Raw genomic sequence first — 288,358 nt, forward strand, 5'->3', positions numbered from 1 at the left:
AAACAAGGGTTTCAAATTAGCTCAGATACCGTTCCATAAACCCAATAGGTAACAGACAAGACCTACTCCTTGCTCAGTGAATTGGACTCAACACCCCCTATTCACCGCCCAAGAATATATCTGACTAGTAAGTATCTTAAAACCTATGCATTGATATCTCTCTGTAAGTGAGTCCAGTGGGTGTAAAGCGGCAAAAACACAGCAGTGAAAAGCAGGTAAACCCCATTATAAAAATCAATTACTTTTAAAAACCCGTGAAACAAAGACAGTGAAAGAGAGAGAAATTCTTACAAAATTCGTTCAGGGGCTGTGATGCCACCTGGATTGACCATATCTAGACCCACAGTTGATTGAGACATAAGGGTGGACACTCTTGGGGCTGAGAGGTTTGGTGAGGTTGGGTGAGCAAACGCAGACCCTTTAAAGTAATACGGCATGGTACCCATCCCATGGGTCCCAAATCTTCAGGTTCAAGGGCATCTTCCTACATCGAAAGCATGCATGAGAAACCCAGAAGATGGTACACCGTGTGATCCGGAAAGGTTTTCAAAACGCACCTCATTTCTCATCTCCTTGTGCTCGGGTTTGCCATTCCAGCCGCTTTACTAGCAATCTCCCTCCTTGGAGAATCAGCACCTTTAACCTCCTGTTCCGTACAGGTTGCAATTTGTCCTGAGGATGAACGGGAAGAGGGGGAACCAATGAGAGACTAGCTCTAGGTGTTGGGACAGGCACAGGTCACTCTATTTTCCCATCAGGAAGAAGAATTAACCACAGGCTCAGCCTGCCGCCCGGGACCAGAATAGGGCCTGAAGCAATCCTGCGCTTTTGCGGCCAGCTCCCAAGAAAGCGAGTTGAAAAATGGAGCTCAGGGGCACTGCAATTCACAAACCTGCAGACTTATAAATGATGACTCTCGTCCACAAATATACTGAGGGAAGGCAACGAAGAGGATTGGAAAGCAAGGCAGAATTGCAGGAAACAGATTTCAGGAGGGAGATTCGAATCGCCTTTAAAGCACAGGAAAAGCGGCAAAACCTCGACAATGATGCCCTTGGCCAAAAAGGGCGTATGCGTTTTTTCCTGAATATATTCAGGAAAAAACGCATACGCCCTTTTTGGCCAACCAAGCAACCTGGAAAGGCAAATCAGCGCTACAAAGAAGTCTCGCTTCCCATCGGTCAAAAGGGCCATGCTGAATAAAGTGTCAAAACCAGAAATGCAAAACAGGCCATGGAGAAACGGGAGCCTGGCTACGCTGATGGGCGGGATGTAAATTGCCAACAGCCACTCTGGAGAAGTGCACGGTGTGTCCTGAAACATCGAAAAAAATCAGCTTAGGGAGCATAGGGCACTTCCACTCATGGGCGTATAAATTGGGAAAACTAAAAATCAGCAAGACACAGGCACCCCAAAGTTTAGGGCTGCTCTGTTGACAAGAACCTCCACTTCGTTACACCTTAAATATCCCAGGAAAGAGAAAAATGGATAAAGAAGTTGTGGTCCTTATGTACAATGGAATATCACTCAGCCATGAAATCAACGTCATAAGGCTAGTAGCAGCAAGATGAGTGGATTTAGGTAGGACGATTCGAAGTGAAATAAGTCACACAGAAAAAGATACTTATCATAAGATATCACTTATAGAGGGAATATAAAAACCGCTACCCTTGAACTGAATTACAAATCAGAGCAGGGTAACACGTTTAGAAAACACACTATGGCTGCTTAACGGGAAAGGTGAGGTGGGGTGATGCATTAAACAAGGGTTTCAAATTAGCTCAGATACCGTTCCATAAACCCAATAGGTAATAGACAAGACCTACTCCTTGCTCAGTGAATTGGACTCAACACCCCCTATTCACCGCCCAAGAATATATCTGACTAGTAAGAATCTTAAAACCTATGCATTGATATCTCTCTGTAAGTGAGTCCAGTGGGTGTAAAGCGGCAAAAACACAGCAGTGAAAAGCAGGTAAACCCCATTATAAAAATCAATTACTTTTAAAAACCCGTGAAACAAAGACAGTGAAAGAGAGAGAAATTCTTACAAAATTCGTTCAGGGGCTGTGATGCCACCTGGATTGACCATATCTAGACCCACAGTTGATTGAGACATAAGGGTGGACACTCTTGGGGCTGAGAGGTTTGGTGAGGTTGGGTGAGCAAACGCAGACCCTTTAAAGTAATACTGCGTGGTACCCATCCCATGGGTCCCAAATCTCCAGGTTCAAGGGCATCTTCCTACATCGAAAGCATGCATGAGAAACCCAGAAGATGGTACACCGTGCGATCCGGAAAGGTTTTCAAAACGCACCTCATTTCTCATCTCCTTGTGCTCGGGTTTGCCATTCCAGCCGCTTTACTAGCAATCTCCCTCCTTGGAGAATCAGCACCTTTAACCTCCTGTTCCGTACAGGTTGCAATTTGTCCTGAGGATGAACGGGAAGAGGGGGAACCAATGAGAGACTAGCTCTAGGTGTTGGGACAGGCACAGGTCACTCTATTTTCCCATCAGGAAGAAGAATTAACCACAGGCTCAGCCTGCCGCCCGGGACCAGAATAGGGCCTGAAGCAATCCTGCGCTTTTGCGGCCAGCTCCCAAGAAAGCGAGTTGAAAAATGGAGCTCAGGGGCACTGCAATTCACAAACCTGCAGACTTATAAATGATGACTCTCGTCCACAAATATATTGAGGGAAGGCAACGAAGAGGATTGGAAAGCAAGGCAGAATTGCAGGAAACAGATTTCAGGAGGGAGATTCGAATCGCCTTTAAAGCACAGGAAAAGCGGCAAAACCTCGACAATGATGCCCTTGGCCAAAAAGGGCGTATGCGTTTTTTCCTGAATATATTCAGGAAAAAACGCATACGCCCTTTTTGGCCAACCAAGCAACCTGGAAAGGCAAATCAGCGCTACAAAGAAGTCTCGCTTCCCATCGGTCAAAAGGGCCATGCTGAATAAAGTGTCAAAACCAGAAATGCAAAACAGGCCATGGAGAAACGGGAGCCTGGCTACGCTGATGGGCGGGATGTAAATTGCCAACAGCCACTCTGGAGAAGTGCACGGTGTGTCCTGAAACATCGAAAAAAATCAGCTTAGGGAGCATAGGGCACTTCCACTCATGGGCGTATAAATTGGGAAAACTAAAAGTCAGCAAGACACAGGCACCCCAAAGTTTAGGGCTGTTCTGTTGACAAGAACCTCCACTTCGTTACACCTTAAATATCCCAGGAAAGAGAAAAATGGATAAAGAAGTTGTGGTCCTTATGTACAATGGAATATCACTCAGCCATGAAATCAACGTCATAAGGCTAGTAGCAGCAAGATGAGTGGATTTAGGTAGGACGATTCTAAGTGAAATAAGTCACACAGAAAAAGATACTTATCATAAGATATCACTTATAGAGGGAATATAAAAACCGCTACCCTTGAACTGAATTACAAATCAGAGCAGGGTAACACGTTTAGAAAACACACTATGGCTGCTTAACGGGAAAGGTGAGGTGGGGTGATGCATAAAACAAGGGTTTCAAATTAGCTCAGATACCGTTCCATAAACCCAATAGGTAATAGACAGACCTACTCCTTGCTCAGTGAATTGGATTCAACACCCCCTATTCACCGCCCAAGAATATATCTGACTAGTAAGAATCTTAAAACCTATGCATTGATATCTCTCTGTAAGTGAGTCCAGTGGGTGTAAAGCGGCAAAAACACAGCAGTGAAAAGCAGGTAAACCCCATTATAAAAATCAATTACTTTTAAAAACCCGTGAAACAAAGACAGTGAAAGAGAGAGAAATTCTTACAAAATTCGTTCAGGGGCTGTGATGCCACCTGGATTGACCATATCTAGACCCACAGTTGATTGAGACATAAGGGTGGACACTCTTGGGGCTGAGAGGTTTGGTGAGGTTGGGTGAGCAAACGCAGACCCTTTAAAGTAATACTGCGTGGTACCCATCCCATGGGTCCCAAATCTCCAGGTTCAAGGGCATCTTCCTACATCGAAAGCATGCATGAGAAACCCAGAAGATGGTACACCGTGCGATCCGGAAAGGTTTTCAAAACGCACCTCATTTCTCATCTCCTTGTGCTCGGGTTTGCCATTCCTGCCGCTTTACTAGCAATCTCCCTCCTTGGAGAATCAGCACCTTTAACCTCCTGTTCCGTACAGGTTGCAATTTGTCCTGAGGATGAACGGGAAGAGGGGGAACCAATGAGAGACTAGCTCTAGGTGTTGGGACAGGCACAGGTCACTCTATTTTCCCATCAGGAAGAAGAATTAACCACAGGCTCAGCCTGCCGCCCGGGACCAGAATAGGGCCTGAAGCAATCCTGCGCTTTTGCGGCCAGCTCCCAAGAAAGCGAGTTGAAAAATGGAGCTCAGGGGCACTGCAATTCACAAACCTGCAGACTTATAAATGATGACTCTCGTCCACAAATATATTGAGGGAAGGCAACGAAGAGGATTGGAAAGCAAGGCAGAATTGCAGGAAACAGATTTCAGGAGGGAGATTCGAATCGCCTTTAAAGCACAGGAAAAGCGGCAAAACCTCGACAATGATGCCCTTGGCCAAAAAGGGCGTATGCGTTTTTTCCTGAATATATTCAGGAAAAAACGCATACGCCCTTTTTGGCCAACCAAGCAACCTGGAAAGGCAAATCAGCGCTACAAAGAAGTCTCGCTTCCCATCGGTCAAAAGGGCCATGCTGAATAAAGTGTCAAAACCAGAAATGCAAAACAGGCCATGGAGAAACGGGAGCCTGGCTACGCTGATGGGCGGGATGTAAATTGCCAACAGCCACTCTGGAGAAGTGCACGGTGTGTCCTGAAACATCGAAAAAAATCAGCTTAGGGAGCATAGGGCACTTCCACTCATGGGCGTATAAATTGGGAAAACTAAAAATCAGCAAGACACAGGCACCCCAAAGTTTAGGGCTGCTCTGTTGACAAGAACCTCCACTTCGTTACACCTTAAATATCCCAGGAAAGAGAAAAATGGATAAAGAAGTTGTGGTCCTTATGTACAATGGAATATCACTCAGCCATGAAATCAACGTCATAAGGCTAGTAGCAGCAAGATGAGTGGATTTAGGTAGGACGATTCTAAGTGAAATAAGTCACACAGAAAAAGATACTTATCATAAGATATCACTTATAGAGGGAATATAAAAACCGCTACCCTTGAACTGAATTACAAATCAGAGCAGGGTCACACGTTTAGAAAACACACTATGGCTGCTTAACGGAAAAGGTGAGGTGGGGTGATGCATAAAACAAGGGTTTCAAATTAGCTCAGATACCGTTCCATAAACCCAACAGGTAATAGACAAGACCTACTCCTAGCTCAGTGAATTGGACTCAACACCCCCTATTCACCGCCCAAGAATATATCTGACTAGTAAGAATCTTAAAACCTATGCATTGATATCTCTCTGTAAGTGAGTCAAGTGGGTGTAAAGCGGCAAAAACACAGCAGTGAAAAGCAGGTAAACCGCATTATAAAAATCAATTACTTTTAAAAACCCGTGAAACAAAGACAGTGAAAGAGAGAGAAATTCTTACAAAATTCGTTCAGGGGCTGTGATGCCACCTCGATTGACCATATCTAGACCCAAAGCTGATTGAGACATAAGGGTGGACACTCTTGGGGCTGAGAGTTTTGGTGAGGTTGGGTGAGCAAACGCAGACCCTTTAAAGTAATACTGCGTGGTACCCATCCCATGGGTCCCAAATCTCCAGGTTCAAGGGCATCTTCCTACATCGAAAACATGCATGAGAAACCCAGAAGATGGTACACCGTGTGATCCGGAAAGGTTTTCAAAACGCACCTCATTTCTCATCTCCTTGTGCTCGGGTTTGCCATTCCGGCCGCTTTACTAGCAATCTCCCTCCTTGGAGAATCAGCACCTTTAACCTCCTGTTCCGTACAGGTTGCAATTTGTCCTGAGGATGAACGGGAAGAGGGGGAACCAATGAGAGACTAGCTCTAGGTGTTGGGACAGGCACAGGTCACTCTATTTTCCCATCAGGAAGAAGAATTAACCACAGGCTCAGCCTGCCGCCTGGGACCAGAATAGGGCCTGAAGCAATCCTGCGCTTTTGCGGCCAGCTCGCAAGAAAGCGAGTTGAAAAATGGAGCTCAGGGGCACTGCAATTCACAAACCTGCAGACTTATAAATGATGACTCTCGTCCACAAATATATTGAGGGAAGGCAACGAAGAGGATTGGAAAGCAAGGCAGAATTGCAGGAAACAGATTTCAGGAGGGAGATTCGAATCGCCTTTAAAGCACAGGAAAAGCAGCAAAACCTCGACAATGATGCCCTTGGACAAAAAGGGCGTATGCGTTTTTTCCTGAATATATTCAGGAAAAAACGCATACGCCCTTTTTGGCCAACCAAGCAACCTGGAAAGGCAAATCAGCGCTACAAAGAAGTCTCGCTTCCCATCGGTCAAAAGGGCCATGCTGAATAAAGTGTCAAAACCAGAAATGCAAAACAGGCCATGGAGAAACGGGAGCCTGGCTACGCTGATGGGCGGGATGTAAATTGCCAACAGCCACTCTGGAGAAGTGCACGGTGTGTCCTGAAACATCGAAAAAAATCAGCTTTGGGAGCATAGGGCACTTCCACTCATGGGCGTATAAATTGGGAAAACTAAAAATCAGCAAGACACAGGCACCCCAAAGTTTAGGGCTGCTCTGTTGACAAGAACCTCCACTTCGTTACACCTTAAATATCCCAGGAAAGAGAAAAATGGATAAAGAAGTTGTGGTCCTTATGTACAATGGAATATCACTCAGCCATGAAATCAACGTCATAAGGCTAGTAGCAGCAAGATGAGTGGATTTAGGTAGGACGATTCTAAATGAAATAAGTCACACAGAAAAAGATACTTATCATAAGATATCACTTATAGAGGGAATATAAAAACCGCTACCCTTGGACTGAATTACAAATCAGAGCAGGGTCAAACGTTTAGAAAACACACTATGGCTGCTTAACGGGAAAGGTGAGGTGGGGTGATGCATAAAACAAGGGTTTCAAATTAGCTCAGATACCGTTCCATAAACCCAATAGGTAATAGACAAGACCTACTCCTTGCTCAGTGAATTGGACTCAACACCCCCTATTCACCACCCAAGAATATATCTGACTAGTAAGAATCTTAAAACCTATGCATTGATATCTCTCTGTAAGTGAGTCAAGTGGGTGTAAAGCGGCAAAAACACAGCAGTGAAAAGCAGGTAAACCCCATTATAAAAATCAATTACTTTTAAAAACCCGTGAAACAAAGACAGTGAAAGAGAGAGAAATTCTTACAAAATTCGTTCAGGGGCTGTGATGCCACCTGGATTGACCATATCTAGACCCACAGTTGATTGAGACATAAGGGTGGACACTCTTGGGGCTGAGAGGTTTGGTGAGGTTGGGTGAGCAAACGCAGACCCTTTAAAGTAATACTGCGTGGTACCCATCCCATGGGTCCCAAATCTCCAGGTTCAAGGGCATCTTCCTACATCGAAAGCATGCATGAGAAACCCAGAAGATGGTACACCGTGCGATCCGGAAAGGTTTTCAAAACGCACCTCATTTCTCATCTCCTTGTGCTCGGGTTTGCCATTCCTGCCGCTTTACTAGCAATCTCCCTCCTTGGAGAATCAGCACCTTTAACCTCCTGTTCCGTACAGGTTGCAATTTGTCCTGAGGATGAACGGGAAGAGGGGGAACCAATGAGAGACTAGCTCTAGGTGTTGGGACAGGCACAGGTCACTCTATTTTCCCATCAGGAAGAAGAATTAACCACAGGCTCAGCCTGCCGCCCGGGACCAGAATAGGGCCTGAAGCAATCCTGCGCTTTTGCGGCCAGCTCCCAAGAAAGCGAGTTGAAAAATGGAGCTCAGGGGCACTGCAATTCACAAACCTGCAGACTTAGAAATGATGACTCTCGTCCACAAATATATTGAGGGAAGGCAACGAAGAGGATTGGAAAGCAAGGCAGAATTGCAGGAAACAGATTTCAGGAGGGAGATTCGAATCGCCTTTAAAGCACAGGAAAAGCGGCAAAACCTCGACAATGATGCCCTTGGCCAAAAAGGGCGTATGCGTTTTTTCCTGAATATATTCAGGAAAAAACGCATACGCCCTTTTTGGCCAACCAAGCAACCTGGAAAGGCAAATCAGCGCTACAAAGAAGTCTCGCTTCCCATCGGTCAAAAGGGCCATGCTGAATAAAGTGTCAAAACCAGAAATGCAAAACAGGCCATGGAGAAACGGGAGCCTGGCTACGCTGATGGGCGGGATGTAAATTGCCAACAGCCACTCTGGAGAAGTGCACGGTGTGTCCTGAAACATCGAAAAAAATCAGCTTAGGGAGCATAGGGCACTTCCACTCATGGGCGTATAAATTGGGAAAACTAAAAATCAGCAAGACACAGGCACCCCAAAGTTTAGGGCTGCTCTGTTGACAAGAACCTCCACTTCGTTACACCTTAAATATCCCAGGAAAGAGAAAAATGGATAAAGAAGTTGTGGTCCTTATGTACAATGGAATATCACTCAGCCATGAAATCAACGTCATAAGGCTAGTAGCAGCAAGATGAGTGGATTTAGGTAGGACGATTCGAAGTGAAATAAGTCACACAGAAAAAGATACTTATCATAAGATATCACTTATAGAGGGAATATAAAAACCGCTACCCTTGAACTGAATTACAAATCAGAGCAGGGTAACACGTTTAGAAAACACACTATGGCTGCTTAACGGGAAAGGTGAGGTGGGGTGATGCATAAAACAAGGGTTTCAAATTAGCTCAGATACCGTTCCATAAACCCAATAGGTAATAGACAAGACCTACTCCTTGCTCAGTGAATTGGACTCAACACCCCCTATTCACCGCCCAAGAATATATCTGACTAGTAAGAATCTTAAAACCTATGCATTGATATCTCTCTGTAAGTGAGTCCAGTGGGTGTAAAGCGGCAAAAACACAGCAGTGAAAGGCAGGTAAACCCCATTATAAAAATCAATTACTTTTAAAAACCCGTGAAACAAAGACAGTGAAAGAGAGAGAAATTCTTACAAAATTCGTTCAGGGGCTGTGATGCCACCTGGATTGACCATATCTAGACCCACAGTTGATTGAGACATAAGGGTGGACACTCTTGGGGCTGAGAGGTTTGGTGAGGTTGGGTGAGCAAACGCAGACCCTTTAAAGTAATACTGCGTGGTACCCATCCCATGGGTCCCAAATCTCCAGGTTCAAGGGCATCTTCCTACATCGAAAGCATGCATGAGAAACCCAGAAGATGGTACACCGTGTGATACGGAAAGGTTTTCAAAACGCACCTCATTTCTCATCTCCTTGTGCTCGGGTTTGCCAGTCCAGCCGCTTTACTAGCAATCTCCCTCCTTGGAGAATCAGCACCTTTAACCTCCTGTTCCGTACAGGTTGCAATTTGTCCTGAGGATGAACGGGAAGAGGGGGAACCAATGAGATACTAGCTCTAGGTGTTGGGACAGGCACAGGTCACTCTATTTTCCCATCAGGAAGAAGAATTAACCACAGGCTCAGCCTGCCGCCCGGGACCAGAATAGGGCCTGAAGCAATCCTGCGCTTTTGCGGCCAGCTCCCAAGAAAGCGAGTTGAAAAATGGAGCTCAGGGGCACTGCAATTCACAAACCTGCAGACTTAGAAATGATGACTCTCGTCCACAAATATATTGAGGGAAGGCAACGAAGAGGATTGGAAAGCAAGGCAGAATTGCAGGAAACAGATTTCAGGAGGGAGATTCGAATCGCCTTTAAAGCACAGGAAAAGCGGCAAAACCTCGACAATGATGCCCTTGGCCAAAAAGGGCGTATGCGTTTTTTCCTGAATATATTCAGGAAAAAACGCATACGCCCTTTTTGGCCAACCAAGCAACCTGGAAAGGCAAATCAGCGCTACAAAGAAGTCTCGCTTCCCATCGGTCAAAAGGGCCATGCTGAATAAAGTGTCAAAACCAGAAATGCAAAACAGGCCATGGAGAAACGGGAGCCTGGCTACGCTGATGGGCGGGATGTAAATTGCCAACAGCCACTCTGGAGAAGTGCACGGTGTGTCCTGAAACATCGAAAAAAATCAGCTTAGGGAGCATAGGGCACTTCCACTCATGGGCGTATAAATTGGGAAAACTAAAAATCAGCAAGACACAGGCACCCCAAAGTTTAGGGCTGCTCTGTTGACAAGAACCTCCACTTCGTTACACCTTAAATATCCCAGGAAAGAGAAAAATGGATAAAGAAGTTGTGGTCCTTATGTACAATGGAATATCACTCAGCCATGAAATCAACGTCATAAGGCTAGTAGCAGCAAGATGAGTGGATTTAGGTAGGACGATTCGAAGTGAAATAAGTCACACAGAAAAAGATACTTATCATAAGATATCACTTATAGAGGGAATATAAAAACCGCTACCCTTGAACTGAATTACAAATCAGAGCAGGGTAACACGTTTAGAAAACACACTATGGCTGCTTAACGGGAAAGGTGAGGTGGGGTGATGCATTAAACAAGGGTTTCAAATTAGCTCAGATACCGTTCCATAAACCCAATAGGTAATAGACAAGACCTACTCCTTGCTCAGTGAATTGGACTCAACACCCCCTATTCACCGCCCAAGAATATATCTGACTAGTAAGAATCTTAAAACCTATGCATTGATATCTCTCTGTAAGTGAGTCCAGTGGGTGTAAAGCGGCAAAAACACAGCAGTGAAAAGCAGGTAAACCCCATTATAAAAATCAATTACTTTTAAAAACCCGTGAAACAAAGACAGTGAAAGAGAGAGAAATTCTTACAAAATTCGTTCAGGGGCTGTGATGCCACCTGGATTGACCATATCTAGACCCACAGTTGATTGAGACATAAGGGTGGACACTCTTGGGGCTGAGAGGTTTGGTGAGGTTGGGTGAGCAAACGCAGACCCTTTAAAGTAATACTGCGTGGTACCCATCCCATGGGTCCCAAATCTCCAGGTTCAAGGGCATCTTCCTACATCGAAAGCATGCATGAGAAACCCAGAAGATGGTACACCGTGCGATCCGGAAAGGTTTTCAAAACGCACCTCATTTCTCATCTCCTTGTGCTCGGGTTTGCCATTCCAGCCGCTTTACTAGCAATCTCCCTCCTTGGAGAATCAGCACCTTTAACCTCCTGTTCCGTACAGGTTGCAATTTGTCCTGAGGATGAACGGGAAGAGGGGGAACCAATGAGAGACTAGCTCTAGGTGTTGGGACAGGCACAGGTCACTCTATTTTCCCATCAGGAAGAAGAATTAACCACAGGCTCAGCCTGCCGCCCGGGACCAGAATAGGGCCTGAAGCAATCCTGCGCTTTTGCGGCCAGCTCCCAAGAAAGCGAGTTGAAAAATGGAGCTCAGGGGCACTGCAATTCACAAACCTGCAGACTTATAAATGATGACTCTCGTCCACAAATATATTGAGGGAAGGCAACGAAGAGGATTGGAAAGCAAGGCAGAATTGCAGGAAACAGATTTCAGGAGGGAGATTCGAATCGCCTTTAAAGCACAGGAAAAGCGGCAAAACCTCGACAATGATGCCCTTGGCCAAAAAGGGCGTATGCGTTTTTTCCTGAATATATTCAGGAAAAAACGCATACGCCCTTTTTGGCCAACCAAGCAACCTGGAAAGGCAAATCAGCGCTACAAAGAAGTCTCGCTTCCCATCGGTCAAAAGGGCCATGCTGAATAAAGTGTCAAAACCAGAAATGCAAAACAGGCCATGGAGAAACGGGAGCCTGGCTACGCTGATGGGCGGGATGTAAATTGCCAACAGCCACTCTGGAGAAGTGCACGGTGTGTCCTGAAACATCGAAAAAAATCAGCTTAGGGAGCATAGGGCACTTCCACTCATGGGCGTATAAATTGGGAAAACTAAAAGTCAGCAAGACACAGGCACCCCAAAGTTTAGGGCTGTTCTGTTGACAAGAACCTCCACTTCGTTACACCTTAAATATCCCAGGAAAGAGAAAAATGGATAAAGAAGTTGTGGTCCTTATGTACAATGGAATATCACTCAGCCATGAAATCAACGTCATAAGGCTAGTAGCAGCAAGATGAGTGGATTTAGGTAGGACGATTCTAAGTGAAATAAGTCACACAGAAAAAGATACTTATCATAAGATATCACTTATAGAGGGAATATAAAAACCGCTACCCTTGAACTGAATTACAAATCAGAGCAGGGTAACACGTTTAGAAAACACACTATGGCTGCTTAACGGGAAAGGTGAGGTGGGGTGATGCATAAAACAAGGGTTTCAAATTAGCTCAGATACCGTTCCATAAACCCAATAGGTAATAGACAGACCTACTCCTTGCTCAGTGAATTGGATTCAACACCCCCTATTCACCGCCCAAGAATATATCTGACTAGTAAGAATCTTAAAACCTATGCATTGATATCTCTCTGTAAGTGAGTCCAGTGGGTGTAAAGCGGCAAAAACACAGCAGTGAAAAGCAGGTAAACCCCATTATAAAAATCAATTACTTTTAAAAACCCGTGAAACAAAGACAGTGAAAGAGAGAGAAATTCTTACAAAATTCGTTCAGGGGCTGTGATGCCACCTGGATTGACCATATCTAGACCCACAGTTGATTGAGACATAAGGGTGGACACTCTTGGGGCTGAGAGGTTTGGTGAGGTTGGGTGAGCAAACGCAGACCCTTTAAAGTAATACTGCGTGGTACCCATCCCATGGGTCCCAAATCTCCAGGTTCAAGGGCATCTTCCTACATCGAAAGCATGCATGAGAAACCCAGAAGATGGTACACCGTGCGATCCGGAAAGGTTTTCAAAACGCACCTCATTTCTCATCTCCTTGTGCTCGGGTTTGCCATTCCTGCCGCTTTACTAGCAATCTCCCTCCTTGGAGAATCAGCACCTTTAACCTCCTGTTCCGTACAGGTTGCAATTTGTCCTGAGGATGAACGGGAAGAGGGGGAACCAATGAGAGACTAGCTCTAGGTGTTGGGACAGGCACAGGTCACTCTATTTTCCCATCAGGAAGAAGAATTAACCACAGGCTCAGCCTGCCGCCCGGGACCAGAATAGGGCCTGAAGCAATCCTGCGCTTTTGCGGCCAGCTCCCAAGAAAGCGAGTTGAAAAATGGAGCTCAGGGGCACTGCAATTCACAAACCTGCAGACTTATAAATGATGACTCTCGTCCACAAATATATTGAGGGAAGGCAACGAAGAGGATTGGAAAGCAAGGCAGAATTGCAGGAAACAGATTTCAGGAGGGAGATTCGAATCGCCTTTAAAGCACAGGAAAAGCGGCAAAACCTCGACAATGATGCCCTTGGCCAAAAAGGGCGTATGCGTTTTTTCCTGAATATATTCAGGAAAAAACGCATACGCCCTTTTTGGCCAACCAAGCAACCTGGAAAGGCAAATCAGCGCTACAAAGAAGTCTCGCTTCCCATCGGTCAAAAGGGCCATGCTGAATAAAGTGTCAAAACCAGAAATGCAAAACAGGCCATGGAGAAACGGGAGCCTGGCTACGCTGATGGGCGGGATGTAAATTGCCAACAGCCACTCTGGAGAAGTGCACGGTGTGTCCTGAAACATCGAAAAAAATCAGCTTAGGGAGCATAGGGCACTTCCACTCATGGGCGTATAAATTGGGAAAACTAAAAATCAGCAAGACACAGGCACCCCAAAGTTTAGGGCTGCTCTGTTGACAAGAACCTCCACTTCGTTACACCTTAAATATCCCAGGAAAGAGAAAAATGGATAAAGAAGTTGTGGTCCTTATGTACAATGGAATATCACTCAGCCATGAAATCAACGTCATAAGGCTAGTAGCAGCAAGATGAGTGGATTTAGGTAGGACGATTCTAAGTGAAATAAGTCACACAGAAAAAGATACTTATCATAAGATATCACTTATAGAGGGAATATAAAAACCGCTACCCTTGAACTGAATTACAAATCAGAGCAGGGTCACACGTTTAGAAAACACACTATGGCTGCTTAACGGGAAAGGTGAGGTGGGGTGATGCATAAAACAAGGGTTTCAAATTAGCTCAGATACCGTTCCATAAACCCAATAGGTAATAGACAAGACCTACTCCTTGCTCAGTGAATTGGACTCAACACCCCCTATTCACCGCCCAAGAATATATCTGACTAGTAAGAATCTTAAAACCTATGCATTGATATCTCTCTGTAAGTGAGTCCAGTGGGTGTAAAGCGGCAAAAACACAGCAGTGAAAAGCAGGTAAACCCCATTATAAAAATCAATTACTTTTAAAAACCCGTGAAACAAAGACAGTGAAAGAGAGAGAAATTCTTACAAAATTCGTTCAGGGGCTGTGATGCCACCTGGATTGACCATATCTAGACCCACAGTTGATTGAGACATAAGGGTGGACACTCTTGGGGCTGAGAGGTTTGGTGAGGTTGGGTGAGCAAACGCAGACCCTTTAAAGTAATACTGCGTGGTACCCATCCCATGGGTCCCAAATCTCCAGGTTCAAGGGCATCTTCCTACATCGAAAGCATGCATGAGAAACCCAGAAGATGGTACACCGTGCGATCCGGAAAGGTTTTCAAAACGCACCTCATTTCTCATCTCCTTGTGCTCGGGTTTGCCATTCCAGCCGCTTTACTAGCAATCTCCCTCCTTGGAGAATCAGCACCTTTAACCTCCTGTTCCGTACAGGTTGCAATTTGTCCTGAGGATGAACGGGAAGAGGGGGAACCAATGAGAGACTAGCTCTAGGTGTTGGGACAGGCACAGGTCACTCTATTTTCCCATCAGGAAGAAGAATTAACCACAGGCTCAGCCTGCCGCCCGGGACCAGAATAGGGCCTGAAGCAATCCTGCGCTTTTGCGGCCAGCTCCCAAGAAAGCGAGTTGACAAATGGAGCTCAGGGGCACTGCAATTCACAAACCTGCAGACTTAGAAATGATGACTCTCGTCCACAAATATATTGAGGGAAGGCAACGAAGAGGATTGGAAAGCAAGGCAGAATTGCAGGAAACAGATTTCAGGAGGGAGATTCGAATCGCCTTTAAAGCACAGGAAAAGCGGCAAAACCTCGACAATGATGCCCTTGGCCAAAAAGGGCGTATGCGTTTTTTCCTGAATATATTCAGGAAAAAACGCATACGCCCTTTTTGGCCAACCAAGCAACCTGGAAAGGCAAATCAGCGCTACAAAGAAGTCTCGCTTCCCATCGGTCAAAAGGGCCATGCTGAATAAAGTGTCAAAACCAGAAATGCAAAACAGGCCATGGAGAAACGGGAGCCTGGCTACGCTGATGGGCGGGATGTAAATTGCCAACAGCCACTCTGGAGAAGTGCACGGTGTGTCCTGAAACATCGAAAAAATATCAGCTTAGGGAGCATAGGGCACTTCCACTCATGGGCGTATAAATTGGGAAAACTAAAAATCAGCAAGACACAGGCACCCCAAAGGTTAGGGCTGCTCTGTTGACAAGAACCTCCACTTCGTTACACCTTAAATATCCCAGGAAAGAGAAAAATGGATAAAGAAGTTGTGGTCCTTATGTACAATGGAATATCACTCAGCCATGAAATCAACGTCATAAGGCTAGTAGCAGCAAGATGAGTGGATTTAGGTAGGACGATTCTAAGTGAAATAAGTCACACAGAAAAAGATACTTATCATAAGATATCACTTATAGAGGGAATATAAAAACCGCTACCCTTGAACTGAATTACAAATCAGAGCAGGGTCACACGTTTAGAAAACACACTATGGCTGCTTAACGGAAAAGGTGAGGTGGGGTGATGCATAAAACAAGGGTTTCAAATTAGCTCAGATACCGTTCCATAAACCCAATAGGTAATAGACAAGACCTACTCCTAGCTCAGTGAATTGGACTCAACACCCCCTATTCACCGCCCAAGAATATATCTGACTAGTAAGAATCTTAAAACCTATGCATTGATATCTCTCTGTAAGTGAGTCAAGTGGGTGTAAAGCGGCAAAAACACAGCAGTGAAAAGCAGGTAAACCGCATTATAAAAATCAATTACTTTTAAAAACCCGTGAAACAAAGACAGTGAAAGAGAGAGAAATTCTTACAAAATTCGTTCAGGGGCTGTGATGCCACCTCGATTGACCATATCTAGACCCAAAGCTGATTGAGACATAAGGGTGGACACTCTTGGGGCTGAGAGTTTTGGTGAGGTTGGGTGAGCAAACGCAGACCCTTTAAAGTAATACTGCGTGGTACCCATCCCATGGGTCCCAAATCTCCAGGTTCAAGGGCATCTTCCTACATCGAAAACATGCATGAGAAACCCAGAAGATGGTACACCGTGTGATCCGGAAAGGTTTTCAAAACGCACCTCATTTCTCATCTCCTTGTGCTCGGGTTTGCCATTCCGGCCGCTTTACTAGCAATCTCCCTCCTTGGAGAATCAGCACCTTTAACCTCCTGTTCCGTACAGGTTGCAATTTGTCCTGAGGATGAACGGGAAGAGGGGGAACCAATGAGAGACTAGCTCTAGGTGTTGGGACAGGCACAGGTCACTCTATTTTCCCATCAGGAAGAAGAATTAACCACAGGCTCAGCCTGCCGCCTGGGACCAGAATAGGGCCTGAAGCAATCCTGCGCTTTTGCGGCCAGCTCGCAAGAAAGCGAGTTGAAAAATGGAGCTCAGGGGCACTGCAATTCACAAACCTGCAGACTTATAAATGATGACTCTCGTCCACAAATATATTGAGGGAAGGCAACGAAGAGGATTGGAAAGCAAGGCAGAATTGCAGGAAACAGATTTCAGGAGGGAGATTCGAATCGCCTTTAAAGCACAGGAAAAGCAGCAAAACCTCGACAATGATGCCCTTGGACAAAAAGGGCGTATGCGTTTTTTCCTGAATATATTCAGGAAAAAACGCATACGCCCTTTTTGGCCAACCAAGCAACCTGGAAAGGCAAATCAGCGCTACAAAGAAGTCTCGCTTCCCATCGGTCAAAAGGGCCATGCTGAATAAAGTGTCAAAACCAGAAATGCAAAACAGGCCATGGAGAAACGGGAGCCTGGCTACGCTGATGGGCGGGATGTAAATTGCCAACAGCCACTCTGGAGAAGTGCACGGTGTGTCCTGAAACATCGAAAAAAATCAGCTTTGGGAGCATAGGGCACTTCCACTCATGGGCGTATAAATTGGGAAAACTAAAAATCAGCAAGACACAGGCACCCCAAAGTTTAGGGCTGCTCTGTTGACAAGAACCTCCACTTCGTTACACCTTAAATATCCCAGGAAAGAGAAAAATGGATAAAGAAGTTGTGGTCCTTATGTACAATGGAATATCACTCAGCCATGAAATCAACGTCATAAGGCTAGTAGCAGCAAGATGAGTGGATTTAGGTAGGACGATTCTAAATGAAATAAGTCACACAGAAAAAGATACTTATCATAAGATATCACTTATAGAGGGAATATAAAAACCGCTACCCTTGGACTGAATTACAAATCAGAGCAGGGTCAAACGTTTAGAAAACACACTATGGCTGCTTAACGGGAAAGGTGAGGTGGGGTGATGCATAAAACAAGGGTTTCAAATTAGCTCAGATACCGTTCCATAAACCCAATAGGTAATAGACAAGACCTACTCCTTGCTCAGTGAATTGGACTCAACACCCCCTATTCACCACCCAAGAATATATCTGACTAGTAAGAATCTTAAAACCTATGCATTGATATCTCTCTGTAAGTGAGTCAAGTGGGTGTAAAGCGGCAAAAACACAGCAGTGAAAAGCAGGTAAACCCCATTATAAAAATCAATTACTTTTAAAAACCCGTGAAACAAAGACAGTGAAAGAGAGAGAAATTCTTACAAAATTCGTTCAGGGGCTGTGATGCCACCTGGATTGACCATATCTAGACCCACAGTTGATTGAGACATAAGGGTGGACACTCTTGGGGCTGAGAGGTTTGGTGAGGTTGGGTGAGCAAACGCAGACCCTTTAAAGTAATACTGCGTGGTACCCATCCCATGGGTCCCAAATCTCCAGGTTCAAGGGCATCTTCCTACATCGAAAGCATGCATGAGAAACCCAGAAGATGGTACACCGTGCGATCCGGAAAGGTTTTCAAAACGCACCTCATTTCTCATCTCCTTGTGCTCGGGTTTGCCATTCCTGCCGCTTTACTAGCAATCTCCCTCCTTGGAGAATCAGCACCTTTAACCTCCTGTTCCGTACAGGTTGCAATTTGTCCTGAGGATGAACGGGAAGAGGGGGAACCAATGAGAGACTAGCTCTAGGTGTTGGGACAGGCACAGGTCACTCTATTTTCCCATCAGGAAGAAGAATTAACCACAGGCTCAGCCTGCCGCCCGGGACCAGAATAGGGCCTGAAGCAATCCTGCGCTTTTGCGGCCAGCTCCCAAGAAAGCGAGTTGAAAAATGGAGCTCAGGGGCACTGCAATTCACAAACCTGCAGACTTATAAATGATGACTCTCGTCCACAAATATATTGAGGGAAGGCAACGAAGAGGATTGGAAAGCAAGGCAGAATTGCAGGAAACAGATTTCAGGAGGGAGATTCGAATCGCCTTTAAAGCACAGGAAAAGCGGCAAAACCTCGACAATGATGCCCTTGGCCAAAAAGGGCGTATGCGTTTTTTCCTGAATATATTCAGGAAAAAACGCATACGCCCTTTTTGGCCAACCAAGCAACCTGGAAAGGCAAATCAGCGCTACAAAGAAGTCTCGCTTCCCATCGGTCAAAAGGGCCATGCTGAATAAAGTGTCAAAACCAGAAATGCAAAACAGGCCATGGAGAAACGGGAGCCTGGCTACGCTGATGGGCGGGATGTAAATTGCCAACAGCCACTCTGGAGAAGTGCACGGTGTGTCCTGAAACATCGAAAAAAATCAGCTTAGGGAGCATAGGGCACTTCCACTCATGGGCGTATAAATTGGGAAAACTAAAAATCAGCAAGACACAGGCACCCCAAAGTTTAGGGCTGCTCTGTTGACAAGAACCTCCACTTCGTTACACCTTAAATATCCCAGGAAAGAGAAAAATGGATAAAGAAGTTGTGGTCCTTATGTACAATGGAATATCACTCAGCCATGAAATCAACGTCATAAGGCTAGTAGCAGCAAGATGAGTGGATTTAGGTAGGACGATTCGAAGTGAAATAAGTCACACAGAAAAAGATACTTATCATAAGATATCACTTATAGAGGGAATATAAAAACCGCTACCCTTGAACTGAATTACAAATCAGAGCAGGGTAACACGTTTAGAAAACACACTATGGCTGCTTAACGGGAAAGGTGAGGTGGGGTGATGCATAAAACAAGGGTTTCAAATTAGCTCAGATACCGTTCCATAAACCCAATAGGTAATAGACAAGACCTACTCCTTGCTCAGTGAATTGGACTCAACACCCCCTATTCACCGCCCAAGAATATATCTGACTAGTAAGAATCTTAAAACCTATGCATTGATATCTCTCTGTAAGTGAGTCCAGTGGGTGTAAAGCGGCAAAAACACAGCAGTGAAAGGCAGGTAAACCCCATTATAAAAATCAATTACTTTTAAAAACCCGTGAAACAAAGACAGTGAAAGAGAGAGAAATTCTTACAAAATTCGTTCAGGGGCTGTGATGCCACCTGGATTGACCATATCTAGACCCACAGTTGATTGAGACATAAGGGTGGACACTCTTGGGGCTGAGAGGTTTGGTGAGGTTGGGTGAGCAAACGCAGACCCTTTAAAGTAATACTGCGTGGTACCCATCCCATGGGTCCCAAATCTCCAGGTTCAAGGGCATCTTCCTACATCGAAAGCATGCATGAGAAACCCAGAAGATGGTACACCGTGTGATACGGAAAGGTTTTCAAAACGCACCTCATTTCTCATCTCCTTGTGCTCGGGTTTGCCAGTCCAGCCGCTTTACTAGCAATCTCCCTCCTTGGAGAATCAGCACCTTTAACCTCCTGTTCCGTACAGGTTGCAATTTGTCCTGAGGATGAACGGGAAGAGGGGGAACCAATGAGATACTAGCTCTAGGTGTTGGGACAGGCACAGGTCACTCTATTTTCCCATCAGGAAGAAGAATTAACCACAGGCTCAGCCTGCCGCCCGGGACCAGAATAGGGCCTGAAGCAATCCTGCGCTTTTGCGGCCAGCTCCCAAGAAAGCGAGTTGAAAAATGGAGCTCAGGGGCACTGCAATTCACAAACCTGCAGACTTAGAAATGATGACTCTCGTCCACAAATATATTGAGGGAAGGCAACGAAGAGGATTGGAAAGCAAGGCAGAATTGCAGGAAACAGATTTCAGGAGGGAGATTCGAATCGCCTTTAAAGCACAGGAAAAGCGGCAAAACCTCGACAATGATGCCCTTGGCCAAAAAGGGCGTATGCGTTTTTTCCTGAATATATTCAGGAAAAAACGCATACGCCCTTTTTGGCCAACCAAGCAACCTGGAAAGGCAAATCAGCGCTACAAAGAAGTCTCGCTTCCCATCGGTCAAAAGGGCCATGCTGAATAAAGTGTCAAAACCAGAAATGCAAAACAGGCCATGGAGAAACGGGAGCCTGGCTACGCTGATGGGCGGGATGTAAATTGCCAACAGCCACTCTGGAGAAGTGCACGGTGTGTCCTGAAACATCGAAAAAAATCAGCTTAGGGAGCATAGGGCACTTCCACTCATGGGCGTATAAATTGGGAAAACTAAAAATCAGCAAGACACAGGCACCCCAAAGTTTAGGGCTGCTCTGTTGACAAGAACCTCCACTTCGTTACACCTTAAATATCCCAGGAAAGAGAAAAATGGATAAAGAAGTTGTGGTCCTTATGTACAATGGAATATCACTCAGCCATGAAATCAACGTCATAAGGCTAGTAGCAGCAAGATGAGTGGATTTAGGTAGGACGATTCGAAGTGAAATAAGTCACACAGAAAAAGATACTTATCATAAGATATCACTTATAGAGGGAATATAAAAACCGCTACCCTTGAACTGAATTACAAATCAGAGCAGGGTAACACGTTTAGAAAACACACTATGGCTGCTTAACGGGAAAGGTGAGGTGGGGTGATGCATAAAACAAGGGTTTCAAATTAGCTCAGATACCGTTCCATAAACCCAATAGGTAATAGACAAGACCTACTCCTTGCTCAGTGAATTGGACTCAACACCCCCTATTCACCGCCCAAGAATATATCTGACTAGTAAGAATCTTAAAACCTATGCACTGATATCTCTCTGTAAGTGAGTCCAGTGGGTGTAAAGCGGCAAAAACACAGCAGTGAAAAGCAGGTAAACCCCATTATAAAAATCAATTACTTTTAAAAACCCGTGAAACAAAGACAGTGAAAGAGAGAGAAATTCTTACAAAATTCGTTCAGGGGCTGTGATGCCACCTGGATTGACCATATCTAGACCCACAGTTGATTGAGACATAAGGGTGGACACTCTTGGGGCTGAGAGGTTTGGTGAGGTTGGGTGAGCAAACGCAGACCCTTTAAAGTAATACTGCGTGGTACCCATCCCATGGGTCCCAAATCTCCAGGTTCAAGGGCATCTTCCTACATCGAAAGCATGCATGAGAAACCCAGAAGATGGTACACCGTGCGATCCGGAAAGGTTTTCAAAACGCACCTCATTTCTCATCTCCTTGTGCTCGGGTTTGCCATTCCAGCCGCTTTACTAGCAATCTCCCTCCTTGGAGAATCAGCACCTTTAACCTCCTGTTCCGTACAGGTTGCAATTTGTCCTGAGGATGAACGGGAAGAGGGGGAACCAATGAGAGACTAGCTCTAGGTGTTGGGACAGGCACAGGTCACTCTATTTTCCCATCAGGAAGAAGAATTAACCACAGGCTCAGCCTGCCGCCCGGGACCAGAATAGGGCCTGAAGCAATCCTGCGCTTTTGCGGCCAGCTCCCAAGAAAGCGAGTTGAAAAATGGAGCTCAGGGGCACTGCAATTCACAAACCTGCAGACTTATAAATGATGACTCTCGTCCACAAATATATTGAGGGAAGGCAACGAAGAGGATTGGAAAGCAAGGCAGAATTGCAGGAAACAGATTTCAGGAGGGAGATTCGAATCGCCTTTAAAGCACAGGAAAAGCGGCAAAACCTCGACAATGATGCCCTTGGCCAAAAAGGGCGTATGCGTTTTTTCCTGAATATATTCAGGAAAAAACGCATACGCCCTTTTTGGCCAACCAAGCAACCTGGAAAGGCAAATCAGCGCTACAAAGAAGTCTCGCTTCCCATCGGTCAAAAGGGCCATGCTGAATAAAGTGTCAAAACCAGAAATGCAAAACAGGCCATGGAGAAACGGGAGCCTGGCTACGCTGATGGGCGGGATGTAAATTGCCAACAGCCACTCTGGAGAAGTGCACGGTGTGTCCTGAAACATCGAAAAAAATCAGCTTAGGGAGCATAGGGCACTTCCACTCATGGGCGTATAAATTGGGAAAACTAAAAATCAGCAAGACACAGGCACCCCAAAGTTTAGGGCTGCTCTGTTGACAAGAACCTCCACTTCGTTACACCTTAAATATCCCAGGAAAGAGAAAAATGGATAAAGAAGTTGTGGTCCTTATGTACAATGGAATATCACTCAGCCATGAAATCAACGTCATAAGGCTAGTAGCAGCAAGATGAGTGGATTTAGGTAGGACGATTCTAAGTGAAATAAGTCACACAGAAAAAGATACTTATCATAAGATATCACTTATAGAGGGAATATAAAAACCGCTACCCTTGGACTGAATTACAAATCAGAGCAGGGTCAAACGTTTAGAAAACACACTATGGCTGCTTAACGGGAAAGGTGAGGTGGGGTGATGCATAAAACAAGGGTTTCAAATTAGCTCAGATACCGTTCCATAAACCCAATAGGTAATAGACAAGACCTACTCCTTGCTCAGTGAATTGGACTCAACACCCCCTATTCACCACCCAAGAATATATCTGACTAGTAAGAATCTTAAAACCTATGCATTGATATCTCTCTGTAAGTGAGTCAAGTGGGTGTAAAGCGGCAAAAACACAGCAGTGAAAAGCAGGTAAACCCCATTATAAAAATCAATTACTTTTAAAAACCCGTGAAACAAAGACAGTGAAAGAGAGAGAAATTCTTACAAAATTCGTTCAGGGGCTGTGATGCCACCTGGATTGACCATATCTAGACCCACAGTTGATTGAGACATAAGGGTGGACACTCTTGGGGCTGAGAGGTTTGGTGAGGTTGGGTGAGCAAACGCAGACCCTTTAAAGTAATACTGCGTGGTACCCATCCCATGGGTCCCAAATCTCCAGGTTCAAGGGCATCTTCCTACATCGAAAGCATGCATGAGAAACCCAGAAGATGGTACACCGTGCGATCCGGAAAGGTTTTCAAAACGCACCTCATTTCTCATCTCCTTGTGCTCGGGTTTGCCATTCCTGCCGCTTTACTAGCAATCTCCCTCCTTGGAGAATCAGCACCTTTAACCTCCTGTTCCGTACAGGTTGCAATTTGTCCTGAGGATGAACGGGAAGAGGGGGAACCAATGAGAGACTAGCTCTAGGTGTTGGGACAGGCACAGGTCACTCTATTTTCCCATCAGGAAGAAGAATTAACCACAGGCTCAGCCTGCCGCCCGGGACCAGAATAGGGCCTGAAGCAATCCTGCGCTTTTGCGGCCAGCTCCCAAGAAAGCGAGTTGAAAAATGGAGCTCAGGGGCACTGCAATTCACAAACCTGCAGACTTATAAATGATGACTCTCGTCCACAAATATATTGAGGGAAGGCAACGAAGAGGATTGGAAAGCAAGGCAGAATTGCAGGAAACAGATTTCAGGAGGGAGATTCGAATCGCCTTTAAAGCACAGGAAAAGCGGCAAAACCTCGACAATGATGCCCTTGGCCAAAAAGGGCGTATGCGTTTTTTCCTGAATATATTCAGGAAAAAACGCATACGCCCTTTTTGGCCAACCAAGCAACCTGGAAAGGCAAATCAGCGCTACAAAGAAGTCTCGCTTCCCATCGGTCAAAAGGGCCATGCTGAATAAAGTGTCAAAACCAGAAATGCAAAACAGGCCATGGAGAAACGGGAGCCTGGCTACGCTGATGGGCGGGATGTAAATTGCCAACAGCCACTCTGGAGAAGTGCACGGTGTGTCCTGAAACATCGAAAAAAATCAGCTTAGGGAGCATAGGGCACTTCCACTCATGGGCGTATAAATTGGGAAAACTAAAAATCAGCAAGACACAGGCACCCCAAAGTTTAGGGCTGCTCTGTTGACAAGAACCTCCACTTCGTTACACCTTAAATATCCCAGGAAAGAGAAAAATGGATAAAGAAGTTGTGGTCCTTATGTACAATGGAATATCACTCAGCCATGAAATCAACGTCATAAGGCTAGTAGCAGCAAGATGAGTGGATTTAGGTAGGACGATTCTAAGTGAAATAAGTCACACAGAAAAAGATACTTATCATAAGATATCACTTATAGAGGGAATATAAAAACCGCTACCCTTGAACTGAATTACAAATCAGAGCAGGGTAACACGTTTAGAAAACACACTATGGCTGCTTAACGGGAAAGGTGAGGTGGGGTGATGCATAAAACAAGGGTTTCAAATTAGCTCAGATACCGTTCCATAAACCCAATAGGTAATAGACAAGACCTACTCCTTGCTCAGTGAATTGGACTCAACACCCCCTATTCACCGCCCAAGAATATATCTGACTAGTAAGAATCTTAAAACCTATGCATTGATATCTCTCTGTAAGTGAGTCCAGTGGGTGTAAAGTGGCAAAAACACAGCAGTGAAAGGCAGGTAAACCCCATTATAAAAATCAATTACTTTTAAAAACCCGTGAAACAAAGACAGTGAAAGAGAGAGAAATTCTTACAAAATTCGTTCAGGGGCTGTGATGCCACCTGGATTGACCATATCTAGACCCACAGTTGATTGAGACATAAGGGTGGACACTCTTGGGGCTGAGAGGTTTGGTGAGGTTGGGTGAGCAAACGCAGACCCTTTAAAGTAATACTGCGTGGTACCCATCCCATGGGTCCCAAATCTCCAGGTTCAAGGGCATCTTCCTACATCGAAAGCATGCATGAGAAACCCAGAAGATGGTACACCGTGCGATCCGGAAAGGTTTTCAAAACGCACCTCATTTCTCATCTCCTTGTGCTCGGGTTTGCCATTCCAGCCGCTTTACTAGCAATCTCCCTCCTTGGAGAATCAGCACCTTTAACCTCCTGTTCCGTACAGGTTGCAATTTGTCCTGAGGATGAACGGGAAGAGGGGGAACCAATGAGAGACTAGCTCTAGGTGTTGGGACAGGCACAGGTCACTCTATTTTCCCATCAGGAAGAAGAATTAACCACAGGCTCAGCCTGCCGCCCGGGACCAGAATAGGGCCTGAAGCAATCCTGCGCTTTTGCGGCCAGCTCCCAAGAAAGCGAGTTGACAAATGGAGCTCAGGGGCACTGCAATTCACAAACCTGCAGACTTAGAAATGATGACTCTCGTCCACAAATATATTGAGGGAAGGCAACGAAGAGGATTGGAAAGCAAGGCAGAATTGCAGGAAACAGATTTCAGGAGGGAGATTCGAATCGCCTTTAAAGCACAGGAAAAGCGGCAAAACCTCGACAATGATGCCCTTGGCCAAAAAGGGCGTATGCGTTTTTTCCTGAATATATTCAGGAAAAAACGCATACGCCCTTTTTGGCCAACCAAGCAACCTGGAAAGGCAAATCAGCGCTACAAAGAAGTCTCGCTTCCCATCGGTCAAAAGGGCCATGCTGAATAAAGTGTCAAAACCAGAAATGCAAAACAGGCCATGGAGAAACGGGAGCCTGGCTACGCTGATGGGCGGGATGTAAATTGCCAACAGCCACTCTGGAGAAGTGCACGGTGTGTCCTGAAACATCGAAAAAAATCAGCTTAGGGAGCATAGGGCACTTCCACTCATGGGCGTATAAATTGGGAAAACTAAAAATCAGCAAGACACAGGCACCCCAAAGTTTAGGGCTGCTCTGTTGACAAGAACCTCCACTTCGTTACACCTTAAATATCCCAGGAAAGAGAAAAATGGATAAAGAAGTTGTGGTCCTTATGTACAATGGAATATCACTCAGCCATGAAATCAACGTCATAAGGCTAGTAGCAGCAAGATGAGTGGATTTAGGTAGGACGATTCTAAGTGAAATAAGTCACACAGAAAAAGATACTTATCATAAGATATCACTTATAGAGGGAATATAAAAACCGCTACCCTTGAACTGAATTACAAATCAGAGCAGGGTCACACGTTTAGAAAACACACTATGGCTGCTTAACGGGAAAGGTGAGGTGGGGTGATGCATAAAACAAGGGTTTCAAATTAGCTCAGATACCGTTCCATAAACCCAATAGGTAACAGACAAGACCTACTCCTTGCTCAGTGAATTGGACTCAACACCCCCTATTCACCGCCCAAGAATATATCTGACTAGTAAGTATCTTAAAACCTATGCATTGATATCTCTCTGTAAGTGAGTCCAGTGGGTGTAAAGCGGCAAAAACACAGCAGTGAAAAGCAGGTAAACCCCATTATAAAAATCAATTACTTTTAAAAACCCGTGAAACAAAGACAGTGAAAGAGAGAGGAATTCTTACAAAATTCGTTCAGGGGCTGTGATGCCACCTGGATTGACCATATCTAGACCCACAGTTGATTGAGACATAAGGGTGGACACTCTTGGGGCTGAGAGGTTTGGTGAGGTTGGGTGAGCAAACGCAGACCCTTTAAAGTAATACGGCATGGTACCCATCCCATGGGTCCCAAATCTTCAGGTTCAAGGGCATCTTCCTACATCGAAAGCATGCATGAGAAACCCAGAAGATGGTACACCGTGTGATCCGGAAAGGTTTTCAAAACGCACCTCATTTCTCATCTCCTTGTGCTCGGGTTTGCCATTCCAGCCGCTTTACTAGCAATCTCCCTCCTTGGAGAATCAGCACCTTTAACCTCCTGTTCCGTACAGGTTGCAATTTGTCCTGAGGATGAACGGGAAGAGGGGGAACCAATGAGAGACTAGCTCTAGGTGTTGGGACAGGCACAGGTCACTCTATTTTCCCATCAGGAAGAAGAATTAACCACAGGCTCAGCCTGCCGCCCGGGACCAGAATAGGGCCTGAAGCAATCCTGCGCCTTTGCGGCCAGCTCCCAAGAAAGCGAGTTGAAAAATGGAGCTCAGGGGCACTGCAATTCACAAACCTGCAGACTTATAAATGATGACTCTCGTCCACAAATATATTGAGGGAAGGCAACGAAGAGGATTGGAAAGCAAGGCAGAATTGCAGGAAACAGATTTCAGGAGGGAGATTCGAATCGCCTTTAAAGCACAGGGAAAGCAGCAAAACCTCGACAATGATGCCCTTGGCCAAAAAGGGCTTATGCGTTTTTTCCTGAATATATTCAGGAAAAAACGCATAAGCCCTTTTTGGCCAACCAAGCAACCTGGAAAGGCAAATCAGCGCTACAAAGAAGTCTCGCTTCCCATCGGTCAAAAGGGCCATGCTGAATAAAGTGTCAAAACCAGAAATGCAAAACAGGCCATGGAGAAACGGGAGCCTGGCTACGCTGATGGGCGGGATGTAAATTGCCAACAGCCACTCTGGAGAAGTGCACGGTGTGTCCTGAAACATCGAAAAAAATCAGCTTAGGGAGCATAGGGCACTTCCACTCATGGACGTATAAATTGGGAAAACTAAAAGTCAGCAAGACACAGGCACCCCAAAGTTTAGGGCTGCTCTGTTGACAAGAACCTCCACTTCGTTACACCTTAAATATCCCAGGAAAGAGAAAAATGGATAAAGAAGTTGTGGTCCTTATGTACAATGGAATATCACTCAGCCATGAAATCAACGTCATAAGGCTAGTAGCAGCAAGATGAGTGGATTTAGGTAGGACGATTCTAAGTGAAATAAGTCACACAGAAAAAGATACTTATCATAAGATATCACTTATAGAGGGAATATAAAAACCGCTACCCTTGAACTGAATTACAAATCAGAGCAGGGTAACACGTTTAGAAAACACACTATGGCTGCTTAACGGGAACGGTGAGGTGGGGTGATGCATAAATCAAGGGTTTCAAATTAGCTCAGATACCGTTCCATAAACCCAATAGGTAATAGACAAGACCTACTCCTTGCTCAGTGAATTGGACTCAACACCCCCTATTCACCGCCCAAGAATATATCTGACTAGTAAGAATCTTAAAACCTATGCATTGATATCTCTCTGTAAGTGAGTCAAGTGGGTGTAAAGCGGCAAAAACACAGCAGTGAAAAGCAGGTAAACCCCATTATAAAAATCAATTACTTTTAAAAACCCGTGAAACAAAGACAGTTAAAGAGAGAGAAATTCTTACAAAATTCGTTCAGGGGCTGTGATGCCACCTGGATTGACCATATCTAGACCCACAGCTGATTGAGACATAAGGGTGGAAACTCTTGGGGCTGAGAGGTTTGGTGAGGTTGGGTGAGCAAACGCAGACCCTTTAAATTAATACTGCATGGTACCCATCCCATGGGTCCCAAATCTCCAGGTTCAAGGGCATCTTCCTACATCGAAAGCATGCATGAGAAACCCAGAAGATGGTACACCGTGTGATCCAGAAAGGTTTTCAAAACGCACCTCATTTCTCATCTCCTTGTGCTCGGGTTTGCCATTCCAGCCACTTTACTAGCAATCTCCCTCCTTGGAGAATCAGCACCTTTAACCTCCTGTTCCGTACAGGTTGCAATTTGTCCTGAGGATGAACGGGAAGAGGGGGAACCAATGAGAGACTAGCTCTAGGTGTTGGGACAGGCACAGGTCACTCTATTTTCCCATCAGGAAGAAGAATTAACCACAGGCTCAGCCTGCCGCCCGGGACCAGAATAGGGCCTGAAGCAATCCTGCGCTTTTGCGGCCAGCTCCCAAGAAAGAGAGTTGAAAAATGGAGCTCAGGGGCACTGCAATTCACAAACCTGCAGACTTATAAATGATGACTCTCGTCCACAAATATATTGAGGGAAGGCAACGAAGAGGATTGGAAAGCAAGGCAGAATTGCAGGAAACAGATTTCAGGAGGGAGATTCGAATCGCCATTAAAGCACAGGGAAAGCAGCAAAAGCTCGACAATGATGCCCTTGGCCAAAAAGGGCGTATGCGTTTTTTCCTGAATATATTCAGGAAAAAACGCATACGCCCTTTTTGGCCAACCAAGCAACCTGGAAAGGCAAATCAGCGCTACAAAGAAGTCTCGCTTCCCATCGGTCAAAAGGGCCATGCTGAAGAAAGTGTCAAAACCAGAAATGCAAAACAGGCCATGGAGAAACGGGAGCCTGGCTACGCTGATGGGCGGGATGTAAATTGCCAACAGCCACTCTGGAGAAGTGCACGGTGTGTCCTGAAACATCGAAAAAAATCAGCTTAGGGAGCATAGGGCACTTCCACTCATGGGCGTATAAATTGGGAAAACTAAAAATCAGCAAGACACAGGCACCCCAAAGTTTAGGGCTGCTCTGTTGACAAGAACCTCCACTTCGTTACACCTTAAATATCCCAGGAAAGAGAAAAATGGATAAAGAAGTTGTGGTCCTTATGTACAATGGAATATCACTCAGCCATGAAATCAACGTCATAAGGCTAGTAGCAGCAAGATGAGTGGATTTAGGTAGGACGATTCTAAGTGAAATAAGTCACGCAGAAAAAGATACTTATCATAAGATATCACTTATAGAGGGAATATAAAAACCGCTACCCTTGAACTGAATTACAAATCAGAGCAGGGTAACACGTTTAGAAAACACACTATGGCTGCTTAACGGGAAAGGTGAGGTGGGGTGATGCATAAAACAAGGGTTTCAAATTAGCTCAGATACCGTTCCATAAACCCAATAGGTAATAGACAAGACCTACTCCTTGCTCAGTGAATTGGACTCAACACCCCCTATTCACCGCCCAAGAATATATCTGACTAGTAAGAATCTTAAAACCTATGCATTGATATCTCTCTGTAAGTGAGTCCAGTGGGTGAAAAGCGGCAAAAACACAGCAGTGAAAAGCAGGTAAACCCCATTATAAAAATCAATTACTTTTAAAAACCCGTGAAACAAAGACAGTGAAAGAGAGAGAAATTCTTACAAAATTCGTTCAGGGGCTGTGATGCCACCTGGATTGACCATATCTAGACCCACAGTTGATTGAGACATAAGGGTGGACACTCTTGGGGCTGAGAGGTTTGGTGAGGTTGGGTGAGCAAACGCAGACCCTTTAAAGTAATACTGCGTGGTACCCATCCCATGGGTCCCAAATCTCCAGGTTCAAGGGCATCTTCCTACATCGAAAGCATGCATGAGAAACCCAGAAGATGGTACACCGTGTGATCCGGAAAGGTTTTCAAAACGCACCTCATTTCTCATCTCCTTGTGCTCGGGTTTGCCATTCCAGCCGCTTTACTAGCAATCTCCCTCCTTGGAGAATCAGCACCTTTAACCTCCTGTTCCGTACAGGTTGCAATTTGTCCTGAGGATGAACGGGAAGAGGGGGAACCAATGAGAGACTAGCTCTAGGTGTTGGGACAGGCACAGGTCACTCTATTTTCCCATCAGGAAGAAGAATTAACCACAGGCTCAGCCTGCCGCCCGGGACCAGAATAGGGCCTGAAGCAATCCTGCGCTTTTGCGGCCAGCTCCCAAGAAAGCGAGTTGAAAAATGGAGCTCAGGGGCACTGCAATTCACAAACCTGCAGACTTATAAATGATGACTCTCGTCCACAAATATATTGAGGGAAGGCAACGAAGAGGATTGGAAAGCAAGGCAGAATTGCAGGAAACAGATTTCAGGAGGGAGATTCGAATCGCCTTTAAAGCACAGGGAAAGCAGCAAAACCTCGACAATGATGCCCTTGGCCAAAAAGGGCGTATGCGTTTTTTCCTGAATATATTCAGGAAAAAACGCATAAGCCCTTTTTGGCCAACCAAGCAACCTGGAAAGGCAAATCAGCGCTACAAAGAAGTCTCGCTTCCCATCGGTCAAAAGGGCCATGCTGAATAAAGTGTCAAAACCAGAAATGCAAAACAGGCCATGGAGAAACGGGAGCCTGGCTACGCTGAAGGGCGGGATGTAAATTGCCAACAGCCACTCTGGAGAAGTGCACGGTGTGTCCTGAAACATCGAAAAAAATCAGCTTAGGGAGCATAGGGCACTTCCACTCATGGGCGTATAAATTGGGAAAACTAAAAATCAGCAAGACACAGGCACCCCAAAGATTAGGGCTGCTCTGTTGACAAGAACCTCCACTTCGTTACACCTTAAATATCCCAGGAAAGAGAAAAATGGATAAAGAAGTTGTGGTCCTTATGTACAATGGAATATCACTCAGCCATGAAATCAACGTCATAAGGCTAGTAGCAGCAAGATGAGTGGATTTAGGTAGGACGATTCTAAGTGAAATAAGTCACGCAGAAAAAGATACTTATCATAAGATATCACTTATAGAGGGAATATAAAAACCGCTACCCTTGAACTGAATTACAAATCAGAGCAGGGTAACACGTTTAGAAAACACACTATGGCTGCTTAACGGGAAAGGTGAGGTGGGGTGATGCATAAAACAAGGGTTTCAAATTAGCTCAGATACCGTTCCATAAACCCAATAGGTAATAGACAAGACCTACTCCTTGCTCAGTGAATTGGACTCAACACCCCCTATTCACCGCCCAAGAATATATCTGACTAGTAAGAATCTTAAAACCTATGCATTGATATCTCTCTGTAAGTGAGTCAAGTGGGTGTAAAGCGGCAAAAACACAGCAGTGAAAAGCAGGTAAACCCCATTATAAAAATCAATTACTTTTAAAGACCCGTGAAACAAAGACAGTTAAAGAGAGAGAAATTCTTACAAAATTCGTTCAGGAGCTGTGATGCCACCTGGATTGACCATATCTAGACCCACAGTTGATTGAGACATAAGGGTGGAAACTCTTGGGGCTGAGAGGTTTGGTGAGGTTGGGTGAGCAAACGCAGACCCTTTAAAGTAATACTGCATGGTACCCATCCCATGGGTCCCAAATCTCCAGGTTCAAGGGCATCTTCCTACATCGAAAGCATGCATGAGAAACCCAGAAGATGGTACACCGTGTGATCCAGAAAGGTTTTCAAAACGCACCTCATTTCTCATCTCCTTGTGCTCGGGTTTGCCATTCCAGCCACTTTACTAGCAATCTCCCTCCTTGGAGAATCAGCACCTTTAACCTCCTGTTCCGTACAGGTTGCAATTTGTCCTGAGGATGAACGGGAAGAGGGGGAACCAATGAGAGACTAGCTCTAGGTGTTGGGACAGGCACAGGTCACTCTATTTACCCATCAGGAAGAAGAATTAACCACAGGCTCAGCCTGCCGCCCGGGACCAGAATAGGGCCTGAAGCAATCCTGCGCTTTTGCGGCCAGCTCCCAAGAAAGCGAGTTGAAAAATGGAGCTCAGGGGCACTGCAATTCACAAACCTGCAGACTTATAAATGATGACTCTCGTCCACAAATATATTGAGGGAAGGCAACGAAGAGGATTGGAAAGCAAGGCGGAATTGCAGGAAACAGATTTCAGGAGGGAGATTCGAATCGCCTTTAAAGCACAGGAAAAGCGGCAAAACCTCGACAATGATGCCCTTGGCCAAAAAGGGCGTATGCGTTTTTTCCTGAATATATTCAGGAAAAAACGCATACGCCCTTTTTGGCCAACCAAGCAACCTGGAAAGGCAAATCAGCGCTACAAAGAAGTCTCGCTTCCCATCGGTCAAAAGGGCCATGCTGAATAAAGTGTCAAAACCAGAAATGCAAAACAGGCCATGGAGAAACGGGAGCCTGGCTACGCTGATGGGCGGGATGTAAATTGCCAACAGCCACTCTGGAGAAGTGCACGGTGTGTCCTGAAACATCGAAAAAAATCAGCTTAGGGAGCATAGGGCACTTCCACTCATGGGCGTATAAATTGGGAAAACTAAAAATCAGCAAGACACAGGCACCCCAAAGTTTAGGGCTGCTCTGTTGACAAGAACCTCCACTTCGTTACACCTTAAATATCCCAGGAAAGAGAAAAATGGATAAAGAAGTTGTGGTCCTTATGTACAATGGAATATCACTCAGCCATGAAATCAACGTCATAAGGCTAGTAGCAGCAAGATGAGTGGATTTAGGTAGGACGATTCTAAGTGAAATAAGTCACACAGAAAAAGATACTTATCATAAGATATCACTTATAGAGGGAATATAAAAACCGCTACCCTTGAACTGAATTACAAATCAGAGCAGGGTAACACGTTTAGAAAACACACTATGGCTGCTTAACGGGAAAGGTGAGGTGGGGTGATGCATAAAACAAGGGTTTCAAATTAGCTCAGATACCGTTCCATAAACCCAATAGGTAATAGACAAGACCTACTTCTTGCTCAGTGAATTGGACTCAACACCCCCTATTCACCGCCCAAGAATATATCTGACTAGTAAGAATCTTAAAACCTATGCATTGTTATCTCTCTGTAAGTGAGTCCAGTGGGTGTAAAGCGGCAAAAACACAGCAGTGAAAAGCAGGTAAACCCCATTATAAAAATCAATTACTTTTAAAAACCCGTGAAACAAAGACAGTGAAAGAGAGAGAAATTCTTACAAAATTCGTTCAGGGGCTGTGATGCCACCTGGATTGACCATATCTAGACCCACAGTTGATTGAGACATAAGGGTGGACACTCTTGGGGCTGAGAGGTTTGGTGAGGTTGGGTGAGCAAACGCAGACCCTTTAAAGTAATACTGCGTGGTACCCATCCCATGGGTCCCAAATCTCCAGGTTCAAGGGCATCTTCCTACATCGAAAGCATGCATGAGAAACCCAGAAGATGGTACACCGTGTGATCCGGAAAGGTTTTCAAAACGCACCTCATTTCTCATCTCCTTGTGCTCGGGTTTGCCATTCCAGCCACTTTACTAGCAATCTCCCTCCTTGGAGAATCAGCACCTTTAACCTCCTGTTCCGTACAGGTTGCAATTTGTCCTGAGGATGAACGGGAAGAGGGGGAACCAATGAGAGACTAGCTCTAGGTGTTGGGACAGGCACAGGTCACTCTATTTTCCCATCAGGAAGAAGAATTAACCACAGGCTCAGCCTGCCGCCCGGGACCAGAATAGGGCCTGAAGCAATCCTGCGCTTTTGCGGCCAGCTCCCAAGAAAGCGAATTGAAAAATGGAGCTCAGGGGCACTGCAATTCACAAACCTGCAGACTTAGAAATGATGACTCTCGTCCACAAATATATTCAGGGAAGGCAACGAAGAGGATTGGAAAGCAAGGCAGAATTGCAGGAAACAGATTTCAGGAGGGAGATTCGAATCGCCTTTAAAGCACAGGAAAAGCGGCAAAACCTCGACAATGATGCCCTTGGCCAAAAAGGGCGTATGCGTTTTTTCCTGAATATATTCAGGAAAAAACACATACGCCCTTTTTGGCCAACCAAGCAACCTGGAAAGGCAAATCAGCGCTACAAAGAAGTCTCGCTTCCCATCGGTCAAAAGGGCCATGCTGAAGAAAGTGTCAAAACCAGAAATGCAAAACAGGCCATGGAGAAACGGGAGCCTGGCTACGCTGATGGGCGGGATGTAAATTGCCAACAGCCACTCTGGAGAAGTGCACGGTGTGTCCTGAAACATCGAAAAAAATCAGCTTAGGGAGCATAGGGCACTTCCACTCATGGGCGTATAAATTGGGAAAACTAAAAATCAGCAAGACACAGGCACCCCAAAGTTTAGGGCTGCTCTGTTGACAAGAACCTCCACTTCGTTACACCTTAAATATCCCAGGAAAGAGAAAAATGGATAAAGAAGTTGTGGTCCTTATGTACAATGGAATATCACTCAGCCATGAAATCAACGTCATAAGGCTAGTAGCAGCAAGATGAGTGGATTTAGGTAGGACGATTCTAAGTGAAATAAGTCACGCAGAAAAAGATACTTATCATAAGATATCACTTATAGAGGGAATATAAAAACCGCTACCCTTGAACTGAATTACAAATCAGAGCAGGGTAACACGTTTAGAAAACACACTATGGCTGCTTAACGGGAAAGGTGAGGTGGGGTGATGCATAAAACAAGGGTTTTAAATTAGCTCAGATACCGTTCCATAAACCCAATATGTAATAGACAAGACCTACTCCTTGCTCAATGAATTGGACTCAACACCCCCTATTCACCGCCCAAGAATATATCTGTCTAGTAAGAATCTTAAAACCTATGCATTGATATCTCTCTATAAGTGAGTCAAGTGGGTGTAAAGCGGCAAAATCACAGCAGTGAAAAGCAGGTAAACCCCATTATAAAAATCAATTACTTTTAAAAACCCGTGAAAAAAGACAGTGAAAGAGAGCGAAATTCTTACAAAATTCGTTCAGGGGCTGTGATGCCACCTGGATTGACCATATCTAGACCCACAGCTGATTGAGACATAAGGGTGGACACTCTTGGGGCTGAGAGGTTTGGTGAGGTTGGGTGAGCAAACGCAGACCCTTTAAAGTAATACTGCGTGGTACCCATCCCATGGGTCCCAAATCTCCAGGTTCAAGGGCATCTTCCTACATCGAAAACATGCATGAGAAACCCAGAAGATGGTACACCGTGTGATCGGGAAAGGTTTCCAAAACGCACCTCATTTCTCATCTCCTTGTTCTTGGGTTCGCCATTCCATCCGCTTTACTAGCAATCTCCGTCCTTGGAGAATCAGCACCTTAACCTCCTGTTCCGTACAGGTTGCAATTTTTCCTGAGATGAACCGGAAGTGGGGGAACCAATGAGAGACTAGCTCTAGGTGTTGGGACAGGCACAGGTCTATTTTCCCATTAGGAAGAAGAATTAACCACAGGCTCAGCCTGCCGCCCGGGACCAGAATAGGGCCTGAAGCAATCCTGCGCTTTTGCGGCAGCTCCCAAGAAAGCGAGTTGAAAAATGGAGCTCAGGGGCACTGCAATTCACAAACCTACAGAATTATAAATGATGACTCTCGTCCACAAATATATTGAGGGAAGGCAACGAAGAGGATTTGAAAGCAAGGCAGAATTGCAGGAAACAGATTTCAGGAGGGAGATTCGAATCATCTTTAAAGCACAGGAAAAGCGGCAAAACCTCGACAATGATGCCCTTGGCGAAAAAGGGCGTATGCGTTTTTTCCTGAATATATTCAGGAAAAAACGCATACGCCCTTTTTGGCCAACCAAGCAACCTGGAAAGGCAAATCAGCGCTACAAAGAAGTCTCGCTTCCCATCGGTCAAAAGGGCCATGCTGAATAAAGTGTCAAAACCAGAAATGCAGGACAGGCCATGGAGAAACGGGAGCCTGGCTACGCTGATGGGCGGGATGTAAATTGCCAACAGCCACTCTGGAGAACTGCACGGTGTGTCCTGAAAAATTTAAGAAACTCAGCTTAGGGAGCATAGGGCACTTCCACTCATGGGCGTATAAATTGGGAAAACTAAAAATCAGCAAGACACAGGCACCCCAAAGTTTAGGGCTGCTCTGTTGACAAGAACCTCCACTTTGTTACACCTTAAATATCCCAGGAAAGAGAAAAATGGATAAAGAAGTTGTGGTCCTTATGTACAATGGAATATCACTCAGCCATGAAATCAACGTCATAAGGCTAGTAGCAGCATGATGAGTGGATTTAGGTACGACGATTCTAAGTGAAATAAGTCACACAGAAAAAGACACTTATCATAAGATATCACTTATAGAGGGAATGTAAAAACCGCTACCCTTGAACTGAATTACAAAACAGAATAGAGTCACACGTTTAGAAAACACACTATGTCTGCTTAACGGGAAAGGTGAGGTGGGGTGATGCATAAAACAAGGGTTTCAAATTATCTCAGATACCGTTCCATAAACCCAATATGTAATAGACAAGACCTACTCCTTGCTCAAGGAATTGGACTCAGCACCTCCTATTCACTGCCCAAGAATATATCTGACTAGTAAGAATCTTAAAACCTATGCATTGATATCTCTCTGTAAGTGAGTCAAGAGGGTGTAAAGCAGCAAAAACACAGCAGTGAAAAGCAGGTAAACCCCATTATAAAAATCAATTACTTTTAAAAACCCGTGAAAAAAGACAGTGAAAGAGAGCGAAATTCTTACAAAATTCGTTCAGGGGCTGTGATGCCACCTGGATTGACCATATCTAGACCCACAGCTGATTGAGACATAAGGGTGGACACTCTTGGGGCTGAGAGGTTTGGTGAGGTTGGGTGAGCAAACGCAGACCCTTTAAAGTAATACTGCGTGGTACCCATCCCATGGGTCCCAAATCTCCAGGTTCAAGGGCATCTTCCTACATCGAAAACATGCATGAGAAACCCAGAAGATGGTACACCGTGTGATCGGGAAAGGTTTCCAAAACGCACCTCATTTCTCATCTCCTTGTTCTTGGGTTCGCCATTCCATCCGCTTTACTAGCAATCTCCGTCCTTGGAGAATCAGCACCTTAACCTCCTGTTCCGTACAGGTTGCAATTTTTCCTGAGATGAACCGGAAGTGGGGGAACCAATGAGAGACTAGCTCTAGGTGTTGGGACAGGCACAGGTCTATTTTCCCATTAGGAAGAAGAATTAACCACAGGCTCAGCCTGCCGCCCGGGACCAGAATAGGGCCTGAAGCAATCCTGCGCTTTTGCGGCAGCTCCCAAGAAAGCGAGTTGAAAAATGGAGCTCAGGGGCACTGCAATTCACAAACCTACAGAATTATAAATGATGACTCTCGTCCACAAATATATTGAGGGAAGGCAACGAAGAGGATTTGAAAGCAAGGCAGAATTGCAGGAAACAGATTTCAGGAGGGAGATTCGAATCATCTTTAAAGCACAGGAAAAGCGGCAAAACCTCGACAATGATGCCCTTGGCCAAAAAGGGCGTATGCGTTTTTTCCTGAATATATTCAGGAAAAAACGCATACGCCCTTTTTGGCCAACCAAGCAACCTGGAAAGGCAAATCAGCGCTACAAAGAAGTCTCGCTTCCCATCGGTCAAAAGGGCCATGCTGAATAAAGTGTCAAAACCAGAAATGCAGGATAGGCCATGGAGAAACGGGAGCCTGGCTACGCTGATGGGCGGGATGTAAATTGCCAACAGCCACTCTGGAGAACTGCACGGTGTGTCCTGAAAAATTTAAGAAACTCAGCTTAGGGAGCATAGGGCACTTCCACTCATGGGCGTATAAATTGGGAAAACTAAAAATCAGCAAGACACAGGCACCCCAAAGTTTAGGGCTGCTCTGTTGACAAGAACCTCCACTTTGTTACACCTTAAATATCCCAGGAAAGAGAAAAATGGATAAAGAAGTTGTGGTCCTTATGTACAATGGAATATCACTCAGCCATGAAATCAACGTCATAAGGCTAGTAGCAGCATGATGAGTGGATTTAGGTACGACGATTCTAAGTGAAATAAGTCACACAGAAAAAGACACTTATCATAAGATATCACTTATAGAGGGAATGTAAAAACCGCTACCCTTGAACTGAATTACAAAACAGAATAGAGTCACACGTTTAGAAAACACACTATGTCTGCTTAACGGGAAAGGTGAGGTGGGGTGATGCATAAAACAAGGGTTTCAAATTATCTCAGATACCGTTCCATAAACCCAATATGTAATAGACAAGACCTACTCCTTGCTCAAGGAATTGGACTCAGCACCTCCTATTCACTGCCCAAGAATATATCTGACTAGTAAGAATCTTAAAACCTATGCATTGATATCTCTCTGTAAGTGAGTCAAGAGGGTGTAAAGCGGCAAAAACACAGCAGTGAAAAGCAGGTAAACCCCATTATAAAAATAAATTACTTTTAAAAACCCGTGAAACAAAGACAGTGAAAGAGAGAGAAATTCTTACAAAATTCGCTCAGGGGCTGTGATGCCACCTGGATTGACCATATTTAGACCCACAGCTGATTGAGACATAAGGGTAGACACTCTTGGGGTTGAGAGGCTTGGTGAGGTTGGGTGAGCAAACGCAGACCCTTTAAAGTAATACTGCGTGGTACCCATCCCATGGGTCCCAAATCTCCAGGTTCTAGGGCATCTTCCTACATCGAAAACATGCATGAGAAACCCAGAAGATGGTACACCGTGTGATCGGGAAAGGTTTCCAAAACGCACCTCATTTCTCATCTCCTTGTTCTTGGGTTCGCCATTCCATCCGCTTTACTAGCAATCTCCGTCCTTGGAGAATCAGCACCTTTAACCTCCTGTTCCGTACAGGTTGGAATTTGTCCTGAGGATGAACGGGAAGAAGGGGAACCAATGAGAGACTAGCTCTAGGTGTTGGGACAGGCACAGGTCACTCTATTTTCCCATCAGGAAGAAGAATTAACCACAGGCTCAGCCTGCCGCCCGGGACCAAAATAGGGCCTGAAGCAATCCTGCGCTTTTGCGGCCAGCTCCCAAGAAAGCGAGTTGAAAAATGGAGCTCAGGGGCCCTGCAATTCACAAACCTGCAGACTTATAAATGATGACTATCGTCCACGAATATATTGAGGGAAGGCAACGAAGAGGATTTGAAAGGAAGGCAGAATTGCAGGAAACAGATTTCAGGAGGGAGATTCGAATCGCCTTTAAAGCACAGGAAAAGCGGCAAAACCTCGACAATGATGCCCTTGGCCAAAAAGGGCGTATGCGTTTTTTCCTGAATATATTCAGGAAAAAACGCATACGCCCTTTTTGGCCAACCAAGCAACCTAGAAAGGCAAATCAGCACTACAAAGAAGTCTCGCTTCCCATCGGTCAAAAGGGCCATGCTGAATAAAGTGTCAAAACCAGAAATGCAGGACAGGCCATGGAGAAACGGGAGCCTGGCTACGCTGATGGGCGGGATGTAAATTGTCAACAGCCACTCTGGAGAACTGCACGGTGTGTCCTGAAACATCTAAGAAACTCAGCTTAGGGAGCATAGGGCACTTCCACTCATGGGCGTATAAATTGGGAAAACTAAAAATCAGCAAGACACAGGCACCCCAAAGTTTAGGGCTGCTCTGTTGACAAGAACCTCCACTTCGTTACACCTTAAATATCCCAGGAAAGAGAAAAATGGATAAAGAAGTTGTGGTCCTTATGTACAATGGAATATCACTCAACCATGAAATCAACGTCATAAGGCTCGTAGCAGCATGATGAGTGGATTTAGGTACGACGATTCTAAGTGAAATAAGTCACACAGAATAAGACACTTGTCATAAGATATCACTTATAGAGGGAATGTAAAAACCGCTACCCTTGAACTGAATTACAAAACACAACAGAGTCACACGTTTAGAAAACACACTATGGCTGCTTAACGGGAAAGGTGAGGTGGGGTGATGCTAAAACAAGGGATTCAAATGAGCTCAGATACCGTTCCATAAACCCAATATGTAATAGACAAGACCTACTCCTTGCTCAATGAATTGGACTCAACACCCCCTATTCACCGCCCCAGAATATATCTGACTAGTAAGAATCTTAAAACCTATGTATTGATGACTCTGTAAGTGAGTCAAGTGGGTGAAAAGCGGCAGAAACACAGCAGTTAAAAGCAGGTAAACGCCATTATAAAAATCAATTACTTTTAAAAACCCGTGAAACAAAGACAGTGAAAGAGAGAGAAATTCTTACAAAATTCGTTCAGGGGCTGTGATGCCACCTCGATTGACCATATCTAGACCCAAAGCTGATTGAGACATAAGGGTGGACACTCTTGGGGCTGAGAGTTTTGGTGAGGTTGGGTGAGCAAACGCAGACCCTTTAAAGTAATACTGCGTGGTACCCATCCCATGGGTCCCAAATCTCCAGGTTCAAGGGCATCTTCCTACATCGAAAACATGCATGAGAAACCCAGAAGATGGTACACCGTGTGATCCGGAAAGGTTTTCAAAACGCACCTCATTTCTCATCTCCTTGTGCTCGGGTTTGCCATTCCGGCCGCTTTACTAGCAATCTCCCTCCTTGGAGAATCAGCACCTTTAACCTCCTGTTCCGTACAGGTTGCAATTTGTCCTGAGGATGAACGGGAAGAGGGGGAACCAATGAGACACTAGCTCTAGGTGTTGGGACAGGCACAGGTCACTCTATTTTCCCATCAGGAAGAAGAATTAACCACAGGCTCAGCCTGCCGCCTGGGACCAGAATAGGGCCTGAAGCAATCCTGCGCTTTTGCGGCCAGCTCGCAAGAAAGCGAGTTGAAAAATGGAGCTCAGGGGCACTGCAATTCACAAACCTGCAGACTTATAAATGATGACTCTCGTCCACAAATATATTGAGGGAAGGCAACGAAGAGGATTGGAAAGCAAGGCAGAATTGCAGGAAACAGATTTCAGGAGGGAGATTCGAATCGCCTTTAAAGCACAGGAAAAGCAGCAAAACCTCGACAATGATGCCCTTGGACAAAAAGGGCGTATGCGTTTTTTCCTGAATATATTCAGGAAAAAACGCATACGCCCTTTTTGGCCAACCAAGCAACCTGGAAAGGCAAATCAGCGCTACAAAGAAGTCTCGCTTCCCATCGGTCAAAAGGGCCATGCTGAATAAAGTGTCAAAACCAGAAATGCAAAACAGGCCATGGAGAAACGGGAGCCTGGCTACGCTGATGGGCGGGATGTAAATTGCCAACAGCCACTCTGGAGAAGTGCACGGTGTGTCCTGAAACATCGAAAAAAATCAGCTTTGGGAGCATAGGGCACTTCCACTCATGGGCGTATAAATTGGGAAAACTAAAAATCAGCAAGACACAGGCACCCCAAAGTTTAGGGCTGCTCTGTTGACAAGAACCTCCACTTCGTTACACCTTAAATATCCCAGGAAAGAGAAAAATGGATAAAGAAGTTGTGGTCCTTATGTACAATGGAATATCACTCAGCCATGAAATCAACGTCATAAGGCTAGTAGCAGCAAGATGAGTGGATTTAGGTAGGACGATTCTAAATGAAATAAGTCACACAGAAAAAGATACTTATCATAAGATATCACTTATAGAGGGAATATAAAAACCGCTACCCTTGGACTGAATTACAAATCAGAGCAGGGTCAAACGTTTAGAAAACACACTATGGCTGCTTAACGGGAAAGGTGAGGTGGGGTGATGCATAAAACAAGGGTTTCAAATTAGCTCAGATACCGTTCCATAAACCCAATAGGTAATAGACAAGACCTACTCCTTGCTCAGTGAATTGGACTCAACACCCCCTATTCACCACCCAAGAATATATCTGACTAGTAAGAATCTTAAAACCTATGCATTGATATCTCTCTGTAAGTGAGTCAAGTGGGTGTAAAGCGGCAAAAACACAGCAGTGAAAAGCAGGTAAACCCCATTATAAAAATCAATTACTTTTAAAAACCCGTGAAACAAAGACAGTGAAAGAGAGAGAAATTCTTACAAAATTCGTTCAGGGGCTGTGATGCCACCTGGATTGACCATATCTAGACCCACAGTTGATTGAGACATAAGGGTGGACACTCTTGGGGCTGAGAGGTTTGGTGAGGTTGGGTGAGCAAACGCAGACCCTTTAAAGTAATACTGCGTGGTACCCATCCCATGGGTCCCAAATCTCCAGGTTCAAGGGCATCTTCCTACATCGAAAGCATGCATGAGAAACCCAGAAGATGGTACACCGTGCGATCCGGAAAGGTTTTCAAAACGCACCTCATTTCTCATCTCCTTGTGCTCGGGTTTGCCATTCCTGCCGCTTTACTAGCAATCTCCCTCCTTGGAGAATCAGCACCTTTAACCTCCTGTTCCGTACAGGTTGCAATTTGTCCTGAGGATGAACGGGAAGAGGGGGAACCAATGAGAGACTAGCTCTAGGTGTTGGGACAGGCACAGGTCACTCTATTTTCCCATCAGGAAGAAGAATTAACCACAGGCTCAGCCTGCCGCCCGGGACCAGAATAGGGCCTGAAGCAATCCTGCGCTTTTGCGGCCAGCTCCCAAGAAAGCGAGTTGAAAAATGGAGCTCAGGGGCACTGCAATTCACAAACCTGCAGACTTAGAAATGATGACTCTCGTCCACAAATATATTGAGGGAAGGCAACGAAGAGGATTGGAAAGCAAGGCAGAATTGCAGGAAACAGATTTCAGGAGGGAGATTCGAATCGCCTTTAAAGCACAGGAAAAGCGGCAAAACCTCGACAATGATGCCCTTGGCCAAAAAGGGCGTATGCGTTTTTTCCTGAATATATTCAGGAAAAAACGCATACGCCCTTTTTGGCCAACCAAGCAACCTGGAAAGGCAAATCAGCGCTACAAAGAAGTCTCGCTTCCCATCGGTCAAAAGGGCCATGCTGAATAAAGTGTCAAAACCAGAAATGCAAAACAGGCCATGGAGAAACGGGAGCCTGGCTACGCTGATGGGCGGGATGTAAATTGCCAACAGCCACTCTGGAGAAGTGCACGGTGTGTCCTGAAACATCGAAAAAAATCAGCTTAGGGAGCATAGGGCACTTCCACTCATGGGCGTATAAATTGGGAAAACTAAAAATCAGCAAGACACAGGCACCCCAAAGTTTAGGGCTGCTCTGTTGACAAGAACCTCCACTTCGTTACACCTTAAATATCCCAGGAAAGAGAAAAATGGATAAAGAAGTTGTGGTCCTTATGTACAATGGAATATCACTCAGCCATGAAATCAACGTCATAAGGCTAGTAGCAGCAAGATGAGTGGATTTAGGTAGGACGATTCGAAGTGAAATAAGTCACACAGAAAAAGATACTTATCATAAGATATCACTTATAGAGGGAATATAAAAACCGCTACCCTTGAACTGAATTACAAATCAGAGCAGGGTAACACGTTTAGAAAACACACTATGGCTGCTTAACGGGAAAGGTGAGGTGGGGTGATGCATAAAACAAGGGTTTCAAATTAGCTCAGATACCGTTCCATAAACCCAATAGGTAATAGACAAGACCTACTCCTTGCTCAGTGAATTGGACTCAACACCCCCTATTCACCGCCCAAGAATATATCTGACTAGTAAGAATCTTAAAACCTATGCATTGATATCTCTCTGTAAGTGAGTCCAGTGGGTGTAAAGCGGCAAAAACACAGCAGTGAAAGGCAGGTAAACCCCATTATAAAAATCAATTACTTTTAAAAACCCGTGAAACAAAGACAGTGAAAGAGAGAGAAATTCTTACAAAATTCGTTCAGGGGCTGTGATGCCACCTGGATTGACCATATCTAGACCCACAGTTGATTGAGACATAAGGGTGGACACTCTTGGGGCTGAGAGGTTTGGTGAGGTTGGGTGAGCAAACGCAGACCCTTTAAAGTAATACTGCGTGGTACCCATTCCATGGGTCCCAAATCTCCAGGTTCAAGGGCATCTTCCTACATCGAAAGCATGCATGAGAAACCCAGAAGATGGTACACCGTGTGATACGGAAAGGTTTTCAAAACGCACCTCATTTCTCATCTCCTTGTGCTCGGGTTTGCCAGTCCAGCCGCTTTACTAGCAATCTCCCTCCTTGGAGAATCAGCACCTTTAACCTCCTGTTCCGTACAGGTTGCAATTTGTCCTGAGGATGAACGGGAAGAGGGGGAACCAATGAGATACTAGCTCTAGGTGTTGGGACAGGCACAGGTCACTCTATTTTCCCATCAGGAAGAAGAATTAACCACAGGCTCAGCCTGCCGCCCGGGACCAGAATAGGGCCTGAAGCAATCCTGCGCTTTTGCGGCCAGCTCCCAAGAAAGCGAGTTGAAAAATGGAGCTCAGGGGCACTGCAATTCACAAACCTGCAGACTTAGAAATGATGACTCTCGTCCACAAATATATTGAGGGAAGGCAACGAAGAGGATTGGAAAGCAAGGCAGAATTGCAGGAAACAGATTTCAGGAGGGAGATTCGAATCGCCTTTAAAGCACAGGAAAAGCGGCAAAACCTCGACAATGATGCCCTTGGCCAAAAAGGGCGTATGCGTTTTTTCCTGAATATATTCAGGAAAAAACGCATACGCCCTTTTTGGCCAACCAAGCAACCTGGAAAGGCAAATCAGCGCTACAAAGAAGTCTCGCTTCCCATCGGTCAAAAGGGCCATGCTGAATAAAGTGTCAAAACCAGAAATGCAAAACAGGCCATGGAGAAACGGGAGCCTGGCTACGCTGATGGGCGGGATGTAAATTGCCAACAGCCACTCTGGAGAAGTGCACGGTGTGTCCTGAAACATCGAAAAAAATCAGCTTAGGGAGCATAGGGCACTTCCACTCATGGGCGTATAAATTGGGAAAACTAAAAATCAGCAAGACACAGGCACCCCAAAGTTTAGGGCTGCTCTGTTGACAAGAACCTCCACTTCGTTACACCTTAAATATCCCAGGAAAGAGAAAAATGGATAAAGAAGTTGTGGTCCTTATGTACAATGGAATATCACTCAGCCATGAAATCAACGTCATAAGGCTAGTAGCAGCAAGATGAGTGGATTTAGGTAGGACGATTCGAAGTGAAATAAGTCACACAGAAAAAGATACTTATCATAAGATATCACTTATAGAGGGAATATAAAAACCGCTACCCTTGAACTGAATTACAAATCAGAGCAGGGTAACACGTTTAGAAAACACACTATGGCTGCTTAACGGGAAAGGTGAGGTGGGGTGATGCATAAAACAAGGGTTTCAAATTAGCTCAGATACCGTTCCATAAACCCAATAGGTAATAGACAAGACCTACTCCTTGCTCAGTGAATTGGACTCAACACCCCCTATTCACCGCCCAAGAATATATCTGACTAGTAAGAATCTTAAAACCTATGCACTGATATCTCTCTGTAAGTGAGTCCAGTGGGTGTAAAGCGGCAAAAACACAGCAGTGAAAAGCAGGTAAACCCCATTATAAAAATCAATTACTTTTAAAAACCCGTGAAACAAAGACAGTGAAAGAGAGAGAAATTCTTACAAAATTCGTTCAGGGGCTGTGATGCCACCTGGATTGACCATATCTAGACCCACAGTTGATTGAGACATAAGGGTGGACACTCTTGGGGCTGAGAGGTTTGGTGAGGTTGGGTGAGCAAACGCAGACCCTTTAAAGTAATACTGCGTGGTACCCATCCCATGGGTCCCAAATCTCCAGGTTCAAGGGCATCTTCCTACATCGAAAGCATGCATGAGAAACCCAGAAGATGGTACACCGTGCGATCCGGAAAGGTTTTCAAAACGCACCTCATTTCTCATCTCCTTGTGCTCGGGTTTGCCATTCCAGCCGCTTTACTAGCAATCTCCCTCCTTGGAGAATCAGCACCTTTAACCTCCTGTTCCGTACAGGTTGCAATTTGTCCTGAGGATGAACGGGAAGAGGGGGAACCAATGAGAGACTAGCTCTAGGTGTTGGGACAGGCACAGGTCACTCTATTTTCCCATCAGGAAGAAGAATTAACCACAGGCTCAGCCTGCCGCCCGGGACCAGAATAGGGCCTGAAGCAATCCTGCGCTTTTGCGGCCAGCTCCCAAGAAAGCGAGTTGAAAAATGGAGCTCAGGGGCACTGCAATTCACAAACCTGCAGACTTATAAATGATGACTCTCGTCCACAAATATATTGAGGGAAGGCAACGAAGAGGATTGGAAAGCAAGGCAGAATTGCAGGAAACAGATTTCAGGAGGGAGATTCGAATCGCCTTTAAAGCACAGGAAAAGCGGCAAAACCTCGACAATGATGCCCTTGGCCAAAAAGGGCGTATGCGTTTTTTCCTGAATATATTCAGGAAAAAACGCATACGCCCTTTTTGGCCAACCAAGCAACCTGGAAAGGCAAATCAGCGCTACAAAGAAGTCTCGCTTCCCATCGGTCAAAAGGGCCATGCTGAATAAAGTGTCAAAACCAGAAATGCAAAACAGGCCATGGAGAAACGGGAGCCTGGCTACGCTGATGGGCGGGATGTAAATTGCCAACAGCCACTCTGGAGAAGTGCACGGTGTGTCCTGAAACATCGAAAAAAATCAGCTTAGGGAGCATAGGGCACTTCCACTCATGGGCGTATAAATTGGGAAAACTAAAAATCAGCAAGACACAGGCACCCCAAAGTTTAGGGCTGCTCTGTTGACAAGAACCTCCACTTCGTTACACCTTAAATATCCCAGGAAAGAGAAAAATGGATAAAGAAGTTGTGGTCCTTATGTACAATGGAATATCACTCAGCCATGAAATCAACGTCATAAGGCTAGTAGCAGCAAGATGAGTGGATTTAGGTAGGACGATTCTAAGTGAAATAAGTCACACAGAAAAAGATACTTATCATAAGATATCACTTATAGAGGGAATATAAAAACCGCTACCCTTGGACTGAATTACAAATCAGAGCAGGGTCAAACGTTTAGAAAACACACTATGGCTGCTTAACGGGAAAGGTGAGGTGGGGTGATGCATAAAACAAGGGTTTCAAATTAGCTCAGATACCGTTCCATAAACCCAATAGGTAATAGACAAGACCTACTCCTTGCTCAGTGAATTGGACTCAACACCCCCTATTCACCACCCAAGAATATATCTGACTAGTAAGAATCTTAAAACCTATGCATTGATATCTCTCTGTAAGTGAGTCAAGTGGGTGTAAAGCGGCAAAAACACAGCAGTGAAAAGCAGGTAAACCCCATTATAAAAATCAATTACTTTTAAAAACCCGTGAAACAAAGACAGTGAAAGAGAGAGAAATTCTTACAAAATTCGTTCAGGGGCTGTGATGCCACCTGGATTGACCATATCTAGACCCACAGTTGATTGAGACATAAGGGTGGACACTCTTGGGGCTGAGAGGTTTGGTGAGGTTGGGTGAGCAAACGCAGACCCTTTAAAGTAATACTGCGTGGTACCCATCCCATGGGTCCCAAATCTCCAGGTTCAAGGGCATCTTCCTACATCGAAAGCATGCATGAGAAACCCAGAAGATGGTACACCGTGCGATCCGGAAAGGTTTTCAAAACGCACCTCATTTCTCATCTCCTTGTGCTCGGGTTTGCCATTCCTGCCGCTTTACTAGCAATCTCCCTCCTTGGAGAATCAGCACCTTTAACCTCCTGTTCCGTACAGGTTGCAATTTGTCCTGAGGATGAACGGGAAGAGGGGGAACCAATGAGAGACTAGCTCTAGGTGTTGGGACAGGCACAGGTCACTCTATTTTCCCATCAGGAAGAAGAATTAACCACAGGCTCAGCCTGCCGCCCGGGACCAGAATAGGGCCTGAAGCAATCCTGCGCTTTTGCGGCCAGCTCCCAAGAAAGCGAGTTGAAAAATGGAGCTCAGGGGCACTGCAATTCACAAACCTGCAGACTTATAAATGATGACTCTCGTCCACAAATATATTGAGGGAAGGCAACGAAGAGGATTGGAAAGCAAGGCAGAATTGCAGGAAACAGATTTCAGGAGGGAGATTCGAATCGCCTTTAAAGCACAGGAAAAGCGGCAAAACCTCGACAATGATGCCCTTGGCCAAAAAGGGCGTATGCGTTTTTTCCTGAATATATTCAGGAAAAAACGCATACGCCCTTTTTGGCCAACCAAGCAACCTGGAAAGGCAAATCAGCGCTACAAAGAAGTCTCGCTTCCCATCGGTCAAAAGGGCCATGCTGAATAAAGTGTCAAAACCAGAAATGCAAAACAGGCCATGGAGAAACGGGAGCCTGGCTACGCTGATGGGCGGGATGTAAATTGCCAACAGCCACTCTGGAGAAGTGCACGGTGTGTCCTGAAACATCGAAAAAAATCAGCTTAGGGAGCATAGGGCACTTCCACTCATGGGCGTATAAATTGGGAAAACTAAAAATCAGCAAGACACAGGCACCCCAAAGTTTAGGGCTGCTCTGTTGACAAGAACCTCCACTTCGTTACACCTTAAATATCCCAGGAAAGAGAAAAATGGATAAAGAAGTTGTGGTCCTTATGTACAATGGAATATCACTCAGCCATGAAATCAACGTCATAAGGCTAGTAGCAGCAAGATGAGTGGATTTAGGTAGGACGATTCTAAGTGAAATAAGTCACACAGAAAAAGATACTTATCATAAGATATCACTTATAGAGGGAATATAAAAACCGCTACCCTTGAACTGAATTACAAATCAGCGCAGGGTAACACGTTTAGAAAACACACTATGGCTGCTTAACGGGAAAGGTGAGGTGGGGTGATGCATAAAACAAGGGTTTCAAATTAGCTCAGATACCGTTCCATAAACCCAATAGGTAATAGACAAGACCTACTCCTTGCTCAGTGAATTGGACTCAACACCCCCTATTCACCGCCCAAGAATATATCTGACTAGTAAGAATCTTAAAACCTATGCATTGATATCTCTCTGTAAGTGAGTCCAGTGGGTGTAAAGTGGCAAAAACACAGCAGTGAAAGGCAGGTAAACCCCATTATAAAAATCAATTACTTTTAAAAACCCGTGAAACAAAGACAGTGAAAGAGAGAGAAATTCTTACAAAATTCGTTCAGGGGCTGTGATGCCACCTGGATTGACCATATCTAGACCCACAGTTGATTGAGACATAAGGGTGGACACTCTTGGGGCTGAGAGGTTTGGTGAGGTTGGGTGAGCAAACGCAGACCCTTTAAAGTAATACTGCGTGGTACCCATCCCATGGGTCCCAAATCTCCAGGTTCAAGGGCATCTTCCTACATCGAAAGCATGCATGAGAAACCCAGAAGATGGTACACCGTGCGATCCGGAAAGGTTTTCAAAACGCACCTCATTTCTCATCTCCTTGTGCTCGGGTTTGCCATTCCAGCCGCTTTACTAGCAATCTCCCTCCTTGGAGAATCAGCACCTTTAACCTCCTGTTCCGTACAGGTTGCAATTTGTCCTGAGGATGAACGGGAAGAGGGGGAACCAATGAGAGACTAGCTCTAGGTGTTGGGACAGGCACAGGTCACTCTATTTTCCCATCAGGAAGAAGAATTAACCACAGGCTCAGCCTGCCGCCCGGGACCAGAATAGGGCCTGAAGCAATCCTGCGCTTTTGCGGCCAGCTCCCAAGAAAGCGAGTTGAAAAATGGAGCTCAGGGGCACTGCAATTCACAAACCTGCAGACTTATAAATGATGACTCTCGTCCACAAATATATTGAGGGAAGGCAACGAAGAGGATTGGAAAGCAAGGCAGAATTGCAGGAAACAGATTTCAGGAGGGAGATTCGAATCGCCTTTAAAGCACAGGAAAAGCGGCAAAACCTCGACAATGATGCCCTTGGCCAAAAAGGGCGTATGCGTTTTTTCCTGAATATATTCAGGAAAAAACGCATACGCCCTTTTTGGCCAACCAAGCAACCTGGAAAGGCAAATCAGCGCTACAAAGAAGTCTCGCTTCCCATCGGTCAAAAGGGCCATGCTGAATAAAGTGTCAAAACCAGAAATGCAAAACAGGCCATGGAGAAACGGGAGCCTGGCTACGCTGATGGGCGGGATGTAAATTGCCAACAGCCACTCTGGAGAAGTGCACGGTGTGTCCTGAAACATCGAAAAAAATCAGCTTAGGGAGCATAGGGCACTTCCACTCATGGGCGTATAAATTGGGAAAACTAAAAATCAGCAAGACACAGGCACCCCAAAGTTTAGGGCTGCTCTGTTGACAAGAACCTCCACTTCGTTACACCTTAAATATCCCAGGAAAGAGAAAAATGGATAAAGAAGTTGTGGTCCTTATGTACAATGGAATATCACTCAGCCATGAAATCAACGTCATAAGGCTAGTAGCAGCAAGATGAGTGGATTTAGGTAGGACGATTCTAAGTGAAATAAGTCACACAGAAAAAGATACTTATCATAAGATATCACTTATAGAGGGAATATAAAAACCGCTACCCTTGGACTGAATTACAAATCAGAGCAGGGTCAAACGTTTAGAAAACACACTATGGCTGCTTAACGGGAAAGGTGAGGTGGGGTGATGCATAAAACAAGGGTTTCAAATTAGCTCAGATACCGTTCCATAAACCCAATAGGTAATAGACAAGACCTACTCCTTGCTCAGTGAATTGGACTCAACACCCCCTATTCACCACCCAAGAATATATCTGACTAGTAAGAATCTTAAAACCTATGCATTGATATCTCTCTGTAAGTGAGTCAAGTGGGTGTAAAGCGGCAAAAACACAGCAGTGAAAAGCAGGTAAACCCCATTATAAAAATCAATTACTTTTAAAAACCCGTGAAACAAAGACAGTGAAAGAGAGAGAAATTCTTACAAAATTCGTTCAGGGGCTGTGATGCCACCTGGATTGACCATATCTAGACCCACAGTTGATTGAGACATAAGGGTGGACACTCTTGGGGCTGAGAGGTTTGGTGAGGTTGGGTGAGCAAACGCAGACCCTTTAAAGTAATACTGCGTGGTACCCATCCCATGGGTCCCAAATCTCCAGGTTCAAGGGCATCTTCCTACATCGAAAGCATGCATGAGAAACCCAGAAGATGGTACACCGTGCGATCCGGAAAGGTTTTCAAAACGCACCTCATTTCTCATCTCCTTGTGCTCGGGTTTGCCATTCCTGCCGCTTTACTAGCAATCTCCCTCCTTGGAGAATCAGCACCTTTAACCTCCTGTTCCGTACAGGTTGCAATTTGTCCTGAGGATGAACGGGAAGAGGGGGAACCAATGAGAGACTAGCTCTAGGTGTTGGGACAGGCACAGGTCACTCTATTTTCCCATCAGGAAGAAGAATTAACCACAGGCTCAGCCTGCCGCCCGGGACCAGAATAGGGCCTGAAGCAATCCTGCGCTTTTGCGGCCAGCTCCCAAGAAAGCGAGTTGAAAAATGGAGCTCAGGGGCACTGCAATTCACAAACCTGCAGACTTATAAATGATGACTCTCGTCCACAAATATATTGAGGGAAGGCAACGAAGAGGATTGGAAAGCAAGGCAGAATTGCAGGAAACAGATTTCAGGAGGGAGATTCGAATCGCCTTTAAAGCACAGGAAAAGCGGCAAAACCTCGACAATGATGCCCTTGGCCAAAAAGGGCGTATGCGTTTTTTCCTGAATATATTCAGGAAAAAACGCATACGCCCTTTTTGGCCAACCAAGCAACCTGGAAAGGCAAATCAGCGCTACAAAGAAGTCTCGCTTCCCATCGGTCAAAAGGGCCATGCTGAATAAAGTGTCAAAACCAGAAATGCAAAACAGGCCATGGAGAAACGGGAGCCTGGCTACGCTGATGGGCGGGATGTAAATTGCCAACAGCCACTCTGGAGAAGTGCACGGTGTGTCCTGAAACATCGAAAAAAATCAGCTTAGGGAGCATAGGGCACTTCCACTCATGGGCGTATAAATTGGGAAAACTAAAAATCAGCAAGACACAGGCACCCCAAAGTTTAGGGCTGCTCTGTTGACAAGAACCTCCACTTCGTTACACCTTAAATATCCCAGGAAAGAGAAAAATGGATAAAGAAGTTGTGGTCCTTATGTACAATGGAATATCACTCAGCCATGAAATCAACGTCATAAGGCTAGTAGCAGCAAGATGAGTGGATTTAGGTAGGACGATTCTAAGTGAAATAAGTCACACAGAAAAAGATACTTATCATAAGATATCACTTATAGAGGGAATATAAAAACCGCTACCCTTGAACTGAATTACAAATCAGCGCAGGGTAACACGTTTAGAAAACACACTATGGCTGCTTAACGGGAAAGGTGAGGTGGGGTGATGCATAAAACAAGGGTTTCAAATTAGCTCAGATACCGTTCCATAAACCCAATAGGTAATAGACAAGACCTACTCCTTGCTCAGTGAATTGGACTCAACACCCCCTATTCACCGCCCAAGAATATATCTGACTAGTAAGAATCTTAAAACCTATGCATTGATATCTCTCTGTAAGTGAGTCCAGTGGGTGTAAAGTGGCAAAAACACAGCAGTGAAAGGCAGGTAAACCCCATTATAAAAATCAATTACTTTTAAAAACCCGTGAAACAAAGACAGTGAAAGAGAGAGAAATTCTTACAAAATTCGTTCAGGGGCTGTGATGCCACCTGGATTGACCATATCTAGACCCACAGTTGATTGAGACATAAGGGTGGACACTCTTGGGGCTGAGAGGTTTGGTGAGGTTGGGTGAGCAAACGCAGACCCTTTAAAGTAATACTGCGTGGTACCCATCCCATGGGTCCCAAATCTCCAGGTTCAAGGGCATCTTCCTACATCGAAAGCATGCATGAGAAACCCAGAAGATGGTACACCGTGCGATCCGGAAAGGTTTTCAAAACGCACCTCATTTCTCATCTCCTTGTGCTCGGGTTTGCCATTCCAGCCGCTTTACTAGCAATCTCCCTCCTTGGAGAATCAGCACCTTTAACCTCCTGTTCCGTACAGGTTGCAATTTGTCCTGAGGATGAACGGGAAGAGGGGGAACCAATGAGAGACTAGCTCTAGGTGTTGGGACAGGCACAGGTCACTCTATTTTCCCATCAGGAAGAAGAATTAACCACAGGCTCAGCCTGCCGCCCGGGACCAGAATAGGGCCTGAAGCAATCCTGCGCTTTTGCGGCCAGCTCCCAAGAAAGCGAGTTGACAAATGGAGCTCAGGGGCACTGCAATTCACAAACCTGCAGACTTAGAAATGATGACTCTCGTCCACAAATATATTGAGGGAAGGCAACGAAGAGGATTGGAAAGCAAGGCAGAATTGCAGGAAACAGATTTCAGGAGGGAGATTCGAATCGCCTTTAAAGCACAGGAAAAGCGGCAAAACCTCGACAATGATGCCCTTGGCCAAAAAGGGCGTATGCGTTTTTTCCTGAATATATTCAGGAAAAAACGCATACGCCCTTTTTGGCCAACCAAGCAACCTGGAAAGGCAAATCAGCGCTACAAAGAAGTCTCGCTTCCCATCGGTCAAAAGGGCCATGCTGAATAAAGTGTCAAAACCAGAAATGCAAAACAGGCCATGGAGAAACGGGAGCCTGGCTACGCTGATGGGCGGGATGTAAATTGCCAACAGCCACTCTGGAGAAGTGCACGGTGTGTCCTGAAACATCGAAAAAAATCAGCTTAGGGAGCATAGGGCACTTCCACTCATGGGCGTATAAATTGGGAAAACTAAAAATCAGCAAGACACAGGCACCCCAAAGTTTAGGGCTGCTCTGTTGACAAGAACCTCCACTTCGTTACACCTTAAATATCCCAGGAAAGAGAAAAATGGATAAAGAAGTTGTGGTCCTTATGTACAATGGAATATCACTCAGCCATGAAATCAACGTCATAAGGCTAGTAGCAGCAAGATGAGTGGATTTAGGTAGGACGATTCTAAGTGAAATAAGTCACACAGAAAAAGATACTTATCATAAGATATCACTTATAGAGGGAATATAAAAACCGCTACCCTTGAACTGAATTACAAATCAGAGCAGGGTCACACGTTTAGAAAACACACTATGGCTGCTTAACGGGAAAGGTGAGGTGGGGTGATGCATAAAACAAGGGTTTCAAATTAGCTCAGATACCGTTCCATAAACCCAATAGGTAACAGACAAGACCTACTCCTTGCTCAGTGAATTGGACTCAACACCCCCTATTCACCGCCCAAGAATATATCTGACTAGTAAGTATCTTAAAACCTATGCATTGATATCTCTCTGTAAGTGAGTCCAGTGGGTGTAAAGCGGCAAAAACACAGCAGTGAAAAGCAGGTAAACCCCATTATAAAAATCAATTACTTTTAAAAACCCGTGAAACAAAGACAGTGAAAGAGAGAGGAATTCTTACAAAATTCGTTCAGGGGCTGTGATGCCACCTGGATTGACCATATCTAGACCCACAGTTGATTGAGACATAAGGGTGGACACTCTTGGGGCTGAGAGGTTTGGTGAGGTTGGGTGAGCAAACGCAGACCCTTTAAAGTAATACGGCATGGTACCCATCCCATGGGTCCCAAATCTTCAGGTTCAAGGGCATCTTCCTACATCGAAAGCATGCATGAGAAACCCAGAAGATGGTACACCGTGTGATCCGGAAAGGTTTTCAAAACGCACCTCATTTCTCATCTCCTTGTGCTCGGGTTTGCCATTCCAGCCGCTTTACTAGCAATCTCCCTCCTTGGAGAATCAGCACCTTTAACCTCCTGTTCCGTACAGGTTGCAATTTGTCCTGAGGATGAACGGGAAGAGGGGGAACCAATGAGAGACTAGCTCTAGGTGTTGGGACAGGCACAGGTCACTCTATTTTCCCATCAGGAAGAAGAATTAACCACAGGCTCAGCCTGCCGCCCGGGACCAGAATAGGGCCTGAAGCAATCCTGCGCCTTTGCGGCCAGCTCCCAAGAAAGCGAGTTGAAAAATGGAGCTCAGGGGCACTGCAATTCACAAACCTGCAGACTTATAAATGATGACTCTCGTCCACAAATATATTGAGGGAAGGCAACGAAGAGGATTGGAAAGCAAGGCAGAATTGCAGGAAACAGATTTCAGGAGGGAGATTCGAATCGCCTTTAAAGCACAGGGAAAGCAGCAAAACCTCGACAATGATGCCCTTGGCCAAAAAGGGCGTATGCGTTTTTTCCTGAATATATTCAGGAAAAAACGCATAAGCCCTTTTTGGCCAACCAAGCAACCTGGAAAGGCAAATCAGCGCTACAAAGAAGTCTCGCTTCCCATCGGTCAAAAGGGCCATGCTGAATAAAGTGTCAAAACCAGAAATGCAAAACAGGCCATGGAGAAACGGGAGCCTGGCTACGCTGATGGGCGGGATGTAAATTGCCAACAGCCACTCTGGAGAAGTGCACGGTGTGTCCTGAAACATCGAAAAAAATCAGCTTAGGGAGCATAGGGCACTTCCACTCATGGACGTATAAATTGGGAAAACTAAAAGTCAGCAAGACACAGGCACCCCAAAGTTTAGGGCTGCTCTGTTGACAAGAACCTCCACTTCGTTACACCTTAAATATCCCAGGAAAGAGAAAAATGGATAAAGAAGTTGTGGTCCTTATGTACAATGGAATATCACTCAGCCATGAAATCAACGTCATAAGGCTAGTAGCAGCAAGATGAGTGGATTTAGGTAGGACGATTCTAAGTGAAATAAGTCACACAGAAAAAGATACTTATCATAAGATATCACTTATAGAGGGAATATAAAAACCGCTACCCTTGAACTGAATTACAAATCAGAGCAGGGTAACACGTTTAGAAAACACACTATGGCTGCTTAACGGGAACGGTGAGGTGGGGTGATGCATAAATCAAGGGTTTCAAATTAGCTCAGATACCGTTCCATAAACCCAATAGGTAATAGACAAGACCTACTCCTTGCTCAGTGAATTGGACTCAACACCCCCTATTCACCGCCCAAGAATATATCTGACTAGTAAGAATCTTAAAACCTATGCATTGATATCTCTCTGTAAGTGAGTCAAGTGGGTGTAAAGCGGCAAAAACACAGCAGTGAAAAGCAGGTAAACCCCATTATAAAAATCAATTACTTTTAAAAACCCGTGAAACAAAGACAGTTAAAGAGAGAGAAATTCTTACAAAATTCGTTCAGGGGCTGTGATGCCACCTGGATTGACCATATCTAGACCCACAGCTGATTGAGACATAAGGGTGGAAACTCTTGGGGCTGAGAGGTTTGGTGAGGTTGGGTGAGCAAACGCAGACCCTTTAAATTAATACTGCATGGTACCCATCCCATGGGTCCCAAATCTCCAGGTTCAAGGGCATCTTCCTACATCGAAAGCATGCATGAGAAACCCAGAAGATGGTACACCGTGTGATCCAGAAAGGTTTTCAAAACGCACCTCATTTCTCATCTCCTTGTGCTCGGGTTTGCCATTCCAGCCACTTTACTAGCAATCTCCCTCCTTGGAGAATCAGCACCTTTAACCTCCTGTTCCGTACAGGTTGCAATTTGTCCTGAGGATGAACGGGAAGAGGGGGAACCAATGAGAGACTAGCTCTAGGTGTTGGGACAGGCACAGGTCACTCTATTTTCCCATCAGGAAGAAGAATTAACCACAGGCTCAGCCTGCCGCCCGGGACCAGAATAGGGCCTGAAGCAATCCTGCGCTTTTGCGGCCAGCTCCCAAGAAAGAGAGTTGAAAAATGGAGCTCAGGGGCACTGCAATTCACAAACCTGCAGACTTATAAATGATGACTCTCGTCCACAAATATATTGAGGGAAGGCAACGAAGAGGATTGGAAAGCAAGGCAGAATTGCAGGAAACAGATTTCAGGAGGGAGATTCGAATCGCCATTAAAGCACAGGGAAAGCAGCAAAAGCTCGACAATGATGCCCTTGGCCAAAAAGGGCGTATGCGTTTTTTCCTGAATATATTCAGGAAAAAACGCATACGCCCTTTTTGGCCAACCAAGCAACCTGGAAAGGCAAATCAGCGCTACAAAGAAGTCTCGCTTCCCATCGGTCAAAAGGGCCATGCTGAAGAAAGTGTCAAAACCAGAAATGCAAAACAGGCCATGGAGAAACGGGAGCCTGGCTACGCTGATGGGCGGGATGTAAATTGCCAACAGCCACTCTGGAGAAGTGCACGGTGTGTCCTGAAACATCGAAAAAAATCAGCTTAGGGAGCATAGGGCACTTCCACTCATGGGCGTATAAATTGGGAAAACTAAAAATCAGCAAGACACAGGCACCCCAAAGTTTAGGGCTGCTCTGTTGACAAGAACCTCCACTTCGTTACACCTTAAATATCCCAGGAAAGAGAAAAATGGATAAAGAAGTTGTGGTCCTTATGTACAATGGAATATCACTCAGCCATGAAATCAACGTCATAAGGCTAGTAGCAGCAAGATGAGTGGATTTAGGTAGGACGATTCTAAGTGAAATAAGTCACGCAGAAAAAGATACTTATCATAAGATATCACTTATAGAGGGAATATAAAAACCGCTACCCTTGAACTGAATTACAAATCAGAGCAGGGTAACACGTTTAGAAAACACACTATGGCTGCTTAACGGGAAAGGTGAGGTGGGGTGATGCATAAAACAAGGGTTTCAAATTAGCTCAGATACCGTTCCATAAACCCAATAGGTAATAGACAAGACCTACTCCTTGCTCAGTGAATTGGACTCAACACCCCCTATTCACCGCCCAAGAATATATCTGACTAGTAAGAATCTTAAAACCTATGCATTGATATCTCTCTGTAAGTGAGTCCAGTGGGTGAAAAGCGGCAAAAACACAGCAGTGAAAAGCAGGTAAACCCCATTATAAAAATCAATTACTTTTAAAAACCCGTGAAACAAAGACAGTGAAAGAGAGAGAAATTCTTACAAAATTCGTTCAGGGGCTGTGATGCCACCTGGATTGACCATATCTAGACCCACAGTTGATTGAGACATAAGGGTGGACACTCTTGGGGCTGAGAGGTTTGGTGAGGTTGGGTGAGCAAACGCAGACCCTTTAAAGTAATACTGCGTGGTACCCATCCCATGGGTCCCAAATCTCCAGGTTCAAGGGCATCTTCCTACATCGAAAGCATGCATGAGAAACCCAGAAGATGGTACACCGTGTGATCCGGAAAGGTTTTCAAAACGCACCTCATTTCTCATCTCCTTGTGCTCGGGTTTGCCATTCCAGCCGCTTTACTAGCAATCTCCCTCCTTGGAGAATCAGCACCTTTAACCTCCTGTTCCGTACAGGTTGCAATTTGTCCTGAGGATGAACGGGAAGAGGGGGAACCAATGAGAGACTAGCTCTAGGTGTTGGGACAGGCACAGGTCACTCTATTTTCCCATCAGGAAGAAGAATTAACCACAGGCTCAGCCTGCCGCCCGGGACCAGAATAGGGCCTGAAGCAATCCTGCGCTTTTGCGGCCAGCTCCCAAGAAAGCGAGTTGAAAAATGGAGCTCAGGGGCACTGCAATTCACAAACCTGCAGACTTATAAATGATGACTCTCGTCCACAAATATATTGAGGGAAGGCAACGAAGAGGATTGGAAAGCAAGGCAGAATTGCAGGAAACAGATTTCAGGAGGGAGATTCGAATCGCCTTTAAAGCACAGGGAAAGCAGCAAAACCTCGACAATGATGCCCTTGGCCAAAAAGGGCGTATGCGTTTTTTCCTGAATATATTCAGGAAAAAACGCATAAGCCCTTTTTGGCCAACCAAGCAACCTGGAAAGGCAAATCAGCGCTACAAAGAAGTCTCGCTTCCCATCGGTCAAAAGGGCCATGCTGAATAAAGTGTCAAAACCAGAAATGCAAAACAGGCCATGGAGAAACGGGAGCCTGGCTACGCTGAAGGGCGGGATGTAAATTGCCAACAGCCACTCTGGAGAAGTGCACGGTGTGTCCTGAAACATCGAAAAAAATCAGCTTAGGGAGCATAGGGCACTTCCACTCATGGGCGTATAAATTGGGAAAACTAAAAATCAGCAAGACACAGGCACCCCAAAGATTAGGGCTGCTCTGTTGACAAGAACCTCCACTTCGTTACACCTTAAATATCCCAGGAAAGAGAAAAATGGATAAAGAAGTTGTGGTCCTTATGTACAATGGAATATCACTCAGCCATGAAATCAACGTCATAAGGCTAGTAGCAGCAAGATGAGTGGATTTAGGTAGGACGATTCTAAGTGAAATAAGTCACGCAGAAAAAGATACTTATCATAAGATATCACTTATAGAGGGAATATAAAAACCGCTACCCTTGAACTGAATTACAAATCAGAGCAGGGTAACACGTTTAGAAAACACACTATGGCTGCTTAACGGGAAAGGTGAGGTGGGGTGATGCATAAAACAAGGGTTTCAAATTAGCTCAGATACCGTTCCATAAACCCAATAGGTAATAGACAAGACCTACTCCTTGCTCAGTGAATTGGACTCAACACCCCCTATTCACCGCCCAAGAATATATCTGACTAGTAAGAATCTTAAAACCTATGCATTGATATCTCTCTGTAAGTGAGTCAAGTGGGTGTAAAGCGGCAAAAACACAGCAGTGAAAAGCAGGTAAACCCCATTATAAAAATCAATTACTTTTAAAGACCCGTGAAACAAAGACAGTTAAAGAGAGAGAAATTCTTACAAAATTCGTTCAGGAGCTGTGATGCCACCTGGATTGACCATATCTAGACCCACAGCTGATTGAGACATAAGGGTGGAAACTCTTGGGGCTGAGAGGTTTGGTGAGGTTGGGTGAGCAAACGCAGACCCTTTAAAGTAATACTGCATGGTACCCATCCCATGGGTCCCAAATCTCCAGGTTCAAGGGCATCTTCCTACATCGAAAGCATGCATGAGAAACCCAGAAGATGGTACACCGTGTGATCCAGAAAGGTTTTCAAAACGCACCTCATTTCTCATCTCCTTGTGCTCGGGTTTGCCATTCCAGCCACTTTACTAGCAATCTCCCTCCTTGGAGAATCAGCACCTTTAACCTCCTGTTCCGTACAGGTTGCAATTTGTCCTGAGGATGAACGGGAAGAGGGGGAACCAATGAGAGACTAGCTCTAGGTGTTGGGACAGGCACAGGTCACTCTATTTACCCATCAGGAAGAAGAATTAACCACAGGCTCAGCCTGCCGCCCGGGACCAGAATAGGGCCTGAAGCAATCCTGCGCTTTTGCGGCCAGCTCCCAAGAAAGCGAGTTGAAAAATGGAGCTCAGGGGCACTGCAATTCACAAACCTGCAGACTTATAAATGATGACTCTCGTCCACAAATATATTGAGGGAAGGCAACGAAGAGGATTGGAAAGCAAGGCGGAATTGCAGGAAACAGATTTCAGGAGGGAGATTCGAATCGCCTTTAAAGCACAGGAAAAGCGGCAAAACCTCGACAATGATGCCCTTGGCCAAAAAGGGCGTATGCGTTTTTTCCTGAATATATTCAGGAAAAAACGCATACGCCCTTTTTGGCCAACCAAGCAACCTGGAAAGGCAAATCAGCGCTACAAAGAAGTCTCGCTTCCCATCGGTCAAAAGGGCCATGCTGAATAAAGTGTCAAAACCAGAAATGCAAAACAGGCCATGGAGAAACGGGAGCCTGGCTACGCTGATGGGCGGGATGTAAATTGCCAACAGCCACTCTGGAGAAGTGCACGGTGTGTCCTGAAACATCGAAAAAAATCAGCTTAGGGAGCATAGGGCACTTCCACTCATGGGCGTATAAATTGGGAAAACTAAAAATCAGCAAGACACAGGCACCCCAAAGTTTAGGGCTGCTCTGTTGACAAGAACCTCCACTTCGTTACACCTTAAATATCCCAGGAAAGAGAAAAATGGATAAAGAAGTTGTGGTCCTTATGTACAATGGAATATCACTCAGCCATGAAATCAACGTCATAAGGCTAGTAGCAGCAAGATGAGTGGATTTAGGTAGGACGATTCTAAGTGAAATAAGTCACACAGAAAAAGATACTTATCATAAGATATCACTTATAGAGGGAATATAAAAACCGCTACCCTTGAACTGAATTACAAATCAGAGCAGGGTAACACGTTTAGAAAACACACTATGGCTGCTTAACGGGAAAGGTGAGGTGGGGTGATGCATAAAACAAGGGTTTCAAATTAGCTCAGATACCGTTCCATAAACCCAATAGGTAATAGACAAGACCTACTTCTTGCTCAGTGAATTGGACTCAACACCCCCTATTCACCGCCCAAGAATATATCTGACTAGTAAGAATCTTAAAACCTATGCATTGTTATCTCTCTGTAAGTGAGTCCAGTGGGTGTAAAGCGGCAAAAACACAGCAGTGAAAAGCAGGTAAACCCCATTATAAAAATCAATTACTTTTAAAAACCCGTGAAACAAAGACAGTGAAAGAGAGAGAAATTCTTACAAAATTCGTTCAGGGGCTGTGATGCCACCTGGATTGACCATATCTAGACCCACAGTTGATTGAGACATAAGGGTGGACACTCTTGGGGCTGAGAGGTTTGGTGAGGTTGGGTGAGCAAACGCAGACCCTTTAAAGTAATACTGCGTGGTACCCATCCCATGGGTCCCAAATCTCCAGGTTCAAGGGCATCTTCCTACATCGAAAGCATGCATGAGAAACCCAGAAGATGGTACACCGTGTGATCCGGAAAGGTTTTCAAAACGCACCTCATTTCTCATCTCCTTGTGCTCGGGTTTGCCATTCCAGCCACTTTACTAGCAATCTCCCTCCTTGGAGAATCAGCACCTTTAACCTCCTGTTCCGTACAGGTTGCAATTTGTCCTGAGGATGAACGGGAAGAGGGGGAACCAATGAGAGACTAGCTCTAGGTGTTGGGACAGGCACAGGTCACTCTATTTTCCCATCAGGAAGAAGAATTAACCACAGGCTCAGCCTGCCGCCCGGGACCAGAATAGGGCCTGAAGCAATCCTGCGCTTTTGCGGCCAGCTCCCAAGAAAGCGAATTGAAAAATGGAGCTCAGGGGCACTGCAATTCACAAACCTGCAGACTTATAAATGATGACTCTCGTCCACAAATATATTCAGGGAAGGCAACGAAGAGGATTGGAAAGCAAGGCAGAATTGCAGGAAACAGATTTCAGGAGGGAGATTCGAATCGCCTTTAAAGCACAGGAAAAGCGGCAAAACCTCGACAATGATGCCCTTGGCCAAAAAGGGCGTATGCGTTTTTTCCTGAATATATTCAGGAAAAAACACATACGCCCTTTTTGGCCAACCAAGCAACCTGGAAAGGCAAATCAGCGCTACAAAGAAGTCTCGCTTCCCATCGGTCAAAAGGGCCATGCTGAAGAAAGTGTCAAAACCAGAAATGCAAAACAGGCCATGGAGAAACGGGAGCCTGGCTACGCTGATGGGCGGGATGTAAATTGCCAACAGCCACTCTGGAGAAGTGCACGGTGTGTCCTGAAACATCGAAAAAAATCAGCTTAGGGAGCATAGGGCACTTCCACTCATGGGCGTATAAATTGGGAAAACTAAAAATCAGCAAGACACAGGCACCCCAAAGTTTAGGGCTGCTCTGTTGACAAGAACCTCCACTTCGTTACACCTTAAATATCCCAGGAAAGAGAAAAATGGATAAAGAAGTTGTGGTCCTTATGTACAATGGAATATCACTCAGCCATGAAATCAACGTCATAAGGCTAGTAGCAGCAAGATGAGTGGATTTAGGTAGGACGATTCTAAGTGAAATAAGTCACGCAGAAAAAGATACTTATCATAAGATATCACTTATAGAGGGAATATAAAAACCGCTACCCTTGAACTGAATTACAAATCAGAGCAGGGTAACACGTTTAGAAAACACACTATGGCTGCTTAACGGGAAAGGTGAGGTGGGGTGATGCATAAAACAAGGGTTTTAAATTAGCTCAGATACCGTTCCATAAACCCAATATGTAATAGACAAGACCTACTCCTTGCTCAATGAATTGGACTCAACACCCCCTATTCACCGCCCAAGAATATATCTGTCTAGTAAGAATCTTAAAACCTATGCATTGATATCTCTCTATAAGTGAGTCAAGTGGGTGTAAAGCGGCAAAATCACAGCAGTGAAAAGCAGGTAAACCCCATTATAAAAATCAATTACTTTTAAAAACCCGTGAAAAAAGACAGTGAAAGAGAGCGAAATTCTTACAAAATTCGTTCAGGGGCTGTGATGCCACCTGGATTGACCATATCTAGACCCACAGCTGATTGAGACATAAGGGTGGACACTCTTGGGGCTGAGAGGTTTGGTGAGGTTGGGTGAGCAAACGCAGACCCTTTAAAGTAATACTGCGTGGTACCCATCCCATGGGTCCCAAATCTCCAGGTTCAAGGGCATCTTCCTACATCGAAAACATGCATGAGAAACCCAGAAGATGGTACACCGTGTGATCGGGAAAGGTTTCCAAAACGCACCTCATTTCTCATCTCCTTGTTCTTGGGTTCGCCATTCCATCCGCTTTACTAGCAATCTCCGTCCTTGGAGAATCAGCACCTTAACCTCCTGTTCCGTACAGGTTGCAATTTTTCCTGAGATGAACCGGAAGTGGGGGAACCAATGAGAGACTAGCTCTAGGTGTTGGGACAGGCACAGGTCTATTTTCCCATTAGGAAGAAGAATTAACCACAGGCTCAGCCTGCCGCCCGGGACCAGAATAGGGCCTGAAGCAATCCTGCGCTTTTGCGGCAGCTCCCAAGAAAGCGAGTTGAAAAATGGAGCTCAGGGGCACTGCAATTCACAAACCTACAGAATTATAAATGATGACTCTCGTCCACAAATATATTGAGGGAAGGCAACGAAGAGGATTTGAAAGCAAGGCAGAATTGCAGGAAACAGATTTCAGGAGGGAGATTCGAATCATCTTTAAAGCACAGGAAAAGCGGCAAAACCTCGACAATGATGCCCTTGGCGAAAAAGGGCGTATGCGTTTTTTCCTGAATATATTCAGGAAAAAACGCATACGCCCTTTTTGGCCAACCAAGCAACCTGGAAAGGCAAATCAGCGCTACAAAGAAGTCTCGCTTCCCATCGGTCAAAAGGGCCATGCTGAATAAAGTGTCAAAACCAGAAATGCAGGACAGGCCATGGAGAAACGGGAGCCTGGCTACGCTGATGGGCGGGATGTAAATTGCCAACAGCCACTCTGGAGAACTGCACGGTGTGTCCTGAAAAATTTAAGAAACTCAGCTTAGGGAGCATAGGGCACTTCCACTCATGGGCGTATAAATTGGGAAAACTAAAAATCAGCAAGACACAGGCACCCCAAAGTTTAGGGCTGCTCTGTTGACAAGAACCTCCACTTTGTTACACCTTAAATATCCCAGGAAAGAGAAAAATGGATAAAGAAGTTGTGGTCCTTATGTACAATGGAATATCACTCAGCCATGAAATCAACGTCATAAGGCTAGTAGCAGCATGATGAGTGGATTTAGGTACGACGATTCTAAGTGAAATAAGTCACACAGAAAAAGACACTTATCATAAGATATCACTTATAGAGGGAATGTAAAAACCGCTACCCTTGAACTGAATTACAAAACAGAATAGAGTCACACGTTTAGAAAACACACTATGTCTGCTTAACGGGAAAGGTGAGGTGGGGTGATGCATAAAACAAGGGTTTCAAATTATCTCAGATACCGTTCCATAAACCCAATATGTAATAGACAAGACCTACTCCTTGCTCAAGGAATTGGACTCAGCACCTCCTATTCACTGCCCAAGAATATATCTGACTAGTAAGAATCTTAAAACCTATGCATTGATATCTCTCTGTAAGTGAGTCAAGAGGGTGTAAAGCAGCAAAAACACAGCAGTGAAAAGCAGGTAAACCCCATTATAAAAATCAATTACTTTTAAAAACCCGTGAAAAAAGACAGTGAAAGAGAGAGAAATTCTTACAAAATTCGCTCAGGGGCTGTGATGCCACCTGGATTGACCATATTTAGACCCACAGCTGATTGAGACATAAGGGTAGACACTCTTGGGGTTGAGAGGCTTGGTGAGGTTGGGTGAGCAAACGCAGACCCTTTAAAGTAATACTGCGTGGTACCCATCCCATGGGTCCCAAATCTCCAGGTTCTAGGGCATCTTCCTACATCGAAAACATGCATGAGAAACCCAGAAGATGGTACACCGTGTGATCGGGAAAGGTTTCCAAAACGCACCTCATTTCTCATCTCCTTGTTCTTGGGTTCGCCATTCCATCCGCTTTACTAGCAATCTCCGTCCTTGGAGAATCAGCACCTTTAACCTCCTGTTCCGTACAGGTTGGAATTTGTCCTGAGGATGAACGGGAAGAAGGGGAACCAATGAGAGACTAGCTCTAGGTGTTGGGACAGGCACAGGTCACTCTATTTTCCCATCAGGAAGAAGAATTAACCACAGGCTCAGCCTGCCGCCCGGGACCAGAATAGGGCCTGAAGCAATCCTGCGCTTTTGCGGCCAGCTCCCAAGAAAGCGAGTTGAAAAATGGAGCTCAGGGGCCCTGCAATTCACAAACCTGCAGACTTATAAATGATGACTATCGTCCACGAATATATTGAGGGAAGGCAACGAAGAGGATTTGAAAGGAAGGCAGAATTGCAGGAAACAGATTTCAGGAGGGAGATTCGAATCGCCTTTAAAGCACAGGAAAAGCGGCAAAACCTCGACAATGATGCCCTTGGCCAAAAAGGGCGTATGCGTTTTTTCCTGAATATATTCAGGAAAAAACGCATACGCCCTTTTTGGCCAACCAAGCAACCTAGAAAGGCAAATCAGCACTACAAAGAAGTCTCGCTTCCCATCGGTCAAAAGGGCCATGCTGAATAAAGTGTCAAAACCAGAAATGCAGGACAGGCCATGGAGAAACGGGAGCCTGGCTACGCTGATGGGCGGGATGTAAATTGTCAACAGCCACTCTGGAGAACTGCACGGTGTGTCCTGAAACATCTAAGAAACTCAGCTTAGGGAGCATAGGGCACTTCCACTCATGGGCGTATAAATTGGGAAAACTAAAAATCAGCAAGACACAGGCACCCCAAAGTTTAGGGCTGCTCTGTTGACAAGAACCTCCACTTCGTTACACCTTAAATATCCCAGGAAAGAGAAAAATGGATAAAGAAGTTGTGGTCCTTATGTACAATGGAATATCACTCAACCATGAAATCAACGTCATAAGGCTCGTAGCAGCATGATGAGTGGATTTAGGTACGACGATTCTAAGTGAAATAAGTCACACAGAATAAGACACTTGTCATAAGATATCACTTATAGAGGGAATGTAAAAACCGCTACCCTTGAACTGAATTACAAAACACAACAGAGTCACACGTTTAGAAAACACACTATGGCTGCTTAACGGGAAAGGTGAGGTGGGGTGATGCTAAAACAAGGGATTCAAATGAGCTCAGATACCGTTCCATAAACCCAATATGTAATAGACAAGACCTACTCCTTGCTCAATGAATTGGACTCAACACCCCCTATTCACCGCCCCAGAATATATCTGACTAGTAAGAATCTTAAAACCTATGTATTGATGACTCTGTAAGTGAGTCAAGTGGGTGAAAAGCGGCAGAAACACAGCAGTTAAAAGCAGGTAAACGCCATTATAAAAATCAATTACTTTTAAAAACCCGTGAAACAAAGACAGTGAAAGAGAGAGAAATTCTTACAAAATTCGTTCAGGGGCTGTGATGCCACCTGGATGGACAATATCTAGACCCACAGCTGATTGAGACATAAGGGTGGACACTCTTGGCGCTGAGAGGTTTGGTGAGGTTGGGTGAGCAAACGCAGACCCTTTAAAGTAATACTGCGTGGTACCCATCCCATGGGTCCGAAATCTCCAGGTTCAAGGGCATCTTCCTACATCGAAAACATGCATGAGAAACCCAGAAGATGGTACACCGTGTGATCGGGAAAGGTTTCTAAAACGCACCTCATTTCTCATCTCCTTGTGCTCGGGTTCGCCATTCCAGCCGCTTTACTAGCAATCTCCCTCCTTGGAGAATCAGCACCTTTAACCTCCTGTTCCGTACAGGTTGCAATTTGTCCTGAGGATGAACGGGAAGAGGGGGAACCAATGAGAGACTAGCTCTAGGTGTTGGGACAGGCACAGGTCACTCTATTTTCCCATCAGGAAGAAGAATTAACCACAGGCTCAGCCTGCCGCCTGGGACGAGAATAGTGCCTGAAGCAATCCTGCGCTTTTGCGGCCAGCTCCCAAGAAAGCGAGTTGAAAAATGGAGCTCGGGGCACTGCAATTCACAAACCTGCAGACTTATAAATGATGACTCTCGTCCACAAATATATTGAGGGAAGGCAACGAAGAGGATTGGAAAGCAAGGCAGAATTGCAGGAAACAGATTTCAGGAGGGAGATTCGAATCGCCTTTAAAGCACAGAAAAAGCGGCAAAACCTCGACAATGATGCCCTTGGCCAAAAAGGGCGTATGCGTTTTTTCCTGAATATATTCAGGGAAAAACGCATACGCCCTTTTTGGCCAACCAAGCAACCTGGAAAGGCAAATCAGCGCTACAAAGAAGTCTCGCTTCCCATCGGTCAAAAGGGCCATGCTGAATAAAGTGTCAAAACCAGAAATGCAGGACAGGCCATGGAGAAACGGGAGCCTGGCTACGCTGATGGGCGGGATGTAAATTGCCAACAGCCACTCTGGAGAAGTGCACGGTGTGTCCTGAAACATGTAAAAAACTCAGCTTAGAGAGCATAGGGCACATCCACTCATGGGCGTATAAATTGGGAAAACTAAAAATCAGCAAGACACAGGCACCCCAAAGTTTAGGGCTGCTGTGTTGACAAGAACCTCCACTTCGTTACACCTTAAATATCCCAGGAAAGAGAAAAATGGATAAAGAAGTTGTGGTCCTTATGTACAATGGAATATCACTCAGCCATGAAATCAACGTCATAAGGCTAGTAGCAGCATGATGAGTGGATTTAGGTACAAGGATTCTAAGTGAAATTAGTCACACAGAATAAGACACATGTCATAAGATATCACTTATAGAAGGGACGTAGCCCCCTCACGCATAGTAGACGTGCCCATGGAGTCAAGGCCAAGCGCAGTCCCTCTCCTTGCCAGGAGGGAACCTGAGCTGATAACCCACGGAGGGGACACTGGACAGGCCTTGGGCTCAGCGCTCAGTAATTTAGAAGTACTGCCTCACTTAATCCTCACAAATCCCCATGAGGTGGTGCTTTTGTGATGTCCATCTTACAGAGGAGAGTGGAGAGAAGGATCCACCACAGGCCAAAGCCCGCACGCTCAGTGTGTGTGGCCCTGACCTGATCCACCTGGGCCCTCCTCCTCCTAATAAGCACACACTGTCCGGCAAGGTTTAGGATTTGGCTAAAAGGGCACTGCATGTAAATAAGTGGAAAGGCTTGTTTTTAACCTCCAGAGGTCTCTGATAACACCCTGGAGATATCTCAGGATTAGGAGGCCCCTGAGTGAGCTATCCACTAGGTCATCTCCCAGCCCACCCTGCCTGCAGGTCTCGGGAGGTTCCAGGGTGCACTCAGTAGCTAAGGTGGGCCTCCATCTCCAGATGGAAACTTCTCTGCCTCGAATCCTGGGCTGGAAAGCTGACAGCTCTTGGCTACACAACGAGCAGGTACCTCCCTATTCCATTCTGTCTTCCCTAGCCCTGGCTTTCTACCCCAGCTCTAAACCAAAACTACTCAGAACTGCTCACTTGCGTAGGTCTTGATTTTTACTACCAAAGGCATAGCAAAAGGGTGGTTTTGCCCTGATAAAGGAAGCGATGGATTAGCTCATACCATGGGGCAATTTTGGTCAATCTGTTTACTTTTGCTGCAGTCACTCAGATTAAGAAATGCCACTGAGGGGTATACATATGTCAACATTTATCAAATAATATATTTAAAGTATCCACAAGTTTATTGTATGCCAATTATATCTCAATAAAGTTGTTAAATCGAAAAAAAAATATATCACTTATAGAGGGAATGTAAAAACCGCTACCCTTGAACTGAATTACAAAACACAACAGAATCACACGTTTAGAAAACACACTATGGCTGCTTAACGGGAAAGGTGAGGTGGGGTGATGCATAAAACAAGGGTTTCAAATTAGCTCAGATACCGTTCCATAAACCCAATAGGTAATAGACAAGACCTACTCCTTGCTCAGTGAATTGGACTCAACACCCCCTATTCACCGCCCAAGAATATATCTGACTAGTAAGAATCTTAAAACCTATGCATTGATATCTCTCTGTAAGTGAGTCAAGTGGGTGTAAAGCGGCAAAAACACAGCAGTGAAAAGCAGGTAAACCCCATTATAAAAATCAATTACTTTTAAAAACCCGTGAAACAAAGACAGTGAAAGAGAGAGAAATTCTTACAAAATTCGTTCAGGGGCTGTGATGCCACCTGGATTGACCATATCTAGACCCACAGCTGATTGAGGCATAAGGGTGGACACTCTTGGGGCTGAGAGGTTTGGTGAGGTTGGGTGAGCAAACGCGGACCCTTTAAAGTAATACTGCGTGGTACCCATCCCATGGGTCCCAAATCTCCAGGTTCAAGGGCATCTTCCTACATCGAAAACATGCATGAGAAACCCAGAAGATGGTACACCGTGTGATCAGGAAAGGTTTCCAAAACGCACCTCATTTCTAATCTCCTTGTGCTCGGGTTCGCCATTCCAGCCGCTTTACTAGCAATCTCCCTCCATGGAGAATCAGCACCTTTAACCTCCTGTTCCGTAAAGGTTGCAATTTGTCCTGAGGATGAACGGGAAGAGGGGGAACCCATGAGAGACTAGCTCTAGGTGTTGGGACAGGCAAAGGACACTCTATTTTCCCATCAGGAAGAAGAATTAACCACAGGCTCAGCCTGCCGCCCGGAACCAGAATAGGGCCTGAAGCAATACTGCGCTTTTGCGGCCAGCTCCCAAGAAAGCGAGTTGAAAAATGGAGCTCAGCGGCACTGCAATTCACAAACCTTCAAACTTATAAATGATGACTCTCGTCCACAAATATATTGAGGGAAGGCAACGAAGAGGATTTGAAAGCAAGGCAGAATTGCAGGAAATTTATATAGTTTATATGTTAAGTGTTTATATACATTTAACATACATTAGCCTATTTAGGTTAGCCCCATAATCCTAATTTTTCCATCCTTCCACCTTTCATTTTGGTTAACCATTAGTTTGTTTTATAAGTCTGTGAGTGTCTTTTTCTGTGGAGGTATGTTCATTGGTCGCAATCTTAGGATAACTTGTATAAATGATATCATAGTATATTTGTCATTCCCTTTTGACTTACTTTACCTAATATGATTATTTCTAAGCTCATTTGTAGTCCTGAAAATGGCACTCTTCATTTTTTTCCCGAGGCTACTATTCCATTCTGTACATATACCACTTCTTCTTTGTCAATTCATCTGTTTATGGGCCTTTTTTTTTGCTTCCATGTCTTGGCTATTTCAATATTGCTGCAGTGCACATTTGCCTGCCTCTGTCTTTCCGATTCTGGTGGTCTTAGATTATAGGCCCAAAAGGTGCCCTGCTACATCATCTGGTAGCTCAATTTTTACCTTTTAAAGCAGCTCCATTCAGTTTTCGTTAATGCTGTTACCACTTTACATCCCACCAGCTGCTAGAAGGTACAAAGTTCTCTAAAACCCCTTCAGCATTTATAGGTTGTAGACGTTTTGCTGATGGTCATTTGACTGGTGTGAGCTGAAACCTTTTTGGAGGTTGGATTTGCATGTGGCTAATAATTCCTTTTACTGAGCTTTAGGCATGTCCTTTTTTTCTTTTCCTCTTTTTTTTTTAAAGAGTGAGTACAACTCCTCTCTTCATATTGACTTCTTGAAAAATTTGTCATGTGTTGAATTTTCTTGCCTATTCCCTACCCCAGGGCATTTTTTGAGGGAAGGTGTCATTTACAGCCCTGCAGTCCTTGTGACTATTAAGCAACCATTAGCACTGGGTTTAAAGCTGCTGTTGTGAGAAACAGCTACAAGGCGGCAGCATTATTACGTTCTCAACCCTTGTTACTAGGGCAACAGAGTCTTCCTGGAGGTAGTGTTCCGAGGTTGTATATTAGAGAAGAATGTGCGGGGACAAGCCCCCAGACTTCAGGAGGTAGATACGAATCGCCTTTAGAGCACATGAAAAGCGGCAAAACGTCGACAATGATGCTCTTGGCCAAAAAGGGCCGATGCGTTTTTTCCTGAATATATTCAGGAAAAAATGCCTAGGCCCTTTTTGGCCAACCAAGCAAGCCGGAAAGGCAAATCAGCACTACAAATAAGTCTCGCTTCCCATCCGTCCAAAAGCCATTCAAAAAAGTGTAAAAACCAGAAGTGCAGGACAGGCCAGGTAGAAAAGGGAGCCTTGTTAGGCTGATGGGCGGGATGTAAATTGCCAACGGCCACTCTGGAGAAGTGCATGGTGTTTCCTAAAACATCTAAAAAACACAGCTAGAGAGCATAGGGCCCTTCCACTCGTGGGCGTATAAAATGGGAAAACGAAAAATCAACAAGACACAGGCACCCCAAAGTTTAGGCCTGCTCTGTTTACAAGAACCTCCACTTCAGTACACCTTAAATATGCCAGGATAGAGAAAAATGGATAAAGAAGTGTGGTACTTATGTACAATGGCATATCACTCAGCCATGAAATCAGTGTCATACGGCTACTAGCAGCATGATGAGTGGATTTAGGTACGATGTTTCTAAGTGAAATAAGTCACACAGAAAAAGACACTTATCATAGGTTATCACTTATAGAGGGAAAGTAAAAATCGCTACCCATGACCTGATTACAAAACAGAACAGAGTCACACATTTAGAAAACACTGGATGGCTGCTTAACTGGAAAGGTGAGGTGCGGTGAGACATAAAACAAGGGTTGGAAATTAGCACACATACCGATCCATAAACCAAATATGTAACAGACAACACCTACCCCTTGCTCAGTGAACTGGACTCAACGCCCCGTATTCACCGCACAAGAGTATATCTGACTAGTAAGAATCTTAAAACCTATGTATTGATATCTCTCTGTAAATGAATCAAGTGGGTGTAAAGCGGCATAAACACAGCAGTGAAAATCAGCTAAACCTCATTGTAAAAATAGATTACAGAAAAACCCCCAACAAAGACAGTGAAACAGAGAGAAATTCGTAAAAAGTTCGTTCAGGGACAGTGAAGCAACCTGGATCGACGATATCTAGACCCACAGCTGGATTAGATATAAGGCTGGACACTCTTGGGGCTGAGAGGATTGGTGAGGTTGGGTGAGCAAACGCCTACCCTTTAAAGTAATAGTGCATGGTACCCATTCTATGGGTCCCAAATCTCCAGGTTCAAGGGAATCTTCTTAGAGCAAAAAAATGCATGGGAAACCCAGTGGAAGCTATACAGTGTGATCGGGAAAGGTTTCTGAAACGCACCTCATTCCTCATCTCCTGGTGCTCGGGTTCGCCATTCCAGCCGCATTACTAACAATCTCCCCACTTGGAGAATCAGCACCTTTAACCTCCTGTTTCGTACAGGTTGCAATTTGTCCTGAGGATGAATGAGAAGAGGGGGAACCCATGAGAGGGTAGCTCTAGGTGTTCGGACAGGCACAGGTCACTCTAATTTCAATCAGGAAGAAGAAATAAGCACAGGCTCAGCCTGCCCCATGGAACCAGATTGGGCCTGAAGCCATCCTGCGGTTTTTCGGCCAACTCCCAAAAGAGCGAGTTGAAAAATGGAGCTCAGGGGCACTGCAATTCACAAACCTGCAGAGTTATAAATGATAACTCTCGTCCACAAATATATTGAGGGAAGGCAACGAAGAGGATTTGAAAGCAAGGCAGAATTGCAGGAAACAGATTTCAGGAGGTAGATTCGAATCGCCTTTAAAGCACATGGAAAGCGGCAAAACCTCGACAATGATGCCCTTGGCCAAAAAGGGCGTATGCGTTTTTTCCTGAATATATTCAGGAAAAAACACATACGCCCTTTTTGGTCAACCAAGAAACCTGGAAAGGCAAATCAGCGCTACAAGAAGTCTCGCTTCCCATCGCTCAAAAGGGCCATGCTGAATAAAGGGTCAATACCAGAAATGCAGGAAAGGCCATGGAGAAATGGGAGCCTTTCTACGCTGATGGGCAGGATGTAAATTGCGAAGAGCCACTCTGGCGAAGTGCACGGTGTGTCCTGAAACATCCACAAAACACAGCTTAGAGAGCATAGGGCACTTGCACTCATGGGCGTATATACTGGGAAAACTAAAAATCAGCAAGACACATGCACCCCAAAGTTTAGGGCTGCTCTGTTGACAATAACCTCCACTTCGTTACACGTTAAATATCCCAGGAAAGAGAAAAATGGATAAAGAAGCTGTGGTCCTTATGTACAATGGAATATCACTCAGCCATGAAATCAACGTCATAAGGCTAGTAGCAGCATGATGAGTGGATTTAGGTACGACGATTCTAAGTGAAATAAGTCACACAGAAAAAGACACTTGTCATAAGATATCACTTATAGAGGGAATGTAAAAACCGCTACCCTTGAACTGAATTACAAAACAGAACAGAGTCACACGTTGAGAAAACACACTATGGCTGCTTAACTGGAAAGTTGAGGTGGGGTGATGCATAAAACAATGGTTTCAAATTACCTCAGATACCGTTCCATATACCCAAAATGTAATAGACAAGAAGTACGCCTTGCTCAGTGAACTGGACTCAACACACCCTATTCACCGCCCAAGAATATATCTGACTAGTAAGAATCTTAAAACCTATGCATTGATATCTCTCTGTAAGTGAGTCAATTGGGTGTAAAGCGGCATAAACACAGCAGTGAAAAGCAGCTAAACCCCATTATAAAATTCAATTACTTTTAAAAACCCGTGAAACAAAGACAGGGAAAGAGAGAGAAATTCTTACAAAATTTGTTCAAAGGCTGTGATGCAACCTGGACTGACCATATCTAGACACAGAGCTGGATGGGACCTAAGGCTCTACACTCGTTGGTCTGAGAGGCTTCGTGAGGATGGGACAGCAAATGCAGCACTTTTAGAGTAATACTGCCTGGCCCCCATTCCATGGGTTCCATATCTCCAGGTGCAGGGGACCCTTCCTACAGCTAAAACATGCATGGCACATCCAGAGGATGGTACTCCGTCTGATCGGGAAGAGTTTGGAAAAGTCACCTCATCTCCACGTCTCCTGGTATTCGGGTTCCCCAGCTCCTTTCCTTAGAGTCTCCCCACTTTGGGAAGGCAGCACACTCAACAGCCGGTTTTGCATGGCTTGGAATTTTCCGGTGAAGAAGGGGAATGGCGGGATGGAATGAGACACAAGCCTTAGATGTTTGGACAGGCATATGCCACTCTAGTTTCCTACCTGGAAGAAGAATTTCCCTATCCTTCAGGTGCCCCAGTAACTGGAATGGGTCTGTAGAAATCCTGCCCCTTTGTGTCTGCTTCCCTAAACAAGTTGAAAACCGGTGCTCAGGGGCACTGCAATTCACAAACATGCAGGGTTGTAATTGACACCTCTAATGGAGTCATTTCTTGAGCCAAGTATTCGTAAAGGCCTTGTAAGCAAGGCAGAATTGCAGGAAAGGGATTTCAAGGGGTAGTTTGCACTCGTCATCAAAACACATGCAAAGCTGCTGAACATCGCCAATGATGCAGTTTGCCAAAAAGGCCGTATGCGTTATTCCTTAATATATTCAGGAAAAACCCTTACTCCATTTTTGGCCAACAAAACAGGCGGGCAATGTAAATTAATACTACAAAGAGATATCACTACACACCAGTCAGAATGGCCAACCTCACAAACTGTAAAACCTGAAATGCAGGACAGGGCGTGGAGAAAAGGGAACCCTGACAAGCTGATGGTGGGAATGTAAATTGCTAACAGCCACTCTGGAGAAGTGGGTGGTGATTCCTTAAAAATCTAAAAACCAGAGCTTCAGAGCATATGGCGCTTCCACTCGTGGGCCTGTATCTTGGAAAAAACGTAAATTGACAGGACCCAGGCACTCTAAAATTTATGCAGCCCTGTTTACAAGAGCCTCTACTCGGAAGCTACCTAAAAGTCCTTGGAGGGAAGAATGGATAAAGAAATTATGGTAGATATGTACAATGGAATATTACTCAGCCATGAAGTGAATGAAATAAGGCCATTTAGGGCCACTCAGAAGGACCTACATACATTCATATTAAGTGTCATAAATCAGGCAATGAAAAATATCATATGATATTACTTATCGGTGGAATCTAAAAATTGATAGAAAGGTACTATCTTACAACACAGAAACAGAGTCCCAGACTTAGAACACAAACTTATGGTTACCAAACTGGAAAGGTGTGTTGGAGGCATAAATCATGAGGTTGGAGTTAGTATATACATATTTACAGAGAGAAAACTTGTAATCAACATGGACCTGCTGTAGAGCACTTGGAACTCTTCTCAACACCCTTTGGTAACCTCAAAGGGAAAATAATTCTAAAAAGAATATATAGTTATCTCTGTATAAATGAATCATGTTGGTGTATGTCAACAATGAACACAACATGATAAATCAACTATATACTCCATTATAAATTTAAAATTAAGTTAAAGAAAAGAAAAATGATCACTAAATTTGTTTAGTCACAGTGAACGTACTACTGTCACATCCCTGGACACAGACACAATTTGGTCCCAAGGCTGGACTGTTGTACGCCTGAGGACCTCGGGAGGATATGCCAGCTAATTCGCCCCCCTTGAACATGTGCAACCTGGTCCCCTCTGCATGGGATCACTATCTCCAGATCTAAGTGTGCCCTCACACTACTAAACCAACCCTCTGACACCCAAAGGATGGTGGACTCTCTGGGCTGGATGACATTTGGAAAATCACCTGCTCTCAACATATCCTGGTGTTTGGGTTCCGACCTCCCGACTCCTTCGTAAGGGTCATCCCACTCTACAAGACAGCACCCTCAACAGGTGATTTTGCATGGGTTTATACTTGTTCGGGGGATGAAGGGTAAGGGGGAAGAAGGAATGGGACAGAAGCCCTTACATGTTTGGACAGGCACATTCCACTCTAATTTAATACCCAAGAACAGGACTTGCCCTACACCTAAGGTTGTGTCAGTAACCAGAGAGGGACAGTAGAAACCCTGCCGCCTTCTGTTTCCCACAACAACAATTCTAAAACTGGACCTTATACGCACTTCATATTCACAATGCCTGGGGAGCTGTAAATGACAACAGCCCTCAAAAAATGTCTTGGGGTAGGTAATCGAAGTAGACTTCAAAACAAGGCAACCTTTCAATAACCCTTTTTCAAGGAGTAAATCTTACTGACACTGTTCAAAAAAAAAGCACATATGAAGATACTCACCATTGCTTTATGTTAGACAAATGCAAATCAGATGTACAAAGAAGTATCACATGGAACCACTCAGAATAGCCACCATCACAATGTCTACAAACAAGAAATGCTTCAGAGGGTGTGGAAAAAAGAGAAACCTACTACTTATTTTTTTTTTAATCTGCGTTGGGTCTTCGTTGCTGCGCACGGCTTTTCTATAGTTGCAGCAAGCAGGGGCTACTCACCATTGTGGTACGAAGCCTTCTCTTTGTGGTGGCTTCTCTTGTTGTGGAGCACAAGCTGTAGGCACACAGGCTTCAGTAGTTGTGGCTCGTGGGCTCTAGAGCGCAGACTGAGTAGTTGTGGTGCACGGGCTTACTTGTTCTGTGGCATGTGAGATCTTCCCGGGCCAGGGCTCCAACCTGTGTCCCCTGAACTGGCAGGCAGATTCTTAACCACTGCACCACCAATTCTATGCTATCGGTGGCAATGCCAATTGGTAACAGCCACTATGGAGCACAGAATGGAGGTTACCAGAGTAAGGGGAGGTGGGAGGGATAAATTGGAAGTTGGGATTGACATATACACACCACTATATATAAAAGAGATAACAAATAAGGGCTTACTGTATAGCACAGGGAACTCTACTCAATACTCTGTAATGACCTGTATGGGAAAGGAATCCAAAAAGGATTGGATATATGTATAACTGCTTCACTGTGCTGTGCAGCAGAAAGTAACACAACATTGTAAATCAACTCTATTCCAAAAAAATTGAAATTGAAATGAAATGAAGGAAAATAAAATAAAATAGAGCTACCAGATGATCCAGCAAGTTCACTCCTGTGTGCATATCTGGAGGAAAGCATAAATCGAAAAGACACATCTTCCCCAATGTTCACTGCAACACTCTTTACAATAGCGAAGACATGGAAGCAACCAAAATGTCCATCAACATATGAATATAGGTAAAGAATATGTGATACATATATATAATGGAATATGACTCAGCCATAAAATAGAAGAAAATAATGCCAGTTGCAGTAACATGGATGGACCTAGAGATGATTGTACTAAGTGAAGTAAGTCAGACAGAGTAAGACAAATATTGGATGCTATCACTTCTAGGTGGAAGCTAAAAATTGATACAAATGAACTAACTTACAAAACAGAGGCAGACTCACAGACTTGGAAAACAAACTTATGGTTACCAAAGGGGAGAGGTGGGGGGTAGGGATAAATCAGGAGCTTGGGGTAAACATACGAATACTACTATATATAACAGATAAGCAACAAGGACCTACTGTATAGCACAGGGAGCTCTACTCAGTATTCTGGGAATACCGTTATCAGAAAAGAATCTGATAAAGAATAAATATATGCATATGTGTAACTGAATCTCTTGCTGTGCAGCTGAAATGAGCACAACATTGTAAATCAACTATACTCCAATAACATTTAAATTTCAAAATAAAGAAAATCACCTATATTTCAAAAGAAAAAAAAAAGAATTCCCATCTCTTTATATGGCTTGATAGCTTACTTTTTTAGTGCTCAATATTATCCCATTCCCAGAATATATTAATACTATATCATTTCATTCACCTATTGGAGGACACCTTAGTTTCATTCACATTTTGGCAATATTGAATTAGGTGCCATAAATATCCATATGCAGGTTTTCCTCTGGAAGTATGTTTTAAACTACTTTCAGTAAATATCCATGAGAACACTTGACGGATTGTACAGTAAGGGAATGCTCAATATTCTAGCAAGTGTCAATCAGACTACCAAAGTAGCTGTATTATTTTTCATTTCCACCAATGACAAATGACATTTCCTATTGTTCCACATCTCCTACAGAATTTGTTCTTGCCATTGTTCACATTTTAGCCATTCTAAGTGTTACATAGTGGTATGGAATTGTATTTTTAATTTGCTTTTTCATGGCAGCATGTAATCTGGATTATTCTTCTGTATACTTATATGCATAGTGTCTATTTTCTTTGGTGAGGTGTCCATAAAGTATATTGGTCCACATTTTATTTAGGTTGCTTTCATTTTTTTCTACCCAATCTGTATTTGTTTTATTTATTTTCGTGCCTTATTGCATTAGCAACGACTTGGAGTAAAATATGGAAAAGGAGTCATGAAAGGGGACATCCTTGCTTTTACCTGGACTTAGTGGAAAAGCTTCATGGTTTTGACCATTAATCATGATGTAAGATAAAAGTTTCCTGTAAATCTTTGTTATCAACTTGAGAAAGCTCCAGTCTATTTCTTTAACTGAGAGTTTTTATGAAGAATGGGTGTTAGATTTTTTCAAAGGTCTTCTGAATCTATTGATATGCTAATGATTGTCTTTAAGGTGTTGATATGATGGATATAATTATTTGATTCTAGAATGTGGAACCAGCCTTTCATACCTGGGATTATTTCCTCTCATTCATGATATAAAATTCTCTCAAAATATTGTTGGATTCGATTTGGTAATATTTTGTTGAGGATTTTTGCATTGATGTTCCTGAGAGATATTGGTCAGTTTTCTTTACTATTCATATGTTCTTCTAAGTTTGGATGTTGTGGATTTAGTGTCAGACATTCATTTGGGGAGATTCTCAGTCATTTTTAAAAAATATTTTCTGTTCTTTATTATCTTTATTCTCCTCCTGCTATACCCATTATGTATAGGTCACAGCATTTTTCATTGTTCCACAATTATTGATTACTCTGTTCTGTTGATTCCTTTCCTGCCCATTTTCTCTTTTCTTTTGAGATTTAAAGGTTTCTCCTGATATGTCTTCAAGCTCACAGATATTTCTCCTCAGCCAGCTCTTTGACTGCTAAAACAAAATACGAGAGACTTGGTATTTTATAAACAACAGAATATTTTTGTTTTCTCATAATTGCTGAGGCTGAAAAGTTCAAGAACAAGTAACCAGGGGCTTCCCTGGAGGTGCAGTGGTTAAGAATCTGCCTACCAATAAAGGGGACAAGGGTTCGAGCCCTGGTCCAGGAAGATCCCACTTACCATGGAACAACTAAGCCCGTGCACCACAAATACTGAGCCTGTGCTCTAGAGTCCACAGGCCACAACTACTGAGCCTGTGAGCCACAACCACTGAAACCCACACGCCTAGAGCCGGTGCTCCGCAACAAGAGAAGCCACTCAATGAGAAGCCCGCACACCGCACCAAAGACCCAACACAGCCAAAAAATTAATTAATTAATTATCTAATTATTTTTTATAAAAAAAGAACAAGTTGCCAGCTGACTTAGTGTCTGGTGAGGGACCAATTTCTGGTTCATAATGTGGGTCTTCTCGCTCGGCAATGAAATCATGGAATGGGCATAAGATCTTCTGTGTGCTACATTTATTAGGTCACTAATCCCATGTTTGAGGTCTCTGGCCTCATAACTTAATCACCTCCCAAAAGCCCCACCTCCTAATACCATCAAGATGGGAGCTGGGTTTCAAAATTTTAAAATTAGAGGTACAAAATATTTACACCATAACAGGGACCACAGAGTTAACTGATTTTTCCTTTCATGTTAAAGGTTTGCACATTTATATTTATTATATAATCCCAAAACCCTTGTTTTTTTTTATAAGATTCTTTTTCCGTATACGCCAGTACAGACCACTGAGTAGAGTTCCCTGTGCTATAAAGCAGGTCTTTATCTATTTTATATATAGGAGTGCGTATAAGTCAGTCCCAATCTCCCAATTTATCCCTTCCCCACTTATTCCCTGGTAACCATAAGTTTGTTTTCTATATCCATGATTCTATTTCTGTTGTGTAAATAAATTCATTTGTACCTTTTTTTTTCTTTTATAGATTCCTCATATAAGCAATATCATATGATATCTGTCTTTCTGTGTCTGACTTGCTTCACTCAGTATAACAATCTCTAGGTCCATCCATGTTGCTACAAAACCCTTAATTGTTAAGGATAACTCTCAATTTTTCCCAGTATCATCAGCAATTCTTTCTGGCAGACACGTGATAACACTTTTTAAACAGGGATATTGAGACCAAGGCTCCTGACCTGCAAACAAACAAAACATCATTCATATAGTGAAAACTTTGCAAATCAAAGGATGAAAGCACTTGGTCTAAATCCCTTTGCACCCACTGCTGACAGAGGGCAGAGGAGTTTGACTCACTAATCTTCCTTACGTGCACTTCTTCCTAATGGGGTATTCCATCTAAAACTTATAAGAAGCGGGGATGTATCATGGAACACACCAATCGCTACTACAGATTCTGAAGCAGCAAAAAAAAAAAAAAAACCATGATAAATCCATCCAAAGGGTTCTGTCCACATTGTTACAATAGTTTCCTTCACACTGTGAACCCTTTTCAAACCCTTTCACTTGAACCTATTTTTATTTTTTTCAACAAAAATAATGTTAATCTGCAGTCAGACACTCCAGTAATATTACACTATCCCTTGTGCAAGTATGTAGGGATTTGAGGAGCTATGGGAGGCCACCATGAGAGGTTGCCTAGAGTAATTAGGACATTTCATTTAATGTTGGTTCTTCTCCCTAAGATGTCTGCTATCCTCTTCTTTTTGTAGCTACTAGCATTGAGAAAGTGACCAAGATAAGGCCCTTCTCTTTTACTGCCCATGAATGGAACTGTGATTAACCCCACAGAACTTGGTGCTTCCAGAATCCCCTGAACCTACTGACCCTCCATGCATGGCACGACATAGATAAGGATGGTGACGTGTATCCTTGTATACAGCATGTTATAAAATGTTTGACTCTTCCCTTCCTCGTAATTCCAAAGAATAGGTTTCTTTGGATTTCTGCTTAATGCTGCTGGAGTTGGTACATAAGTTGAGGGAGGTATCAGGGCACACCAAAAGAGAGGGTAACTGCACAGAAAATACAAGCAGGTACATTTCTGTGTAGTTTCAAGCAGCTTATTTGCTATATCAACCATGGTGACATGTTGACCCTTCCTCTTTCTACTAGTAGTACAACAAACATAAAGGATATTTAAGCTGCTTGTTTTATCCCCACCTCTCACAATTGATCTGCATTAACATATAGGACAATGAAGGGCCCTTTCTACCATCTTAACCAATATTTGAGAACTAGAAAATGTCCAGATTTTTCTGGGGTTTATTTTCATATTCCCCAGTCAGGCCTATGAAGGAATCTTACCTATTGTGTTTATTAATGAAGTCATATCTCTGACGGCATCCCATCATCAACAAAACTGGAAAGAAATTTGAAGGGTCTTCGATGTTACCATATTTGAAATAACAATATTTTAACCTGACACGTTTTTGGATTTTAGAAAAAAATATTTTAAATGAGACAAAAAATCATTTTTATGACACAAAAAGACAGCAATAGTTTTATATTTTTATCTGTTCCACTTGCACACAAGTGTCTCATGGGGTTATGTAAAGCTCTCCTGTTGGGTGCTGTGCATGGTGCAAGTATGGATTAAAGCTTAGGAATCTTAAGCTTCAGTCACCTGAAACATTTAAATTAGGATGCAAGCAATCCTGTCCAACATTTGAAAAGAGCAAGACACTCTCTTTATTTTATTTGTTAGGTAATTAATCTGTCTTTTCCCCAAGGAGAGAAACAAGTGGCATCTTCCATCAATGTGTTGCACAAATATCTTTGAACAGAGAGTGCAAGCAGAGGCTGATACAGGATGTGAAAAAAAAATGAGAGACCCTTGTGGCATTTTCTCCTAACTTATTGCAATCTCCCATTTAAAATGTGGCAATAATCAATCTTCTGAGGAAAAAGGCCCAAGGAAGGTTTTTGCTTCTGTGGAATAAGGGGATTGCTAAAGATTTCAGGAGGCAAGACGAATTAGTGAGAATGACCATGAGAAATCAGAGAAAAGTCAGATCCATGGATGAAGTGATGTTTACCACTGTGAATCAATGAGAAGTAGGAGCAAATGAAAAGAAAGCTGATACAACATTTTCTGAATAAATGTAACCTTTCAGCTGTCATAGAAAAATTAATACTCACTATGATACAACATATTTAGTTTAGAAAGTTAACTTAAATTTAAAGGTTAATAATTACATTTATTGAAGAAATGAAAACATATTTGTGGTTTAGAATAAATAATGTGTTCTGCTACAGGTAAGAAGACTACATAAATAAATAGAAGTAAGACTAAATAAATAAAGAGGAAAATAACAAATTAGATGTTATTAACATTAAAAACTGACACTCATCTAAAGAAAGAGAAGGAGAGACAGAAAGAGAGAAGAACTCATCTCAAGCATGTATTAAAAACTCCTAAATAAGAAGTCTTCAGATGTTAAGAAAAAAAAGGAAGTCTTCAATAAGAAGATAATGGAATAGCAAAATGGGGGAAATATACCAAAAGATATTTCAAAAAAGAGAGTACAGAATGTTAAGTAAACATATCAAAAGATGCTTGGCTTCTTAGTAGTCAATTAAATGCAAAAGCGTGATACCTGGAATTATCACTCACCAACCAGAAAGTTCAAATGAAAATGACAGGTATTATCAAGTTTGACAAGAATGTGTATAATCCTTGAATCTCATTCACTGCTGCTGAAGATGAAAAATCATACAAATGTTTTGAAAATATTTAGAAATATCTAAAAAGATAAACACAAGAAAGCTATGACTCGAAAATTTTACTACTACGTGTATACTGAACAATAATTTATACACACACCACCAAAGCTCAAGTTCTAGAATTTATATACCAGTGTTGTTCTCAATAGACACAAACTGAAAATCACTCATATTGTAATACACATTGGAATAAATTAATTAATAGTTAAATATTTACATTATGGAATCCTATGCAACAGTGGCAATGCATGATCACAACAACAGGCAACCATATAGGCATATTCACAAACAACATAAAATAAAAAAGCCCAATCCAAAAGTGATTTTACTGTGCCATAACATTTATATAAAATACAAAATACAGGTAAAGTTATCTTTTTGTTAGATACCAGAACAATATTAAACCTTAAGGGGAGTCACTGGAATGGCAACAGGGGGCCTCTGAGTATCCGGCAATTTTCTGTGTCTTTATCTAGAAGCTATGTTTAGAGTGTATTCAGATGCTGAATTTTCTGAAATTTGTCATTTCCTTACAAACCATGCATGTTTTTCGTTGTTTTTTATACATAACAAAAACTAAAAAAGATAGACCAGGGAAGGTAATTGTATTAGCACTTTAATATCCATGCTTTTCAAGGTGGAAGTGAAAAGTATTAAATACTTGACATTGTGATTACTTCTTAAAAGTAAGGTGAAAATTTGAGGTTAATAAATAAGACATACTTCTTCATATATAATCCTCAAAGAGGAGGGGTAGAAAGGAGTATTATTTTTTTTTCTTTAATACAGAATCGTTAAGATACAAAATAATGAAAACAGACTAGGTTTAAAAAAGAGCACACTGGACTTCCATGGTGGCACAGTGGGTAAGAATGTGCCTGCCAATGCAGGGAACAGGGGTTCCATCCCTGGTCTGGGAAGATCCCACATGCCGCAGAGCAACTAAGCCCGTGTGCCACAAGTACTGAGCCTGTGCTCTAGAGCCTGCAAGCAACAACTATTGAGCCTGCATGACACAACTACTGAAGCCCATGCACCTAGAGCCCATACTCCACGACAAGAGAAACCACCGCAAGGAGAAGCCCGTGCACCACAACGATGAGTGACCCCTGCTTCTCTAGTAACAACTGGAGAAACCCTGTGCAGCAACGAAGACCCAACACAACCAAAAATTTAAACAATTAAATCTTTTGACTTCTGAGATGACTCACTCACGTGGCTGTAGGTAAGAGGCCTCAGTTCCTTGCCACATGGATCTCTCCTTAGGGCTGCTTGAGTGTCCTCATGACATGGCAGCTGGCTTACCCCAGGATGAGTGATCTAGCAGAAACCAAAGCAGAAGCTGCAATGTCTTTTATAACTTTGGAAGCTGCACTTTGTCATTTCTGCAATTTCTTATTAGTTAAACAGTCAACCCTTTTCAAGTGCGAGGAGCCACACTGGTACATGGAGACTGGGAGATAATTAGGGGATAATTAGGTCCATCTTGGAGGCTGGCTACCAAAGTGGCTGACTAGCCAAAGTCTGAATTTTGTTTTCTTCACTTCTGGAGAGAAAATGGTCAGTGAACCCCATTGGTGGTCTTTGAGATGTACCAAAGCTACCTCTTGCTCTCACCCCCAGCTGTGTGGCTGACAGGGTCTTGGTGCTCCAGCCGGGTGTCAAGCCTGTGCCTCTGAGGTGGGAGAGCCGAGTTCAGGACATTGGTCTACCAGAGACCTCTGGCACCTTGTAATATCAAATGGCGAAAGCTCTCCCAGAGATATCCGTCTCAACGCTAAGACCCAGCTCCACTCAGAGACCAGCAAGATCCAGTGCTGGACATCCCATGCCAAACAACTCGCAAGACAGGAATGCAGGCCCACCCATTAGCAGAGAGGCTGCCGAAAATCACAATAAGGTCACAGACACCCCAAAACACACCACCAGATGCGGATCTGTCCACCAGAAAGACAAGATCCAGACACACCCACCAGAACACAGGCACCAGTCCCCTCCATCAGAAAGCCTACACAACCCACTGAACCAACCTTAGCCACTGGGGGCAGACACCAAATACAACGGGAACTACGAATCTGCAGCCTCTTAAAAGGAGACCCCAAACACAGTCCCCAAAGCCAAATGAGAAGACAAAGAAACACACAGCAGATGAAGGAGCAAGGTAAAAACCCACCAGACCAAACAAATGTGGAGGAAATAGGCAGTCTACCTGAAAATGAATTCAGAGTAATGATAGTAAAGATGACCCCAAATCTTGGTACAGGAATGGAGAATAGACAAGAAACGTTTAACAAGGACCTAGAAGAACTAAAGAGCAAACAAACAATGATGAACAACACAATAAATGGAATTAAAAATTCTCTAGAAGGAAACAATAGCAGAATAACTGAGGCAGAAGAATGGATAAATGACCTGGAAGATAAAATAGTGGAAATAACTACTGCAAAGCAAAATAAAGAAAAAAAGAATGAAAAGAATTGAGGACAATCTGAGACATCTCTGGGAAAACATTAAACGCACCAACATTCGAATATAGGGTTCCCAGAAGTAGAAGAGAAAAAGAAAGACGCTGAGAAAATATTTAAAGAGATTATAGTTGAAAACTTCCCTAATATGGGAAAGGAAATCGTTAATCAAGTCCAGGAAGCGCAGGGAGTCCCATACAAGATAAACCCAAGGAGAAACATGCCAAAACATATATTAATCAAACTATCAAAAATTAAATACAAAGAAAATATATTAAAAGCAGCAAGGGAAAAACAACAAATAACATACAAGGGAATCCTCGTAAGGTTAACAGCTGAACTTTCAGCAGAAACTCTGCAAGCCAGAAGGGACTGGCAGGACATATTTAAAGTAATGAAAGGGGAAAAGCTACAACCAAGATTACTCGACCCACCAAGGATCTCGTTCAGATTCGACAGAGAAATTAAAACCTTTACAGACAAGCAAAACTAAGAGAATTCAGCACCACCAAACCCGCTTTACAACAAATGCTAAAGGAACTTCTCTAGGCAGGAAACACAAGAGAAGGAAAAGACCTACAATAAGAAACCCAAAACAATTAAGAAAATGGTAATAAGAACATACATATCAATAATTACCTTAAATGTAAATGGATTAAATGCTCCAACCAAAAGACATAGACTGGCTGAATGGATCCGAAAACACGACCGGTATGTATGTGGTCTACAAGAGACCCACTTCAGACATAGGGACACATACAGATGGAAAGTGAGGGGATGGAATAAGATATTCCATGCAAATGGAAATCAAAAGAAAGCTAGAGTAGCAATTCTCATATCAGACAAAAAAGACTTTAAAATAAAGACTATTACAGGAGACAAAGAAGGACACTACATAATGATCAAGGGATCAATCCAAGAAGAAGATATAACAATTGTATAATTTTATGCACCCAACATAGGAGCACCTCAAAACATAAGACAAATGCTAACAGCCATAAAAGGGGAAATCGACAGAAACACAATCATAGTAGGGGACTTTAGCACCCCTCTTTCACCAATGAACAGATCATCCACAATGAAAATAAATAAGGAAACACAAGCTTTAAATGATACATTAAACAAGATGGACTTAATTGATATTTATAGGACATTCCATCCAAAAACAACAGAATACACTTTTTCTCAAGTGCTCCTGGAACATTCTCCAGGATATAGATCATATCTTGGGTCACAAATCAAGCCTTGGTAAATATAAGAAAACTGAAATCGTATCAAGTATCTTTTCCGACCACAATGCTATCAGACTAGATATCAATTACAGGAAAAAAATCTGTAAAACATAAAAACACATGGACGCTCAACAATACACTACTTAATAACCAAGACACCACTGAAGAAATCAAAGAGGAAATTAAAAAATACCTAGAAACAAATGACAATGAAAACATGAAGACCCAAAACCTATTGGATGCAGCAAGAGCAGTTCTAAGAGAGAAGTTTATAGCAATACAATCCTACCTCAAGAAACAAGAAATATCTCAAATAAACAAGTTAACCTTACACCTAAAGCAATTACAGAAAGAAAGAAAAAAAAAAAAACAAAGTCAGCAGAGGAAAGACATCATAAAGATCAGACCAGACATAAATGAAAAAGAAATGAAGGAAACAACAGCAAAGATCAAAAAAAGTAAAAGCTGGTTCCTTGAGAGGATAAACAAAATTGATAAACCATTAGCCAGACTCATCAAGAAAAAAAGGGAGACGACTCAAATCAATAGAATTACAAATGAAAAAGGAGAAGTAACAACTGACACTGCAGACATACAAAGGATCATGAGAGATTACTGCAAGCAACTATATGCCAATAAAATGGACAACCTGGAAGAAATGGACAAATTCTTAGAAAAGCACAACCTTCCAAGACTGAACCAGGAAGAAATAGAAACTACAAACAAACCAATCCCAAGCACTGAACTTGAGACTGTGATTAAAAATCTTCCAACAAACAAAAGCCCAGGACCAGATGGCTTCACAGGCAAATTCTATCAAACATTTAGAGAAGAGTTAACACCTATCCTTCTCAAACTCTTCCAAAATATAGCAGAGGGAGGAACTCTCCCAAACTTATTCTATGAGACCACCATCTCCATGACACCAAAACCAGACAAAGATGTCACAAAGAAAGAAAACTACAGGTCAATTTCACTGATGAACATAGCTGCAAAAATCCACTGCACAATACTAGCAAACAGAATCCAACAGCGCCTTAAAAGGATCATACACCATGATCAAGTGGGGTTTATCCCAGGGATGCAAGGATTCTTCAATACATGCAAATCAATGTGATACACCATATTAAAAAACTGAAGGATAAAAACAATATGGTCATCTCAATAGATGCAGAAAATGCTTTCGACAATATTAAACACCCATTTATCATAAAAACCCTCCAGAAAGTAGGCATAGAGGGAACTTTCCTCAACATAATAAAGGCCATATATGACAAACCCAGAGCCAGCATCATTCTCAATGGTGAAAAAGTGAAACCATTTCCACCAAGATCAGGAACAAGACAAGGTTGCCCACTCTCACCACTATTATTCCACACACTTTTGGAATTTTTAGCTGCAGCAATCAGAGAAGAAAAAGAAATAAAAGGAATCCAAATCGGAAAAGAGGAAGTTAAGCTCTCACTGTTTGCAGATGACATGATACTATACACAGAGAATCCTAAAGATGCTACCAGAAACCTACTAGAGTTAATCAATGAACTGGTAAGGTTGCAGGATACAAAATTAATGTACAGATATCTCTTTCATTCCTATACACTAAAGATGAAAATTCTGAAAGAGAAATTAGGGAAACACTCCCATTTACCACTGCAACACAAAGAATAAAATACCTAGGAATAAACCTACCTAAGGAGGCAAAAGACGTTTACTCAACAAACTATAAGACACTGATGAAAGAAATCAAAGACGACACAAACAGATACAGAGATATACCATGTTCTTGGATTGGAAGAATCAACATTGTGAAAATGACTCTACTACCCAAAGCAATCTACAGTTTCAACGCAATCCCTATCAAACTACCAATGCAATTTTTCAGAGAACTAGAACAAAAAAATTTCACAATTTGTATGGAAACACAAAAGACCCCGAACAGCCAAAGCAATCTTGAGAAGAAAAACAGAGCTGGAGGAATCAGGCTCCCTGACTTCAGACAATACTACAAAGCTACAGTAGTCAAGACAGTATGGTACTGGCACAAAAACAGAAATATAGAGCAATGGAACAGAAGAGAAAGCCCAGACATAAACCCATACACATATGGTCACCTTAATTTTGATAAAGGAGGCAAGAATATACAATGGAGAAATCACAGCCTCTTCAATAAGTGGTGCTGGGAAAACTGGACAGCTACTAGTAAAAGAATGATATTAGAAGACTCCCTAACACCATACACAAAAATAAACTCAAAATGGATTAAAGACCTAAATGTAAGGCCAGACACTATCAAACTCTTAGAGGAAAACATAGGCAGAACACTCTATGACATCAATCACAGCAAGATCCTTTTTGACCCACCTCCTAGAAAACGGAAATTAAAAAGAAACATAAACAAATGAGACCTAAGGAGACTTAAAAGCTTTTGCACAGCAAAGGAAAACGTAAACAAGACGAAAAGGCCACCCTCAGAATGGGAGAAAATATTTGCCAACGAAGCAGCTGACAAAGGATTAATCTCCAAACTTTACAAGCAGCCCATGCAGCTCAATATCAAAAAAAAAAAAACACAAACAACCCAATCCATAAATGGGCAGAAGACCTAAATAGACATTTCTCCAAAGAAGATATACAGATTGCCAACAAACACATGAAAGAATGCTCAACATCACTGATCATTAGAGAAATGCAAGTCGAAATTACAATGAGGTATCACCACACACAGGTAAGAATGGCCATCATCAAAAAAATCTACAAACAATAAATGCTGCAGAGGTGTGGAAAAAAGGGAACCCTCTTGCACCGTTGGTGGGAGTGTAAATTGATACAGCCACTATCGAGAACGGTATCAAGGTTCCTTAAAAAACTAAAAATAGAACTACCATATGACACAGCAATCCCACTACTGGGCATATACCTGGAGAAAACCATAATTCAAAAAGAGTCATGTTCCACAATGTTCATTGCAGCTCTATTTGCAATAGCCAGGACATGGAAGCAACCTAAGTGTCCATCAACTGATGAATGGGTGAAAAAGATGTTGCACATCTTCAATATAAAATGGAATATTACTCAGCCATAAAAAGAAATGAAATTGAGTTATTTGTAGTGAGATGGATGGACCTAGAGTGTGTCATACAGAGTGAAGTAAGTCAGAAAGAGAAAAACAAATACTGTATGCTAACACATATATGTGGACTCTAAAAAGAAAAGGAAAAGAAACGGTTGGGAAGAACCTAGGGACAGGACAGGAATAAAGACGCAGACATAGAGAATGGACTTGAGGACATGGGGAGGGGGAAGGGTAAGCTGGGACGAAGTGAGAGAGTGGCATGGACTTATATATACTACCAAATGTAATATAGCTAGCTAGTAGGAAAGAGCTGCATAGAAGAGGGAGATCAGCTCAGTGCTTTATGACCACTTAGAGGGGTGGGATAGGGAGGGCGGGAGGGAGACGCAACAGGGAGGAGATATGGGGATATATGGATATGTATAGCTGATTCACTTTGTTCTAAAGCAGAGACTAACACACCATTGTAAAGCAATTATAGTCCAATAAAGATGTTAAAATTAAATAAATAAATAAATGAATAATTTATGGCCCCCCCTCCAAATTAAATCTTTTTTAAAAATGAATAAATAAAAAAGAGCACTCCATGACATGGAACGCTAAACCTAAGTATTTTCAGTACTATAGTAAATGTAAATGGATTAATATCTCCTATTAAAGTGTAATTTTTTATATTATGTGGAACTAAATTTTTTTCACAATATACAGGTAAAATAAAAGAATTACATTAGAAAGGAGAAAACATTCCATGTATTTAAAAACAATAAAACAATAAGCATATAATATGCATCTTAGATATAAGTAGTCTTTAAGTTCAGAACAATTTGTCATTATTGTAATTAGTATTATTATACCAATTTCTTTAAAACATTTCAATACTTGTTGTATTTGAAAAAATATTTTAATATTTTTTCTTCTCTCTTTTGTGGTCTAATACATGGTAAGTATTTAGCTGCTAACATAACTTAAAAATATATTTTGTTTTTTTACAGCCGAACAAAACTGAATCAAGAAGAAATAGATAACTTGAACATACTGATCACTAAAAGCAAAATAGAGGGCTTCCCTGGTGGCGCGGTGGTTGAGAATCTGCCTGCCAATGCAGGGGACACGGGTTCGAGCCCTGGTCTAGGAAGATCACACATGCCGCGGAGCTACTGGGCCCGTGAGCCACAACTACGGAGTCTGAGCGTCTGGAGCCCGTGCTCCACAACAAGAGAGGTCACGATAGTGAGAGGCCCACGCACCGTGATGAAGAGTGGCCCCTGCTCGCTGCAACTAGAGAAAGCCCTCGCACAGAAACGAAGACCCAACACAGCCAAAATAAATAAATAAATAAATAGAATTTTTAAAAAAAATAGAATCTGTAATTTAAAAAAACTCCCTAGCAACAGAAGTCCAGGGTCAGATGGTTTCACAGGCAAATTCTACCAAATATAAAAAGCAGAACTTACACTGATTCTTCTCAAACTCTTCGAAAAGATTGAAGAGTAAGGAATACTTCCAAAGACATTCTATGGATCCACTATCATGCTGATATCAAAAACAGATGGGAAGGGGGGACTTCCCTGGTGGCACAGTGGTTAAGAATCTGTCTGCCACTGCAGGGGACATAGGTTCGAGACCTGGTCTGGAAAGATCCCACATGCCATGGAGCAACTAAGCCTGTGTGCCACAACTACTGAGCCTGCGCTCTACAGCCCACGAGCCAAAACTACTGAGCCTGATAGCCACAACTGCTGAAGCCCACGCACCTAGAGCCCATGATCTGCAACAAAAGAAGCCACCACAATGAACAGCCTGCACACCACAACGAAGAGTAGCCCCCGCTCACCGCAACTAGAGAGAGCCCGAGCACAGCAACGAATGTCCAATGCATCCAAAAATAAATAAAGAAAGAAATTTACTAAAAAAAAAAACCAAATAAAACAGATGGGGACTTTTCTCGTGGTCCAGCAGTTAAGATTTCGCCTTCCAGTGCAGGGGGTGCGGGTTCGATCCCTGGTTTTGGAGCTAAGATCCCACATGCCTCACAAACAAGAAACCGAAACATAAAACAGAAGCAGTACTGGAACAAATTCAATAAAGACTTTAAAAAAAAAACACAGAGAAAGACACTACCGAAAAAGAAAACTGCAGGCCAATATCGTTGATAAATATAGATGCAAAAATTCTCAACTGAATATTAGAAAACCGAATCCGACAACACATAAGAGGATCATACACCATGACCAAATTTGATTCACCCAGTTTCACAAAGCTGTTTCAACATATGCAAATCAATCAACATGATACACCCCATCGACAAAGGAAAAACAAGAAACAAACGATCATCAAAATAGATGGCGAAAAAGCATTTGAAAAGCTTCAACATCCATTCATGGTAAAAACACTTACCAACGTGGGTACAGAGGAAACATATCTCAACATAATAAAACCTATTTATGACAAACCCACAGCCAATATAATACTAAACGTTCATAAGCTGAAAGCCTTCCCGCTAAAATCTGGAACAAGACAAGGATGCCCACTCTCACGTCTTCTCTTCAACATAGTATTGGAAGTCCTAGCCACAACAATCAGACAAGAAAAAGAAATAAAATCTAACCAAATTGGAAGGGAAGAGGTAAAGTTGCCATTATATGCAGATGACATGATAATATATATAAAGGAAACCCTAAAAATTCCACACAAACACTACTAGAACTGATAAACAAATTCAGCAAAGTAGCAGGATACAAGATTAACATATATAAATTGGTTTCATTTCCTGGTTTTTCTTTCTTTTTTTTTTAAATTTATTTTGGCTGCATTGGGTCTTCATTGCTGTGCACGGGCTTTCTCTAGTTGTGGCCAGTGGGGACTAGACTTTCTTGTGGTGCGCAGGCTTCTCATTGCAGTGGCTTCTCTTGTTGTGGAGCATGGGCTCTAGGCATGCAGTCTTAAGTAGTTGTGGCACATGGGCTCAGTATTTGTGGCTCACTGGCTCTAGAGTGCAGGCTAAGTAGTTGTGGCACACAGGTTTAGTTGCTCCACGGCATGTGAGATCTTCCTGCATCAGGGCTCAAACCCGTGTCCCCTGTATTGGCAGGCGGATTCTCAACCACCGAGCCAAAAGGGAAGTCCCTGGTTGCATTTCTTTACACTAACAATGAAATATCAGAAAGGAAATGTAAACAAGCAATCCTTTTTTAAATGGCATCAAAAAAATAAAATGCTTAGGATTAAACCTCACCAAGGAGGTGAAATACTTATATACTGAGAACTACAAAACATTAGTAAAGGAAGCTGAAGATGATTCAAAGAAATGGAAAGACATCCCACGCTCTTGGATGGGAGGAATTAATACTGTTAAAATGGCTATACTACCCAAAGCAATCTACAGATTTAATGTGATCCCTATCAAATTACCCATGACATTTTCCCCAGAACTAGAACAAATAATCCTAAAATGTATCTGGAACCATAAAAAAGTCAGAAATGTGAACACAATCCCCAGGAAAAAGAACAAAGCAGGAGGCATAACCCTCCTAAACTTCAGAAAATACTACAAAGTTACAGTAATCAAAGCCGCATTGTATTGGCACAGAAAGAGATACATGGATCAATGGATTAGAATAGAGAGCTAAGAAATAAACCCACACACCTATGGTCAATTAACCTTTGACAAAGGAGGCAAGAATATACAATGGGGAAAAGACAGTGTCTTCAGCAAGTGGTGTTTTGAAAGTTGGAGAGCCGTATGCAAATCAGTGAAGTCAGAACATACCCTCACACCATTCACAAAAATAAACTCAAAACGGCTTATATGCTTAAATATAAGATAGGACACCTTATAACTCCTAGAAGAGAACATAAGCAAAACATTCTCTGACATAAGTCATACCAAAATTTTCCTAGGTAGTTCTCCCTAGGCAGTACAAATACAGTAAGTCACCTACATACGAACCTTCAAGTTGCAAACTTTCAAAGATGCAAACGTCCATTCGCGTGTCCAATCATGTAAGTTAGTTCACGTGTCTGACATACATTGTCACGTGCGTGCTTCCTCTATATGTGGTTGTGCTTTTGTGTACTTTACAGTACTGTATAGAGTACAGTAGTACAGTACCTTTATTTCAAACCCAAGATGTCTGGAAGCAAGCGTAAAAGCAGACGTGATGTAGCTGGTACTGTTAAGAAGCGCCAAGCGATAATGACGGAAACAAAAGTGAAAGTAATTGAGAGAGTGGAGCGAGGCAAAAAGATGTTAGACATCGCTCATTCTTATAATATGAATCATTCAATCATTGGCACGAATCTAAAGAACAAGGACAAGATCATGGAACATGTGAAGTCTGCTGTGCCGACGATGTTGACACAATATCCAAGAAGCATGGAAAAGTGATGGAGGAGATGGAGAAACTTCTCAGTGTGCGGATGCAGGATCAACATCAGCGCTGAGTCCTGCTCAACTTAACGCTGATTCAAGAGAAAGCTAAAAGCCTTTATGAAGACTTGAAGAAGAAACACGGCAAAGAATCAGAGGGCACATCTTTTAATGCCAGCCATGGCTGCTTTCATCGGTCCAAGGCTAGAGCCAGCCTTCACAATGTAAAAGTAAGTGGAGAGACAGCAAGTGCAGATAGGGTAGCTGTCCAGGAACTTCCAGAAACACTTTGAGAAATTATTGATGATGGTGTGTATTTACCCAACCAGGTTTTTAATGTGGATGAGACACAACTGAACTGGAAGAGGATGCCAGACCGAAGTTACGTCAGTAAGGAGGAAAAGTTGATGCCGGGCTGTAAAGCAGCAAAGGATAGGCTAACTGTTGTTTGGTGGCAATGCTTCCGGTGAATTGAAGCTGAAACCTCTCTTAGTTTATCATTCACACAACCCAAGAACCCTTAAAAACATAGCCAAGGGCTCTCTTCCTGTTGTGTGGAAGCGTAACCCCAAATCCCGGATTACACAGGCCACGTTCCAGGACTGGTTTTGCCACCACTTTATCCCAGATGTAGAGAAATATTGCTTGGAGAAGGACGTTCCAGCAAAACATTCTTTTGCTGCTCGACTGTGCTCTGGGCCACCCCCCATTCATGGATGACTTTCATCCCAACGTCAAAGTACTGCATCTGTCACCAAATACTACGTTGCTCATCCAACCTATGGACCAGGGCGTTATAGCGACTTTCAAGAAATATTATTTATGTCACACTTTTTGTCAGGCAGTAAAGGTAAGTGACAAATCAGGAACAACCTAGGGACAACTTTGGGAGGACCATAACATCTACAAGACCATAAAAAACATTGACTTTGCATGGTGTGAGGGGATGGCGGTCACGATGAATGGGGTTTGGAAGAACCTTTGCCCACAGTTTGTTCATGATTTTTGTGGATTTGAGAAGGTAGATCAGAAGTCCGAAGAGGTCTTCAGCAACGTAGTGACCCTCAGCGAGAAGCTGGAGCTAGGTCTGCAAGAGGACGATTTCGCTGACCTCCTTGCTGTGCAACATGAGGAGCTTACTGATGGAATTGGAGGCCCAGAGAACGGATGAAGAGGGACAGGAGGAAGAAAAAGTAACTGAAGAACTGAAGAGATTCACGACACAGAAAATGGCAAGGGAACCTTCGTTATTTGAGGAAGCACTGTTAGTTTTTGAGGCACAGGACCCGAACCTAGAATGGGACCCAAAGGTGGCAGCAGCCATTCAGTTTGCAATCCAGTGTTACCTTGTCATCTATGATGAGAAAAAAAGAGCTACTACCCAGACATCAATGGATCATTCTTTCAAGAGGGTAGATAGAATTAAATCCAGCAAGGAACCAGAACCTTTGCCATCAACGTCAGGTATGAGTGAAATTGCAGCTTGCTCTCTGTCTCCTACTGCGGATAATCCTTCACCCCTACCATCTCCCACCTCCCCTCCCTCCTCCAATCAGTAACTCTGCTCGCCTGTTCCCTCGATGCCAGCCCGAGTATCCCAGCTGTTGTACTGTATTACTGTACTTTTCAAGTTACTGTACTGTAAGATTAAAAATGCTTTCTTTGTTTTTGTGCTTGTTTTTTATGTATTGTTTGCGTGAAAAGTATTATAAACCTATTACGGTACAATAGCATATAGCCGACTGTGTAAGTTGGGTACCTAGGCGAACTTTGTTGGACTTACAAACAAATTGAACTTACAAACGCACTCTTGGAACAGAACTTGTTCATATGTAGGGGACTTACTGTAAAAGCAAAAAAGAAACAGGAACTAATCAAACTTATAAGCTTTTGCACAGCAAAGGAAACCATAATCAAAATGAAAATACAACCTATGGACTGGGAGAAAATATTAGCAAATGATGAGACTGACAAGGGCTTAATTTCCAAACTATACAAACAGCTCATACAACTCAATAACAACATAACAAATAACTCAATGGAAAAATGGGTAGAAGACCTAAATAAACATTTCTCCAAAGAAGACATACAGAGAGCCAATAGGCACATGAAAAGATGCTCATCATCACTAATTATTAGATAAATGCAAATCCAAATTACAATGAGGTATCACTTCACACTGATCAGAATGGCCATCATTAAAAAAAATCTACAATTAACAAATGCTGGAGTGGGTATGGAGAAAAGGGAACCCTTCTACACTGTCGGTGGCCATGTAAGTTGGTGCAGCCACTATGGAAAACAGTATGGAGGTTCCTCAAAAAAACTATAGGGTTGCCATATGATCTAGCAATCCCACTTGTGGACATATATCTAGACAAAACTATAATTCAAAAAGATACATGAAACCCTATGTTCATAGCAGCACTATTTATAACAGCCAAGACATGGAAACAACCTAAATGTTCATTGAAAAATGAGTGTATAAAGAAGGTGTGGTATACGTATACAAAAGATATTACTCAGACATAAAAAAGAATGAAATAATGCCATTTGCAGCAACATGGATGGACCTAGAGATAATGATACTAAGTGAAGTAAGTCAGAGAGAGAAAGACAAATACCATATAATATCACTTATATGTGGAATCGAAAACAGGACACAAATGAGCATGTCAGCAAAACAGAAACAAACACACAGATATAGAAAAGAGAGTTGTGGTTGCCAAGGAGAGAGTGAAGGAAAGATTGGGAGTTTTGGAATAGCAGAAGCAAACTTTTCTACATAGGATAGACAACCCACCAAGACCTACTGTATAGCACAGGAAACTATATTCAATATCCTGTGATAAACCATAATGGAAAAGAATATATATAGATATATAGATATAGATATATAGATATAGATAGATATATAGATAGATATATATAAAACTGAATCACTTTGCTGAACAGCAGAAATTAATACAACAATGTATAAAGGCTGCAGAGGGTGTGGAGAAAAGGGAACCCTCCTGAACTGTTGGTGGGAATGTAAACTGATACAGCCACTATGGAGAACAGTATGGAGATCCCTTAAAAGCTGAAAAATAGAACTACCATATGACCCAGCAATCCCACTACTGGGCATATACCCGGAGAAAACCATAATTCAAAAAGATACATGTACCCCAATGTTCACTGTAGCACTATTTACAATAGCCAGGACATAGAAGCAACCTAAATGTCCATCGACAGATGAATATATAAAGAAGATGTGGCACATCTATACAATGGAGTATTACTCAGCCATAAAAAGGAACAAAATTGAGTTATTTGCAGTGAGGTGGTTGGACCTAGAGTCTGTCATACAGAGTGAAGTAAGTCAGAAAGAGAAAAACAAATACCGTACGCTAACACATATATATGGAATCTAGAAAAATGGTACTGACGAACCTAGTGACAGGGCAGGAATAAAGACACAGATGTAGAGAACGGACTTAAGGACACAGGGGGCAAGGGGAGACAGGGACATAGTGAGAGAGTAGCACTGACATATATACACTACCAAATGTAAAATAGCTAGGGGTAAGCTGCCGCATAGCACAGGGAGATCAGCTCGGTGCTTTATGTCCCCCAGAGGGGTGGGATAGGGAGTGTGGGAGGGAGGCTCAAGGGGGGGGGGGATATGGGGAATATATGTATACATATAGCTGATTCACTTTGTTGTAAAGCAGAAACTAATACAGTGTTATAAAGTAAGTATACTCCAATAAACATGTATTTAAAAAACCCACAACATTGTAAATCAACTACACTTGAAAATATTTCTTAAGTGCAAACAATTTTCTGAATGTAAGTTTTACTGTGTGTGTGTGTACCACAGGTTCAATATATATGAATTATGTCAAATTGATTACATTGCTTTTCAAAATAAAGAATTTTTGATATTTTACATCAGCCTCATGTTATAAATGCAGAAAAAGTATATTACTTTTTTCTAAAGTTCAGAAATAGCCATTTTGCTCATTCGGTATGCTATAAACCATTAACTCTTAAAAAGGGATTCGTGACCTCTTCCTTCCAAAGAAATATTTCTCCACTCACACAATTTTAATAGAATGTTCCACCATGAACTGACTTCCCACCTTAGAGACACAAGATTTGCATCCTGAAATCTCTTTCTTGCAAAAATGTCCAATTATCATCCTAGCATTACAAAAAAGAAATGCTTTTTTCCAGATCTCAAATTCCATACAACTTTAGTCAAGACATCATGTATGTTTTTTTTCACACACACACACAGACTGTATTTTATTTTTACAAGAGATAAATCAACTGACACCAAGCACTGTCAATGGATGACCACAAAAAAGGCAACAATGATTGCAATTACCAAACACGAAACACGCTCATACTATGTCATAATATTGACATTCAGTCCAGTAATCCTCCACTGTAACAGCTCCTTTACTTTGCAGTGAAAGACATCATGCATTTTTAAATAATCAGCACTCACCTGAGGTCTTTAAAAATCAACATAAACATAATTTTGTGTTCTCTTTCATTTACTCTGGTTCTAAGTGGTCATTTCTACACGAAAGTATTTAAGTATGTTAACGTCATCTTATTTTTTTTTATTAACGTCATCTTATAACATCATATTGCAAATGACTACCGTGTCTCCAAAGATGAAATATGAGGAACTCACAATTAGGCTCTCTAAAGTTTTCATCTCTGAATGTGTATGACCCTTCTGCTGAACTCCACACTGTTCATTATTCTCTGAGAATATTCTTTTTCTTGTATGGCCATCTCACATGCTCTTTCATTTCATGAAGTTTTCTCCTACAATGTTATGCCTAGTTTATTTCTGAGAATATGCATTATTTCAGAATGATATTTATAGACACAAAGACTTCTCTATAATTCCCTGAGAGTTTCAAGAACTCCTTCTTCTTTTTATTTTTAATACCTAGATTCTGAAGCTCTCCACAAAGCATTACTAAACCTGCATTTACATAAGTATCTACATATTAATCACACATTAAGGCACTCACAATTGTATTATGATTTATTGCTAATTTTGGAGCTGTCTTATTTACCACCCTCTTGGAAATCACATTAATATTTGCACTTAGGACTTGAAAGAGAATGGATAAATAAAAACCGGAAGAATATGCAAATACAATTTATATATTTCTCATAAAATTAGGTGATGATCTAACCTTTATCCAGAAGAAAAGAAGAGCCCAGATACTCTGCAGGCATGATCCTCGAGAATGTGTGGTCTTCCAGCAGGAAAACATGCAGTAATCCATGTGGCAGAGTTTACCTGTGACCAGCTGGGGTTAGTGACCTATGCATTCCTTACATGCAACATATCAGGAGTGGAAAAAGGGAATTTGTCCGTTGTGGCAATAAATATAATGAAGATTTGTAGCAGGTCATGCTCATATGTTCAACACAGGTACAATCAAAAGTTTGCTCAATTCTGGTAGATCTAAGTCTGTATCTGTTACCTTGTCTTTAACGAGGAAATGTCAGAACTGACTTACCAAAAAAAAAGTGTTTTGTTTGTTTGTTTGTTTTAATTAGAGTCACGGTGAGTAAGGCAGAGTTCAGAACAGCTAATGTGACTTAGTGATTCTCTCATCAGGAAATACAGTTTCTACTTCCCTGTTTATTCTCCACATCCTGTAGTAAGTAAAGTTTCCATGAAAGATAAATCTACAGCGTGAAAAGAAAAGAAAACTTACATGTGTTGATAAGGTCATTTTGACAGGTTTTACCACGTATGTCAGTGTTTCTGGGGATGGACACAAGCCAGAGCTCCCTACTCTGACATTTTCACTGATGTCATTCCCCTTGATCCTCAATTTGAAAGTGGATAAAAATGTTTTCTATGCTTTCTTCTTTAAGAAATTAAATAAAGAATGCTTTCTAGACATGATCCTCTAATGATTTGCAGTCAGTGGTCATCAACAGAGGAAAAGCACAGAATCTCATCCCCACAGAAGGGTGACATTCAGTCAGGTAAGAAAATTCTCCCCGAAATCAGAGCTTCATCTTTAACATGCAATCAAAGGCTTTCACAGGTTCTTCATCACTCTGCACTCAGCCCTACCATATGGGATTGGCTCTGAGAATCTCACATCAGATGACTGACAAACATGTCATAGTACACTGATCTGGTACCAGATCCTGCCTCTCTTAATGATCTCCCACAGGGACATTGGAATATTCTAGGATATTTCCTGGAGCCCTCTATTCTACACAGGTACACTTCCAAGTAGCAGCAGAAGCTTGGATTCTCACTGGGACCCCTGCTCTGTCCAACCAACCTCTCTAGAAATATGATGTTCTAATCTCTCCTGATTAGAACATTTCAAGGTCTCTCCCTGTGCTAATTTAGTAAAGGTAAAAGAGAAACAAGAAAGAGCAAACTATGCAGGGAGCAATATATAAGATTCCTTTACTTAACGTATTTATCTGATATACCCAAATACTGAGAAATATAGATTCATTTCATAATGGTCAAGAAAAGAGGAGGAGGAACCTCCATGCCAACAGTATATATAAAATGGAATCAATATTGCATAAGCTCCAGCTTAAGCTTAGCTACGAGGTACTAACCCTTCTCATAAAGAAGCAATAGTTCTCCATCATTTGAAGCACACTGAGGACTCAGACAGCTGGACACTGAAGGTGTAGCCTCCTCACTCGAATTCTGTACCTGCATCACAGAGCAGTGAAATATTCCCAAAGAATTATTAAGGATGAGGGGGGGAGGCGAAATAAAAAAGATGAATCCATAGTCTGTCCTACCGTCTGTTCTGTTGGATATTACCACCATCTTGGCCCAATATGACCTTCCCACTTTTCTCTGGGTCTCCCTACTTTCCACCTCCATCCTCTCATTATATCTTACCTACACTTGGGAACGACTCTAGTTTTTCCACTTATCTTTATCAACAAGTAATCCAAATAGCAACTGTGTATATAACTCCTTAGAAACCTCAGGTCTGACTCAGTAATAATACATGACCTTCAAAGTCCAAAGTTTTCCTAATTCCCTTTATTATTATTTTTTTTTTTCTAATTTCCATGTACTTACACTCTTAAGACCTCCACTGTTCTCAGGTTCGTCTTCCCTGCAAAATCTGTCAACCTAGACATAGACTTAAGTACCACCCACTAATTATCTCCTAGGGAATCCAATTTTTAAAAAAGCCTCAGCAAGCCTTATGGACTTTATTAAAGACTCTTTAAGATAACCCATGGGAGATAGCAGCACACCCACAGATATCTATCTAATACACCCTCAGAGTAATTTTTTTTTCTCTTTTATAAAGTCTCTTCTGGCCAATGAAGACTCTCAGCTCTTCTTCTTCAACATATGCAGTGTCTCACCCTTCTGATTGCTCTCTGCTCTATCCCAGGTCCACTCCCTTTCCTGATATTACATTCTTTCCCAATTTTGTATGTTGGTAAAATCAAATAACATAAAATACAACATGTAAGTTATTATAAAGTGCACCGTTCAGTGATATTAAATGCATTCATATTATTGGGCGATCAACATCACCATTTATCTTTCTAATTCTTTTCTACGTTTTAAAACTGTAACTCTATATCCTTTAAATATAACTTTCCTTTTTGTTCCATAACCACCTGAAAAGCGTCATTACCCTCCCAATTTCTATGGTTTTGACTACCCTAAGTACCCCCATAAAATTGAAATAAGTAGTTGTATTGTTATGACTCACTAAAAGTCACAAAAATGGCATTTTTGGTAGCTAAATTTCCTCAAGATGCATCCATGTTGTAGCATATTCCTAGATCTTTGCCTTCTTAACACTGAATAATATTGTATTATATGGGTATACCACACTTTGCTTATCCAGGAACTAGTGGATGAACACTTAGGTTGCTTTCATATTTTAGCTACTGTGATTATTACTGCTCTAAACACTGGAGTACAAATATTTCTTTAAGACCCTGATTTCAATACCTTTGGGTATACCTCATAGTAAAATTCCTGGATCATGTAGTAATTCTATTTTTCAATATCTGAAAAATTGCCATACTCTTTTGCAAAGCAGCTGTATCATTCTGCATTCCCTCTGACATAGCACAATGGTTCCAACTCCCTCACATCCTCACCAATAGTTGTTTTCTGCTTGTGTATGTGTGTGTGTGCTTGTGTGTGTATGCAGGCACACAAATATATAAACATGCATTTAGTGATATGGAGCAACTATTCAAGTGCTTAGTCATTTGTACATCTTTTGGAAGAACCATCTATTGAAGTCTTTTATCCATTTTTGAATCAGGGTGTTTGCTTTTTGTTCAGTTGTAGGAGTTCTCTGTATATTCTGAATAGAAATCTCTTGTCAGATAGATGGCTCTGAAATATTTTCTCCCATCTTGTGGGTTGCCATTTTATTCTGTTTACATTTCTTTGATACACATTTTTTTTTAACTTATGTACTGCAAATTGTTTATTTTTTTGTTAGCTGTACCTTTGTTGTTCCTTCGTTTCATATGGAGGAAAACACTGCCAAATCCAATATCATGAAGCTCTTGTCCTGTATCTTCTTCTAAGACTTTTTATATTATTAGGTCTTATATTTAGTTTCTTGATACGTTTTCATTAATTTTTGCATATGATGTTAGGTAAGGGTCCATCTTCCTTCTTTTGCATGTTGACCACAAGACTTCTCAGCACCATGTGTTGAAAATACTATCCTTTCTACTTTGAAAAGTCTTGGCAACTTGTCAAAAATCATTTGGCCATATATCAGGGTTTATTTCTGGGTGTTGTATTCTATTCTATTCTATTCGTCTTGAATAAGGGAGAAAATAGCATAACCTATCCAGGTTGATGAAGAACATAAAGAAAGACCCGGACTGAGAATTAGGAGGGCAATATAAAACAGCAGGGAGTAAAAGACAGTGTGAGAGAAGATCTTGTATTTGCGAGTTCATGGAAACAGGATCATGCTAAAACCACTAAACGCCTGACTTTGAGCAATACGGTAAATGTGCCAGCAAGAAACATAACACTTACCCATCTCTGGGAAATATAGTATGGGCATAAAGATAAACTACACACAAATTTATTAAAAAGGGAAGGGTTTTCATGGTGTGAGAATATTGTGGCATTTGAAATACAATTTACTTCTGTTCTACCATTGTCTCTAAAATTTATCAAAGTGTATATACAAGCAATTCCAATCCTGGTAATGTGCTTGACAGGTTTATATATGAACTTCAGTAGAGCAGTAAATGTACATTCATAGTAGGACTGTTCCCTAAACCAAAAAACAAAACACAAAAACTGCAAAGACTAGAGTTCACTTTGTCAACACACATACAGATGCAATGATGGTTAACGGTCCGAAAACAGAAGGTGAGCATGGGTGCAACAGGTTAATCCCCAGGCTGGGGTGGGGTGCAGAGTTTGAGGGTAACACAAGTAGAAAAGGCTTTTGTCCTATCCTTGATTTTTGAGGTATGGAAATTCACAGGTCACTACCTTCATTTCAAACTGAATGAATGCACTATTCAATTTTTTTAAACAAGCGAAGTAAACATGAGTGATAATAAATTTCAAACTGTCGCTAATCAAATAAGATACTAAGAAAACTTAAATAATATGATTTAAGAATGAAGTAGAGAGATTGTCCAACATGGTAGCATTCAAAGACCCAGAGCTTGATGCCTCTCATGGGCACACCAAAGTCACAACTGTTTACAGAACAGCAATTGATGAAAAAGGCCGGGACCTACCATAAAAGATGTTTTACAGCTAAAGATATGAGGAAGGCACCTCGACAAGACAGAAAAGAAGGGCAAAATCTCAATAGAGTCAAGACCCCTACCACCAAGTGGGTGGCCCACAAATGGGAGAATAATTACAATTTCAGAGGTGCTCCCAGGTAGCAAGGGGTATGAAGCCAACATCAGGCTCCCAAGCCCAGGGATCCTGTTGTGGAAAGAAGAGTTCCTAGAAAGTTGGGCTTTGAAGACCAGTAGTGCTTATTTTCCAGAGAGCCAGAGGGTTGTGGGAAATAGAGATTCCACTCTTAAAAGATGCTCACAAAATCCCACATGATCTGAGAATCAAAGCAGAAGCAGTCATTTGAAAGGATCCCGGGTCACACCTACCTCCTGATCTTGGAGAGTCTCCCAGAGAGGCAAGAGGCAACTACAGCACAGCCTCAGGGACAGAGACACTGGCAGCAGACATTCGGGGGAGCTCCTTCTACCTCGTGGACGCTGGTACCAGCAAGCATAATTTCAGAATCCAACACCAACCTGTAGCTTATCGGCCTCAGGACCGAGCCCCACCCATTTCCACCAGACTACAGACACAAGTACTAGGATGCTGCAGGCCAAGCAACTAACTGAGCAGGGGCATAGCCCCATCCACCAGCAAACAGGCTGCCTTCAGATCCTCTCAGTGCACAGCTGCCCCTGGACATGGGTCCAGCCACCAAAAGCCCCAGGACCAGCCTCCACACCTCAGTGGACAGGCACCAGCCCCAGAGTCCCTGGCCCCTCTGACAAGTGAGCCTGCTCTGGCCTTGGAGTCAGCCTCACCATCGGCAGGTGGTAACTGCACAGGGACTGGATGGAGCTTGGACCTACCCAACAGCAAACCTGCTTTAGCAGTGGGATCAGCCTCATACACCGACAGGCACACACCAACTCCAGGGATACCACAGCCCAGCAGCCTGTGTAACCAGGCCACTTAATTGCAGGCCAGAAGCAGCCATGGACTCAGCTGGGTCCTGACCCTGCCCATCAGAATGCCAACACAAGATTAGGGATACCCCCGGCCCTGCAGAGAGCTGTGTCAGGAACAGTGATCCAACACCAACTCTGTGGCTCCTGGGCCCTGCAGCCAGAACGCAGAACCTGTCTCTTCCTCCCAGTAGCCAGCATAGCCCCAGAACCAGTGACTGGGCACTAGCCCTGATATCACCTGGACTGCAATTCTACCCATAAGTGAACCAGCACCAGATTTGGTGTCCCCCAGAGTTGTGCAGCCAGCTGCCTTATGATTTAGTCTCACCAAGCAGCACAGACAGCCTCCATACAAGGCAGAGCCTGGCAAACAAGCAGTCTGGGGGCAGCCAAGCCTACCAGACTACCCACAGTAGTCAGCCCACCACAGCAGAAGAGCCCAAGCAGCCCACATAGGGGGTACATACACCTAGAATATATAGCTCTAGTGACCAGGGGAGAGGGGGCTGCTGGGACCCATAGGACAGCTCCTACAAAAGGCCACTTCCCCAAGGTCAGGAAATGTAACGAACCTACTACACACATAGCAATAAAAACAGGAAGTTAAGAAAAATGAGGTGACACGGAAACACGATCCAAATGAAGGACCAAGATAAGAATTCAGAAGAAGATCTAAGTGAAGTGGAGATAGCCAATCTCCTCAACAAAGGGTTCAAGGTAATGACTGTAAAGATGATCAAAGAACTCAGGAGAAGAATGGACGACCAGAGCAAGAAGTTAGATTTTTTTTAAAAAGAGTTAGACATTAAAGAACAACAAAACAGAGATGAGGAATACAATAACTGAAATGAAAAATACATTAAAGGAAACTACTGTAGACTAAATGATACAGAGGAATGAATCAGAAAACTGAAGGACAGAGTACTGGCAATCACTGAAGATGAACGGTAAAACAATAGATTAAAATGAAATGAGGAAAGTTGAACAGACTTGTGAAACAACATCAAGTGTACTAATATTTGCATTATACTGGTCCCAGAAGCAAAAAGGAAAGACAAAGCAGTGTAGAACATACCTGAAGACATAAGAGTTGAAAACTTCCCTAACCTGGGAAAGAAAACAGACATCCAAGTCCAGTAAACACAGTAAGGCCAAAACAGGATCAACCCAAAGAGGACCACACCAAGACTCATTGTAATTAAAATGGAAAAAAAAATACAGATAAAAAGACACTATTAAAAGGAGCAAAGGAAAAGCAACAAGTTACAAACATGGGAAATTGCATAAAGTTATCAGCGGACTTTTCAGGATAACCTCTGCATGCCAGAAGGGAGTGGCATGGTATATTTAAAGTCATGAAAGGGAAAAGCCTATAAGCAAAAATACTCTACCCAGCAAGGCTCTCCCTCAGCTTTGATGGTGAGATCTAAAGTTTTACAGAGAAGCAAAACTAAAAGAGCTCAGCATCGCCAAACCAGCTTTATGAGAAATCTTAAAGGGGCTCTTCTAAGTGAAAAAGAAAAGGTCACGATTGAAACATAAAAATTAGGAAAGGAAACTTACTAAAGGAAAAACCTCATTGGTTAAGGCAAATATTCAACAAAGGTAGTAAATCAACTATGGACACAGCTAATAGGAAGGATGAAAAAAAAAAACAGTAATAAAATCATCTATATTCACAATAAGAAGTTAAGGGACACACAAAACAAGTAGATGTAAAATATAAGGTCAAATTCAGTAACTGTGGGGGAGCAGAGTAACAATGCAGGGTTGTTAGTGTCCATGTGAAATTAAGAGCTCAGCAACTTAAATAATCACACACACACACACACACACACACACACACACACACACACACAAACAAAACTGAAAGAAATCCAAACATAATATTAAAGATAGTCCTCACATCACAGATGAAGGGAATAAAAGGGGAAGAAAGGAACACTGAAGAAATTAAAGAGGGATTCTAAAAATACCCAAGACAAATGAAAATGAACACACAATGATCCAAAATCTATGGGACACAGCCAACGCAGTTCACAGGGGGAAGTTATAGTGATACAAGCTTATTCTTAGGAATCAAGAAAAATATCAAATAAACAACCTAACATTACACCTGAAGGAATTAGAAAAAGAAGAAAAAACAAAACTCAAAGCTGTCAGAAAGAAAAATTAAGAAAACTATACCATATGCAATGACATCAAAAAGAATAAGACACCTAGGAATAAACACACCTAAGCAGGTAAAAGACATGTGCTCAGAAATCTATCAGCCATTGGTGAAAGAAGTTGAAGACAACACAAAAAGATGGAAAAATATAGCATGTGCATCGACTGGAAGAATTAATACTGTTAAAATAACCATACTATCAAAGACAATCTACAGATTTAATGCAATCCCTATCAGAATACCAAAGCATTTTCACAGAACTTGAAAAAGTAATTTTAAAATTTGTATAGAAACACAAAGACCCCAAATAGCCAAACAATCTTGAGAAAGAACACAGGTGGAGGCATCACGCACCTTGACTTCAGACTATACTGCAAAGCGACAGTAATCAAAGAGAAAGGTACCAGAGCAAAAAGAGACACAAAGATCACTGGAATAGAATAGAGATCCCAGAAATAAGCCCACACACTTATATTTAATTGATTTATGACAAAGCAGGCAATATGGAGAAAAAACTGTCTCTTCAATAAGTGGTACTGGGAAAACTGGTCAGCTACAAGGAAAAGAATAAAATTAGATTATTTTAGCACACCATATATAAAATAAATGCAAAACTGAATAAAGACCTAAATGTAGGACCAGAAACCATAAAACCCCTAGAGGAAAATATAGAACACTCTTCAACATAAATGATAGCAACAGTTTTAGGTTCAGTCTACTAAGGCAAATGAAACAAAAGCAAAAATAAACAAATGGGACTTCACTAAACTTAAAAGATTTTGCACAGCAAAGGAAACCAAAGACAAAATGAAAAGACAACCTGCTGAGGGAGAGACCATATTTGCACATGATAAGAGGTTAACATCAAAAATGATGACCAAGCAAGGGTTCATACCTAAACTACAGAAACAGCACATACAACTCAATATCAAAAAAACACCCAAAATCTTTTTTAAAAAAATGAGAAGTCCTAAATAGACATTTTTTTCCAAGGAAAAACTACATATAGACAGCCAGAACTCACAAAGATGCTAAACATAGCTAATCGACAGTAAAATGCAAATCAAAACTATGAGATATATCACCTCAGTCTTGTCAGAATGGCTGTCATCCAAAAGATCACAATTAACAAAGGTTGGTGAGGATGTGGAGAAAGGGAAACTCTTGTACACTCTTGATGTGAATGTGAAGTAGTGCAGCTACTGTGGAAAGCAGAATGGAGGTTCCACAAAAAACGAAAAATAGAACTACCATAATATCCAGCAATTTCACTGTTGGGTATATCAGAAGAAAACAAAAACACTATTTCAAAAAAAATAACTGCACACCAATGTTCATAACAGTGTTATTTGCCATAGCCAAGATATAGAGTCAAACTAAGTGTTCATCAATAGCTTCGTGGATAAAAAAGATTTTTTATGATGACTTCAGCAAAAAATGAAATTTTGCCATTTGCAAGAACATGGATGGATTTGGAGGGTATTATGCTTAGTAAAATAAACCGCAGAGAAAACAAGCATGGCATGTTATGAGAAAAAAAGCATGGTATGGTATGAGAAAACAAGCATGGTATGTTATCACTTACACGTGGCATCTAAAAAATTGAATACCATAACAACAAAAAAACAGACTCACAGATTAAAGAACAGACTAGTGGTTACCAGCAGGGAGAGATAGGGTGGAGGAGCAAAATAGTGGTAGGAGATTTTGAGGTACAATCCACTATGTATAAAATCAATAATCTACAGTGATGTACTGTATAGCATGGGGAATATAGCCACTCTTTTATAATAACTATAAATGGAGAAGAACCTAAACATTTATGAATCACTATGCTGTACCTCTGAAACTAATATAATAATGTAAATTAACTATAGATCAATAAAATATAAAGTAAGAAACAATAAAGGGGAGACACAGATTATTAGATAGAAATCAATTAAATAAACACAAGTTTTGGAAATCAAGGAATTAAAAAACAACACGTAAGACACAACATTGGCATTTAAAGTGTACACTCTATTCATTTAAAGGAAATCATTTAAGTGGTAAAAAATGGTACCCATTCTCACAATTTTGTATATCTAGGATAAATTATTATCTACAAAAATATGTTACAAATATTCACTCAAAAAGAAAGAGAAAATTGGGATAAACCCATTTTAGTATCCAAATTTAATATCAAAGTCTCTATGCAAAGTTGATTTGAATAAGTTCTGTTAGCCACTTCTAGTTTCTTTGTGATGTAAAATCTTTTAAAGCATAAAAATCAGCCTTTCTACATTATTCCATTAGACATACATAGAAGTTAAAAGAAATGAGAAGACAGAACAATCAACCAGGAAGGTGAATTTACTGAGAAACAGTCATTCGTTCTCCCTCCTCCTTTTCTTTTCCTCCTTTTCCAGGTCTCTTTCGGTTCCGATCAAGAGAAATCTTGAGAGTTCTGAGAATATTTCTTTGAGGGCTTCAAATCACCATACCTACATCCTCTGCCACAACTACACACACGGGAACAAAAATAAACCTCTGCTATCTACTCACGTAGGAGGGATTCATGCAAAATAAACTCCTACATGGAGACCAACAGGTGAGTTTTCTACCTGTTCTTTCTAATGTCCTTCCATTATAGTAAATCCCACACATTATGAGGAAGAAACGGTTATGTGAGCTTTTCCTTGCAGTCAAAAAACTTGCATTCATTTCAAGTACCTGGTGATCATAGGGTACAGCCAGGGAAGGTGCCATCCCCCTTGGGGGGAGGGGCGGTGGATGGGCTCCCGCACCCATGCACCTCCTGATGCACAGATTCTGGAGAAACAAAGGGCAGTCACACCGCAGTCACCCTGTCAGGCTGTCGGGCCACTGGGCAACCCGACCAGCCTGGAAGTGCCCCATCAGTTTGCTGAAAGCAAAACCCTGTCCCCACTGTGAGGCCAGGCAATTTGGGTCAGAGAGTCAGAGGAGACCGGTAATCAACTCCTCCTCTCTGCTCACCTCCTTGGGGTTACAGCAACCCCATCTCCAAACCCAAATCTGACCCTGGAGTGCCAAACTGGGAGTGGCAGGTGGGCTCTGCCGGTGCTTCAGCGCACTCTGGAGGTTGTCTGCTCTAATGGCAACTCTCAGCCCTTCCTCCTCCTCCTTCCCTAGTCCTGGGGGCTGCCTTGGCCTCCTGCAGCTGCTGGCCTGAATTCATCTTTTTTCTCCAATTACAATGAAGTGTCTTACAGAGGTTTGGAATCTCTTGAAGAAGGAAGATCTTTTAGCCAATACACCTTAACCGTGAGAAGTTGGTTTCAAGAATGAACCTGAAATACTGTATTTTTCTCCTGATGATTCCAAGGAGAGACAGCTCAAGTTTTCTAAATCATAAGAAAAACCAAGGTAAATATGATATTCTGAGCCAGAGATGAAAAAGCAGTTTTTAGCACCCCCTCCTCGTGTCATATGACCGGGATTTAAATCAATCAACTGCCACTGGTTTTTAAATCAAGTGACCCAACTTTAAATCCATCAGCTGCTTCCCTGTAACTCACGTGACTTGGCTTTGAATAGTAAGAAATGCAGAGGTATAAAAATGATGTTCTGAACAATAAATGGAAAGACAACATTTTAGAAAGTTTTTTCCTTTTCGAATGGACCATTCATTGCCTACAGAATAAAGGATTCCCTTGTGGATTTCTTGAACTGTAAACACATACATTGTCTCCCTTGGCTTGATTGACTTAGATTTTGGGTTTTTTGTTGTTGTTGTTGTTGTTAACATCTTTATTGGAGTATAATTGCTTTACCTTGTTGTGTTAGCTTCTGCTGTATAACAAAGTGAATCAACTATTCGTATACATATATCCCCATATCCTCTCCCTCTTGTGTCTCCCTCCCACCTTCCCTATCCCACCCCTCTAGGTGGTCACAAAGCACTGAGCTGATCTCCCTGTGCTATATGCAGCTGCTTCCCAATAGCTATCTATTTCACCTTTGGTAGTGTATATATGTCCATGCCACTCTCTCACTTCATCCCAGCATACCCTTCCCCCTCCCTGTGTCCTCAGGTCCGTTCTCTACATCTACGTCTTTATTCCTCGGCAGCGACTCCTGCTAGGGACGGATACTTCCTTTTATGCTCAGGGAAATCCCCTAGTTTGAATATGATTTGAGATTGATCCTGTGAAACCATCAGAACTTCCCACCAGAGATAAATGAGGAGATTCTGGCCTTTATTAGTATGCATGATGAACACGGGTGTCTTGGCTGTACTTGCCAACCCTCCTATTTTACCCACCTATTTTTATCCACCATCCTCCCTGTGAGTACCTTTGACCAACCCTGAGTTCAGACTCCTGACCTATTACAGTGACTTTGTCAGCCTTTCTTTAAAAATGGACAGGTAATAAAACGAATTTAACCTAGAAGCAGCAGCTCAGTAAGGGAAATAAAATCATCAGAAGTTATCTAATCACAGCCACAGCCATCCAGGGCTCTGTCTTACCTGCTGGGTCATAAGAATGGGACCTTCCTAAACTTGAAGGGCATCCAATCAAATAAGTAAAGGTCTGCTCACCTCTGGCTCTTGGAGGGATTGCTAGGCACTCTACCCAGTGTATACTAACTGCAAAACACTCTCATGGTTGTGAAACACCTATGTTCCAGGAAAGCTTTTTGGAGTGCATGGGGAAGGTTTCTTTTTGACATCAAGCAAAAAATAAATCACCAAGCTCTTTGAGCACAGGGGTTCTTAAGAGGGCAGTAGAAGGAAGGAATGGGCAGAAAAGACGATCTCCAGTGAAGTGAAGGCCGTTTTTCCAAAAGAGTAGGCTTTAGTCTCAGTTTAAGGAGAACACTTTTAAATAGCTGGGACAGCTCCAAACTGCAGTTTAGGGAACGAGTGCTTCAAAAGAACAGTGCTTTAAAAGTCCTGGCAAGGCAGCAAGAGGATGAAGAGTTGGTTTTGCATAGTTTTGAACACAGGAGTAAAGAAGCAGAGGCATCTCTGACTAAAAGGCCCTGAGATCCTATGGCATCAATGGGTCAGTTGCAGGGGCAGGGGGTGTGGGGGGCGATATTTCTCTCTCAACGTCTCCCAGGGCAGCCACCCTTCCCGACCCCACCCCCCCACTCCCTTCACCCTTCCTCCCTCCACTGTTGGGTCCCCAGGGACAGCACTTTTCAAGCTGGAGCCCTCAGGCACCATCTCTGCTGTCTGGATTCTTCCTGGAGCCTGGCAAGTTCTGGGACAGGAAGGCGGGTCTGCAAGGCCGCTGTGGTGCAGTCGGACCTGGAGGCCTGGAGGGGAACTGGAGCCCTGAAGCCCACCCACGTCCTTGAAGCCGAGGGAGCAACACATCCTCCTTACAGTACTTCTCAGGGGTCAGCGTGCTCCCCACCCGACGGTGATCCATACTCACTTGAGGCAGCAAGGACTGCCTCTAACTGGCCCCCTCGATTCCGCCTTAAGGGTCCTCGCACATGTGTGATAACGCAGGCCCAGATCTCTTTAGTCAGCTGAGACCAGTGCTGCCGGCATCCCTCCAGTCCCATCCCCCAGCCCCTCCCTCTGGGACTGTATCTAATAGAAGAAAGAGCACAGAGGAATTGGCTGAATCAAGGGACCTGGGAGCCTGGGGATGAGGTTGAAGACCGAGAACCTAAGGCGCAATTACATATTATTGGAGACTCTTGTGGAGTGTGTGGGGGGGGGAGGTTAGGAGGCTGAGAGGTTGAGTCGACCTGCTGAGTCCAGCCCCAGGACACCACACAGCCCTGTCCCCCTTTCCCTGCCATCAGACAAGCGGTGCCGCAACTCCAGCCGGGACTCTGCACTTCCCCCTCCCTGATTCTCCAGAAGAGCAGGTGGCCCCCCTCTGAGGGCAGGGGCAAGACAACGGACCAAGTCCCCCTGCACTAAGGCGCTACTGGAATCTCTTCCTGAACAGCAGTGCTGGCTTGGAGCGAACCCGTGCACCGCCAAAATTGGTCTCGTCCTGCAGCTGAGGGACGCAGGCTTTAAGTCAGCTGCCTTGGCTTTAAATCAATCAGTCCCCCCTTTAAGTCAGGTGACCCGACTTAAAATCACTGTGTGCCCCTCAAGCCTGCCACTTCAAAAATTGGGAACTTCACTTTGATCCCAGCACCTCACACAGCTGAATGCACACTGTAGTCACCCCCAAGCCTGGCTTAGAGGCAGGATATAAGGTAAGGGGATGGGCTGCACACATGGTGAGGAGGGTGCACTTCATGTACCAGAAGGGTCCAGGTACTCTGGGTACAGCAAGCAGTGCACGATACAGCAGCTCCCTGGCAAAGCTGGTGATGCACAGGGGGAGCAGGCACACCCAGGCACGCAGACGTTCCAGGCCGGGAGCTGGGGCACAGCCAGCCGGGAGGGTGTGAAAGCCGAGGATCTGAGCCTTCTTGAGAAAGGCAGACACAGAGGATGGATGAGAAACAAAGACCAGATGAAACATGGATTTGAAACGCACACCCTGCTCTTGAAATTGGGGTGGGGTCAACCCAGATTTGAGTCTTCTTACGTCCCAGTACCTAGTGCTTTGGCATTTGCCCAATTACTTATAAAATGTGACTGATAATATCTAAACCATAGAATACTGCATTTGGAGTGGTTTTGCGTGTTTATGTTTCTATAGTGGAATAATCTTTTCTACAAGAAAAATGTACACAATCTGAAATAAATTCAAACCCCTCTTTAAAAAGTACTATATCGGACTTCCCTGGTGGCGCAGTGGTTAAGAATCTGCCTGCCAAGGCAGGGGACATGGGTTCGATCTCTGATCAGGGAAGATCCCACATGCCGCGCAGCAGCTAAGCCCATGGGCCACAACTACTGAGCCTGCAGACCACAACTACTGAAGCCTGTGTGCCTAGAACTGGTGCTCCACAACAAGCCCAGCAAGAGAAGCCACCGCAATGAGAACCCCGCGCACCGCAACAAAGAGTAGCCCCCGCTTGCCGCAACTAGAGAAAGCCTGGGCATAGTAACGAAGACCCAACGCAGCCAAAAACAAATTAATTAATTAATTAGTTAACTATTTTAAAAAGGTACTATATCCTTCTGTACAGCTTCTCTGGGAAGAACAGAGAGATGGCGTAGGAGAGTGAGAAAGACCAATATTTAGTGCACATCTCTCATGCAGCTGCTCTGCTGGCTCAGATAGATTTATCCCCACTTTACAAAGGAGGAAATAATCTCAGAGAGGTTTAGTAATTTTCCCAAAGCCAAACAGCTATGGAGTGGCAGAACCAAGATCTGAACCAAGTCTGTTACCTTCAAAGCCTAAGTCCTCATCACAACAAAACTCAATTAATATTTACATTTATCGAACTACATTGCAACCTGGGGAGTTCTTGGCACAATCCTGAATAAGAGTGAGAAAGAAAGAAATAGCATTGTTCCTACAGTCAACCCAAATTTTTGGAGCAGCTGCTAGATGCCTGGTCCTTTTTGGGGTTCAGCAGTGATAAAGACAGGAAGAGTCCTGCTTTCATGAACCACGTAGTGGGGAGGAGAGACGGGTGCAACTTGGGTGAGGGATTTCACGTTGCTGGACCTCTGTTTTGTCATCTGGAAAATGGAATGGGTGTTCCTCATTTTCTGGGATTGTCCAGCCCTCACATTCTCTAATTCCATAAAAAGCATTTGTTTTCCTGTTTCTTTAAAATTCATTCAGGCCGTGAGCTGTGATAAATGTTGTTACCTGCTCCCCAAAGCACTCTTTTCCCACCCTTTTCCTGTGATGAATGTTGTTAGCTGCTCCCCAAAGCACTCTTTTCCCACCCTTTTCCTGTGATCAGGTCTTTCCCGAAACATGACTCACAGTCAGTCAAGTCACAGAACCTAAGGGGCACCCAGCAGAAAAACTCCAACCCTTGCTTCCCAGGAGCTCTGCGGTCTACCTGCCAGGTAAACTTAACTCACCTGGCACAAGGTGGCCATCCCTGGTTTCACATCAACATGATCTCAGGCACAAACCTCCTTGTTTTTCCATTATGTCTTTAAGTTACTTGTTGAAACAACTGCACAAATATGACACAGATATAAAATCAGGCATCTTCTGCCCCCAGTGCCTACTAATAAATGATTTTCTGCCACTTTAATGATAAAGATAGAACATTTCAACATTCTGCTACCCTTATTATTTGTCATTTTTGTTGATATTTCTATTGACTACATCTTTCAATATTTTAACAATGGAACATTTATTTAGGGTGTTCCAGACCCAGCCTTTAGTGGTAAAGGTTTCGTTGTTATATTTCTATTATGTTTCCTTTCAAAATCATTATCCTATTTAAATGGATTAAGTCAATTCTATAGGCATTTATCTTATGATATTGATGAAATTGATACATAGAGGGCAGTAGTACAAGTTGATTGGACTTGAGAACCTCTATTAGCACAGTTAAGTATAAATATGATCTATATGTAAACCAAAGTACAGGCCGAGTGAGATTCTCTGACTTTTTTCCACTGTCTGCCCCTCAAGCCTGTGAGAAATGGACTATTTCTTGCCCTATCAGTAAACAAAGGATGTCACAGTCTTCAGCACTTGCAGCCCTCCAATGTGAGCCGGCGGACCCTGAGGCACTCAGGATATTCAAATACAGAATGCAGGCCCCAGAGAGCTGAGGTGCATATCAAAGGAAGGAATTCAGTAAGCCCAGGCAAAGAAAAGCGCCGCATTCCTCACCTTGGGAGAGCTGGTTTTCCTTAGTTAACAATCACCTTTGGATGTTCCCCATTACCTGCGCCAGTCCCCCGCCCTGTCCCCTCCCCCCAGTACTTTAGGTCAAGGAGAAAGGAGCGCAGAGGGACTCGGCTGAATAAGGGGCCTGCGCGCCTCGGGAGGAGTTTTCAGCCGCTTTCCCCGCAGTCGGGAAGAGGGGCGCTGACGCTGCAGCCGGACCCTGCGCCTCCCTTGCCCCGTTTCCCCTCAGGACGCTCAGGCCGACCCCCTCCTCACGCCCACCAGGCCTCGCGAGCCAGGCCGAGGGCAGGGGCGAGAGGAGGGACCGAAGTTCCCGGGTACCAGACGCTGGAGGCCGCTCTTTCTGCACAGCAGCGGCGGGTGGCAGCGAACCCCTGACCCTCAGAAGCTGGTCTTGTGCTGCCGCCCGGGCACCGGACCAGGCGGAGGGTCGGCGCCCACTTACCCGGCCCGCCGTTCCCGCGACTGTCATGGCTTCGGCCGCCGGGGCACCTCCAGAGCCGGCAGCCTCAGTGAGGTCGCCCTCCCCTCGGGCTCCGGGGCAGTTCCGTGAAGGCGGAGGGAAGAGACCCCGCCTGAGCCGGGAGTTCCAGCTCTGAGGAAACGCGGGCTCTGTTCAGCGCGCAGTGGGTGGGACCGCTCTGCCCCGAGGCCTTCCGGGAGGGAGCGGGGCGGCGGGGGAGGGAGACGCCAGGAGCGCAGGGCCCCGTCGGGGGTCCTGGAGGGGCGGCCCGGCCTGGGGGCCACGCCCACTGTGGCCGCAGCCCTGGCCATTTTCCTGGAATCCTACACAAAAAAATTAGAAAGATACACAGTCTATAGTAAATACTCACAAATGATTGTTGCTGCTGTGCTCACTATTCTATTAAAGGTGTAAAATCCATAAAACACTTTAAGTTCAAAATTAAATGTGAATTTTTACCTTTCTAATTATGTCTCTGATATTCACAGTTGTGGTTAATGAATCAGAGACTGTGGCATCACTAGTTAAAAATGAGCTTGTTAAAAAAATAGAACTCAGGCCCACCGGACCTACTGAATCACAATCTGCACTTTTACAATCTCCCCAGTGTACTCGTGTACCCATGAATAGTTGAAAGGTACATTTCTACCTCGACAGGTCTTTTCTCTATGAGAAATACACACATTTTATCCAGTTTGATATAAATAAAACACTCAAAAATGCATATGCCTGTGTTGAAACCATCATTTTATCATTTCTTTTCCAGACAAGTATAGTCTCTATACTGGTTTTGTGGATCACATGCCATACTCTTTTCTTGTAGTTAGAAATAAGGTAGAGAAAGTTACTTTGTAAAAAAAAAATTATATATATATATATATATATATATATATATATGTATTAGTGGATAATTAAAGAGACTCTTCTAAATTAAAACCTTCTCTTAACTTGCTGTTTTCTTCTTGGGTCATATTATGAACACTTCCCGTGGCCACATGGCATGTGTACGTTTAATTTCAGGGACTGCTGACATTCCAGGATGTGGCCATAGATTTCTGTCAAGAGGAGTGAGAATGCCTGGACCAAGATCAATGGGAATTGTACAGGGATGTGATGTTAGAGAAGTATAGGGACCTGCTCTCCTTGGGTGAGGATACCTTCCTTCCAGAATTCCTTATCCAACCACAGGCTTTGCAGTCCTTCATTTGTAGAATGTCTCCTGGAATCTTCTGCTTCCTACAATAGGGTTTCAGATTGCAACGTTTCAGGAAAGATTGGGAGTTTGTGGGTATAATTTTTCTTATTCTTTTAAAATTGCAGCCTCCCTTTTAATATACTTTGTAACTGCTTGGGATGTGTCTATATGAACTGTGTACTATATGCTTCTGTTATAGTCCTTACAATATTTTATTGCCTTATTTTCTCTAACAATTTTCCATGGATTCTTTGGGCTTAAGGTATATTAAAAGGGAGACTGCGAATCTGGGACTTCCCTGGTGATGCAGTGATTAAGAATTCGCCTGCCAATGCAGGGGACCCGGTTCGATCCCCGGTCCGGGAAGATCTCACGTGCCACGGAACAACTAAGCCATTGGGCCACAACTACTGAGTCTGCACGCCACAACTACTGAAGCAGGTGTGTCTTGAGCCCATGCGCCATTTATTTTTGGGAGAATAAAACCACTTCTGAGTGATTAAAATTTAGGCCAGCTAGTCAAAATGCTTTATCACCTGTTCTTCTAAAACACTGGTCAATGGAATAAGTTTTCCTAGGGATAACAGTGTAATTGTATTCTGGAGTTCATATGGGCAATATGGTTTATGACCTTGATGCTGGATCACGACATTTCAACGGTATAACTGCTATTAATTGTCTGTTTGTTCAACGATTAAAGTCTCACGTGATCTGAGTTCAGACTGGAGTCATCCTGGTTGGTTTCTGTCTATTGCAGATTTCTTCCAGTATGAAAGGACAAGAGCAATACGGCTTCCTTTACAAAATGTCTTCAAACTAAATGATGATATAATCTACATTCAATTAATTTATACATACCCTACTGTAGAACAGGGTTCGTTACGCTGGCAGAGCCCGGTAATTATGTAAAACTGAACCTTTTTCTGCACTGGTTCAAGTCCTCTTCCTAAGAATATGTTTATAATCAACATTCTTTCACAAATTACCCAATTTAATTCACCATAGCATTCCTCATATTAACTAAATGGAAAATCTTAGGCTATATACAAATCCAGAAAGGGCCAAAAATCATCAGCCCCCATGCATGATTACAACCCATTGCTGAGGCATTCAAATTACTTATTAAATAACCACTAAGTCCATCAACATCATCAATTTATATATTATTGCCCCAATGCTAGCCTTAACCCTGGCTCTCAAAACATGAATTCCTCTTCCCATATCTTATCCACTAATTAGTATAAATGTAGGCATATTATTTCTATTAGCCATATCACACCTAGCCATTTATTCCATCCTCAGATCTGGATGAACTTCACATTCAAAATACTCACTCACTGGAGCTCCAGGAACAATAGCACAGAGGATCATCTCATATGAAGTAATGTAGCAGTTATTCTATTCTCAGTCTTACTGGTAAATGGGTCATTTACACTTTCAACAGTAATTATTACACAAGAATACCTATGACTAATTTTCTCCTGACCCCTACCCAGAATTTGATTATCTCTGCAGTAGCAGAAATCCAGTGAAGCCCCACTTGATTTAACAGAAGTAGAATCAAAACCTGTACATGTCTTCAATGTAGAAAATGTAGCAGGCCCATTCACCGCGTCCTTCCTAGAGAATATGTCAATTTCCCTATAATAAACGTTTCCACAGCAATCTATTTTTAGGAGCATTCGACAATCCCTAGGTGCCAGAATTATAGATTCTTTCATCTTGTAAATATAGTTTTCTTTAAAAAATAATTTTTATAGTTTTACTACCTTTAAACAAAATGTACTCCATTGCTTTGGAATATTCCTTCATAGGAGCGTGCATGGTTCATTTCTGCATCCGTCTGTGATGGCCTTCAGGTTCTATCAGGTTTGGCTCCTGTGGCTGCAAGTCCATGTCCGTGTGTCCTGGTGCAGGGCTGGTGGGTTTGTGTTCAACTGGGAGGAGCACTGTGGGTCTCTGTGCACGGACTTCGCTATCTGAGGCCCGATTGCTTCAGAAGTGGTTGCATCCCCCCGTTGCGTACCAGGCTTTCCATTGCTCCACATCCTGCTGATATTTGATACTATGTCTTTCGTGTCTGCCATTCTGGTAGGTGTATGCACAGTATTTTTCTTATGGCTTTAATCCCTCTGTTGTTAGTGAAGTTGTGCATTTTTTGGTATTCATGGATTATTTCCTGTTGTTTTTTAAAAAGTTTTAAAAATTGTGGTCTGGTACACATAACATAAAATGTACTATCTTAACCATTTTTAAGTGCACATTTCAGGTTCAAGAAGTAATTCACACTGTTGTGCAAACCTGACCACCATCATCCTCCAGAACTTTTTCATCTTGCAAAATTGAAACAGTCCCCATTAAACACTCACTCCCCATTGTCCCTCCCTCAGCCTCTGGCCCTCAACATCCTACTTTATGTCTCTATATTTCCGACTGCTCTAGGGGCCTTGTATGAGTGGATCAAGCACTGTTTGTTTTTTTGTGTCTAGCTTACATCACTGAGCATAATGCCCTCAAGGTTCATCCCTGCTGCATCCTGTGTCAGAATTGACTTCCTTTTTAGGCTGAATAGCATTCCCTTGTATTGATGGACCGTGTTTTTCTTCTCCATTCTTCCCTTAGTGGACACATGTAATATCTACATTCATTTCTGCTGTCATAATATTTGTGGAATAAAATCAGAAAGTCCTATGAATCAAAAGTCATTTGCCATTAACTTTTTTCTTAAACTTTTTTGTTGTGGAAAACATCAAGGCTAAGAAAAGGGAAAAATACATGTCAGCTTCACTTGTGTTCAGGAATTAATGCTTTACGGATTCACTTTATTCCCTGTGTGTGTGCTATGCGTGTGCATGTGCCTGTTTGCATAAATATGCTGTGCATGTGCATAGGTATGTGAACTTGCACACATTAGTGTGTGCATGGGCATATGGGTGCATGTGTGTTCACATGCTAGTGTGTGAATATATTTGTGCTGTGCACGTGCATATGTTTGTGTGTGTGCTGTGCCTGCCTGTGCGCACACCTGTGTGTTTGCTGGAACCACTTGCAAGTTGGCTGCAGACTGAATTGTGCCCCAGATATATCCGCACGCAGCTGCTCTAACAATCCTGCGTAGCCACGTAAAGGTCACAGATCTCAGGGATTTAAATGGAGGGAGCAGGATATCCTGACACAGAGTTTGTCTTCCAATGACTGTCACTGTCTCAGTAACATCCTTCACACCTTCTTTAAGCCGCATTCAGGGTCCAGTTTAGACTCCCATTACATTCAGTCACCTGTCCCAGGTCCCCTAAAGCAACAATGTCACCGTTGGAGAGCCCGGCCAAGGCTGGGGGTGCCCCTCCTGTTGGCCTGGCCTCCAGGCCCTGCCCTTGGCTCCTGTTTCCTCATATCTCAGCCAGGCCCCGACTTGGATCGGGCCGCCACCTCTTTCCTCACAGGGTCCCATCGCCCAGTCAAGGGGGTTCATTCTCCCCCTAAACACAGCATCAGGAGTTGGGGGCTGACAGTCCACACTGGGTCTCCTTCATGTGAGACCCTGTGCTGTTGAAAGAGCAGGCACCCTGCCCTCGGGGGTGGGGGACTGGGGGGCGACATGCGGCCCACGATGGGCAGGCGGGTCTCCGGGTGGGGCGAGCCAGTGTGCAAGGAGTTCCGCGGTGGGTTCTCCTCTCCAACGGCTTCTGTGCCCCTACCTCTCCCCGTGCCTCCCCTCGAAGACAGCGCGGTGCCCGGGTTGGGAACCATGGGAGCCGTCAGCCACCGCCCCCTCTACACACACACACACACGCACACGCACACGCACACGCACACGCTGCAGGGAAGCAGGACCTGAGTGCAGGGCTCTCAGCGGCCCTGAGCGCCCCGCCCGGAATCGGCCAGCCGAATGGACAGACCGGATCTCCCGGACCGGACCATGCAGGACTCTCCTGCCTGGGCTTTCAGTGTGGCCGCCTCCTTCTGGAAGCCTGGGAGTCTGGAATCAGGCCACTTCTTGTCTGTCCTGGCAGCAGACTGGGCTGCACTCTAAGAAGTTCGTGGCTCGCCCGTGGATCCTGACCATCAGGTGGCCAGAGAAATTGGGAACATTTCTGTTTTGCCTGTTGAAATGTTTAATGACAAAGATTTTGTTCAGTTTCCTGACGTGGGTGTCCAAAGATGAGAGACCCATGTGTGTGATCTGTACCCCCTATGAGATCAGCCCTAAGCTAGTTTAAACATGATCAAGTTGTGTCTACATGGTAGATTTAGACCTCTGCATGTCCTGTCTACTGATTATGTTTAGAGCTGACCATGTGTTGTCTATAATAAGAAGATTTAGACCTGACCATGTTCTGTGTACGCTAGGACTATGGGGACCTGGGTAGAGACCCGGCCTGGCCTCAGTACTGGGAAGCTCCGTGCCTGCATCTGAATGTCAGTGCTTAGATGTCTAGGGTCTGGAGATGAGGTGGGCTTGTCTACATAACAGCCTCTCTTCTGAGTGTGGTGACCTGGTCCTCCCAAGGGTCAGTGCTATGGTCGGGGCCTTAGTCTTAATCCCTGCCAAGGTTCACCTTCCCTGGGGCTCATGGAGAATCCTCAGGAGGACTACCTGGCAATAATTCCAATTTACCAGCACGTGCATGGTGCATAGGGAAGCAGGTTTAGCTGCTGAATTGATTGCAGGGCACGCAGATCGGGCAAAAGGCCGATGGGTGACAGCTGAGGCTGCTGCTGAGCTCTCCCTCCAGTCTACCGTCCCTACTCAGCAGAGTCCAGAGCTGCCCCTCGGCTTTCTGCCCTGCTCTCCTGTATGTTTTCTCAGCATGTAAGTGAGACGAGAAAGGACTGAACATGCCAGCACCAGGGTCGTGTGTTCAACTCTAGTATGAAAGCTGTACAAACAGTTAAAATCACACAGAACCAAAGTGAGGACAGGAGGACTCCTCTGGGCCAAGTGTGGGGAAAGGAGACCCACCTGACACTTTTTCCCATCCCAGGAGGTCCCAGGGACCCAGCTTGTTTCCACATTGGGGGAGCCCCCTGCAGAGCCATGGTGTCCTGACCAAGGGGACGTGTGACCCCAGGTGCAGGGTCTGGGGAGGTGAGGTCACCCTGGGACTGTGGACATGTGACCCAGGTGGAGGGGTCTGGGGAGGTGGGTCACCCTGGTGAGTGTGGATGTGTGGCCCCAGGTATAGGGTGCGGGGACTGTGTGGGTCTCACCATACCTGCATGGGTCAGGATCACATGGATAGGGAGACCGCATATGCGCTCTTTGCCTGCAGTGTGTCCTGTCCCCTTTGAGATTTCCAACCTCTGCATTAAGGGTGTTGTCCTGATTAACCTGTGGTTCCTTTTCTTCTCTTCATCTTGTCACAAACATATGAGGTCAAGAATGTTCGAGTGGGTTGCTGCTCTGTGTTCCGGTGAGTGACAACACTTGGTGGTATCGTATTAATACTATAGCATATCATATGTCTAATCTATGGGGGTCACCACTGCCTGGGTCCCCCTGGACAGAGGTCAGGTGAGCACAGACTAGCCCCCCCTAAGAATGGTCTCCCACGTGCTCTGTGAGGGTACCGTGATGGCCCCTAAGGTAGGGGACTGTGTCTGAGCCTCCGACATTTGTGATGAAGGGGAGTCGAAATGGAATCTCAATTAACAAGACATTATTTTAAGAATTTATTTTAAGTGAGATAAAACACACGTCACATACCCTTTACCATCATCACCATTTTAAGTGCACGTTTCTGAGGCATCAGATAGATTCACTTTCTCGTGGAGCCATCACCACCATCACTAGAACTTTTCGTCCTGCAAAACCAAAATTCCACAACCATGAAAGTCTCATTCCCCATTCCCTCCCACTGCCCCTGGCACCGATAGCCACTTCAGTCCCTGAGTTGTCGACTCCAGGGCACCCACTGGAGTGGAATCCTGCAGTGTTTGCTGACGGGTCATTTTGGAAGAGCTGACTTTCAGTCTGAAGCGCTGCCTGTTCGCATCTGAAGAATCTGCATTTAAGGAGAGGGTGTATGAGGAAGGGGGTGTATGCGGGACAAAGGTGTCCGGGGTGCAGGTGAGCCAGGACCTGACCAGCTGCCTTTTGGGTCCTCTGGTCCCATCTCTTGGTCTGTGCCTCATCTGCATCATCACTGTCCCCGCTGGCACCGCTGGGGTGTTGTTGTCTGAATGAGAGTCCCCTGGTGCCCCTGTTCTCCTCCCCTCCTCCTGCTGGTTGCGGAGGGAACTGCTTGCTGTGTGGTCTCTACTCCTGAGGCATGAAGGACACTGTAGCATGGACCTGCAGAGTGTGAGGTGTGGTCCCAAGAGCATGGGGCCCACATAGGACACGACATCGGGCCGTGACAAGTGCTAGGGCTGCCTCATCACTGACAGGGAATGTTGCCCAGATCCTGCTCCAGAGGGCGTGGTGGGTGGCCTGGGACCCTAGAGGCCCCATTCCTATACTGGAGCTTGGAGAGTGCATCCCCATGGGCTGCAGATTCACCCCATATCTAAGACATATCCCTCTGTCCTGTCTTTGAACTCAGGAAAACGAGCTCTCTTGTCCACAACATAGGCCTGGTCCTGTTGATATTAGGATTCTTTAAGTTAGGCGTCCTGGGATAGCAGTTTCTTTTAGGCCTGAGAAGGAACAACTCCGGAGTGTACAACAATTTCAGATGAAACTAATATTCAATGACTATCCCTAACTACTCGGTTGTTGACTTCTATTAGTCATTATTCTCCTGGTTTTAGCTCTGATGTGGGGATTACAGAGGAGTCAACATTTAAATCTTCGTAATCTGTGTATTTGTAGCTTCAGTATCGTTACTGACCCATAGTTTTTATGGTTTGGGAAGAGTTATTGATTTCATGTATCCTGTAAAGGATACACAATGATGATAGGGCATTTAAGATTACAATAATAGCTAGTAAATTGTTCACAATTTCTCTACCTGTGCATCTATTGTATTCATATGAGTTTAGATGTCAATATTAGTGAAATGATATAGAGGACTAGAGAACTTATTTTAAAAATCACTATTAATGTGTGATGAAGAAAATGTAAAAGTTCTTCCATAATCGGTGATGTTGTATCTTGAGAGCCTAGATGAAATTGATATGCCTTAGTCATATACAGGATTTTAGCCTATCATTTAACTTTGACAAAGCTACATCACTTTTTACTTTTATCTCATTTATTGAGGAAGACATAATTGTTATGGTGTTGGCTTGAAACTGGTTGAAAAGGACTTGAGTCCTTCCTTATTTTACATTTACATAGGTAGGATCTTGAAACGTAGGATATGGTGGAGGACATCCGTGTAACCATTCTAGGTTAGGAGTAGCAATTCCCACTGCTAAGACTTCTTGTTTAGACACAAATGCTTTTCAAAGTATGAAGATTATTAGCATTACTGCTGCTACTGAGATGAATGAGCCTAAAGACAAAATATTTCATGTTGTGTGTGCCTCAGGGTACTCAGACTAACGTAGTGACATCCCTGAGAGGCCACGAAAGTGCTGCAGGAAGTCATATTTACTACTACAAATATACTTGTGAGGTGAATTTTTGCTCATGCTGAGTTAACTGTATAACCTAAGAATAGTGGGAATCAGTGTAGAAAGCCTCCTATAATAGTGAAGACTGCTCCCATGGACATTAGGTCATGGAAGTGTGCTACTACATAGTATGTATCCTGGAGGACAATGTCTGGGGATGAGTTGGCTAAGATGATTCCTGTCAAACCACCTACTGTAAAAAGAAAAACTAAAGCCTAAAACTCATAATATAGTAGGAGGTCATATAGTATTACCTCCGTGAACAGTTGCTAACCAGGGACTTCCCTGGTGACGCAGTGGTTAAGAATTCGTCTGCCAATGCAGGGGACACGGGTTCGAGCCCTTGTCTGGGAAGATTCCACATGCCGCGGAGCAAAAAGCCCGTGTGCCACAACTACTGAGCCTGCCCTCTAGAGCCCGCAAGCCACAACTACTGAAGCCCACGCGCCTAGAGGCCGTGCTCTGCAACAAGAGAAGCCACTGCAATGAAAGGGCCGCACACCGCAACGAAGAGTAGCTGCCGCTCACCGCAACCAGAGAAAGCCCATGCGCAGCAACCAAGACCCAACTCAGCCAAAAAAAAAAAAGAAAAGAAAAGAAAAAGAAAAATTAAATAAAGAGTTGCTAATCAGCTAGATACTTTTACTCCTGTAGGGATAGAAGTAATTACGGTAGCTGATGCAAAGTATGCTCCTGAGTCCACAGCTATCCCTATGGTAAACATATGATGGGCCCACAAGAGAACTCCTAAAAAACCAGTGGACATGACTCATACTATTCCCAGATAGCTGAAAGGCAATTTTTGTCCTAAATAGTAGGTAATGCTATGTGAGTTTATAACAAACCCTGTTAGGCCATGAATACAGACTTCAGGGTGAGCAAAGTATCAAAAGAGGTGTTGGTATAGCATTCGGTCTCCTCCTGCAGGGTCAAAGAAAGTAGTGTTTAGATTTCTATCTCTTAACAGCATGGCAATTCTGGCTGCTTGGACTGAGATTGGTAATTATAGTAATATGGCTATAGTTGGGGAAGATTAAACAAATAATGGTGTTTGGTATTGGGATATGACTGCTGGTTTTGTATTAAAGACAATAGTAATAAAAGTAATAATACCAAGAATTGAGGAGACACCTGCTAAATGTAAGGAGAAAACAGTTAGGTCGCCAGAGGCTCCTGCATGGGCCAGATTGCAGGCTAGAGCTGAATACACCGTCCCACTGGTACCAGAACCAGCTTCTACTATTGGTGATATGAGTAGGAGTAAGAATGATGGGGGAAGTAGTCAAAAGTTTATATGATTTATTGGGGGAAATGCTACTTCAGTTGTCCGAGTTATTAATGGCCCAAGTCAGTTTTCAAAGCCTGCAATCATAACGGGTACAGCTATAAAGAAAATTATTACAAGTGCAGGGACTGTTATGACAACCTTACAGATTTGGGCATCTCCAAGTAGCGGTCCAGGTCAGCATAGCTCAGCCTGGATTAATATAATTAAGGTGCTGCCTGCTACTCCAGCTCAAGCACCAAATAGTAAATATAAAATGCCGATATCTTTGTGATTTGTTGAAAATAATCAGCAGTGTATGAACAGAGGTAAAATGACTGAGTTAGAATTAGACTGTAAATCTAAAGACAGAGATTGAGCCCTCTTTCTGGCAAACCCTGTGGTGAATCAACAAATTGAATTGTAACTTCAGAGAAGCAGCTTCAATTCTGCCAGTGATTATCCTGCCTTTTTTTTTTTTTTTCTTTTTTTCTTTCTCAAATGAAGGAGAAGTAGACTGAAGTCAGTTGACTAGAGGATTTGCCTGTTAACTAAAGTTTCCTGGGGTTAAAACTCATCAATCTCGTAAAGATTTGGCTTCAATACAGTGTTTGCTTTACATTCAATTGATGTAGAATAAAGTCTTGCAATCCTTATTTTTAGGAATTAAGTAAATTTCACTTGTTTAGGGTTTTGAAAGCTCTTGGTCTGAACTAACCTAAATTCCTAGTCCAGCACCGATAGAATGGGTGTTGTGTGTAGTAACCGTGTGGGTATTATGATTGGTAATGATAGGAAGGTTATTTCTTTGTATGTTCAAATTGCTTTGTGTTTGTGTTGTTTAATGAAGGGAATATAGTTAGTGATGTGGAGTATGTTAGCTGCAAGTAGAAATATATGCTGAGGACTGCTATGATGGCTATTAGTGTTGGTAGAATGATGTTGTCGTTTTTGTTATCTCTTGGATAATTATTCATTTGGGTAGAAAGCCTGATAGTGATGGGCGATGTCCTAATGATACTATAATGGTGAGGAAAATGATTGTGATGGGAGGTGTTTTATCTCATGCGTGTGATAATGATACTCTTGTAGTACATGATCTGGGCATAAATAAGAAGAAGACAGTGTTGTTATGATATAAATTAGTATGGTTAGGATTGTTATAATCTGAATATACATTATAATAGCTGTTATTCATCCTATATGGGCAATTGATGAGGAGGGTGTAATATTTTCCAGGTGAGTATGGCGAAGTCTGCCTCAGCCTCCAGCTATGATTTATAATATCACTATGATTAATAGTATATTTAGGTTGATGGAAGGTGACCTGTGGTATAAAACTGATAGGGGTGCAATTTTGTCATGTTGATAGCATCAGGTCTGCTGTTCATGGGATGCCTCGTGTGACTTCAGGCACTCAGAAGTGAAATGGGGAAAGTCCTACTTTTGTGACAAGGGCGATTGTCATGAGGGTGGATGCTGCTGGATTAAAGATTCTTGTTATTCATTGTGCTCTTTGACCAGAGTATATTAGATTAATGATAATAGCCATTATAAGTAGTATTGATGTGGTGGACTGTTTTAGGAAATATTTGTTGGATGCTTCTGTAGCTTATGGGTTCATGTTTTTTATTAGAATGGGGATACCATTAACCAGTGTGAGCTTGTTATACAATTATATTTCCTGAGAAAATGGTCAGTAGAATGATGGTAAAAACAATGAGAGTTTATTAGCACAGGAAGGATATACAAAAATATTTTTGGGGTATGGGCCTGTAGCTTACTTAGAGAACTTTACTATATAGCATGTGGTGTAATGTGGTAGGTAGCATGGAGAATGTAAAATTATTAGGAAGAATTCAATTCCAGGAATCAGAGCATTGAAACCTCTAAGATTTACTCTATCAAAGTAACTCTTTTGTCAGACATATTTCTTAAATTTGTGGTGGGTTGCCTGGTATGATGACAAGTAGTGAAAACTCTCATATACATAAGATTAATGTTAGTCGTAAAAACACTTTTCATAAGAGATGTATGCGTTGATCATATCAAAATTGTAGGTAGGAGGCTCAAATTCATAGAAAGGAGATTGTTAGATGAGTTTTAATGATGACTTGGGCTGTATATAATTCTGGCACCTAGGCATTGTCGAATGCTCCTAAAAATAGATTGCTGTGGAAATTTTATTATAGGGACATTGACATATTCTCTAGGAGGGACGGGGTGAATGGGCCTGCTACATTTTCTACATTGAAGACATATACAGGTTTTGATGCTACTTCCGTGAAATCAAGTGGGGCTTCGTTGGATTTCGGCTACTGCGGAGATAATCAAATTCTGGGTAGGGGTCAGGAGAAAATTAGTCATAGGTGTTCTTGTGTAATAATTACTGTTGAAAGTGTAAATGATCCATTTATCAGTAAGACTGAGAATAGAATAACTGCTACATTACTTCATATGAGATGATTGTGCTATTGCTCCTAGAGCTCCAGTGAGTGAGTATTTTGAATGTGAAGTTCATCCAGATCTGAGGATGGAGTAAATGGCTAGGTGTGATATGGCTAATAGAAATAATATGCCTACATTTATATTAATTAGTGGATAAGATATGGGAAGAGGAATTCATGTTGTGAGAGCCAGGGTTAAGGCTAGCATTGGGGTTAAGGCTAGCAAGAGAAGCCACCGCAATGAGAAGCCCGCGCACCGCAACAAAGAGTAGCCCCCGCTTGCCGCAACTAGGCAAAGCCTGCGCATAGCAACGAAGACCCAACGCAGCCAAAAACAAATTAATTAATTAATTAGTTAACTATTTTAAACAAAAGTACTATATCCTTCTGTACAGCTTCTCTGGGAAGAACAGAGAGATGGCGTAGGAGAGTGAGAAAGACCAATATTTAGTGCACATCTCTCATGCAGCTGCTCTGCTGGCTCAGATAGATTTATCCCCACTTTACAAAGGAGGAAATAATCTCAGAGAGGTTTAGTAATTTTCCCAAAGCCAAACAGCTATGGAGTGGCAGAACCAAGATCTGAACCAAGTCTGTTACCTTCAAAGCCTAAGTCCTCATCACAACAAAACTCAATTAATATTTACATTTATCGAATTACATTGCAACCTGGGGAGTTCTTGGCACAATCCTGAATAAGAGTGAGAAAGAAAGAAATAGCATTGTTCCTACAGTCAACCCAAATTTTTGGAGCAGCTGCTAGATGCCTGGCCCTTTTTGGGGCTCAGCAGTGATCAAGACAGGAAGAGTCCTGCTTTCATGAACCACGTAGTGGGGAGGAGAGACGGGTGCAACTTGGGTGAGGGATTTCACCTTGCTGGACCTCTGTTTTGTCATCTGGAAAATGGGATGGGTGTTCCTCATTTTCTGGGATTGTCCAGCCCTCACATTCTCTGATTCCATAAGAAGCATTTGTTTTCCTGTTTCTTTAAAATTCATTCAGGCCGTGAGCTGTGATGAATGTTGTTAGCTGCTCCCCAAATCACTCTATTCCCACCCTTTTCCTGTGATCAGGTCTTTCCCGAAACATGACTCACAGTCAGTCAAGTCACAGAACCTAAGGGGCACCCAGCAGAAAAATTCCAACCCTTGCTTCCCAGGAGCTCTGCGGTCTACCTGCCAGGTAAACTTAACTCACCTGGCACAAGGTGGCCATCCCTGGTTTCACATCAACATGATCTCAGGCACAAACCTCCTTGTTTTTCCATTTTGTCTTTAAGTTACTTGTTGAAACAACTGCACAAATATGACACAGATATAAAATCAGGCATCTTCTGCCCCCAGTGCCTACTAATAAATGATTTTCTGCCACTTTAATGATAAAGATAGAACATTTCAACATTCTGCTACCCTTATTATTTGTCATTTTTGTTGATATTTCTATTGACTACATCTTTCAATATTTTAACAATGGAACATTTATTTAGGGTGTTCCAGACCCAGCCTTTAGTGGTAAAGGTTTCGTTGTTATATTTCTATTATGTTTCCTTTCAAAATCATTATCCTATTTAAATGGATTAAGTCAATTCTATAGGCATTTATCTTATGATATTGATGAAATTGATACATAGAGGGCAGTAGTACAAGTTGATTGGACTTGAGAACCTCTATTAGCACAGTTAAGTATAAATATGATCTATATGTAAACCAAAGTACAGGCCGAGTGAGATTCTCTGACTTTTTTCCACTGTCTGCCCCTCAAGCCTGTGAGAAATGGAATAGTTCTTGCCCTATCAGTAAACAAAGGATGTCACAGTCTTCAGCACTTGCAGCCCTCCAATGTGAGCCGGCGGGCCCTGAGGCACTCAGGATATGCAAATACAGAATGCAGGCCCCAGAGAGCTGAGGTGCATATCAAAGGAAGGAATTCAGTGAGCCCAGGCAAAGAAAAGCGCCGCATTCCTGACCTTGGGAGAGCTGGTTTTCCTTAGTTAACAATCACCTTTGGATGTTCCCCATTACCTGCGCCAGTTCCCTGCCCTGTCCCCTCCCCCCGGTACTTTAACTCAGGAAGGAAGGAGCGCAGAGGGACTCGGCTGAATAAGGGGCCTGCGCGCCTCGGGAGGAGTTTTCAGCCGCTTTCCCCGCAGTCGGGAAGAGGGGCGCTGACGCTGCAGCCGGACCCTGCGCCTCCCTTGCCCCGTTTCCCCTCAGGACGCTCAGGCCGACCCCCTCCTCACGCCCACCAGGTCTCGCGAGCCAGGACGAGGGCAGGGGCGAGAGGACGGACCAAAGTTCCCGGGAACCAGACGCTGGAGGCCGCTCTCTCTGCACAGCAGCGGCGGGTGGCAGCGAACCCCTGCCCCTCAGAAGCTGGTCTTGTGCTGCCGCCCGGGCACCGGACCAGGCGGAGGGTCGTCGCCCACTTACCCAGCCCGCCGTCCCCGCGACTGTCATGGCTTCGGCCGCCGGGGCACCTCCAGAGCCGGCAGCCTCAGTGAGGTCGCCCTGCCCTCGGGCTCCGGGGCAGTTCCGTGAAGGCGGAGGGAAGAGACCCCGCCTGAGCCGGGAGTTCCAGCTCTGAGGAAACGCGGGCTCTGTTCAGCGCGCAGTGGGTGGGACCGCTCTGCCCCAAGGCCTTCCGGGAGGGAGCGGGGCGGCGGGGGAGGGAGCCGCCAGGAGCGCAGGGCCCCGTCGGGGGTCCTGGAGGGGCGGCCCGGCCTGGGGGCCACGCCCATTGTGGCCGCAGCCCAGGCCTTTTTCCTGGAATCCTACACAAAAAAACTAGAAAGATACACAGTCTATAGTAAATACTCACAAATGATTGTTGCTGCTGTGCTCACTTTTCTATTAAAGGTTTAAAATCCATAAAACACTTTAAGTTCAAAATTAAATGAGAATTTTTACCTTTCTAATTATGTCTCTGATATTCACAGTTGTGGTTAATGAATCAGAGACTGTGGCATCACTAGTTAAAAATCAGCTTGTTAAAAAAATAGAACTCATGCCCACCGGACCTACTGAATCACAATCTGCACTTTTACAATCTCCCCAGTGTACTCGTGTACCCATGAATAGTTGAAAGGTACATTTCTACCTCGACAGGTCTTTTCTCTATGAGAAATACACACATTTTATCCAGTTTGATATAAATAAAACACTCAAAAATGCATATGCCTGTGTTGAAACCATCATTTTATCATTTCTTTTCCAGACAAGTATAGTCTCTATACTGGTTTTGTGGATCACATGCCATACTCTTTTCTTGTAGTTAGAAATAAGGTAGAGAAAGTTACTTTGTAAAAAAAAAATTATATATATATATATATATGTATTAGTGGATAATTAAAGAGACTCTTCTAAATTAAAACCTTCTCTTAACTTGCTGTTTTCTTCTTGGGTCATATTATGAACACTTCCCGTGGCCACATGGCATGTGTACGTTTAATTTCAGGGACTGCTGACATTCCAGGATGTGGCCATAGATTTCTGTCAAGAGGAGTGAGAATGCCTGGACCAAGATCAATGGGAATTTTACAGGGATGTGATGTTAGAGAAGTATAGGAACCTGCTCTCCTTGGGTGAGGATACCTTCCTTCCAGAATTCCTTATCCAACCACAGGGTTTGGAGTGCTTCATTTGTAGAATATCTCCTGGAATCTTCTGCTTCCTACAATAGGGTTTCAGATTGCAACGTTTCAGGAAAGATTGGGAGTTTGTGGGTATAATTTTTCTTATTCTTTTAAAATTGCAGCCTCCCTTTTAATATACTTTGTAACTGCTTGGGATGTGTCTATATGAACTGTGTACTATATGCTTCTGTTATAGTCCTAACAATATTTTATTGCCTTATTTTCTCTAACAATTTTCCATGGATTCTTTGGGCTTAAGGTATATTAAAAGGGAGACTGCGAATCTGGGACTTCCCTGGTGATGCAGTGATTAAGAATTCGCCTGCCAATGCAGGGGACCCGGTTCGATCCCCGGTCCGGGAAGATCTCACGTGCCACGGAACAACTAAGCCATTGGGCCACAACTACTGAGTCTGCACGCCACAACTACTGAAGCAGGTGTGTCTTGAGCCCATGCGCCATTTATTTTTGGGAGAATAAAACCACTTCTGAGTGATTAAAATTTAGGCCAGCTAGTCAAAATGCTTTATCACCTGTTCTTCTAAAACACTGGTCAATGGAACAAGTTTTCCTAGGGATAACAGTGTAATTGTATTCTGGAGTTCATATGGGCAATATGGTTTATGACCTTGATGCTGGATCACGACATTTCAACGGTATAACTGCTATTAATTGTCTGTTTGTTCAACGATTAAAGTCTCACGTGATCTGAGTTCAGACTGGAGTCATCCTGGTTGGTTTCTGTCTATTGCAGATTTCTTCCAGTATGAAAGGACAAGAGCAATACGGCTTCCTTTACAAAATGTCTTCAAACTAAATGATGATATAATCTACATTCAATTAATTTATACATACGCTACTGTAGAACAGGGTTCGTTACGCTGGCAGAGCCCGGTAATTATGTAAAACTGAAACTTTTTCTGCACTGGTTCAAGTCCTCTTCCTAAGAATATGTTTATAATCAACACTCTTTCACAAATTACCCAATTTAATTCACCATAGCATTCCTCATATTAACCAAATGGAAAATCCTAGGCTATGTACAAATCCAGAAAGGGCCAAAAATCATCAGCCCCCATGGATGATTACAACCCATTGCTGAGGCATTCCAATTACTTATTAAAGAACCACTATGTCCATCAACATCATCAATTTATATATTATTGCCCCAATGCTAGCCATAACCCTGCCTCTCACAACATGAATTCCTCTTCCCATATCTTATCCACTAATTAGTATAAATGTAGGCATATTATTTCTATTAGCCATATCACACCTAGCCATTTATTCCATCCTCATATCTGGATGAACTTCACATTCAAAATACTCACTCACTGGAGCTCCAGGAACAATAGCACAGAGGATCATCTCATATGAAGTAATGTAGCAGTTATTCTATTCTCAGTCTTACTGGTAAATGGATCATTTACACTTTCAACAGTAATTACTACACAAGAACACCTATGACTAATTTTCTCCTGACCCCTACCCAGAATTTGATTATCTCCGCAGTAGCAGAAATCCAGTGAAGCCCCACTTGATTTAACAGAAGTAGAATCAAAACCTGTACATGTCTTCAATGTAGAAAATGTAGCAGGCCCATTCACCGCGTCCTTCCTAGAGAATATGTCAATTTCCCTATAATAAACGTTTCCACAGCAATCTATTTTTAGGAGCATTCGACAATCCCTAGGTGCCAGAATTATAGATTCTTTCATCTTGTAAATATAGTTTTCTTTAAAAAATAATTTTTATAGTTTTACTACCTTTAAACAAAATGTACTCCATTGCTGTGGAATATTCCTTCATAGGAGCGTGCATGGTTCATTTCTGCATCCGTCTGTGATGGCCTTCAGGTTCCTTCAGGTTTGGCTCCTGTGGCTGCCAGTCCATGTCCGTGTGTCCTGGTGCAGGGCTGGTGGGTTTGTGTTCAACTGGGAGGAGCACTGTGGGTCTCTGTGCACGGACTTCGCTATCTGAGGCCCGATTGCTTCAGAAGTGGTTGCATCCCCCCGTTGCGTACCAGGCTTTCCATTGCTCCACATCCTGCTGATATTTGATACTATGTCTTTCATGTCTGCCATTCTGGTAGGTGTATGCACAGTATTTTTCTTATGGCTTTAATCCCTCTGTTGTTAGTGAAGTTGTGCATCTTGTGGTATTCATGGACTATTTCCTGTTGTTTTTGGAAAAGTTTTAAAAATTGTGGTCTGGTACACATAACATAAAATGTACTATCTTAACCATTTTTAAGTGCACATTTCAGGGTCAGGAAATAATTCACACTGTTGTGCAAACCTGACCACCATCATCCTCCAGAACTTTTTCATCTTGCAAAATTGAAACAGTCCCCATTAAACACTCACTCCCCATTGTCCCTCCCTCAGCCTCTGGCCCTCAACATCCTACTTTATGTCTCTATATTTCCGACTGCTCTAGGGGCCTTGTATGAGTGGATCAAGCACTGTTTGTTTTTTTGTGTCTAGCTTACATCACTGAGCATAATGCCCTCAAGGTTCATCCCTGCTGCATCCTGTGTCAGAATTGACTTCCTTTTTAGGCTGAATAGCATTCCCTTGTATTGATGGACCGTGTTTTTCTTCTCCATTCTTCCCTTAGTGGACACATGTAATATCTACATTCATTTCTGCTGTCATAATATTTGTGGAATAAAATCAGAAAGTCCTATGAATCAAAAGTCATTTGCCATTAACTTTTTTCTTAAACTTTTTTGTTGTGGAAAACATCAAGGCTAAGAAAAGGGAAAAATACATGTCAGCTTCACTTGTGTTCAGGAATTAATGCTTTACGGATTCACTTTATTCCCTGTGTGTGTGCTATGCGTGTGCATGTGCCTGTTTGCATAAATATGCTGTGCATGTGGATAGGTATGTGAACTTGCACACATTAGTGTGTGCATGGGCATATGGGTGCATGTGTGTTCACATGCTAGTGTGTGAATATATTTGTGCTGTGCACGTGCATATGTTTGTGTGTGTGCTGTGCCTGCCTGTGCGCACACCTGTGTGTTCGCTGGAACCACTTGCAAGTTGGCTGCAGACTGAATTGTGCCCCAGATATATCCGCACGCAGCTGCTCTAACAATCCTGCGTAGCCACGTAAAGGTCACAGATCTCAGGGATTTAAATGGAGGGAGCAGGATATCCTGACACAGAGTTTGTCTTCCAATGACTGTCACTGTCTCAGTAACATCCTTCACACCTTCTTTAAGCCGCATTCAGGGTCCAGTTTAGACTCCCATTACATTCAGTCACCTGTCCCAGGTCCCCTAAAGCAACAATGTCACCGTTGGAGAGCCCGGCCAAGGCTGGGGGTGCCCCTCCTGTTGGCCTGGCCTCCAGGCCCTGCCCTTGGCTCCTGTTTCCTCATATCTCAGCCAGGCCCCGACTTGGATCGGGCCGCCACCTCTTTCCTCACAGGGTCCCATCACCCAGTCAAGGGGGTTCATTCTCCCCCTAAACACAGCATCAGGAGTTGGGGGCTGACAGTCCACACTGGGTCTCCTTCATGTGAGACCCTGTGCTGTTGAAAGAGCAGGCACCCTGCCCTCGGGGGTGGGGGACTGGGGGGCGACATGCGGCCCACGATGGGCAGGCGGGTCTCCGGGTGGGGCGAGCCAGTGTGCAAGGAGTTCCGCGGTGGGTTCTCCTCTCCAACGGCTTCTGTGCCCCTACCTCTCCCCGTGCCTCCCCTCGAAGACAGCGCGGTGCCCGGGTTGGGAACCATGGGAGCCGTCAGCCACCGCCCCCTCTACACACACACACACACACGCACACGCACACGCACACGCACACGCTGCAGGGAAGCAGGACCTGAGTGCAGGGCTCTCAGCGGCCCTGAGCGCCCCGCCCGGAATCGGCCAGCCGAATGGACAGACCGGATCTCCCGGCCCGGACCATGCAGAACTCTCCTGCCTGGGCTTTCAGTGTGGCCGCCTCCTTCTGGAAGCCTGGGAGGCTGGAATCAGGCCACTTCTTGTCTGTCCTGGCAGCAGACTGGGCTGCACTCTAAGAAGTTCGTGGCTCGCCCGTGGATCCTGACCATCAGGTGGCCAGAGAAATTGGGAACATTTCTGTTTTGCCTGTTGAAATGTTTAATGACAAAGATTTTGTTCAGTTTCCTGACGTGGGTGTCCAAAGATGAGAGACCCATGTGTGTGATCTGTACCCCCTATGAGATCAGCCCTAAGCTAGTTTAAACATGATCAAGTTGTGTCTACATGGTAGATTTAGACCTCTGCATGTCCTGTCTACTGATTATGTTTAGAGCTGACCATGTGTTGTCTATAATAAGAAGATTTAGACCTGACCATGTTCTGTGTACGCTAGGACTATGGGGACCTGGGTAGAGACCCGGCCTGGCCTCAGTACTGGGAAGCTCCGTGCCTGCATCTGAATGTCAGGGCTTAGATGTCTGGGGTTTGGAGCTGAGGTGGGCTTGTCTACGTAACAGCCTCTCTTCTGAGTGTGGTGACCTGGTCCTCCCAAGGGTCAGTGCTATGTTCGGGGCCTTACTCTTAATCCCTGCCAAGGTTCACCTTCCCTGGGGCTCATGGAGAATCCTCAGGAGGACTACCTGGCAATAATTCCAATTTACCAGCACGTGCATGGTGCATAGGGAAGCAGGTTTAGCTGCTGAATTGATTGCAGGGCACGCAGATCGGGCAAAAGGCCGATGGGTGACAGCTGAGGCTGCTGCTGAGCTCTCCCTCCAGTCTACCGTCCCTACTCAGCAGAGTCCAGAGCTGCCCCTCGGCTTTCTGCCCTGCTCTCCTGTATGTTTTCTCAGCATGTAAGTGAGACGAGAAAGGACTGAACATGCCAGCACCAGGGTCGTGTGTTCAACTCTAGTATGAAAGCTGTACAAACAGTTAAAATCACACAGAACCAAAGTGAGGACAGGAGGACTCCTCTGGGCCAAGTGTGGGGAAAGGAGACCCACCTGACACTTTTTCCCATCCCAGGAGGTCCCAGGGACCCAGCTTGTTTCCACATTGGGGGAGCCCCCTGCAGAGCCATGGTGTCCTGACCAAGGGGACGTGTGACCCCAGGTGCAGGGTCTGGGGAGGTGAGGTCACCCTGGGACTGTGGACATGTGACCCAGGTGGAGGGGTCTGGGGAGGTGGGTCACCCTGGTGAGTGTGGATGTGTGGCCCCAGGTATAGGGTGCGGGGACTGTGTGGGTCTCACCATACCTGCATGGGTCAGGATCACATGGATGGGGAGACCGCATATGCGCTCTTTGCCTGCAGTGTGTCCTGTCCCCTTTGAGATTTCCAACCTCTGCATTAAGGGTGTTGTCCTGATTAACCTGTGGTTCCTTTTCTTCTCTTCATCTTGTCACAATCATATGAGGTCAGGCATGTTCGAGTGGGTTGCTGCTCTGTGTTCCGGTGAGTGACAACACTTGGTGGTATCGTATTAATACTATAGCATATCATATGTCTAATCTATGGGGGTCACCACTGCCTGGGTCCCCCTGGACAGAGGTCAGGTGAGCACAGACTAGCCCCCCCTAAGAATGGTCTCCCACGTGCTCTGTGAGGGTACCGTGATGGCCCCTAAGGTAGGGGACTGTGTCTGGGCCTCCGACATTTGTGATGAAGGGGAGTCGAAATGGAATCTCAATTAACAAGACATTATTTTAAGAATTTATTTTAAGTGAAATAAAACACACGTCACATACCCTTTACCATCATCACCATTTTAAGTGCACGTTTCTGAGGCATCAGATAGATTCACTTTCTCGTGGAGCCATCACCACCATCACTAGAACTTTTCGTCCTGCAAAACCAAAATTCCACAACCATGAAAGTCTCATTCCCCATTCCCTCCCACTGCCCCTGGCACCGATAGCCACTTCAGTCCCTGAGTTGTCGACTGCAGGGCACCCACTGGAGTGGAATCCTGCAGTGTTTGCTGACGGGTCATTTTGGAAGAGCTGACTTTCAGTCTGAAGCTCTGCCTGTTCGCATCTGAAGAATCTGCATTTAAGGAGAGGGTGTATGAGGAAGGGGGTGTATGCGGGACAAAGGTGTCCGGGGTGCAGGTGAGCCAGGACCTGACCAGCTGCCTTTTGGGTCCTCTGGTCCCATCTCTTGATCTGTGCCTCATCTGCATCATCACTGTCCCCGCTGGCACCGCTGGGGTGTTGTTGTCTGAGTGAGAGTCCCCTGGTGCCCCTGCTCTCCTCCCCTCCTCCTGCTGGTTGGGGAGGGAACTGCTTACTGTGTGGTCTCTACTCCTGAGGCATGAAGGACCCTGTAGCATGGACCTGCAGAGTGTGGGGTGTGGTCCCAAGAGCATGGGGCCCACATAGGACACGACATCGGGCCGTGACAAGTGCTAGGGCTGCCTCATCACTGACAGGGAATGTTGCCCAGATCCTGCTCCAGAGGGCGTGGTGGGTGGCCTGGGACCCTAGAGGCCCCATTCCTATACTGGAGCTTGGAGAGTGCATCCCCATGGGCTGCAGATTCACACCATATCTCAGACATATCCCTCTGTCTTGTCTTTGAACTCAGGAAAACGAGCTCTCTTGTCCACAACATAGGCCTGGTCCTGTTGATATTAGGATTCTTTAAGTTAGGCGTCCTGGGATAGCAGTTTCTTTTAGGCCTGAGAAGGAACAACTCCGGGGTGTACAACAATTTCAGATGAAACTAATATTCAATGACTATCCCTAACTACTCGGTTGTTGACTTCTATTAGTCATTATTCTCCTGGTTTTAGCTCTGATGTGGGGATTACAGAGGAGTCAACATTTAAATCTTCGTAATCTGTGTATTGGTAGCTTCAGTATCGTTACTGACCCATAGTTTTTTATGGTTTGGGAAGAGTTATTGATTTCATGTATCATGTAAAGGATTCACAATGATGATAGGGCAATTAAGATTACAATAATAGCTAGTAAATTGTTCACAATTTCTCTACCTGTGCATCTATTGTATGCATATGAGTTTAGATGTCAATATTAGTGAAATGATATAGAGGACTAGAGAACTTATTTTAAAAATCACTATTAATGTGTGATGAAGAAAATGTAAAAGTTCTTCCATAATCGGTGATGTTGTATCTTGAGAGCCTAGATGAAATTGATATGCCTTAGTCATATACAGGATTTTAGCCTATCATTTAACTTTGACAAAGCTACCTCACTTTTTACTTTTATCTCATTTATTGAGGAAGACATAATTGTTATGGTGTTGGCTTGAAACTGGGTGAAAAGGACTTGAGTCCTTCCTTATTTTACATTTACATAGGTAGGATCTTGAAAGTAGGATATGGTGGAGGACATCCGTGTAACCATTCTAGGTTAGGAGTAGCAATTTCCACTGCTAAGACTTCTTGTTTAGACACAAATGCTTTTCAAAGTATGAAGATTATTAGCATTACTGCTGCTACTGAGATGAATGAGCCTAAAGACAAAATATTTCATGTTGTGTGTGCCTCAGGGTACTCAGACTAACGTAGTGACATCCCTGAGAGGCCACGAAAGTGCTGCAGGAAGTCATATTTACTACTACAAATATACTTGTGAAGTGAATTTTTGCTCATGCTGAGTTAACTGTATAACCTGAGAATAGTGGGAATCAGTGTAGAAAGCCTCCTATAATAGTGAAGACTGCTCCCATGGACATTAGGTCATGGAAGTGTGCTACTACATAGTATGTATCCTGGAGGACAATGTCTGGGGATGAGTTGACTAAGATGATTCCTGTCAAACGACCTACTGTAAAAAGAAAAACTAAAGCCTAAAACTCATAATATAGTGGGAGGTCATATAGTATTACCTCCGTGAACAGTTGCTAACCAGGGACTTCCCTGGTGACGCAGTGGTTAAGAATTCGTCTGCCAATGCAGGGGACACGGGTTCGAGCCCTTGTCTGGGAAGATTCCACATGCCGCGGAGCAAAAAGCCCGTGTGCCACAACTACTGAGCCTGCCCTCTAGAGCCCGCAAGCCACAACTACTGAAGCCCACGCGCCTAGAGGCCGTGCTCTGCAACAAGAGAAGCCACTGCAATGAAAGGGCCGCACACCGCAACGAAGAGTAGCTGCCGCTCACCGCAACCAGAGAAAGCCCATGCGCAGCAACCAAGACCCAACTCAGCCAAAAAAAAAAAAAAAAAAAGAAAAGAAAAAGAAAAATTAAATAAAGAGTTGCTAATCAGCTAGATACTTTTACTCCTGTAGGGATAGAAGTAATTACGGTAGCTGATGCAAAGTATGCTCCTGAGTCCACAGCTATCCCTATGGTAAACATATGATGGGCCCACAAGAGAACTCCTAAAAAACCAGTGGACATGACTCATACTATTCCCAGATAGCTGAAAGGCAATTTTTGTCCTAAATAGTAGGTAATGCTATGTGAGTTTATAACAAACCCTGTTAGGCCATGAATACAGACTTCAGGGTGAGCAAAGTATCAAAAGAGGTGTTGGTATAGGATTCGGTCTCCTCCTGCAGGGTCAAAGAAAGTAGTGTTTAGATTTCTATCTCTTAACAGCATGGCAATTCTGGCTGCTTGGACTGAGATTGGTAATTATAGTAATATGGCTATAGTTGGGGAAGATTAAACAAATAATGGTGTTTGGTATTGGGATATGACTGCTGGTTTTGTATTAAAGACAATAGTAATAAAAGTAATAATACCAAGAATTGAGGAGACACCTGCTAAATGTAAGGAGAAAACAGTTAGGTCGCCAGAGGCTCCTGCATGGGCCAGATTGCAGGCTAGAGCTGAATACACCGTCCCACTGGTACCAGAACCAGCTTCTACTATTGGTGATATGAGTAGGAGTAAGAATGATGGGGGAAGTAGTCAAAAGTTTATATGATTTATTGGGGGAAATGCTACTTCAGTTGTCCGAGTTATTAATGGCCCAAGTCAGTTTTCAAAGCCTGCAATCATAACGGGTACAGCTATAAAGAAAATTATTACAAGTGCAGGGACTGTTATGACAACCTTACAGATTTGGGCATCTCCAAGTAGCGGTCCAGGTCAGCATAGCTCAGCCTGGATTAATATAATTAAGGTGCTGCCTGCTACTCCAGCTCAAGCACCAAATAGTAAATATAAAATGCCGATATCTTTGTGATTTGTTGAAAATAATCAGCAGTGTATGAACAGAGGTAAAATGACTGAGTTAGAATTAGACTGTAAATCTAAAGACAGAGATTGAGCCCTCTTTCTGGCAAACCCTGTGGTGAATCAACAAATTGAATTGTAACTTCAGAGAAGCAGCTTCAATTCTGCCAGTGATTATCCTGCCTTTTTTTTTTTTTCTTTTTTTCTTTCTCAAATGAAGGAGAAGTAGACTGAAGTCAGTTGACTAGAGGATTTGCCTGTTAACTAAAGTTTCCTGGGGTTAAAACTCATCAATCTCGTAAAGATTTGGCTTCAATACAGTGTTTGCTTTACATTCAATTGATGTAGAATAAAGTCTTGCAATCCTTATTTTTAGGAATTAAGTAAATTTCACTTGTTTAGGGTTTTGAAAGCTCTTGGTCTGAACTAACCTAAATTCCTAGTCCAGCACCGATAGAATGGGTGTTGTGTGTAGTAACCGTGTGGGTATTATGATTGGTAATGATAGGAAGGTTATTTCTTTGTATGTTCAAATTGCTTTGTGTTTGTGTTGTTTAATGAAGGGAATATAGTTAGTGATGTGGAGTATGTTAGCTGCAAGTAGAAATATATGCTGAGGACTGCTATGATGGCTATTAGTGTTGGTAGAATGATGTTGTCGTTTTTGTTATCTCTTGGATAATTATTCATTTGGGTAGAAAGCCTGATAGTGATGGGCGATGTCCTAATGATACTATAATGGTGAGGAAAATGATTGTGATGGGAGGTGTTTTATCTCATGTGTGTGATAATGATACTCTTGTAGTACATGATCTGGGCATAAATAAGAAGAAGACAGTGTTGTTATGATATAAATTAGTATGGTTAGGATTGTTATAATCTGAATATACATTATAATAGCTGTTATTCATCCTATATGGGCAATTGATGAGGAGGGTGTAATATTTTCCAGGTGAGTATGGCGAAGTCTGCCTCAGCCTCCAGCTATGATTTATAATATCACTATGATTAATAGTATATTTAGGTTGATGGAAGGTGACCTGTGGTATAAAACTGATAGGGGTGCAATTTTGTCATGTTGATAGCATCAGGTCTGCTGTTCATGGGATGCCTCGTGTGACTTCAGGCACTCAGAAGTGAAATGGGGAAAGTCCTACTTTTGTGACAAGGGCGATTGTCATGAGGGTGGATGCTGCTGGATTAAAGATTCTTGTTATTCATTGTGCTCTTTGACCAGAGTATATTAGATTAATGATAATAGCCATTATAAGTAGTATTGATGTGGTGGACTGTTTTAGGAAATATTTGTTGGATGCTTCTGTAGCTTATGGGTTCATGTTTTTTATTAGAATGGGGATACCATTAACCAGTGTGAGCTTGTTATACAATTATATTTCCTGAGAAAATGGTCAGTAGAATGATGGTAAAAACAATGAGAGTTTATTAGCACAGGAAGGATATACAAAAATATTTTTGGGGTATGGGCCTGTAGCTTACTTAGAGAACTTTACTATATAGCATGTGGTGTAATGTGGTAGGTAGCATGGAGAATGTAAAATTATTAGGAAGAATTCAATTCCAGGAATCAGAGCATTGAAACCTCTATGATTTACTCTATCAAAGTAACTCTTTTGTCAGACATATTTCTTAAATTTGTGGTGGGTTGCCTGGTATGATGACAAGTAGTGAAAACTCTCATATACATAAGATTAATGTTAGTCGTAAAAACACTTTTCATAAGAGATGTATGCGTTGATCATATCAAAATTGTAGGTAGGAGGCTCAAATTCATAGAAAGGAGATTGTTAGATGAGTTTTAATGATGACTTGGGCTGTATATAATTCTGGCACCTAGGCATTGTCGAATGCTCCTAAAAATAGATTGCTGTGGAAATTTTATTATAGGGACATTGACATATTCTCTAGGAGGGACGGGGTGAATGGGCCTGCTACATTTTCTACATTGAAGACATATACAGGTTTTGATGCTACTTCCGTGAAATCAAGTGGGGCTTCGTTGGATTTCGGCTACTGCGGAGATAATCAAATTCTGGGTAGGGGTCAGGAGAAAATTAGTCATAGGTGTTCTTGTGTAATAATTACTGTTGAATGTGTAAATGATCCATTTATCAGTAAGACTGAGAATAGAATAACTGCTACATTACTTCATATGAGATGATTGTCTGTGCTATTGTTCCTAGAGTTCCAGTGAGTGAGTATTTTGAATGTGAAGTTCATCCAGATCTGAGGATGGAGTAAATGGCTATGTGTGATATGGCTAATAGAAATAATATGCCTACATTTATATTAATTAGTGGATAAGATATGGGAAGAGGAATTCATGTTGTGAGAGCCAGGGTTAAGGCTAGCATTGGGGTTAAGGCTAGCAAGAGAAGCCACCGCAATGAGAAGCCCGCGCACCGCAACAAAGAGTAGCCCCCGCTTGCCGCAACTAGGCAAAGCCTGCGCATAGCAACGAAGACCCAACGCAGCCAAAAACAAATTAATTAATTAATTAGTTAACTATTTTAAACAAAAGTACTATATCCTTCTGTACAGCTTCTCTGGGAAGAACAGAGAGATGGCGTAGGAGAGTGAGAAAGACCAATATTTAGTGCACATCTCTCATGCAGCTGCTCTGCTGGCTCAGATAGATTTATCCCCACTTTACAAAGGAGGAAATAATCTCAGAGAGGTTTAGTAATTTTCCCAAAGCCAAACAGCTATGGAGTGGCAGAACCAAGATCTGAACCAAGTCTGTTACCTTCAAAGCCTAAGTCCTCATCACAACAAAACTCAATTAATATTTACATTTATCGAATTACATTGCAACCTGGGGAGTTCTTGGCACAATCCTGAATAAGAGTGAGAAAGAAAGAAATAGCATTGTTCCTACAGTCAACCCAAATTTTTGGAGCAGCTGCTAGATGTCTGGCCCTTTTTGGGGCTCAGCAGTGATCAAGACAGGAAGAGTCCTGCTTTCATGAACCACGTAGTGGGGAGGAGAGACGGGTGCAACTTGGGTGAGGGATTTCACCTTGCTGGACCTCTGTTTTGTCATCTGGAAAATGGGATGGGTGTTCCTCATTTTCTGGGATTGTCCAGCCCTCACATTCTCTGATTCCATAAGAAGCATTTGTTTTCCTGTTTCTTTAAAATTCATTCAGGCCGTGAGCTGTGATGAATGTTGTTAGCTGCTCCCCAAATCACTCTATTCCCACCCTTTTCCTGTGATCAGGTCTTTCCCGAAACATGACTCACAGTCAGTCAAGTCACAGAACCTAAGGGGCACCCAGCAGAAAAATTCCAACCCTTGCTTCCCAGGAGCTCTGCGGTCTACCTGCCAGGTAAACTTAACTCACCTGGCACAAGGTGGCCATCCCTGGTTTCACATCAACATGATCTCAGGCACAAACCTCCTTGTTTTTCCATTTTGTCTTTAAGTTACTTGTTGAAACAACTGCACAAATATGACACAGATATAAAATCAGTCATCTTCTGCCCCCAGTGCCTACTAATAAATGATTTTCTGCCACTTTAATGATAAAGATAGAACATTTCAACATTCTGCTACCCTTATTATTTGTCATTTTTTTGATATTTCTATTGACTACATCTTTCAATATTTTAACAATGGAACATTTATTTAGGGTGTTCCAGACCCAGCCTTTAGTGGTAAAGGTTTCGTTGTTATATTTCTATTATGTTTCCTTTCAAAATCATTATCCTATTTAAATGGATTAAGTCAATTCTATAGGCATTTATCTTATGATATTGATGAAATTGATACATAGAGGGCAGTAGTACAAGTTGATTGGACTTGAGAACCTCTATTAGCACAGTTAAGTATAAATATTATCTATATGTAAACCAAAGTACAGGCCGAGTGAGATTCTCTGACTTTTTTCCACTGTCTGCCCCTCAAGCCTGTGAGAAATGGAATAGTTCTTGCCCTATCAGTAAACAAAGGATGTCACAGTCTTCAGCACTTGCAGCCCTCCAATGTGAGCCGGCGGGCCCTGAGGCACTCAGGATATGCAAATACAGAATGCAGGCCCCAGAGAGCTGAGGTGCATATCAAAGGAAGGAATTCAGTGAGCCCAGGCAAAGAAAAGCGCCGCATTCCTGACCTTGGGAGAGCTGGTTTTCCTTAGTTAACAATCACCTTTGGATGTTCCCCATTACCTGCGCCAGTTCCCTGCCCTGTCCCCTCCCCCCGGTACTTTAACTCAGGAAGGAAGGAGCGCAGAGGGACTCGGCTGAATAAGGGGCCTGCGCGCCTCGGGAGGAGTTTTCAGCCGCTTTCCCCGCAGTCGGGAAGAGGGGCGCTGACGCTGCAGCCGGACCCTGCGCCTCCCTTGCCCCGTTTCCCCTCAGGACGCTCAGGCCGACCCCCTCCTCACGCCCACCAGGTCTCGCGAGCCAGGACGAGGGCAGGGGCGAGAGGACGGACCAAAGTTCCCGGGAACCAGACGCTGGAGGCCGCTCTCTCTGCACAGCAGCGGCGGGTGGCAGCGAACCCCTGCCCCTCAGAAGCTGGTCTTGTGCTGCCGCCCGGGCACCGGACCAGGCGGAGGGTCGTCGCCCACTTACCCAGCCCGCCGTCCCCGCGACTGTCATGGCTTCGGCCGCCGGGGCACCTCCAGAGCCGGCAGCCTCAGTGAGGTCGCCCTGCCCTCGGGCTCCGGGGCAGTTCCGTGAAGGCGGAGGGAAGAGACCCCGCCTGAGCCGGGAGTTCCAGCTCTGAGGAAACGCGGGCTCTGTTCAGCGCGCAGTGGGTGGGACCGCTCTGCCCCAAGGCCTTCCGGGAGGGAGCGGGGCGGCGGGGGAGGGAGCCGCCAGGAGCGCAGGGCCCCGTCGGGGGTCCTGGAGGGGCGGCCCGGCCTGGGGGCCACGCCCATTGTGGCCGCAGCCCAGGCCTTTTTCCTGGAATCCTACACAAAAAAACTAGAAAGATACACAGTCTATAGTAAATACTCACAAATGATTGTTGCTGCTGTGCTCACTTTTCTATTAAAGGTTTAAAATCCATAAAACACTTTAAGTTCAAAATTAAATGAGAATTTTTACCTTTCTAATTATGTCTCTGATATTCACAGTTGTGGTTAATGAATCAGAGACTGTGGCATCACTAGTTAAAAATCAGCTTGTTAAAAAAATAGAACTCATGCCCACCGGACCTACTGAATCACAATCTGCACTTTTACAATCTCCCCAGTGTACTCGTGTACCCATGAATAGTTGAAAGGTACATTTCTACCTCGACAGGTCTTTTCTCTATGAGAAATACACACATTTTATCCAGTTTGATATAAATAAAACACTCAAAAATGCATATGCCTGTGTTGAAACCATCATTTTATCATTTCTTTTCCAGACAAGTATAGTCTCTATACTGGTTTTGTGGATCACATGCCATACTCTTTTCTTGTAGTTAGAAATAAGGTAGAGAAAGTTACTTTGTAAAAAAAAATTATATATATATATATATATATATATATATATATATGTATTAGTGGATAATTAAAGAGACTCTTCTAAATTAAAACCTTCTCTTAACTTGCTGTTTTCTTCTTGGGTCATATTATGAACACTTCCCGTGGCCACATGGCATGTGTACGTTTAATTTCAGGGACTGCTGACATTCCAGGATGTGGCCATAGATTTCTGTCAAGAGGAGTGAGAATGCCTGGACCAAGATCAATGGGAATTTTACAGGGATGTGATGTTAGAGAAGTATAGGAACCTGCTCTCCTTGGGTGAGGATACCTTCCTTCCAGAATTCCTTATCCAACCACAGGGTTTGGAGTGCTTCATTTGTAGAATATCTCCTGGAATCTTCTGCTTCCTACAATAGGGTTTCAGATTGCAACGTTTCAGGAAAGATTGGGAGTTTGTGGGTATAATTTTTCTTATTCTTTTAAAATTGCAGCCTCCCTTTTAATATACTTTGTAACTGCTTGGGATGTGTCTATATGAACTGTGTACTATATGCTTCTGTTATAGTCCTTACAATATTTTATTGCCTTATTTTCTCTAACAATTTTCCATGGATTCTTTGGGCTTAAGGTATATTAAAAGGGAGACTGCGAATCTGGGACTTCCCTGGTGATGCAGTGATTAAGAATTCGCCTGCCAATGCAGGGGACCCGGTTCGATCCCCGGTCCGGGAAGATCTCACGTGCCACGGAACAACTAAGCCATTGGGCCACAACTACTGAGTCTGCACGCCACAACTACTGAAGCAGGTGTGTCTTGAGCCCATGCGCCATTTATTTTTGGGAGAATAAAACCACTTCTGAGTGATTAAAATTTAGGCCAGCTAGTCAAAATGCTTTATCACCTGTTCTTCTAAAACACTGGTCAATGGAACAAGTTTTCCTAGGGATAACAGTGTAATTGTATTCTGGAGTTCATATGGGCAATATGGTTTATGACCTTGATGCTGGATCACGACATTTCAACGGTATAACTGCTATTAATTGTCTGTTTGTTCAACGATTAAAGTCTCACGTGATCTGAGTTCAGACTGGAGTCATCCTGGTTGGTTTCTGTCTATTGCAGATTTCTTCCAGTATGAAAGGACAAGAGCAATACGGCTTCCTTTACAAAATGTCTTCAAACTAAATGATGATATAATCTACATTCAATTAATTTATACATACCCTACTGTAGAACAGGGTTCGTTACGCTGGCAGAGCCCGGTAATTATGTAAAACTGAAACTTTTTCTGCACTGGTTCAAGTCCTCTTCCTAAGAATATGTTTATAATCAACATTCTTTCACAAATTACCCAATTTAATTCACCATAGCATTCCTCATATTAACCAAATGGAAAATCCTAGGCTATATACAAATCCAGAAAGGGCCAAAAATCATCAGCCCCCATGGATGATTACAACCCATTGCTGAGGCATTCCAATTACTTATTAAAGAACCACTATGTCCATCAACATCATCAATTTATATATTATTGCCCCAATGCTAGCCATAACCCTGCCTCTCACAACATGAATTCCTCTTCCCATATCTTATCCACTAATTAGTATAAATGTAGGCATATTATTTCTATTAGCCATATCACACCTAGCCATTTATTCCATCCTCATATCTGGATGAACTTCACATTCAAAATACTCACTCACTGGAGCTCCAGGAACAATAGCACAGAGGATCATCTCATATGAAGTAATGTAGCAGTTATTCTATTCTCAGTCTTACTGGTAAATGGATCATTTACACTTTCAACAGTAATTACTACACAAGAACACCTATGACTAATTTTCTCCTGACCCCTACCCAGAATTTGATTATCTCCGCAGTAGCAGAAATCCAGTGAAGCCCCACTTGATTTAACAGAAGTAGAATCAAAACCTGTACATGTCTTCAATGTAGAAAATGTAGCAGGCCCATTCACCGCGTCCTTCCTAGAGAATATGTCAATTTCCCTATAATAAACGTTTCCACAGCAATCTATTTTTAGGAGCATTCGACAATCCCTAGGTGCCAGAATTATAGATTCTTTCATCTTGTAAATATAGTTTTCTTTAAAAAATAATTTTTATAGTTTTACTACCTTTAAACAAAATGTACTCCATTGCTGTGGAATATTCCTTCATAGGAGCGTGCATGGTTCATTTCTGCATCCGTCTGTGATGGCCTTCAGGTTCCTTCAGGTTTGGCTCCTGTGGCTGCCAGTCCATGTCCGTGTGTCCTGGTGCAGGGCTGGTGGGTTTGTGTTCAACTGGGAGGAGCACTGTGGGTCTCTGTGCACGGACTTCGCTATCTGAGGCCCGATTGCTTCAGAAGTGGTTGCATCCCCCCGTTGCGTACCAGGCTTTCCATTGCTCCACATCCTGCTGATATTTGATACTATGTCTTTCATGTCTGCCATTCTGGTAGGTGTATGCACAGTATTTTTCTTATGGCTTTAATCCCTCTGTTGTTAGTGAAGTTGTGCATCTTGTGGTATTCATGGACTATTTCCTGTTGTTTTTGGAAAAGTTTTAAAAATTGTGGTCTGGTACACATAACATAAAATGTACTATCTTAACCATTTTTAAGTGCACATTTCAGGGTCAGGAAATAATTCACACTGTTGTGCAAACCTGACCACCATCATCCTCCAGAACTTTTTCATCTTGCAAAATTGAAACAGTCCCCATTAAACACTCACTCCCCATTGTCCCTCCCTCAGCCTCTGGCCCTCAACATCCTACTTTATGTCTCTATATTTCCGACTGCTCTAGGGGCCTTGTATGAGTGGATCAAGCACTGTTTGTTTTTTTGTGTCTAGCTTACATCACTGAGCATAATGCCCTCAAGGTTCATCCCTGCTGCATCCTGTGTCAGAATTGACTTCCTTTTTAGGCTGAATAGCATTCCCTTGTATTGATGGACCGTGTTTTTCTTCTCCATTCTTCCCTTAGTGGACACATGTAATATCTACATTCATTTCTGCTGTCATAATATTTGTGGAATAAAATCAGAAAGTCCTATGAATCAAAAGTCATTTGCCATTAACTTTTTTCTTAAACTTTTTTGTTGTGGAAAACATCAAGGCTAAGAAAAGGGAAAAATACATGTCAGCTTCACTTGTGTTCAGGAATTAATGCTTTACGGATTCACTTTATTCCCTGTGTGTGTGCTATGCGTGTGCATGTGCCTGTTTGCATAAATATGCTGTGCATGTGGATAGGTATGTGAACTTGCACACATTAGTGTGTGCATGGGCATATGGGTGCATGTGTGTTCACATGCTAGTGTGTGAATATATTTGTGCTGTGCACGTGCATATGTTTGTGTGTGTGCTGTGCCTGCCTGTGCGCACACCTGTGTGTTCGCTGGAACCACTTGCAAGTTGGCTGCAGACTGAATTGTGCCCCAGATATATCCGCACGCAGCTGCTCTAACAATCCTGCGTAGCCACGTAAAGGTCACAGATCTCAGGGATTTAAATGGAGGGAGCAGGATATCCTGACACAGAGTTTGTCTTCCAATGACTGTCACTGTCTCAGTAACATCCTTCACACCTTCTTTAAGCCGCATTCAGGGTCCAGTTTAGACTCCCATTACATTCAGTCACCTGTCCCAGGTCCCCTAAAGCAACAATGTCACCGTTGGAGAGCCCGGCCAAGGCTGGGGGTGCCCCTCCTGTTGGCCTGGCCTCCAGGCCCTGCCCTTGGCTCCTGTTTCCTCATATCTCAGCCAGGCCCCGACTTGGATCGGGCCGCCACCTCTTTCCTCACAGGGTCCCATCACCCAGTCAAGGGGGTTCATTCTCCCCCTAAACACAGCATCAGGAGTTGGGGGCTGACAGTCCACACTGGGTCTCCTTCATGTGAGACCCTATGCTGTTGAAAGAGCAGGCACCCTGCCCTCGGGGGTGGGGGACTGGGGGGCGACATGCGGCCCACGATGGGCAGGCGGGTCTCCGGGTGGGGCGAGCCAGTGTGCAAGGAGTTCCGCGGTGGGTTCTCCTCTCCAACGGCTTCTGTGCCCCTACCTCTCCCCGTGCCTCCCCTCGAAGACAGCGCGGTGCCCGGGTTGGGAACCATGGGAGCCGTCAGCCACCGCCCCCTCTACACACACACACACACGCACACGCACACGCACACGCACACGCTGCAGGGAAGCAGGACCTGAGTGCAGGGCTCTCAGCGGCCCTGAGCGCCCCGCACGGAATCGGCCAGCCGAATGGACAGACCGGATCTCCCGGCCCGGACCATGCAGGACTCTCCTGCCTGGGCTTTCAGTGTGGCCGCCTCCTTCTGGAAGCCTGGGAGGCTGGAATCAGGCCACTTCTTGTCTGTCCTGGCAGCAGACTGGGCTGCACTCTAAGAAGTTCGTGGCTCGCCCGTGGATCCTGACCATCAGGTGGCCAGAGAAATTGGGAACATTTCTGTTTTGCCTGTTGAAATGTTTAATGACAAAGATTTTGTTCAGTTTCCTGACGTGGGTGTCCAAAGATGAGAGACCCATGTGTGTGATCTGTACCCCCTATGAGATCAGCCCTAAGCTAGTTTAAACATGATCAAGTTGTGTCTACATGGTAGATTTAGACCTCTGCATGTCCTGTCTACTGATTATGTTTAGAGCTGACCATGTGTTGTCTATAATAAGAAGATTTAGACCTGACCATGTTCTGTGTACGCTAGGACTATGGGGACCTGGGTAGAGACCCGGCCTGGCCTCAGTACTGGGAAGCTCCGTGCCTGCATCTGAATGTCAGGGCTTAGATGTCTGGGGTTTGGAGCTGAGGTGGGCTTGTCTACGTAACAGCCTCTCTTCTGAGTGTGGTGACCTGGTCCTCCCAAGGGTCAGTGCTATGTTCGGGGCCTTACTCTTAATCCCTGCCAAGGTTCACCTTCCCTGGGGCTCATGGAGAATCCTCAGGAGGACTACCTGGCAATAATTCCAATTTACCAGCACGTGCATGGTGCATAGGGAAGCAGGTTTAGCTGCTGAATTGATTGCAGGGCACGCAGATCGGGCAAAAGGCCGATGGGTGACAGCTGAGGCTGCTGCTGAGCTCTCCCTCCAGTCTACCGTCCCTACTCAGCAGAGTCCAGAGCTGCCCCTCGGCTTTCTGCCCTGCTCTCCTGTATGTTTTCTCAGCATGTAAGTGAGACGAGAAAGGACTGAACATGCCAGCACCAGGGTCGTGTGTTCAACTCTAGTATGAAAGCTGTACAAACAGTTAAAATCACACAGAACCAAAGTGAGGACAGGAGGACTCCTCTGGGCCAAGTGTGGGGAAAGGAGACCCACCTGACACTTTTTCCCATCCCAGGAGGTCCCAGGGACCCAGCTTGTTTCCACATTGGGGGAGCCCCCTGCAGAGCCATGGTGTCCTGACCAAGGGGACGTGTGACCCCAGGTGCAGGGTCTGGGGAGGTGAGGTCACCCTGGGACTGTGGACATGTGACCCAGGTGGAGGGGTCTGGGGAGGTGGGTCACCCTGGTGAGTGTGGATGTGTGGCCCCAGGTATAGGGTGCGGGGACTGTGTGGGTCTCACCATACCTGCATGGGTCAGGATCACATGGATGGGGAGACCGCATATGCGCTCTTTGCCTGCAGTGTGTCCTGTCCCCTTTGAGATTTCCAACCTCTGCATTAAGGGTGTTGTCCTGATTAACCTGTGGTTCCTTTTCTTCTCTTCATCTTGTCACAATCATATGAGGTCAGGCATGTTCGAGTGGGTTGCTGCTCTGTGTTCCGGTGAGTGACAACACTTGGTGGTATCGTATTAATACTATAGCATATCATATGTCTAATCTATGGGGGTCACCACTGCCTGGGTCCCCCTGGACAGAGGTCAGGTGAGCACAGACTAGCCCCCCCTAAGAATGGTCTCCCACGTGCTCTGTGAGGGTACCGTGATGGCCCCTAAGGTAGGGGACTGTGTCTGGGCCTCCGACATTTGTGATGAAGGGGAGTCGAAATGGAATCTCAATTAACAAGACATTATTTTAAGAATTTATTTTAAGTGAAATAAAACACACGTCACATACCCTTTACCATCATCACCATTTTAAGTGCACGTTTCTGAGGCATCAGATAGATTCACTTTCTCGTGGAGCCATCACCACCATCACTAGAACTTTTCGTCCTGCAAAACCAAAATTCCACAACCATGAAAGTCTCATTCCCCATTCCCTCCCACTGCCCCTGGCACCGATAGCCACTTCAGTCCCTGAGTTGTCGACTCCAGGGCACCCACTGGAGTGGAATCCTGCAGTGTTTGCTGACGGGTCATTTTGGAAGAGCTGACTTTCAGTCTGAAGCGCTGCCTGTTCGCATCTGAAGAATCTGCATTTAAGGAGAGGGTGTATGAGGAAGGGGGTGTATGCGGGACAAAGGTGTCCGGGGTGCAGGTGAGCCAGGACCTGACCAGCTGCCTTTTGGGTCCTCTGGTCCCATCTCTTGGTCTGTGCCTCATCTGCATCATCACTGTCCCCGCTGGCACCGCTGGGGTGTTGTTGTCTGAATGAGAGTCCCCTGGTGCCCCTGTTCTCCTCCCCTCCTCCTGCTGGTTGCGGAGGGAACTGCTTGCTGTGTGGTCTCTACTCCTGAGGCATGAAGGACACTGTAGCATGGACCTGCAGAGTGTGAGGTGTGGTCCCAAGAGCATGGGGCCCACATAGGACACGACATCGGGCCGTGACAAGTGCTAGGGCTGCCTCATCACTGACAGGGAATGTTGCCCAGATCCTGCTCCAGAGGGCGTGGTGGGTGGCCTGGGACCCTAGAGGCCCCATTCCTATACTGGAGCTTGGAGAGTGCATCCCCATGGGCTGCAGATTCACCCCATATCTAAGACATATCCCTCTGTCCTGTCTTTGAACTCAGGAAAACGAGCTCTCTTGTCCACAACATAGGCCTGGTCCTGTTGATATTAGGATTCTTTAAGTTAGGCGTCCTGGGATAGCAGTTTCTTTTAGGCCTGAGAAGGAACAACTCCGGAGTGTACAACAATTTCAGATGAAACTAATATTCAATGACTATCCCTAACTACTCGGTTGTTGACTTCTATTAGTCATTATTCTCCTGGTTTTAGCTCTGATGTGGGGATTACAGAGGAGTCAACATTTAAATCTTCGTAATCTGTGTATTGGTAGCTTCAGTATCGTTACTGACCCATAGTTTTTTATGGTTTGGGAAGAGTTATTGATTTCATGTATCATGTAAAGGATTCACAATGATGATAGGGCAATTAAGATTACAATAATAGCTAGTAAATTGTTCACAATTTCTCTACCTGTGCATCTATTGTATGCATATGAGTTTAGATGTCAATATTAGTGAAATGATATAGAGGACTAGAGAACTTATTTTAAAAATCACTATTAATGTGTGATGAAGAAAATGTAAAAGTTCTTCCATAATCGGTGATGTTGTATCTTGAGAGCCTAGATGAAATTGATATGCCTTAGTCATATACAGGATTTTAGCCTATCATTTAACTTTGACAAAGCTACCTCACTTTTTACTTTTATCTCATTTATTGAGGAAGACATAATTGTTATGGTGTTGGCTTGAAACTGGGTGAAAAGGACTTGAGTCCTTCCTTATTTTACATTTACATAGGTAGGATCTTGAAAGTAGGATATGGTGGAGGACATCCGTGTAACCATTCTAGGTTAGGAGTAGCAATTTCCACTGCTAAGACTTCTTGTTTAGACACAAATGCTTTTCAAAGTATGAAGATTATTAGCATTACTGCTGCTACTGAGATGAATGAGCCTAAAGACAAAATATTTCATGTTGTGTGTGCCTCAGGGTACTCAGACTAACGTAGTGACATCCCTGCGAGGCCACGAAAGTGCTGCAGGAAGTCATATTTACTACTACAAATATACTTGTGAAGTGAATTTTTGCTCATGCTGAGTTAACTGTATAACCTGAGAATAGTGGGAATCAGTGTAGAAAGCCTCCTATAATAGTGAAGACTGCTCCCATGGACATTAGGTCATGGAAGTGTGCTACTACATAGTATGTATCCTGGAGGACAATGTCTGGGGATGAGTTGACTAAGATGATTCCTGTCAAACGACCTACTGTAAAAAGAAAAACTAAAGCCTAAAACTCATAATATAGTGGGAGGTCATATAGTATTACCTCCGTGAACAGTTGCTAACCAGGGACTTCCCTGGTGACGCAGTGGTTAAGAATTCGTCTGCCAATGCAGGGGACACGGGTTCGAGCCCTTGTCTGGGAAGATTCCACATGCCGCGGAGCAAAAAGCCCGTGTGCCACAACTACTGAGCCTGCCCTCTAGAGCCCGCAAGCCACAACTACTGAAGCCCACGCGCCTAGAGGCCGTGCTCTGCAACAAGAGAAGCCACTGCAATGAAAGGGCCGCACACCGCAACGAAGAGTAGCTGCCGCTCACCGCAACCAGAGAAAGCCCATGCGCAGCAACCAAGACCCAACTCAGCCAAAAAAAAAAAAAAAAAAAGAAAAGAAAAAGAAAAATTAAATAAAGAGTTGCTAATCAGCTAGATACTTTTACTCCTGTAGGGATAGAAGTAATTACGGTAGCTGATGCAAAGTATGCTCCTGAGTCCACAGCTATCCCTATGGTAAACATATGATGGGCCCACAAGAGAACTCCTAAAAAACCAGTGGACATGACTCATACTATTCCCAGATAGCTGAAAGGCAATTTTTGTCCTAAATAGTAGGTAATGCTATGTGAGTTTATAACAAACCCTGTTAGGCCATGAATACAGACTTCAGGGTGAGCAAAGTATCAAAAGAGGTGTTGGTATAGGATTCGGTCTCCTCCTGCAGGGTCAAAGAAAGTAGTGTTTAGATTTCTATCTCTTAACAGCATGGCAATTCTGGCTGCTTGGACTGAGATTGGTAATTATAGTAATATGGCTATAGTTGGGGAAGATTAAACAAATAATGGTGTTTGGTATTGGGATATGACTGCTGGTTTTGTATTAAAGACAATAGTAATAAAAGTAATAATACCAAGAATTGAGGAGACACCTGCTAAATGTAAGGAGAAAACAGTTAGGTCGCCAGAGGCTCCTGCATGGGCCAGATTGCAGGCTAGAGCTGAATACACCGTCCCACTGGTACCAGAACCAGCTTCTACTATTGGTGATATGAGTAGGAGTAAGAATGATGGGGGAAGTAGTCAAAAGTTTATATGATTTATTGGGGGAAATGCTACTTCAGTTGTCCGAGTTATTAATGGCCCAAGTCAGTTTTCAAAGCCTGCAATCATAACGGGTACAGCTATAAAGAAAATTATTACAAGTGCAGGGACTGTTATGACAACCTTACAGATTTGGGCATCTCCAAGTAGCGGTCCAGGTCAGCATAGCTCAGCCTGGATTAATATAATTAAGGTGCTGCCTGCTACTCCAGCTCAAGCACCAAATAGTAAATATAAAATGCCGATATCTTTGTGATTTGTTGAAAATAATCAGCAGTGTATGAACAGAGGTAAAATGACTGAGTTAGAATTAGACTGTAAATCTAAAGACAGAGATTGAGCCCTCTTTCTGGCAAACCCTGTGGTGAATCAACAAATTGAATTGTAACTTCAGAGAAGCAGCTTCAATTCTGCCAGTGATTATCCTGCCTTTTTTTTTTTTTCTTTTTTTCTTTCTCAAATGAAGGAGAAGTAGACTGAAGTCAGTTGACTAGAGGATTTGCCTGTTAACTAAAGTTTCCTGGGGTTAAAACTCATCAATCTCGTAAAGATTTGGCTTCAATACAGTGTTTGCTTTACATTCAATTGATGTAGAATAAAGTCTTGCAATCCTTATTTTTAGGAATTAAGTAAATTTCACTTGTTTAGGGTTTTGAAAGCTCTTGGTCTGAACTAACCTAAATTCCTAGTCCAGCACCGATAGAATGGGTGTTGTGTGTAGTAACCGTGTGGGTATTATGATTGGTAATGATAGGAAGGTTATTTCTTTGTATGTTCAAATTGCTTTGTGTTTGTGTTGTTTAATGAAGGGAATATAGTTAGTGATGTGGAGTATGTTAGCTGCAAGTAGAAATATATGCTGAGGACTGCTATGATGGCTATTAGTGTTGGTAGAATGATGTTGTCGTTTTTGTTATCTCTTGGATAATTATTCATTTGGGTAGAAAGCCTGATAGTGATGGGCGATGTCCTAATGATACTATAATGGTGAGGAAAATGATTGTGATGGGAGGTGTTTTATCTCATGTGTGTGATAATGATACTCTTGTAGTACATGATCTGGGCATAAATAAGAAGAAGACAGTGTTGTTATGATATAAATTAGTATGGTTAGGATTGTTATAATCTGAATATACATTATAATAGCTGTTATTCATCCTATATGGGCAATTGATGAGGAGGGTGTAATATTTTCCAGGTGAGTATGGCGAAGTCTGCCTCAGCCTCCAGCTATGATTTATAATATCACTATGATTAATAGTATATTTAGGTTGATGGAAGGTGACCTGTGGTATAAAACTGATAGGGGTGCAATTTTGTCATGTTGATAGCATCAGGTCTGCTGTTCATGGGATGCCTCGTGTGACTTCAGGCACTCAGAAGTGAAATGGGGAAAGTCCTACTTTTGTGACAAGGGCGATTGTCATGAGGGTGGATGCTGCTGGATTAAAGATTCTTGTTATTCATTGTGCTCTTTGACCAGAGTATATTAGATTAATGATAATAGCCATTATAAGTAGTATTGATGTGGTGGACTGTTTTAGGAAATATTTGTTGGATGCTTCTGTAGCTTATGGGTTCATGTTTTTTATTAGAATGGGGATACCATTAACCAGTGTGAGCTTGTTATACAATTATATTTCCTGAGAAAATGGTCAGTAGAATGATGGTAAAAACAATGAGAGTTTATTAGCACAGGAAGGATATACAAAAATATTTTTGGGGTATGGGCCTGTAGCTTACTTAGAGAACTTTACTATATAGCATGTGGTGTAATGTGGTAGGTAGCATGGAGAATGTAAAATTATTAGGAAGAATTCAATTCCAGGAATCAGAGCATTGAAACCTCTATGATTTACTCTATCAAAGTAACTCTTTTGTCAGACATATTTCTTAAATTTGTGGTGGGTTGCCTGGTATGATGACAAGTAGTGAAAACTCTCATATACATAAGATTAATGTTAGTCGTAAAAACACTTTTCATAAGAGATGTATGCGTTGATCATATCAAAATTGTAGGTAGGAGGCTCAAATTCATAGAAAGGAGATTGTTAGATGAGTTTTAATGATGACTTGGGCTGTATATAATTCTGGCACCTAGGCATTGTCGAATGCTCCTAAAAATAGATTGCTGTGGAAATTTTATTATAGGGACATTGACATATTCTCTAGGAGGGACGGGGTGAATGGGCCTGCTACATTTTCTACATTGAAGACATATACAGGTTTTGATGCTACTTCCGTGAAATCAAGTGGGGCTTCGTTGGATTTCGGCTACTGCGGAGATAATCAAATTCTGGGTAGGGGTCAGGAGAAAATTAGTCATAGGTGTTCTTGTGTAATAATTACTGTTGAATGTGTAAATGATCCATTTATCAGTAAGACTGAGAATAGAATAACTGCTACATTACTTCATATGAGATGATTGTCTGTGCTATTGTTCCTAGAGTTCCAGTGAGTGAGTATTTTGAATGTGAAGTTCATCCAGATCTGAGGATGGAGTAAATGGCTATGTGTGATATGGCTAATAGAAATAATATGCCTACATTTATATTAATTAGTGGATAAGATATGGGAAGAGGAATTCATGTTGTGAGAGCCAGGGTTAAGGCTAGCATTGGGGTTAAGGCTAGCAAGAGAAGCCACCGCAATGAGAAGCCCGCGCACCGCAACAAAGAGTAGCCCCCGCTTGCCGCAACTAGGCAAAGCCTGCGCATAGCAACGAAGACCCAACGCAGCCAAAAACAAATTAATTAATTAATTAGTTAACTATTTTAAACAAAAGTACTATATCCTTCTGTACAGCTTCTCTGGGAAGAACAGAGAGATGGCGTAGGAGAGTGAGAAAGACCAATATTTAGTGCACATCTCTCATGCAGCTGCTCTGCTGGCTCAGATAGATTTATCCCCACTTTACAAAGGAGGAAATAATCTCAGAGAGGTTTAGTAATTTTCCCAAAGCCAAACAGCTATGGAGTGGCAGAACCAAGATCTGAACCAAGTCTGTTACCTTCAAAGCCTAAGTCCTCATCACAACAAAACTCAATTAATATTTACATTTATCGAATTACATTGCAACCTGGGGAGTTCTTGGCACAATCCTGAATAAGAGTGAGAAAGAAAGAAATAGCATTGTTCCTACAGTCAACCCAAATTTTTGGAGCAGCTGCTAGATGTCTGGCCCTTTTTGGGGCTCAGCAGTGATCAAGACAGGAAGAGTCCTGCTTTCATGAACCACGTAGTGGGGAGGAGAGACGGGTGCAACTTGGGTGAGGGATTTCACCTTGCTGGACCTCTGTTTTGTCATCTGGAAAATGGGATGGGTGTTCCTCATTTTCTGGGATTGTCCAGCCCTCACATTCTCTGATTCCATAAGAAGCATTTGTTTTCCTGTTTCTTTAAAATTCATTCAGGCCGTGAGCTGTGATGAATGTTGTTAGCTGCTCCCCAAATCACTCTATTCCCACCCTTTTCCTGTGATCAGGTCTTTCCCGAAACATGACTCACAGTCAGTCAAGTCACAGAACCTAAGGGGCACCCAGCAGAAAAATTCCAACCCTTGCTTCCCAGGAGCTCTGCGGTCTACCTGCCAGGTAAACTTAACTCACCTGGCACAAGGTGGCCATCCCTGGTTTCACATCAACATGATCTCAGGCACAAACCTCCTTGTTTTTCCATTTTGTCTTTAAGTTACTTGTTGAAACAACTGCACAAATATGACACAGATATAAAATCAGTCATCTTCTGCCCCCAGTGCCTACTAATAAATGATTTTCTGCCACTTTAATGATAAAGATAGAACATTTCAACATTCTGCTACCCTTATTATTTGTCATTTTTTTGATATTTCTATTGACTACATCTTTCAATATTTTAACAATGGAACATTTATTTAGGGTGTTCCAGACCCAGCCTTTAGTGGTAAAGGTTTCGTTGTTATATTTCTATTATGTTTCCTTTCAAAATCATTATCCTATTTAAATGGATTAAGTCAATTCTATAGGCATTTATCTTATGATATTGATGAAATTGATACATAGAGGGCAGTAGTACAAGTTGATTGGACTTGAGAACCTCTATTAGCACAGTTAAGTATAAATATTATCTATATGTAAACCAAAGTACAGGCCGAGTGAGATTCTCTGACTTTTTTCCACTGTCTGCCCCTCAAGCCTGTGAGAAATGGAATAGTTCTTGCCCTATCAGTAAACAAAGGATGTCACAGTCTTCAGCACTTGCAGCCCTCCAATGTGAGCCGGCGGGCCCTGAGGCACTCAGGATATGCAAATACAGAATGCAGGCCCCAGAGAGCTGAGGTGCATATCAAAGGAAGGAATTCAGTGAGCCCAGGCAAAGAAAAGCGCCGCATTCCTGACCTTGGGAGAGCTGGTTTTCCTTAGTTAACAATCACCTTTGGATGTTCCCCATTACCTGCGCCAGTTCCCTGCCCTGTCCCCTCCCCCCGGTACTTTAACTCAGGAAGGAAGGAGCGCAGAGGGACTCGGCTGAATAAGGGGCCTGCGCGCCTCGGGAGGAGTTTTCAGCCGCTTTCCCCGCAGTCGGGAAGAGGGGCGCTGACGCTGCAGCCGGACCCTGCGCCTCCCTTGCCCCGTTTCCCCTCAGGACGCTCAGGCCGACCCCCTCCTCACGCCCACCAGGTCTCGCGAGCCAGGACGAGGGCAGGGGCGAGAGGACGGACCAAAGTTCCCGGGAACCAGACGCTGGAGGCCGCTCTTTCTGCACAGCAGCGGCGGGTGGCAGCGAACCCCTGCCCCTCAGAAGCTGGTCTTGTGCTGCCGCCCGGGCACCGGACCAGGCGGAGGGTCGTCGCCCACTTACCCAGCCCGCCGTCCCCGCGACTGTCATGGCTTCGGCCGCCGGGGCACCTCCAGAGCCGGCAGCCTCAGTGAGGTCGCCCTGCCCTCGGGCTCCGGGGCAGTTCCGTGAAGGCGGAGGGAAGAGACCCCGCCTGAGCCGGGAGTTCCAGCTCTGAGGAAACGCGGGCTCTGTTCAGCGCGCAGTGGGTGGGACCGCTCTGCCCCAAGGCCTTCCGGGAGGGAGCGGGGCGGCGGGGGAGGGAGCCGCCAGGAGCGCAGGGCCCCGTCGGGGGTCCTGGAGGGGCGGCCCGGCCTGGGGGCCACGCCCATTGTGGCCGCAGCCCAGGCCTTTTTCCTGGAATCCTACACAAAAAAACTAGAAAGATACACAGTCTATAGTAAATACTCACAAATGATTGTTGCTGCTGTGCTCACTTTTCTATTAAAGGTTTAAAATCCATAAAACACTTTAAGTTCAAAATTAAATGAGAATTTTTACCTTTCTAATTATGTCTCTGATATTCACAGTTGTGGTTAATGAATCAGAGACTGTGGCATCACTAGTTAAAAATCAGCTTGTTAAAAAAATAGAACTCATGCCCACCGGACCTACTGAATCACAATCTGCACTTTTACAATCTCCCCAGTGTACTCGTGTACCCATGAATAGTTGAAAGGTACATTTCTACCTCGACAGGTCTTTTCTCTATGAGAAATACACACATTTTATCCAGTTTGATATAAATAAAACACTCAAAAATGCATATGCCTGTGTTGAAACCATCATTTTATCATTTCTTTTCCAGACAAGTATAGTCTCTATACTGGTTTTGTGGATCACATGCCATACTCTTTTCTTGTAGTTAGAAATAAGGTAGAGAAAGTTACTTTGTAAAAAAAAAATTATATATATATATATATATATATATATATATATGTATTAGTGGATAATTAAAGAGACTCTTCTAAATTAAAACCTTCTCTTAACTTGCTGTTTTCTTCTTGGGTCATATTATGAACACTTCCCGTGGCCACATGGCATGTGTACGTTTAATTTCAGGGACTGCTGACATTCCAGGATGTGGCCATAGATTTCTGTCAAGAGGAGTGAGAATGCCTGGACCAAGATCAATGGGAATTTTACAGGGATGTGATGTTAGAGAAGTATAGGAACCTGCTCTCCTTGGGTGAGGATACCTTCCTTCCAGAATTCCTTATCCAACCACAGGGTTTGGAGTGCTTCATTTGTAGAATATCTCCTGGAATCTTCTGCTTCCTACAATAGGGTTTCAGATTGCAACGTTTCAGGAAAGATTGGGAGTTTGTGGGTATAATTTTTCTTATTCTTTTAAAATTGCAGCCTCCCTTTTAATATACTTTGTAACTGCTTGGGATGTGTCTATATGAACTGTGTACTATATGCTTCTGTTATAGTCCTTACAATATTTTATTGCCTTATTTTCTCTAACAATTTTCCATGGATTCTTTGGGCTTAAGGTATATTAAAAGGGAGACTGCGAATCTGGGACTTCCCTGGTGATGCAGTGATTAAGAATTCGCCTGCCAATGCAGGGGACCCGGTTCGATCCCCGGTCCGGGAAGATCTCACGTGCCACGGAACAACTAAGCCATTGGGCCACAACTACTGAGTCTGCACGCCACAACTACTGAAGCAGGTGTGTCTTGAGCCCATGCGCCATTTATTTTTGGGAGAATAAAACCACTTCTGAGTGATTAAAATTTAGGCCAGCTAGTCAAAATGCTTTATCACCTGTTCTTCTAAAACACTGGTCAATGGAACAAGTTTTCCTAGGGATAACAGTGTAATTGTATTCTGGAGTTCATATGGGCAATATGGTTTATGACCTTGATGCTGGATCACGACATTTCAACGGTATAACTGCTATTAATTGTCTGTTTGTTCAACGATTAAAGTCTCACGTGATCTGAGTTCAGACTGGAGTCATCCTGGTTGGTTTCTGTCTATTGCAGATTTCTTCCAGTATGAAAGGACAAGAGCAATACGGCTTCCTTTACAAAATGTCTTCAAACTAAATGATGATATAATCTACATTCAATTAATTTATACATACCCTACTGTAGAACAGGGTTCGTTACGCTGGCAGAGCCCGGTAATTATGTAAAACTGAAACTTTTTCTGCACTGGTTCAAGTCCTCTTCCTAAGAATATGTTTATAATCAACATTCTTTCACAAATTACCCAATTTAATTCACCATAGCATTCCTCATATTAACCAAATGGAAAATCCTAGGCTATATACAAATCCAGAAAGGGCCAAAAATCATCAGCCCCCATGGATGATTACAACCCATTGCTGAGGCATTCCAATTACTTATTAAAGAACCACTATGTCCATCAACATCATCAATTTATATATTATTGCCCCAATGCTAGCCATAACCCTGCCTCTCACAACATGAATTCCTCTTCCCATATCTTATCCACTAATTAGTATAAATGTAGGCATATTATTTCTATTAGCCATATCACACCTAGCCATTTATTCCATCCTCATATCTGGATGAACTTCACATTCAAAATACTCACTCACTGGAGCTCCAGGAACAATAGCACAGAGGATCATCTCATATGAAGTAATGTAGCAGTTATTCTATTCTCAGTCTTACTGGTAAATGGATCATTTACACTTTCAACAGTAATTACTACACAAGAACACCTATGACTAATTTTCTCCTGACCCCTACCCAGAATTTGATTATCTCCGCAGTAGCAGAAATCCAGTGAAGCCCCACTTGATTTAACAGAAGTAGAATCAAAACCTGTACATGTCTTCAATGTAGAAAATGTAGCAGGCCCATTCACCGCGTCCTTCCTAGAGAATATGTCAATTTCCCTATAATAAACGTTTCCACAGCAATCTATTTTTAGGAGCATTCGACAATCCCTAGGTGCCAGAATTATAGATTCTTTCATCTTGTAAATATAGTTTTCTTTAAAAAATAATTTTTATAGTTTTACTACCTTTAAACAAAATGTACTCCATTGCTGTGGAATATTCCTTCATAGGAGCGTGCATGGTTCATTTCTGCATCCGTCTGTGATGGCCTTCAGGTTCCTTCAGGTTTGGCTCCTGTGGCTGCCAGTCCATGTCCGTGTGTCCTGGTGCAGGGCTGGTGGGTTTGTGTTCAACTGGGAGGAGCACTGTGGGTCTCTGTGCACGGACTTCGCTATCTGAGGCCCGATTGCTTCAGAAGTGGTTGCATCCCCCCGTTGCGTACCAGGCTTTCCATTGCTCCACATCCTGCTGATATTTGATACTATGTCTTTCATGTCTGCCATTCTGGTAGGTGTATGCACAGTATTTTTCTTATGGCTTTAATCCCTCTGTTGTTAGTGAAGTTGTGCATCTTGTGGTATTCATGGACTATTTCCTGTTGTTTTTGGAAAAGTTTTAAAAATTGTGGTCTGGTACACATAACATAAAATGTACTATCTTAACCATTTTTAAGTGCACATTTCAGGGTCAGGAAATAATTCACACTGTTGTGCAAACCTGACCACCATCATCCTCCAGAACTTTTTCATCTTGCAAAATTGAAACAGTCCCCATTAAACACTCACTCCCCATTGTCCCTCCCTCAGCCTCTGGCCCTCAACATCCTACTTTATGTCTCTATATTTCCGACTGCTCTAGGGGCCTTGTATGAGTGGATCAAGCACTGTTTGTTTTTTTGTGTCTAGCTTACATCACTGAGCATAATGCCCTCAAGGTTCATCCCTGCTGCATCCTGTGTCAGAATTGACTTCCTTTTTAGGCTGAATAGCATTCCCTTGTATTGATGGACCGTGTTTTTCTTCTCCATTCTTCCCTTAGTGGACACATGTAATATCTACATTCATTTCTGCTGTCATAATATTTGTGGAATAAAATCAGAAAGTCCTATGAATCAAAAGTCATTTGCCATTAACTTTTTTCTTAAACTTTTTTGTTGTGGAAAACATCAAGGCTAAGAAAAGGGAAAAATACATGTCAGCTTCACTTGTGTTCAGGAATTAATGCTTTACGGATTCACTTTATTCCCTGTGTGTGTGCTATGCGTGTGCATGTGCCTGTTTGCATAAATATGCTGTGCATGTGGATAGGTATGTGAACTTGCACACATTAGTGTGTGCATGGGCATATGGGTGCATGTGTGTTCACATGCTAGTGTGTGAATATATTTGTGCTGTGCACGTGCATATGTTTGTGTGTGTGCTGTGCCTGCCTGTGCGCACACCTGTGTGTTCGCTGGAACCACTTGCAAGTTGGCTGCAGACTGAATTGTGCCCCAGATATATCCGCACGCAGCTGCTCTAACAATCCTGCGTAGCCACGTAAAGGTCACAGATCTCAGGGATTTAAATGGAGGGAGCAGGATATCCTGACACAGAGTTTGTCTTCCAATGACTGTCACTGTCTCAGTAACATCCTTCACACCTTCTTTAAGCCGCATTCAGGGTCCAGTTTAGACTCCCATTACATTCAGTCACCTGTCCCAGGTCCCCTAAAGCAACAATGTCACCGTTGGAGAGCCCGGCCAAGGCTGGGGGTGCCCCTCCTGTTGGCCTGGCCTCCAGGCCCTGCCCTTGGCTCCTGTTTCCTCATATCTCAGCCAGGCCCCGACTTGGATCGGGCCGCCACCTCTTTCCTCACAGGGTCCCATCACCCAGTCAAGGGGGTTCATTCTCCCCCTAAACACAGCATCAGGAGTTGGGGGCTGACAGTCCACACTGGGTCTCCTTCATGTGAGACCCTGTGCTGTTGAAAGAGCAGGCACCCTGCCCTCGGGGGTGGGGGACTGGGGGGCGACATGCGGCCCACGATGGGCAGGCGGGTCTCCGGGTGGGGCGAGCCAGTGTGCAAGGAGTTCCGCGGTGGGTTCTCCTCTCCAACGGCTTCTGTGCCCCTACCTCTCCCCGTGCCTCCCCTCGAAGACAGCGCGGTGCCCGGGTTGGGAACCATGGGAGCCGTCAGCCACCGCCCCCTCTACACACACACACACACGCACACGCACACGCACACGCACACGCTGCAGGGAAGCAGGACCTGAGTGCAGGGCTCTCAGCGGCCCTGAGCGCCCCGCCCGGAATCGGCCAGCCGAATGGACAGACCGGATCTCCCGGCCCGGACCATGCAGGACTCTCCTGCCTGGGCTTTCAGTGTGGCCGCCTCCTTCTGGAAGCCTGGGAGGCTGGAATCAGGCCACTTCTTGTCTGTCCTGGCAGCAGACTGGGCTGCACTCTAAGAAGTTCGTGGCTCGCCCGTGGATCCTGACCATCAGGTGGCCAGAGAAATTGGGAACATTTCTGTTTTGCCTGTTGAAATGTTTAATGACAAAGATTTTGTTCAGTTTCCTGACGTGGGTGTCCAAAGATGAGAGACCCATGTGTGTGATCTGTACCCCCTATGAGATCAGCCCTAAGCTAGTTTAAACATGATCAAGTTGTGTCTACATGGTAGATTTAGACCTCTGCATGTCCTGTCTACTGATTATGTTTAGAGCTGACCATGTGTTGTCTATAATAAGAAGATTTAGACCTGACCATGTTCTGTGTACGCTAGGACTATGGGGACCTGGGTAGAGACCCGGCCTGGCCTCAGTACTGGGAAGCTCCGTGCCTGCATCTGAATGTCAGGGCTTAGATGTCTGGGGTTTGGAGCTGAGGTGGGCTTGTCTACGTAACAGCCTCTCTTCTGAGTGTGGTGACCTGGTCCTCCCAAGGGTCAGTGCTATGTTCGGGGCCTTACTCTTAATCCCTGCCAAGGTTCACCTTCCCTGGGGCTCATGGAGAATCCTCAGGAGGACTACCTGGCAATAATTCCAATTTACCAGCACGTGCATGGTGCATAGGGAAGCAGGTTTAGCTGCTGAATTGATTGCAGGGCACGCAGATCGGGCAAAAGCCCGATGGGTGACAGCTGAGGCTGCTGCTGAGCTCTCCCTCCAGTCTACCGTCCCTACTCAGCAGAGTCCAGAGCTGCCCCTCGGCTTTCTGCCCTGCTCTCCTGTATGTTTTCTCAGCATGTAAGTGAGACGAGAAAGGACTGAACATGCCAGCACCAGGGTCGTGTGTTCAACTCTAGTATGAAAGCTGTACAAACAGTTAAAATCACACAGAACCAAAGTGAGGACAGGAGGACTCCTCTGGGCCAAGTGTGGGGAAAGGAGACCCACCTGACACTTTTTCCCATCCCAGGAGGTCCCAGGGACCCAGCTTGTTTCCACATTGGGGGAGCCCCCTGCAGAGCCATGGTGTCCTGACCAAGGGGACGTGTGACCCCAGGTGGAGGGTCTGGGGAGGTGAGGTCACCCTGGGACTGTGGACATGTGACCCAGGTGGAGGGGTCTGGGGAGGTGGGTCACCCTGGTGAGTGTGGATGTGTGGCCCCAGGTATAGGGTGCGGGGACTGTGTGGGTCTCACCATACCTGCATGGGTCAGGATCACATGGATGGGGAGACCGCATATGCGCTCTTTGCCTGCAGTGTGTCCTGTCCCCTTTGAGATTTCCAACCTCTGCATTAAGGGTGTTGTCCTGATTAACCTGTGGTTCCTTTTCTTCTCTTCATCTTGTCACAATCATATGAGGTCAGGCATGTTCGAGTGGGTTGCTGCTCTGTGTTCCGGTGAGTGACAACACTTGGTGGTATCGTATTAATACTATAGCATATCATATGTCTAATCTATGGGGGTCACCACTGCCTGGGTCCCCCTGGACAGAGGTCAGGTGAGCACAGACTAGCCCCCCCTAAGAATGGTCTCCCACGTGCTCTGTGAGGGTACCGTGATGGCCCCTAAGGTAGGGGACTGTGTCTGGGCCTCCGACATTTGTGATGAAGGGGAGTCGAAATGGAATCTCAATTAACAAGACATTATTTTAAGAATTTATTTTAAGTGAAATAAAACACACGTCACATACCCTTTACCATCATCACCATTTTAAGTGCACGTTTCTGAGGCATCAGATAGATTCACTTTCTCGTGGAGCCATCACCACCATCACTAGAACTTTTCGTCCTGCAAAACCAAAATTCCACAACCATGAAAGTCTCATTCCCCATTCCCTCCCACTGCCCCTGGCACCGATAGCCACTTCAGTCCCTGAGTTGTCGACTGCAGGGCACCCACTGGAGTGGAATCCTGCAGTGTTTGCTGACGGGTCATTTTGGAAGAGCTGACTTTCAGTCTGAAGCTCTGCCTGTTCGCATCTGAAGAATCTGCATTTAAGGAGAGGGTGTATGAGGAAGGGGGTGTATGCGGGACAAAGGTGTCCGGGGTGCAGGTGAGCCAGGACCTGACCAGCTGCCTTTTGGGTCCTCTGGTCCCATCTCTTGATCTGTGCCTCATCTGCATCATCACTGTCCCCGCTGGCACCGCTGGGGTGTTGTTGTCTGAGTGAGAGTCCCCTGGTGCCCCTGCTCTCCTCCCCTCCTCCTGCTGGTTGGGGAGGGAACTGCTTACTGTGTGGTCTCTACTCCTGAGGCATGAAGGACCCTGTAGCATGGACCTGCAGAGTGTGGGGTGTGGTCCCAAGAGCATGGGGCCCACATAGGACACGACATCGGGCCGTGACAAGTGCTAGGGCTGCCTCATCACTGACAGGGAATGTTGCCCAGATCCTGCTCCAGAGGGCGTGGTGGGTGGCCTGGGACCCTAGAGGCCCCATTCCTATACTGGAGCTTGGAGAGTGCATCCCCATGGGCTGCAGATTCACACCATATCTCAGACATATCCCTCTGTTTTGTCTTTGAACTCAGGAAAACGAGCTCTCTTGTCCACAACATAGGCCTGGTCCTGTTGATATTAGGATTCTTTAAGTTAGGCGTCCTGGGATAGCAGTTTCTTTTAGGCCTGAGAAGGAACAACTCCGGAGTGTACAACAATTTCAGATGAAACTAATATTCAATGACTATCCCTAACTACTCGGTTGTTGACTTCTATTAGTCATTATTCTCCTGGTTTTAGCTCTGATGTGGGGATTACAGAGGAGTCAACATTTAAATCTTCGTAATCTGTGTATTGGTAGCTTCAGTATCGTTACTGACCCATAGTTTTTTATGGTTTGGGAAGAGTTATTGATTTCATGTATCATGTAAAGGATTCACAATGATGATAGGGCAATTAAGATTACAATAATAGCTAGTAAATTGTTCACAATTTCTCTACCTGTGCATCTATTGTATGCATATGAGTTTAGATGTCAATATTAGTGAAATGATATAGAGGACTAGAGAACTTATTTTAAAAATCACTATTAATGTGTGATGAAGAAAATGTAAAAGTTCTTCCATAATCGGTGATGTTGTATCTTGAGAGCCTAGATGAAATTGATATGCCTTAGTCATATACAGGATTTTAGCCTATCATTTAACTTTGACAAAGCTACCTCACTTTTTACTTTTATCTCATTTATTGAGGAAGACATAATTGTTATGGTGTTGGCTTGAAACTGGGTGAAAAGGACTTGAGTCCTTCCTTATTTTACATTTACATAGGTAGGATCTTGAAAGTAGGATATGGTGGAGGACATCCGTGTAACCATTCTAGGTTAGGAGTAGCAATTTCCACTGCTAAGACTTCTTGTTTAGACACAAATGCTTTTCAAAGTATGAAGATTATTAGCATTACTGCTGCTACTGAGATGAATGAGCCTAAAGACAAAATATTTCATGTTGTGTGTGCCTCAGGGTACTCAGACTAACGTAGTGACATCCCTGAGAGGCCACGAAAGTGCTGCAGGAAGTCATATTTACTACTACAAATATACTTGTGAAGTGAATTTTTGCTCATGCTGAGTTAACTGTATAACCTGAGAATAGTGGGAATCAGTGTAGAAAGCCTCCTATAATAGTGAAGACTGCTCCCATGGACATTAGGTCATGGAAGTGTGCTACTACATAGTATGTATCCTGGAGGACAATGTCTGGGGATGAGTTGACTAAGATGATTCCTGTCAAACGACCTACTGTAAAAAGAAAAACTAAAGCCTAAAACTCATAATATAGTGGGAGGTCATATAGTATTACCTCCGTGAACAGTTGCTAACCAGGGACTTCCCTGGTGACGCAGTGGTTAAGAATTCGTCTGCCAATGCAGGGAACACGGGTTCGAGCCCTTGTCTGGGAAGATTCCACATGCCGCGGAGCAAAAAGCCCGTGTGCCACAACTACTGAGCCTGCCCTCTAGAGCCCGCAAGCCACAACTACTGAAGCCCACGCGCCTAGAGGCCGTGCTCTGCAACAAGAGAAGCCACTGCAATGAAAGGGCCGCACACCGCAACGAAGAGTAGCTGCCGCTCACCGCAACCAGAGAAAGCCCATGCGCAGCAACCAAGACCCAACTCAGCCAAAAAAAAAAAAAAAAAAAGAAAAGAAAAAGAAAAATTAAATAAAGAGTTGCTAATCAGCTAGATACTTTTACTCCTGTAGGGATAGAAGTAATTACGGTAGCTGATGCAAAGTATGCTCCTGAGTCCACAGCTATCCCTATGGTAAACATATGATGGGCCCACAAGAGAACTCCTAAAAAACCAGTGGACATGACTCATACTATTCCCAGATAGCTGAAAGGCAATTTTTGTCCTAAATAGTAGGTAATGCTATGTGAGTTTATAACAAACCCTGTTAGGCCATGAATACAGACTTCAGGGTGAGCAAAGTATCAAAAGAGGTGTTGGTATAGGATTCGGTCTCCTCCTGCAGGGTCAAAGAAAGTAGTGTTTAGATTTCTATCTCTTAACAGCATGGCAATTCTGGCTGCTTGGACTGAGATTGGTAATTATAGTAATATGGCTATAGTTGGGGAAGATTAAACAAATAATGGTGTTTGGTATTGGGATATGACTGCTGGTTTTGTATTAAAGACAATAGTAATAAAAGTAATAATACCAAGAATTGAGGAGACACCTGCTAAATGTAAGGAGAAAACAGTTAGGTCGCCAGAGGCTCCTGCATGGGCCAGATTGCAGGCTAGAGCTGAATACACCGTCCCACTGGTACCAGAACCAGCTTCTACTATTGGTGATATGAGTAGGAGTAAGAATGATGGGGGAAGTAGTCAAAAGTTTATATGATTTATTGGGGGAAATGCTACTTCAGTTGTCCGAGTTATTAATGGCCCAAGTCAGTTTTCAAAGCCTGCAATCATAACGGGTACAGCTATAAAGAAAATTATTACAAGTGCAGGGACTGTTATGACAACCTTACAGATTTGGGCATCTCCAAGTAGCGGTCCAGGTCAGCATAGCTCAGCCTGGATTAATATAATTAAGGTGCTGCCTGCTACTCCAGCTCAAGCACCAAATAGTAAATATAAAATGCCGATATCTTTGTGATTTGTTGAAAATAATCAGCAGTGTATGAACAGAGGTAAAATGACTGAGTTAGAATTAGACTGTAAATCTAAAGACAGAGATTGATCCCTCTTTCTGGCAAACCCTGTGGTGAATCAACAAATTGAATTGTAACTTCAGAGAAGCAGCTTCAATTCTGCCAGTGATTATCCTGCCTTTTTTTTTTTTTTCTTTTTTTCTTTCTCAAATGAAGGAGAAGTAGACTGAAGTCAGTTGACTAGAGGATTTGCCTGTTAACTAAAGTTTCCTGGGGTTAAAACTCATCAATCTCGTAAAGATTTGGCTTCAATACAGTGTTTGCTTTACATTCAATTGATGTAGAATAAAGTCTTGCAATCCTTATTTTTAGGAATTAAGTAAATTTCACTTGTTTAGGGTTTTGAAAGCTCTTGGTCTGAACTAACCTAAATTCCTAGTCCAGCACCGATAGAATGGGTGTTGTGTGTAGTAACCGTGTGGGTATTATGATTGGTAATGATAGGAAGGTTATTTCTTTGTATGTTCAAATTGCTTTGTGTTTGTGTTGTTTAATGAAGGGAATATAGTTAGTGATGTGGAGTATGTTAGCTGCAAGTAGAAATATATGCTGAGGACTGCTATGATGGCTATTAGTGTTGGTAGAATGATGTTGTCGTTTTTGTTATCTCTTGGATAATTATTCATTTGGGTAGAAAGCCTGATAGTGATGGGCGATGTCCTAATGATACTATAATGGTGAGGAAAATGATTGTGATGGGAGGTGTTTTATCTCATGTGTGTGATAATGATACTCTTGTAGTACATGATCTGGGCATAAATAAGAAGAAGACAGTGTTGTTATGATATAAATTAGTATGGTTAGGATTGTTATAATCTGAATATACATTATAATAGCTGTTATTCATCCTATATGGGCAATTGATGAGGAGGGTGTAATATTTTCCAGGTGAGTATGGCGAAGTCTGCCTCAGCCTCCAGCTATGATTTATAATATCACTATGATTAATAGTATATTTAGGTTGATGGAAGGTGACCTGTGGTATAAAACTGATAGGGGTGCAATTTTGTCATGTTGATAGCATCAGGTCTGCTGTTCATGGGATGCCTCGTGTGACTTCAGGCACTCAGAAGTGAAATGGGGAAAGTCCTACTTTTGTGACAAGGGCGATTGTCATGAGGGTGGATGCTGCTGGATTAAAGATTCTTGTTATTCATTGTGCTCTTTGACCAGAGTATATTAGATTAATGATAATAGCCATTATAAGTAGTATTGATGTGGTGGACTGTTTTAGGAAATATTTGTTGGATGCTTCTGTAGCTTATGGGTTCATGTTTTTTATTAGAATGGGGATACCATTAACCAGTGTGAGCTTGTTATACAATTATATTTCCTGAGAAAATGGTCAGTAGAATGATGGTAAAAACAATGAGAGTTTTTTAGCACAGGAAGGATATACAAAAATATTTTTGGGGTATGGGCCTGTAGCTTACTTAGAGAACTTTACTATATAGCATGTGGTGTAATGTGGTAGGTAGCATGGAGAATGTAAAATTATTAGGAAGAATTCAATTCTAGGAATCAGAGCATTGAAACCTCTATGATTTACTCTATCAAAGTAACTCTTTTGTCAGACATATTTCTTAAATTTGTGGTGGGTTGCCTGGTATGATGACAAGTAGTGAAAACTCTCATATACATAAGATTAATGTTAGTCGTAAAAACACTTTTCATAAGAGATGTATGCGTTGATCATATCAAAATTGTAGGTAGGAGGCTCAAATTCATAGAAAGGAGATTGTTAGATGAGTTTTAATGATGACTTGGGCTGTATATAATTCTGGCACCTAGGGATTGTCGAATGCTCCTAAAAATAGATTGCTGTGGAAATTTTATTATAGGGACATTGACATATTCTCTAGGAGGGACGGGGTGAATGGGCCTGCTACATTTTCTACATTGAAGACATATACAGGTTTTGATGCTACTTCCGTGAAATCAAGTGGGGCTTCGTTGGATTTCGGCTACTGCGGAGATAATCAAATTCTGGGTAGGGGTCAGGAGAAAATTAGTCATAGGTGTTCTTGTGTAATAATTACTGTTGAATGTGTAAATGATCCATTTATCAGTAAGACTGAGAATAGAATAACTGCTACATTACTTCATATGAGATGATTGTCTGTGCTATTGTTCCTAGAGTTCCAGTGAGTGAGTATTTTGAATGTGAAGTTCATCCAGATCTGAGGATGGAGTAAATGGCTAGGTGTGATATGGCTAATAGAAATAATATGCCTACATTTATATTAATTAGTGGATAAGATATGGGAAGAGGAATTCATGTTGTGAGAGCCAGGGTTAAGGCTAGCATTGGGGTTAAGGCTAGCAAGAGAAGCCACCGCAATGAGAAGCCCGCGCACCGCAACAAAGAGTAGCCCCCGCTTGCCGCAACTAGGCAAAGCCTGCGCATAGCAACGAAGACCCAACGCAGCCAAAAACAAATTAATTAATTAATTAGTTAACTATTTTAAACAAAAGTACTATATCCTTCTGTACAGCTTCTCTGGGAAGAACAGAGAGATGGCGTAGGAGAGTGAGAAAGACCAATATTTAGTGCACATCTCTCATGCAGCTGCTCTGCTGGCTCAGATAGATTTATCCCCACTTTACAAAGGAGGAAATAATCTCAGAGAGGTTTAGTAATTTTCCCAAAGCCAAACAGCTATGGAGTGGCAGAACCAAGATCTGAACCAAGTCTGTTACCTTCAAAGCCTAAGTCCTCATCACAACAAAACTCAATTAATATTTACATTTATCGAATTACATTGCAACCTGGGGAGTTCTTGGCACAATCCTGAATAAGAGTGAGAAAGAAAGAAATAGCATTGTTCCTACAGTCAACCCAAATTTTTGGAGCAGCTGCTAGATGTCTGGCCCTTTTTGGGGCTCAGCAGTGATCAAGACAGGAAGAGTCCTGCTTTCATGAACCACGTAGTGGGGAGGAGAGACGGGTGCAACTTGGGTGAGGGATTTCACCTTGCTGGACCTCTGTTTTGTCATCTGGAAAATGGGATGGGTGTTCCTCATTTTCTGGGATTGTCCAGCCCTCACATTCTCTGATTCCATAAGAAGCATTTGTTTTCCTGTTTCTTTAAAATTCATTCAGGCCGTGAGCTGTGATGAATGTTGTTAGCTGCTCCCCAAATCACTCTATTCCCACCCTTTTCCTGTGATCAGGTCTTTCCCGAAACATGACTCACAGTCAGTCAAGTCACAGAACCTAAGGGGCACCCAGCAGAAAAATTCCAACCCTTGCTTCCCAGGAGCTCTGTGGTCTACCTGCCAGGTAAACTTAACTCACCTGGCACAAGGTGGCCATCCCTGGTTTCACATCAACATGATCTCAGGCACAAACCTCCTTGTTTTTCCATTTTGTCTTTAAGTTACTTGTTGAAACAACTGCACAAATATGACACAGATATAAAATCAGTCATCTTCTGCCCCCAGTGCCTACTAATAAATGATTTTCTGCCACTTTAATGATAAAGATAGAACATTTCAACATTCTGCTACCCTTATTATTTGTCATTTTTTTGATATTTCTATTGACTACATCTTTCAATATTTTAACAATGGAACATTTATTTAGGGTGTTCCAGACCCAGCCTTTAGTGGTAAAGGTTTCGTTGTTATATTTCTATTATGTTTCCTTTCAAAATCATTATCCTATTTAAATGGATTAAGTCAATTCTATAGGCATTTATCTTATGATATTGATGAAATTGATACATAGAGGGCAGTAGTACAAGTTGATTGGACTTGAGAACCTCTATTAGCACAGTTAAGTATAAATATTATCTATATGTAAACCAAAGTACAGGCCGAGTGAGATTCTCTGACTTTTTTCCACTGTCTGCCCCTCAAGCCTGTGAGAAATGGAATAGTTCTTGCCCTATCAGTAAACAAAGGATGTCACAGTCTTCAGCACTTGCAGCCCTCCAATGTGAGCCGGCGGGCCCTGAGGCACTCAGGATATGCAAATACAGAATGCAGGCCCCAGAGAGCTGAGGTGCATATCAAAGGAAGGAATTCAGTGAGCCCAGGCAAAGAAAAGCGCCGCATTCCTGACCTTGGGAGAGCTGGTTTTCCTTAGTTAACAATCACCTTTGGATGTTCCCCATTACCTGCGCCAGTTCCCTGCCCTGTCCCCTCCCCCCGGTACTTTAACTCAGGAAGGAAGGAGCGCAGAGGGACTCGGCTGAATAAGGGGCCTGCGCGCCTCGGGAGGAGTTTTCAGCCGCTTTCCCCGCAGTCGGGAAGAGGGGCGCTGACGCTGCAGCCGGACCCTGCGCCTCCCTTGCCCCGTTTCCCCTCAGGACGCTCAGGCCGACCCCCTCCTCACGCCCACCAGGTCTCGCGAGCCAGGACGAGGGCAGGGGCGAGAGGACGGACCAAAGTTCCCGGGAACCAGACGCTGGAGGCCGCTCTTTCTGCACAGCAGCGGCGGGTGGCAGCGAACCCCTGCCCCTCAGAAGCTGGTCTTGTGCTGCCGCCCGGGCACCGGACCAGGCGGAGGGTCGTCGCCCACTTACCCAGCCCGCCGTCCCCGCGACTGTCATGGCTTCGGCCGCCGGGGCACCTCCAGAGCCGGCAGCCTCAGTGAGGTCGCCCTGCCCTCGGGCTCCGGGGCAGTTCCGTGAAGGCGGAGGGAAGAGACCCCGCCTGAGCCGGGAGTTCCAGCTCTGAGGAAACGCGGGCTCTGTTCAGCGCGCAGTGGGTGGGACCGCTCTGCCCCAAGGCCTTCCGGGAGGGAGCGGGGCGGCGGGGGAGGGAGCCGCCAGGAGCGCAGGGCCCCGTCGGGGGTCCTGGAGGGGCGGCCCGGCCTGGGGGCCACGTCCATTGTGGCCGCAGCCCAGGCCTTTTTCCTGGAATCCTACACAAAAAAACTAGAAAGATACACAGTCTATAGTAAATACTCACAAATGATTGTTGCTGCTGTGCTCACTTTTCTATTAAAGGTTTAAAATCCATAAAACACTTTAAGTTCAAAATTAAATGAGAATTTTTACCTTTCTAATTATGTCTCTGATATTCACAGTTGTGGTTAATGAATCAGAGACTGTGGCATCACTAGTTAAAAATCAGCTTGTTAAAAAAATAGAACTCATGCCCACCGGACCTACTGAATCACAATCTGCACTTTTACAATCTCCCCAGTGTACTCGTGTACCCATGAATAGTTGAAAGGTACATTTCTACCTCGACAGGTCTTTTCTCTATGAGAAATACACACATTTTATCCAGTTTGATATAAATAAAACACTCAAAAATGCATATGCCTGTGTTGAAACCATCATTTTATCATTTCTTTTCCAGACAAGTATAGTCTCTATACTGGTTTTGTGGATCACATGCCATACTCTTTTCTTGTAGTTAGAAATAAGGTAGAGAAAGTTACTTTGTAAAAAAAAAATTATATATATATATATATATATATATATATATATATATATATATATATGTATTAGTGGATAATTAAAGAGACTCTTCTAAATTAAAACCTTCTCTTAACTTGCTGTTTTCTTCTTGGGTCATATTATGAACACTTCCCGTGGCCACATGGCATGTGTACGTTTAATTTCAGGGACTGCTGACATTCCAGGATGTGGCCATAGATTTCTGTCAAGAGGAGTGAGAATGCCTGGACCAAGATCAATGGGAATTTTACAGGGATGTGATGTTAGAGAAGTATAGGAACCTGCTCTCCTTGGGTGAGGATACCTTCCTTCCAGAATTCCTTATCCAACCACAGGGTTTGGAGTGCTTCATTTGTAGAATATCTCCTGGAATCTTCTGCTTCCTACAATAGGGTTTCAGATTGCAACGTTTCAGGAAAGATTGGGAGTTTGTGGGTATAATTTTTCTTATTCTTTTAAAATTGCAGCCTCCCTTTTAATATACTTTGTAACTGCTTGGGATGTGTCTATATGAACTGTGTACTATATGCTTCTGTTATAGTCCTTACAATATTTTATTGCCTTATTTTCTCTAACAATTTTCCATGGATTCTTTGGGCTTAAGGTATATTAAAAGGGAGACTGCGAATCTGGGACTTCCCTGGTGATGCAGTGATTAAGAATTCGCCTGCCAATGCAGGGGACCCGGTTCGATCCCCGGTCCGGGAAGATCTCACGTGCCACGGAACAACTAAGCCATTGGGCCACAACTACTGAGTCTGCACGCCACAACTACTGAAGCAGGTGTGTCTTGAGCCCATGCGCCATTTATTTTTGGGAGAATAAAACCACTTCTGAGTGATTAAAATTTAGGCCAGCTAGTCAAAATGCTTTATCACCTGTTCTTCTAAAACACTGGTCAATGGAACAAGTTTTCCTAGGGATAACAGTGTAATTGTATTCTGGAGTTCATATGGGCAATATGGTTTATGACCTTGATGCTGGATCACGACATTTCAACGGTATAACTGCTATTAATTGTCTGTTTGTTCAACGATTAAAGTCTCACGTGATCTGAGTTCAGACTGGAGTCATCCTGGTTGGTTTCTGTCTATTGCAGATTTCTTCCAGTATGAAAGGACAAGAGCAATACGGCTTCCTTTACAAAATGTCTTCAAACTAAATGATGATATAATCTACATTCAATTAATTTATACATACCCTACTGTAGAACAGGGTTCGTTACGCTGGCAGAGCCCGGTAATTATGTAAAACTGAAACTTTTTCTGCACTGGTTCAAGTCCTCTTCCTAAGAATATGTTTATAATCAACATTCTTTCACAAATTACCCAATTTAATTCACCATAGCATTCCTCATATTAACCAAATGGAAAATCCTAGGCTATATACAAATCCAGAAAGGGCCAAAAATCATCAGCCCCCATGGATGATTACAACCCATTGCTGAGGCATTCCAATTACTTATTAAAGAACCACTATGTCCATCAACATCATCAATTTATATATTATTGCCCCAATGCTAGCCATAACCCTGCCTCTCACAACATGAATTCCTCTTCCCATATCTTATCCACTAATTAGTATAAATGTAGGCATATTATTTCTATTAGCCATATCACACCTAGCCATTTATTCCATCCTCATATCTGGATGAACTTCACATTCAAAATACTCACTCACTGGAGCTCCAGGAACAATAGCACAGAGGATCATCTCATATGAAGTAATGTAGCAGTTATTCTATTCTCAGTCTTACTGGTAAATGGATCATTTACACTTTCAACAGTAATTACTACACAAGAACACCTATGACTAATTTTCTCCTGACCCTTACCCAGAATTTGATTATCTCCGCAGTAGCAGAAATCCAGTGAAGCCCCACTTGATTTAACAGAAGTAGAATCAAAACCTGTACATGTCTTCAATGTAGAAAATGTAGCAGGCCCATTCACCGCGTCCTTCCTAGAGAATATGTCAATTTCCCTATAATAAACGTTTCCACAGCAATCTATTTTTAGGAGCATTCGACAATCCCTAGGTGCCAGAATTATAGATTCTTTCATCTTGTAAATATAGTTTTCTTTAAAAAATAATTTTTATAGTTTTACTACCTTTAAACAAAATGTACTCCATTGCTGTGGAATATTCCTTCATAGGAGCGTGCATGGTTCATTTCTGCATCCGTCTGTGATGGCCTTCAGGTTCCTTCAGGTTTGGCTCCTGTGGCTGCCAGTCCATGTCCGTGTGTCCTGGTGCAGGGCTGGTGGGTTTGTGTTCAACTGGGAGGAGCACTGTGGGTCTCTGTGCACGGACTTCGCTATCTGAGGCCCGATTGCTTCAGAAGTGGTTGCATCCCCCCGTTGCGTACCAGGCTTTCCATTGCTCCACATCCTGCTGATATTTGATACTATGTCTTTCATGTCTGCCATTCTGGTAGGTGTATGCACAGTATTTTTCTTATGGCTTTAATCCCTCTGTTGTTAGTGAAGTTGTGCATCTTGTGGTATTCATGGACTATTTCCTGTTGTTTTTGGAAAAGTTTTAAAAATTGTGGTCTGGTACACATAACATAAAATGTACTATCTTAACCATTTTTAAGTGCACATTTCAGGGTCAGGAAATAATTCACACTGTTGTGCAAACCTGACCACCATCATCCTCCAGAACTTTTTCATCTTGCAAAATTGAAACAGTCCCCATTAAACACTCACTCCCCATTGTCCCTCCCTCAGCCTCTGGCCCTCAACATCCTACTTTATGTCTCTATATTTCCGACTGCTCTAGGGGCCTTGTATGAGTGGATCAAGCACTGTTTGTTTTTTTGTGTCTAGCTTACATCACTGAGCATAATGCCCTCAAGGTTCATCCCTGCTGCATCCTGTGTCAGAATTGACTTCCTTTTTAGGCTGAATAGCATTCCCTTGTATTGATGGACCGTGTTTTTCTTCTCCATTCTTCCCTTAGTGGACACATGTAATATCTACATTCATTTCTGCTGTCATAATATTTGTGGAATAAAATCAGAAAGTCCTATGAATCAAAAGTCATTTGCCATTAACTTTTTTCTTAAACTTTTTTGTTGTGGAAAACATCAAGGCTAAGAAAAGGGAAAAATACATGTCAGCTTCACTTGTGTTCAGGAATTAATGCTTTACGGATTCACTTTATTCCCTGTGTGTGTGCTATGCGTGTGCATGTGCCTGTTTGCATAAATATGCTGTGCATGTGGATAGGTATGTGAACTTGCACACATTAGTGTGTGCATGGGCATATGGGTGCATGTGTGTTCACATGCTAGTGTGTGAATATATTTGTGCTGTGCACGTGCATATGTTTGTGTGTGTGCTGTGCCTGCCTGTGCGCACACCTGTGTGTTTGCTGGAACCACTTGCAAGTTGGCTGCAGACTGAATTGTGCCCCAGATATATCCGCACGCAGCTGCTCTAACAATCCTGCGTAGCCACGTAAAGGTCACAGATCTCAGGGATTTAAATGGAGGGAGCAGGATATCCTGACACAGAGTTTGTCTTCCAATGACTGTCACTGTCTCAGTAACATCCTTCACACCTTCTTTAAGCCGCATTCAGGGTCCAGTTTAGACTCCCATTACATTCAGTCACCTGTCCCAGGTCCCCTAAAGCAACAATGTCACCGTTGGAGAGCCCGGCCAAGGCTGGGGGTGCCCCTCCTGTTGGCCTGGCCTCCAGGCCCTGCCCTTGGCTCCTGTTTCCTCATATCTCAGCCAGGCCCCGACTTGGATCGGGCCGCCACCTCTTTCCTCACAGGGTCCCATCACCCAGTCAAGGGGGTTCATTCTCCCCCTAAACACAGCATCAGGAGTTGGGGGCTGACAGTCCACACTGGGTCTCCTTCATGTGAGACCCTGTGCTGTTGAAAGAGCAGGCACCCTGCCCTCGGGGGTGGGGGACTGGGGGGCGACATGCGGCCCACGATGGGCAGGCGGGTCTCCGGGTGGGGCGAGCCAGTGTGCAAGGAGTTCCGCGGTGGGTTCTCCTCTCCAACGGCTTCTGTGCCCCTACCTCTCCCCGTGCCTCCCCTCGAAGACAGCGCGGTGCCCGGGTTGGGAACCATGGGAGCCGTCAGCCACCGCCCCCTCTACACACACACACACACGCACACGCACACGCACACGCACACGCTGCAGGGAAGCAGGACCTGAGTGCAGGGCTCTCAGCGGCCCTGAGCGCCCCGCCCGGAATCGGCCAGCCGAATGGACAGACCGGATCTCCCGGCCCGGACCATGCAGGACTCTCCTGACCTGGCTTGCAGTGTGGCCACCTCCTTCTGGAAGCCTGGGAGTCTGGAATCAGGCCACTTCTTGTCTGTCCTGGCAGCAGACTGGGCTGCACTCTAAGAAGTTTGTGGCTCGCCCGTGGATCCTGACCATCAAGTGGCCAGAGAAATTGGGAACATTTCTGTTTTACCTGTTGAAATGTTTAATGACAAAGATTTTGTTCAGTTTCCTGACGTGGGTGTCCAAAGATGAGAGACCCATGTGTGTGATCTGTACCCCCTATGAGATCAGCCCTAAGCTAGTTTAAACATGATCAAGTTGTGTCTACATGGTAGATTTAGACCTCTGCATGTCCTGTCTACTGATTATGTTTAGAGCTGACCATGTGTTGTCTATAATAAGAAGATTTAGACCTGACCATGTTCTGTGTACGCTAGGACTATGGGGACCTGGGTAGAGACCCGGCCTGGCCTCAGTACTGGGAAGCTCCGTGCCTGCATCTGAATGTCAGTGCTTAGATGTCTAGGGTCTGGAGATGAGGTGGGCTTGTCTACATAACAGCCTCTCTTCTGAGTGTGGTGACCTGGTCCTCCCAAGGGTCAGTGCTATGGTCGGGGCCTTAGTCTTAATCCCTGCCAAGGTTCACCTTCCCTGGGGCTCATGGAGAATCCTCAGGAGGACTACCTGGCAATAATTCCAATTTACCAGCACGTGCATGGTGCATAGGGAAGCAGGTTTAGCTGCTGAATTGATTGCAGGGCACGCAGATCGGGCAAAAGGCCGATGGGTGACAGCTGAGGCTGCTGCTGAGCTCTCCCTCCAGTCTACCGTCCCTACTCAGCAGAGTCCAGAGCTGCCCCTCGGCTTTCTGCCCTGCTCTCCTGTATGTTTTCTCAGCATGTAAGTGAGACGAGAAAGGACTGAACATGCCAGCACCAGGGTCGTGTGTTCAACTCTAGTATGAAAGCTGTACAAACAGTTAAAATCACACAGAACCAAAGTGAGGACAGGAGGACTCCTCTGGGCCAAGTGTGGGGAAAGGAGACCCACCTGACACTTTTTCCCATCCCAGGAGGTCCCAGGGACCCAGCTTGTTTCCACATTGGGGGAGCCCCCTGCAGAGCCATGGTGTCCTGACCAAGGGGACGTGTGACCCCAGGTGCAGGGTCTGGGGAGGTGAGGTCACCCTGGGACTGTGGACATGTGACCCAGGTGGAGGGGTCTGGGGAGGTGGGTCACCCTGGTGAGTGTGGATGTGTGGCCCCAGGTATAGGGTGCGGGGACTGTGTGGGTCTCACCATACCTGCATGGGTCAGGATCACATGGATAGGGAGACCGCATATGCGCTCTTTGCCTGCAGTGTGTCCTGTCCCCTTTGAGATTTCCAACCTCTGCATTAAGGGTGTTGTCCTGATTAACCTGTGGTTCCTTTTCTTCTCTTCATCTTGTCACAAACATATGAGGTCAAGAATGTTCGAGTGGGTTGCTGCTCTGTGTTCCGGTGAGTGACAACACTTGGTGGTATCGTATTAATACTATAGCATATCATATGTCTAATCTATGGGGGTCACCACTGCCTGGGTCCCCCTGGACAGAGGTCAGGTGAGCACAGACTAGCCCCCCCTAAGAATGGTCTCCCACGTGCTCTGTGAGGGTACCGTGATGGCCCCTAAGGTAGGGGACTGTGTCTGGGCCTCCGACATTTGTGATGAAAGGGAGTCGAAATGGAATCTCAATTAACAAGACATTATTTTAAGAATTTATTTTAAGTGAAATAAAACACACGTCACATACCCTTTACCATCATCACCATTTTAAGTGCACGTTTCTGAGGCATCAGATAGATTCACTTTCTCGTGGAGCCATCACCACCATCACTAGAACTTTTCGTCCTGCAAAACCAAAATTCCACAACCATGAAAGTCTCATTCCCCATTCCCTCCCACTGCCCCTGGCACCGATAGCCACTTCAGTCCCTGAGTTGTCGACTCCAGGGCACCCACTGGAGTGGAATCCTGCAGTGTTTGCTGACGGGTCATTTTGGAAGAGCTGACTTTCAGTCTGAAGCGCTGCCTGTTCGCATCTGAAGAATCTGCATTTAAGGAGAGGGTGTATGAGGAAGGGGGTGTATGCGGGACAAAGGTGTCCGGGGTGCAGGTGAGCCAGGACCTGACCAGCTGCCTTTTGGGTCCTCTGGTCCCATCTCTTGGTCTGTGCCTCATCTGCATCATCACTGTCCCCGCTGGCACCGCTGGGGTGTTGTTGTCTGAATGAGAGTCCCCTGGTGCCCCTGTTCTCCTCCCCTCCTCCTGCTGGTTGCGGAGGGAACTGCTTGCTGTGTGGTCTCTACTCCTGAGGCATGAAGGACCCTGTAGCATGGACCTGCAGAGTGTGAGGTGTGGTCCCAAGAGCATGGGGCCCACATAGGACACGACATCGGGCCGTGACAAGTGCTAGGGCTGCCTCATCACTGACAGGGAATGTTGCCCAGATCCTGCTCCAGAGGGCGTGGTGGGTGGCCTGGGACCCTAGAGGCCCCATTCCTATACTGGAGCTTGGAGAGTGCATCCCCATGGGCTGCAGATTCACCCCATATCTAAGACATATCCCTCTGTCCTGTCTTTGAACTCAGGAAAACGAGCTCTCTTGTCCACAACATAGGCCTGGTCCTGTTGATATTAGGATTCTTTAAGTTAGGCGTCCTGGGATAGCAGTTTCTTTTAGGCCTGAGAAGGAACAACTCCGGAGTGTACAACAATTTCAGATGAAACTAATATTCAATGACTATCCCTAACTACTCGGTTGTTGACTTCTATTAGTCATTATTCTCCTGGTTTTAGCTCTGATGTGGGGATTACAGAGGAGTCAACATTTAAATCTTCGTAATCTGTGTATTTGTAGCTTCAGTATCGTTACTGACCCATAGTTTTTATGGTTTGGGAAGAGTTATTGATTTCATGTATCATGTAAAGGATACACAATGATGATAGGGCATTTAAGATTACAATAATAGCTAGTAAATTGTTCACAATTTCTCTACCTGTGCATCTATTGTATGCATATGAGTTTAGATGTCAATATTAGTGAAATGATATAGAGGACTAGAGAACTTATTTTAAAAATCACTATTAATGTGTGATGAAGAAAATGTAAAAGTTCTTCCATAATCGGTGATGTTGTATCTTGAGAGCCTAGATGAAATTGATATGCCTTAGTCATATACAGGATTTTAGCCTATCATTTAACTTTGACAAAGCTACATCACTTTTTACTTTTATCTCATTTATTGAGGAAGACATAATTGTTATGGTGTTGGCTTGAAACTGGTTGAAAAGGACTTGAGTCCTTCCTTATTTTACATTTACATAGGTAGGATCTTGAAACGTAGGATATGGTGGAGGACATCCGTGTAACCATTCTAGGTTAGGAGTAGCAATTCCCACTGCTAAGACTTCTTGTTTAGACACAAATGCTTTTCAAAGTATGAAGATTATTAGCATTACTGCTGCTACTGAGATGAATGAGCCTAAAGACAAAATATTTCATGTTGTGTGTGCCTCAGGGTACTCAGACTAACGTAGTGACATCCCTGAGAGGCCACGAAAGTGCTGCAGGAAGTCATATTTACTACTACAAATATACTTGTGAGGTGAATTTTTGCTCATGCTGAGTTAACTGTATAACCTAAGAATAGTGGGAATCAGTGTAGAAAGCCTCCTATAATAGTGAAGACTGCTCCCATGGACATTAGGTCATGGAAGTGTGCTACTACATAGTATGTATCCTGGAGGACAATGTCTGGGGATGAGTTGGCTAAGATGATTCCTGTCAAACCACCTACTGTAAAAAGAAAAACTAAAGCCTAAAACTCATAATATAGTAGGAGGTCATATAGTATTACCTCCGTGAACAGTTGCTAACCAGGGACTTCCCTGGTGACGCAGTGGTTAAGAATTCGTCTGCCAATGCAGGGGACACGGGTTCGAGCCCTTGTCTGGGAAGATTCCACATGCCGCGGAGCAAAAAGCCCGTGTGCCACAACTACTGAGCCTGCCCTCTAGAGCCCGCAAGCCACAACTACTGAAGCCCACGCGCCTAGAGGCCGTGCTCTGCAACAAGAGAAGCCACTGCAATGAAAGGGCCGCACACCGCAACGAAGAGTAGCTGCCGCTCACCGCAACCAGAGAAAGCCCATGCGCAGCAACCAAGACCCAACTCAGCCAAAAAAAAAAAAGAAAAGAAAAGAAAAAGAAAAATTAAATAAAGAGTTGCTAATCAGCTAGATACTTTTACTCCTGTAGGGATAGAAGTAATTACGGTAGCTGATGCAAAGTATGCTCCTGAGTCCACAGCTATCCCTATGGTAAACATATGATGGGCCCACAAGAGAACTCCTAAAAAACCAGTGGACATGACTCATACTATTCCCAGATAGCTGAAAGGCAATTTTTGTCCTAAATAGTAGGTAATGCTATGTGAGTTTATAACAAACCCTGTTAGGCCATGAATACAGACTTCAGGGTGAGCAAAGTATCAAAAGAGGTGTTGGTATAGGATTCGGTCTCCTCCTGCAGGGTCAAAGAAAGTAGTGTTTAGATTTCTATCTCTTAACAGCATAGCAATTCTGGCTGCTTGGACTGAGATTGGTAATTATAGTAATATGGCTATAGTTGGGGAAGATTAAACAAATAATGGTGTTTGGTATTGGGATATGACTGCTGGTTTTGTATTAAAGACAATAGTAATAAAAGTAATAATACCAAGAATTGAGGAGACACCTGCTAAATGTAAGGAGAAAACAGTTAGGTCGCCAGAGGCTCCTGCATGGGCCAGATTGCAGGCTAGAGCTGAATACACCGTCCCACTGGTACCAGAACCAGCTTCTACTATTGGTGATATGAGTAGGAGTAAGAATGATGGGGGAAGTAGTCAAAAGTTTATATGATTTATTGGGGGAAATGCTACTTCAGTTGTCCGAGTTATTAATGGCCCAAGTCAGTTTTCAAAGCCTGCAATCATAACGGGTACAGCTATAAAGAAAATTATTACAAGTGCAGGGACTGTTATGACAACCTTACAGATTTGGGCATCTCCAAGTAGCGGTCCAGGTCAGCATAGCTCAGCCTGGATTAATATAATTAAGGTGCTGCCTGCTACTCCAGCTCAAGCACCAAATAGTAAATATAAAATGCCGATATCTTTGTGATTTGTTGAAAATAATCAGCAGTGTATGAACAGAGGTAAAATGACTGAGTTAGAATTAGACTGTAAATCTAAAGACAGAGATTGAGCCCTCTTTCTGGCAAACCCTGTGGTGAATCAACAAATTGAATTGTAACTTCAGAGAAGCAGCTTCAATTCTGCCAGTGATTATCCTGCCTTTTTTTTTTTTTTCTTTTTTTCTTTCTCAAATGAAGGAGAAGTAGACTGAAGTCAGTTGACTAGAGGATTTGCCTGTTAACTAAAGTTTCCTGGGGTTAAAACTCATCAATCTCGTAAAGATTTGGTTTCAATACAGTGTTTGCTTTACATTCAATTGATGTAGAATAAAGTCTTGCAATCCTTATTTTTAGGAATTAAGTAAATTTCACTTGTTTAGGGTTTTGAAAGCTCTTGGTCTGAACTAACCTAAATTCCTAGTCCAGCACCGATAGAATGGGTGTTGTGTGTAGTAACCGTGTGGGTATTATGATTGGTAATGATAGGAAGGTTATTTCTTTGTATGTTCAAATTGCTTTGTGTTTGTGTTGTTTAATGAAGGGAATATAGTTAGTGATGTGGAGTATGTTAGCTGCAAGTAGAAATATATGCTGAGGACTGCTATGATGGCTATTAGTGTTGGTAGAATGATGTTGTCGTTTTTGTTATCTCTTGGATAATTATTCATTTGGGTAGAAAGCCTGATAGTGATGGGCGATGTCCTAATGATACTATAATGGTGAGGAAAATGATTGTGATGGGAGGTGTTTTATCTCATGCGTGTGATAATGATACTCTTGTAGTACATGATCTGGGCATAAATAAGAAGAAGACAGTGTTGTTATGATATAAATTAGTATGGTTAGGATTGTTATAATCTGAATATACATTATAATAGCTGTTATTCATCCTATATGGGCAATTGATGAGGAGGGTGTAATATTTTCCAGGTGAGTATGGCGAAGTCTGCCTCAGCCTCCAGCTATGATTTATAATATCACTATGATTAATAGTATATTTAGGTTGATGGAAGGTGACCTGTGGTATAAAACTGATAGGGGTGCAATTTTGTCATGTTGATAGCATCAGGTCTGCTGTTCATGGGATGCCTCGTGTGACTTCAGGCACTCAGAAGTGAAATGGGGAAAGTCCTACTTTTGTGACAAGGGCGATTGTCATGAGGGTGGATGCTGCTGGATTAAAGATTCTTGTTATTCATTGTGCTCTTTGACCAGAGTATATTAGATTAATGATAATAGCCATTATAAGTAGTATTGATGTGGTGGACTGTTTTAGGAAATATTTGTTGGATGCTTCTGTAGCTTATGGGTTCATGTTTTTTATTAGAATGGGGATACCATTAACCAGTGTGAGCTTGTTATACAATTATATTTCCTGAGAAAATGGTCAGTAGAATGATGGTAAAAACAATGAGAGTTTATTAGCACAGGAAGGATATACAAAAATATTTTTGGGGTATGGGCCTGTAGCTTACTTAGAGAACTTTACTATATAGCATGTGGTGTAATGTGGTAGGTAGCATGGAGAATGTAAAATTATTAGGAAGAATTCAATTCCAGGAATCAGAGCATTGAAACCTCTAAGATTTACTCTATCAAAGTAACTCTTTTGTCAGACATATTTCTTAAATTTGTGGTGGGTTGCCTGGTATGATGACAAGTAGTGAAAACTCTCATATACATAAGATTAATGTTAGTCGTAAAAACACTTTTCATAAGAGATGTATGCGTTGATCATATCAAAATTGTAGGTAGGAGGCTCAAATTCATAGAAAGGAGATTGTTAGATGAGTTTTAATGATGACTTGGGCTGTATATAATTCTGGCACCTAGGCATTGTCGAATGCTCCTAAAAATAGATTGCTGTGGAAATTTTATTATAGGGACATTGACATATTCTCTAGGAGGGACGGGGTGAATGGGCCTGCTACATTTTCTACATTGAAGACATATACAGGTTTTGATGCTACTTCCGTGAAATCAAGTGGGGCTTCGTTGGATTTCGGCTACTGCGGAGATAATCAAATTCTGGGTAGGGGTCAGGAGAAAATTAGTCATAGGTGTTCTTGTGTAATAATTACTGTTGAAAGTGTAAATGATCCATTTATCAGTAAGACTGAGAATAGAATAACTGCTACATTACTTCATATGAGATGATTGTGCTATTGCTCCTAGAGCTCCAGTGAGTGAGTATTTTGAATGTGAAGTTCATCCAGATCTGAGGATGGAGTAAATGGCTAGGTGTGATATGGCTAATAGAAATAATATGCCTACATTTATATTAATTAGTGGATAAGATATGGGAAGAGGAATTCATGTTGTGAGAGCCAGGGTTAAGGCTAGCATTGGGGTTAAGGCTAGCAAGAGAAGCCACCGCAATGAGAAGCCCGCGCACCGCAACAAAGAGTAGCCCCCGCTTGCCGCAACTAGGCAAAGCCTGCGCATAGCAACGAAGACCCAACGCAGCCAAAAACAAATTAATTAATTAATTAGTTAACTATTTTAAACAAAAGTACTATATCCTTCTGTACAGCTTCTCTGGGAAGAACAGAGAGATGGCGTAGGAGAGTGAGAAAGACCAATATTTAGTGCACATCTCTCATGCAGCTGCTCTGCTGGCTCAGATAGATTTATCCCCACTTTACAAAGGAGGAAATAATCTCAGAGAGGTTTAGTAATTTTCCCAAAGCCAAACAGCTATGGAGTGGCAGAACCAAGATCTGAACCAAGTCTGTTACCTTCAAAGCCTAAGTCCTCATCACAACAAAACTCAATTAATATTTACATTTATCGAATTACATTGCAACCTGGGGAGTTCTTGGCACAATCCTGAATAAGAGTGAGAAAGAAAGAAATAGCATTGTTCCTACAGTCAACCCAAATTTTTGGAGCAGCTGCTAGATGCCTGGCCCTTTTTGGGGCTCAGCAGTGATCAAGACAGGAAGAGTCCTGCTTTCATGAACCACGTAGTGGGGAGGAGAGACGGGTGCAACTTGGGTGAGGGATTTCACCTTGCTGGACCTCTGTTTTGTCATCTGGAAAATGGGATGGGTGTTCCTCATTTTCTGGGATTGTCCAGCCCTCACATTCTCTGATTCCATAAGAAGCATTTGTTTTCCTGTTTCTTTAAAATTCATTCAGGCCGTGAGCTGTGATGAATGTTGTTAGCTGCTCCCCAAATCACTCTATTCCCACCCTTTTCCTGTGATCAGGTCTTTCCCGAAACATGACTCACAGTCAGTCAAGTCACAGAACCTAAGGGGCACCCAGCAGAAAAATTCCAACCCTTGCTTCCCAGGAGCTCTGCGGTCTACCTGCCAGGTAAACTTAACTCACCTGGCACAAGGTGGCCATCCCTGGTTTCACATCAACATGATCTCAGGCACAAACCTCCTTGTTTTTCCATTTTGTCTTTAAGTTACTTGTTGAAACAACTGCACAAATATGACACAGATATAAAATCAGGCATCTTCTGCCCCCAGTGCCTACTAATAAATGATTTTCTGCCACTTTAATGATAAAGATAGAACATTTCAACATTCTGCTACCCTTATTATTTGTCATTTTTGTTGATATTTCTATTGACTACATCTTTCAATATTTTAACAATGGAACATTTATTTAGGGTGTTCCAGACCCAGCCTTTAGTGGTAAAGGTTTCGTTGTTATATTTCTATTATGTTTCCTTTCAAAATCATTATCCTATTTAAATGGATTAAGTCAATTCTATAGGCATTTATCTTATGATATTGATGAAATTGATACATAGAGGGCAGTAGTACAAGTTGATTGGACTTGAGAACCTCTATTAGCACAGTTAAGTATAAATATTATCTATATGTAAACCAAAGTACAGGCCGAGTGAGATTCTCTGACTTTTTTCCACTGTCTGCCCCTCAAGCCTGTGAGAAATGGAATAGTTCTTGCCCTATCAGTAAACAAAGGATGTCACAGTCTTCAGCACTTGCAGCCCTCCAATGTGAGCCGGCGGGCCCTGAGGCACTCAGGATATGCAAATACAGAATGCAGGCCCCAGAGAGCTGAGGTGCATATCAAAGGAAGGAATTCAGTGAGCCCAGGCAAAGAAAAGCGCCGCATTCCTGACCTTGGGAGAGCTGGTTTTCCTTAGTTAACAATCACCTTTGGATGTTCCCCATTACCTGCGCCAGTTCCCTGCCCTGTCCCCTCCCCCCGGTACTTTAACTCAGGAAGGAAGGAGCGCAGAGGGACTCGGCTGAATAAGGGGCCTGCGCGCCTCGGGAGGAGTTTTCAGCCGCTTTCCCCGCAGTCGGGAAGAGGGGCGCTGACGCTGCAGCCGGACCCTGCGCCTCCCTTGCCCCGTTTCCCCTCAGGACGCTCAGGCCGACCCCCTCCTCACGCCCACCAGGTCTCGCGAGCCAGGACGAGGGCAGGGGCGAGAGGACGGACCAAAGTTCCCGGGAACCAGACGCTGGAGGCCGCTCTTTCTGCACAGCAGCGGCGGGTGGCAGCGAACCCCTGCCCCTCAGAAGCTGGTCTTGTGCTGCCGCCCGGGCACCGGACCAGGCGGAGGGTCGTCGCCCACTTACCCAGCCCGCCGTCCCCGCGACTGTCATGGCTTCGGCCGCCGGGGCACCTCCAGAGCCGGCAGCCTCAGTGAGGTCGCCCTGCCCTCGGGCTCCGGGGCAGTTCCGTGAAGGCGGAGGGAAGAGACCCCGCCTGAGCCGGGAGTTCCAGCTCTGAGGAAACGCGGGCTCTGTTCAGCGCGCAGTGGGTGGGACCGCTCTGCCCCAAGGCCTTCCGGGAGGGAGCGGGGCGGCGGGGGAGGGAGCCGCCAGGAGCGCAGGGCCCCGTCGGGGGTCCTGGAGGGGCGGCCCGGCCTGGGGGCCACGCCCATTGTGGCCGCAGCCCAGGCCTTTTTCCTGGAATCCTACACAAAAAAACTAGAAAGATACACAGTCTATAGTAAATACTCACAAATGATTGTTGCTGCTGTGCTCACTTTTCTATTAAAGGTTTAAAATCCATAAAACACTTTAAGTTCAAAATTAAATGAGAATTTTTACCTTTCTAATTATGTCTCTGATATTCACAGTTGTGGTTAATGAATCAGAGACTGTGGCATCACTAGTTAAAAATCAGCTTGTTAAAAAAATAGAACTCATGCCCACCGGACCTACTGAATCACAATCTGCACTTTTACAATCTCCCCAGTGTACTCGTGTACCCATGAATAGTTGAAAGGTACATTTCTACCTCGACAGGTCTTTTCTCTATGAGAAATACACACATTTTATCCAGTTTGATATAAATAAAACACTCAAAAATGCATATGCCTGTGTTGAAACCATCATTTTATCATTTCTTTTCCAGACAAGTATAGTCTCTATACTGGTTTTGTGGATCACATGCCATACTCTTTTCTTGTAGTTAGAAATAAGGTAGAGAAAGTTACTTTGTAAATATATATATATATATATATATGTATTAGTGGATAATTGAAGACACTCTTCTAAATTAAAACCTTCTCTTAACTTGCTGTTTTCTTCTTGGGTCATATTATGAACTCTTCCCGTGGCCACATGGCATGTGTACGTTGAATTTCAGGGACTGCTGACATTCCAGGATGTGGCCATAGATTTCTGTCAAGAGGAGTGAGAATGCCTGGACCAAGATCAATGGGAATTGTACAGGGATGTGATGTTAGAGAAGTATAGGAACCTCCTCTCCTTGGATGAGGATACCTTCCTTCCAGAATTCCTTATCCAACCACAGGGTTTGCAGTCCTTCATTTGTACAATGTCTCCAGGAATCTTCTGCTTCCTACAATAGGGTTTCAGATTGCAACGTTTCAGGAAAGATTGGGAGTTTGTGGGTATAATTTTTCTTATTCTTTTAAAATTGCAGCCTCCCTTTTAATATACTTTGTAACTGCTTGGGATGTGTCTATATGAACTGTGTACTATATGCTTCTCTTATAGTCCTTACAATATTTTATTGCCTTATTTTCTCTAACAATTTTCCATGGATTCTTTGGGCTTAAGGTATATTAAAAGGGAGACTGCGAATCTGGGACTTCCCTGGTGATGCAGTGATTAAGAATTCGCCTGCCAATGCAGGGGACCCGGTTCGATCCCCGGTCCGGGAAGATCTCACGTGCCACGGAACAACTAAGCCATTGGGCCACAACTACTGAGTCTGCACGCCACAACTACTGAAGCAGGTGTGTCTTGAGCCCATGCGCCATTTATTTTTGGGAGAATAAAACCACTTCTGAGTGATTAAAATTTAGGCCAGCTAGTCAAAATGCTTTATCACCTGTTCTTCTAAAACACTGGTCAATGGAACAAGTTTTCCTAGGGATAACAGTGTAATTGTATTCTGGAGTTCATATGGGCAATATGGTTTATGACCTTGATGCTGGATCACGACATTTCAACGGTATAACTGCTATTAATTGTCTGTTTGTTCAACGATTAAAGTCTCACGTGATCTGAGTTCAGAGTGGAGTCATCCTGGTTGGTTTCTGTCTATTGCAGATTTCTTCCAGTATGAAAGGACAAGAGCAATACGGCTTCCTTTACAAAATATCTTCAAACTAAATGATGATATAATCTACATTCAATTAATTTATACATACCCTACTGTAGAACAGGGTTCGTTACGGTGGCAGACCCCGGTAATTATGTAAAACTGAACCTTTTTCTGCACTGGTTCAAGTCCTCTTCCTAAGAATATGTTTATAATCAACATTCTTTCACCAATTACCCAATTTAATTCACCATAGAATTCCTCATATTAACTAAATGGAAAATCCTAGGCTATATACAAATCCAGAAAGGGTCAAAAATCATCAGCCCCCATGGATGATTACAACCCATTGCTGAGGCATTCAAATTACTTATTAAAGAACCACTATGTCCATCAACATCATCAATTTATATATTATTGCCCCAATGCTAACCTTAACCCTGGCTCTCACAACATGAATTCCTCTTCCCATATCTTATCCACTAATTAATATAAATGTAGGCATATTATTTCTATTAGCCATATCACACCTAGCCATTTACTCCATCCTCAGATCTGGATGAACTTCACATTCAAAATACTCACTCACTGGAACTCTAGGAACAATAGCACAGACAATCATCTCATATGAAGTAATGTAGCAGTTATTCTATTCTCAGTCTTACTGATAAATGGATCATTTACACATTCAACAGTAATTATTACACAAGAACACCTATGACTAATTTTCTCCTGACCCCTACCCAGAATTTGATTATCTCCGCAGTAGCCGAAATCCAACGAAGCCCCACTTGATTTCACGGAAGTAGCATCAAAACCTGTATATGTCTTCAATGTAGAAAATGTAGCAGGCCCATTCACCCCGTCCCTCCTAGAGAATATGTCAATGTCCCTATAATAAAATTTCCACAGCAATCTATTTTTAGGAGCATTCGACAATCCCTAGGTGCCAGAATTATATACAGCCCAAGTCATCATTAAAACTCATCTAACAATCTCCTTTCTATGAATTTGAGCCTCCTACCTACAATTTTGATATGATCAACGCATACATCTCTTATGAAAAGTGTTTTTACGACTAACATTAATCTTATGTATATGAGAGTTTTCACTACTTGTCATCATACCAGGCAACCCACCACAAATTTAAGAAATATGTCTGACAAAAGAGTTACTTTGATAGAGTAAATCATAGAGGTTTCAATGCTCTGATTCCTGGAATTGAATTCTTCCTAATAATTTTACATTCTCCATGCTACCTACCACATTACACCACATGCTATATAGTAAAGTTCTCTAAGTAAGCTACAGGCCCATACCCCAAAAATATTTTTGTATATCCTTCCTGTGCTAATAAACTCTCATTGTTTTTACCATCATTCTACTGACCATTTTCTCAGGAAATATAATTGTATAACAAGCTCACACTGGTTAATGGTATCCCCATTCTAATAAAAAACATGAACCCATAAGCTACAGAAGCATCCAACAAATATTTCCTAAAACAGTCCACCACATCAATACTACTTATAATGGCTATTATCATTAATCTAATATACTCTGGTCAAAGAGCACAATGAATAACAAGAATCTTTAATCCAGCAGCATCCACCCTCATGACAATCGCCCTTGTCACAAAAGTAGGACTTTCCCCATTTCACTTCTGAGTGCCTGAAGTCACACGAGGCATCCCATGAACAGCAGACCTGATGCTATCAACATGACAAAATTGCACCCCTATCAGTTTTATACCACAGGTCACCTTCCATCAACCTAAATATACTATTAATCATAGTGATATTATAAATCATAGCTGGAGGCTGAGGCAGACTTCGCCATACTCACCTGGAAAATATTACACCCTCCTCATCAATTGCCCATATAGGATGAATAACAGCTATTATAATGTATATTCAGATTATAACAATCCTAACCATACTAATTTATATCATAACAACACTGTCTTCTTCTTATTTATGCCCAGATCATGTACTACAAGAGTATCATTATCACACACATGAGATAAAACACCTCCCATCACAATCATTTTCCTCACCATTATAGTATCATTAGGACATCGCCCATCACTATCAGGCTTTCTACCCAAATGAATAATTATCCAAGAGATAACAAAAACGACAACATCATTCTACCAACACTAATAGCCATCATAGCAGTCCTCAGCATATATTTCTACTTGCAGCTAACATACTCCACATCACTAACTATATTCCCTTCATTAAACAACACAAACACAAAGCAATTTGAACATACAAAGAAATAACCTTCCTATCATTACCAATCATAATACCCACACGGTTACTACACACAACACCCATTCTATCGGTGCTGGACTAGGAATTTAGGTTAGTTCAGACCAAGAGCTTTCAAAACCCTAAACAAGTGAAATTTACTTAATTCCTAAAAATAAGGATTGCAAGACTTTATTCTACATCAATTGAATGTAAAGCAAACACTGTATTGAAGCCAAATCTTTACGAGATTGATGAGTTTTAACCCCAGGAAACTTTAGTTAACAGGCAAATCCTCTAGTCAACTGACTTCAGTCTACTTCTCCTTCATTTGAGAAAGAAAAAAAGAAAAAAAAAAAAAAAAGGCAGGATAATCACTGGCAGAATTGAAGCTGCTTCTCTGAAGTTACAATTCAATTTGTTGATTCACCACAGGGTTTGCCAGAAAGAGGGCTCAATCTCTGTCTTTAGATTTACAGTCTAATTCTAACTCAGTCATTTTACCTCTGTTCATACACTGCTGATTATTTTCAACAAATCACAAAGATATCGGCATTTTATATTTACTATTTGGTGCTTGAGCTGGAGTAGCAGGCAGCACCTTAATTATATTAATCCAGGCTGAGCTATGCTGACCTGGACCGCTACTTGGAGATGCCCAAATCTGTAAGGTTGTCATAACAGTCCCTGCACTTGTAATAATTTTCTTTATAGCTGTACCCGTTATGATTGCAGGCTTTGAAAACTGACTTGGGCCATTAATAACTCGGACAACTGAAGTAGCATTTCCCCCAATAAATCATATAAACTTTTGACTACTTCCCCCATCATTCTTACTCCTACTCATATCACCAATAGTAGAAGCTGGTTCTGGTACCAGTGGGACGGTGTATTCAGCTCTAGCCTGCAATCTGGCCCATGCAGGAGCCTCTGGCGACCTAACTGTTTTCTCCTTACATTTAGCAGGTGTCTCCTCAATTCTTGGTATTATTACTTTTATTACTATTGTCTTTAATACAAAACCAGCAGTCATATCCCAATACCAAACACCATTATTTGTTTAATCTTCCCCAACTATAGCCATATTACTATAATTACCAATCTCAGTCCAAGCAGCCAGAATTGCCATGCTGTTAAGAGATAGAAATCTAAACACTACTTTCTTTGACCCTGCAGGAGGAGACCGAATCCTATACCAACACCTCTTTTGATACTTTGCTCACCCTGAAGTCTGTATTCATGGCCTAACAGGGTTTGTTATAAACTCACATAGCATTACCTACTATTTAGGACAAAAATTGCCTTTCAGCTATCTGGGAATAGTATGAGTCATGTCCACTGGTTTTTTAGGAGTTCTCTTGTGGGCCCATCATATGTTTACCATAGGGATAGCTGTGGACTCAGGAGCATACTTTGCATCAGCTACCGTAATTACTTCTATCCCTACAGGAGTAAAAGTATCTAGCTGATTAGCAACTCTTTATTTAATTTTTCTTTTTCTTTTCTTTTCTTTTTTTTTTTTGGCTGAGTTGGGTCTTGGTTGCTGCGCATGGGCTTTCTCTGGTTGCGGTGAGCGGCAGCTACTCTTCGTTGCGGTGTGCGGCCCTTTCATTGCAGTGGCTTCTCTTGTTGCAGAGCACGGCCTCTAGGCGCGTGGGCTTCAGTAGTTGTGGCTTGCGGGCTCTAGAGGGCAGGCTCAGTAGTTGTGGCACACGGGCTTTTTGCTCCGCGGCATGTGGAATCTTCCCAGACAAGGGCTCGAACCCGTGTCCCCTGCATTGGCAGACGAATTCTTAACCACTGCGTCACCAGGGAAGTCCCTGGTTAGCAACTGTTCACGGAGGTAATACTATATGACCTCCTACTATATTATGAGTTTTAGGCTTTAGTTTTTCTTTTTACAGTAGGTGGTTTGACAGGAATCATCTTAGCCAACTCATCCCCAGACATTGTCCTCCAGGATACATACTATGTAGTAGCACACTTCCATGACCTAATGTCCATGGGAGCAGTCTTCACTATTATAGGAGGCTTTCTACACTGATTCCCACTATTCTTAGGTTATACAGTTAACTCAGCATGAGCAAAAATTCACCTCACAAGTATATTTGTAGTAGTAAATATGACTTCCTGCAGCACTTTCGTGGCCTCTCAGGGATGTCACTACGTTAGTCTGAGTACCCTGAGGCACACACAACATGAAATATTTTGTCTTTAGGCTCATTCATCTCAGTAGCAGCAGTAATGCTAATAATCTTCATACTTTGAAAAGCATTTGTGTCTAAACAAGAAGTCTTAGCAGTGGGAATTGCTACTCCTAACCTAGAATGGTTACACGGATGTCCTCCACCATATCCTACGTTTCAAGATCCTACCTATGTAAATGTAAAATAAGGAAGGACTCAAGTCCTTTTCAACCAGTTTCAAGCCAACACCATAACAATTATGTCTTCCTCAATAAATGAGATAAAAGTAAAAAGTGATGTAGCTTTGTCAAAGTTAAATGATAGGCTAAAATCCTGTATATGACTAAGGCATATCAATTTCATCTAGGCTCTCAAGATACAACATCACCGATTATGGAAGAACTTTTACATTTTCTTCATCACACATTAATAGTGATTTTTAAAATAAGTTCTCTAGTCCTCTATATCATTTCACTAATATTGACATCTAAACTCATATGCATACAATAGATGCACAGGTAGAGAAATTGTGAACAATTTACTAGCTATTATTGTAATCTTAAATGCCCTATCATCATTGTGTATCCTTTACATGATACATGAAATCAATAACTCTTCCCAAACCATAAAAACTATGGGTCAGTAACGATACTGAAGCTACAAATACACAGATTACGAAGATTTAAATGTTGACTCCTCTGTAATCCCCACATCAGAGCTAAAACCAGGAGAATAATGACTAATAGAAGTCAACAACCGAGTAGTTAGGGATAGTCATTGAATATTAGTTTCATCTGAAATTGTTGTACACTCCGGAGTTGTTCCTTCTCAGGCCTAAAAGAAACTGCTATCCCAGGACGCCTAACTTAAAGAATCCTAATATCAACAGGACCAGGCCTATGTTGTGGACAAGAGAGCTCGTTTTCCTGAGTTCAAAGACAGGACAGAGGGATATGTCTTAGATATGGGGTGAATCTGCAGCCCATGGGGATGCACTCTCCAAGCTCCAGTATAGGAATGGGGCCTCTAGGGTCCCAGGCCACCCACCACGCCCTCTGGAGCAGGATCTGGGCAACATTCCCTGTCAGTGATGAGGCAGCCCTAGCACTTGTCACGGCCCGATGTCGTGTCCTATGTGGGCCCCATGCTCTTGGGACCACACCTCACACTCTGCAGGTCCATGCTACAGGGTCCTTCATGCCTCAGGAGTAGAGACCACACAGCAAGCAGTTCCCTCCGCAACCAGCAGGAGGAGGGGAGGAGAACAGGGGCACCAGGGGACTCTCATTCAGACAACAACACCCCAGCGGTGCCAGCGGGGACAGTGATGATGCAGATGAGGCACAGACCAAGAGATGGGACCAGAGGACCCAAAAGGCAGCTGGTCAGGTCCTGGCTCACCTGCACCCCGGACACCTTTGTCCCGCATACACCCCCTTCCTCATACACCCTCTCCTTAAATGCAGATTCTTCAGATGCGAACAGGCAGCGCTTCAGACTGAAAGTCAGCTCTTCCAAAATGACCCGTCAGCAAACACTGCAGGATTCCACTCCAGTGGGTGCCCTGGAGTCGACAACTCAGGGACTGAAGTGGCTATCGGTGCCAGGGGCAGTGGGAGGGAATGGGGAATGAGACTTTCATGGTTGTGGAATTTTGGTTTTGCAGGACGAAAAGTTCTAGTGATGGTGGTGATGGCTCCACGAGAAAGTGAATCTATCTGATGCCTCAGAAACGTGCACTTAAAATGGTGATGATGGTAAAGGGTATGTGACGTGTGTTTTATTTCACTTAAAATAAATTCTTAAAATAATGTCTTGTTAATTGAGATTCCATTTCGACTCCCTTTCATCACAAATGTCGGAGGCCCAGACACAGTCCCCTACCTTAGGGGCCATCACGGTACCCTCACAGAGCACGTGGGAGACCATTCTTAGGGGGGGCTAGTCTGTGCTCACCTGACCTCTGTCCAGGGGGACCCAGGCAGTGGTGACCCCCATAGATTAGACATATGATATGCTATAGTATTAATACGATACCACCAAGTGTTGTCACTCACCGGAACACAGAGCAGCAACCCACTCGAACATTCTTGACCTCATATGTTTGTGACAAGATGAAGAGAAGAAAAGGAACCACAGGTTAATCAGGACAACACCCTTAATGCAGAGGTTGGAAATCTCAAAGGGGACAGGACACACTGCAGGCAAAGAGCGCATATGCGGTCTCCCTATCCATGTGATCCTGACCCATGCAGGTATGGTGAGACCCACACAGTCCCCGCACCCTATACCTGGGGCCACACATCCACACTCACCAGGGTGACCCACCTCCCCAGACCCCTCCACCTGGGTCACATGTCCACAGTCCCAGGGTGACCTCACCTCCCCAGACCCTGCACCTGGGGTCACACGTCCCCTTGGTCAGGACACCATGGCTCTGCAGGGGGCTCCCCCAATGTGGAAACAAGCTGGGTCCCTGGGACCTCCTGGGATGGGAAAAAGTGTCAGGTGGGTCTCCTTTCCCCACACTTGGCCCAGAGGAGTCCTCCTGTCCTCACTTTGGTTCTGTGTGATTTTAACTGTTTGTACAGCTTTCATACTAGAGTTGAACACACGACCCTGGTGCTGGCATGTTCAGTCCTTTCTCGTCTCACTTACATGCTGAGAAAACATACAGGAGAGCAGGGCAGAAAGCCGAGGGGCAGCTCTGGACTCTGCTGAGTAGGGACGGTAGACTGGAGGGAGAGCTCAGCAGCAGCCTCAGCTGTCACCCATCGGCCTTTTGCCCGATCTGCGTGCCCTGCAATCAATTCAGCAGCTAAACCTGCTTCCCTATGCACCATGCACGTGCTGGTAAATTGGAATTATTGCCAGGTAGTCCTCCTGAGGATTCTCCATGAGCCCCAGGGAAGGTGAACCTTGGCAGGGATTAAGACTAAGGCCCCGACCATAGCACTGACCCTTGGGAGGACCAGGTCACCACACTCAGAAGAGAGGCTGTTATGTAGACAAGCCCACCTCATCTCCAGACCCTAGACATCTAAGCACTGACATTCAGATGCAGGCACGGAGCTTCCCAGTACTGAGGCCAGGCCGGGTCTCTACCCAGGTCCCCATAGTCCTAGCGTACACAGAACATGGTCAGGTCTAAATCTTCTTATTATAGACAACACATGGTCAGCTCTAAACATAATCAGTAGACAGGACATGCAGAGGTCTAAATCTACCATGTAGACACAACTTGATCATGTTTAAACTAGCTTAGGGCTGATCTCATAGGGGGTACAGATCACACACATGGGTCTCTCATCTTTGGACACCCACGTCAGGAAACTGAACAAAATCTTTGTCATTAAACATTTCAACAGGTAAAACAGAAATGTTCCCAATTTCTCTGGCCACTTGATGGTCAGGATCCACGGGCGAGCCACAAACTTCTTAGAGTGCAGCCCAGTCTGCTGCCAGGACAGACAAGAAGTGGCCTGATTCCAGACTCCCAGGCTTCCAGAAGGAGGTGGCCACACTGCAAGCCAGGTCAGGAGAGTCCTGCATGGTCCGGGCCGGGAGATCCGGTCTGTCCATTCGGCTGGCCGATTCCGGGCGGGGCGCTCAGGGCCGCTGAGAGCCCTGCACTCAGGTCCTGCTTCCCTGCAGCGTGTGCGTGTGCGTGTGCGTGTGCGTGTGTGTGTGTGTGTAGAGGGGGCGGTGGCTGACGGCTCCCATGGTTCCCAACCCGGGCACCGCGCTGTCTTCGAGGGGAGGCACGGGGAGAGGTAGGGGCACAGAAGCCGTTGGAGAGGAGAACCCACCGCGGAACTCCTTGCACACTGGCTCGCCCCACCCGGAGACCCGCCTGCCCATCGTGGGCCGCATGTCGCCCCCCAGTCCCCCACCCCCGAGGGCAGGGTGCCTGCTCTTTCAACAGCACAGGGTCTCACATGAAGGAGACCCAGTGTGGACTGTCAGCCCCCAACTCCTGATGCTGTGTTTAGGGGGAGAATGAACCCCCTTGACTGGGTGATGGGACCCTGTGAGGAAAGAGGTGGCGGCCCGATCCAAGTCGGGGCCTGGCTGAGATATGAGGAAACAGGAGCCAAGGGCAGGGCCTGGAGGCCAGGCCAACAGGAGGGGCACCCCCAGCCTTGGCCGGGCTCTCCAACGGTGACATTGTTGCTTTAGGGGACCTGGGACAGGTGACTGAATGTAATGGGAGTCTAAACTGGACCCTGAATGCGGCTTAAAGAAGGTGTGAAGGATGTTACTGAGACAGTGACAGTCATTGGAAGACAAACTCTGTGTCAGGATATCCTGCTCCCTCCATTTAAATCCCTGAGATCTGTGACCTTTACGTGGCTACGCAGGATTGTTAGAGCAGCTGCGTGCGGATATATCTGGGGCACAATTCAGTCTGCAGCCAACTTGCAAGTGGTTCCAGCAAACACACAGGTGTGCGCACAGGCAGGCACAGCACACACACAAACATATGCACGTGCACAGCACAAATATATTCACACACTAGCATGTGAACACACATGCACCCATATGCCCATGCACACACTAATGTGTGCAAGTTCACATACCTATCCACATGCACAGCATATTTATGCAAACAGGCACATGCACACGCATAGCACACACACAGGGAATAAAGTGAATCCGTAAAGCATTAATTCCTGAACACAAGTGAAGCTGACATGTATTTTTCCCTTTTCTTAGCCTTGATGTTTTCCACAACAAAAAAGTTTAAGAAAAAAGTTAATGGCAAATGACTTTTGATTCATAGGACTTTCTGATTTTATTCCACAAATATTATGACAGCAGAAATGAATGTAGATATTACATGTGTCCACTAAGGGAAGAATGGAGAAGAAAAACACGGTCCATCAATACAAGGGAATGCTATTCAGCCTAAAAAGGAAGTCAATTCTGACACAGGATGCAGCAGGGATGAACCTTGAGGGCATTATGCTCAGTGATGTAAGCTAGACACAAAAAAACAAACAGTGCTTGATCCACTCATACAAGGCCCCTAGAGCAGTCGGAAATATAGAGACATAAAGTAGGATGTTGAGGGCCAGAGGCTGAGGGAGGGACAATGGGGAGTGAGTGTTTAATGGGGACTGTTTCAATTTTGCAAGATGAAAAAGTTCTGGAGGATGATGGTGGTCAGGTTTGCACAACAGTGTGAATTATTTCCTGACCCTGAAATGTGCACTTAAAAATGGTTAAGATAGTACATTTTATGTTATGTGTACCAGACCACAATTTTTAAAACTTTTCCAAAAACAACAGGAAATAGTCCATGAATACCACAAGATGCACAACTTCACTAACAACAGAGGGATTAAAGCCATAAGAAAAATACTGTGCATACACCTACCAGAATGGCAGACATGAAAGACATAGTATCAAATATCAGCAGGATGTGGAGCAATGGAAAGCCTGGTACGCAACGGGGGGATGCAACCACTTCTGAAGCAATCGGGCCTCAGATAGCGAAGTCCGTGCACAGAGACCCACAGTGCTCCTCCCAGTTGAACACAAACCCACCAGCCCTGCACCAGGACACACGGACATGGACTGGCAGCCACAGGAGCCAAACCTGAAGGAACCTGAAGGCCATCACAGACGGATGCAGAAATGAACCATGCACGCTCCTATGAAGGAATATTCCACAGCAATGGAGTACATTTTGTTTAAAGGTAGTAAAACTATAAAAATTATTTTTTAAAGAAAACTATATTTACAAGATGAAAGAATCTATAATTCTGGCACCTAGGGATTGTCGAATGCTCCTAAAAATAGATTGCTGTGGAAACGTTTATTATAGGGAAATTGACATATTCTCTAGGAAGGACGCGGTGAATGGGCCTGCTACATTTTCTACATTGAAGACATGTACAGGTTTTGATTCTACTTCTGTTAAATCAAGTGGGGCTTCACTGGATTTCTGCTACTGCGGAGATAATCAAATTCTGGGTAGGGGTCAGGAGAAAATTAGTCATAGGTGTTCTTGTGTAGTAATTACTGTTGAAAGTGTAAATGATCCATTTACCAGTAAGACTGAGAATAGAATAACTGCTACATTACTTCATATGAGATGATCCTCTGTGCTATTGTTCCTGGAGCTCCAGTGAGTGAGTATTTTGAATGTGAAGTTCATCCAGATATGAGGATGGAATAAATGGCTAGGTGTGATATGGCTAATAGAAATAATATGCCTACATTTATACTAATTAGTGGATAAGATATGGGAAGAGGAATTCATGTTGTGAGAGGCAGGGTTATGGCTAGCATTGGGGCAATAATATATAAATTGATGATGTTGATGGACATAGTGGTTCTTTAATAAGTAATTGGAATGCCTCAGCAATGGGTTGTAATCATCCATGGGGGCTGATGATTTTTGGCCCTTTCTGGATTTGTATATAGCCTAGGATTTTCCATTTGGTTAATATGAGGAATGCTATGGTGAATTAAATTGGGTAATTTGTGAAAGAATGTTGATTATAAACATATTCTTAGGAAGAGGACTTGAACCAGTGCAGAAAAAGTTTCAGTTTTACATAATTACCGGGCTCTGCCAGCGTAACGAACCCTGTTCTACAGTAGGGTATGTATAAATTAATTGAATGTAGATTATATCATCATTTAGTTTGAAGACATTTTGTAAAGGAAGCCGTATTGCTCTTGTCCTTTCATACTGGAAGAAATCTGCAATAGACAGAAACCAACCAGGATGACTCCAGTCTGAACTCAGATCACGTGAGACTTTAATCGTTGAACAAACAGACAATTAATAGCAGTTATACCGTTGAAATGTCGTGATCCAGCATCAAGGTCATAAACCATATTGCCCATATGAACTCCAGAATACAATTACACTGTTATCCCTAGGAAAACTTGTTCCATTGACCAGTGTTTTAGAAGAACAGGTGATAAAGCATTTTGACTAGCTGGCCTAAATTTTAATCACTCAGAAGTGGTTTTATTCTCCCAAAAATAAATGGCGCATGGGCTCAAGACACACCTGCTTCAGTAGTTGTGGCGTGCAGACTCAGTAGTTGTGGCCCAATGGCTTAGTTGTTCCGTGGCACGTGAGATCTTCCCGGACCGGGGATCGAACCGGGTCCCCTGCATTGGCAGGCGAATTCTTAATCACTGCATCACCAGGGAAGTCCCAGATTCGCAGTCTCCCTTTTAATATACCTTAAGCCCAAAGAATCCATGGAAAATTGTTAGAGAAAATAAGGCAATAAAATATTGTAAGGACTATAACAGAAGCATATAGTACACAGTTCATATAGACACATCCCAAGCAGTTACAAAGTATATTAAAAGGGAGGCTGCAATTTTAAAAGAATAAGAAAAATTATACCCACAAACTCCCAATCTTTCCTGAAACGTTGCAATCTGAAACCCTATTGTAGGAAGCAGAAGATTCCAGGAGATATTCTACAAATGAAGCACTCCAAACCCTGTGGTTGGATAAGGAATTCTGGAAGGAAGGTATCCTCACCCAAGGAGAGCAGGTTCCTATACTTCTCTAACATCACATCCCTGTAAAATTCCCATTGATCTTGGTCCAGGCATTCTCACTCCTCTTCACAGAAATCTATGGCCACATCCTGGAATGTCAGCAGTCCCTGAAATTAAACGTACACATGCCATGTGGCCACGGGAAGTGTTCATAATATGACCCAAGAAGAAAACAGCAAGTTAAGAGAAGGTTTTAATTTAGAAGAGTCTCTTTAATTATCCACTAATACATATATATATATATATATATATATATATATATAATTTTTTTTTTACAAAGTAACTTTCTCTACCTTATTTCTAACTACAAGAAAAGAGTATGGCATGTGATCCACAAAACCAGTATAGAGACTATACTTGTCTGGAAAAGAAATGATAAAATGATGGTTTCAACACAGGCATATGCATTTTTGAGTGTTTTATTTATATCAAACTGGATAAAATGTGTGTATTTCTCATAGAGAAAAGACCTGTCGAGGTAGAAATGTACCTTTCAACTATTCATGGGTACACGAGTACACTGGGGAGATTGTAAAAGTGCAGATTGTGATTCAGTAGGTCCGGTGGGCATGAGTTCTATTTTTTTAACAAGCTGATTTTTAACTAGTGATGCCACAGTCTCTGATTCATTAACCACAACTGTGAATATCAGAGACATAATTAGAAAGGTAAAAATTCTCATTTAATTTTGAACTTAAAGTGTTTTATGGATTTTAAACCTTTAATAGAAAAGTGAGCACAGCAGCAACAATCATTTGTGAGTATTTACTATAGACTGTGTATCTTTCTAGTTTTTTTGTGTAGGATTCCAGGAAAAAGGCCTGGGCTGCGGCCACAATGGGCGTGGCCCCCAGGCCGGGCCGCCCCTCCAGGACCCCCGACGGGGCCCTGCGCTCCTGGCGGCTCCCTCCCCCGCCGCCCCGCTCCCTCCCGGAAGGCCTTGGGGCAGAGCGGTCCCACCCACTGCGCGCTGAACAGAGCCCGCGTTTCCTCAGAGCTGGAACTCCCGGCTCAGGCGGGGTCTCTTCCCTCCGCCTTCACGGAACTGCCCCGGAGCCCGAGGGCAGGGCGACCTCACTGAGGCTGCCGGCTCTGGAGGTGCCCCGGCGGCCGAAGCCATGACAGTCGCGGGGACGGCGGGCTGGGTAAGTGGGCGACGACCCTCCGCCTGGTCCGGTGCCCGGGCGGCAGCACAAGACCAGCTTCTGAGGGGCAGGGGTTCGCTGCCACCCGCCGCTGCTGTGCAGAAAGAGCGGCCTCCAGCGTCTGGTTCCCGGGAACTTTGGTCCGTCCTCTCGCCCCTGCCCTCGTCCTGGCTCGCGAGACCTGGTGGGCGTGAGGAGGGGGTCGGCCTGAGCGTCCTGAGGGGAAACGGGGCAAGGGAGGCGCAGGGTCCGGCTGCAGCGTCAGCGCCCCTCTTCCCGACTGCGGGGAAAGCGGCTGAAAACTCCTCCCGAGGCGCGCAGGCCCCTTATTCAGCCGAGTCCCTCTGCGCTCCTTCCTTCCTGAGTTAAAGTACCGGGGGGAGGGGACAGGGCAGGGAACTGGCGCAGGTAATGGGGAACATCCAAAGGTGATTGTTAACTAAGGAAAACCAGCTCTCCCAAGGTCAGGAATGCGGCGCTTTTCTTTGCCTGGGCTCACTGAATTCCTTCCTTTGATATGCACCTCAGCTCTCTGGGGCCTGCATTCTGTATTTGCATATCCTGAGTGCCTCAGGGCCCGCCGGCTCACATTGGAGGGCTGCAAGTGCTGAAGACTGTGACATCCTTTGTTTACTGATAGGGCAAGAACTATTCCATTTCTCACAGGCTTGAGGGGCAGACAGTGGAAAAAAGTCAGAGAATCTCACTCGGCCTGTACTTTGGTTTACATATAGATAATATTTATACTTAACTGTGCTAATAGAGGTTCTCAAGTCCAATCAACTTGTACTACTGCCCTCTATGTATCAATTTCATCAATATCATAAGATAAATGCCTATAGAATTGACTTAATCCATTTAAATAGGATAATGATTTTGAAAGGAAACATAATAGAAATATAACAACGAAACCTTTACCACTAAAGGCTGGGTCTGGAACACCCTAAATAAATGTTCCATTGTTAAAATATTGAAAGATGTAGTCAATAGAAATATCAACAAAAATGACAAATAATAAGGGTAGCAGAATGTTGAAATGTTCTATCTTTATCATTAAAGTGGCAGAAAATCATTTATTAGTAGGCACTGGGGGCAGAAGATGCCTGATTTTATATCTGTGTCATATTTGTGCAGTTGTTTCAACAAGTAACTTAAAGACAAAATGGAAAAACAAGGAGGTTTGTGCCTGAGATCATGTTGATGTGAAACCAGGGATGGCCACCTTGTGCCAGGTGAGTTAAGTTTACCTGGCAGGTAGACCGCAGAGCTCCTGGGAAGCAAGGGTTGGAATTTTTCTGCTGGGTGCCCCTTAGGTTCTGTGACTTGACTGACTGTGAGTCATGTTTCGGGAAAGACCTGATCACAGGAAAAGGGTGGGAATAGAGTGATTTGGGGAGCAGCTAACAACATTCATCACAGCTCACGGCCTGAATGAATTTTAAAGAAACAGGAAAACAAATGCTTCTTATGGAATCAGAGAATGTGAGGGCTGGACAATCCCAGAAAATGAGGAACACCCATCCCATTTTCCAGATGACAAAACAGAGGTCCAGCAAGGTGAAATCCCTCACCCAAGTTGCACCCGTCTCTCCTCCCCACTACGTGGTTCATGAAAGCAGGACTCTTCCTGTCTTGATCACTGCTGAGCCCCAAAAAGGGCCAGGCATCTAGCAGCTGCTCCAAAAATTTGGGTTGACTGTAGGAACAATGCTATTTCTTTCTTTCTCACTCTTATTCAGGATTGTGCCAAGAACTCCCCAGGTTGCAATGTAATTCGATAAATGTAAATATTAATTGAGTTTTGTTGTGATGAGGACTTAGGCTTTGAAGGTAACAGACTTGGTTCAGATCTTGGTTCTGCCACTCCATAGCTGTTTGGCTTTGGGAAAATTACTAAACCTCTCTGAGATTATTTCCTCCTTTGTAAAGTGGGGATAAATCTATCTGAGCCAGCAGAGCAGCTGCATGAGAGATGTGCACTAAATATTGGTCTTTCTCACTCTCCTACGCCATCTCTCTGTTCTTCCCAGAGAAGCTGTACAGAAGGATATAGTACTTTTGTTTAAAATAGTTAACTAATTAATTAATTAATTTGTTTTTGGCTGCGTTGGGTCTTCGTTGCTATGCGCAGGCTTTGCCTAGTTGCGGCAAGCGGGGGCTACTCTTTGTTGCGGTGCGCGGGCTTCTCATTGCGGTGGCTTCTCTTGCTAGCCTTAACCCCAATGCTAGCCTTAACCCTGGCTCTCACAACATGAATTCCTCTTCCCATATCTTATCCACTAATTAATATAAATGTAGGCATATTATTTCTATTAGCCATATCACACCTAGCCATTTACTCCATCCTCAGATCTGGATGAACTTCACATTCAAAATACTCACTCACTGGAACTCTAGGAACAATAGCACAGACAATCATCTCATATGAAGTAATGTAGCAGTTATTCTATTCTCAGTCTTACTGATAAATGGATCATTTACACATTCAACAGTAATTATTACACAAGAACACCTATGACTAATTTTCTCCTGACCCCTACCCAGAATTTGATTATCTCCGCAGTAGCCGAAATCCAACGAAGCCCCACTTGATTTCACGGAAGTAGCATCAAAACCTGTATATGTCTTCAATGTAGAAAATGTAGCAGGCCCATTCACCCCGTCCCTCCTAGAGAATATGTCAATGTCCCTATAATAAAATTTCCACAGCAATCTATTTTTAGGAGCATTCGACAATCCCTAGGTGCCAGAATTATATACAGCCCAAGTCATCATTAAAACTCATCTAACAATCTCCTTTCTATGAATTTGAGCCTCCTACCTACAATTTTGATATGATCAACGCATACATCTCTTATGAAAAGTGTTTTTACGACTAACATTAATCTTATGTATATGAGAGTTTTCACTACTTGTCATCATACCAGGCAACCCACCACAAATTTAAGAAATATGTCTGACAAAAGAGTTACTTTGATAGAGTAAATCATAGAGGTTTCAATGCTCTGATTCCTAGAATTGAATTCTTCCTAATAATTTTACATTCTCCATGCTACCTACCACATTACACCACATGCTATATAGTAAAGTTCTCTAAGTAAGCTACAGGCCCATACCCCAAAAATATTTTTGTATATCCTTCCTGTGCTAATAAACTCTCATTGTTTTTACCATCATTCTACTGACCATTTTCTCAGGAAATATAATTGTATAACAAGCTCACACTGGTTAATGGTATCCCCATTCTAATAAAAAACATGAACCCATAAGCTACAGAAGCATCCAACAAATATTTCCTAAAACAGTCCACCACATCAATACTACTTATAATGGCTATTATCATTAATCTAATATACTCTGGTCAAAGAGCACAATGAATAACAAGAATCTTTAATCCAGCAGCATCCACCCTCATGACAATCGCCCTTGTCACAAAAGTAGGACTTTCCCCATTTCACTTCTGAGTGCCTGAAGTCACACGAGGCATCCCATGAACAGCAGACCTGATGCTATCAACATGACAAAATTGCACCCCTATCAGTTTTATACCACAGGTCACCTTCCATCAACCTAAATATACTATTAATCATAGTGATATTATAAATCATAGCTGGAGGCTGAGGCAGACTTCGCCATACTCACCTGGAAAATATTACACCCTCCTCATCAATTGCCCATATAGGATGAATAACAGCTATTATAATGTATATTCAGATTATAACAATCCTAACCATACTAATTTATATCATAACAACACTGTCTTCTTCTTATTTATGCCCAGATCATGTACTACAAGAGTATCATTATCACACACATGAGATAAAACACCTCCCATCACAATCATTTTCCTCACCATTATAGTATCATTAGGACATCGCCCATCACTATCAGGCTTTCTACCCAAATGAATAATTATCCAAGAGATAACAAAAACGACAACATCATTCTACCAACACTAATAGCCATCATAGCAGTCCTCAGCATATATTTCTACTTGCAGCTAACATACTCCACATCACTAACTATATTCCCTTCATTAAACAACACAAACACAAAGCAATTTGAACATACAAAGAAATAACCTTCCTATCATTACCAATCATAATACCCACACGGTTACTACACACAACACCCATTCTATCGGTGCTGGACTAGGAATTTAGGTTAGTTCAGACCAAGAGCTTTCAAAACCCTAAACAAGTGAAATTTACTTAATTCCTAAAAATAAGGATTGCAAGACTTTATTCTACATCAATTGAATGTAAAGCAAACACTGTATTGAAGCCAAATCTTTACGAGATTGATGAGTTTTAACCCCAGGAAACTTTAGTTAACAGGCAAATCCTCTAGTCAACTGACTTCAGTCTACTTCTCCTTCATTTGAGAAAGAAAAAAAGAAAAAAAAAAAAAGGCAGGATAATCACTGGCAGAATTGAAGCTGCTTCTCTGAAGTTACAATTCAATTTGTTGATTCACCACAGGGTTTGCCAGAAAGAGGGCTCAATCTCTGTCTTTAGATTTACAGTCTAATTCTAACTCAGTCATTTTACCTCTGTTCATACACTGCTGATTATTTTCAACAAATCACAAAGATATCGGCATTTTATATTTACTATTTGGTGCTTGAGCTGGAGTAGCAGGCAGCACCTTAATTATATTAATCCAGGCTGAGCTATGCTGACCTGGACCGCTACTTGGAGATGCCCAAATCTGTAAGGTTGTCATAACAGTCCCTGCACTTGTAATAATTTTCTTTATAGCTGTACCCGTTATGATTGCAGGCTTTGAAAACTGACTTGGGCCATTAATAACTCGGACAACTGAAGTAGCATTTCCCCCAATAAATCATATAAACTTTTGACTACTTCCCCCATCATTCTTACTCCTACTCATATCACCAATAGTAGAAGCTGGTTCTGGTACCAGTGGGACGGTGTATTCAGCTCTAGCCTGCAATCTGGCCCATGCAGGAGCCTCTGGCGACCTAACTGTTTTCTCCTTACATTTAGCAGGTGTCTCCTCAATTCTTGGTATTATTACTTTTATTACTATTGTCTTTAATACAAAACCAGCAGTCATATCCCAATACCAAACACCATTATTTGTTTAATCTTCCCCAACTATAGCCATATTACTATAATTACCAATCTCAGTCCAAGCAGCCAGAATTGCCATGCTGTTAAGAGATAGAAATCTAAACACTACTTTCTTTGACCCTGCAGGAGGAGACCGAATCCTATACCAACACCTCTTTTGATACTTTGCTCACCCTGAAGTCTGTATTCATGGCCTAACAGGGTTTGTTATAAACTCACATAGCATTACCTACTATTTAGGACAAAAATTGCCTTTCAGCTATCTGGGAATAGTATGAGTCATGTCCACTGGTTTTTTAGGAGTTCTCTTGTGGGCCCATCATATGTTTACCATAGGGATAGCTGTGGACTCAGGAGCATACTTTGCATCAGCTACCGTAATTACTTCTATCCCTACAGGAGTAAAAGTATCTAGCTGATTAGCAACTCTTTATTTAATTTTTCTTTTTCTTTTCTTTTTTTTTTTTTTTTTTTGGCTGAGTTGGGTCTTGGTTGCTGCGCATGGGCTTTCTCTGGTTGCGGTGAGCGGCAGCTACTCTTCGTTGCGGTGTGCGGCCCTTTCATTGCAGTGGCTTCTCTTGTTGCAGAGCACGGCCTCTAGGCGCGTGGGCTTCAGTAGTTGTGGCTTGCGGGCTCTAGAGGGCAGGCTCAGTAGTTGTGGCACACGGGCTTTTTGCTCCGCGGCATGTGGAATCTTCCCAGACAAGGGCTCGAACCCGTGTCCCCTGCATTGGCAGACGAATTCTTAACCACTGCGTCACCAGGGAAGTCCCTGGTTAGCAACTGTTCACGGAGGTAATACTATATGACCTCCTACTATATTATGAGTTTTAGGCTTTAGTTTTTCTTTTTACAGTAGGTGGTTTGACAGGAATCATCTTAGCCAACTCATCCCCAGACATTGTCCTCCAGGATACATACTATGTAGTAGCACACTTCCATGACCTAATGTCCATGGGAGCAGTCTTCACTATTATAGGAGGCTTTCTACACTGATTCCCACTATTCTTAGGTTATACAGTTAACTCAGCATGAGCAAAAATTCACCTCACAAGTATATTTGTAGTAGTAAATATGACTTCCTGCAGCACTTTCGTGGCCTCTCAGGGATGTCACTACGTTAGTCTGAGTACCCTGAGGCACACACAACATGAAATATTTTGTCTTTAGGCTCATTCATCTCAGTAGCAGCAGTAATGCTAATAATCTTCATACTTTGAAAAGCATTTGTGTCTAAACAAGAAGTCTTAGCAGTGGGAATTGCTACTCCTAACCTAGAATGGTTACACGGATGTCCTCCACCATATCCTACGTTTCAAGATCCTACCTATGTAAATGTAAAATAAGGAAGGACTCAAGTCCTTTTCAACCAGTTTCAAGCCAACACCATAACAATTATGTCTTCCTCAATAAATGAGATAAAAGTAAAAAGTGATGTAGCTTTGTCAAAGTTAAATGATAGGCTAAAATCCTGTATATGACTAAGGCATATCAATTTCATCTAGGCTCTCAAGATACAACATCACCGATTATGGAAGAACTTTTACATTTTCTTCATCACACATTAATAGTGATTTTTAAAATAAGTTCTCTAGTCCTCTATATCATTTCACTAATATTGACATCTAAACTCATATGCATACAATAGATGCACAGGTAGAGAAATTGTGAACAATTTACTAGCTATTATTGTAATCTTAAATGCCCTATCATCATTGTGTATCCTTTACATGATACATGAAATCAATAACTCTTCCCAAACCATAAAAACTATGGGTCAGTAACGATACTGAAGCTACAAATACACAGATTACGAAGATTTAAATGTTGACTCCTCTGTAATCCCCACATCAGAGCTAAAACCAGGAGAATAATGACTAATAGAAGTCAACAACCGAGTAGTTAGGGATAGTCATTGAATATTAGTTTCATCTGAAATTGTTGTACACTCCGGAGTTGTTCCTTCTCAGGCCTAAAAGAAACTGCTATCCCAGGACGCCTAACTTAAAGAATCCTAATATCAACAGGACCAGGCCTATGTTGTGGACAAGAGAGCTCGTTTTCCTGAGTTCAAAGACAGGGCAGAGGGATATGTCTTAGATATGGGGTGAATCTGCAGCCCATGGGGATGCACTCTCCAAGCTCCAGTATAGGAATGGGGCCTCTAGGGTCCCAGGCCACCCACCACGCCCTCTGGAGCAGGATCTGGGCAACATTCCCTGTCAGTGATGAGGCAGCCCTAGCACTTGTCACGGCCCGATGTCGTGTCCTATGTGGGCCCCATGCTCTTGGGACCACACCTCACACTCTGCAGGTCCATGCTACAGGGTCCTTCATGCCTCAGGAGTAGAGACCACACAGCAAGCAGTTCCCTCCGCAACCAGCAGGAGGAGGGGAGGAGAACAGGGGCACCAGGGGACTCTCATTCAGACAACAACACCCCAGCGGTGCCAGCGGGGACAGTGATGATGCAGATGAGGCACAGACCAAGAGATGGGACCAGAGGACCCAAAAGGCAGCTGGTCAGGTCCTGGCTCACCTGCACCCCGGACACCTTTGTCCCGCATACACCCCCTTCCTCATACACCCTCTCCTTAAATGCAGATTCTTCAGATGCGAACAGGCAGCGCTTCAGACTGAAAGTCAGCTCTTCCAAAATGACCCGTCAGCAAACACTGCAGGATTCCACTCCAGTGGGTGCCCTGGAGTCGACAACTCAGGGACTGAAGTGGCTATCGGTGCCAGGGGCAGTGGGAGGGAATGGGGAATGAGACTTTCATGGTTGTGGAATTTTGGTTTTGCAGGACGAAAAGTTCTAGTGATGGTGGTGATGGCTCCACGAGAAAGTGAATCTATCTGATGCCTCAGAAACGTGCACTTAAAATGGTGATGATGGTAAAGGGTATGTGACGTGTGTTTTATTTCACTTAAAATAAATTCTTAAAATAATGTCTTGTTAATTGAGATTCCATTTCGACTCCCCTTCATCACAAATGTCGGAGGCTCAGACACAGTCCCCTACCTTAGGGGCCATCACGGTACCCTCACAGAGCACGTGGGAGACCATTCTTAGGGGGGGCTAGTCTGTGCTCACCTGACCTCTGTCCAGGGGGACCCAGGCAGTGGTGACCCCCATAGATTAGACATATGATATGCTATAGTATTAATACGATACCACCAAGTGTTGTCACTCACCGGAACACAGAGCAGCAACCCACTCGAACATTCTTGACCTCATATGTTTGTGACAAGATGAAGAGAAGAAAAGGAACCACAGGTTAATCAGGACAACACCCTTAATGCAGAGGTTGGAAATCTCAAAGGGGACAGGACACACTGCAGGCAAAGAGCGCATATGCGGTCTCCCTATCCATGTGATCCTGACCCATGCAGGTATGGTGAGACCCACACAGTCCCCGCACCCTATACCTGGGGCCACACATCCACACTCACCAGGGTGACCCACCTCCCCAGACCCCTCCACCTGGGTCACATGTCCACAGTCCCAGGGTGACCTCACCTCCCCAGACCCTGCACCTGGGGTCACACGTCCCCTTGGTCAGGACACCATGGCTCTGCAGGGGGCTCCCCCAATGTGGAAACAAGCTGGGTCCCTGGGACCTCCTGGGATGGGAAAAAGTGTCAGGTGGGTCTCCTTTCCCCACACTTGGCCCAGAGGAGTCCTCCTGTCCTCACTTTGGTTCTGTGTGATTTTAACTGTTTGTACAGCTTTCATACTAGAGTTGAACACACGACCCTGGTGCTGGCATGTTCAGTCCTTTCTCGTCTCACTTACATGCTGAGAAAACATACAGGAGAGCAGGGCAGAAAGCCGAGGGGCAGCTCTGGACTCTGCTGAGTAGGGACGGTAGACTGGAGGGAGAGCTCAGCAGCAGCCTCAGCTGTCACCCATCGGCCTTTTGCCCGATCTGCGTGCCCTGCAATCAATTCAGCAGCTAAACCTGCTTCCCTATGCACCATGCACGTGCTGGTAAATTGGAATTATTGCCAGGTAGTCCTCCTGAGGATTCTCCATGAGCCCCAGGGAAGGTGAACCTTGGCAGGGATTAAGACTAAGGCCCCGACCATAGCACTGACCCTTGGGAGGACCAGGTCACCACACTCAGAAGAGAGGCTGTTATGTAGACAAGCCCACCTCATCTCCAGACCCTAGACATCTAAGCACTGACATTCAGATGCAGGCACGGAGCTTCCCAGTACTGAGGCCAGGCCGGGTCTCTACCCAGGTCCCCATAGTCCTAGCGTACACAGAACATGGTCAGGTCTAAATCTTCTTATTATAGACAACACATGGTCAGCTCTAAACATAATCAGTAGACAGGACATGCAGAGGTCTAAATCTACCATGTAGACACAACTTGATCATGTTTAAACTAGCTTAGGGCTGATCTCATAGGGGGTACAGATCACACACATGGGTCTCTCATCTTTGGACACCCACGTCAGGAAACTGAACAAAATCTTTGTCATTAAACATTTCAACAGGTAAAACAGAAATGTTCCCAATTTCTCTGGCCACTTGATGGTCAGGATCCACGGGCGAGCCACGAACTTCTTAGAGTGCAGCCCAGTCTGCTGCCAGGACAGACAAGAAGTGGCCTGATTCCAGACTCCCAGGCTTCCAGAAGGAGGTGGCCACACTGCAAGCCAGGTCAGGAGAGTCCTGCATGGTCCGGGCCGGGAGATCCGGTCTGTCCATTCGGCTGGCCGATTCCGGGCGGGGCGCTCAGGGCCGCTGAGAGCCCTGCACTCAGGTCCTGCTTCCCTGCAGCGTGTGCGTGTGCGTGTGCGTGTGCGTGTGTGTGTGTGTGTAGAGGGGGCGGTGGCTGACGGCTCCCATGGTTCCCAACCCGGGCACCGCGCTGTCTTCGAGGGGAGGCACGGGGAGAGGTAGGGGCACAGAAGCCGTTGGAGAGGAGAACCCACCGCGGAACTCCTTGCACACTGGCTCGCCCCACCCGGAGACCCGCCTGCCCATCGTGGGCCGCATGTCGCCCCCCAGTCCCCCACCCCCGAGGGCAGGGTGCCTGCTCTTTCAACAGCACAGGGTCTCACATGAAGGAGACCCAGTGTGGACTGTCAGCCCCCAACTCCTGATGCTGTGTTTAGGGGGAGAATGAACCCCCTTGACTGGGTGATGGGACCCTGTGAGGAAAGAGGTGGCGGCCCGATCCAAGTCGGGGCCTGGCTGAGATATGAGGAAACAGGAGCCAAGGGCAGGGCCTGGAGGCCAGGCCAACAGGAGGGGCACCCCCAGCCTTGGCCGGGCTCTCCAACGGTGACATTGTTGCTTTAGGGGACCTGGGACAGGTGACTGAATGTAATGGGAGTCTAAACTGGACCCTGAATGCGGCTTAAAGAAGGTGTGAAGGATGTTACTGAGACAGTGACAGTCATTGGAAGACAAACTCTGTGTCAGGATATCCTGCTCCCTCCATTTAAATCCCTGAGATCTGTGACCTTTACGTGGCTACGCAGGATTGTTAGAGCAGCTGCGTGCGGATATATCTGGGGCACAATTCAGTCTGCAGCCAACTTGCAAGTGGTTCCAGCAAACACACAGGTGTGCGCACAGGCAGGCACAGCACACACACAAACATATGCACGTGCACAGCACAAATATATTCACACACTAGCATGTGAACACACATGCACCCATATGCCCATGCACACACTAATGTGTGCAAGTTCACATACCTATCCACATGCACAGCATATTTATGCAAACAGGCACATGCACACGCATAGCACACACACAGGGAATAAAGTGAATCCGTAAAGCATTAATTCCTGAACACAAGTGAAGCTGACATGTATTTTTCCCTTTTCTTAGCCTTGATGTTTTCCACAACAAAAAAGTTTAAGAAAAAAGTTAATGGCAAATGACTTTTGATTCATAGGACTTTCTGATTTTATTCCACAAATATTATGACAGCAGAAATGAATGTAGATATTACATGTGTCCACTAAGGGAAGAATGGAGAAGAAAAACACGGTCCATCAATACAAGGGAATGCTATTCAGCCTAAAAAGGAAGTCAATTCTGACACAGGATGCAGCAGGGATGAACCTTGAGGGCATTATGCTCAGTGATGTAAGCTAGACACAAAAAAACAAACAGTGCTTGATCCACTCATACAAGGCCCCTAGAGCAGTCGGAAATATAGAGACATAAAGTAGGATGTTGAGGGCCAGAGGCTGAGGGAGGGACAATGGGGAGTGAGTGTTTAATGGGGACTGTTTCAATTTTGCAAGATGAAAAAGTTCTGGAGGATGATGGTGGTCAGGTTTGCACAACAGTGTGAATTATTTCCTGACCCTGAAATGTGCACTTAAAAATGGTTAAGATAGTACATTTTATGTTATGTGTACCAGACCACAATTTTTAAAACTTTTCCAAAAACAACAGGAAATAGTCCATGAATACCACAAGATGCACAACTTCACTAACAACAGAGGGATTAAAGCCATAAGAAAAATACTGTGCATACACCTACCAGAATGGCAGACATGAAAGACATAGTATCAAATATCAGCAGGATGTGGAGCAATGGAAAGCCTGGTACGCAACGGGGGGATGCAACCACTTCTGAAGCAATCGGGCCTCAGATAGCGAAGTCCGTGCACAGAGACCCACAGTGCTCCTCCCAGTTGAACACAAACCCACCAGCCCTGCACCAGGACACACGGACATGGACTGGCAGCCACAGGAGCCAAACCTGAAGGAACCTGAAGGCCATCACAGACGGATGCAGAAATGAACCATGCACGCTCCTATGAAGGAATATTCCACAGCAATGGAGTACATTTTGTTTAAAGGTAGTAAAACTATAAAAATTATTTTTTAAAGAAAACTATATTTACAAGATGAAAGAATCTATAATTCTGGCACCTAGGGATTGTCGAATGCTCCTAAAAATAGATTGCTGTGGAAACGTTTATTATAGGGAAATTGACATATTCTCTAGGAAGGACGCGGTGAATGGGCCTGCTACATTTTCTACATTGAAGACATGTACAGGTTTTGATTCTACTTCTGTTAAATCAAGTGGGGCTTCACTGGATTTCTGCTACTGCGGAGATAATCAAATTCTGGGTAGGGGTCAGGAGAAAATTAGTCATAGGTGTTCTTGTGTAGTAATTACTGTTGAAAGTGTAAATGATCCATTTACCAGTAAGACTGAGAATAGAATAACTGCTACATTACTTCATATGAGATGATCCTCTGTGCTATTGTTCCTGGAGCTCCAGTGAGTGAGTATTTTGAATGTGAAGTTCATCCAGATATGAGGATGGAATAAATGGCTAGGTGTGATATGGCTAATAGAAATAATATGCCTACATTTATACTAATTAGTGGATAAGATATGGGAAGAGGAATTCATGTTGTGAGAGGCAGGGTTATGGCTAGCATTGGGGCAATAATATATAAATTGATGATGTTGATGGACATAGTGGTTCTTTAATAAGTAATTGGAATGCCTCAGCAATGGGTTGTAATCATCCATGGGGGCTGATGATTTTTGGCCCTTTCTGGATTTGTATATAGCCTAGGATTTTCCATTTGGTTAATATGAGGAATGCTATGGTGAATTAAATTGGGTAATTTGTGAAAGAATGTTGATTATAAACATATTCTTAGGAAGAGGACTTGAACCAGTGCAGAAAAAGTTTCAGTTTTACATAATTACCGGGCTCTGCCAGCGTAACGAACCCTGTTCTACAGTAGGGTATGTATAAATTAATTGAATGTAGATTATATCATCATTTAGTTTGAAGACATTTTGTAAAGGAAGCCGTATTGCTCTTGTCCTTTCATACTGGAAGAAATCTGCAATAGACAGAAACCAACCAGGATGACTCCAGTCTGAACTCAGATCACGTGAGACTTTAATCGTTGAACAAACAGACAATTAATAGCAGTTATACCGTTGAAATGTCGTGATCCAGCATCAAGGTCATAAACCATATTGCCCATATGAACTCCAGAATACAATTACACTGTTATCCCTAGGAAAACTTGTTCCATTGACCAGTGTTTTAGAAGAACAGGTGATAAAGCATTTTGACTAGCTGGCCTAAATTTTAATCACTCAGAAGTGGTTTTATTCTCCCAAAAATAAATGGCGCATGGGCTCAAGACACACCTGCTTCAGTAGTTGTGGCGTGCAGACTCAGTAGTTGTGGCCCAATGGCTTAGTTGTTCCGTGGCACGTGAGATCTTCCCGGACCGGGGATCGAACCGGGTCCCCTGCATTGGCAGGCGAATTCTTAATCACTGCATCACCAGGGAAGTCCCAGATTCGCAGTCTCCCTTTTAATATACCTTAAGCCCAAAGAATCCATGGAAAATTGTTAGAGAAAATAAGGCAATAAAATATTGTTAGGACTATAACAGAAGCATATAGTACACAGTTCATATAGACACATCCCAAGCAGTTACAAAGTATATTAAAAGGGAGGCTGCAATTTTAAAAGAATAAGAAAAATTATACCCACAAACTCCCAATCTTTCCTGAAACGTTGCAATCTGAAACCCTATTGTAGGAAGCAGAAGATTCCAGGAGATATTCTACAAATGAAGCACTCCAAACCCTGTGGTTGGATAAGGAATTCTGGAAGGAAGGTATCCTCACCCAAGGAGAGCAGGTTCCTATACTTCTCTAACATCACATCCCTGTAAAATTCCCATTGATCTTGGTCCAGGCATTCTCACTCCTCTTGACAGAAATCTATGGCCACATCCTGGAATGTCAGCAGTCCCTGAAATTAAACGTACACATGCCATGTGGCCACGGGAAGTGTTCATAATATGACCCAAGAAGAAAACAGCAAGTTAAGAGAAGGTTTTAATTTAGAAGAGTCTCTTTAATTATCCACTAATACATATATATATATATATATATGTATATATATATATATATATATAATTTTTTTTTTACAAAGTAACTTTCTCTACCTTATTTCTAACTACAAGAAAAGAGTATGGCATGTGATCCACAAAACCAGTATAGAGACTATACTTGTCTGGAAAAGAAATGATAAAATGATGGTTTCAACACAGGCATATGCATTTTTGAGTGTTTTATTTATATCAAACTGGATAAAATGTGTGTATTTCTCATAGAGAAAAGACCTGTCGAGGTAGAAATGTACCTTTCAACTATTCATGGGTACACGAGTACACTGGGGAGATTGTAAAAGTGCAGATTGTGATTCAGTAGGTCCGGTGGGCATGAGTTCTATTTTTTTAACAAGCTGATTTTTAACTAGTGATGCCACAGTCTCTGATTCATTAACCACAACTGTGAATATCAGAGACATAATTAGAAAGGTAAAAATTCTCATTTAATTTTGAACTTAAAGTGTTTTATGGATTTTAAACCTTTAATAGAAAAGTGAGCACAGCAGCAACAATCATTTGTGAGTATTTACTATAGACTGTGTATCTTTCTAGTTTTTTTGTGTAGGATTCCAGGAAAAAGGCCTGGGCTGCGGCCACAATGGGCGTGGCCCCCAGGCCGGGCCGCCCCTCCAGGACCCCCGACGGGGCCCTGCGCTCCTGGCGGCTCCCTCCCCCGCCGCCCCGCTCCCTCCCGGAAGGCCTTGGGGCAGAGCGGTCCCACCCACTGCGCGCTGAACAGAGCCCGCGTTTCCTCAGAGCTGGAACTCCCGGCTCAGGCGGGGTCTCTTCCCTCCGCCTTCACGGAACTGCCCCGGAGCCCGAGGGCAGGGCGACCTCACTGAGGCTGCCGGCTCTGGAGGTGCCCCGGCGGCCGAAGCCATGACAGTCGCGGGGACGGCGGGCTGGGTAAGTGGGCGACGACCCTCCGCCTGGTCCGGTGCCCGGGCGGCAGCACAAGACCAGCTTCTGAGGGGCAGGGGTTCGCTGCCACCCGCCGCTGCTGTGCAGAAAGAGCGGCCTCCAGCGTCTGGTTCCCGGGAACTTTGGTCCGTCCTCTCGCCCCTGCCCTCGTCCTGGCTCGCGAGACCTGGTGGGCGTGAGGAGGGGGTCGGCCTGAGCGTCCTGAGGGGAAACGGGGCAAGGGAGGCGCAGGGTCCGGCTGCAGCGTCAGCGCCCCTCTTCCCGACTGCGGGGAAAGCGGCTGAAAACTCCTCCCGAGGCGCGCAGGCCCCTTATTCAGCCGAGTCCCTCTGCGCTCCTTCCTTCCTGAGTTAAAGTACCGGGGGGAGGGGACAGGGCAGGGAACTGGCGCAGGTAATGGGGAACATCCAAAGGTGATTGTTAACTAAGGAAAACCAGCTCTCCCAAGGTCAGGAATGCGGCGCTTTTCTTTGCCTGGGCTCACTGAATTCCTTCCTTTGATATGCACCTCAGCTCTCTGGGGCCTGCATTCTGTATTTGCATATCCTGAGTGCCTCAGGGCCCGCCGGCTCACATTGGAGGGCTGCAAGTGCTGAAGACTGTGACATCCTTTGTTTACTGATAGGGCAAGAACTATTCCATTTCTCACAGGCTTGAGGGGCAGACAGTGGAAAAAAGTCAGAGAATCTCACTCGGCCTGTACTTTGGTTTACATATAGATCATATTTATACTTAACTGTGCTAATAGAGGTTCTCAAGTCCAATCAACTTGTACTACTGCCCTCTATGTATCAATTTCATCAATATCATAAGATAAATGCCTATAGAATTGACTTAATCCATTTAAATAGGATAATGATTTTGAAAGGAAACATAATAGAAATATAACAACGAAACCTTTACCACTAAAGGCTGGGTCTGGAACACCCTAAATAAATGTTCCATTGTTAAAATATTGAAAGATGTAGTCAATAGAAATATCAACAAAAATGACAAATAATAAGGGTAGCAGAATGTTGAAATGTTCTATCTTTATCATTAAAGTGGCAGAAAATCATTTATTAGTAGGCACTGGGGGCAGAAGATGACTGATTTTATATCTGTGTCATATTTGTGCAGTTGTTTCAACAAGTAACTTAAAGACAAAATGGAAAAACAAGGAGGTTTGTGCCTGAGATCATGTTGATGTGAAACCAGGGATGGCCACCTTGTGCCAGGTGAGTTAAGTTTACCTGGCAGGTAGACCGCAGAGCTCCTGGGAAGCAAGGGTTGGAATTTTTCTGCTGGGTGCCCCTTAGGTTCTGTGACTTGACTGACTGTGAGTCATGTTTCGGGAAAGACCTGATCACAGGAAAAGGGTGGGAATAGAGTGATTTGGGGAGCAGCTAACAACATTCATCACAGCTCACGGCCTGAATGAATTTTAAAGAAACAGGAAAACAAATGCTTCTTATGGAATCAGAGAATGTGAGGGCTGGACAATCCCAGAAAATGAGGAACACCCATCCCATTTTCCAGATGACAAAACAGAGGTCCAGCAAGGTGAAATCCCTCACCCAAGTTGCACCCGTCTCTCCTCCCCACTACGTGGTTCATGAAAGCAGGACTCTTCCTGTCTTGATCACTGCTGAGCCCCAAAAAGGGCCAGGCATCTAGCAGCTGCTCCAAAAATTTGGGTTGACTGTAGGAACAATGCTATTTCTTTCTTTCTCACTCTTATTCAGGATTGTGCCAAGAACTCCCCAGGTTGCAATGTAATTCGATAAATGTAAATATTAATTGAGTTTTGTTGTGATGAGGACTTAGGCTTTGAAGGTAACAGACTTGGTTCAGATCTTGGTTCTGCCACTCCATAGCTGTTTGGCTTTGGGAAAATTACTAAACCTCTCTGAGATTATTTCCTCCTTTGTAAAGTGGGGATAAATCTATCTGAGCCAGCAGAGCAGCTGCATGAGAGATGTGCACTAAATATTGGTCTTTCTCACTCTCCTACGCCATCTCTCTGTTCTTCCCAGAGAAGCTGTACAGAAGGATATAGTACTTTTGTTTAAAATAGTTAACTAATTAATTAATTAATTTGTTTTTGGCTGCGTTGGGTCTTCGTTGCTATGCGCAGGCTTTGCCTAGTTGCGGCAAGCGGGGGCTACTCTTTGTTGCGGTGCGCGGGCTTCTCATTGCGGTGGCTTCTCTTGCTAGCCTTAACCCCAATGCTAGCCTTAACCCTGGCTCTCACAACATGAATTCCTCTTCCCATATCTTATCCACTAATTAATATAAATGTAGGCATATTATTTCTATTAGCCATATCACACCTAGCCATTTACTCCATCCTCAGATCTGGATGAACTTCACATTCAAAATACTCACTCACTGGAAATCTAGGAACAATAGCACAGACAATCATCTCATATGAAGTAATGTAGCAGTTATTCTATTCTCAGTCTTACTGATAAATGGATCATTTACACATTCAACAGTAATTATTACACAAGAACACCTATGACTAATTTTCTCCTGACCCCTACCCAGAATTTGATTATCTCCGCAGTAGCCGAAATCCAACGAAGCCCCACTTGATTTCACGGAAGTAGCATCAAAACCTGTATATGTCTTCAATGTAGAAAATGTAGCAGGCCCATTCACCCCGTCCCTCCTAGAGAATATGTCAATGTCCCTATAATAAAATTTCCACAGCAATCTATTTTTAGGAGCATTCGACAATCCCTAGGTGCCAGAATTATATACAGCCCAAGTCATCATTAAAACTCATCTAACAATCTCCTTTCTATGAATTTGAGCCTCCTACCTACAATTTTGATATGATCAACGCATACATCTCTTATGAAAAGTGTTTTTACGACTAACATTAATCTTATGTATATGAGAGTTTTCACTACTTGTCATCATACCAGGCAACCCACCACAAATTTAAGAAATATGTCTGACAAAAGAGTTACTTTGATAGAGTAAATCATAGAGGTTTCAATGCTCTGATTCCTAGAATTGAATTCTTCCTAATAATTTTACATTCTCCATGCTACCTACCACATTACACCACATGCTATATAGTAAAGTTCTCTAAGTAAGCTACAGGCCCATACCCCAAAAATATTTTTGTATATCCTTCCTGTGCTAATAAACTCTCATTGTTTTTACCATCATTCTACTGACCATTTTCTCAGGAAATATAATTGTATAACAAGCTCACACTGGTTAATGGTATCCCCATTCTAATAAAAAACATGAACCCATAAGCTACAGAAGCATCCAACAAATATTTCCTAAAACAGTCCACCACATCAATACTACTTATAATGGCTATTATCATTAATCTAATATACTCTGGTCAAAGAGCACAATGAATAACAAGAATCTTTAATCCAGCAGCATCCACCCTCATGACAATCGCCCTTGTCACAAAAGTAGGACTTTCCCCATTTCACTTCTGAGTGCCTGAAGTCACACGAGGCATCCCATGAACAGCAGACCTGATGCTATCAACATGACAAAATTGCACCCCTATCAGTTTTATACCACAGGTCACCTTCCATCAACCTAAATATACTATTAATCATAGTGATATTATAAATCATAGCTGGAGGCTGAGGCAGACTTCGCCATACTCACCTGGAAAATATTACACCCTCCTCATCAATTGCCCATATAGGATGAATAACAGCTATTATAATGTATATTCAGATTATAACAATCCTAACCATACTAATTTATATCATAACAACACTGTCTTCTTCTTATTTATGCCCAGATCATGTACTACAAGAGTATCATTATCACACACATGAGATAAAACACCTCCCATCACAATCATTTTCCTCACCATTATAGTATCATTAGGACATCGCCCATCACTATCAGGCTTTCTACCCAAATGAATAATTATCCAAGAGATAACAAAAACGACAACATCATTCTACCAACACTAATAGCCATCATAGCAGTCCTCAGCATATATTTCTACTTGCAGCTAACATACTCCACATCACTAACTATATTCCCTTCATTAAACAACACAAACACAAAGCAATTTGAACATACAAAGAAATAACCTTCCTATCATTACCAATCATAATACCCACACGGTTACTACACACAACACCCATTCTATCGGTGCTGGACTAGGAATTTAGGTTAGTTCAGACCAAGAGCTTTCAAAACCCTAAACAAGTGAAATTTACTTAATTCCTAAAAATAAGGATTGCAAGACTTTATTCTACATCAATTGAATGTAAAGCAAACACTGTATTGAAGCCAAATCTTTACGAGATTGATGAGTTTTAACCCCAGGAAACTTTAGTTAACAGGCAAATCCTCTAGTCAACTGACTTCAGTCTACTTCTCCTTCATTTGAGAAAGAAAAAAAGAAAAAAAAAAAAAAGGCAGGATAATCACTGGCAGAATTGAAGCTGCTTCTCTGAAGTTACAATTCAATTTGTTGATTCACCACAGGGTTTGCCAGAAAGAGGGCTCAATCTCTGTCTTTAGATTTACAGTCTAATTCTAACTCAGTCATTTTACCTCTGTTCATACACTGCTGATTATTTTCAACAAATCACAAAGATATCGGCATTTTATATTTACTATTTGGTGCTTGAGCTGGAGTAGCAGGCAGCACCTTAATTATATTAATCCAGGCTGAGCTATGCTGACCTGGACCGCTACTTGGAGATGCCCAAATCTGTAAGGTTGTCATAACAGTCCCTGCACTTGTAATAATTTTCTTTATAGCTGTACCCGTTATGATTGCAGGCTTTGAAAACTGACTTGGGCCATTAATAACTCGGACAACTGAAGTAGCATTTCCCCCAATAAATCATATAAACTTTTGACTACTTCCCCCATCATTCTTACTCCTACTCATATCACCAATAGTAGAAGCTGGTTCTGGTACCAGTGGGACGGTGTATTCAGCTCTAGCCTGCAATCTGGCCCATGCAGGAGCCTCTGGCGACCTAACTGTTTTCTCCTTACATTTAGCAGGTGTCTCCTCAATTCTTGGTATTATTACTTTTATTACTATTGTCTTTAATACAAAACCAGCAGTCATATCCCAATACCAAACACCATTATTTGTTTAATCTTCCCCAACTATAGCCATATTACTATAATTACCAATCTCAGTCCAAGCAGCCAGAATTGCCATGCTGTTAAGAGATAGAAATCTAAACACTACTTTCTTTGACCCTGCAGGAGGAGACCGAATCCTATACCAACACCTCTTTTGATACTTTGCTCACCCTGAAGTCTGTATTCATGGCCTAACAGGGTTTGTTATAAACTCACATAGCATTACCTACTATTTAGGACAAAAATTGCCTTTCAGCTATCTGGGAATAGTATGAGTCATGTCCACTGGTTTTTTAGGAGTTCTCTTGTGGGCCCATCATATGTTTACCATAGGGATAGCTGTGGACTCAGGAGCATACTTTGCATCAGCTACCGTAATTACTTCTATCCCTACAGGAGTAAAAGTATCTAGCTGATTAGCAACTCTTTATTTAATTTTTCTTTTTCTTTTCTTTTCTTTTTTTTTTTTGGCTGAGTTGGGTCTTGGTTGCTGCGCATGGGCTTTCTCTGGTTGCGGTGAGCGGCAGCTACTCTTCGTTGCGGTGTGCGGCCCTTTCATTGCAGTGGCTTCTCTTGTTGCAGAGCACGGCCTCTAGGCGCGTGGGCTTCAGTAGTTGTGGCTTGCGGGCTCTAGAGGGCAGGCTCAGTAGTTGTGGCACACGGGCTTTTTGCTCCGCGGCATGTGGAATCTTCCCAGACAAGGGCTCGAACCCGTGTCCCCTGCATTGGCAGACGAATTCTTAACCACTGCGTCACCAGGGAAGTCCCTGGTTAGCAACTGTTCACGGAGGTAATACTATATGACCTCCTACTATATTATGAGTTTTAGGCTTTAGTTTTTCTTTTTACAGTAGGTGGTTTGACAGGAATCATCTTAGCCAACTCATCCCCAGACATTGTCCTCCAGGATACATACTATGTAGTAGCACACTTCCATGACCTAATGTCCATGGGAGCAGTCTTCACTATTATAGGAGGCTTTCTACACTGATTCCCACTATTCTTAGGTTATACAGTTAACTCAGCATGAGCAAAAATTCACCTCACAAGTATATTTGTAGTAGTAAATATGACTTCCTGCAGCACTTTCGTGGCCTCTCAGGGATGTCACTACGTTAGTCTGAGTACCCTGAGGCACACACAACATGAAATATTTTGTCTTTAGGCTCATTCATCTCAGTAGCAGCAGTAATGCTAATAATCTTCATACTTTGAAAAGCATTTGTGTCTAAACAAGAAGTCTTAGCAGTGGGAATTGCTACTCCTAACCTAGAATGGTTACACGGATGTCCTCCACCATATCCTACGTTTCAAGATCCTACCTATGTAAATGTAAAATAAGGAAGGACTCAAGTCCTTTTCAACCAGTTTCAAGCCAACACCATAACAATTATGTCTTCCTCAATAAATGAGATAAAAGTAAAAAGTGATGTAGCTTTGTCAAAGTTAAATGATAGGCTAAAATCCTGTATATGACTAAGGCATATCAATTTCATCTAGGCTCTCAAGATACAACATCACCGATTATGGAAGAACTTTTACATTTTCTTCATCACACATTAATAGTGATTTTTAAAATAAGTTCTCTAGTCCTCTATATCATTTCACTAATATTGACATCTAAACTCATATGCATACAATAGATGCACAGGTAGAGAAATTGTGAACAATTTACTAGCTATTATCGTAATCTTAAATGCCCTATCATCATTGTGTATCCTTTACATGATACATGAAATCAATAACTCTTCCCAAACCATAAAAACTATGGGTCAGTAACGATACTGAAGCTACAAATACACAGATTACGAAGATTTAAATGTTGACTCCTCTGTAATCCCCACATCAGAGCTAAAACCAGGAGAATAATGACTAATAGAAGTCAACAACCGAGTAGTTAGGGATAGTCATTGAATATTAGTTTCATCTGAAATTGTTGTACACTCCGGAGTTGTTCCTTCTCAGGCCTAAAAGAAACTGCTATCCCAGGACGCCTAACTTAAAGAATCCTAATATCAACAGGACCAGGCCTATGTTGTGGACAAGAGAGCTCGTTTTCCTGAGTTCAAAGACAGGACAGAGGGATATGTCTTAGATATGGGGTGAATCTGCAGCCCATGGGGATGCACTCTCCAAGCTCCAGTATAGGAATGGGGCCTCTAGGGTCCCAGGCCACCCACCACGCCCTCTGGAGCAGGATCTGGGCAACATTCCCTGTCAGTGATGAGGCAGCCCTAGCACTTGTCACGGCCCGATGTCGTGTCCTATGTGGGCCCCATGCTCTTGGGACCACACCTCACACTCTGCAGGTCCATGCTACAGGGTCCTTCATGCCTCAGGAGTAGAGACCACACAGCAAGCAGTTCCCTCCGCAACCAGCAGGAGGAGGGGAGGAGAACAGGGGCACCAGGGGACTCTCATTCAGACAACAACACCCCAGCGGTGCCAGCGGGGACAGTGATGATGCAGATGAGGCACAGACCAAGAGATGGGACCAGAGGACCCAAAAGGCAGCTGGTCAGGTCCTGGCTCACCTGCACCCCGGACACCTTTGTCCCGCATACACCCCCTTCCTCATACACCCTCTCCTTAAATGCAGATTCTTCAGATGCGAACAGGCAGCGCTTCAGACTGAAAGTCAGCTCTTCCAAAATGACCCGTCAGCAAACACTGCAGGATTCCACTCCAGTGGGTGCCCTGGAGTCGACAACTCAGGGACTGAAGTGGCTATCGGTGCCAGGGGCAGTGGGAGGGAATGGGGAATGAGACTTTCATGGTTGTGGAATTTTGGTTTTGCAGGACGAAAAGTTCTAGTGATGGTGGTGATGGCTCCACGAGAAAGTGAATCTATCTGATGCCTCAGAAACGTGCACTTAAAATGGTGATGATGGTAAAGGGTATGTGACGTGTGTTTTATTTCACTTAAAATAAATTCTTAAAATAATGTCTTGTTAATTGAGATTCCATTTCGACTCCCCTTCATCACAAATGTCGGAGGCCCAGACACAGTCCCCTACCTTAGGGGCCATCACGGTACCCTCACAGAGCACGTGGGAGACCATTCTTAGGGGGGGCTAGTCTGTGCTCACTTGACCTCTGTCCAGGGGGACCCAGGCAGTGGTGACCCCCATAGATTAGACATATGATATGCTATAGTATTAATACGATACCACCAAGTGTTGTCACTCACCGGAACACAGAGCAGCAACCCACTCGAACATTCTTGACCTCATATGTTTGTGACAAGATGAAGAGAAGAAAAGGAACCACAGGTTAATCAGGACAACACCCTTAATGCAGAGGTTGGAAATCTCAAAGGGGACAGGACACACTGCAGGCAAAGAGCGCATATGCGGTCTCCCTATCCATGTGATCCTGACCCATGCAGGTATGGTGAGACCCACACAGTCCCCGCACCCTATACCTGGGGCCACACATCCACACTCACCAGGGTGACCCACCTCCCCAGACCCCTCCACCTGGGTCACATGTCCACAGTCCCAGGGTGACCTCACCTCCCCAGACCCTGCACCTGGGGTCACACGTCCCCTTGGTCAGGACACCATGGCTCTGCAGGGGGCTCCCCCAATGTGGAAACAAGCTGGGTCCCTGGGACCTCCTGGGATGGGAAAAAGTGTCAGGTGGGTCTCCTTTCCCCACACTTGGCCCAGAGGAGTCCTCCTGTCCTCACTTTGGTTCTGTGTGATTTTAACTGTTTGTACAGCTTTCATACTAGAGTTGAACACACGACCCTGGTGCTGGCATGTTCAGTCCTTTCTCGTCTCACTTACATGCTGAGAAAACATACAGGAGAGCAGGGCAGAAAGCCGAGGGGCAGCTCTGGACTCTGCTGAGTAGGGACGGTAGACTGGAGGGAGAGCTCAGCAGCAGCCTCAGCTGTCACCCATCGGCCTTTTGCCCGATCTGCGTGCCCTGCAATCAATTCAGCAGCTAAACCTGCTTCCCTATGCACCATGCACGTGCTGGTAAATTGGAATTATTGCCAGGTAGTCCTCCTGAGGATTCTCCATGAGCCCCAGGGAAGGTGAACCTTGGCAGGGATTAAGACTAAGGCCCCGACCATAGCACTGACCCTTGGGAGGACCAGGTCACCACACTCAGAAGAGAGGCTGTTATGTAGACAAGCCCACCTCATCTCCAGACCCTAGACATCTAAGCACTGACATTCAGATGCAGGCACGGAGCTTCCCAGTACTGAGGCCAGGCCGGGTCTCTACCCAGGTCCCCATAGTCCTAGCGTACACAGAACATGGTCAGGTCTAAATCTTCTTATTATAGACAACACATGGTCAGCTCTAAACATAATCAGTAGACAGGACATGCAGAGGTCTAAATCTACCATGTAGACACAACTTGATCATGTTTAAACTAGCTTAGGGCTGATCTCATAGGGGGTACAGATCACACACATGGGTCTCTCATCTTTGGACACCCACGTCAGGAAACTGAACAAAATCTTTGTCATTAAACATTTCAACAGGCAAAACAGAAATGTTCCCAATTTCTCTGGCCACCTGATGGTCAGGATCCACGGGCGAGCCACGAACTTCTTAGAGTGCAGCCCAGTCTGCTGCCAGGACAGACAAGAAGTGGCCTGATTCCAGACTCCCAGGCTTCCAGAAGGAGGTGGCCACACTGCAAGCCAGGTCAGGAGAGTCCTGCATGGTCCGGGCCGGGAGATCCGGTCTGTCCATTCGGCTGGCCGATTCCGGGCGGGGCGCTCAGGGCCGCTGAGAGCCCTGCACTCAGGTCCTGCTTCCCTGCAGCGTGTGCGTGTGCGTGTGCGTGTGCGTGTGTGTGTGTGTGTAGAGGGGGCGGTGGCTGACGGCTCCCATGGTTCCCAACCCGGGCACCGCGCTGTCTTCGAGGGGAGGCACGGGGAGAGGTAGGGGCACAGAAGCCGTTGGAGAGGAGAACCCACCGCGGAACTCCTTGCACACTGGCTCGCCCCACCCGGAGACCCGCCTGCCCATCGTGGGCCGCATGTCGCCCCCCAGTCCCCCACCCCCGAGGGCAGGGTGCCTGCTCTTTCAACAGCACAGGGTCTCACATGAAGGAGACCCAGTGTGGACTGTCAGCCCCCAACTCCTGATGCTGTGTTTAGGGGGAGAATGAACCCCCTTGACTGGGTGATGGGACCCTGTGAGGAAAGAGGTGGCGGCCCGATCCAAGTCGGGGCCTGGCTGAGATATGAGGAAACAGGAGCCAAGGGCAGGGCCTGGAGGCCAGGCCAACAGGAGGGGCACCCCCAGCCTTGGCCGGGCTCTCCAACGGTGACATTGTTGCTTTAGGGGACCTGGGACAGGTGACTGAATGTAATGGGAGTCTAAACTGGACCCTGAATGCGGCTTAAAGAAGGTGTGAAGGATGTTACTGAGACAGTGACAGTCATTGGAAGACAAACTCTGTGTCAGGATATCCTGCTCCCTCCATTTAAATCCCTGAGATCTGTGACCTTTACGTGGCTACGCAGGATTGTTAGAGCAGCTGCGTGCGGATATATCTGGGGCACAATTCAGTCTGCAGCCAACTTGCAAGTGGTTCCAGCAAACACACAGGTGTGCGCACAGGCAGGCACAGCACACACACAAACATATGCACGTGCACAGCACAAATATATTCACACACTAGCATGTGAACACACATGCACCCATATGCCCATGCACACACTAATGTGTGCAAGTTCACATACCTATCCACATGCACAGCATATTTATGCAAACAGGCACATGCACACGCATAGCACACACACAGGGAATAAAGTGAATCCGTAAAGCATTAATTCCTGAACACAAGTGAAGCTGACATGTATTTTTCCCTTTTCTTAGCCTTGATGTTTTCCACAACAAAAAAGTTTAAGAAAAAAGTTAATGGCAAATGACTTTTGATTCATAGGACTTTCTGATTTTATTCCACAAATATTATGACAGCAGAAATGAATGTAGATATTACATGTGTCCACTAAGGGAAGAATGGAGAAGAAAAACACGGTCCATCAATACAAGGGAATGCTATTCAGCCTAAAAAGGAAGTCAATTCTGACACAGGATGCAGCAGGGATGAACCTTGAGGGCATTATGCTCAGTGATGTAAGCTAGACACAAAAAAACAAACAGTGCTTGATCCACTCATACAAGGCCCCTAGAGCAGTCGGAAATATAGAGACATAAAGTAGGATGTTGAGGGCCAGAGGCTGAGGGAGGGACAATGGGGAGTGAGTGTTTAATGGGGACTGTTTCAATTTTGCAAGATGAAAAAGTTCTGGAGGATGATGGTGGTCAGGTTTGCACAACAGTGTGAATTATTTCCTGACCCTGAAATGTGCACTTAAAAATGGTTAAGATAGTACATTTTATGTTATGTGTACCAGACCACAATTTTTAAAACTTTTCCAAAAACAACAGGAAATAGTCCATGAATACCACAAGATGCACAACTTCACTAACAACAGAGGGATTAAAGCCATAAGAAAAATACTGTGCATACACCTACCAGAATGGCAGACATGAAAGACATAGTATCAAATATCAGCAGGATGTGGAGCAATGGAAAGCCTGGTACGCAACGGGGGGATGCAACCACTTCTGAAGCAATCGGGCCTCAGATAGCGAAGTCCGTGCACAGAGACCCACAGTGCTCCTCCCAGTTGAACACAAACCCACCAGCCCTGCACCAGGACACACGGACATGGACTGGCAGCCACAGGAGCCAAACCTGAAGGAACCTGAAGGCCATCACAGACGGATGCAGAAATGAACCATGCACGCTCCTATGAAGGAATATTCCACAGCAATGGAGTACATTTTGTTTAAAGGTAGTAAAACTATAAAAATTATTTTTTAAAGAAAACTATATTTACAAGATGAAAGAATCTATAATTCTGGCACCTAGGGATTGTCGAATGCTCCTAAAAATAGATTGCTGTGGAAACGTTTATTATAGGGAAATTGACATATTCTCTAGGAAGGACGCGGTGAATGGGCCTGCTACATTTTCTACATTGAAGACATGTACAGGTTTTGATTCTACTTCTGTTAAATCAAGTGGGGCTTCACTGGATTTCTGCTACTGCGGAGATAATCAAATTCTGGGTAGGGGTCAGGAGAAAATTAGTCATAGGTGTTCTTGTGTAGTAATTACTGTTGAAAGTGTAAATGATCCATTTACCAGTAAGACTGAGAATAGAATAACTGCTACATTACTTCATATGAGATGATCCTCTGTGCTATTGTTCCTGGAGCTCCAGTGAGTGAGTATTTTGAATGTGAAGTTCATCCAGATATGAGGATGGAATAAATGGCTAGGTGTGATATGGCTAATAGAAATAATATGCCTACATTTATACTAATTAGTGGATAAGATATGGGAAGAGGAATTCATGTTGTGAGAGGCAGGGTTATGGCTAGCATTGGGGCAATAATATATAAATTGATGATGTTGATGGACATAGTGGTTCTTTAATAAGTAATTGGAATGCCTCAGCAATGGGTTGTAATCATCCATGGGGGCTGATGATTTTTGGCCCTTTCTGGATTTGTATATAGCCTAGGATTTTCCATTTGGTTAATATGAGGAATGCTATGGTGAATTAAATTGGGTAATTTGTGAAAGAATGTTGATTATAAACATATTCTTAGGAAGAGGACTTGAACCAGTGCAGAAAAAGTTTCAGTTTTACATAATTACCGGGCTCTGCCAGCGTAACGAACCCTGTTCTACAGTAGGGTATGTATAAATTAATTGAATGTAGATTATATCATCATTTAGTTTGAAGACATTTTGTAAAGGAAGCCGTATTGCTCTTGTCCTTTCATACTGGAAGAAATCTGCAATAGACAGAAACCAACCAGGATGACTCCAGTCTGAACTCAGATCACGTGAGACTTTAATCGTTGAACAAACAGACAATTAATAGCAGTTATACCGTTGAAATGTCGTGATCCAGCATCAAGGTCATAAACCATATTGCCCATATGAACTCCAGAATACAATTACACTGTTATCCCTAGGAAAACTTGTTCCATTGACCAGTGTTTTAGAAGAACAGGTGATAAAGCATTTTGACTAGCTGGCCTAAATTTTAATCACTCAGAAGTGGTTTTATTCTCCCAAAAATAAATGGCGCATGGGCTCAAGACACACCTGCTTCAGTAGTTGTGGCGTGCAGACTCAGTAGTTGTGGCCCAATGGCTTAGTTGTTCCGTGGCACGTGAGATCTTCCCGGACCGGGGATCGAACCGGGTCCCCTGCATTGGCAGGCGAATTCTTAATCACTGCATCACCAGGGAAGTCCCAGATTCGCAGTCTCCCTTTTAATATACCTTAAGCCCAAAGAATCCATGGAAAATTGTTAGAGAAAATAAGGCAATAAAATATTGTAAGGACTATAACAGAAGCATATAGTACACAGTTCATATAGACACATCCCAAGCAGTTACAAAGTATATTAAAAGGGAGGCTGCAATTTTAAAAGAATAAGAAAAATTATACCCACAAACTCCCAATCTTTCCTGAAACGTTGCAATCTGAAACCCTATTGTAGGAAGCAGAAGATTCCAGGAGATATTCTACAAATGAAGCACTCCAAACCCTGTGGTTGGATAAGGAATTCTGGAAGGAAGGTATCCTCACCCAAGGAGAGCAGGTTCCTATACTTCTCTAACATCACATCCCTGTAAAATTCCCATTGATCTTGGTCCAGGCATTCTCACTCCTCTTGACAGAAATCTATGGCCACATCCTGGAATGTCAGCAGTCCCTGAAATTAAACGTACACATGCCATGTGGCCACGGGAAGTGTTCATAATATGACCCAAGAAGAAAACAGCAAGTTAAGAGAAGGTTTTAATTTAGAAGAGTCTCTTTAATTATCCACTAATACATATATATATATATATATATATATATATATATATATATATATATATATAATTTTTTTTTTACAAAGTAACTTTCTCTACCTTATTTCTAACTACAAGAAAAGAGTATGGCATGTGATCCACAAAACCAGTATAGAGACTATACTTGTCTGGAAAAGAAATGATAAAATGATGGTTTCAACACAGGCATATGCATTTTTGAGTGTTTTATTTATATCAAACTGGATAAAATGTGTGTATTTCTCATAGAGAAAAGACCTGTCGAGGTAGAAATGTACCTTTCAACTATTCATGGGTACACGAGTACACTGGGGAGATTGTAAAAGTGCAGATTGTGATTCAGTAGGTCCGGTGGGCATGAGTTCTATTTTTTTAACAAGCTGATTTTTAACTAGTGATGCCACAGTCTCTGATTCATTAACCACAACTGTGAATATCAGAGACATAATTAGAAAGGTAAAAATTCTCATTTAATTTTGAACTTAAAGTGTTTTATGGATTTTAAACCTTTAATAGAAAAGTGAGCACAGCAGCAACAATCATTTGTGAGTATTTACTATAGACTGTGTATCTTTCTAGTTTTTTTGTGTAGGATTCCAGGAAAAAGGCCTGGGCTGCGGCCACAATGGGCGTGGCCCCCAGGCCGGGCCGCCCCTCCAGGACCCCCGACGGGGCCCTGCGCTCCTGGCGGCTCCCTCCCCCGCCGCCCCGCTCCCTCCCGGAAGGCCTTGGGGCAGAGCGGTCCCACCCACTGCGCGCTGAACAGAGCCCGCGTTTCCTCAGAGCTGGAACTCCCGGCTCAGGCGGGGTCTCTTCCCTCCGCCTTCACGGAACTGCCCCGGAGCCCGAGGGCAGGGCGACCTCACTGAGGCTGCCGGCTCTGGAGGTGCCCCGGCGGCCGAAGCCATGACAGTCGCGGGGACGGCGGGCTGGGTAAGTGGGCGACGACCCTCCGCCTGGTCCGGTGCCCGGGCGGCAGCACAAGACCAGCTTCTGAGGGGCAGGGGTTCGCTGCCACCCGCCGCTGCTGTGCAGAGAGAGCGGCCTCCAGCGTCTGGTTCCCGGGAACTTTGGTCCGTCCTCTCGCCCCTGCCCTCGTCCTGGCTCGCGAGACCTGGTGGGCGTGAGGAGGGGGTCGGCCTGAGCGTCCTGAGGGGAAACGGGGCAAGGGAGGCGCAGGGTCCGGCTGCAGCGTCAGCGCCCCTCTTCCCGACTGCGGGGAAAGCGGCTGAAAACTCCTCCCGAGGCGCGCAGGCCCCTTATTCAGCCGAGTCCCTCTGCGCTCCTTCCTTCCTGAGTTAAAGTACCGGGGGGAGGGGACAGGGCAGGGAACTGGCGCAGGTAATGGGGAACATCCAAAGGTGATTGTTAACTAAGGAAAACCAGCTCTCCCAAGGTCAGGAATGCGGCGCTTTTCTTTGCCTGGGCTCACTGAATTCCTTCCTTTGATATGCACCTCAGCTCTCTGGGGCCTGCATTCTGTATTTGCATATCCTGAGTGCCTCAGGGCCCGCCGGCTCACATTGGAGGGCTGCAAGTGCTGAAGACTGTGACATCCTTTGTTTACTGATAGGGCAAGAACTATTCCATTTCTCACAGGCTTGAGGGGCAGACAGTGGAAAAAAGTCAGAGAATCTCACTCGGCCTGTACTTTGGTTTACATATAGATCATATTTATACTTAACTGTGCTAATAGAGGTTCTCAAGTCCAATCAACTTGTACTACTGCCCTCTATGTATCAATTTCATCAATATCATAAGATAAATGCCTATAGAATTGACTTAATCCATTTAAATAGGATAATGATTTTGAAAGGAAACATAATAGAAATATAACAACGAAACCTTTACCACTAAAGGCTGGGTCTGGAACACCCTAAATAAATGTTCCATTGTTAAAATATTGAAAGATGTAGTCAATAGAAATATCAAAAAAATGACAAATAATAAGGGTAGCAGAATGTTGAAATGTTCTATCTTTATCATTAAAGTGGCAGAAAATCATTTATTAGTAGGCACTGGGGGCAGAAGATGCCTGATTTTATATCTGTGTCATATTTGTGCAGTTGTTTCAACAAGTAACTTAAAGACAAAATGGAAAAACAAGGAGGTTTGTGCCTGAGATCATGTTGATGTGAAACCAGGGATGGCCACCTTGTGCCAGGTGAGTTAAGTTTACCTGGCAGGTAGACCGCAGAGCTCCTGGGAAGCAAGGGTTGGAATTTTTCTGCTGGGTGCCCCTTAGGTTCTGTGACTTGACTGACTGTGAGTCATGTTTCGGGAAAGACCTGATCACAGGAAAAGGGTGGGAATAGAGTGATTTGGGGAGCAGCTAACAACATTCATCACAGCTCACGGCCTGAATGAATTTTAAAGAAACAGGAAAACAAATGCTTCTTATGGAATCAGAGAATGTGAGGGCTGGACAATCCCAGAAAATGAGGAACACCCATCCCATTTTCCAGATGACAAAACAGAGGTCCAGCAAGGTGAAATCCCTCACCCAAGTTGCACCCGTCTCTCCTCCCCACTACGTGGTTCATGAAAGCAGGACTCTTCCTGTCTTGATCACTGCTGAGCCCCAAAAAGGGCCAGGCATCTAGCAGCTGCTCCAAAAATTTGGGTTGACTGTAGGAACAATGCTATTTCTTTCTTTCTCACTCTTATTCAGGATTGTGCCAAGAACTCCCCAGGTTGCAATGTAATTCGATAAATGTAAATATTAATTGAGTTTTGTTGTGATGAGGACTTAGGCTTTGAAGGTAACAGACTTGGTTCAGATCTTGGTTCTGCCACTCCATAGCTGTTTGGCTTTGGGAAAATTACTAAACCTCTCTGAGATTATTTCCTCCTTTGTAAAGTGGGGATAAATCTATCTGAGCCAGCAGAGCAGCTGCATGAGAGATGTGCACTAAATATTGGTCTTTCTCACTCTCCTACGCCATCTCTCTGTTCTTCCCAGAGAAGCTGTACAGAAGGATATAGTACTTTTGTTTAAAATAGTTAACTAATTAATTAATTAATTTGTTTTTGGCTGCGTTGGGTCTTCGTTGCTATGCGCAGGCTTTGCCTAGTTGCGGCAAGCGGGGGCTACTCTTTGTTGCGGTGCGCGGGCTTCTCATTGCGGTGGCTTCTCTTGCTAGCCTTAACCCCAATGCTAGCCTTAACCCTGGCTCTCACAACATGAATTCCTCTTCCCATATCTTATCCACTAATTAATATAAATGTAGGCATATTATTTCTATTAGCCATATCACACCTAGCCATTTACTCCATCCTCAGATCTGGATGAACTTCACATTCAAAATACTCACTCACTGGAACTCTAGGAACAATAGCACAGACAATCATCTCATATGAAGTAATGTAGCAGTTATTCTATTCTCAGTCTTACTGATAAATGGATCATTTACACATTCAACAGTAATTATTACACAAGAACACCTATGACTAATTTTCTCCTGACCCCTACCCAGAATTTGATTATCTCCGCAGTAGCCGAAATCCAACGAAGCCCCACTTGATTTCACGGAAGTAGCATCAAAACCTGTATATGTCTTCAATGTAGAAAATGTAGCAGGCCCATTCACCCCGTCCCTCCTAGAGAATATGTCAATGTCCCTATAATAAAATTTCCACAGCAATCTATTTTTAGGAGCATTCGACAATCCCTAGGTGCCAGAATTATATACAGCCCAAGTCATCATTAAAACTCATCTAACAATCTCCTTTCTATGAATTTGAGCCTCCTACCTACAATTTTGATATGATCAACGCATACATCTCTTATGAAAAGTGTTTTTACGACTAACATTAATCTTATGTATATGAGAGTTTTCACTACTTGTCATCATACCAGGCAACCCACCACAAATTTAAGAAATATGTCTGACAAAAGAGTTACTTTGATAGAGTAAATCATAGAGGTTTCAATGCTCTGATTCCTAGAATTGAATTCTTCCTAATAATTTTACATTCTCCATGCTACCTACCACATTACACCACATGCTATATAGTAAAGTTCTCTAAGTAAGCTACAGGCCCATACCCCAAAAATATTTTTGTATATCCTTCCTGTGCTAAAAAACTCTCATTGTTTTTACCATCATTCTACTGACCATTTTCTCAGGAAATATAATTGTATAACAAGCTCACACTGGTTAATGGTATCCCCATTCTAATAAAAAACATGAACCCATAAGCTACAGAAGCATCCAACAAATATTTCCTAAAACAGTCCACCACATCAATACTACTTATAATGGCTATTATCATTAATCTAATATACTCTGGTCAAAGAGCACAATGAATAACAAGAATCTTTAATCCAGCAGCATCCACCCTCATGACAATCGCCCTTGTCACAAAAGTAGGACTTTCCCCATTTCACTTCTGAGTGCCTGAAGTCACACGAGGCATCCCATGAACAGCAGACCTGATGCTATCAACATGACAAAATTGCACCCCTATCAGTTTTATACCACAGGTCACCTTCCATCAACCTAAATATACTATTAATCATAGTGATATTATAAATCATAGCTGGAGGCTGAGGCAGACTTCGCCATACTCACCTGGAAAATATTACACCCTCCTCATCAATTGCCCATATAGGATGAATAACAGCTATTATAATGTATATTCAGATTATAACAATCCTAACCATACTAATTTATATCATAACAACACTGTCTTCTTCTTATTTATGCCCAGATCATGTACTACAAGAGTATCATTATCACACACATGAGATAAAACACCTCCCATCACAATCATTTTCCTCACCATTATAGTATCATTAGGACATCGCCCATCACTATCAGGCTTTCTACCCAAATGAATAATTATCCAAGAGATAACAAAAACGACAACATCATTCTACCAACACTAATAGCCATCATAGCAGTCCTCAGCATATATTTCTACTTGCAGCTAACATACTCCACATCACTAACTATATTCCCTTCATTAAACAACACAAACACAAAGCAATTTGAACATACAAAGAAATAACCTTCCTATCATTACCAATCATAATACCCACACGGTTACTACACACAACACCCATTCTATCGGTGCTGGACTAGGAATTTAGGTTAGTTCAGACCAAGAGCTTTCAAAACCCTAAACAAGTGAAATTTACTTAATTCCTAAAAATAAGGATTGCAAGACTTTATTCTACATCAATTGAATGTAAAGCAAACACTGTATTGAAGCCAAATCTTTACGAGATTGATGAGTTTTAACCCCAGGAAACTTTAGTTAACAGGCAAATCCTCTAGTCAACTGACTTCAGTCTACTTCTCCTTCATTTGAGAAAGAAAAAAAGAAAAAAAAAAAAAAGGCAGGATAATCACTGGCAGAATTGAAGCTGCTTCTCTGAAGTTACAATTCAATTTGTTGATTCACCACAGGGTTTGCCAGAAAGAGGGCTCAATCTCTGTCTTTAGATTTACAGTCTAATTCTAACTCAGTCATTTTACCTCTGTTCATACACTGCTGATTATTTTCAACAAATCACAAAGATATCGGCATTTTATATTTACTATTTGGTGCTTGAGCTGGAGTAGCAGGCAGCACCTTAATTATATTAATCCAGGCTGAGCTATGCTGACCTGGACCGCTACTTGGAGATGCCCAAATCTGTAAGGTTGTCATAACAGTCCCTGCACTTGTAATAATTTTCTTTATAGCTGTACCCGTTATGATTGCAGGCTTTGAAAACTGACTTGGGCCATTAATAACTCGGACAACTGAAGTAGCATTTCCCCCAATAAATCATATAAACTTTTGACTACTTCCCCCATCATTCTTACTCCTACTCATATCACCAATAGTAGAAGCTGGTTCTGGTACCAGTGGGACGGTGTATTCAGCTCTAGCCTGCAATCTGGCCCATGCAGGAGCCTCTGGCGACCTAACTGTTTTCTCCTTACATTTAGCAGGTGTCTCCTCAATTCTTGGTATTATTACTTTTATTACTATTGTCTTTAATACAAAACCAGCAGTCATATCCCAATACCAAACACCATTATTTGTTTAATCTTCCCCAACTATAGCCATATTACTATAATTACCAATCTCAGTCCAAGCAGCCAGAATTGCCATGCTGTTAAGAGATAGAAATCTAAACACTACTTTCTTTGACCCTGCAGGAGGAGACCGAATCCTATACCAACACCTCTTTTGATACTTTGCTCACCCTGAAGTCTGTATTCATGGCCTAACAGGGTTTGTTATAAACTCACATAGCATTACCTACTATTTAGGACAAAAATTGCCTTTCAGCTATCTGGGAATAGTATGAGTCATGTCCACTGGTTTTTTAGGAGTTCTCTTGTGGGCCCATCATATGTTTACCATAGGGATAGCTGTGGACTCAGGAGCATACTTTGCATCAGCTACCGTAATTACTTCTATCCCTACAGGAGTAAAAGTATCTAGCTGATTAGCAACTCTTTATTTAATTTTTCTTTTTCTTTTCTTTTTTTTTTTTTTTTTTGGCTGAGTTGGGTCTTGGTTGCTGCGCATGGGCTTTCTCTGGTTGCGGTGAGCGGCAGCTACTCTTCGTTGCGGTGTGCGGCCCTTTCATTGCAGTGGCTTCTCTTGTTGCAGAGCACGGCCTCTAGGCGCGTGGGCTTCAGTAGTTGTGGCTTGCGGGCTCTAGAGGGCAGGCTCAGTAGTTGTGGCACACGGGCTTTTTGCTCCGCGGCATGTGGAATCTTCCCAGACAAGGGCTCGAACCCGTGTTCCCTGCATTGGCAGACGAATTCTTAACCACTGCGTCACCAGGGAAGTCCCTGGTTAGCAACTGTTCACGGAGGTAATACTATATGACCTCCCACTATATTATGAGTTTTAGGCTTTAGTTTTTCTTTTTACAGTAGGTCGTTTGACAGGAATCATCTTAGTCAACTCATCCCCAGACATTGTCCTCCAGGATACATACTATGTAGTAGCACACTTCCATGACCTAATGTCCATGGGAGCAGTCTTCACTATTATAGGAGGCTTTCTACACTGATTCCCACTATTCTCAGGTTATACAGTTAACTCAGCATGAGCAAAAATTCACTTCACAAGTATATTTGTAGTAGTAAATATGACTTCCTGCAGCACTTTCGTGGCCTCTCAGGGATGTCACTACGTTAGTCTGAGTACCCTGAGGCACACACAACATGAAATATTTTGTCTTTAGGCTCATTCATCTCAGTAGCAGCAGTAATGCTAATAATCTTCATACTTTGAAAAGCATTTGTGTCTAAACAAGAAGTCTTAGCAGTGGAAATTGCTACTCCTAACCTAGAATGGTTACACGGATGTCCTCCACCATATCCTACGTTTCAAGATCCTACCTATGTAAATGTAAAATAAGGAAGGACTCAAGTCCTTTTCAACCAGTTTCAAGCCAACACCATAACAATTATGTCTTCCTCAATAAATGAGATAAAAGTAAAAAGTGATGTAGCTTTGTCAAAGTTAAATGATAGGCTAAAATCCTGTATATGACTAAGGCATATCAATTTCATCTAGGCTCTCAAGATACAACATCACCGATTATGGAAGAACTTTTACATTTTCTTCATCACACATTAATAGTGATTTTTAAAATAAGTTCTCTAGTCCTCTATATCATTTCACTAATATTGACATCTAAACTCATATGCATACAATAGATGCACAGGTAGAGAAATTGTGAACAATTTACTAGCTATTATCGTAATCTTAAATGCCCTATCATCATTGTGTATCCTTTACATGATACATGAAATCAATAACTCTTCCCAAACCATAAAAACTATGGGTCAGTAACGATACTGAAGCTACAAATACACAGATTACGAAGATTTAAATGTTGACTCCTCTGTAATCCCCACATCAGAGCTAAAACCAGGAGAATAATGACTAATAGAAGTCAACAACCGAGTAGTTAGGGATAGTCATTGAATATTAGTTTCATCTGAAATTGTTGTACACTCCGGAGTTGTTCCTTCTCAGGCCTAAAAGAAACTGCTATCCCAGGACGCCTAACTTAAAGAATCCTAATATCAACAGGACCAGGCCTATGTTGTGGACAAGAGAGCTCGTTTTCCTGAGTTCAAAGACAGGACAGAGGGATATGTCTTAGATATGGGGTGAATCTGCAGCCCATGGGGATGCACTCTCCAAGCTCCAGTATAGGAATGGGGCCTCTAGGGTCCCAGGCCACCCACCACGCCCTCTGGAGCAGGATCTGGGCAACATTCCCTGTCAGTGATGAGGCAGCCCTAGCACTTGTCACGGCCCGATGTCGTGTCCTATGTGGGCCCCATGCTCTTGGGACCACACCTCACACTCTGCAGGTCCATGCTACAGGGTCCTTCATGCCTCAGGAGTAGAGACCACACAGCAAGCAGTTCCCTCCGCAACCAGCAGGAGGAGGGGAGGAGAACAGGGGCACCAGGGGACTCTCATTCAGACAACAACACCCCAGCGGTGCCAGCGGGGACAGTGATGATGCAGATGAGGCACAGACCAAGAGATGGGACCAGAGGACCCAAAAGGCAGCTGGTCAGGTCCTGGCTCACCTGCACCCCGGACACCTTTGTCCCGCATACACCCCCTTCCTCATACACCCTCTCCTTAAATGCAGATTCTTCAGATGCGAACAGGCAGCGCTTCAGACTGAAAGTCAGCTCTTCCAAAATGACCCGTCAGCAAACACTGCAGGATTCCACTCCAGTGGGTGCCCTGGAGTCGACAACTCAGGGACTGAAGTGGCTATCGGTGCCAGGGGCAGTGGGAGGGAATGGGGAATGAGACTTTCATGGTTGTGGAATTTTGGTTTTGCAGGACGAAAAGTTCTAGTGATGGTGGTGATGGCTCCACGAGAAAGTGAATCTATCTGATGCCTCAGAAACGTGCACTTAAAATGGTGATGATGGTAAAGGGTATGTGACGTGTGTTTTATTTCACTTAAAATAAATTCTTAAAATAATGTCTTGTTAATTGAGATTCCATTTCGACTCCCCTTCATCACAAATGTCGGAGGCCCAGACACAGTCCCCTACCTTAGGGGCCATCACGGTACCCTCACAGAGCACGTGGGAGACCATTCTTAGGGGGGGCTAGTCTGTGCTCACTTGACCTCTGTCCAGGGGGACCCAGGCAGTGGTGACCCCCATAGATTAGACATATGATATGCTATAGTATTAATACGATACCACCAAGTGTTGTCACTCACCGGAACACAGAGCAGCAACCCACTCGAACATTCTTGACCTCATATGTTTGTGACAAGATGAAGAGAAGAAAAGGAACCACAGGTTAATCAGGACAACACCCTTAATGCAGAGGTTGGAAATCTCAAAGGGGACAGGACACACTGCAGGCAAAGAGCGCATATGCGGTCTCCCTATCCATGTGATCCTGACCCATGCAGGTATGGTGAGACCCACACAGTCCCCGCACCCTATACCTGGGGCCACACATCCACACTCACCAGGGTGACCCACCTCCCCAGACCCCTCCACCTGGGTCACATGTCCACAGTCCCAGGGTGACCTCACCTCCCCAGACCCTGCACCTGGGGTCACACGTCCCCTTGGTCAGGACACCATGGCTCTGCAGGGGGCTCCCCCAATGTGGAAACAAGCTGGGTCCCTGGGACCTCCTGGGATGGGAAAAAGTGTCAGGTGGGTCTCCTTTCCCCACACTTGGCCCAGAGGAGTCCTCCTGTCCTCACTTTGGTTCTGTGTGATTTTAACTGTTTGTACAGCTTTCATACTAGAGTTGAACACACGACCCTGGTGCTGGCATGTTCAGTCCTTTCTCGTCTCACTTACATGCTGAGAAAACATACAGGAGAGCAGGGCAGAAAGCCGAGGGGCAGCTCTGGACTCTGCTGAGTAGGGACGGTAGACTGGAGGGAGAGCTCAGCAGCAGCCTCAGCTGTCACCCATCGGCCTTTTGCCCGATCTGCGTGCCCTGCAATCAATTCAGCAGCTAAACCTGCTTCCCTATGCACCATGCACGTGCTGGTAAATTGGAATTATTGCCAGGTAGTCCTCCTGAGGATTCTCCATGAGCCCCAGGGAAGGTGAACCTTGGCAGGGATTAAGACTAAGGCCCCGACCATAGCACTGACCCTTGGGAGGACCAGGTCACCACACTCAGAAGAGAGGCTGTTATGTAGACAAGCCCACCTCATCTCCAGACCCTAGACATCTAAGCACTGACATTCAGATGCAGGCACGGAGCTTCCCAGTACTGAGGCCAGGCCGGGTCTCTACCCAGGTCCCCATAGTCCTAGCGTACACAGAACATGGTCAGGTCTAAATCTTCTTATTATAGACAACACATGGTCAGCTCTAAACATAATCAGTAGACAGGACATGCAGAGGTCTAAATCTACCATGTAGACACAACTTGATCATGTTTAAACTAGCTTAGGGCTGATCTCATAGGGGGTACAGATCACACACATGGGTCTCTCATCTTTGGACACCCACGTCAGGAAACTGAACAAAATCTTTGTCATTAAACATTTCAACAGGTAAAACAGAAATGTTCCCAATTTCTCTGGCCACCTGATGGTCAGGATCCACGGGCGAGCCACGAACTTCTTAGAGTGCAGCCCAGTCTGCTGCCAGGACAGACAAGAAGTGGCCTGATTCCAGACTCCCAGGCTTCCAGAAGGAGGTGGCCACACTGCAAGCCAGGTCAGGAGAGTCCTGCATGGTCCGGGCCGGGAGATCCGGTCTGTCCATTCGGCTGGCCGATTCCGGGCGGGGCGCTCAGGGCCGCTGAGAGCCCTGCACTCAGGTCCTGCTTCCCTGCAGCGTGTGCGTGTGCGTGTGCGTGTGCGTGTGTGTGTGTGTGTAGAGGGGGCGGTGGCTGACGGCTCCCATGGTTCCCAACCCGGGCACCGCGCTGTCTTCGAGGGGAGGCACGGGGAGAGGTAGGGGCACAGAAGCCGTTGGAGAGGAGAACCCACCGCGGAACTCCTTGCACACTGGCTCGCCCCACCCGGAGACCCGCCTGCCCATCGTGGGCCGCATGTCGCCCCCCAGTCCCCCACCCCCGAGGGCAGGGTGCCTGCTCTTTCAACAGCACAGGGTCTCACATGAAGGAGACCCAGTGTGGACTGTCAGCCCCCAACTCCTGATGCTGTGTTTAGGGGGAGAATGAACCCCCTTGACTGGGTGATGGGACCCTGTGAGGAAAGAGGTGGCGGCCCGATCCAAGTCGGGGCCTGGCTGAGATATGAGGAAACAGGAGCCAAGGGCAGGGCCTGGAGGCCAGGCCAACAGGAGGGGCACCCCCAGCCTTGGCCGGGCTCTCCAACGGTGACATTGTTGCTTTAGGGGACCTGGGACAGGTGACTGAATGTAATGGGAGTCTAAACTGGACCCTGAATGCGGCTTAAAGAAGGTGTGAAGGATGTTACTGAGACAGTGACAGTCATTGGAAGACAAACTCTGTGTCAGGATATCCTGCTCCCTCCATTTAAATCCCTGAGATCTGTGACCTTTACGTGGCTACGCAGGATTGTTAGAGCAGCTGCGTGCGGATATATCTGGGGCACAATTCAGTCTGCAGCCAACTTGCAAGTGGTTCCAGCAAACACACAGGTGTGCGCACAGGCAGGCACAGCACACACACAAACATATGCACGTGCACAGCACAAATATATTCACACACTAGCATGTGAACACACATGCACCCATATGCCCATGCACACACTAATGTGTGCAAGTTCACATACCTATCCACATGCACAGCATATTTATGCAAACAGGCACATGCACACGCATAGCACACACACAGGGAATAAAGTGAATCCGTAAAGCATTAATTCCTGAACACAAGTGAAGCTGACATGTATTTTTCCCTTTTCTTAGCCTTGATGTTTTCCACAACAAAAAAGTTTAAGAAAAAAGTTAATGGCAAATGACTTTTGATTCATAGGACTTTCTGATTTTATTCCACAAATATTATGACAGCAGAAATGAATGTAGATATTACATGTGTCCACTAAGGGAAGAATGGAGAAGAAAAACACGGTCCATCAATACAAGGGAATGCTATTCAGCCTAAAAAGGAAGTCAATTCTGACACAGGATGCAGCAGGGATGAACCTTGAGGGCATTATGCTCAGTGATGTAAGCTAGACACAAAAAAACAAACAGTGCTTGATCCACTCATACAAGGCCCCTAGAGCAGTCGGAAATATAGAGACATAAAGTAGGATGTTGAGGGCCAGAGGCTGAGGGAGGGACAATGGGGAGTGAGTGTTTAATGGGGACTGTTTCAATTTTGCAAGATGAAAAAGTTCTGGAGGATGATGGTGGTCAGGTTTGCACAACAGTGTGAATTATTTCCTGACCCTGAAATGTGCACTTAAAAATGGTTAAGATAGTACATTTTATGTTATGTGTACCAGACCACAATTTTTAAAACTTTTCCAAAAACAACAGGAAATAGTCCATGAATACCACAAGATGCACAACTTCACTAACAACAGAGGGATTAAAGCCATAAGAAAAATACTGTGCATACACCTACCAGAATGGCAGACATGAAAGACATAGTATCAAATATCAGCAGGATGTGGAGCAATGGAAAGCCTGGTACGCAACGGGGGGATGCAACCACTTCTGAAGCAATCGGGCCTCAGATAGCGAAGTCCGTGCACAGAGACCCACAGTGCTCCTCCCAGTTGAACACAAACCCACCAGCCCTGCACCAGGACACACGGACATGGACTGGCAGCCACAGGAGCCAAACCTGAAGGAACCTGAAGGCCATCACAGACGGATGCAGAAATGAACCATGCACGCTCCTATGAAGGAATATTCCACAGCAATGGAGTACATTTTGTTTAAAGGTAGTAAAACTATAAAAATTATTTTTTAAAGAAAACTATATTTACAAGATGAAAGAATCTATAATTCTGGCACCTAGGGATTGTCGAATGCTCCTAAAAATAGATTGCTGTGGAAACGTTTATTATAGGGAAATTGACATATTCTCTAGGAAGGACGCGGTGAATGGGCCTGCTACATTTTCTACATTGAAGACATGTACAGGTTTTGATTCTACTTCTGTTAAATCAAGTGGGGCTTCACTGGATTTCTGCTACTGCGGAGATAATCAAATTCTGGGTAGGGGTCAGGAGAAAATTAGTCATAGGTGTTCTTGTGTAGTAATTACTGTTGAAAGTGTAAATGATCCATTTACCAGTAAGACTGAGAATAGAATAACTGCTACATTACTTCATATGAGATGATCCTCTGTGCTATTGTTCCTGGAGCTCCAGTGAGTGAGTATTTTGAATGTGAAGTTCATCCAGATATGAGGATGGAATAAATGGCTAGGTGTGATATGGCTAATAGAAATAATATGCCTACATTTATACTAATTAGTGGATAAGATATGGGAAGAGGAATTCATGTTGTGAGAGGCAGGGTTATGGCTAGCATTGGGGCAATAATATATAAATTGATGATGTTGATGGACATAGTGGTTCTTTAATAAGTAATTGGAATGCCTCAGCAATGGGTTGTAATCATCCATGGGGGCTGATGATTTTTGGCCCTTTCTGGATTTGTATATAGCCTAGGATTTTCCATTTGGTTAATATGAGGAATGCTATGGTGAATTAAATTGGGTAATTTGTGAAAGAATGTTGATTATAAACATATTCTTAGGAAGAGGACTTGAACCAGTGCAGAAAAAGTTTCAGTTTTACATAATTACCGGGCTCTGCCAGCGTAACGAACCCTGTTCTACAGTAGGGTATGTATAAATTAATTGAATGTAGATTATATCATCATTTAGTTTGAAGACATTTTGTAAAGGAAGCCGTATTGCTCTTGTCCTTTCATACTGGAAGAAATCTGCAATAGACAGAAACCAACCAGGATGACTCCAGTCTGAACTCAGATCACGTGAGACTTTAATCGTTGAACAAACAGACAATTAATAGCAGTTATACCGTTGAAATGTCGTGATCCAGCATCAAGGTCATAAACCATATTGCCCATATGAACTCCAGAATACAATTACACTGTTATCCCTAGGAAAACTTGTTCCATTGACCAGTGTTTTAGAAGAACAGGTGATAAAGCATTTTGACTAGCTGGCCTAAATTTTAATCACTCAGAAGTGGTTTTATTCTCCCAAAAATAAATGGCGCATGGGCTCAAGACACACCTGCTTCAGTAGTTGTGGCGTGCAGACTCAGTAGTTGTGGCCCAATGGCTTAGTTGTTCCGTGGCACGTGAGATCTTCCCGGACCGGGGATCGAACCGGGTCCCCTGCATTGGCAGGCGAATTCTTAATCACTGCATCACCAGGGAAGTCCCAGATTCGCAGTCTCCCTTTTAATATACCTTAAGCCCAAAGAATCCATGGAAAATTGTTAGAGAAAATAAGGCAATAAAATATTGTAAGGACTATAACAGAAGCATATAGTACACAGTTCATATAGACACATCGCAAGCAGTTACAAAGTATATTAAAAGGGAGGCTGCAATTTTAAAAGAATAAGAAAAATTATACCCACAAACTCCCAATCTTTCCTGAAACGTTGCAATCTGAAACCCTATTGTAGGAAGCAGAAGATTCCAGGAGATATTCTACAAATGAAGCACTCCAAACCCTGTGGTTGGATAAGGAATTCTGGAAGGAAGGTATCCTCACCCAAGGAGAGCAGGTTCCTATACTTCTCTAACATCACATCCCTGTAAAATTCCCATTGATCTTGGTCCAGGCATTCTCACTCCTCTTGACAGAAATCTATGGCCACATCCTGGAATGTCAGCAGTCCCTGAAATTAAACGTACACATGCCATGTGGCCACGGGAAGTGTTCATAATATGACCCAAGAAGAAAACAGCAAGTTAAGAGAAGGTTTTAATTTAGAAGAGTCTCTTTAATTATCCACTAATACACACACATATATATATATATATATATATATATATATATATATATATATATATATAATTTTTTTTTTACAAAGTAACTTTCTCTACCTTATTTCTAACTACAAGAAAAGAGTATGGCATGTGATCCACAAAACCAGTATAGAGACTATACTTGTCTGGAAAAGAAATGATAAAATGATGGTTTCAACACAGGCATATGCATTTTTGAGTGTTTTATTTATATCAAACTGGATAAAATGTGTGTATTTCTCATAGAGAAAAGACCTGTCGAGGTAGAAATGTACCTTTCAACTATTCATGGGTACACGAGTACACTGGGGAGATTGTAAAAGTGCAGATTGTGATTCAGTAGGTCCGGTGGGCATGAGTTCTATTTTTTTAACAAGCTGATTTTTAACTAGTGATGCCACAGTCTCTGATTCATTAACCACAACTGTGAATATCAGAGACATAATTAGAAAGGTAAAAATTCTCATTTAATTTTGAACTTAAAGTGTTTTATGGATTTTAAACCTTTAATAGAAAAGTGAGCACAGCAGCAACAATCATTTGTGAGTATTTACTATAGACTGTGTATCTTTCTAGTTTTTTTGTGTAGGATTCCAGGAAAAAGGCCTGGGCTGCGGCCACAATGGGCGTGGCCCCCAGGCCGGGCCGCCCCTCCAGGACCCCCGACGGGGCCCTGCGCTCCTGGCGGCTCCCTCCCCCGCCGCCCCGCTCCCTCCCGGAAGGCCTTGGGGCAGAGCGGTCCCACCCACTGCGCGCTGAACAGAGCCCGCGTTTCCTCAGAGCTGGAACTCCCGGCTCAGGCGGGGTCTCTTCCCTCCGCCTTCACGGAACTGCCCCGGAGCCCGAGGGCAGGGCGACCTCACTGAGGCTGCCGGCTCTGGAGGTGCCCCGGCGGCCGAAGCCATGACAGTCGCGGGGACGGCGGGCTGGGTAAGTGGGCGACGACCCTCCGCCTGGTCCGGTGCCCGGGCGGCAGCACAAGACCAGCTTCTGAGGGGCAGGGGTTCGCTGCCACCCGCCGCTGCTGTGCAGAAAGAGCGGCCTCCAGCGTCTGGTTCCCGGGAACTTTGGTCCGTCCTCTCGCCCCTGCCCTCGTCCTGGCTCGCGAGACCTGGTGGGCGTGAGGAGGGGGTCGGCCTGAGCGTCCTGAGGGGAAACGGGGCAAGGGAGGCGCAGGGTCCGGCTGCAGCGTCAGCGCCCCTCTTCCCGACTGCGGGGAAAGCGGCTGAAAACTCCTCCCGAGGCGCGCAGGCCCCTTATTCAGCCGAGTCCCTCTGCGCTCCTTCCTTCCTGAGTTAAAGTACCGGGGGGAGGGGACAGGGCAGGGAACTGGCGCAGGTAATGGGGAACATCCAAAGGTGATTGTTAACTAAGGAAAACCAGCTCTCCCAAGGTCAGGAATGCGGCGCTTTTCTTTGCCTGGGCTCACTGAATTCCTTCCTTTGATATGCACCTCAGCTCTCTGGGGCCTGCATTCTGTATTTGCATATCCTGAGTGCCTCAGGGCCCGCCGGCTCACATTGGAGGGCTGCAAGTGCTGAAGACTGTGACATCCTTTGTTTACTGATAGGGCAAGAACTATTCCATTTCTCACAGGCTTGAGGGGCAGACAGTGGAAAAAAGTCAGAGAATCTCACTCGGCCTGTACTTTGGTTTACATATAGATAATATTTATACTTAACTGTGCTAATAGAGGTTCTCAAGTCCAATCAACTTGTACTACTGCCCTCTATGTATCAATTTCATCAATATCATAAGATAAATGCCTATAGAATTGACTTAATCCATTTAAATAGGATAATGATTTTGAAAGGAAACATAATAGAAATATAACAACGAAACCTTTACCACTAAAGGCTGGGTCTGGAACACCCTAAATAAATGTTCCATTGTTAAAATATTGAAAGATGTAGTCAATAGAAATATCAACAAAAATGACAAATAATAAGGGTAGCAGAATGTTGAAATGTTCTATCTTTATCATTAAAGTGGCAGAAAATCATTTATTAGTAGGCACTGGGGGCAGAAGATGCCTGATTTTATATCTGTGTCATATTTGTGCAGTTGTTTCAACAAGTAACTTAAAGACAAAATGGAAAAACAAGGAGGTTTGTGCCTGAGATCATGTTGATGTGAAACCAGGGATGGCCACCTTGTGCCAGGTGAGTTAAGTTTACCTGGCAGGTAGACCGCAGAGCTCCTGGGAAGCAAGGGTTGGAATTTTTCTGCTGGGTGCCCCTTAGGTTCTGTGACTTGACTGACTGTGAGTCATGTTTCGGGAAAGACCTGATCACAGGAAAAGGGTGGGAATAGAGTGATTTGGGGAGCAGCTAACAACATTCATCACAGCTCACGGCCTGAATGAATTTTAAAGAAACAGGAAAACAAATGCTTCTTATGGAATCAGAGAATGTGAGGGCTGGACAATCCCAGAAAATGAGGAACACCCATCCCATTTTCCAGATGACAAAACTGAGGTCCAGCAAGGTGAAATCCCTCACCCAAGTTGCACCCGTCTCTCCTCCCCACTACGTGGTTCATGAAAGCAGGACTCTTCCTGTCTTGATCACTGCTGAGCCCCAAAAAGGGCCAGGCATCTAGCAGCTGCTCCAAAAATTTGGGTTGACTGTAGGAACAATGCTATTTCTTTCTTTCTCACTCTTATTCAGGATTGTGCCAAGAACTCCCCAGGTTGCAATGTAATTCGATAAATGTAAATATTAATTGAGTTTTGTTGTGATGAGGACTTAGGCTTTGAAGGTAACAGACTTGGTTCAGATCTTGGTTCTGCCACTCCATAGCTGTTTGGCTTTGGGAAAATTACTAAACCTCTCTGAGATTATTTCCTCCTTTGTAAAGTGGGGATAAATCTATCTGAGCCAGCAGAGCAGCTGCATGAGAGATGTGCACTAAATATTGGTCTTTCTCACTCTCCTACGCCATCTCTCTGTTCTTCCCAGAGAAGCTGTACAGAAGGATATAGTACTTTTGTTTAAAATAGTTAACTAATTAATTAATTAATTTGTTTTTGGCTGCGTTGGGTCTTCGTTGCTATGCGCAGGCTTTGCCTAGTTGCGGCAAGCGGGGGCTACTCTTTGTTGCGGTGCGCGGGCTTCTCATTGCGGTGGCTTCTCTTGCTAGCCTTAACCCCAATGCTAGCCTTAACCCTGGCTCTCACAACATGAATTCCTCTTCCCATATCTTATCCACTAATTAATATAAATGTAGGCATATTATTTCTATTAGCCATATCACACCTAGCCATTTACTCCATCCTCAGATCTGGATGAACTTCACATTCAAAATACTCACTCACTGGAACTCTAGGAACAATAGCACAGACAATCATCTCATATGAAGTAATGTAGCAGTTATTCTATTCTCAGTCTTACTGATAAATGGATCATTTACACATTCAACAGTAATTATTACACAAGAACACCTATGACTAATTTTCTCCTGACCCCTACCCAGAATTTGATTATCTCCGCAGTAGCCGAAATCCAACGAAGCCCCACTTGATTTCACGGAAGTAGCATCAAAACCTGTATATGTCTTCAATGTAGAAAATGTAGCAGGCCCATTCACCCCGTCCCTCCTAGAGAATATGTCAATGTCCCTATAATAAAATTTCCACAGCAATCTATTTTTAGGAGCATTCGACAATCCCTAGGTGCCAGAATTATATACAGCCCAAGTCATCATTAAAACTCATCTAACAATCTCCTTTCTATGAATTTGAGCCTCCTACCTACAATTTTGATATGATCAACGCATACATCTCTTATGAAAAGTGTTTTTACGACTAACATTAATCTTATGTATATGAGAGTTTTCACTACTTGTCATCATACCAGGCAACCCACCACAAATTTAAGAAATATGTCTGACAAAAGAGTTACTTTGATAGAGTAAATCATAGAGGTTTCAATGCTCTGATTCCTGGAATTGAATTCTTCCTAATAATTTTACATTCTCCATGCTACCTACCACATTACACCACATGCTATATAGTAAAGTTCTCTAAGTAAGCTACAGGCCCATACCCCAAAAATATTTTTGTATATCCTTCCTGTGCTAATAAACTCTCATTGTTTTTACCATCATTCTACTGACCATTTTCTCAGGAAATATAATTGTATAACAAGCTCACACTGGTTAATGGTATCCCCATTCTAATAAAAAACATGAACCCATAAGCTACAGAAGCATCCAACAAATATTTCCTAAAACAGTCCACCACATCAATACTACTTATAATGGCTATTATCATTAATCTAATATACTCTGGTCAAAGAGCACAATGAATAACAAGAATCTTTAATCCAGCAGCATCCACCCTCATGACAATCGCCCTTGTCACAAAAGTAGGACTTTCCCCATTTCACTTCTGAGTGCCTGAAGTCACACGAGGCATCCCATGAACAGCAGACCTGATGCTATCAACATGACAAAATTGCACCCCTATCAGTTTTATACCACAGGTCACCTTCCATCAACCTAAATATACTATTAATCATAGTGATATTATAAATCATAGCTGGAGGCTGAGGCAGACTTCGCCATACTCACCTGGAAAATATTACACCCTCCTCATCAATTGCCCATATAGGATGAATAACAGCTATTATAATGTATATTCAGATTATAACAATCCTAACCATACTAATTTATATCATAACAACACTGTCTTCTTCTTATTTATGCCCAGATCATGTACTACAAGAGTATCATTATCACACACATGAGATAAAACACCTCCCATCACAATCATTTTCCTCACCATTATAGTATCATTAGGACATCGCCCATCACTATCAGGCTTTCTACCCAAATGAATAATTATCCAAGAGATAACAAAAACGACAACATCATTCTACCAACACTAATAGCCATCATAGCAGTCCTCAGCATATATTTCTACTTGCAGCTAACATACTCCACATCACTAACTATATTCCCTTCATTAAACAACACAAACACAAAGCAATTTGAACATACAAAGAAATAACCTTCCTATCATTACCAATCATAATACCCACACGGTTACTACACACAACACCCATTCTATCGGTGCTGGACTAGGAATTTAGGTTAGTTCAGACCAAGAGCTTTCAAAACCCTAAACAAGTGAAATTTACTTAATTCCTAAAAATAAGGATTGCAAGACTTTATTCTACATCAATTGAATGTAAAGCAAACACTGTATTGAAGCCAAATCTTTACGAGATTGATGAGTTTTAACCCCAGGAAACTTTAGTTAACAGGCAAATCCTCTAGTCAACTGACTTCAGTCTACTTCTCCTTCATTTGAGAAAGAAAAAAAGAAAAAAAAAAAAAAAAGGCAGGATAATCACTGGCAGAATTGAAGCTGCTTCTCTGAAGTTACAATTCAATTTGTTGATTCACCACAGGGTTTGCCAGAAAGAGGGCTCAATCTCTGTCTTTAGATTTACAGTCTAATTCTAACTCAGTCATTTTACCTCTGTTCATACACTGCTGATTATTTTCAACAAATCACAAAGATATCGGCATTTTATATTTACTATTTGGTGCTTGAGCTGGAGTAGCAGGCAGCACCTTAATTATATTAATCCAGGCTGAGCTATGCGGACCTGGACCGCTACTTGGAGATGCCCAAATCTGTAAGGTTGTCATAACAGTCCCTGCACTTGTAATAATTTTCTTTATAGCTGTACCCGTTATGATTGCAGGCTTTGAAAACTGACTTGGGCCATTAATAACTCGGACAACTGAAGTAGCATTTCCCCCAATAAATCATATAAACTTTTGACTACTTCCCCCATCATTCTTACTCCTACTCATATCACCAATAGTAGAAGCTGGTTCTGGTACCAGTGGGACGGTGTATTCAGCTCTAGCCTGCAATCTGGCCCATGCAGGAGCCTCTGGCGACCTAACTGTTTTCTCCTTACATTTAGCAGGTGTCTCCTCAATTCTTGGTATTATTACTTTTATTACTATTGTCTTTAATACAAAACCAGCAGTCATATCCCAATACCAAACACCATTATTTGTTTAATCTTCCCCAACTATAGCCATATTACTATAATTACCAATCTCAGTCCAAGCAGCCAGAATTGCCATGCTGTTAAGAGATAGAAATCTAAACACTACTTTCTTTGACCCTGCAGGAGGAGACCGAATCCTATACCAACACCTCTTTTGATACTTTGCTCACCCTGAAGTCTGTATTCATGGCCTAACAGGGTTTGTTATAAACTCACATAGCATTACCTACTATTTAGGACAAAAATTGCCTTTCAGCTATCTGGGAATAGTATGAGTCATGTCCACTGGTTTTTTAGGAGTTCTCTTGTGGGCCCATCATATGTTTACCATAGGGATAGCTGTGGACTCAGGAGCATACTTTGCATCAGCTACCGTAATTACTTCTATCCCTACAGGAGTAAAAGTATCTAGCTGATTAGCAACTCTTTATTTAATTTTTCTTTTTCTTTTCTTTTTTTTTTTTTTTTTTGGCTGAGTTGGGTCTTGGTTGCTGCGCATGGGCTTTCTCTGGTTGCGGTGAGCGGCAGCTACTCTTCGTTGCGGTGTGCGGCCCTTTCATTGCAGTGGCTTCTCTTGTTGCAGAGCACGGCCTCTAGGCGCGTGGGCTTCAGTAGTTGTGGCTTGCGGGCTCTAGAGGGCAGGCTCAGTAGTTGTGGCACACGGGCTTTTTGCTCCGCGGCATGTGGAATCTTCCCAGACAAGGGCTCGAACCCGTGTTCCCTGCATTGGCAGACGAATTCTTAACCACTGCGTCACCAGGGAAGTCCCTGGTTAGCAACTGTTCACGGAGGTAATACTATATGACCTCCCACTATATTATGAGTTTTAGGCTTTAGTTTTTCTTTTTACAGTAGGTCGTTTGACAGGAATCATCTTAGTCAACTCATCCCCAGACATTGTCCTCCAGGATACATACTATGTAGTAGCACACTTCCATGACCTAATGTCCATGGGAGCAGTCTTCACTATTATAGGAGGCTTTCTACACTGATTCCCACTATTCTCAGGTTATACAGTTAACTCAGCATGAGCAAAAATTCACTTCACAAGTATATTTGTAGTAGTAAATATGACTTCCTGCAGCACTTTCGTGGCCTCTCAGGGATGTCACTACGTTAGTCTGAGTACCCTGAGGCACACACAACATGAAATATTTTGTCTTTAGGCTCATTCATCTCAGTAGCAGCAGTAATGCTAATAATCTTCATACTTTGAAAAGCATTTGTGTCTAAACAAGAAGTCTTAGCAGTGGAAATTGCTACTCCTAACCTAGAATGGTTACACGGATGTCCTCCACCATATCCTACGTTTCAAGATCCTACCTATGTAAATGTAAAATAAGGAAGGACTCAAGTCCTTTTCAACCAGTTTCAAGCCAACACCATAACAATTATGTCTTCCTCAATAAATGAGATAAAAGTAAAAAGTGATGTAGCTTTGTCAAAGTTAAATGATAGGCTAAAATCCTGTATATGACTAAGGCATATCAATTTCATCTAGGCTCTCAAGATACAACATCACCGATTATGGAAGAACTTTTACATTTTCTTCATCACACATTAATAGTGATTTTTAAAATAAGTTCTCTAGTCCTCTATATCATTTCACTAATATTGACATCTAAACTCATATGCATACAATAGATGCACAGGTAGAGAAATTGTGAACAATTTACTAGCTATTATCGTAATCTTAAATGCCCTATCATCATTGTGTATCCTTTACATGATACATGAAATCAATAACTCTTCCCAAACCATAAAAACTATGGGTCAGTAACGATACTGAAGCTACAAATACACAGATTACGAAGATTTAAATGTTGACTCCTCTGTAATCCCCACATCAGAGCTAAAACCAGGAGAATAATGACTAATAGAAGTCAACAACCGAGTAGTTAGGGATAGTCATTGAATATTAGTTTCATCTGAAATTGTTGTACACTCCGGAGTTGTTCCTTCTCAGGCCTAAAAGAAACTGCTATCCCAGGACGCCTAACTTAAAGAATCCTAATATCAACAGGACCAGGCCTATGTTGTGGACAAGAGAGCTCGTTTTCCTGAGTTCAAAGACAGGACAGAGGGATATGTCTTAGATATGGGGTGAATCTGCAGCCCATGGGGATGCACTCTCCAAGCTCCAGTATAGGAATGGGGCCTCTAGGGTCCCAGGCCACCCACCACGCCCTCTGGAGCAGGATCTGGGCAACATTCCCTGTCAGTGATGAGGCAGCCCTAGCACTTGTCACGGCCCGATGTCGTGTCCTATGTGGGCCCCATGCTCTTGGGACCACACCTCACACTCTGCAGGTCCATGCTACAGGGTCCTTCATGCCTCAGGAGTAGAGACCACACAGCAAGCAGTTCCCTCCGCAACCAGCAGGAGGAGGGGAGGAGAACAGGGGCACCAGGGGACTCTCATTCAGACAACAACACCCCAGCGGTGCCAGCGGGGACAGTGATGATGCAGATGAGGCACAGACCAAGAGATGGGACCAGAGGACCCAAAAGGCAGCTGGTCAGGTCCTGGCTCACCTGCACCCCGGACACCTTTGTCCCGCATACACCCCCTTCCTCATACACCCTCTCCTTAAATGCAGATTCTTCAGATGCGAACAGGCAGCGCTTCAGACTGAAAGTCAGCTCTTCCAAAATGACCCGTCAGCAAACACTGCAGGATTCCACTCCAGTGGGTGCCCTGGAGTCGACAACTCAGGGACTGAAGTGGCTATCGGTGCCAGGGGCAGTGGGAGGGAATGGGGAATGAGACTTTCATGGTTGTGGAATTTTGGTTTTGCAGGACGAAAAGTTCTAGTGATGGTGGTGATGGCTCCACGAGAAAGTGAATCTATCTGATGCCTCAGAAACGTGCACTTAAAATGGTGATGATGGTAAAGGGTATGTGACGTGTGTTTTATTTCACTTAAAATAAATTCTTAAAATAATGTCTTGTTAATTGAGATTCCATTTCGACTCCCCTTCATCACAAATGTCGGAGGCCCAGACACAGTCCCCTACCTTAGGGGCCATCACGGTACCCTCACAGAGCACGTGGGAGACCATTCTTAGGGGGGGCTAGTCTGTGCTCACTTGACCTCTGTCCAGGGGGACCCAGGCAGTGGTGACCCCCATAGATTAGACATATGATATGCTATAGTATTAATACGATACCACCAAGTGTTGTCACTCACCGGAACACAGAGCAGCAACCCACTCGAACATTCTTGACCTCATATGTTTGTGACAAGATGAAGAGAAGAAAAGGAACCACAGGTTAATCAGGACAACACCCTTAATGCAGAGGTTGGAAATCTCAAAGGGGACAGGACACACTGCAGGCAAAGAGCGCATATGCGGTCTCCCTATCCATGTGATCCTGACCCATGCAGGTATGGTGAGACCCACACAGTCCCCGCACCCTATACCTGGGGCCACACATCCACACTCACCAGGGTGACCCACCTCCCCAGACCCCTCCACCTGGGTCACATGTCCACAGTCCCAGGGTGACCTCACCTCCCCAGACCCTGCACCTGGGGTCACACGTCCCCTTGGTCAGGACACCATGGCTCTGCAGGGGGCTCCCCCAATGTGGAAACAAGCTGGGTCCCTGGGACCTCCTGGGATGGGAAAAAGTGTCAGGTGGGTCTCCTTTCCCCACACTTGGCCCAGAGGAGTCCTCCTGTCCTCACTTTGGTTCTGTGTGATTTTAACTGTTTGTACAGCTTTCATACTAGAGTTGAACACACGACCCTGGTGCTGGCATGTTCAGTCCTTTCTCGTCTCACTTACATGCTGAGAAAACATACAGGAGAGCAGGGCAGAAAGCCGAGGGGCAGCTCTGGACTCTGCTGAGTAGGGACGGTAGACTGGAGGGAGAGCTCAGCAGCAGCCTCAGCTGTCACCCATCGGCCTTTTGCCCGATCTGCGTGCCCTGCAATCAATTCAGCAGCTAAACCTGCTTCCCTATGCACCATGCACGTGCTGGTAAATTGGAATTATTGCCAGGTAGTCCTCCTGAGGATTCTCCATGAGCCCCAGGGAAGGTGAACCTTGGCAGGGATTAAGACTAAGGCCCCGACCATAGCACTGACCCTTGGGAGGACCAGGTCACCACACTCAGAAGAGAGGCTGTTATGTAGACAAGCCCACCTCATCTCCAGACCCTAGACATCTAAGCACTGACATTCAGATGCAGGCACGGAGCTTCCCAGTACTGAGGCCAGGCCGGGTCTCTACCCAGGTCCCCATAGTCCTAGCGTACACAGAACATGGTCAGGTCTAAATCTTCTTATTATAGACAACACATGGTCAGCTCTAAACATAATCAGTAGACAGGACATGCAGAGGTCTAAATCTACCATGTAGACACAACTTGATCATGTTTAAACTAGCTTAGGGCTGATCTCATAGGGGGTACAGATCACACACATGGGTCTCTCATCTTTGGACACCCACGTCAGGAAACTGAACAAAATCTTTGTCATTAAACATTTCAACAGGTAAAACAGAAATGTTCCCAATTTCTCTGGCCACCTGATGGTCAGGATCCACGGGCGAGCCACGAACTTCTTAGAGTGCAGCCCAGTCTGCTGCCAGGACAGACAAGAAGTGGCCTGATTCCAGACTCCCAGGCTTCCAGAAGGAGGTGGCCACACTGCAAGCCAGGTCAGGAGAGTCCTGCATGGTCCGGGCCGGGAGATCCGGTCTGTCCATTCGGCTGGCCGATTCCGGGCGGGGCGCTCAGGGCCGCTGAGAGCCCTGCACTCAGGTCCTGCTTCCCTGCAGCGTGTGCGTGTGCGTGTGCGTGTGCGTGTGTGTGTGTGTGTAGAGGGGGCGGTGGCTGACGGCTCCCATGGTTCCCAACCCGGGCACCGCGCTGTCTTCGAGGGGAGGCACGGGGAGAGGTAGGGGCACAGAAGCCGTTGGAGAGGAGAACCCACCGCGGAACTCCTTGCACACTGGCTCGCCCCACCCGGAGACCCGCCTGCCCATCGTGGGCCGCATGTCGCCCCCCAGTCCCCCACCCCCGAGGGCAGGGTGCCTGCTCTTTCAACAGCACAGGGTCTCACATGAAGGAGACCCAGTGTGGACTGTCAGCCCCCAACTCCTGATGCTGTGTTTAGGGGGAGAATGAACCCCCTTGACTGGGTGATGGGACCCTGTGAGGAAAGAGGTGGCGGCCCGATCCAAGTCGGGGCCTGGCTGAGATATGAGGAAACAGGAGCCAAGGGCAGGGCCTGGAGGCCAGGCCAACAGGAGGGGCACCCCCAGCCTTGGCCGGGCTCTCCAACGGTGACATTGTTGCTTTAGGGGACCTGGGACAGGTGACTGAATGTAATGGGAGTCTAAACTGGACCCTGAATGCGGCTTAAAGAAGGTGTGAAGGATGTTACTGAGACAGTGACAGTCATTGGAAGACAAACTCTGTGTCAGGATATCCTGCTCCCTCCATTTAAATCCCTGAGATCTGTGACCTTTACGTGGCTACGCAGGATTGTTAGAGCAGCTGCGTGCGGATATATCTGGGGCACAATTCAGTCTGCAGCCAACTTGCAAGTGGTTCCAGCAAACACACAGGTGTGCGCACAGGCAGGCACAGCACACACACAAACATATGCACGTGCACAGCACAAATATATTCACACACTAGCATGTGAACACACATGCACCCATATGCCCATGCACACACTAATGTGTGCAAGTTCACATACCTATCCACATGCACAGCATATTTATGCAAACAGGCACATGCACACGCATAGCACACACACAGGGAATAAAGTGAATCCGTAAAGCATTAATTCCTGAACACAAGTGAAGCTGACATGTATTTTTCCCTTTTCTTAGCCTTGATGTTTTCCACAACAAAAAAGTTTAAGAAAAAAGTTAATGGCAAATGACTTTTGATTCATAGGACTTTCTGATTTTATTCCACAAATATTATGACAGCAGAAATGAATGTAGATATTACATGTGTCCACTAAGGGAAGAATGGAGAAGAAAAACACGGTCCATCAATACAAGGGAATGCTATTCAGCCTAAAAAGGAAGTCAATTCTGACACAGGATGCAGCAGGGATGAACCTTGAGGGCATTATGCTCAGTGATGTAAGCTAGACACAAAAAAACAAACAGTGCTTGATCCACTCATACAAGGCCCCTAGAGCAGTCGGAAATATAGAGACATAAAGTAGGATGTTGAGGGCCAGAGGCTGAGGGAGGGACAATGGGGAGTGAGTGTTTAATGGGGACTGTTTCAATTTTGCAAGATGAAAAAGTTCTGGAGGATGATGGTGGTCAGGTTTGCACAACAGTGTGAATTATTTCCTGACCCTGAAATGTGCACTTAAAAATGGTTAAGATAGTACATTTTATGTTATGTGTACCAGACCACAATTTTTAAAACTTTTCCAAAAACAACAGGAAATAGTCCATGAATACCACAAGATGCACAACTTCACTAACAACAGAGGGATTAAAGCCATAAGAAAAATACTGTGCATACACCTACCAGAATGGCAGACATGAAAGACATAGTATCAAATATCAGCAGGATGTGGAGCAATGGAAAGCCTGGTACGCAACGGGGGGATGCAACCACTTCTGAAGCAATCGGGCCTCAGATAGCGAAGTCCGTGCACAGAGACCCACAGTGCTCCTCCCAGTTGAACACAAACCCACCAGCCCTGCACCAGGACACACGGACATGGACTGGCAGCCACAGGAGCCAAACCTGAAGGAACCTGAAGGCCATCACAGACGGATGCAGAAATGAACCATGCACGCTCCTATGAAGGAATATTCCACAGCAATGGAGTACATTTTGTTTAAAGGTAGTAAAACTATAAAAATTATTTTTTAAAGAAAACTATATTTACAAGATGAAAGAATCTATAATTCTGGCACCTAGGGATTGTCGAATGCTCCTAAAAATAGATTGCTGTGGAAACGTTTATTATAGGGAAATTGACATATTCTCTAGGAAGGACGCGGTGAATGGGCCTGCTACATTTTCTACATTGAAGACATGTACAGGTTTTGATTCTACTTCTGTTAAATCAAGTGGGGCTTCACTGGATTTCTGCTACTGCGGAGATAATCAAATTCTGGGTAGGGGTCAGGAGAAAATTAGTCATAGGTGTTCTTGTGTAGTAATTACTGTTGAAAGTGTAAATGATCCATTTACCAGTAAGACTGAGAATAGAATAACTGCTACATTACTTCATATGAGATGATCCTCTGTGCTATTGTTCCTGGAGCTCCAGTGAGTGAGTATTTTGAATGTGAAGTTCATCCAGATATGAGGATGGAATAAATGGCTAGGTGTGATATGGCTAATAGAAATAATATGCCTACATTTATACTAATTAGTGGATAAGATATGGGAAGAGGAATTCATGTTGTGAGAGGCAGGGTTATGGCTAGCATTGGGGCAATAATATATAAATTGATGATGTTGATGGACATAGTGGTTCTTTAATAAGTAATTGGAATGCCTCAGCAATGGGTTGTAATCATCCATGGGGGCTGATGATTTTTGGCCCTTTCTGGATTTGTATATAGCCTAGGATTTTCCATTTGGTTAATATGAGGAATGCTATGGTGAATTAAATTGGGTAATTTGTGAAAGAATGTTGATTATAAACATATTCTTAGGAAGAGGACTTGAACCAGTGCAGAAAAAGTTTCAGTTTTACATAATTACCGGGCTCTGCCAGCGTAACGAACCCTGTTCTACAGTAGGGTATGTATAAATTAATTGAATGTAGATTATATCATCATTTAGTTTGAAGACATTTTGTAAAGGAAGCCGTATTGCTCTTGTCCTTTCATACTGGAAGAAATCTGCAATAGACAGAAACCAACCAGGATGACTCCAGTCTGAACTCAGATCACGTGAGACTTTAATCGTTGAACAAACAGACAATTAATAGCAGTTATACCGTTGAAATGTCGTGATCCAGCATCAAGGTCATAAACCATATTGCCCATATGAACTCCAGAATACAATTACACTGTTATCCCTAGGAAAACTTGTTCCATTGACCAGTGTTTTAGAAGAACAGGTGATAAAGCATTTTGACTAGCTGGCCTAAATTTTAATCACTCAGAAGTGGTTTTATTCTCCCAAAAATAAATGGCGCATGGGCTCAAGACACACCTGCTTCAGTAGTTGTGGCGTGCAGACTCAGTAGTTGTGGCCCAATGGCTTAGTTGTTCCGTGGCACGTGAGATCTTCCCGGACCGGGGATCGAACCGGGTCCCCTGCATTGGCAGGCGAATTCTTAATCACTGCATCACCAGGGAAGTCCCAGATTCGCAGTCTCCCTTTTAATATACCTTAAGCCCAAAGAATCCATGGAAAATTGTTAGAGAAAATAAGGCAATAAAATATTGTAAGGACTATAACAGAAGCATATAGTACACAGTTCATATAGACACATCCCAAGCAGTTACAAAGTATATTAAAAGGGAGGCTGCAATTTTAAAAGAATAAGAAAAATTATACCCACAAACTCCCAATCTTTCCTGAAACGTTGCAATCTGAAACCCTATTGTAGGAAGCAGAAGATTCCAGGAGATATTCTACAAATGAAGCACTCCAAACCCTGTGGTTGGATAAGGAATTCTGGAAGGAAGGTATCCTCACCCAAGGAGAGCAGGTTCCTATACTTCTCTAACATCACATCCCTGTAAAATTCCCATTGATCTTGGTCCAGGCATTCTCACTCCTCTTGACAGAAATCTATGGCCACATCCTGGAATGTCAGCAGTCCCTGAAATTAAACGTACACATGCCATGTGGCCACGGGAAGTGTTCATAATATGACCCAAGAAGAAAACAGCAAGTTAAGAGAAGGTTTTAATTTAGAAGAGTCTCTTTAATTATCCACTAATACATATATATATATATATATATATATATATATATATATATAATTTTTTTTTTACAAAGTAACTTTCTCTACCTTATTTCTAACTACAAGAAAAGAGTATGGCATGTGATCCACAAAACCAGTATAGAGACTATACTTGTCTGGAAAAGAAATGATAAAATGATGGTTTCAACACAGGCATATGCATTTTTGAGTGTTTTATTTATATCAAACTGGATAAAATGTGTGTATTTCTCATAGAGAAAAGACCTGTCGAGGTAGAAATGTACCTTTCAACTATTCATGGGTACACGAGTACACTGGGGAGATTGTAAAAGTGCAGATTGTGATTCAGTAGGTCCGGTGGGCATGAGTTCTATTTTTTTAACAAGCTGATTTTTAACTAGTGATGCCACAGTCTCTGATTCATTAACCACAACTGTGAATATCAGAGACATAATTAGAAAGGTAAAAATTCTCATTTAATTTTGAACTTAAAGTGTTTTATGGATTTTAAACCTTTAATAGAAAAGTGAGCACAGCAGCAACAATCATTTGTGAGTATTTACTATAGACTGTGTATCTTTCTAGTTTTTTTGTGTAGGATTCCAGGAAAAAGGCCTGGGCTGCGGCCACAATGGGCGTGGCCCCCAGGCCGGGCCGCCCCTCCAGGACCCCCGACGGGGCCCTGCGCTCCTGGCGGCTCCCTCCCCCGCCGCCCCGCTCCCTCCCGGAAGGCCTTGGGGCAGAGCGGTCCCACCCACTGCGCGCTGAACAGAGCCCGCGTTTCCTCAGAGCTGGAACTCCCGGCTCAGGCGGGGTCTCTTCCCTCCGCCTTCACGGAACTGCCCCGGAGCCCGAGGGCAGGGCGACCTCACTGAGGCTGCCGGCTCTGGAGGTGCCCCGGCGGCCGAAGCCATGACAGTCGCGGGGACGGCGGGCTGGGTAAGTGGGCGACGACCCTCCGCCTGGTCCGGTGCCCGGGCGGCAGCACAAGACCAGCTTCTGAGGGGCAGGGGTTCGCTGCCACCCGCCGCTGCTGTGCAGAAAGAGCGGCCTCCAGCGTCTGGTTCCCGGGAACTTTGGTCCGTCCTCTCGCCCCTGCCCTCGTCCTGGCTCGCGAGACCTGGTGGGCGTGAGGAGGGGGTCGGCCTGAGCGTCCTGAGGGGAAACGGGGCAAGGGAGGCGCAGGGTCCGGCTGCAGCGTCAGCGCCCCTCTTCCCGACTGCGGGGAAAGCGGCTGAAAACTCCTCCCGAGGCGCGCAGGCCCCTTATTCAGCCGAGTCCCTCTGCGCTCCTTCCTTCCTGAGTTAAAGTACCGGGGGGAGGGGACAGGGCAGGGAACTGGCGCAGGTAATGGGGAACATCCAAAGGTGATTGTTAACTAAGGAAAACCAGCTCTCCCAAGGTCAGGAATGCGGCGCTTTTCTTTGCCTGGGCTCACTGAATTCCTTCCTTTGATATGCACCTCAGCTCTCTGGGGCCTGCATTCTGTATTTGCATATCCTGAGTGCCTCAGGGCCCGCCGGCTCACATTGGAGGGCTGCAAGTGCTGAAGACTGTGACATCCTTTGTTTACTGATAGGGCAAGAACTATTCCATTTCTCACAGGCTTGAGGGGCAGACAGTGGAAAAAAGTCAGAGAATCTCACTCGGCCTGTACTTTGGTTTACATATAGATAATATTTATACTTAACTGTGCTAATAGAGGTTCTCAAGTCCAATCAACTTGTACTACTGCCCTCTATGTATCAATTTCATCAATATCATAAGATAAATGCCTATAGAATTGACTTAATCCATTTAAATAGGATAATGATTTTGAAAGGAAACATAATAGAAATATAACAACGAAACCTTTACCACTAAAGGCTGGGTCTGGAACACCCTAAATAAATGTTCCATTGTTAAAATATTGAAAGATGTAGTCAATAGAAATATCAACAAAAATGACAAATAATAAGGGTAGCAGAATGTTGAAATGTTCTATCTTTATCATTAAAGTGGCAGAAAATCATTTATTAGTAGGCACTGGGGGCAGAAGATGCCTGATTTTATATCTGTGTCATATTTGTGCAGTTGTTTCAACAAGTAACTTAAAGACAAAATGGAAAAACAAGGAGGTTTGTGCCTGAGATCATGTTGATGTGAAACCAGGGATGGCCACCTTGTGCCAGGTGAGTTAAGTTTACCTGGCAGGTAGACCGCAGAGCTCCTGGGAAGCAAGGGTTGGAATTTTTCTGCTGGGTGCCCCTTAGGTTCTGTGACTTGACTGACTGTGAGTCATGTTTCGGGAAAGACCTGATCACAGGAAAAGGGTGGGAATAGAGTGATTTGGGGAGCAGCTAACAACATTCATCACAGCTCACGGCCTGAATGAATTTTAAAGAAACAGGAAAACAAATGCTTCTTATGGAATCAGAGAATGTGAGGGCTGGACAATCCCAGAAAATGAGGAACACCCATCCCATTTTCCAGATGACAAAACTGAGGTCCAGCAAGGTGAAATCCCTCACCCAAGTTGCACCCGTCTCTCCTCCCCACTACGTGGTTCATGAAAGCAGGACTCTTCCTGTCTTGATCACTGCTGAGCCCCAAAAAGGGCCAGGCATCTAGCAGCTGCTCCAAAAATTTGGGTTGACTGTAGGAACAATGCTATTTCTTTCTTTCTCACTCTTATTCAGGATTGTGCCAAGAACTCCCCAGGTTGCAATGTAATTCGATAAATGTAAATATTAATTGAGTTTTGTTGTGATGAGGACTTAGGCTTTGAAGGTAACAGACTTGGTTCAGATCTTGGTTCTGCCACTCCATAGCTGTTTGGCTTTGGGAAAATTACTAAACCTCTCTGAGATTATTTCCTCCTTTGTAAAGTGGGGATAAATCTATCTGAGCCAGCAGAGCAGCTGCATGAGAGATGTGCACTAAATATTGGTCTTTCTCACTCTCCTACGCCATCTCTCTGTTCTTCCCAGAGAAGCTGTACAGAAGGATATAGTACTTTTGTTTAAAATAGTTAACTAATTAATTAATTAATTTGTTTTTGGCTGCGTTGGGTCTTCGTTGCTATGCGCAGGCTTTGCCTAGTTGCGGCAAGCGGGGGCTACTCTTTGTTGCGGTGCGCGGGCTTCTCATTGCGGTGGCTTCTCTTGCTAGCCTTAACCCCAATGCTAGCCTTAACCCTGGCTCTCACAACATGAATTCCTCTTCCCATATCTTATCCACTAATTAATATAAATGTAGGCATATTATTTCTATTAGCCATATCACACCTAGCCATTTACTCCATCCTCAGATCTGGATGAACTTCACATTCAAAATACTCACTCACTGGAACTCTAGGAACAATAGCACAGACAATCATCTCATATGAAGTAATGTAGCAGTTATTCTATTCTCAGTCTTACTGATAAATGGATCATTTACACATTCAACAGTAATTATTACACAAGAACACCTATGACTAATTTTCTCCTGACCCCTACCCAGAATTTGATTATCTCCGCAGTAGCCGAAATCCAACGAAGCCCCACTTGATTTCACGGAAGTAGCATCAAAACCTGTATATGTCTTCAATGTAGAAAATGTAGCAGGCCCATTCACCCCGTCCCTCCTAGAGAATATGTCAATGTCCCTATAATAAAATTTCCACAGCAATCTATTTTTAGGAGCATTCGACAATCCCTAGGTGCCAGAATTATATACAGCCCAAGTCATCATTAAAACTCATCTAACAATCTCCTTTCTATGAATTTGAGCCTCCTACCTACAATTTTGATATGATCAACGCATACATCTCTTATGAAAAGTGTTTTTACGACTAACATTAATCTTATGTATATGAGAGTTTTCACTACTTGTCATCATACCAGGCAACCCACCACAAATTTAAGAAATATGTCTGACAAAAGAGTTACTTTGATAGAGTAAATCATAGAGGTTTCAATGCTCTGATTCCTGGAATTGAATTCTTCCTAATAATTTTACATTCTCCATGCTACCTACCACATTACACCACATGCTATATAGTAAAGTTCTCTAAGTAAGCTACAGGCCCATACCCCAAAAATATTTTTGTATATCCTTCCTGTGCTAATAAACTCTCATTGTTTTTACCATCATTCTACTGACCATTTTCTCAGGAAATATAATTGTATAACAAGCTCACACTGGTTAATGGTATCCCCATTCTAATAAAAAACATGAACCCATAAGCTACAGAAGCATCCAACAAATATTTCCTAAAACAGTCCACCACATCAATACTACTTATAATGGCTATTATCATTAATCTAATATACTCTGGTCAAAGAGCACAATGAATAACAAGAATCTTTAATCCAGCAGCATCCACCCTCATGACAATCGCCCTTGTCACAAAAGTAGGACTTTCCCCATTTCACTTCTGAGTGCCTGAAGTCACACGAGGCATCCCATGAACAGCAGACCTGATGCTATCAACATGACAAAATTGCACCCCTATCAGTTTTATACCACAGGTCACCTTCCATCAACCTAAATATACTATTAATCATAGTGATATTATAAATCATAGCTGGAGGCTGAGGCAGACTTCGCCATACTCACCTGGAAAATATTACACCCTCCTCATCAATTGCCCATATAGGATGAATAACAGCTATTATAATGTATATTCAGATTATAACAATCCTAACCATACTAATTTATATCATAACAACACTGTCTTCTTCTTATTTATGCCCAGATCATGTACTACAAGAGTATCATTATCACACACATGAGATAAAACACCTCCCATCACAATCATTTTCCTCACCATTATAGTATCATTAGGACATCGCCCATCACTATCAGGCTTTCTACCCAAATGAATAATTATCCAAGAGATAACAAAAACGACAACATCATTCTACCAACACTAATAGCCATCATAGCAGTCCTCAGCATATATTTCTACTTGCAGCTAACATACTCCACATCACTAACTATATTCCCTTCATTAAACAACACAAACACAAAGCAATTTGAACATACAAAGAAATAACCTTCCTATCATTACCAATCATAATACCCACACGGTTACTACACACAACACCCATTCTATCGGTGCTGGACTAGGAATTTAGGTTAGTTCAGACCAAGAGCTTTCAAAACCCTAAACAAGTGAAATTTACTTAATTCCTAAAAATAAGGATTGCAAGACTTTATTCTACATCAATTGAATGTAAAGCAAACACTGTATTGAAGCCAAATCTTTACGAGATTGATGAGTTTTAACCCCAGGAAACTTTAGTTAACAGGCAAATCCTCTAGTCAACTGACTTCAGTCTACTTCTCCTTCATTTGAGAAAGAAAAAAAGAAAAAAAAAAAAAAAAGGCAGGATAATCACTGGCAGAATTGAAGCTGCTTCTCTGAAGTTACAATTCAATTTGTTGATTCACCACAGGGTTTGCCAGAAAGAGGGCTCAATCTCTGTCTTTAGATTTACAGTCTAATTCTAACTCAGTCATTTTACCTCTGTTCATACACTGCTGATTATTTTCAACAAATCACAAAGATATCGGCATTTTATATTTACTATTTGGTGCTTGAGCTGGAGTAGCAGGCAGCACCTTAATTATATTAATCCAGGCTGAGCTATGCGGACCTGGACCGCTACTTGGAGATGCCCAAATCTGTAAGGTTGTCATAACAGTCCCTGCACTTGTAATAATTTTCTTTATAGCTGTACCCGTTATGATTGCAGGCTTTGAAAACTGACTTGGGCCATTAATAACTCGGACAACTGAAGTAGCATTTCCCCCAATAAATCATATAAACTTTTGACTACTTCCCCCATCATTCTTACTCCTACTCATATCACCAATAGTAGAAGCTGGTTCTGGTACCAGTGGGACGGTGTATTCAGCTCTAGCCTGCAATCTGGCCCATGCAGGAGCCTCTGGCGACCTAACTGTTTTCTCCTTACATTTAGCAGGTGTCTCCTCAATTCTTGGTATTATTACTTTTATTACTATTGTCTTTAATACAAAACCAGCAGTCATATCCCAATACCAAACACCATTATTTGTTTAATCTTCCCCAACTATAGCCATATTACTATAATTACCAATCTCAGTCCAAGCAGCCAGAATTGCCATGCTGTTAAGAGATAGAAATCTAAACACTACTTTCTTTGACCCTGCAGGAGGAGACCGAATCCTATACCAACACCTCTTTTGATACTTTGCTCACCCTGAAGTCTGTATTCATGGCCTAACAGGGTTTGTTATAAACTCACATAGCATTACCTACTATTTAGGACAAAAATTGCCTTTCAGCTATCTGGGAATAGTATGAGTCATGTCCACTGGTTTTTTAGGAGTTCTCTTGTGGGCCCATCATATGTTTACCATAGGGATAGCTGTGGACTCAGGAGCATACTTTGCATCAGCTACCGTAATTACTTCTATCCCTACAGGAGTAAAAGTATCTAGCTGATTAGCAACTCTTTATTTAATTTTTCTTTTTCTTTTCTTTTTTTTTTTTTTTTTTTGGCTGAGTTGGGTCTTGGTTGCTGCGCATGGGCTTTCTCTGGTTGCGGTGAGCGGCAGCTACTCTTCGTTGCGGTGTGCGGCCCTTTCATTGCAGTGGCTTCTCTTGTTGCAGAGCACGGCCTCTAGGCGCGTGGGCTTCAGTAGTTGTGGCTTGCGGGCTCTAGAGGGCAGGCTCAGTAGTTGTGGCACACGGGCTTTTTGCTCCGCGGCATGTGGAATCTTCCCAGACAAGGGCTCGAACCCGTGTTCCCTGCATTGGCAGACGAATTCTTAACCACTGCGTCACCAGGGAAGTCCCTGGTTAGCAACTGTTCACGGAGGTAATACTATATGACCTCCCACTATATTATGAGTTTTAGGCTTTAGTTTTTCTTTTTACAGTAGGTCGTTTGACAGGAATCATCTTAGTCAACTCATCCCCAGACATTGTCCTCCAGGATACATACTATGTAGTAGCACACTTCCATGACCTAATGTCCATGGGAGCAGTCTTCACTATTATAGGAGGCTTTCTACACTGATTCCCACTATTCTCAGGTTATACAGTTAACTCAGCATGAGCAAAAATTCACTTCACAAGTGTATTTGTAGTAGTAAATATGACTTCCTGCAGCACTTTCGTGGCCTCTCAGGGATGTCACTACGTTAGTCTGAGTACCCTGAGGCACACACAACATGAAATATTTTGTCTTTAGGCTCATTCATCTCAGTAGCAGCAGTAATGCTAATAATCTTCATACTTTGAAAAGCATTTGTGTCTAAACAAGAAGTCTTAGCAGTGGAAATTGCTACTCCTAACCTAGAATGGTTACACGGATGTCCTCCACCATATCCTACTTTCAAGATCCTACCTATGTAAATGTAAAATAAGGAAGGACTCAAGTCCTTTTCACCCAGTTTCAAGCCAACACCATAACAATTATGTCTTCCTCAATAAATGAGATAAAAGTAAAAAGTGAGGTAGCTTTGTCAAAGTTAAATGATAGGCTAAAATCCTGTATATGACTAAGGCATATCAATTTCATCTAGGCTCTCAAGATACAACATCACCGATTATGGAAGAACTTTTACATTTTCTTCATCACACATTAATAGTGATTTTTAAAATAAGTTCTCTAGTCCTCTATATCATTTCACTAATATTGACATCTAAACTCATATGCATACAATAGATGCACAGGTAGAGAAATTGTGAACAATTTACTAGCTATTATTGTAATCTTAATTGCCCTATCATCATTGTGAATCCTTTACATGATACATGAAATCAATAACTCTTCCCAAACCATAAAAAACTATGGGTCAGTAACGATACTGAAGCTACCAATACACAGATTACGAAGATTTAAATGTTGACTCCTCTGTAATCCCCACATCAGAGCTAAAACCAGGAGAATAATGACTAATAGAAGTCAACAACCGAGTAGTTAGGGATAGTCATTGAATATTAGTTTCATCTGAAATTGTTGTACACTCCGGAGTTGTTCCTTCTCAGGCCTAAAAGAAGCTGCTATCCCAGGACGCCTAACTTAAAGAATCCTAATATCAACAGGACCAGGCCTATGTTGTGGACAAGAGAGCTCGTTTTCCTGAGTTCAAAGACAAGACAGAGGGATATGTCTGAGATATGGGGTGAATCTGCAGCCCATGGGGATGCACTCTCCAAGCTCCAGTATAGGAATGGGGCCTCTAGGGTCCCAGGCCACCCACCACGCCCTCTGGAGCAGGATCTGGGCAACATTCCCTGTCAGTGATGAGGCAGCCCTAGCACTTGTCACGGCCCGATGTCGTGTCCTATGTGGGCCCCATGCTCTTGGGACCACACCCCACACTCTGCAGGTCCATGCTACAGGGTCCTTCATGCCTCAGGAATAGAGACCACACAGTAAGCAGTTCCCTCCCCAACCAGCAGGAGGAGGGGAGGAGAGCAGGGGCACCAGGGGACTCTCACTCAGACAACAACACCCCAGCGGTGCCAGCGGGGACAGTGATGATGCAGATGAGGCACAGATCAAGAGATGGGACCAGAGGACCCAAAAGGCAGCTGGTCAGGTCCTGGCTCACCTGCACCCCGGACACCTTTGTCCCGCATACACCCCCTTCCTCATACACCCTCTCCTTAAATGCAGATTCTTCAGATGCGAACAGGCAGAGCTTCAGACTGAAAGTCAGCTCTTCCAAAATGACCCGTCAGCAAACACTGCAGGATTCCACTCCAGTGGGTGCCCTGCAGTCGACAACTCAGGGACTGAAGTGGCTATCGGTGCCAGGGGCAGTGGGAGGGAATGGGGAATGAGACTTTCATGGTTGTGGAATTTTGGTTTTGCAGGACGAAAAGTTCTAGTGATGGTGGTGATGGCTCCACGAGAAAGTGAATCTATCTGATGCCTCAGAAACGTGCACTTAAAATGGTGATGATGGTAAAGGGTATGTGACGTGTGTTTTATTTCACTTAAAATAAATTCTTAAAATAATGTCTTGTTAATTGAGATTCCATTTCGACTCCCCTTCATCACAAATGTCGGAGGCCCAGACACAGTCCCCTACCTTAGGGGCCATCACGGTACCCTCACAGAGCACGTGGGAGACCATTCTTAGGGGGGGCTAGTCTGTGCTCACCTGACCTCTGTCCAGGGGGACCCAGGCAGTGGTGACCCCCATAGATTAGACATATGATATGCTATAGTATTAATACGATACCACCAAGTGTTGTCACTCACCGGAACACAGAGCAGCAACCCACTCGAACATTCTTGACCTCATATGTTTGTGACAAGATGAAGAGAAGAAAAGGAACCACAGGTTAATCAGGACAACACCCTTAATGCAGAGGTTGGAAATCTCAAAGGGGACAGGACACACTGCAGGCAAAGAGCGCATATGCGGTCTCCCTATCCATGTGATCCTGACCCATGCGGGTATGGTGAGACCCACACAGTCCCCGCACCCTATACCTGGGGCCACACATCCACACTCACCAGGGTGACCCACCTCCCCAGACCCCTCAACCTGGGTCACATGTCCACAGTCCCAGGGTGACCTCACCTCCCCAGACCCTGCACCTGGGGTCACACGTCCCCTTGGTCAGGACACCATGGCTCTGCAGGGGGCTCCCCCAATGTGGAAACAAGCTGGGTCCCTGGGACCTCCTGGGATGGGAAAAAGTGTCAGGTGGGTCTCCTTTCCCCACACTTGGCCCAGAGGAGTCCTCCTGTCCTCACTTTGGTTCTGTGTGATTTTAACTGTTTGTACAGCTTTCATACTAGAGTTGAACACACGACCCTGGTGCTGGCATGTTCAGTCCTTTCTCGTCTCACTTACATGCTGAGAAAACATACAGGAGAGCAGGGCAGAAAGCCGAGGGGCAGCTCTGGACTCTGCTGAGTAGGGACGGTAGACTGGAGGGAGAGCTCAGCAGCAGCCTCAGCTGTCACCCATCGGCCTTTTGCCCGATCTGCGTGCCCTGCAATCAATTCAGCAGCTAAACCTGCTTCCCTATGCACCATGCACGTGCTGGTAAATTGGAATTATTGCCAGGTAGTCCTCCTGAGGATTCTCCATGAGCCCCAGGGAAGGTGAACCTTGGCAGGGATTAAGACTAAGGCCCCGACCATAGCACTGACCCTTGGGAGGACCAGGTCACCACACTCAGAAGAGAGGCTGTTATGTAGACAAGCCCACCTCATCTCCAGACCCTAGACATCTAAGCACTGACATTCAGATGCAGGCACGGAGCTTCCCAGTACTGAGGCCAGGCCGGGTCTCTACCCAGGTCCCCATAGTCCTAGCGTACACAGAACATGGTCAGGTCTAAATCTTCTTATTATAGACAACACATGGTCAGCTCTAAACATAATCAGTAGACAGGACATGCAGAGGTCTAAATCTACCATGTAGACACAACTTGATCATGTTTAAACTAGCTTAGGGCTGATCTCATAGGGGGTACAGATCACACACATGGGTCTCTCATCTTTGGACACCCACGTCAGGAAACTGAACAAAATCTTTGTCATTAAACATTTCAACAGGTAAAACAGAAATGTTCCCAATTTCTCTGGCCACCTGATGGTCAGGATCCACGGGCGAGCCACGAACTTCTTAGAGTGCAGCCCAGTCTGCTGCCAGGACAGACAAGAAGTGGCCTGATTCCAGACTCCCAGGCTTCCAGAAGGAGGTGGCCACACTGCAAGCCAGGTCAGGAGAGTCCTGCATGGTCCGGGCCGGGAGATCCGGTCTGTCCATTCGGCTGGCCGATTCCGGGCGGGGCGCTCAGGGCCGCTGAGAGCCCTGCACTCAGGTCCTGCTTCCCTGCAGCGTGTGCGTGTGCGTGTGCGTGTGCGTGTGTGTGTGTGTGTAGAGGGGGCGGTGGCTGACGGCTCCCATGGTTCCCAACCCGGGCACCGCGCTGTCTTCGAGGGGAGGCACGGGGAGAGGTAGGGGCACAGAAGCCGTTGGAGAGGAGAACCCACCGCGGAACTCCTTGCACACTGGCTCGCCCCACCCGGAGACCCGCCTGCCCATCGTGGGCCGCATGTCGCCCCCCAGTCCCCCACCCCCGAGGGCAGGGTGCCTGCTCTTTCAACAGCACAGGGTCTCACATGAAGGAGACCCAGTGTGGACTGTCAGCCCCCAACTCCTGATGCTGTGTTTAGGGGGAGAATGAACCCCCTTGACTGGGTGATGGGACCCTGTGAGGAAAGAGGTGGCGGCCCGATCCAAGTCGGGGCCTGGCTGAGATATGAGGAAACAGGAGCCAAGGGCAGGGCCTGGAGGCCAGGCCAACAGGAGGGGCACCCCCAGCCTTGGCCGGGCTCTCCAACGGTGACATTGTTGCTTTAGGGGACCTGGGACAGGTGACTGAATGTAATGGGAGTCTAAACTGGACCCTGAATGCGGCTTAAAGAAGGTGTGAAGGATGTTACTGAGACAGTGACAGTCATTGGAAGACAAACTCTGTGTCAGGATATCCTGCTCCCTCCATTTAAATCCCTGAGATCTGTGACCTTTACGTGGCTACGCAGGATTGTTAGAGCAGCTGCGTGCGGATATATCTGGGGCACAATTCAGTCTGCAGCCAACTTGCAAGTGGTTCCAGCAAACACACAGGTGTGCGCACAGGCAGGCACAGCACACACACAAACATATGCACGTGCACAGCACAAATATATTCACACACTAGCATGTGAACACACATGCACCCATATGCCCATGCACACACTAATGTGTGCAAGTTCACATACCTATCCACATGCACAGCATATTTATGCAAACAGGCACATGCACACGCATAGCACACACACAGGGAATAAAGTGAATCCGTAAAGCATTAATTCCTGAACACAAGTGAAGCTGACATGTATTTTTCCCTTTTCTTAGCCTTGATGTTTTCCACAACAAAAAAGTTTAAGAAAAAAGTTAATGGCAAATGACTTTTGATTCATAGGACTTTCTGATTTTATTCCACAAATATTATGACAGCAGAAATGAATGTAGATATTACATGTGTCCACTAAGGGAAGAATGGAGAAGAAAAACACGGTCCATCAATACAAGGGAATGCTATTCAGCCTAAAAAGGAAGTCAATTCTGACACAGGATGCAGCAGGGATGAACCTTGAGGGCATTATGCTCAGTGATGTAAGCTAGACACAAAAAAACAAACAGTGCTTGATCCACTCATACAAGGCCCCTAGAGCAGTCGGAAATATAGAGACATAAAGTAGGATGTTGAGGGCCAGAGGCTGAGGGAGGGACAATGGGGAGTGAGTGTTTAATGGGGACTGTTTCAATTTTGCAAGATGAAAAAGTTCTGGAGGATGATGGTGGTCAGGTTTGCACAACAGTGTGAATTATTTCCTGACCCTGAAATGTGCACTTAAAAATGGTTAAGATAGTACATTTTATGTTATGTGTACCAGACCACAATTTTTAAAACTTTTCCAAAAACAACAGGAAATAGTCCATGAATACCACAAGATGCACAACTTCACTAACAACAGAGGGATTAAAGCCATAAGAAAAATACTGTGCATACACCTACCAGAATGGCAGACATGAAAGACATAGTATCAAATATCAGCAGGATGTGGAGCAATGGAAAGCCTGGTACGCAACGGGGGGATGCAACCACTTCTGAAGCAATCGGGCCTCAGATAGCGAAGTCCGTGCACAGAGACCCACAGTGCTCCTCCCAGTTGAACACAAACCCACCAGCCCTGCACCAGGACACACGGACATGGACTGGCAGCCACAGGAGCCAAACCTGAAGGAACCTGAAGGCCATCACAGACGGATGCAGAAATGAACCATGCACGCTCCTATGAAGGAATATTCCACAGCAATGGAGTACATTTTGTTTAAAGGTAGTAAAACTATAAAAATTATTTTTTAAAGAAAACTATATTTACAAGATGAAAGAATCTATAATTCTGGCACCTAGGGATTGTCGAATGCTCCTAAAAATAGATTGCTGTGGAAACGTTTATTATAGGGAAATTGACATATTCTCTAGGAAGGACGCGGTGAATGGGCCTGCTACATTTTCTACATTGAAGACATGTACAGGTTTTGATTCTACTTCTGTTAAATCAAGTGGGGCTTCACTGGATTTCTGCTACTGCGGAGATAATCAAATTCTGGGTAGGGGTCAGGAGAAAATTAGTCATAGGTGTTCTTGTGTAGTAATTACTGTTGAAAGTGTAAATGATCCATTTACCAGTAAGACTGAGAATAGAATAACTGCTACATTACTTCATATGAGATGATCCTCTGTGCTATTGTTCCTGGAGCTCCAGTGAGTGAGTATTTTGAATGTGAAGTTCATCCAGATATGAGGATGGAATAAATGGCTAGGTGTGATATGGCTAATAGAAATAATATGCCTACATTTATACTAATTAGTGGATAAGATATGGGAAGAGGAATTCATGTTGTGAGAGGCAGGGTTATGGCTAGCATTGGGGCAATAATATATAAATTGATGATGTTGATGGACATAGTGGTTCTTTAATAAGTAATTGGAATGCCTCAGCAATGGGTTGTAATCATCCATGGGGGCTGATGATTTTTGGCCCTTTCTGGATTTGTATATAGCCTAGGATTTTCCATTTGGTTAATATGAGGAATGCTATGGTGAATTAAATTGGGTAATTTGTGAAAGAATGTTGATTATAAACATATTCTTAGGAAGAGGACTTGAACCAGTGCAGAAAAAGTTTCAGTTTTACATAATTACCGGGCTCTGCCAGCGTAACGAACCCTGTTCTACAGTAGGGTATGTATAAATTAATTGAATGTAGATTATATCATCATTTAGTTTGAAGACATTTTGTAAAGGAAGCCGTATTGCTCTTGTCCTTTCATACTGGAAGAAATCTGCAATAGACAGAAACCAACCAGGATGACTCCAGTCTGAACTCAGATCACGTGAGACTTTAATCGTTGAACAAACAGACAATTAATAGCAGTTATACCGTTGAAATGTCGTGATCCAGCATCAAGGTCATAAACCATATTGCCCATATGAACTCCAGAATACAATTACACTGTTATCCCTAGGAAAACTTGTTCCATTGACCAGTGTTTTAGAAGAACAGGTGATAAAGCATTTTGACTAGCTGGCCTAAATTTTAATCACTCAGAAGTGGTTTTATTCTCCCAAAAATAAATGGCGCATGGGCTCAAGACACACCTGCTTCAGTAGTTGTGGCGTGCAGACTCAGTAGTTGTGGCCCAATGGCTTAGTTGTTCCGTGGCACGTGAGATCTTCCCGGACCGGGGATCGAACCGGGTCCCCTGCATTGGCAGGCGAATTCTTAATCACTGCATCACCAGGGAAGTCCCAGATTCGCAGTCTCCCTTTTAATATACCTTAAGCCCAAAGAATCCATGGAAAATTGTTAGAGAAAATAAGGCAATAAAATATTGTAAGGACTATAACAGAAGCATATAGTACACAGTTCATATAGACACATCCCAAGCAGTTACAAAGTATATTAAAAGGGAGGCTGCAATTTTAAAAGAATAAGAAAAATTATACCCACAAACTCCCAATCTTTCCTGAAACGTTGCAATCTGAAACCCTATTGTAGGAAGCAGAAGATTCCAGGAGATATTCTACAAATGAAGCACTCCAAACCCTGTGGTTGGATAAGGAATTCTGGAAGGAAGGTATCCTCACCCAAGGAGAGCAGGTTCCTATACTTCTCTAACATCACATCCCTGTAAAATTCCCATTGATCTTGGTCCAGGCATTCTCACTCCTCTTGACAGAAATCTATGGCCACATCCTGGAATGTCAGCAGTCCCTGAAATTAAACGTACACATGCCATGTGGCCACGGGAAGTGTTCATAATATGACCCAAGAAGAAAACAGCAAGTTAAGAGAAGGTTTTAATTTAGAAGAGTCTCTTTAATTATCCACTAATACATATATATATATATATATATATATATATATATATATATAATTTTTTTTTTACAAAGTAACTTTCTCTACCTTATTTCTAACTACAAGAAAAGAGTATGGCATGTGATCCACAAAACCAGTATAGAGACTATACTTGTCTGGAAAAGAAATGATAAAATGATGGTTTCAACACAGGCATATGCATTTTTGAGTGTTTTATTTATATCAAACTGGATAAAATGTGTGTATTTCTCATAGAGAAAAGACCTGTCGAGGTAGAAATGTACCTTTCAACTATTCATGGGTACACGAGTACACTGGGGAGATTGTAAAAGTGCAGATTGTGATTCAGTAGGTCCGGTGGGCATGAGTTCTATTTTTTTAACAAGCTGATTTTTAACTAGTGATGCCACAGTCTCTGATTCATTAACCACAACTGTGAATATCAGAGACATAATTAGAAAGGTAAAAATTCTCATTTAATTTTGAACTTAAAGTGTTTTATGGATTTTAAACCTTTAATAGAAAAGTGAGCACAGCAGCAACAATCATTTGTGAGTATTTACTATAGACTGTGTATCTTTCTAGTTTTTTTGTGTAGGATTCCAGGAAAAAGGCCTGGGCTGCGGCCACAATGGGCGTGGCCCCCAGGCCGGGCCGCCCCTCCAGGACCCCCGACGGGGCCCTGCGCTCCTGGCGGCTCCCTCCCCCGCCGCCCCGCTCCCTCCCGGAAGGCCTTGGGGCAGAGCGGTCCCACCCACTGCGCGCTGAACAGAGCCCGCGTTTCCTCAGAGCTGGAACTCCCGGCTCAGGCGGGGTCTCTTCCCTCCGCCTTCACGGAACTGCCCCGGAGCCCGAGGGCAGGGCGACCTCACTGAGGCTGCCGGCTCTGGAGGTGCCCCGGCGGCCGAAGCCATGACAGTCGCGGGGACGGCGGGCTGGGTAAGTGGGCGACGACCCTCCGCCTGGTCCGGTGCCCGGGCGGCAGCACAAGACCAGCTTCTGAGGGGCAGGGGTTCGCTGCCACCCGCCGCTGCTGTGCAGAAAGAGCGGCCTCCAGCGTCTGGTTCCCGGGAACTTTGGTCCGTCCTCTCGCCCCTGCCCTCGTCCTGGCTCGCGAGACCTGGTGGGCGTGAGGAGGGGGTCGGCCTGAGCGTCCTGAGGGGAAACGGGGCAAGGGAGGCGCAGGGTCCGGCTGCAGCGTCAGCGCCCCTCTTCCCGACTGCGGGGAAAGCGGCTGAAAACTCCTCCCGAGGCGCGCAGGCCCCTTATTCAGCCGAGTCCCTCTGCGCTCCTTCCTTCCTGAGTTAAAGTACCGGGGGGAGGGGACAGGGCAGGGAACTGGCGCAGGTAATGGGGAACATCCAAAGGTGATTGTTAACTAAGGAAAACCAGCTCTCCCAAGGTCAGGAATGCGGCGCTTTTCTTTGCCTGGGCTCACTGAATTCCTTCCTTTGATATGCACCTCAGCTCTCTGGGGCCTGCATTCTGTATTTGCATATCCTGAGTGCCTCAGGGCCCGCCGGCTCACATTGGAGGGCTGCAAGTGCTGAAGACTGTGACATCCTTTGTTTACTGATAGGGCAAGAACTATTCCATTTCTCACAGGCTTGAGGGGCAGACAGTGGAAAAAAGTCAGAGAATCTCACTCGGCCTGTACTTTGGTTTACATATAGATAATATTTATACTTAACTGTGCTAATAGAGGTTCTCAAGTCCAATCAACTTGTACTACTGCCCTCTATGTATCAATTTCATCAATATCATAAGATAAATGCCTATAGAATTGACTTAATCCATTTAAATAGGATAATGATTTTGAAAGGAAACATAATAGAAATATAACAACGAAACCTTTACCACTAAAGGCTGGGTCTGGAACACCCTAAATAAATGTTCCATTGTTAAAATATTGAAAGATGTAGTCAATAGAAATATCAACAAAAATGACAAATAATAAGGGTAGCAGAATGTTGAAATGTTCTATCTTTATCATTAAAGTGGCAGAAAATCATTTATTAGTAGGCACTGGGGGCAGAAGATGCCTGATTTTATATCTGTGTCATATTTGTGCAGTTGTTTCAACAAGTAACTTAAAGACAAAATGGAAAAACAAGGAGGTTTGTGCCTGAGATCATGTTGATGTGAAACCAGGGATGGCCACCTTGTGCCAGGTGAGTTAAGTTTACCTGGCAGGTAGACCGCAGAGCTCCTGGGAAGCAAGGGTTGGAATTTTTCTGCTGGGTGCCCCTTAGGTTCTGTGACTTGACTGACTGTGAGTCATGTTTCGGGAAAGACCTGATCACAGGAAAAGGGTGGGAATAGAGTGATTTGGGGAGCAGCTAACAACATTCATCACAGCTCACGGCCTGAATGAATTTTAAAGAAACAGGAAAACAAATGCTTCTTATGGAATCAGAGAATGTGAGGGCTGGACAATCCCAGAAAATGAGGAACACCCATCCCATTTTCCAGATGACAAAACTGAGGTCCAGCAAGGTGAAATCCCTCACCCAAGTTGCACCCGTCTCTCCTCCCCACTACGTGGTTCATGAAAGCAGGACTCTTCCTGTCTTGATCACTGCTGAGCCCCAAAAAGGGCCAGGCATCTAGCAGCTGCTCCAAAAATTTGGGTTGACTGTAGGAACAATGCTATTTCTTTCTTTCTCACTCTTATTCAGGATTGTGCCAAGAACTCCCCAGGTTGCAATGTAATTCGATAAATGTAAATATTAATTGAGTTTTGTTGTGATGAGGACTTAGGCTTTGAAGGTAACAGACTTGGTTCAGATCTTGGTTCTGCCACTCCATAGCTGTTTGGCTTTGGGAAAATTACTAAACCTCTCTGAGATTATTTCCTCCTTTGTAAAGTGGGGATAAATCTATCTGAGCCAGCAGAGCAGCTGCATGAGAGATGTGCACTAAATATTGGTCTTTCTCACTCTCCTACGCCATCTCTCTGTTCTTCCCAGAGAAGCTGTACAGAAGGATATAGTACTTTTGTTTAAAATAGTTAACTAATTAATTAATTAATTTGTTTTTGGCTGCGTTGGGTCTTCGTTGCTATGCGCAGGCTTTGCCTAGTTGCGGCAAGCGGGGGCTACTCTTTGTTGCGGTGCGCGGGCTTCTCATTGCGGTGGCTTCTCTTGCTAGCCTTAACCCCAATGCTAGCCTTAACCCTGGCTCTCACAACATGAATTCCTCTTCCCATATCTTATCCACTAATTAATATAAATGTAGGCATATTATTTCTATTAGCCATATCACACCTAGCCATTTACTCCATCCTCAGATCTGGATGAACTTCACATTCAAAATACTCACTCACTGGAACTCTAGGAACAATAGCACAGACAATCATCTCATATGAAGTAATGTAGCAGTTATTCTATTCTCAGTCTTACTGATAAATGGATCATTTACACATTCAACAGTAATTATTACACAAGAACACCTATGACTAATTTTCTCCTGACCCCTACCCAGAATTTGATTATCTCCGCAGTAGCCGAAATCCAACGAAGCCCCACTTGATTTCACGGAAGTAGCATCAAAACCTGTATATGTCTTCAATGTAGAAAATGTAGCAGGCCCATTCACCCCGTCCCTCCTAGAGAATATGTCAATGTCCCTATAATAAAATTTCCACAGCAATCTATTTTTAGGAGCATTCGACAATCCCTAGGTGCCAGAATTATATACAGCCCAAGTCATCATTAAAACTCATCTAACAATCTCCTTTCTATGAATTTGAGCCTCCTACCTACAATTTTGATATGATCAACGCATACATCTCTTATGAAAAGTGTTTTTACGACTAACATTAATCTTATGTATATGAGAGTTTTCACTACTTGTCATCATACCAGGCAACCCACCACAAATTTAAGAAATATGTCTGACAAAAGAGTTACTTTGATAGAGTAAATCATAGAGGTTTCAATGCTCTGATTCCTGGAATTGAATTCTTCCTAATAATTTTACATTCTCCATGCTACCTACCACATTACACCACATGCTATATAGTAAAGTTCTCTAAGTAAGCTACAGGCCCATACCCCAAAAATATTTTTGTATATCCTTCCTGTGCTAATAAACTCTCATTGTTTTTACCATCATTCTACTGACCATTTTCTCAGGAAATATAATTGTATAACAAGCTCACACTGGTTAATGGTATCCCCATTCTAATAAAAAACATGAACCCATAAGCTACAGAAGCATCCAACAAATATTTCCTAAAACAGTCCACCACATCAATACTACTTATAATGGCTATTATCATTAATCTAATATACTCTGGTCAAAGAGCACAATGAATAACAAGAATCTTTAATCCAGCAGCATCCACCCTCATGACAATCGCCCTTGTCACAAAAGTAGGACTTTCCCCATTTCACTTCTGAGTGCCTGAAGTCACACGAGGCATCCCATGAACAGCAGACCTGATGCTATCAACATGACAAAATTGCACCCCTATCAGTTTTATACCACAGGTCACCTTCCATCAACCTAAATATACTATTAATCATAGTGATATTATAAATCATAGCTGGAGGCTGAGGCAGACTTCGCCATACTCACCTGGAAAATATTACACCCTCCTCATCAATTGCCCATATAGGATGAATAACAGCTATTATAATGTATATTCAGATTATAACAATCCTAACCATACTAATTTATATCATAACAACACTGTCTTCTTCTTATTTATGCCCAGATCATGTACTACAAGAGTATCATTATCACACACATGAGATAAAACACCTCCCATCACAATCATTTTCCTCACCATTATAGTATCATTAGGACATCGCCCATCACTATCAGGCTTTCTACCCAAATGAATAATTATCCAAGAGATAACAAAAACGACAACATCATTCTACCAACACTAATAGCCATCATAGCAGTCCTCAGCATATATTTCTACTTGCAGCTAACATACTCCACATCACTAACTATATTCCCTTCATTAAACAACACAAACACAAAGCAATTTGAACATACAAAGAAATAACCTTCCTATCATTACCAATCATAATACCCACACGGTTACTACACACAACACCCATTCTATCGGTGCTGGACTAGGAATTTAGGTTAGTTCAGACCAAGAGCTTTCAAAACCCTAAACAAGTGAAATTTACTTAATTCCTAAAAATAAGGATTGCAAGACTTTATTCTACATCAATTGAATGTAAAGCAAACACTGTATTGAAGCCAAATCTTTACGAGATTGATGAGTTTTAACCCCAGGAAACTTTAGTTAACAGGCAAATCCTCTAGTCAACTGACTTCAGTCTACTTCTCCTTCATTTGAGAAAGAAAAAAAGAAAAAAAAAAAAAAAAGGCAGGATAATCACTGGCAGAATTGAAGCTGCTTCTCTGAAGTTACAATTCAATTTGTTGATTCACCACAGGGTTTGCCAGAAAGAGGGCTCAATCTCTGTCTTTAGATTTACAGTCTAATTCTAACTCAGTCATTTTACCTCTGTTCATACACTGCTGATTATTTTCAACAAATCACAAAGATATCGGCATTTTATATTTACTATTTGGTGCTTGAGCTGGAGTAGCAGGCAGCACCTTAATTATATTAATCCAGGCTGAGCTATGCTGACCTGGACCGCTACTTGGAGATGCCCAAATCTGTAAGGTTGTCATAACAGTCCCTGCACTTGTAATAATTTTCTTTATAGCTGTACCCGTTATGATTGCAGGCTTTGAAAACTGACTTGGGCCATTAATAACTCGGACAACTGAAGTAGCATTTCCCCCAATAAATCATATAAACTTTTGACTACTTCCCCCATCATTCTTACTCCTACTCATATCACCAATAGTAGAAGCTGGTTCTGGTACCAGTGGGACGGTGTATTCAGCTCTAGCCTGCAATCTGGCCCATGCAGGAGCCTCTGGCGACCTAACTGTTTTCTCCTTACATTTAGCAGGTGTCTCCTCAATTCTTGGTATTATTACTTTTATTACTATTGTCTTTAATACAAAACCAGCAGTCATATCCCAATACCAAACACCATTATTTGTTTAATCTTCCCCAACTATAGCCATATTACTATAATTACCAATCTCAGTCCAAGCAGCCAGAATTGCCATGCTGTTAAGAGATAGAAATCTAAACACTACTTTCTTTGACCCTGCAGGAGGAGACCGAATCCTATACCAACACCTCTTTTGATACTTTGCTCACCCTGAAGTCTGTATTCATGGCCTAACAGGGTTTGTTATAAACTCACATAGCATTACCTACTATTTAGGACAAAAATTGCCTTTCAGCTATCTGGGAATAGTATGAGTCATGTCCACTGGTTTTTTAGGAGTTCTCTTGTGGGCCCATCATATGTTTACCATAGGGATAGCTGTGGACTCAGGAGCATACTTTGCATCAGCTACCGTAATTACTTCTATCCCTACAGGAGTAAAAGTATCTAGCTGATTAGCAACTCTTTATTTAATTTTTCTTTTTCTTTTCTTTTTTTTTTTTTTTTTTGGCTGAGTTGGGTCTTGGTTGCTGCGCATGGGCTTTCTCTGGTTGCGGTGAGCGGCAGCTACTCTTCGTTGCGGTGTGCGGCCCTTTCATTGCAGTGGCTTCTCTTGTTGCAGAGCACGGCCTCTAGGCGCGTGGGCTTCAGTAGTTGTGGCTTGCGGGCTCTAGAGGGCAGGCTCAGTAGTTGTGGCACACGGGCTTTTTGCTCCGCGGCATGTGGAATCTTCCCAGACAAGGGCTCGAACCCGTGTTCCCTGCATTGGCAGACGAATTCTTAACCACTGCGTCACCAGGGAAGTCCCTGGTTAGCAACTGTTCACGGAGGTAATACTATATGACCTCCCACTATATTATGAGTTTTAGGCTTTAGTTTTTCTTTTTACAGTAGGTCGTTTGACAGGAATCATCTTAGTCAACTCATCCCCAGACATTGTCCTCCAGGATACATACTATGTAGTAGCACACTTCCATGACCTAATGTCCATGGGAGCAGTCTTCACTATTATAGGAGGCTTTCTACACTGATTCCCACTATTCTCAGGTTATACAGTTAACTCAGCATGAGCAAAAATTCACTTCACAAGTATATTTGTAGTAGTAAATATGACTTCCTGCAGCACTTTCGTGGCCTCTCAGGGATGTCACTACGTTAGTCTGAGTACCCTGAGGCACACACAACATGAAATATTTTGTCTTTAGGCTCATTCATCTCAGTAGCAGCAGTAATGCTAATAATCTTCATACTTTGAAAAGCATTTGTGTCTAAACAAGAAGTCTTAGCAGTGGAAATTGCTACTCCTAACCTAGAATGGTTACACGGATGTCCTCCACCATATCCTACTTTCAAGATCCTACCTATGTAAATGTAAAATAAGGAAGGACTCAAGTCCTTTTCACCCAGTTTCAAGCCAACACCATAACAATTATGTCTTCCTCAATAAATGAGATAAAAGTAAAAAGTGAGGTAGCTTTGTCAAAGTTAAATGATAGGCTAAAATCCTGTATATGACTAAGGCATATCAATTTCATCTAGGCTCTCAAGATACAACATCACCGATTATGGAAGAACTTTTACATTTTCTTCATCACACATTAATAGTGATTTTTAAAATAAGTTCTCTAGTCCTCTATATCATTTCACTAATATTGACATCTAAACTCATATGCATACAATAGATGCACAGGTAGAGAAATTGTGAACAATTTACTAGCTATTATTGTAATCTTAATTGCCCTATCATCATTGTGAATCCTTTACATGATACATGAAATCAATAACTCTTCCCAAACCATAAAAAACTATGGGTCAGTAACGATACTGAAGCTACCAATACACAGATTACGAAGATTTAAATGTTGACTCCTCTGTAATCCCCACATCAGAGCTAAAACCAGGAGAATAATGACTAATAGAAGTCAACAACCGAGTAGTTAGGGATAGTCATTGAATATTAGTTTCATCTGAAATTGTTGTACACTCCGGAGTTGTTCCTTCTCAGGCCTAAAAGAAGCTGCTATCCCAGGACGCCTAACTTAAAGAATCCTAATATCAACAGGACCAGGCCTATGTTGTGGACAAGAGAGCTCGTTTTCCTGAGTTCAAAGACAAGACAGAGGGATATGTCTGAGATATGGGGTGAATCTGCAGCCCATGGGGATGCACTCTCCAAGCTCCAGTATAGGAATGGGGCCTCTAGGGTCCCAGGCCACCCACCACGCCCTCTGGAGCAGGATCTGGGCAACATTCCCTGTCAGTGATGAGGCAGCCCTAGCACTTGTCACGGCCCGATGTCGTGTCCTATGTGGGCCCCATGCTCTTGGGACCACACCCCACACTCTGCAGGTCCATG

Source organism: Balaenoptera physalus (genome assembly GCF_965194825.1).
Source record: "Balaenoptera physalus genome assembly, chromosome: 14".
Classification (NCBI taxonomy): Eukaryota; Metazoa; Chordata; class Mammalia; order Artiodactyla; family Balaenopteridae; genus Balaenoptera; species Balaenoptera physalus.